The sequence below is a fragment of the Dama dama genome, chromosome 25 (assembly GCF_033118175.1).
Source record: "Dama dama isolate Ldn47 chromosome 25, ASM3311817v1, whole genome shotgun sequence".
In the NCBI taxonomy this organism is placed as follows: domain Eukaryota; kingdom Metazoa; phylum Chordata; class Mammalia; order Artiodactyla; family Cervidae; genus Dama; species Dama dama.
In genome coordinates this window covers 55,187,059-55,453,573 of record NC_083705.1, presented here as the reverse complement: position 1 = coordinate 55,453,573, position 266,515 = coordinate 55,187,059, and the positions used below count along the sequence as shown (strand labels likewise).

At 35.7% G+C, this 266,515-nt stretch overlaps 1 protein-coding gene and 1 pseudogene across 1 annotated transcript; both read right to left on the bottom strand.

Moving 5' to 3' along the window:
• Positions 1–51,748: 51,748 nt before the first annotated feature.
• Positions 51,749–236,819, bottom strand: CDH10 (cadherin 10). The gene is made up of 12 exons (XM_061129639.1): positions 236,683–236,819; positions 165,623–165,979; positions 101,250–101,544; positions 99,618–99,737; positions 99,024–99,191; positions 78,623–78,810; positions 77,058–77,311; positions 72,252–72,388; positions 66,816–66,937; positions 62,338–62,446; positions 58,393–58,644; positions 51,749–52,711 (listed from the first exon to the last, which is right to left on the bottom strand). Exons 2-12 carry the CDS (start codon positions 165,851–165,853, stop codon positions 52,221–52,223), a joined length of 2,367 nt encoding a protein of 788 aa, XP_060985622.1. The 5' UTR covers positions 165,854–165,979; positions 236,683–236,819; the 3' UTR covers positions 51,749–52,220.
• On the bottom strand, positions 128,030–128,189 carry LOC133046898 (U2 spliceosomal RNA; annotated as a pseudogene).
• Positions 236,820–266,515: the final 29,696 nt, after the last annotated feature.

The window sequence follows — 266,515 nt, the reverse complement described above, 5'->3', positions numbered from 1 at the left end:
ACATATTATAGGCTCCAAATAAAATGAGTTCAAGTTTCCCTTAACATTACAGAATATAGTGAGAGGGAATAGAAGGCATGATAGCAAAGCCTCTGCTTCTGTTCCTGTGTGTGTGTGTGTCTCACAGAGAGAGCAGAAAATTTCTTCAAGCTGGATAATGAAAAATATTAAAATGAGAACTAAAAAAATTAATTATTCATGTCCAATATATTCAAATAATTGAAAGCATACCAATGATTGACTAAAGGTTTCAGCAGTTCTTATAAGTCTTCATTAATATCCTCATGGGTTAAATGAAGTTTCTGAAAATAAAGTCTGCAAACTGACACAAATACTGAGAGAAGTTATCATTGTTCATGCCTATATTACTCACATAGTAATATACAATCAATAAAGTATATATCTACTTTCTTGTAACACCTGTTTTTATGGTAAATATGGTATTTATCTTTAGAATCACCTTAGTTTTCACAGGAACTTTAAGAGGATGCATGCTGTAACTCTTTTAAAAGAGGATTCGTAAGCCTGTGTCTGTGCATGTGTTTCCAGTAGGAAGATAAGAGGAATAAAGTTTGAATACAAGAAGACCATTGCAATTGATGAATAAGAAGGCAGCATGGAATGATGGTAATGGAGATAACAGTAATAACTAAAGCTACTGACTTATTGTTCTAAGTAAGGGCTCCAAGGTAAGAGGACCAGTGGGAACCAAAATGTTTACCAAGCTCATTCCTGCATATTGCTGTCAGACCCTGTTATATGTAGCCTCCCCGCTAGACAGAATCTGTCACCCCTCCATTGGAAGGACTGAAGCTGAAGCTCCAATACTTTGGTCACCTGATGCGAATGGTTGACTGATTGGAAAAGACCCTGATGCAGGGAAAAATTGAAGGCAGAAGGAGAAAAGGGCAACAGAAGATGAGATGGTTGGACAGCATCACCGATTCACTCTCCGTGAACTTGGACAAACTCCCAGAGATGTAAGGGACACAGAGGCCTGGCATGCTGCAGTCCCAGGGGTCGCAAAGAGTTGGACATGACTGGGCAGCTGAAGAACAAATGACAGTGACTCCTATTGTTACCTGCTGTCCCTGGACACGGGGAGTCCAGGATGTTCAAGCAGCAGCCAAAGTTTATAGTCTAAGGAGCCCCTTGCTCCTTTGCTAACATCATGCCCTTTTGGGGGGACCAGAGACTCCAACCTTATGGAGAAGACAATTCCAGGTACACAGACCACAAAATACTCCAGAGGTTCAGTGAATGGAACTACTGTTGTTTCTCCCCTTTGTTTCTAGGATCCAAGCATTCTTCCCGCTGATAACACATTAAGTTCTCAAATTCAATGCATTCACTACATCCTAAAGGATGGTGGCACATCTTTCCATGCATGCATGCTAAGTTGCTTCAGTTCTGCCTGACTCTTTGCAACCCCGTGAACTGTAGGCCATCAGGTTCCTCTGTCCATGGGCTTCTCCAAGCAAGAATGCCGGAGTGGGTTGCCATTCCCTTCTCTAGGGCATCTTCTCAACCCAGGGATTACCTGGGTTGATGATCTTGCATCTGCATGGGCAGGAGGGTTCTTACCACCAGCGCCACCTAGGAAGACAACATCTTTCTATAGTATGAAGTTTCAGCTTTAGAAGGTTGCTCTAGTACTCTGAGAGGCAGGCTTCTTATGAACAGTTCTGTGTATGTATTGACCAGTGGAGGCAATTTTCATCACTTCTTTGCTGTCAAGTAGCCCCTCATCTCAGATGCTACAGTGTGTCGAATTATATGAGCATGGATCAGGCAATTGCTAAGCCCCTAAGTAGTCAACTATTGCAGGCTCTGCAAGCAAGATGCACAAAATGTAAGTTTGTAAGGATAAACCCTTAGCTTGTCAAGGTCAGACGGAGCCCAAAGTAGTCAACTTGCAGAAAGTGGCTGATTGGTCTCTCCTGTTTTAAAGAGGTACTGCTTTCATTTTTGGAGTTTTTATTTATCTCAGTGATGGTATGTATGTATACCCTCAAACAAACATTTTCCTCAATTAGTGTTAGCCTAACAAACTCAGTAATGCTAAAAAATAACTTAGTAAAACATTATTGGAAGTGTGTGTCCATATCAGCAATTCGAGATAAAGAGACTTCAAAAATAAAAGTGCAGTCTCTTGGAAATAAACCACTTTTAAACTATTAGTCTTTTCTGTTTTTTTTTGCTCAATATTTTATCTAAACCAAATTATCCATAGCATTTTTTTTGCACAAAATAGTCTTTGTTAGTGCTTATTTAGTTAGGAACTGTGATCTACAATATAAAATCATGCTGGGATCGTCATATTAAATCACTCTTAAATATTGCATTTGCTTTCATTCTAAAGGCAACATCTTCAAATTCAAAAAGATAAAAAGGCATACTTAGAAAATTGAATATTATGGGTTTCAGTTGAATATAAATGCTATCATATATTTTAGAGTACATATATCGGTGTTTTTTATAATTGTGTGACATTTATTTTTCAGTACATTTATTAAATTATACAGAGTCTACAGAAAAAAAAACATATCATCTTTTTTCAGGTTTCACAAAGTGAGCTCACCATTGTAAGCAGAACTCAGGCATAAAAACATTTCCAGTCTTCCAAGGACTCTTACTTCCTCATTATGGTCACCCCCTAGCTCAACAAATTCTGTCTTAAACAATATTGTTTAGTCTTGCATGGCTTTTCAACTTCATGTAAATGAAATAGTGCATGATGTAGTGATTTGTGCAGGTTGTTTACTCAACATTATGCCTGTGAGATTTACCCAAGTCATTGTGTATAGTCATATGTTATTTATTTGCATCTCTGGTAGGTATTTAGTTATGTAAATAACTACAATTTATTTATCCATTCAATAGTTATGGACATCTATTAACTTCCTGTTTGAGCAATTAAAAATAAGTTCCTGTGACACTTAGGTTCAAGTTTTTAGTGAACACATATTTAAACTTGGGGACACAGGCTGAGAATTCAGTTCAGTTCAGTTCAGTCGCTCAGTCGTGTCTGACTCTTTGCAACCCCATGAACCGCAGCACGCCAGGGCTCCCTGGTGTGGACCAATCCCCAGAGTCCACCCAAACCCATGTCCATTGACTCGGTGATGCCATCCAACCATCTCATCCTCTGCCGTCCACTTCTCCTCCTGCCCTCGATCTTTCCCAGCATCAGGGTCTTTTAAAAAAAGTCAGCTCTTCACATCAGGGGGCCAAAGTATTGGAGTTGCAGCTTCAACATCAGTCCTACCAATGAACACTCAGGACTGATCTCCTTTAGGACGGACTGGTTGGATCTCCTTGCAGTCCAAGGGACTCTCAAGAGTCTGCTCCAACACCACGGTTCAAAAGTATCAGTTCTTCGGCACTCAGCTTTCTTTATGGTCCAACTCTCACATCCATACGTGACCACTGGAAAAACCATAGCCTTGACTAGACGGATCTTTGTGGACAAAATAATGTCTCTGCTTTTAATATGCTGTCTAGGTTGGTCATAACTTTCCTTCCAAGCAGTAAGCGTCTTATTTTCATGGCTGCAATCACCATTTGCAATAAGTAGAATTACCGAATTGATACATTCAGCTTTATTAGATACTGCCTATGGAGATTTATGAGATTTGTAACTATAAAGATTTGTCAAGTATTTTTTAAACTTTTCAAAAGAAGTGATTTTTCTCCACTATGTTTTTATTTATTTGCTGAGTTTTTTAAATCTTTATTTCTTTTCACTGTCCTTCAGTTAGATTTATTTTTCTTCTACTACTTTTATGAGAATAGAATGTTAGATCACTGATTTTTCATTTTCCCCGTCTTTTAATATATGCATTTATAGCAATAAGCTTCTAGTTAAGCACTGATTTACTTGCCTCTTCAAATTCTTTTGTGACCCCATGGACTGTAGCCCACCAGGCTCCCGTGTCCACAGATTTCTTCAACCAAGAATACTGGTGTGGATTGCCGTGCCCTCCTCCAGGGGATCTTCCTGACCCAGGGATCTAAGCTGGGTCTCCTGCATTGCAGACAGATTCTCTACCACCTGAACCACAGGGGAACATCCAGACTGCTCTTTCACCCGACAGTGTGCTGTGTGTGTTTCTGCCCGAGCATTTGCTTTTACTGTTTCCTCTCCCTAGAATGCTAGCTGAATCCCATCCCTGCTCAAACTCCAGTCTCTATCAAAGGCCTGAAGGACACCAACTTTTCCCTTGCATAACTGATACTTCTCATCACACACCGCCATGTACTGTGTATTTTTGTGTCCATTACTCACTCATGCAAGAATATTTTCTTCCATATATTATGAATAATGCTGCATCCAGGAATGAAAATGAATCCATTCACAAAAACACTCAAAAATAAAATACTTTATAAATGACTTAATTTTTACAAAGTAACAAAGAAAACAAATCTACATTCCCTTTCAGGCTATTATAGGTACACTGACAAAAGGTTAAAAAGCAGTATTAACAGGACAGGTGATCTGAGAATAGCTTCTCTGCATTTTACTGATGAAAACACTGTCTGGCTGGAATAAAAGGAGCAGTGAAGGGAGTTCTCTGCAGGTGAACTGAAACTGCTCCACCTAACCCTGGCAGGTGCTTATGGTTCCACTCTAACTCCTAAATTGGGAACAGAAACTTTTAAATTGGCCTCTCCAGAGCTCAAGAAGCCAGGCCCTGGACTGGAGACCAGAGGGGCCTCTCTCAGAGAGGACGGCTTCTCCATCTATCCTTCCCAGGACACAAGGCAGAACTTCTCCTAGACCTTGAACGTGCGTGGAGTCCCTGGATTCCCAGCCTCCCCTCCTCCCACCACCAGTGTATCCTGATCTTGTTACCTTTGTTACCTTCAACTAAGACAGAGCCAGGAGCTGGTTTAAAGATTACTTGGTAATAGATCATGTTTGGAAATATATCAACATGTAACATAACGGTAAATGCCACCTTACTTGGAATTGATTTACAGGAAGATTTAGTGACATATGTTCACACTTAATTCAATCATATAGAACAATTTTTTAAAGGTTGAAACTTGATGACAGAACTCTCCAAATTTGAAATTAATTAGTATTTGGTTTGCTGGAATGAATATTAAGCTAATCCAATTTTTAATAAAATAATAAATGATAATTATATTCTGTAAGCACAAGAATATTCTATAGTCTTTTTAGACTACAGAGCATTTTTTTTCAAATGCCAGAGTACTGGAATTTATTGAGAAAAACAGACTAGCAGTTTTTTAAAATAACCCACTTTGCTTACTTCTAGTTTGAATCAGAATCTATAATTATCTCACAGACCACTGAGAGTGTTATATGATGGATGTTTTTGTGTATGAGAAGGAATTTGACAAGTTTAAATTCCATACGGTTACCATTCACAAAATGCTTTCAGATTGCTGTGATGATACTAATCCACAATATTGTTAAGGTGAATATGATCTTTGACATTCATATTTAGGTATTTCACATGTTGAAATTGATTTATTAGTTTAAGAAAATTTGGGATTTTTGTTTTGTTTTGTTCAATCTCCCTGTCTTATATTGTTTAAAAATATAGATAAACATTAAATGTATAATTTATACTGGGTCAGCTCTGGTTGACAAATAGCAAATGTAATTAGTGGACAAGGGAAGACATTTTAATACTTAAAGGAATAAATTCTGCTCAAATGACATCTTTTCTTCAGTAGTATGTATTAACTTTCATTCAAATGTATAACAAATACTCAGTGTTTCATTATTCATTTCCCAAGTCTTCAATTTTTGACACTTGAGTATAATTTCTTCATCCAGTTTTGTAAGAGAACAGTAAAGGAGTTAGGTTAATACAGTGATTCAAGGCAAATGCCAAGTGTGTGTCTTATGAAACTTATATTCTCCATGGAGAGACTCACAGAAGCTTGGAGCATGGTGATATATGTGAGTGTGGCACCAAAGTTCCACAGATGGATTCAGATATATAGAGCTGGGCACTTAAAGCAATTGCTTTCAGTCATCTCAGTGATAAGCAGTCACAGATGAGATGTGTGCATTTGAGATGAAAGAGCTGGTGTAAATTTAAATCAAATCCAAAGCCTGACATTTACCTCATTTTGGTTGGAGAGGAAAGAAATATATTTAGGGCTGAGAAACAAATTTAAATACTCAAGATGAGTTGAACACAGTTAAAAATTCTGTGAGAGAATCTTCACTTAGATTCACTATAGAAAAATAGTTGATGACTGTTTCATATATTTGTAGTTAGTTAAAGAGAAGGCTTCTTTGATTGTGGACTGATGGAAGATTAACATGTGAAGATAAAGGGCAGTTGTTTGATTGCTTAATTATGAGAGACAATCAAGAAGGGGGTTCATGATCATAAAGAAGTATGTCTAGTGTTCTAGGTCTAGTAAGTATAAATCACACAACACATAGAGTAAATAGAACACTGTGATAATTTAAAAAAAGAAAAAAAAAAAAACTACTGAATCCTACTGAACATAATCTATAGCAAAATATAAGCTTTTGCTTATCATAAACCACTGCAAATTTAGACTTGGCCAAAAAATGTATTTTTAAATTATGAATGTTCTCCTTTCATATAAAATACCACCACTATCCTTTAATAGGTATGTCAGAAAAAAGCAGACCAATGAAACAAGAAATAATCAGACATACTGATGTAACATGTTAGTTGGCTATTGAGAATCTTGAGGAATTTTCCCAAACCCAAAAGTGTGCATTAGAAATTATTACTCCATATTAGTTTCTAAAAATAATTTTAAACAATAAAAAAAATAGTTGGGGTGGAGTTTGTTTATTTTTTTTTAATTATGCACTACACCTAAAGAAGGACTTACAGGTAATATCCGACTAACTTCTTTCACAGGACAGAGGCTTTCATGGTCTGGACATTGACCTTCACGATAAATGTGACTAAGAGACAGAGGAGATGATAATGACCAACACTCAGCAGTAGTTTTGACTGTGGACTCTTCCTCAGTTGTTTCTTTGAGATGGGAAATTAGGGAGAATTTTTTATTTAAGATGTTAACTGAAACAGTGGAGTCTGCAGCAATTCTTGAAAATGATCAGTTTAATTTTAGCTAAGGTTTCCTATAGTAAAGAACACCCTTCACCTAATTAGAAAAATATAGGTCTATCATCTCTGGCCATTGAAAAATATTTTCCCATCAAAAGCAGATACTTTTGAAAGAAAATTTTTTTTCTCGTTGACCCAAAATACCTCTTATTTAGAAACAAGGACTTTTCTTACTCAAAGAAGATATTTTTGAAATATATAATGTAACCTTCTTCTAGTCACACTCAAAAGGCTATTATTTCTGCTTTCTATCATCAGATTTGCAGGTCATAAATTCATCCTATATGTGTTCTACTTTTATCATTCCTCAAAATGAATAATCACAAAAAGAATTTGTCATTACAGATGTAAAGAACTGTGAAGTGAATCTGCCACAGTCTCACAGATTGTAGCAGAGAACAGGTAATTCCTGGGCCACAAATAAGGGAGTTTATTATTCCCTGAACAACAGGCAGCCTGATTTTATATTTACATTGGCTTCTACTTGCCTTCCAAGTCCCATTACAGCAACCTGGAAGTAGGCCCAGTTGTACACTGCACTTAGAATGGATAAGTGGATTTGTACCCAAGCTGAGGAACTCCAAGGTTAAGAAAATCCCCATTTTATGAGAAGGTTCCTAGCGAAGTTGCCCAAACTTTGCCACAGATAGAGCCATTATCTCTATCAGACTCATCAGGAAACACATCTGCATTCTATCCACAAAGGATATTTCTATCCATTTCTGTCTTTCAAGGCTCTTTGCTGTACAAACATCTTTGAAAGTAGAGCTGGCAATCAAAGCTATCACAGGACATGTAAACACACCATTGAGAATTGCCTTTGAAATAAGCAAAAATCAAAATATTTGAAAATTAACTAAGAAATAAAACAGTAGAGAGGGCTGCCCAGATAAAAATGTGAAATCAAGTAGGAGAAAAAGCTAATCCCTCTTCAACACTGCATGTGCCAGTCAACTCTGAGTGGTAGTCATTATCTAGCATCTCAGCAGCAGCTTTCTTCCTATGGCTTTCTTACTTACTTTTCTTACTTCTTTCTTACTTCTTCTACATTGCCAGAATATCTGAGGGAGTCTTCTGCTCTGTTGATCTTTTATTTAATTCATTAGTCATACTAAAATTATCAACAGATGCCATTTATCACCATTGAAGTATTTTGTGGCTAATACTTGCACACGAAATGGTATAGATGTTGTAAACCAAAATAATACTAGTCTCAGTCATTTTTCAAAGGACCCAAATGGCAACCCACTTCAGGATTCTTGCCTGGAGAATTCCATGGACAGAGGAGTCTGGTGGTCTACAGTCCATGCAGTTGCAAAATAGTCAGACATGACTGAGTGACTAGCATTTATTTTCCTTAAAAAACATAAAATAAAGTGCAGTCACAGGAAGATAGACATAAATATTAGAGAATATACACAGAAGAAAATGAGTTCAGATAAAATAGAAGCCACAGAAAATAAGTTCTCATTGTCATAAATTATTGCTTTTTTTTTTTTTCAGAGAATTTGTCTTTTACAATAATCCAAAACAAGGTTTTTTTTGTTTCAGCTGGAAACATTACCTGTTTCTCTTGGCTTGAGTTTGCTATAGATTTGTAGCGCCAACTAAAATATATGGTCTATTTAACCTTCATCAGCCTTATTGCAACTTTTCCCCATGGTGCCCCAGAATAGATTTTCTAAAATTTACAGCCACTTTGTTCTTGGTATATTGACACTGGCACAGTGTACAATATCTCAAACAGTAATTCCTTTTACCTAACAGTACAGACCTGAAGTGAAACAAATCCATTGTCCCAATCGAGCATGACCTCTTAGGCAGCTCATGACTAGTTGAAAGTTCCTGTGGCTTTGTGTTTCTCCCACCCTGGCCAGTGATTTGTAACAATATTCTTCTCAGTTTTCTTTGTAACTGACTTTACAATAAACAAAAGAAAAATATTTGCTTTTTATTTCTTCAGATGTTCTGATGGAGATTTTATAATATTTCATTTACGTTAACATTTGGCACAAGTATAATTTGCCCTTAAATAAGCAAGCTATCACATTCAGTAAATTCCATGCCCCACTCTTGTTTCTCTAAGTGTGTTTGTTTGTTTTCCCCTTTGTAGTTAATTGATCTTATGTTTTCTTGCTCTTTGTTCTCTTGACCCATCAGGAATGTTGAGTACCTAAGTATTTTGGGTTTCAATTTCTGAAAATAAATATTGATATAACTTTTGGTGGATTGATTTCTGCACTGCTAAAATAGCTATATTATCTACACAGTATGAATTCACAAGGTAGCAGATCTTGCTTTCTGCTGTCTTAATCTGATTTTAAGGGACTTTACTAATAACCCCTGAAAACCTCTTACAGATATATCAAATGTCTACATCTACACTGTTTTACGTTAAAGACAAAATAGAGAAATAAAGGAACCCAACTTATTAGCCAGTAATTCTATCGTTGAATTTCTTTGTTCAACAATGAATGACATTGTTGAAAACAATGTCATCAATATAGATGTTTTCCTTTTTGTCTTATTCCCTGTTTTCTGCCTACTTCATTTTGTTTGGTTTGTTCATTCTTCCTCAATGATTGATTTCAAAATATTGATTACTTCTACTACATTCTAATTACTTCTAATACTTCTAATACTTCTGATACATAGTGAGCATACAGTCTGGTCAGTAAAGACAGGATCCTTTCCTTCTTCTAGCTTACACTACAGTGGAAGGGAAAAAATGGTAAAATAAACAAATACAATGCAGGAAAGCATGTTCTAGAGGATCTATAGCAGTGTATACTAGTTTTCAAAAGGTCAGGAAAAAGAAATCTAGACAAAGACCTGAAGACTGAAAACTTCAGTGTCCTGCTCACCTCTCTTTCTCCTTTATCACCACATACTCCTCCTTTTTAATATCATTACCACTGACATAAGGCTATATTTGAGTCTCTACAATGTAATTATGAGTGACAGATTTTATTTTCTTGGGCTCCAAAATCACTGTGGACAGTGACTACAGCCATGAAATTAAAAAAAAAAAAAAAAAGCTTGCTTCTTAGACAGCATATTCAAAAGCAGAAACCTTGTACTTTGCCTACAAAGATCCATATAGTCAAAGCTATGGCTTTTCCAGTAGTCATGTACAGGTCTGAGAGTTGGACCATAAGAAACCTGAGTGAGGCTTTTGAATCATAGTGCAGAAGACTCTTGAGAATCCCTTGGACTGCAGGAGATCAGACCATCAATCCTAAAGGAAATCAACCCTGAATATTCATTGTAAAGACTGATGCTGAAGCTCCAATACTTTGGTCACTTGATGTGAAGATCTGACTCATTGGAAAAAACCCTAATGCTGAGAAAGATTGAGGGTGAAGGGAGAAGGGGGCAACAGAATATAAGATGGTTAGATAGCATCACTGACTCAATGGACGTAAATTTGGGCAAACTCCAGGAGATAGTGAAGGACAGGGAAGGCTTGTGTGCTACAATCCGTGGGGTTGCAAAGAATTGGATATGACTTAGTGACTGAACAACAGTGATCATTATTGTGTTATTGTTGTTGTTCAGTCACCAAGCCGTATCTGAATTCTCACAACCCCATGGACTGCAGCACCATAGACTTCCCTGTCCCTCACCATCCCTTAGATTGTACCCAAGTTCATGTGCAATGAATCAGTGATGCCATCCAACCATCTCATCCTCTGTTGCCCTTTTCTCCTTCTGCCTTCAATCTTTCTCAGCATCAGGATCTTTTGCAATGTGTCAGCTGGTTGCATCAGGTGGCCAAAGTGTCGGAGCCTCAGCTTTAGCATCAGTCCTTCCAAAGAGTACTCAGGGTTGATTTCCTTGAAGTTTAACTGATTTGATCTCCTTATGTTCTGAGGGACTCTCAAGAGTCTTCTCCAGCACCACAGTTCCAAAGCATCAATTCTTTAGAGGTCTGCCTTGTTTATTGTTCAGCTCTCACATCCATACCTGACTATATGAACCTTTGTCAGCAAAGTGATATCTTTGCTTTTAAACACACTGTGTAGGTTTGTCACAACTTTCCTGCCAAGAAGCAATTGTCTACTAATTTCATGGCTGTGCTGACCATCTGCAGCAATTTTAGAGCCAAAGAAGAGGAAATCTGCCACTCCTTCCACCTTTCCCCCTTCTATTTGCCATGAAGTGATGGGACTGGATGTCATGATCTTAGTTTTCTTTAATATTGAGTTTTAAACTGGATTTTTCACTTTCCTCCTTCACCCTCATCAAGAGGCTCTCACATTTCTCTTCATTTTCTGCCATTAGAGTGGTATCATCTACATATCTGAAGTTCTTGATATTTCTCCCAGAAATTTTGATTCAAACTTATAACTCATCCAGCCCAGCATTTTGCATGATGTGTGTTGCATAAAAGTGAAATAAACAGCTTTGGCATACTCATTTCTCAATCTTGAGCAAGTCAGTTGTTCCATACAGGGTTGTAACTGTTGCTTCTTGACCTGCATACATGTTTTTCAGTAGGCAGGTAAGATAGTCTGGTATTCTCATCTCTTTAAGAGTTTTCCAGTTTGTTATGATCCACATGGTCAAAGGCTTTAACATAGTCAATGAAATGAAAGTAGATTGTTTTTCTGGAATTCTCCTGCTTTCGCTATCATCAAGAAAATGTTGGCAATTTGATCACTGGTTCCTCTGCCCTTTTTAAACACAGCTTGAACATCTGGAAGTTCTCCATTCGTGGAATGTTGAAGCCTAGCTTGAGGATTTTGAGCATAACCTTACTGGTATGGAAGATGAGTGCAATTGTCTGGTGGTTTGAGCAATCTTTATTAGTGCTTTTCTTAAGAATTGGAATGAGGGTCAACATTTTCCAGTCCTGTGGCCACTGCTGGGTTTTCCAAATTTGCTGACATATTGAGTGCAGCACTTTAATAGCATCATCTTTCAGGATTTTAAATAGCTCTGCTGGAATGCCATTACCTTCTCTAGCTTTATTGGCAGCAGCACTTCCTAAGGCCCACCAGACTTCACAGTCTAGGATGTCTGGCTCTAGGGGAGTGATCACACCATGGTGGTTATCTGGGTCATTAAGATATTTTTTGTACAGTTCTTCTGTGTATTCTTTCCATCTCTTCTTCTGCTTCTATACAGTCTTTACCTTTTCTGCCCTTTACTGTGCCCATCTTTGGATGAAATATTCCTTTGATATTTCCACTTTTCTTGATGATATCTTTAGTCTTACCCTTTCTGTTGTTTTCCTCTATTTGTTTGCATTTTTCATTGAAGAAGACCTTCTTGTCTCCCTCCTTGCTGTTTTCTGGAATTCTGCATTTAGCTGTGTGTACCTTTTCTAGGCATCTGGCCCCATAACTTCATGGTAAATAGATGCGGAAACAGTGGGAACAGTGTCAGACTTTATTTTCTTGGGCTCCAAAATCACTGCAGATGGTGATTGCAACCATGAAATTAAAAGACGCTTACTCCTTGGAAGGAAAGTTATGACTAACCCAGATAGCATATTAAAAAGCAGAGAGACATTAGTTTGTCAACAAAGGTCTATCTAGTCAAGGTTATGGTTTTTCCAGTGGTCATGTATGGATGTGAGAGTTGGACTGTGAAGAAAGCTGAGCACTGAAAAATTGATGCTTTTGAACTGTTGTGTTGGAGAAGACTCTTGAGAGTCCCTTGGACTTCAAGGAGATCCAACCAGTCCATCCTGAAGATCAGTCCTGGGTGTTCATTGGAAGGACTGATGTTGAAGCTGAAACTCCAGTACTTTGGCCACCTCATGTGAAGAGTTGACTCATTAGAAAAGACCCTGATGCTGGGAGGGATTGGGGGCAGGAGGAGAAGGGGACGACAGAGAATGAGATGGCTGAATGGCATCACCGACTCAATGGACATGAGTTTGAATAAACTCCGGGAGTTGGTGATGGACAGGGAGGCCTGTCGTGCTGCGATTCATGGGGTCGCAAAAAGTCTGACACGACTGAATGACTGAACTGAACTGAACCTTTTCCTTTCTCCCTTGCTTTTTGTTTCTCTTCTTTCTTAAATTATTTGTAAAACCTGCTTAGACAACCACTTCACATTCTTGCATTTCTTTTCCTTTGGGAAACAACAACCATTGTTGTTTGTTTTATTTAACTATATTTATTCATGTCTCATTCATAATCACTGAGCTCCTGAAACTTTCAGCAAAACTCAAAATATACAATTCTTAATCTGTGATTAGTTTTAAAATAGTAATAGAAATTACTTAAATTTTTCTTTTAGAGCATTTGTCAGGGTGGTTACTGCAAATATTTAATTCATGTATACTAATTGGACACAACTACATACAAGCAATTTATAATGTTTCAACATTTGGGTAATATAGGAATTCTTTGCCATAAATATCAAGGGAAACCGGCTTTCCATTTGATAACATACTTCATAGTCATGTAGGACCTCTCTCCATATAATGTTATTTATAAGAATAACTTTTCTATTAGGCAAGCACTAGATGCTTATTGTAAAATTTTGAAGCTAGAGTTTGAAATATATTACAAAAAATTATCCTTTCCAGAAAAAAACTATAGATAGTTTGATATTTTACAGTTGTAGTTAGTTTATAATGGATATATGTATGCTTATATATGTAAATTTGTTGGTATATATGAGTATAAATATATATGTATATATATATATATTTATATATGCCTTCCCAGGTGGCACTACTAGTAAAGAACCCTCCCGTCAGTGCAGGAGACATAAGAGACGTGGGCTGGATCCCCAGGTTGGGATGATCCTCTGGAGGAGGGCATAGCAACCCACTCCACAGAAAAATCAATGGACAGAGAACCCTGGTATACAGTCCATAGGGTCACAGAGAGTCAGACACAACTGAAGCGACTTAGCATGCATGAATATATATGTATATATATACACACAGATAATTTACATATGACACTTATGCAACTTTTCCATAATAAACTTAATAGTTGTATAGTATTTCACTACAGAAATTTTTCTATAAAATTAATAAATAATTTTTTACACTGCAAAGATTTTATTTCTAAAAATTATCTTTATAAATGTTACTGCATTAAATGTTTTTACATGGCTCTTTTATTTTGTTATGATACATTCTTCAGATTGGTTAATGAGATAAAGGAGAAAACTTAAACTATATGATGTAGCCAAAGGTCTCAATTTTAAGCATTTTTACTTTTAATCCTATTTTGCTAACTTTCACTTTTTCTAATCAAATATTTAAACTAATGCAAAGAATTTTTATTTCTGATGAGTTAAAATTGTAGTTGAATTAATCAATTAAAAATGACACCACCACTTCTTATACAATGTGCTTAGTCACTCAGTCATGTCCAACCCTTTGTGACCCCATGAGCTGTAGCCCATGAGGCTCCTCTGTCCATGGGCATTCTCCAGGCAAGAATACTGGAGTGGGTTTCCATGGCCTCCTCCAGGGGATCTTCCCAAGCCAGGGATCAAACCCAGGTCTCCCACATTGCAGGCGGATTCTTTACCATCTGAGCCACCAGGGAAGCCCAAGAATACTGGAGTGGGTAGCCTATCCCTTCTTCAGGGGATCTTCCTGACCCAGGAACTGAACTGGGGTCTCCTGCATTGAAGGTGGATTCTTTACCAGCTGAGCTACCAGGGAAGCCCTTCTTATACAATAAGCTGAAGAAAAGAGACATCTAATGAGATAATCTCTGGTTCTGAGATATCTGGTCAGAAATATTAGTCTAAATATTCTGAAACGTAGATCCAGTCTAGGACTACATCACTGCATATTCTTTGTCTTAGTTTGGGCTGCCATTACAAAATACCAAAGATTGGATGGATTGCACAACTGCAATTTATTTCTCACAGTTATAAAGTCTGGAAGTCCAAGATCAGGGTACCAGCATGGTTGAGTTCTGGTGAGAGCTCTCTTCCTGGCTTGAAGATGCCCACATTTTCCCTGTATTCTCACATGGCAGGAAAAAAAGAGAGAGGGAGAGAGTTGAAACAGTTTCTGGTCTCTCCTTATTAGGACACAAATCCCATCATGTCTACGACACCCTCATGGTTGCTCTAAACCTAATTACATGCCCAAAGTCCCATCTCCAAAAGCTATCACTTTGGGAATCAGGGCTTCAATATAGGAATTTGGGGAAGGAAGGACACAATTTAGGCCATAGCATCTTGCTTCTTCAGATCATCCCACTGAAAATCAAGTTCCCATCCATGCAGATGCCTCTAGTGGGTAGCACAAAGGCAGTGCCCCTGTGGTACAAGAGGAACCACCGCCAACACATATCACGAGCCACCTGCATACCAAGCTGGAAGATTTGACTGTTAAGAATCAGTTGTTCAAAGAAAAAGTGTAGAGAAATGGGCAGAGGATTACCTGAAGGTACTGCTCCTTTCTTCATTTTTTCATTTTCTGTTTTAAGAATTTGAATGAGCATATGAAGAAAAGTGTTCCTTTGCCTTTATTCTTCAGATTTATTTAACAATCATTGGAAATGCCAAACTCAACCCTGTATTTTGTCTCTGAAGTTGGCAAGAAGGCTTGAGTTGAGACATCACCTTTCTCTAGCACAAAAGACTTGTGCTCTATCTGCATCTTATGACCTTATCAGAAGTCCTTTAAAATGTATTTTTTAAAATGATACAAATGAATGTATTTACAGAACAGAAATAAACTCACAGACATAGAAAACAAATTTATGGCTACCAAAGGGGAAAGTGTTAGTCACTCAGTCATATCTGACTCTTTGCAACCCCATGGACCCGGGCTCCTCTGTTCATGGAATTCTCCAGGTAAAAAATAGTAGAGTGGGTAGCCATTCCCTTCTCCAGAGGATCTTCCCAACCCAGGGATCGAACTCAGGTCTTCTGTAATGCAGGCAGGTTCTTTACTGACTGAGCCACCGAAGGAGAAGAAAGGTATAAATTAGCAGTTTGGGGGTAAAATATATTTGCTACTATATATAAATAGAGGCTTCCCAGGTAGCACTAGTGGTAAAGAGCCCATCTGCCAATGCAGGAGACATAAGAGATGAGGGTTCAATCTCTGGGTTAGAAAGATCCCCTGAAAAAAAAAAAAGAAAGATCCCCTGGATGAAGGCATGACAACCCACTCCAACATTCTTGCCTGGAGAATTGCATGGACACGGGAGCCTGGCAGGTTATAGTCTATAGGGTCACAAAGAGTCATACACGATTAAAGCAACTATCACAGCAGAGCATATATACATAGATAAGCAACAAGGACCTATTGTAGAGTACAAGGAACTATACTCAACATCTTATAATAACTTATAATGGAAAAGAATATAAAAAAAGGAATATATATATATATATATATATTCAAACTGAATCACTTTGCTGTTATACCTGAAACTAACAAAACATTGTAAATCAACTATATTTCAAAGACAGTTTATTTAAAAATGTAATGCTTCAACCTTCTACAGAGACTTTTAATGATATTTGGATTAAGTCAGCTAATCTGAAGAATTTATGACTTGTTCTCCTCCCTCAAAGAAGTCTTTCCTCCAAGCACATTTGTCACAGTACCATTCTCAAAATCTAGCATAGCATATACTTCTAAGCCCAAGTTAAAACACACATACACAGTTTCCAGGGGATTTCAATATTTGTTCTTTTTTTAAAAAAAATCTATGTTGGAGTACAGTTGATTCACAATGCTGTGTTCACATGTACAGCAAAATAAATCAGTTATACATCTACACATATCCACTGTTTTTTAAGATTCTTTTATCTTATAGACCATTATAGATAACTGGGTAGAGTTCTCTGTGCTATATACAACAATTTTTTAAATTATTTTTTTATTCATTATAGTCCACTTTTTGGTGGTTATATCACTGGGATAATATTTTCCTTTTTTAAACAAAAATTATAGAAGTAACATGATTAAGAACATTAGCAATATAAATGCAGCATTTTACTATTTTCAAACACTTTCATAGGGAATAATAATTTTTTGGCATTGATATCAGCTCTGTGAGATTTGAAAATAATTGTTCTTATCCTCATATTATGAATTTAAAAATAGAGGCATATTAAGGATATAGTGTGTCTTTAAGCTCATAAATATTAAAAGAAAAGGTCAGAAATTGAATTAGGGATATTTAAATAAAAGCTTTAAAAAATCATACTCTTGACAGTACTCCATAGGGCTTTCCTTCATTATCAGCAGTTTCATGCATTTATATTTTCACTAATTTATTGAAATTAAAACAAAATTAAAAATATATTTGCCTGGAGAATCTGAAATCACTATGCACAATCACACCCCCAAAATGTCTGCATTTCTTTTATAATAGCCATGGAGTCCTTGTATTTTCACAAATCCATTTCTACTTTTTGGAATAACTAGGCTTATATAAAGTAGTTCATTAATATCTGAATTTTATGCTTATATAATATAATTACCTCACTGTAATTAGCAGGATGCTTATTTTTGCCTAAAGTTAGACATTTCATTTTTCTTCCTTTCTGACTCTTGGGTCAGAGATACGAAGTTAAGAAGAAATTTATATAATTATCCTGTGTGTTTCAAAAGTTCTAGAATGTCTAATCAATTTAGGTCATGAAATAGTTTTTTCTCTTTCTTCAAAATCTGTATATTCAGGAAAATATAAAGCCCTTCCAACATAATTCAATCAGAAAATCATCTTTTATTTCACTCTGCCTAACCTAGTTCTCATTATCAACATTCTTAGCCTATAGTAAAAAATTAATTAAAATTTTATTTTAATTGCTACATTGCTGGCATTTTAAAAAGCAAGACCTATTTCAAACAATTTTACAACTTTTGTTCTCAACCTCACTTCATTCTTGCATTCATTTATCAAATATTCATTCTATTCCACTATGTAATTGAACAGAAAGATAAATAGGGCATATCCTTGTTTTGCCTGTCTCTATAACACATTCTAAATGAGCAGGAAAAATAGCCACAGTAAAATATAATAAATGCCATAATAGAGGGGTGTATGTGGTACTTCCATAACGCAGAGGATGAAGAGAACACACTCCATCTTCAGATGGATTGGTTGTCAGGGGAGTTTTCCCAGAGAAGGTTGCTTTCAATCAGAATTCTATAGTGTTTGAAACAGTTTGCCAGATGTACCAGATAGGAAATAGGGAAACAGCACAAAAAATCAGATATTTTAAAGTGCAAGGATTTTTCATGCAGAGTGAGTAAAACATTATTTAAAGAAAAGGAAAGTAAAGGTTATGGGCCAGGTGGCTTAGCTGGAGAAAAACTTTTAAATGTTAGATTTGAAAGGGACATTGAGGTATGGATGATCTGTGGGCAATGGAGTAGGGCAGAACTTGGCTTGAATCCTGCTTCTCGCCTGTAATGACTGTTTCACCTTGGACAAATTACTTGACAGCTCAAAGACTTGGTTTCCATGTTGAAATATGGGCTTAAACTAATATATTCATGTACCTTTATTGCTTTTTCAGGTTTAAGTAAAATAATAAAATTTATGTGGATGAACACAGTGCCTAATTGTACTCAGTTTTCAATGCTATTGTTACTTGTTTCACTTTAATATTATTAGATTTTTTTCCCCCATCTTTCCAGCAGCTGTGTAGAGGACTCCCTGGGACAGGAAGATGCTGCAGGCTGGGGAATCTCTTCGTAGAATCTCTTCATATAGTACAATCATCCAGTGTATAGAAGAAAGTTAGCAAAATAACAATATTTATAACAAAAAGAGAAACATTATCTGAATTTATTTAGTGCCTCATAGCAGGACCTAAATAAATTCAGATAATATTGACTGAGTGGCCGAGCATGCACACACACACACACACAGACACACACAGACACATATACAGAGAGATAGACCCAGAGAAACACAAAAGCAGAGAAAGACAGACAGAAAGGGACAAACAGAGGACATAGACAGACAGAGAGGGAGGGAAAGACATTTATTTTAAGGAATTGGCTCTCTTGATTGTGGGGGCTAGAAAGTCTGCAATCTGTAGGGTAGCAAGCAGGCTAGAAACGCAGGAAGAATTTCTGTTACAGTTTTTGGCAGAATTCCTTCTCCTTCAGAAAGCCTGTTTTGGATCCCAAGGCCTTTAACTGATTGGTCTTCACATTATGCAAGATTCTGCTTTATTCAATATCCACTGATTAAAAATGTTGATCACATCTAAAAACGATGACTTCACAGCAACATCCGGACTGGTGTTTGACCAAACAACTGGACAGCATAATCTACCCAAGTTGACGTGTAAAATTAAGTATCACAATAGGGCTGATGAAACCAAGATTATTATGTTTAATTTATAATATGTGATGCCCAGTCCTGGCGAGACCTGATGCTGGGAAAGACTGAAGGCAGGAAGAGAAGGGGGATGACAGAGGATGAGATGGTTCGATGGCATTAACAGCTAGATGGACATGAGTTTGAGCAAGCTCCAGGAGTTGGTGATGGATAAGGAAGCCTGGCGTGCAGAAGGCCATGGGGTCGCAGAGTCAAACACTACTGAACGACTGAAATGAACTGAATGATAATATGTGAAATATCCAAGAGTTTGTGGAAAGTTGAAGTTGACATTCAAGCCCCAGTATATCTGATTCCGTACTCAGCATGGGTTACCCATAGGTGGTACCATCTCCTAATAGAAGAAGATATGAAGGAGAGAAAACATGTGTGAGCCATGTCTGTATGTGGAAAATGAGGAAGAAGAGGAAACAGTAGGAAACAATTGCTTTCTATTTTAAATCATTAAGTGGTTGGTAGAGAGAATCTGTTAAGAAATGATTGTGGAAGATGAGGAAATGGTCTCTTTTGAATCAGGTAAGTTTTAGTCTTACAGGACCTTGAGATCAACATGGTACTTCTCTAAGTAAAAATTTTCCATGAAAAAAAAATCATCATTGTTCCTTGCCTCCTTCCTTTTCAAATGTCATCCATGCTGCATGAAATGTCTTTTCACATTTATCCATGCACAACACAAAACTCCTCCAAATTTTAGATGGACTAGAGTCTTTGTGAAGCCTTCTGTGAATTTCCAGGCACATAGTCATGGTTCTCTGTGCCTTTATAGGACGTATCTCTGTTAACGCTGGCACTCTGTACAGTGACTGTGAGGTGAGGACCTTGTCTGACCCAGCTTCGAATATCCAGAAACTAACAAAATACTAGGACTTCATCACGGGGCAATGAATCACTGCTGAATGAATATAGATTAGTCTTCTCATTTTATTTATATCAATATGCCTATGGTTGTTCTGGAGTATAAGATACTATGACAGCTTTATAGATCCTCTTAAATATCCAGCTTTAAATATGAACTAATAGGTAGACTGTCCTGTAAAATACAATTGACATTGTAAAATGTTGTTCCTGGACTCAATCATATCTCTCTCTGTTTGACTAGTCTCAGCATTGACTCCAAATTATGTATCATTCTTATGCCTATATATTTATGTGATTAGATGTGTTAGAAAAAATTACCATTGATACATGTCAGTGTTGATTATGGTGTAACTTGAACTAAACCTAAAGACAATTAAAGGACTAAAAGAAACAGTATGGACCACCTTAATATACAAGCATTTAAAAAGGTTTTAATTTCTCTAATATTGAAACAGACAAGCAAATTAGCCTTATATACAATATTTTCCTTTTTCTGGCTTGTAACCCCTGTGTTCCTTCATTGTATTTTGTTTCTTATTTTTGAGTGGGGTGGAGGGGGTCAAGTTATTTCACTGAAGGGTTAAATAATCCTGTGCTACAATTTAAGATTTCATAATCATATAACTGATGTCAATTCTAACCATTGCAATTTAGTTAATAACGTGACTTTAAAAGTATATCCTGCTTCCCTGGTGGCTCAGTCAGGAATCTTCTTGCAATTCAGGAGACCCAGGTTTGATTCCTGGGTTGGGAACAACCCTGGGAGAAGGGAATGTGACAACTTAATTTTAAAAAGCATAAAAAACCTTTTTAGATAGAAGAATGCTTTTGATTTAAAATAGTAGGCAGAGTATTCTAATGTTATTGAATTAGTCATATTTGACCCAAACTGATGTAGGTGAAGTATTTGTGTCTGTATCCTTTTATTCTTTCACTGATTCCTTGTGTAACATGTGTGGTTGATTTTAAGCCTCTAATAAACTGAATTGCTAACCTAATAACAATCTGTGAAATAGTAATACAAAATATTTTCTATGCAGATCAAAACCTCACATTTTCTCTGTTATGTTAAATCATTCAATTATGTGGATAAATTAGAAATTGTAACTAGGTTATTATATCCACATCTTAAAATGAATGTGCATATTTGGATTAGAAGGTCATGTTCTTAATCTCCTTTTAGTTTTAAAGAGTCAAGACATTTGTATTAACCTCTAGGAGTATGCTCTTAAAGAGTGCCTTCTGGAAGCTTCTAAGAAGCCAGACTCTTCTCTATTCTCAGCTGTACCTTTAGGCATTTTAAGGTGCTTTACGTACTCTGCTGATACTGGCCTCATTTCTTGCTCTCCTGCGTTTTCACAGCATAATTTAACAAGCATTTAGTGAGTGCCCACTAGGTGTCAGACAATCTCCTAATCATTGCAAGAAACTATCTTAACATTTGTGAAGAGAATGAGACAAGGAAGAGGATAGTATAAGAAAGAGCTGATTTGTGCTAGTTTTTCTTTGAAAATGTTGAAGTAGCCTACTTCATAAACACTTCACAACTGGAGCTGACTTCACAATTAATTTAACACTATTTCTTTAAAAAGTGGTTCTGCGTAACAAAGTAATGCACAAGGTAATGATTCTCTTAAAGACTCAGTTGTAGAAGATGTCACATTGTTCACACAGAAGAAAATATAAAGAAGTTTGTAAATAATCTTGCTTTATTCACTCATAAAACATTGTTGGACTATCCACATACAGGGAGATTCTGGGCACAATTTCTGTGGGAAAAAAAAGGCAAATAAAAATATGATTCTTATCCTCAAGGAATTTTTACTGAGGGAAAGTAAATTAACATCACAATCACATTCAGAAATGCAAGTTGGAATGTGAACTCTACATATTCAATCTGCAAAGCCAGTACTTAGGTGACAGTATAAAGTTTGATAATCCATTTTTACGCTTTTGGACAATTTTTACATCAAAAAGATAAATAGCATGGACTATAAGATTCTGTTTATTTAACTAAGAATATGCAATCTTAAAACAAAAATAAAATTTCAAATTCAAAAAATACTATTGGGTGTCTTGACAATGTGTTATAAAGGAGGTCTATTTTTCTTTCCCTTATGCAATACTGCTTTGAAGATACTTTGGCATTCTCTTAACTGAAAATAAACTGTAAAGTAAAAGCAATTACTTTATAAAATAATTTATAAATTCTATACAGTCACCATAGATAATATACTTGTTTCGATGCTGTTCTCTCGAAACATCCCACCCTCGCCTTCTCCCACAGAGTCCAAAAGTCTGTTCTGTACATCTGTGTCTCTTTTTCTGTTTTGCATGTAGGGTTATCTTTCTAAATTCCATATATATGTGTTAGTATGCTTTAATGTTCTTTATCTTTCTGGCTTACTCCACTCTGTATAATGGGCTCCAGTTTCATCCATTTCATTAGAGCTGATTCAAATGAATTGTTTTTAACGGCTGAGTAATATTCCATGGTGTATATGTACCACAGCTTCCTTATCCATTTGTCTGCTAATGGGCATGTAGGTTGCTTCCATGTCCTGGCAATTATAAACAGTGCTGCAATGAATATTGGGGTGCACGTGTCTCTTTCAGATCTGGTTTCTTCGGTGTGTATGCCCAGATCACCAGCCCAGGTTCGATGCAGGAGACAAGTGCTCGGGCTTGGTGCACTGGGAAGACCCAGAGGGATCGGGTAGAGAGGGAGGTGGGAGGGGGGATTGGGATGGGGAATACATGTAAATCCATGGCTGATTCATGTCAATGTATGACAAAAACCACTACAATAAAAAAAAAAAATAAATAAATAAATAAAATGTAAAGTTGGAAAAAAAAAAAATTCTATACAGTCCATGAAATTCTCCAGGCCAGAATACTAGAGTGAGTAGCCATTCCCTTCTCCAGGGGATCTTCCCAACACAAGGATTGAACCCAGGTCTCCTTCATTGCAGGTGGATTCTTTACCAGCTGAGCCACCTGGAAAACCCAATTTATAAACGTTGTCCATTAAAAAAAGGTGAATATTTTAAACTGATACAAAGTCCTACACATATGGAAATTTACATTACCTTGAAAACAAAAATTTAATCCCCAACTTCATATCCAAAGACATCTCTCTGAAGATTTTTATTATATTCATCCTAAAATCTCCAATTTCCTATCTCCATTCTGTTTAATTCTATTGGTTTACCTTGTTTCTTTAGTCTCATTGTGAAAGTTTTTCCCCATATTTGCTGACTCATTTAATATATTATTATTATTATTATTAATATTTACTACTTGGAAATCCTACTTCTGTTGTGATTTGCTGTGGTTGTTCCCAGGTGTCATATAAAACGGACATTATGTACTGCTGCTACTGAGAGGATATGCCAGGGTCATTTCTTTCGGATATGAGCTGTTCCCTATCTCCTGGGTTTAATGAGCTTCCAAGAAAGTTTCTCTGTCTCTTCATTCTCAGGACTGACACTCGCTACTCCAGCTCAAGATCAAGTGCCACTTCTGCTAGCTCTGAGCAGAAACGGGAGGGACTTAAACAGTCTAGTTCTTCCATATCTATTTTTCCCATTAGTCACCTTGACAACAAATGTTTCCAAGTCCATTGCTGCATCTTGCATGCATTGACTCAGCTTGACATACAGATGCTTCTCCTACTACTTTTGAAGTGATTATCTGTTGTACAAGTTCTGGGAAGTGGAAGTATTGTACAAGTTTCTTCAGGCTTGGGATCTGAGTCTGTCTATTTTCTAAATTCTAGGGTTCCCATCAGTATATCAAGATATATCATTTTTCTTGTTTTGCTGAATTCCTATAGATTTATTCTCTTTTTGTGAAATAATCTTTTTGGTCCATACATGAGATGGTAAATAAAGAGACAGTGTATTTTTTCTCACTTCATTATTTTGTTCCAATATTTTAACAATCTCTACTTTGCTATTGTCTGTGTTGTAGGTTTATATTTTTTTCAATATCTTAAATATTTTACTCTTTTACATGATTTTTAACTTTAAGACAGAGATTTTTATTTGAAAATGTGCTTCTTTCCTTGATTCTTTCTTTCATTTTCTCAGGAAATGGCAGCAACATTCCCCCATTCTTTACACCAAACTGCAAAGTCCTTGTTTTCTCTTTGAAACCTATTCCTTCTATGTTAACTAACCACTGAGATTTTCTCTTTTTAAAGAAAAAAATATATATTTATTTATTCATTTGGTGCACTGGGTCTTAGTTTCAGCACGGGGAATCTTCCATCATATGTGGGATCTTTAGTTGCAGCACAAGAGATCTAGTTCCAGGGCCAGAGATCAAGCCCAGGTCCCCTGCTTTGGGAGCATAGTGTCCTAGCTACTGAATCACCAGGGAAGTCCTCACCTGAAATTCAAAATCTATGTAACTGTTCTTTTTTTCCCGATGTGCGTGTGTGAGTGCTCAGTCACTTCAGTCCTATCTGACTTTTTGTGCCCCCATGGACTGTAGCCCACCAGGCTGCTCTGTCCTTGGGATTCTCCAGGCAAGGATACTGAAGTGGATTGCCATTTCCTCCTCCAGAGGATATTCCTGACCCAGGGATCGAAACCGTGTCTCCCACACTTATAGGTGGATTCTTTACCACTGAGCCACACGGGAAGTCCCTTTTTCCCTAATAGTTTTATGTTAAATATTTTCAAATTTTCCCTCACTCTTTATTCCCACTTTCACTTTTGGTTCCACATCCATCATTTCTTGACTGGCCTACTGCATTCACCTCAATGGCCATTGCCTTTTTAACATGCCTAACTAATCAGCTTATTTCACAGCAAATATTTATGGCAAAAACCACTACAATATTGTAAAGTAATTAGCCTCCAACCAATAAAAATTAAAAAATAAAATAAACAACTCACCAGAAGTAAAAAAAAAAAAATACTTCTAAAGTATAAATTAGATGTATAAATCTCCAGTGGATCTGGAGAATGACCTGTCATCCCAGATGGAACAAAAGATTCTTCATGATTTTCTGCTCGTCTCTTTGATTTTTGGAATCCATTAAATTTAGAGTCTTTTTTTTTTTTCCCCTCCTCTGGTTCTTGATGCCCTTTCTTGTATCCTGACTGTCTTAATCGAGAAATCTTGTAATCCTAGTGTGTAAAAGGATACTTCTTCTGAAAGATATTTCTAAATATTTCTTGAATACATATTGATTACAGAAACCAAATACTGAACCAATGGATTATTGATGCCATTATCTAAAGTTTCCCCCTGTTTTTGTTTTTTGAAGCATTTTGCTTCTGGCCTCAGTCTTCCATATGCTTCTCAGTAAACAAAACCAAAAACAAAACCAAAAGACTCCCTCAGCAAAATGTAAGTAGTACACTGGGCTCACCCTTCTTTGAAGCTTTTTATTGACCATCAACCTAGAAAAATCACCTTGGTGCTTCACCCCTTTATATAAATACAAATTAATATTAACTTGCTGATATTAGATTGAGCCATGCAAAATTAAAAGTTTAAAACTGTTTTCTTGGTCAAAAAAGTCAGAAATGGGGAACCTTATGTGATTTAACCTACTATATACAGTATTATATAATAAATCACATATGTAATTATGTAAATTACATAAAGTTTCCCAAATCTGACTTTTTTGACCAAGAAAAAAATTTAAACTTTTTATTTTATATGGCTCAATCTAATATCAGCAAGTTAATGTTGGTAAAGAATCCACCTACAATGCAGGAGATTCCGGTTCTATTCCTCGACTGGGAAGATCCACTGAAGGGATAGGCTACCCCCTCCAGTATTCTTGGTCTTCCTGGTGATTTCAGACAGTAAAGAATCTGCCTGCAATGAGGGAGACCTGGATTCAATCCCTGGGTTGAGAAGATCCGTTGGAGAAGGAAATGGCTGCCCAGTATTCTGGCCTGGAGAATTCCATGGACTGTATAGTCCATGGGGTTGCAAAGATTCAGACATATCTGATTTTCACTTCACATTGTAACGTACAGAATAATTTCACTGTCCTAAAGATGGTCTGTGCTCCACCTATTCACCTCTCCCTCCCTTATCCCAAGCCCTGGCAATTGTTTATTTTTTTACTCTCAATAGCTTTTGCCTTTTGTCATATAGTTAGAATCATACAGTCTATAGCCTTTCCAGATTGGCTTCTTTCAGTTATAATAAGCTTTTTAGGCTTCTCTATGTCTTTATCATGACTTGGTAGCTCATTTCCTTTTAATGCATCTTAATATTCCATTGTTCAGATGTACCACAATTTCTTTATTCATTTACCTGCTGAAGGACATCTTTTTTTTTCCTTTATTTTTATTAGTTGGAGCCTAATTACTTTACAATATTGTAGTGGTTTTTGCCATACATTGACATGAATCAGCCATGGATTTACATGTGTTCCCCATCCTGATCCTTCCTCCCACCTCCCTCCCCATCCCATCACTTTGGGTCATCCCAGTGCACCAGCCCCGAGCACTCATCTCATGCATCCAACCTGGGTGGGCGATCTGTTTCACACTTGATAATATACATGTTTCTATGGTATTCTCTCAGATCATCCCACCCTCGCCTTCTCCCATAGAGTCCCAAAGTCTGTTCTATACATCTCTGTCTCTTTTTCTGTCTTGCATATAGGGTTATTGTTACCATCTTTCTAAATTCCATATATATGTGTTAGTATACTGTATTGGTGGTTATCTTTCTGGCTTACTTCACTCTATATAATGGGCTCCAGTTTCATCCATCTCATTAGAATTGATTCTAAAAGAATCAAAGAAAAGAATCAAATGTATTCTTTTTAATGGCTGGGTAATATTCCATTGTGTATATGTACCATAGCTTTCTTATCCATTCATCTGCTGATGGGCATCTAGGTTGCTTCCATGTCTGAAGGACATCTTTGTTGCTTTCAAGCTTTGGCAATTATATATAAAGCTGTTTTTAAGTTGCATGTGCAGGTTTTTGTGTACACTTAAATTTTCAACTCATTTGGATAAATATCAAGGGCATGATTGTAGAATCATATGGTAGGAGTATCACATTTAGTTTTATACAAAAATACCAAACTGTCTTCCAAAGTGGTGGTGCCATTTTGCATTCCCACCAGGCTTTACCACTTCTGATTGCTGAGGGGACTCTACCATTCAGATAGAAGGTAGTTCTCATTTCTTTAAGAAACCCTCATCATCGCCTTTAAAACTAGAAATTTTGTTCTCCACTTCACCATAAGTCTTGATGTTTTTTTTTTTTTGTTGTTGTTGTTAGTTGGAGGCTAATTACTTCACAACATTTCAGTGGGTTTTGTCATACATTGATATGAATCAGCCATAGATTTACTCGTATTCCACATCCCGATCCCCCCTCCCACCTCCCTCTCCACCCGATTCCTCTGGGTCTTCCCAGTGCACCAGGCCCGAGCACTTGTCTCATGCATCCCACCTGGGCTGGTGATTTGTTTCACCATAGATAGTATACATGCTGTTCTTTTGAAATATCCCACCCTCACATTCTCCCACAGAGTTCAAAAGTCTTGATGTTTTAAAGCCTATGTTAAGTAGACCCTTTGTTGTGCTGTGCTTAGTCATTCAGTCATGTCCAACTCTTTACAACCTCATGGAAAAGCCTGCCGGTCTCCTCTGTCCATGGGGAATCTCCAGGCAAGCATACTGGAGAGGGTTGCCATACCCTCCTCCAGGGGAGGTCTTCCTAACCAAAGGATCAAACCCAGGTCTCCTGCATGGTGGATTCTTTACCATCTGAGCCACCAGAGAAGCCCAAGAATACTGGAATGAACAGCCTATTTCTTCTCCTGGGGAACTTCCCAAGCCAGGAGTCGAACCTAGGTCTCCTGTCTTCAAGGTGGATTCTTGACTAGCTGAGCTACCAGGGAAATCCTAAGTAGACCCTGTGCTGTGTAAGCTGCTTCCGTCATGTCCTACTTTTTGCCACCCCAGGGACTGTAGCCTGTCAGGCTCCTCTGTCCACGAGAGCCTTCAGGCAAGAATGCTGGCGTGGGTTGCCATTCCCTTCTCCAGGGTAGTGAAGTAAAGTAGCTCAGTCGTGTCCGACTCTTTGCGACCCCCTGGACTGTAGCCTACCAGGCTCCTTCCTCCATGGGATTTTCCAGGCAAGAATACTGGAGTGGGTTGCCATTTCCTTCTCCAGGGGATCTTCCCGACCCAGGGTTCGAACCCGGGTCTCCCGCATTGCAGGCAGATGCTTTAACCTCTGAGCCACCAGGGAACCCCAGGTAGACGCTAAATAGGGCCAAATCTAGGAAAGGAAGATGCCCTTCCAAGGGTCACCTTTAAAAAGGTTATGGTATGTGATGGTGACTCACATCAAACGCCAGAGCTGAGTAGTTGAGAATGACATGTTTTAGGGCAGAAAAGATGTGGATATGGCTGGTGTCTTTTTAGACTCTGCCACATTAGTCTATGGTTACACGGAATGAGCTTAATTACAGGCTGCTTAGTGCTTCTACTGTGGGAACCTCGATGTACTTTGGCATGAAGCTCCTGTCTGAGCACCACACTGGGAAGAGAGACTTCCTCCTTTTGACACTGAAGCAGGATTTGGCAGGTTAGAACAGCAGAATGTTCTAACACATGGTGCTTCCTGTCAGGCACTGGACACAGAGATGACATAATCAGCAGGGGTCAAGATTTTGAGGGAGGAAGGGACCCCTTATCTCAATTTTATCTTTTGAAATTATGACCTATGAACAAAATGCTTCAGGATATTTGAGGAGAACTTAGTGATATCCAGAAATCAGCCGATTTATGCATAATTCTTAAGGGTTAAGAATTGACAAAAATTACTTAGGAAAGGTAATCGGCAGGGAAATAAACACCTCAAAATCAGCAGAAAACAAATGCCATTGAAATATGACTAATAAATATGAAACAAGATCTACCAGTTATAGAAACACTTGTTATTGTCATTGTTTAGCTACTAAGTATTTTTCAACCCTGTGGACTGTGGTCCACCAGGCTCCTCTATCCATGGGATTTCTCAGGCAAGAGTATTGGAGTGGGTTGTCATTTCCTTCTCCAGAGGATCTTCCCATCTCAGGGATCAAACTTACATCTCCTGCGTTGGCAGGTGGATCCTTTACCAGTGAGTTACCAGGAAGGCCCCATAGGAATAAAGATAAAATAATGCATATTATCATACTTTGGAGTAACATGTTATATAAGGCTAAATATTATTTATCATAAAAATAAGTATCTTTTAGCTCTCCTGTGAAAAAATTTAAATAACTGCATTCTAATTCTGTTAATATTCTTTATTGTGTAAGATCGATGAGAAAAAGCCTCAAAATTATTTTACTTAGTATGAAAATACAAAAGTACTAATTTCAATTTTGTATTTCCTGTAATATTCTGGTGTTTTTATGGGGGCAGGGACTTTGTTCACAAACTAAAGAATAAAATGAAAGCCCTCAAGAGGGCTGAGCTGTTATAATTTTAACTTTTCATGTTGAAAAAATGTTTATCACCAACTTTTAAAACTGTAGTCACATGTTTAAATGCTTGCCAAACATTTATTGTTTTTCTCATCATTAAACCAAGAAGCTGACAGGAATGAGGCTTTCTGCCAAGAAGAGACATTTGTTTTTTCTTCCTTAAGAATTAGGAAATAGAGATTAGACACCTTAATTCCACAAATACTAAAATTTCTAAGAGATTTTACAAAGATTTTTGAACTTGAGTACATTTTTGTAACATCTGACAGTGTTCAAAATGCTTATATTGTTTTATTTGTAATATAGATTTGTATCATATATATTTTCTATAAAAGTATTAAGTGATTTCATTCATGTTGCTGATGAGAAAAGATTATCATTAAATATAGGAGTGGCTAAGAACATTGATTCAGGTATTAAATTTTCAGTGTCAAATCTTATTTTGACAAATTTTATCTGAGTGACCTTGGGTAAATTAATAAGAGCTCTCTCACTGAAATATTCTAAGGATTTAAAGAGTTGACATCTGTAAATGACTTAGAATGATGCGTTTGACATTCAAAATCAATCAGTGTAATTAACAACATTAACAGAATAAAAAATAAGATCAATATAACCATCTTAAGAAATGCACAGAAATCATCTGACAAAATTCAAAACCCAATTGTGAAAAACAGTTTCAGTGACTTAGGTATCAAAGGGAACATCTTTCATATAATAAAAGATGTCCATGAAAACCAATACCTAACCTAATACTTAGTGTATGGACCACACATTTCCTATGATGGGAACAAGGCAAGGACACCTACTCTCAGTATTATTTAACATTTTTTTGGAGTTCCTAGCCAATGCAAACAGAAAACAAATAAATTTGTTGAGTAAATATTGAAAGAAGAAATTATTTTGTTTTCAGAAAATGCAATTGCTTTTTGTATAAAAGACTAATCAGGAAAAATACTCTAAAACTAACACATAAATTTAGCAACATTGTAAGACCCAAATCAACATGAAAGAATTAATTCTATTTTATTACACTAGAAACAAACTATTGAAAATTGAAGCCATTTTAAAAATAATACTATTCACAGCAACTTCAAATAAAAAAAAATACTTGGAATAAATATGGCAAGCCTACTACAATGAAAATTGTAAAATAGAACAGAGAGAAATGAAAGATTTGAATAAATGGAGACATGGATCATGTCATAAATTTAAAGAATTTAAACATATTATGTAAATCCTTCCAAAAATAATATGCAAATTCAAAGTCAACTGTGGAGTAATCCAACAGGTTTTCTTAATAGAAACTGTTGATTCTAAAATGAACATAAAAATGCAGAAGGGACCCAGATAGAATGTGTAAACTACTTGATTTTAATACCACAATTACTATAAAGTATCAATTCCTCATTTGTATCCGGCTCTTTGCGACCCCATGGACTGTAGCCTGCAGGCGCCTCTCTCCATGGGATTCTCTAAGCAAGAATATTGGATTGGGTTGCCATTCCTTTCTCCAGGGGGTCTTCCAACCCAGAGATCAAACCCAGGTTCCTGCATTGCAGTCAGATTCTTTGCTGTCTGAACTACCAAGGAAGCCCCACAGTTACTATAAATCTATTAAGTTGGGAGAATGTAGGATATGTGAACGATCAATGGGAAAAAATAAACAGTGTAGGAGTAGACATAACCATATATGAGCAATTAAATGTTGATTAAACATTAAGGTAATTAACCAGGGCAAGGCTTTCCTCTTCAAGAAATGTTATAAAACACCTTGGTGTTTGTTCAAGGGAAAATGAGGATTAATATTCCTACCTCAAATGATTCACAAACATTAAATTGAAATGGATAATCAAACTGAGCATAAATATTCAAACTACAATGTCAGAGAAGATTTAAGATTTTATCTTTGTGACCTCGAAGTCAAGATTTCTTATAAAAGACACTAAAATCATTAAATGTAGAAAGAAATGGATAAATTAGACTTTATCAAACTATACATTTCAACTCCTCAAAATAAATATTGAGAAAATGATAGGACAAGTCACAATTTTGCTGAAAAAATTTAATAAATGTAAAGCTGTCTAAAAGACAAAGAATGTTCAAACTATAGCACAATTGAACTCATCTCACACGCTAGTAATGTTCAAAATTCTCCAAGCCAGGCTTCAACAGTACCTGAACCATGGACTTCCAGATGTTCAAGATGGATTTAGAAAGGGCAGAGGAACCAGAGATCAAATTGCCAACATCCGCTGGATCATTGAAAAAGCAATAGAGTTCCAGAAAAACGTCTATTTCTGCTTTATCAACTATGCCAAAGCCTTTTACTATGTGAATCACAACAAACCTGGAAAATTCTTAGAGATGGGAATATCAGACCTTCCGACCAGCCTCTTGATAAATCTGTATGCAAGTCAGGAAGTAACAGTTAGAACTGGACATGGAACAATAGACTGGTTCCAAATAGGAAAAGGAGTGTGTCAAGGCTGTATATTGTCACTTTGATTATTTAACTCATATGCAGAGTACATCGTGAGAAATGCTGGGCTGGATAAAGCATAAGCTGGAATCAAGATTGCTGGGAGAAATATCAATAACCACAGATATGCAGATGACACCACCTGTATGGCAGAAAGTGAAGAACTAAATAGCCTCTTGATGAAAGCGAAAGAGGACAGTGCAAAAGTTGGCTTAAACCTCAACATTCAGAAAATTAGTCATGGCGCCTGGTCCCATCACTTCATGGCAAATAGAAGGGGAAACAATTGAAACAGTGAGAGACTTTATTTTCTTGGGCTCCAAAATCACTGCAGATGGTGATTGCAGCCATGAAATTAAAAGACTCTTGCTCCTTAGAAGAAAAGTTATGACCTAGACAGCATATTAAAAAGCAGAGACATTACTTTGCTGACAAAGGTCTGTCTAGTCAAAGCCATGATTTTGTCTCACATGTATGCATGTAGTCTCACATGTATGCATGTGAGAGTTGGACTATAAAGAAGCTGAGTGCTGAAGAATTGATGCTTTTGAAATGTGGTATTGGAGAAAATTCTTGAGAGTCCCTTGGACTGCAAGGAGATCCAACCAGTCCATCCTAAAGGAAATCAGTCCTGAATATTCACTAGAAGGACTCATGCTGAAACTGAAACTCCAATATTTTGGCCACATGATGCGAAGAACTGACTCATTGGAAAAGACCCTGATGCTGGGAAAGATGGAAGGTGGGAGGAGGAGGGGACAACAGAGGATGAGATGGTTGGATGGCATTACCTATTCAATGGATATGAGTTTATGTAAACTCCAGGAGTTGGTGATGGACAGGGAGGCCTGGCATGCTGCAGTCCATAGAGTCACAGAGAGTAGGACACAAGTGAACGACTGAACTGAACTGAACTGAAAGCTGTCTAAGGACTTGTATTCAGAATATTTATGTATGTGTCTTTATGGTTGCATGTATATCTAATAATTCAATCAAAAGAATAATAAATTATAAAATTTGCAAACTACTTCTGAATCACATGAACTAATGTTTTACATAATAGTCTTCAGGGAAATATAAATTAAAGCCACAAAGATATGCTATTTCATATTAATTTTATTGACTAAAATTAAAGGCTGATAGTATTAAAAGCTAGTATGTGAAGCAACTGAATCACACATGCATTTCCTCTGGAGTATATGATGCTAAAATCATTTCAAAACAATTTGGCAGGTTTTTTGTTTGTTTTATTAAAGAAGACCTACGCTATGAGGTATCTATCCAAACTTTCAGATACATGGCATAGCGATTATTCTCAGAATAGTCACAAAAACTTTTCATAGTAGTCAGAAGGGGAAAATGACACTAATATTCATTAATGTTTTAAATCCATTAATAGATAAAGAAATTATGGCATTTATTCACTTCATATCCAACAATACAAGGGACAAACAACTGATGCGTGCAAACTGATGAGTTTCAAAATTTTGTGGTAAGTGAAAGAACCTAGTTACAATATAAGACACATTGTGTAATTTCATCCATATTAAGTTTTAGACTGGCAGAACTAATTGATGGTGAAAGAAATCAGAAAGCTGTTTTGCCCTGGAGGACTTGGGAGTATAGATTTACTAAAACCAGATGAGAAACCTAGAGCAATCATGAAAATATTCTATAGGTTAATTGAGGTGAGGATTATACAGTACATATATATGGCAAAACCCTAAAACCTCGATACATAAATTACACATTAAAAAAAAAGCATACCTCAAAGCAAAATAATGGATTTAATCTATGAATACTGATCTACAACAAAAACTGCTACAAAGAAGTATTATGTGTAAAAATACATGCATAATTATCTGTGTGATTATATAGATATATAAAATTACATGTATGTATATAACAATTTTATAGTATACATATAATGGCATTAAATATGTGTTTAAAACTCTTTAACTGTTTCTAAATGTGTGTACATATATAAAGGTGTGTGTGTAACATATATATTTGTTAAGATATACCAATAAACTGTAAAGAGATTTCCAAGAATAAATTAAAAAATTCAATGTGTATTTAAATAAATTTTAAAGTCTGGATATTCTCCAGTATTTCAATCACATGTTAATTTGTATATCAGTATATTCAACTACATCTTAAAAAACATGATGTTTACATATTTAAATATTGTAGCCATTATTCTTCCACAGCTAAGTCAGCCCTATCTAATTATATAATTTAAAGCATATTTTTAATATCTTGGTAATTTTGTTTATGCAGATAAGATAGATTTGGGTTTTATTCTCAACTTAATATGTTTTAAGAAGTAGTTTATTTATTTATTTATTTTTTGCTTTGTATCATAATAACAGAATGATAGCTTTTTCCTCACTTATAAGACAATCCTAAAATATTCTTGGTAATTATGGTCTTAAATGTACTTAAAAACTTGGTAGGCAAATATGCCACTGCTTCTTGTTTCTCTTCTTTTGCAAAAAGAATCAATGATTGACTAATATTTTCTTTAATCTTAGTATTTTTCTATACTTTTAAAATATTAGAACACCATCTTCTTTTTTTAAGTCTTTATTGAATTTGTTACAATATTTCTTCTGTTTTTTTCTTTTTGGCGGTGAGATGCGAGACTTAGCTGCCAGACACCGGATCAAACCCACACCCGCTGCATTGGAAAGGGAAGTCTTAACTCCTGGACTGCCAGGGAAGTCCCTTCCCTGTAACTTAAATCCAATTTTCTCAAATAATTAAAGTTAAAGTTAGGAAATACTTAAGCTAGCATTGACGATTTTGACCAAATGAAAAGCAAGCATCTGCTTTCAGGCTCCATCCTGAACCCATGAGAAGGAGGATTGCAATTATAGCTGGACCCTGAAAACTCTGTGGGAATATATAGTGACCTATGTGGAATCCAGCACTGGAGAAATCACTGCCCTGAAGAGGGGCAGGGGAAGAGGCCCACCAGTAAGGTCAGAGCAGGTTAGAGAAATGCTTGTTTGCAGAGAACCATCTTAGTGGGCCACAACGAAAGCGTGTAAATGAAATGAAAGTGAATTGAAACACTTAGGCGTATCACATGAGTGGCACTAAGTATATTTTCTTAAAATATAAGTTAAACTTTTCAAATGTGTGCGTGTTGTTGCGTTCAGTCGCTAAGTTGGGTTCGACTGTCTGTGAGCCCATGAACTGCAGCACACCAGGCTCCTCTGTCCTCCTGAATCTCCTGGAGTTGGCTCAGATTCATGTCCATTGAGTCAGTCATGCTATCTATTTTATCCTCTGCGGTTCCCTTCTCCTTTTGCCTTCACTCTTTCCCAGCATCAGGGTCTTTCCCAGTGAGTCAGCCCTGCACAACAGGCAGCCAAAGCTTTGGAGTTTCAGCTTCAGCATCAGTCCTTTCAATGAATATGCAGGGTGGATTTTCTTTAGGGACTGATTTGATCTCCTGTGTGTGTATCTTTATCTATTTCTAGCTGTACATCTATACGTGTCTCTCTGTGTGTATATAGTTACCATATATTTATTTTCTTGTCTAATGTTAGCTCCCTAAAGACATACCTATTGGTCTGTTTTATTCAGTCCTGACACCTACAGTCAGATTGTGTTGGTGCACAATACAATGTATTATTATTATTCAGTGTTTAGTGAATACCTGATATTCAGTAAGGATCCAATAAATATTTTCTAATAAATACAAGTATATGTCACTTTATTAAATACACTATGAAAAATATATTTCCATGATTGTTTGCAATAAAACAAAAGTTTGAAATAATATGTTATAATTTTAACTAAAAGAGAATAAGACAGGGCTTAGAAATGAATCCTTCCATTGGCCCCAGTTGGCTATAACTAGCTGGAATAAAGCAAAACTCCATGCGCATTCAAATTGAAAACATGACATATGAGAAAGACAACCACAGTTAAATACCATGAGGAATATAAATCACCATTAAAGAGAATCAGAGGTAATGTGTGCATTTATGTGTTAATATGGGAAAGAAAAAGGAAAAAGAACATATTGAAGACATGAAGTAGGAATAAAAAGCAATTTTAGAAATAGAAAGCAAACAGAGCTATTATGTATAAAGCTATAATTATTGAAATAGAAATCATCTAGTTCAAATTCCTTTTATTCAAAGATAATTTGGGACTAGAAACTGAGATGGGAATTAATTGTTTCATATCTCTGCATGATTTTTTGATTAATATATGAACACTTGAATTTGCATATGGCATATTTTGTTTTGCCTTTTTGCTGTTTCTGAGATATTTAGGAATAGCAATTTTATTTAGTTCTAAAGAACCATATTTTTGCTGTGCTTAATGATTTCAATTTTATTTTAGCCAGTCTTACGTCTCAACAAGTACAGAAAAAAAAAAGACAAAAAAAAGATGGCATAGAAGGATTTGCCACTTAGAAAAACATTAAAATCCCTGTTAAAAGCTTTATCTTTACTAGTATATTGTAGTTTTAAGCATCTTCATCAGAAAGAATATCAGCTCTTTAGCTGTAAAGAATAAATATACAAGAAAACTTGGATTCTAAAAGATAATAATGTTTGCTTGAATCACATTTTCTCTATATATTCTCCCCATCAAAATCTTAAGACCAATGAGGGGTAAAACACACACTTGCACACATCTGCCACACCTTCAGCATTACTAAGAAACAGACTATATGATGAAAATTCCATTACTTGTGAGTAGAGACATAAACACTAACATTTCATAGTGCCGCGGCCTGCAGGTAAAGAGACCAAAGGTAATTATGCAGGAGAGGAAATTTAAGAGATTTCTTGAGAAAGCACAAGGGAAAGAGGAAAATTTCAGCAAATCATAAACTAAATTACCTTCAGTTAGAGAAATTCCAGTACTAAAGGCCAAAATACTGAACACATATCTGGGATTTGATAGTTTTCACAACACCAGTTGTAGGAAGGTTGCTTGAAAGAGAAAAGGACCAGAAGTGAGAGAGATGTGGAAACATTTCTCCAGAGAAGATAATAGATCAAGAAGAGGAAAAAATGAATGAGGGGTGGATTAAGTATCCTACAGAAATCAGGTAGAAACAAAACTCACCAGCTGTTCACCTTCCCCTTCTTACATCCGACATTGAAGAGGTCATCACTTGACTAATATAAACTAAACTGGTTTCCCAGGTGGCTCAGTGGTAAGGAATCCATTTGCCAAAGCAGGAGACACCGGAGACATGGGTTTAAAACCTGGGTTGGGAAGATCTCCTGGAGGAGAGAATGGCAGCCCACTGCAGTATTCTTGTCTGAAAAATTCTATGGACAGAGAAGCCTGGTGGGCTACAATCCTTGGGGTTGCAAAGAGTTGGACACAACTTCACTGCTGAGCATGCACACACACATAAAAAGTGACAGAAGTGGATGATTTTGGACTTCAAACCTGTGTAGGGGACTTCCCTGGTGGCGCAGTGGTAAAGAATCCGCCTGCCGAGGCATAAGACTTGGGTTTGATACCTGATCCGCTAGGATCCCACATGTTGGAGAGCAATGTAAACCAATGTACCACAACTACTGAGCCTGTACTCTAGAGCCTGGGAAACACAATTACTGAACCCACCTCTTGTGCTGCAACTACCAAGCCCACCTCAAGGCTGTGTGCCCCAGAGCCCCTGCTCAGTAACAAGAAAGGCCCCGGCAAGGTGAAGACCATGCACCTCAATTGCAGAGTGGCCATCCCTCACCTGAGTAGAGAAAAGACCTCAAAGCAACAAAGACCCAGCACAGACCAAAAAAAAAAGTGAAGGCAGAATAATGGCTCCATAAGGTAAAAACATCCTAATCTTGCATATGTTTCTTTAGTTGACAAGAAGTTCAGGATGCAAATGGAAATGAGGTTACAAATCAGCTGACCTTAAAATAAGAGGTTATTCCAGATTTTCTAATTGAGCTCAATGCGATCAAAACGTCCTTCAGTTCAGTTCAGTTCAGTCACTTAGTCGTGTCCAACTCTTTGAGACCCCATGGACTGCAGCACACCAGGCCTACTTGTCCATCACCAACTCCCAGAGTTTACTCAAACTCATGTCCATTGAGTTGGTGATGCCATCCAACCATCTCAACCTTCATCGCCCCCTTCTCCTCCTGCTGTCAATCTTTCCCAGCATCAGGGTCTTTTCAAATGAGTCAGCTCTTCGCATCAGGTGGCCAAAGGACTGGAGTTTCAGCTTCAATATCAGTCCTTCCAGTGAACACTCAGGACTGATCTCCTTTAGGATGGACAGCTTGGAGTCCTTGCAGTCTGATGGACTCTCAAGAGCCTTCTCCAACACCACAGTTAAAAAGCATCAATTCTTTGACGCTCAGCTTTCTTTATAGTCCAATCCTCACATCCATACATGACCACTGGAAAAACCATACCCTTGACTAAACTGACCTTTGCTGGCAAAGTAGTTTGTTTTTTAATATGCTGTTTAGGTTGGGTCATAACTTTCCTTCCAAGGAGTAAGCATCTTTGAATTTCATGGCTGCAATCACCATCTGCAGTGATTTTGGAGCCCCCAAAAATAAAATCAGCCACTGTTTCCCCATCTACTTGCCATGAAGTAATGGGACCAGATGCCATGATCTTAGTTTTCTGACTGTTGAGCTTTAAGCCAACTTTTTCACTCTCCTCTTTCACTTTCATCAAGAGGCTCTTTAGTTCTTCACTTTCTGCCATAAGGGTGGTATCATCTGCATATTCGAGGTTATCGATATTTCTCCCAGCAATCTTAATCCCAGCTTGTGCTTCATCCAGCCCAGAGTTTCTCATGATGTACTTTGCATTTAAGTTAAAGAAGCAGGATGACAATATACAGCCTTGATGTACTTCTTTTCCTATTTGGAACCAGTTCATTATTCCATGTCCAGTTCTAACTGTTGCTTCCTGACCTTCTTACAGATTTCTCAAGAGGCAGGTCAGGTGGTCTGGTATTCCCATCTCTTTCAGAATTTTCCACAATTTATCGTGATCCACACAGTCAAAAGCTTTGGCATAGTCAATAAAACAGAAATAGATGTTTTTCTGGAACTCTCTTGCTTTTTCAATGATCCAGCGGATGTTGGCAATTTGATCTCTGGTTCTTCTGCCTTTTCTAAAACCAGCTTAAACATCTGGAAGCTCATGGTTCATGCACTGTTGAAGCCTGGCTTGGAGAATTTTGAGCATTATTTTATTAGCGTGTGAGATGAGTGCAATTGTGTGGTAGTTTGAGCATTCTTTGGGATTGGAATGAAAACTGGCCTTTTCCAGTCTTGTGGCCACTGCTGAGTTTTCCAAAAGGTCCTTAGCAAGGGATCATAGAAGAAGGGAAAGTCACAGTCATGTAATGCAAAGACTCAACCCATCACAGAGGGATTTTAAGATAGAGAAAAGGAACCATAACTAAGGACTTCAAGTGATTTCAGCAATTTAAAAAGTCAAGGAATTAGGTTCTCCCCTACAGATACCACTAAGGAACCGAACCTGATGGATACCTGATTTTAACTTTTTAAGATCAGTACTGATGTAAGAGTTGGACCATAAAGAAGGCTGAGCGTGGAAGAACTGATATTTTAGAATTGTGTTGCTGGAGAAAACTCTTGAAAGTCCCTTTGACTGCAAGGAGATCAAACCAGTCTACCCTATAGGAGATCAGTCCTAAATATTCATTGGAAGGATTGATGCTGAAACTGAAGCTCCAATGCTTTGGTCACCTGATGTGAAGAGCTGAGTCATCGGAAAAGACTCTGATACTGGGAAGGATTGAGGGCAAGAGAAGGGGGCAACAGAGGATGAGATGGTTGAATGGCATCACTGACTCAACGGACATGAGTTTCAGCAAACTCTGGGTGATAGTGAACGACAGTGAAGCCTGGTTTCCTGCAGTCCATGAAGTCGCAAATAGTCAGACATGACTTAGCCACTGAACAACAACCATCAGATCACTGAATTACTGAAGTTCTGAATTGCAAGTTAATAAACACTTGCTGTTTTTACGGCACTAAATTTGTGATAATTTGTAACAGTAGCATATCAAAACCCTGTTCCTTGTAGTTTAAATTGACCAACGCTTCCTTAGCCTAGGAATCAAGCACTCCACATGTGACCCTAATAAAGTCATGGGCCCACATCCTTCCCTACTCTCTCTACTTGTCCCCTGCATTGAGCCTCATGTGTCCCCTCAGGGCAGACTCTGTACTTTTTTTCGGGATCTATGAGTAATGGATTTCTCTATTTCACTTCCTTTGTTGAACCAAGGCTCACCACCCAACACCTTAGGACTTTATGTTACAAATATTACCTTAGCAAACTCAGAACAATTGGCTTTATGGGTAGAGTGGATCGAATCAAGCTTGCTATTACCATGAGGAATGCTCTTTAGTTACACATGCCTTACTGAGGGTCTTTCCCAGGTGGGTAACTCTATCTAGAAAAGGTCCACTCTTATTGGCCTACACATACTATTTGTCACTGCATTGTACTGATTCTGCTGAGTTTTATCTTGAATTCCCATTCCAAAATGCAAAGTCTGAAAAAAGCAACCAGAATCCTCCTGAACCTCAGAGCATTGATAACTGGAGCTGGTTTCAGGTGCTACAGATGTGTTTTCCACCTACAGGAAAGGGAGTAATGTTCCTCAGCAGGTGTTAGACTTTAGGTGTGCTTCCTAAAGTTACACATGAACCCAAGTACCAACTCTTAGGACAACTGGCTAAGTTTTCACAAGGTCCAATGGTGTTAGTTAGTGGCCAAGAGAGAAAAGTGGCAACTTCCTCCCTCCCAAGTGTGGGGTATTGTATAAAGGTGCCAGGCAGTGACCCTGGAAGGAGGGGGAGGTATCTTTCCCTGAAAGTTGTGTTTTCAGACTGTACCAGGACACTGAGCTCTAAACCCTGCCAGGCTTCTCTGTCAATGGAATTCTCCAGGTAAGAATACTGAAATGGGTAGCCATTCCCTTCTCCAGGAGATCTTCTCAACCCAAGGATCAAACCCAGATCTCCTGTATTGCACACAGATTCTTTACTGTCTGAGCTACCAGGAAAGCCCATCAAACTCCTAACCAAATGGGAAATGTCCATAGAAGCAGCCTGGGCACTGCTCAGCACCCAGGGATACCCACATTCCAAAACCTTAATTCTTCACTCTCCAGGTCTAGATCTGAATGATCCTGATGCCGTCGCTCTAGGGAAGGCTGACCACATCTCTGTGAGATCTATTGAAACATCCTGGAGAGGGAAGTGACTACCTACTCCCCCACCAGGGGATGTCCACTGTAGATCTTTCCAGGGACCACCTGTCTTCAGATGCAAAATATTTTAAAAGACCTGGTACAGAAGGAGAGGTGGGAGGAAGGTAGGGGGTTGACTGACAGCTGGTAGGATAGTGTTTAATACTAACTCTGAGCAGCTACTCACTTTCCCAGAAATGAGGCAATAGGTTTTTCCAAGGACACCAAAATATGCTATGCTGTGCTTAGTCACTTCAGTCATGTTTCTTTGAGACCCTGTGAATTGTAACCCACCAAGCTTCTCTGTACATGGGATTTTCCAGGTAAGGATACTGGAATGCATTGCCATGCCCTCCTTTAGGAGATCTTCCAGACCCAGGGATCGAACCAGTGTCTCCTGAATCTGCATCGCAGGCAGATTCTCTACTGCTGAGCCACCAGGGAAGATGACCCCAATATACATAACCTTCTAAAAGACTCCCAGAGCCTGAGGGCCAAATTCTTGAGTGATTACTGGTGATCCCCACTCCACCCAACCATAAGGGGCCACCCCAGGACCAGGTCAATGAGAATTAAAGCCAAGGCAGCTTCCACCAAGAATCCCAACGCCATCACCAAGTCTTCAAATGAGGAGGGAGAGTCCAAACCAAAGGCACAAGCCCTATAAGAGAGAAAATCCCTTCTCCTGCTTACTGGAGTTTTATGATTTGTAGGCAGCTCCCCCTTCTATTACAGTTATTACATCAAAGGCTCACAGACAAAGGAAGAGATTGGATGAAGCATGACTCTCCTTAGGTTGATAAGGTCCAGAGGATCTTTCACTCTTTTTGAGAGAGTGACCCAGGTGAACCAGATTTCATCTCCAATGATGAGGAGGCCCCAGTCAACTCTGAATCCAGAGAATTCTTACAGAGTTTGTGCTCTTCCCCTTTGTGGGGACTTCCTATGGCATTCGGGAGGCCACGGAGAGAATAGACATGGAGCTGCTGGAGCTAGTAGGTGTGCGACCACCATCAGTGGATCCTTGTGCTAGACTTTGCTGATGGATGTCCCTCAAAATGCTCCATTTCATCAAGCGATCTCCTCAGCCAGGTATTTGCTCATCCCCGTGGGGCCACCGGAATCAGAGATTCAAATCAAGGTCTCATTTCTTCTCCCACAATGCAGTCACTGGGCTCTAGATCACGAACTCTTGTGGAATTGCCATCTAGCTTACCACACTTAGAGACAAGCACAGTGGTTTATTCAAATATTTGCTCTTCAAGCTTTTAAACCTTAAGTCCCGCCCCCCCCCCCCCCCCCCGCCCCACCAGTGGATATATTTACCCTAAGCTCTGTTGCTATTGTTGTTCAGTCACCCAGTCCTGTTTGACTCTTTGCAACCCCATGGACCAGAAGAGGCCAGGCCTGTCTGTCCCTCATTATCTCCCCAAGTTTGCGCAAGTTCAAGTTCATTGCCTCATTGATGCTGTCCAGCCATCTTATCCTATGATGCCCTCTTCTCCTTCTGCCCTCAATCTTTCCCAGCATCAGCGACTTTCCCAATGATTCAGCTGTTTGCATCAGATGACCCAAATACTGGAATTCCAACTTCAGTGTCAGTCCTTCCAACAAGTACCCAGGGTCGATTTCTCTGCTCCAGTATTGCTTAATTTCTGGCCCTGAGGTCCCCAACCTTCAACACACACCTATGACTAGTCTTCTCCAAGGACTCCCTTATTCATGCTTACAGGGAACTCCCACCCGTTTAACATTAAAAAGGACATCATTCATGTACACTTACCAGAGAAATACTCTCTTTACTATTTCAATTTTTCAATGGTCTCTCCACACACTTGTGGCCCAGTTGAGGAATGGATTCTAGAATATGACCCTTCTATGTTAGAGAGCCCAAGGAGGTAAACCCCAACTAAACTGAGAGATCAGAATTACAGAAATTTTACTGGCCTGGATGATAGCCCAGTCCCAGCCATGAAGCTAAAACCAATTGTGTGTTTTAAATGCAATGATCTATTGTTTAATTAAAAAGTTCATTCTCTATAAATAACATTTGATAGAAATCTCCTCATTATCATTACTACCCTGAGATATAAAGATTTTATTATTTTATCCTTACCAAGAATAAAAGCTTGGGTTAAAGAGTACCAACCTTAGAACTGAGCCAATTGTGTTTCCCAGCTCCACTGTATAAAAAGAGTAGAAACTTGGGCAATTTTATTTAATCCTCACTTGTATTTTCTGATATATAAAATGGAGATGATAGTAGTACTTACCTTACAGAGTCATTGTGACACTTAAAGGTATATGTAAGACTTTGAACAAACTCTGGAATATTAGGCACATAAATGTTACTTAAAATTATCCTTATCATCATCATCTCTATCATATTAATCATTGCATGTGTGCTAAGTCGATTCAGTCATGTCAGATTCTTTGCGACCCCATGGACTGTAGCCCACCAGGCTCCTTTGTCCGTGGGATTCTCCAGGTAAGAATGCTGGATTGGGTTGTCATTTCCTGTTCCAGGGGATCTTCCTGATGCATTGGCAGGCAAGTTCATTACTATTATCATAAATTAAACATAACCTTAATATTCTATATATAAGAACACACATTAAAGATATTCTTATTCATTGATATTTTAGGTCCTTATGTTTACTACTTAAGAGATGCATCACTATATTTTAAATGATTTGGAGAACAACTTTGGCATTTGTTTTTATTTTTCTTACTTTTCAATAAAATTGGAAAAAAAATACATCAATGAAAGCATCAAGGCACAAAACTTAATTGCGTTCAATGTTTTATATTAATAAGGCATTGAGATAAACTTCACAAAGGAATGAAAGCCTATTATGATTATCTTTAAATAAATTACTCATTTCAACAAGAATAAACCAGAAATGGAACTTTACTTATTCTATTCTTATCTCAAAGCTTATAAAAGTGTGCATCAAGTTTGCATTTCCTCCCATCATCTAAATGCTGTCTGCTCAGACCATTGCTTTTGGAAGATGATGTAAAAAAGTTTCGATATATAGCTGGCATAATTGTGCATAGCTGCTGTCAAGAATTCCTAGGCAGAGACTGTCATCTTAAAAGGTTACTGTGACATTTCTAGAATATGCTTTTTCAAATGTGAATGAAACATGTTGCCTTTTTGGTTGAGGGTAGAGAAGGCATGGAACCTGACATTTTCCACAGTGCCAAAATTAGAAAACAAAGTATTAGAATGCCAAGATTAATCAATCACTCAACAAGTATTAATGTAATATCTACTTAGGTGTCCAATGCATTGGTTGGAACTAGCATTTTATCAGGTTTAAGTGTTTAACCAAAAGCAGCCCCAAAATTAAGAAGTTACTTTAATATAAATTAGGTCTAGCAATAGAATGTTCCATATGTTGGCACTACTAAAGTGCCTACTCCTTTTTGAAAGACTATTTTCTTTGCTCAGGGTCATTACAAAGGCAGAGATAAATTCTACCTGTAAAAAGGTTTAAGTCTTTGAATAAACAAATATGAAAGTTATGTAGTTAAGATGTATACATGCATCATTATGTTGTACACTTAAGCTTACACAATGTTATATATCAATTATATCTCAATAAAGATGGGAAAACATAAATAATAATTTCAAATAAATAACTTTGTAGTGCTAAAGCACTGCTCTTCTAAAAGAAAAGTAGAATATGCCAGAAGTACAATCAATCACTGTTTCACTGTTTTTCACAATGTTTCATTGACATTGACAAAATCATTCAGGAAAGATTTATTTTAAGCTATATTAATAGTGGGGATAATGGAAATAAATGTAAACTGTAACACAGTGGCATAGATTTTACATATTGATTAAAAACTCATTTAAAATCTTCTTGATTGTAAAAAGAGAGAGGCAAAGATCATGGCAAGAGTCTTAGGAAAGCTTCTAAATATTTCACATTGTGTAGGAGGTTTGTTCAGATAAATTTGGGAATGCAGTTGCTGTGCTATCCCTCCTGTGGAGTTGTAAATGTCATGTTCCAAATTCAGGATAGTTCCACAGCTGGAAAAGAGCTTTGACGGGTTGTCTACCAGTTTTCTTTTATGTTCTTATTAATTATTAATTCTTTCTTATGTAAATCCTTTAATTTAATAAAAAATGTCTATTGCACTACTAATTTATGCATATTCTAAAAGAATCCCATCTATAATAGTAGTAGAAAGTAAGGTTAAACCAAGTAATTTTATTTGCTTTTTTAGTTTGTTTTTGCTCTTACTAATTTGAGTTGTGAAATGAGCCTTTTCTCCTCTTCTTTTGCTTAGCTGGTTTCCACATCTGAAAATGACTTAGCTAGTTCAGCATGAAAGTAAATACAATATTTGTAATCTTAAAGAAATAAAGATAATTATGGAAAGTGGATGAAGAGTTTAATACATATAAAAAATATTTGAGTGGATGAAAAATTATAGATTTTTGGGGGAGTTTTGCTGGCTTATTTTATTTATTTGTTTTGAGTTCATATTTGTTTATATTTTTATTTTTGTCTTTAACCATCAGTGTACCTTTGACTCCAAGTATCTTTGCTCATTCGCATTAATTCCCTCAGATCATTTTCTTTTTTTGGGTGAGTTCTTTATTCAGGGTTGTCTCCTGAATTTGTACTTGCATGTTCAGTATCCTCAGTCATGTCCCACTCTTTGGGGCCCTATTGTAGCCCATCAGGCTCCTCAGTCCATGGAATTCTCCAGGCAAGAATACTGGAGTGTGTTACCATGCCCTCCTCCAGGGGATCTTCCTGACCCAGGGATTGAACCAGCATCTCCTGCATTGCAGGCAGATTCTTTACCGCTGAGCCATGGAGGAAGTATCCATGCCTAGGTCAATTTGCAGGCTGTTCTCTTTGCACATCAGTAGCTTGGTATATTTTTGCAGTTTCAACAAGTGAGATATTTAAAAGTAATCAAGAAAATACAAACAGAACTCTATGCTAGTAATCACAGACTGTAGGAAACAAACAAAAAAAGACTACAAGAAAGAAGCAGATCAATCCAAACATTGAACGCCAGTGCCTTTTGGCAAAGAAGCAGGATAGTCTTCCTGGGGGCTCAGGTCTTCTGTTCCCTTTCATTATAATCTTTCTCAAAACTTTCCCTGATCAACTGTCCCTAAATTTGAGTTTTTGCAATCTTAATTTCCTGAAAGTCATGTCCCAGACTCCAGTCACATCAGAACAGAACTTGAAAAGTTAGTCAGTTTTCTTCCTCTAGCACTTAATTTACTTTATGTCAGTTCTCACTATTATACTTTTCAGCACTTTGTAAATATTCCAAACACATTTACCATATAACTTCATTTAAAACATTGTTTTGCCTTTCTCAGATTTGTGTGTCCTTCTCTGCTTCTGTCTTTAATTTGATGTGATACGTTGTTTTGGTTGAGGTATATAATGAATATCTGGCCTCGCCCAGATAAGTAGCTGGAAAAGAGAGAAGTATCTTAAAAGTCTTTTCAGATAATTGTGGAAATTCTTCTTTGCTGTAATACTATACAAAAAATCAGTGAGTGGTAATTTCTTAAAGGTTAGCTACAACGTTGAATCTGAAATCGTATCAAAAGTAAATATATGACAAAATTTTCATATTAAAATTTTTAAAAAGATGCGCCTCTAGTTTCCTAGAGCTATTAGCTAAGATAATCATTGGCTAATCAACATTTATCCTAAAACAATACTCAAGTACTAAGTACTTTATTAGTCTTGAAGTAAAATGGTTCCTGGTAAGTGAACAAAGAAACACCTCCTATAACCTTGAGTAGTTCACTATCTAAAAAGGAGGAGACAGAAATATCATAAGCATAATATGTACACATATACATTTAAATTTTTAGTATAATAATGTGTGATAAGTAGCACAATATTTATGAATTCTTCCAAGTGTTTATTGAATTCCTAAACAGACAGATATATTTTGTTTATTGGACAGCACGATGAACAAAACACAAAATCCATGCTGTCTTGAATTTCACATTCTATTTGAAAGAAACAGAAAATAATTAGAGTAACAAATCAGTCATATAACACACTAAAACAGTAGTATTAGGGAGAAAACCACTGCAGTGTAGGAGCAATGGGTCAGCCTAGGGAAATTCTATAACTCTAAGTAAGGGTCACAAAGAGTCGGATACGACTGAGAGACTTTGGGCTTCCCTTATAGCTCAGGGCTTCCCTATAACTCAGTTGGTGAAGAATCCACTTGCATTGTGGGAGATCTGGGTTCAATCCCTGGGTTGGGAAGATTCCCTGGAGGAGGGAAAGGCTACCCCTCCAGTATTCTGGCCTGAAGAATTCCATGGACTGTATAGTCCATGGGATCGCAAAGAGTCCAACACGACTGAGGGACTTCCCATTAAGTAAGGTGGACAGGGAGAACCTGAATTAAAATAGCATTTCATAAAGAACCTGAGGAAAGTAAGGACACAGTGGGAGGTAGAAGGAATGGCCACACACATGAAGTCAGAGGGGAACAGCAAAGAGTGAGAGTAAATAAATGGGAACTGGAGTAAATAAATGGGAGATGAGGTCAATGGTTCCAGAGAGGACTTTAGGACATTATAAGGAGCTTGCCTTCTACTCTTGAGTAAAATAAGGAAGGAGAGAGTTTAGAACCAGGGAACAATTAAATGGGAAATTCATTTAAAAAAATATTTCTTTGATCTCAGTGCTGATGGTGGAGTGTAAGTGGGACAAGGCGATAGGAGAGAGAACAGTTAGGGAAGTTAAGTGCTGCTAATAATCAAGAAAGCAGGGGTTGATGGTTCAGGCTGGCAATGGAAATGGTGAAAAATGATGGGATTCTGTGTTCGTCTTGAAGATGAAATGTTTTCAACTTCTTGGATGGGGAAATTTGCCCATAAAGGTATGGTCCACAACAACTAAAAAGTCTTGGTGTTGAATGAAACATTGGAGTGAAGAAGGAAAGACTCAGTTGTCTCCAGCAGCTAAGCAAAATTAACCATATGCTGTATCTTAACATTATTTTCATCCCATAGGATGTCTAAGCTGGAGCCCCCTCTCTCTAGGCCAATCCTGCACTCTCAGAGAGCAATAGGAAGGGCTGACAGCCAGGTGAAAGAGGACCCCAAGGGTCTATTTTACCTCAAGCTCAGGAACAGGGGGCATTTGTAATAGGTCTGGAGGGGCCGCATGTGAGTCAGGGAGGGTCCCTTCACTGCCACCAGCAACTGCAGTTGCCTAGTTCTTCAGAGCCACCCAGGGGTGCCCACCCAGGCACAAGGCCACTGGGTAAGGAGCTACAGTAGAGGGTAAGCCAGTGCCCACAGGGAGGGCCGTAGCTGGTGAACGCATGTTGAAGGCATCCGTGTCCGACTCTTTGCTACCCTGTGGAGTATAGCCCACACAGGATCCTCTGTCCATGGGACTTTCCAGGCAAGAATACTGGAGTGGGTTGCCATTTCCTTCTCCATGGGATCTTCCCAATCCAGGGATCAAACTCAGGTCTCCTGCATTGCAGGCAGATGCTTTAATCTCTGAGCCACCAGGGAAGCCCTCACTTTCTTTCACTTTCACAGTAGATGTGTTGATAAATGAACCTGAATATGTAGACATCCCTAATTCTCAATTCTTAATCTTAAATTTATTTATTTTAGACTGTTCTAAACATCTAATTGTGCTGTGCTTAGTCGCTCAGTCAAGTCCAACTCTGCAACCCCATGGACAGAGGAGCCTGGTGGGCTACAGTCCATTGGGATTCTCCAGGCAAGAATACTGGAGTGCTGCCATGCCCTTCTCCAGGGGATCTTCCCAACCCAGGAATCGAACCCAGGTCTCCTGCATTGCAGGTGGATTCTTTACCATCTGAGCCACCAAGGAAACCCAAACATCTAATTACTCATGGTTTATATGTTTGAGTATACCAAAAATGTCTGGAACTCTTGCAGTTGTGTGACAATATCTACTTATATATGGAGAAAAACTCAGACTAAGAGCATGACTTTATTGTTACATAGATTTTCTTTGATATTTTGTTGAAAATATAAAAAGGGGAACTGATTAACTTAATCACCATTTCTAATGACCAAACATTTGTAAACCATTTTATTTCTCTTATCTGAATATTTAAAACATGAAAAAGGGCAACAAAATAATTACTTTTCATATTGCTTTAAAAAGTTAGTAATAGATATTTTGTTACAAATTCTGTTTGGGTAACTATTTTACACCCCCCCTATTTGCATTAGTAGAGAAATTACATGCATATATAAAAATCACATATGATTATTAATATTACATCTCTAGTACCTAGAATATTGATTTTTACAATAAGTGATCAAAATAATTGATGCATGAAGGAATAGGTGCATAGTTGTCTCATAAAATCAGCATGTCACTGAGAGATGTTTTTCCCCACTATAAAAGAAATTGTGGACATAGAATAATCTATATATTGGGCATGCCTTTGGGAGAGCAAAGTGTAAGAGAAACTTACAGTCTGAGCCCATCATTGTAGGTATACTTTTTAGTTTCAGAATCTCCAAGAAATTAATTATATAACACATCACCTTCATTATCAAAAAATATTAGAGTATCTGATACCAAGAACTGTCTCAATACTTTTAAAAATGATTTCTGTGCAATATAGATCTTATATTGCCAAAGAAGCCTGTTAATCAATCTCTTTAAAAAAGAATTTTTGTAAGCCTGGTTTGAATGATGCTAGAGCTCACTGATTCTTAAAATATATAAAAATTGGATGACAAAGTAAATGGCAGAGCAAGTTAGTGTCAGTCTGAAATTATCTGAATGAGTATAATTGTAAATATTCAAATAAGAATTCTAATTACTGACATCTAATATTAATAAAAATAACTAATGCTGGAACTCTTTAAACTAATTTTCAATCAGATGAATACTATAGTTTGAACATAACTAATGTAAAATGCTCTTGAGATATACTTTCTTTTATCTTTTCCATTTTTTGCTGATTTTCTTTGAATAAAATGTTTTCTCTTTAGTTCCACATGTATGATTAAACATTCTTTTTTCCCTTAAATTTTGTCTTTCTGAAAGTCAACTTTCTGAGTGTGAGAATGGGTTCTTGGAATATAGGAAGCTGACCAACTTAGGCTTTCCTGTGGTCTGATGTGTCACTTTACTTTCTAATGTAACTGTAATTTTAATTAAAACACATGGGTTGTTTTTCTTTCATGATTATATTACTATGAAAACTAAAACCTCTGTGGTCAGAGGGATGTACATCTTTTAGCCTGGAAGCTGGGGGAAAAAAATCATTCAAGAATATTGAAAAACTTAATTCTGCATTAAGGATATGTCAATATTGCCCTCTGACTCACTCCAAAAGCATACCATTTTCACTAATTGGAAAGCACACAGATCTTTGGTATTGTTTACGATCAACTCGGCAGGGGATGTGACTTCCTAGTGTAGACCCAACAAAGTGCTCCATTTGTGAATAAATAATGTTTGGATCTTGAGAAAAGAAGCATCAGTTAGTGGTAGTTGGCTTCCCTGAATCTCAGGAACTCTGGATAATTAACAGTCAGTACTTCTTCTCCTTTCTATTCAATCATTCATTGACAGAAAAACAGACTTTGTTACAAATATGTAATATGTAATGGATTTCTGGAAACTTTACATAATTACATTGCTGTATCTTAATGGAATAGTCAGCATTATTACTGTCATTATGAGCATTTCAAAGTCACTGTGGGAGGTAAGCATATTTTCCATTAAAAGATTATTTCAGTATGAAATCTGTCTGAACTATTATTGCCCATAAACCTGAATAGCACAAATGTCATACAAAAATAAGAAAACGTTTCATTCTTTCAGATATTATTTTAGTGAGTTAAAAACAAAATGAAATAACTGCATTGCTGGTGTTTGGGGATATTTAGCATAAAGATGGCCATGTTTTAAATTTTCTTACATGGTAAATTTATAGGCGATCTGTAAATGACAATCACTTTTAATGTAAGGGTTTTTCACATATCACAGAATAGTAAGACTGTTGGAAAAATAATTCTTATGTAAATCATACCGATTTGGTTACTCAATAGTAATTATAACAACTTTGTGTTCTTACCTGCATTCAGTGTAATTTTCTATCAAAATATTTAGTCCCTGGAGAAGGCTTTCTTCCTAGGGGGGAAAAAAAGAAGCTAGAGACAAGGTAGTTGTAAAAACTGGTTTATTTTTTAAAAATAAATACAAAAATATAAATATAAAACATTAGCAGATAGAATTTGATGAAATGAAATTGCACAAACATTTGTATACCAGGTTGCATATCACATCTACTAACATCACATATACATGTTTTTGTTTTTTGTTTTATTTAATGTACAGAACAGGATATACTTTAAAATTTTTCTTCACCTTTTTAAAAGCTTCATTTGCAAGGGCAGGGCATGTACCTAAGAGAAGCGGCTTGTCTGTGAGGTTGTTTAAGGGAGGACTATCCTGTTCATGATTCTGAAATTATCTTTTATTTCCTAAGATGGACGACACTAAATTTCCATAGCTTTGGCTCTTGGAAGTGATTAAATAAAACGTCGTATATATTCCATGAGACATCCTACAGGGAAGAATTAATGTAATTAATGAACAAATTAAAAAGGAAATGGGGAAAGAAAACTGTGCTGAGTGGCAGGAAAATTCTCCTGGAATATCAAACATGGTGAAGTGGAGACGGTGTGGGTCAAGTTAACTTCCTCTTGCCGGAGCAGAACAGACATCCCAGGTTAAGCGTCTTTGTCGCTTTCCCCGCCGCCGTACATCTCTGCCAACTTGTTAAACCGAGGGCCCCATTCTCGGAGGTAATCGTAGTTTTGGTCTCCGTCAGTGGTACCTGATTCCAAGGAACTGAGAGACTCGGCGATGGAGTCGTTCCCTTCGTAGGCGTAGGTAGCAAGCGAGTCGTAGGGAGGCGCCGTGGGATCCAGGTCGTGCTCCTTGAGCCTTTCATTGATGAAATCCCGGACGTCCGCGTTATCCGGGGCCGTCGGAGTCCTCCGGGGGATAAATAAGGTTTCTGGAATAATATCTCGTCGCAGCTTTTTTTCCTCAATAGCGGCCGGATTCCTCAAGGTGCCGATATCAAAGGCCTGAGTGTCCTCCTCGCCTCCACCTTCATCGTTATAGCTCACGATGTTGTCTCTGATGTCTTCTTTAGACAAGATCAGAGGCTCTTTCTTCCGCTGTCTCTTCAGAGCTGCGAACAGTACTACTATAACTTCAGAAAAGAAAAAGGGGAAAAAAAGGTGCATTAGAGATCCGTCTGAACACTCTATAAATAACAAGGGGAGGTGTTATAAAAGAGTTTCAGTTATTTAGGTTTTTCTGGAACAGGTTAGAATTTAGAATTAATTTTGCACTTCCTTAATTTTTTTTTTTTTTTTTTGCAGGGTTGGAGGGGGCCATGGTGAGAGGAGAGGGGAGTGTTGAAGGATTTACTAGCATGGTTAGAGTTTAAGAACAGTGATTCTGAATTATTTTTAAAGCAATGTGTAAGAGTTTTTGAAATATTGTGACTTGCCTATTTTTCTAAGAACAGTTTAAAGATAGTTCCTGATGGTAGATAACATTTATATTTTGCATTAAATAGTGACATAAGATGTTGTATAAAAAAGACCCAAATCAAATTCAGTTTCAAATAAAACAACTAAGAAGGGCAAACATACGCCCATAGTTTTACATTGGTATGCAATATTAAAAAGGCAGCTTTCTTCACAAGATATAAAGTATTCATATCTGTTAAATAGCTTTGATGATGGATCTATGTACTTTTTTTTTCCTTGTGCTATTCCTGGAGCACCTTAATTACTGGGGGGGGGGGGGACCACATTATTTAGACATTATTGGCTTAGACATTTACCAGATTGTCCATGAAAATATATATGACTCATGAGATTAAAGAAAATGCTGGATCACATGATGGCAAAAGTGAATTCAAATTTCTACACTGAATTAACTACAAAAATCATGTATGAACCTCAACTCGCCTGTTTGCTCAGTCTCTCAGTCCTGTCCAAACTTTTCGGCCTCAAGGACTGCAGTACCCCAGGCCTCCCGGTGCATCACCAACTCCCAGAGTTTACTCAAACTCACATGTATTGAGTTGCTGATGTCATTCTACCATCTCATCCTCTGTCATCCCCTTCTCCTCCCACCTTCAATCTTCACCAGCATCAGGGTCTTTTCAAATGAGTCAGCTCTTAGCATCAGGTGGCCAAAGTATTGGAGTTTCAGCTTCAGCATCAGTCCTTCCAATGAATAGTCAGGACTGATTTCCTTTAGGATGGACTGGTTGGAACTCCTTGCAGTGCAAGGGACTCTGAAGAATCTTTTCCAGCACCACAGTTCTAAAGCATCAGTTCTTCGGTACTCGGCTTTCTTTATAGACCAGTTCTCACATCCACACATGACTACTGGAAAAATCATAGCTTTGACTAGATGGACCTTTGTTGGCAAAGTAATGTCTCTGCTTTTTGATATGCTGTCTAGATTGGTCATAACGTTTCTTCCACGGAGCAAGCATCTTTTAATTTCATGGCTTCAATCACCATCTGCAGTGGTTTTGGAGCCCCCCAAAATAAAATCTCTCACTGTTTCCATTGCTTACCATCTATTTCCCATGAAGTGATGGGACCAGATGCCATGATCTTGGTTTTCTGAATGTTGAGTTTTAAGCCAACTTTTTCCACTCTCCTCTTTCATTTTCATCAAGAGGCTCTTTAGTTCTTCTGCACTTTCTGCCAAAAGGGTGGTGTCATCTGCATATCTGAGGTTATTGGTATTTCTCCCAGCAATCCTGATTCCAGCTTTACTTCATCCAGCCCAAAGTTTCTCATGATGTACTCTGCATATAAGATAAATAAGCAGGGTGACAATATACAGCTTTGATGTACTCCTTTTTCCAATTTGGAAATAATCTCTTGTTCCATGTCCAGTTCTAACTGTTGCTTCCTGACTTGCATACAGGTCAGGTGGTCTGGTATTCCCATATCTTTCAGAATTGTCCACAGTTTATTGTGATCCACACAGTTGAAGGCTTTGGCATAGTCAATAAAGCAGAAATAGATGTTTTCTTGGAACTCTCTTGCTTTTTTGATGATCCAATGGATGTTGGCAATTTGATCTCTGGTTCCTCTGCCTTTTCTAAAACGAGCTTGAAAATCTGGAAGTTCACAGTTCACGTATTGCTGAAGCCTGGCTTGGAGAATTTTGAGCATTACTTTACTAGTGTGTGAGATGAGTGTAATTGTGTGGTACTTTGAGCATTCTTTGGCATTGCCTTTCTTTGGGATTGGAATGAAAACTGACCTTTTCCAGTCCTGTGGCCACTGCTGAGTTTTCCAAATTTGCTGGCATATTGAGTGCAGCATTTTCACAGCATCATCTTTTAGGATTTAAAATAGCTCAACTGGAATTCCATCACCTCCACTAGCTTTGTTCATAGTGATGTTTCCTAAGGCCCACCTGACTTCACATTCCAGTATGTCTGGCTCTAAGTGAGTAACCACACCATCATGATTATCTGGATTGTGAAGATCTTTTTTGTATAGTTCTTCTGTGTATTCTTGCCACGTCTTCTTAATATCTTCTGCTTCTGTTAGGTCCATACCATTTCTGCCCTTTATTGAGCCCATATTCACATCAAATATTCCCTTGGTATCTCTAATTTTCTTGAAGAGATCTCTAGTCTTTCCCATTCTATTGTCTCTTCTATTTCTTTGCATTGATCATTGAGAAGGGCTTTCTTATTTCTCTTTGCTATTCTTTGGACCTCTGCATTCAAAGGGGTATATCTTTCCTTTTTTCCCTTGCCTTTTGCTTGGAGGGCTTAAACAAACCTTGTGTGCACCATGACCCAGAGACCCCACAGAGACTGAGACAGACCTGTGTTTGAGTGTCTCCTGAGGAGGTATGGGTCAGCAGTGGACTGCTGCAGGGGCAGGGGCTTTAGTTACAGCATATCTGGGTCTGGCATAAGCCCTCTTGAAGGAGGTAACCATTAAACCCACCATAGAACCACCAGAACTTACACAGGACTGGGGAAACAGAGTCTTGGAGGGCACAAACAGAAGCTTGTGTGTACCAGGACCCAGGAGAAAGGAGCAGTGACCCCACAAGAGACTGACCCAGACTTGCCTTTGAGTGCCCAGGAGTCTCTGACAGAGGTGTGTGTTGGCAGTGGCCTGTTGCAGGGTTGGGGGCACTGGGTGTAGCAGTGCCTACGTGGGACCTTTAGATGGAGGTCACCATTATCTTCATTACCTCCACCATAGTTTGGCTGGAGGTCAATAACAGGGAGGGAACACAGCCCCACCCATCAACAGAAAATGAATCTCAACTAGATGTATCTTAATAATGAGTATAGATCCACAAGTAGAAGTTTGTGTCACTCACACAGGATATTTCCCTACTCCTATGGGAGGGTTTCAATAATAATACACTTATTACTTTTGTAATCATAATAATGGTAAAAGTATGAAAGGAGAATGTTAAAATCAATTTCCCATTGGGTGTGTTAGTTTTCCGCCTTCATTCAGTATTCCAAAACATTTTGATCATAATCCTTTAAAAATTATGATTTGGAAAAACAGGTGTGAATTCAATTAGATGAGGAAAGGAAGGGAAAAGATCTTACCAGGTACTTATATGAATACATATATATTCTTAACCTCATTAGAACAAACATTTAAAGGATATTGGATATATTACAGGTCTAGACTTAATGAAGTGAACTGAAAGTCGCTCAGTCATGTCCGACTCTTTGCAACTATACAGTCCATAGCATTCTCTAGGCCAGAATACTAGAGTAGGTAGCCTTTCCCTTCTCCAGGGGATCTTCCCAATCCAGGGATCAAACCAGGATCTCCTGCATTGCAGGTGGATTCTTTACCAACTGAGCTATCAGGGACTTAATGTGTCTCCTACAAATTCACATCTTAAAGCCTAAATATATTCCCAACGTGATGGTACATAGAGGTGTAGTCTTTGGGATGTAGTTAGGTCATGGAAGTAGAACCCTCCTGAGTGAGTGGGATTAGGGTTCTTATAAAAAGGGACACAAGGACTTCCCTGGTGGTTTAGTGAATAGGAGTCTGCCTGCCAATGCAGGGGACACAGATCAGTTCCTGGTCTGGGAGGATTCCACATATCATGGAGCAACTAGGCCTGGGTACCACAGCTAATGAACCTGCTCTCCCGAGAGCCTGAAACAAGAGAAGTCACCACAATGCAAAGCCCAAACACCACAGCTAGAGAGCAGCCTCTACTTTCTGCAACTGGAGAAAGTCCCCATACAGCAATGAAGACCCAGCACAATCAAAAATAAAATAAATAAATGAAGTAATTTTAAAAATAAGTAAATGAAATTTTAAAACTTAAAAGAACAAATGAGGCACGAGAGAGATGATTACTGTCTTCCATGTGAGGATATAAGACGAGACAGCCATTCATGAAAGAGGAAGTATGCCCTCACCAAACATAAAATCTCGGACTCGATCTTGAACTTCCCTGTCTCCAGACTCTGAGAAATAAATTTCTGTGGTTCAAGCTACCAGTCTAAGGCATTCTGGTGTGGCAGCCTGAACGAAGGCAATTATATTATTATGTAAAGTGGCATTAAATTATGTTTTTCTCTTTTATTAACTTAGAACTGTAAGACTTCTAGCCCTCAAGCTGGTCTAAGAGAGCAAACAAGGGGCTTTTTAAAATGCAACAAAAAAGAAAGTTTTAATCCATTGACAACTATTCTTGACCTTCAAAGGGATTAAAAAATAAATAGGCCACCACCAAGAGAAAGAAACTGTTTATTCTACAAGTTTTTGAGAAAATATGACCTTTTATTTTGTCTAAATTCATAATTTGTGCCCACACATAAACTTGTGATCTAATGATTTAAAACCTCAGACAGCTTGTTATCAACTAAATGATCTTACACAGTAAAAAAAGTTTCTAATAATGAGGATAATTAAATTTACTAAGACTGGCTTCAAAATCTTAGTTCATTTCACTGCTTCTTAAAATGTCAGGTAGAGTGTTTTTTCATTAGGGTCACAGGAATACTCACAACAGTTTTAAGATAATGCAACTAGAGAGTAAGCAATCTGACTTTTAATTCAAAAGCAGTTATAAAGCAATTTGCTCTGGGTTATAGAATCAAATATTGTCGTTTTAGGGACAAGTGAACCAGATAAAGGGTTTTGTTAACATTCAACAGTAAAGAGGTATCATAGTGAGTACTTCGTCCAACTATAATAAGAAAAAAGTGGAAATGAACTTTACTGAAAAACTTTGTACACAATGACAACAGTGAGGTGCCTGGCCTTGGCTTAGCCACTCAGAAATTGTGTAACCTTGCAAAATCTTTTAAATATCTCCAACTTTCAGTTTCATTATTTAAGAAAGACAGGTCATGACTTCATCTGATCAGATGTATTTTAATATAAACAACAGTCTTGGTTAATTGATATCTGGCTTACCCTCAGGGGTTAGTTTTGGGGGAAATATTTTAATAGACCAGGTTTCTTAGTGGCTCAGCAGCAAAGAATCCGCCTGCAGTGCAGGAGACTAGGGTTCGACCCCAGGGTTGGGAAGATCCCCTGGAGAAGGAAATGGCAGCCCACTCCAGTATTCTTGCCTGGAAAATTGCATAGGCAGAGGAGCCTGGCGGGCTACTTTCTACAGGGTCACAAAGAGCCAGACACAACTGACACACTATCACTTTTACTTTCTTCACTACAAAAGCTTTAGAGGGATTCCATCTTGGTTATTTCCCCCAATCAAGGGGAACTTAGGACTTAGCAACTAAACAACAACAACAGCAATTTTAATAGAAACACTTCTTACAGACACAGGGAAGTAAGCCATCTAGGAAATAAGCACATTTCCCCTAACCCTTCTTACCCAGCAGAATGATGATGCAGAGGAGAATGGCGATCAAGGCGCCCGTGCTGAGCCCAGCAGGCAGGAGCAGGGCCTCGGCGCTGCAGGACTGCATGTTGCCTTGGCTGTCGCAGGCACACACTCGGATGGTGAGCGTGCCCGTGCTGCTCTGAATCGGGTAATCGTTGTCCGAAATCACCACGGGCAAGAGGTAAGTGCTTATTTCATGTCTATTGAATCCATTTTTTCTGGTTAAAATTCTGGCAGTGTTATCTAAAATAAATTTTAACATATTAAAAATAGCTGGGGACAGTGGGTTTGTCTCATCCTGATCACCATGGTTTAACACATAAGTATGATAAAATAAAAAAAAATAAAAAAATAAAAATAAAAAAGTGTCTTTTTAAAACACAAAATTGTTATCAAATGTATACATGACAATTTGAATATAGATAAGATAAATAAGCTAGTTTGAGGAGTCAAGGCAATTCAAATATAAATAAAATAAATAAGATAGTTTGAGGACTCTAATAGCATGATTACTTATTAAATGTTTAACTAATTCTCACACATGTTCAAAATGGTGGATTTTTATAACCGGATCATTTATCAAGACTATAGTGAAGTGAAGTCGCTCAGTCATGTCCGACTCATTGCGACCCCTTGGACTATAACCCACCAGGCTCCTCCATCCATGGGATTTTCCAGGCAAGAATACTGGAGTGGGTTGCCATTTCCTGCTCCAGGAGATCTTCCCAACCCAGGGATTGAACCTGAGTCTCCCACATTGTAGGCAGACACTTTACCATCTGAACCACCAGGGAAGTCTCGAGATGGTAGCATATGGTTTTTCAAAACATTCAAAAGAAAAGAAAAAATGCATACCAAAGAAAAAAATCATAGTAAATGGTTTTTGTTTACAAATGTATGTGTCCACACACAAAACACACACACATTAATCTTAATACTCATGAAGAAAAATATTAGGTAGTAGCACTTTCAGAATCAATAATACAGTCAAAAACTTTCAGAAGTCCCAATATATGAAGAACAGTGAGCTAATTACTTAATATTTTTGAACTTGGATTTCCATCCATTAAAATTAATTCATTGCATAACTTAAATAGCTGGTGGAAGACACTAATGTAAGAGTGCCTGACAGACATGCTGAAAGAAGTAGGGACTTAATCTAGCTTCCATCCTACTACCTAGTACATTGCTACTGATATTTCCTTTATCTGATAACTCATCCAGTATCCTCAAATTTGGGTTGTGAATTAATAATATTTCTTCTAGCTCTATATAACAAATACTGAAAAATAAATATACATGGATGATAATTTCACACTATTTTGTCCAATGTGCTGGGTCTTGTTTAGCCACCCCAAGGGCTGTTTAAGATGCCAGTGTAGGTAAGGGAATGTTAGTCAATTGCTAAATCAAACAAGAAGCATGGCAAAATTGTAAAAGTAGAGAAGTGACAATATTTTTGCAATATATTGGTTGAACATAAAGTAATCATTTCCAAAATTTTATCAAGAAGTTAAATCTTACTACATCAGTAGATTACTACATAAGCTAGGAAGTAGACTAGCAAAACAGATATGCACATGCAAATTTAAAAAATCAAATGTAACTCTGATAATTTTGCAATTTTGATTTCTCTTAGAATAAGTGTTAAGATACAACTCTTCCTTTCACAAACCTACACTAAAATAAATCATTTTTATGCATGTGAGTATTTTTATAATCTTCTTGCTTAGACTTTTAACTTTTCAAAAATTTCAAAATCTTAATTTTGCCTACAATAGTTTTGATACGTTAACGAGCCAAAAGAAGTTTTACAATCCACCTGCAATGAGGGAGACCTGGGTTTGATCCCTGGATTGGGAATATCCTCTGGAGAAGGGAAAGGCTACCCACTCCAATATTCTGGCCTGAAGAATTCCACGGACTGTACAGTCCATGGGGTCACAAAGAGTCAAACACGACTGAGGGGACAGTCCATGGGGTCACAAAGAGTCAAACACGACTGAGCGGACAGTCCATGGGGTCACAAACAGTCAAACACAACTGAGCGACTTTCAGTTTAACCATTCTATACAAATCATTTTATTAAGTATTCAGAAAATCATCATATAATAAAGCTGTTGATCTGTAAATTAGTGAAAAGTGAGAGATTGCATGGGATACCGAGTGTAGTATCACAGAGGCAGGAAATGTATTTTTAAAAAGATGGAGAATTGAAAGATTTTTAAGATGAGGATATAGATAAATGCAAGGGTATTTTCTCAAGAAATCAACTTTAAGGTGATGTCTGTCATTGGAATTTCTTTCAAAATTCACCCATTAATAGAAAATAGTGAATTTACGCAAGATTAAATCAAATATTCCATCAGACTTTACTGGTATTCTAGTTAGTTATGTTCAGGTTTGTATTCTTACGGCTTTAGCCATAGGATCAGGAACTCTACCTACTATAGGAAAATGGTACTATTTATCAAAAATTAATTAAGATTAGCCTTGAATTGTTTCCCCAGTAACTGTGAAATGCTGTGATAAGACAGTGCTACTTCAAGTCTCTATTCCTTTTCAAAATTGAGAGGTGGCTTGTTGAGATCCAGAGCTCAGTTTAACAAGAATATAAAACAAGTTAAAATACAATTAGAAAGAGGCTCAATATTGTCAACTCAGGACAAAGAATGCCACATCTAAATTCTATGTTTAAGTTACCAGATTCAGCAAATTAAAATGATGGGTGTTGTTTTCCTGAAATTCAGATGTAATTGGGCATTTTGCATTTTATCTATGAATTCTATGTTAATTTTTCCAATCACAGTTATTTTAAGTGTCCAGAGGGGTAGAATGGCTTCCCTGATGGCTCAGGCAGTAAAGAATCTGGCTGCAATGCAGGAGACCCAGGATCCATCCCTGGGTCAGAAAGATCCCCTGGAGAAGGGAATAGGAACCGGCTTCAGTATTCTTGCCTGGAGAATCCCATGGACAGAGGAGACTGTCAGGCAAAGTAGTCCATGGGGTCTCAAAGAGTCAGACACGACTGAGTGACTAACACACAGAGGGACAGAAAACACAGACATTTCAGAAGCTCAAATTTAGTAAACAGATGTTACCAACTGATGCACTCTCTTCAACTGATTTGTGCAAAAATCCTATGATATTAAAAATGAGTAGTTGCTCAGTGTAAAACTATCCATTATCCTAAACTGCTTTCTGACATTCTGAAAGCCAACCAGATGTACTATAGCAACCTCGCTCTGCCAGTATACATATATGGAAGGTATTGTACATATGTCAATGTAGTTATTATATTTCTTGCAAGAATATATAATTATATCTATAGCAGCTCTAGAACAACATGCCTGTTTCACTTCTGCTTTTGTTTTTTAAAGAATTCAATAAACATGTTTAGTATTTTTGATCACATATAAAATTCATATGTTATAGAGGAAAATAGTGTATCTTGTCTTTGCCAACTATGTTTTTGGACTCAATTCCCTCACAGGCTAACGTGGCTGCTTTTTTCTTTCTTTCTTTCTTTTTTTTTTTTTTCTTTTGTCTCTTCTAGGCCTTTAGACTTTGGTGAATCTGTTGCTGCTAAATCTCATTGAAGTTTCCACAAGAGTTTCACCAAGACATTCATTTTCCTGTGTGTCCCACTATTTTGTTATAAGAACTGATTATTTCTGACCTTTCGAAGTTTGCAAGACCCAGTCTTTTCATTAATACCCATATACTATCTTCTTTCATGTATTTTATTATTTAAAATTCAACAATGTAAATTCTGTTAAGTAAGAAATTATCAAAATATCTTATTAAAAATGCAATGAAAACAAACCTTTGCAAATAGATCTATAAATTAATATATCATGTATATGTAGCTGTTAATTTAGGGAAAATTTCTTGTTAAGTCACCTTAAATCATAATGAACACATTCCAAAATTTACCTTCATTGTCTTGTACTGTGAAGTTTGGATTAACAGCAGCTAAACTGAAGAAAAATTTCTGTCCACCTAAAGGATCATCTTTGTCTACTGCACTTATAGTCTGTATTAGCTGTAGAAGAGGAAAAAAAAAAAAGTCCATTTATCAAACTTCCATGGCTAGAATCTTCTTTATATTTAATTTTTAATATCAAATTTGTCTAACTTTTTTTGTCTAACATTTTTAAAGACAATTATTTTCTTCCTTATAAGCATGCATCTTTATTTCAGTTCTTCTATCCTTTTATTACACAACAGCAACACTCTCTCTCTCACTCTCCTCAATTTTGTTTCTTTCTCTTAAATTTTTTCACTGTCAGTGTCTCCTAAATACTATCCATTTTTTAATTAAAATAATGAGCAATAACATAGTATTCTTTATAGTTTTAAGAATTTAGATATAGCATTTGAAATAAGTAGGTATTTCATATATGTTTAAACATTTATCTAGAAGAGTTATTTAATGTAGGAAAATTTAGAGAGTTATTGTGATTATAGCTTTCTTCTTCATCAAAAATAGAGTGAAAACTATTCAAAGAATGTAGAGATTTTATAGAATCATTATGCATAACTTTATAAAGGAAAGACAAACATTATCTATTTTTAGAGTAATCATTTATTTGCATTCTCAATAGAATTATATATTTTTTGATTCAACATATACATACTATGGAAAATGGTTATTTTATAAGGGTTAGCTCTGATTTACTTCAGGATAAGAAAATATAAAAGGCTATCTAGTAACAAAGTAGAAAATTTAACACCTTATACAATGATCATATCACTACTTTGAATATATTATATAATAATTAATATTATACATATATAACAGCTATATATTTTTGCATAAACATCAGTTTTTCCTTAACTTATATGTATAATAACATTTTATGTGTTTTTTGCATATTTTTCAAGAAGGTTTCAAAAGTTGTTAAATATGTGTATCAATGACTATATAAATGGTCAAATTTATTCTTAAAGGAATATACTTTTCCCTGCATTAACTCAATTTAATATTACATGGATATTTGATGGAAATGTTTGTTACTGGTGTTTTATTGATTAAAAAGGGAATTTTAAGCTCTGGGAGTTGGTGGATGGACAGGGAAGCCTGGTGTGCTGTAGTCCATGGGATCGCAAAGAGTCGGACATGACTGAGTGATTGAACCCAAATGAAGTTTAAAACTGTAAAATAATTAGAAAAATAAATTATTTTAACTATTCCATATTAAATTATTTTTCTCTTATAGTGTCTTATAAAACTAAAAATGAAAGTACTCCCTAATTATTTACTTTGAAGTGATACAAGAAATATAACTGGACCAAACAAAGATAACTATTTATCATTAGGAATAAGTAGCAGAAAAAAATTTTAAACTTGAAATAATTCAAAATATTTCTTTAAAAATATAATATCACTTTATGATTTTTAGTGGTAATTTAAGATTAAAGCAAGAATTTGTGGCTAATGACTTATCCATTTAATAAAAACAAAAAGATGGTACATATATAAAGCAATTAATACAATCTTTCAGAGTTTGCTCAAACTCATGTTGAGTCAGTGATATTAAATATTATTAAAATATATTTTATTGACTAAAGGAGTAAGGCATGCCTGAGAGAAAATGGAAGAAAGAGAAATAGCCAGTCTTCTCTTCTGCCCTTTCTCAAGGTCCTCTGATTGTGAAATGGAAAAAAATGGGAGTCTAGTTGCCTCATTCAAGCATTGTTGTTGTCCAGTTGCTAAGTCTTGTCCAACTCTGCGACCTCATGGACTGCAGCACACCAGACGTCTCTGTCCCTCACTATCTCCTGGAGTTTGCCCAAGTTCATGGCCATTGAATCTGTAATGCTATCCAACCGTCTCATCCTCTGCTGCCCTCTTCTCCTTTTGACTTCAATTGTTCAAGCATAAGAAGGGACTAGTCATATGTGTAAATTACATCCTTTTCCCGGGGGAAAAAGTCTTCTACCCTTCAGATGGGGAATAGACAAGAAAAGAGCGCTGTGCATGCTAAGTCGCTTCTGTTGTGTCTGACTCTGTGCAGTCCTTTGGACTGTAGCCTGCCAGGTTCCTCTGCCCATGGGATTCTTCAGGCAAGAATAATGAAGTGGGTTGCCATTTCCTTCTCCTAAGGAATCTTCCCTACCCAGAGAGCAGGGATTGAACCCATGTCTCTTATGTTTCCTCATTGGCAGGTTGGTTCTTTGGCACTAGCACCACCTGGGAAGCCCCAAGAAAGGAGGAGGGGTGGCAATTAGCTTTATTTCTGTCTCATTGGGGCTTCCCAGGTGACGCTCGTGGTAAAGACGCAGGCAGTGCAAGAGATGTGGGTTTGATCCCTGGGTAGGGAAGATCCCCTGGAGTAGGAAGTGGTAACCTGCTCCAGTATTCTTGCCTGGAAAATGCCATGAACAGAGGAGCCTGGCAGCTACAGTCCATAGGGCCACATAGAGTTGGACATGACTGAGCAACTTAGCACACAAAACATACTCTCACTGTGTCCACACCCCAAGTGAATGGAATTATGTTCCATGTTGTTTAAATGCTGCTCTTAAAGAGCACTTAATTCAGAGAAGTACTGGTTGGACTGAACTACTCTATAAATAACTAAAGCAAATCCAGAAGTCCCCCAAAGCTCCTACTTTCCTGGAAGGAGGGAAGACAGACTTAACAAATTAATTTCAAGAAAGGTTCAGTAAGGAAAGACTTTATCAAATAACTATTTGATTTTGCCTGCTAGAATGATGTAACCTAGAATTCCATCAGTGAGTATTTAATAGTTTAGTTCAAGCAAACATGTTTCTGCCTATGAGACCAAAATGACATCTAACAAGCTGGTCTTATTAAAAGTAACTAATATAGGAGGGTTTTGCACATGCAGCCAATTAGACAAAAATTAATAATCATATTCTTCCTGTCAAGTTTGTCAAAATAGACTAATTACTTTTAAAAATTAACATCATCTTTGATTTGATTATTTTCCCTCAATATACCGACTTGTTTTTAAAAGTTCAAAGAATATGAATTTACTGAGCCAGATAAAGGTTCAAAAAAAGAAAAAAAGGCATAAGGAAAATAAACAAACACAATCCTTTATTTTGTGTATTTCGAATACATTTGGGGATGAATACTTATAATGACTCAAATGCTCTGAAAAGATATCTCTTGAAAATCAAATAGAATAACCATAGAGGGAGCAATGTATGCAGCAGTTTCAGAGTGGGTAATTCATCTCCTACAGAAAAGGCTTCAACTTATATCATGCTGAGCCTGCCAAGCAGAGAACTATTTGGAATGGTATTTTTAGGGCACACTGTTTCATGAAGAAGTAGGTCGGAAGTAGCTAAGTCCTTTAAATATTCCAAATTAAACATTTCCATAACATTTTCAACTAAAAAAAAAGGATCCAATTGCAGCAATTTTACCACTTCAGACAATAGACAGGCTATTGAATTCCTGTTAGAATCTTCCGAAGGAAGAATTTATTTCACAATATAATTTGCATAAAAATGTAACAATGACATTGATGTTTATAAAGAGCATCAAACGAAGTCTAAACACAATACAGTTTCGTAATGGCTTCTCTTTCTTTAATAAAACACGTTTGATTTCCAATTATTATTTATAACATGCAGCTCCCTTCTGTGAAAACGGCACTCAAACCAATTAAGAGCATTTCTTTCAACCATACAGGCTGGCGCTTTTCAAACAACAGAATGAGTCCACTGAGGAAAAGATTTGAAGAGTTATAAACAAAACCGGTATAGGAAGAATGTTTTAAAGGACGAAAACCAAGTCATTAGCACTTTATGTGTTGCTGTAATGATGAAACCCAAGTCTAAGCCTTAGGAGCGAGCTCTTTTGCCCTGCTCCAAAATCGTATTTGCATATGTTGGAATAGTGATGGAATGTTTTGATGATCTCAAGTATTTGTGTTTTCCCCAATTTTCATTTCCTGTCTTGCAAGCAGTTACCAATATTTATCTAATGGCACATCAGCATTTCTTTTCCCTTTTGTTTATTCACTTGTCTTTGTTTTTGAAAGTTAAAAAGTTATTTCCTCTTACACTTTAAGTTTTGCAGCTACCATTTCATATCTGCCTGCAATGCAGGAGACTCAGGTTTGATTCCTGGGTCAGGAAGATCCCCTGGAGATGGGAATGGCTATTCACTCCAGTATTTTTGCCTGGAGAATTCAATGCATAGATAAGCCTGGAGGGCTGCAGACCATAGTGTCTCAAACTGTGGGATACGGCTGAGGGACTGACACTCACTAACTAACTTGGCTTTGCTATTTGTTTGTTCTAATTATATTGCTGGGACTTTCAATGAATGATTTTATCTCTGTTTGCTCATTCCTCTCAAGATTAGGAGAAGAAAAATATGTGAAGGGCCCATTAAAAATCTTCCTATGCTTTTAAATCCAGTGGGTGCTTACCTGTCCTGGTCTGGCATTTTCACAGACAAAAGTGTCATAGAACACAGCAAATTGCGGGGCATTGTCATTAACATCCAAAATTCTCACGAAAACAGCCACTCGAGTCATCTCTTTGGGATTGTCTAGGAAAAGGAGAGGAAAAATTTGTTTAGGAAGGCACATTTGTACACCAGATTTAATTTATATAAGCATCTTGTAGATATTAAGTGCTCATATTCAAATAAGCATCAACTTCATTCTACTATCATAATGAACAAATGCAATAAAGAAAATTACTACAGAGCCTAATTAAGTAGTCATGAATTCAGTTAATATTGGGCTCAAGAGTACTATTAATATTTTGAAAAATCTTTTTAAAAGCACAATCCAATGTAATTGATTTCAAATAATATTTGTGTCTTTGCTCTCCAAATGCACAAAGAACAAATATTTATTAAACCTTTATTATACATCATTAGATTTCTTAATTTATACCTTTTTTTTTTGATAAAGAGTGGTATTAGATAAATCAGTAACTTGCCTGAGGTCATCTTCTATGTGGTAGTTGTTAATTACAACCTACCCTTCTGACTACTTTTATCACTAAAATATATTTCAACAGCTACTGTTAACTATCCTTTTGGAAATCTTACTATATACCCTATATAACTATATCAAATTGAATGGAAATTTACAATGAAACACAAGATTTTAAATGTTTCATTAATAAAATTGTTAACTGTATCATTTCATCAATACAAGCTCAATTCTGTATAACAAAATTAGTTCAATAGTTACATGTAGTATAATAATCATGATTTTTTTTTGCCAAAATCAAGATCATCAAAATTTTCACATAAAAACATGCATTTAAAAATATGTTTTGATTTGTATATATAATTTTAAAACATGTCTATTTAGCTTATCCTTGGGTAACAACCTCATATTAATAATAACTGTATTTTCCCCTCCAAGGATTTTTCCAGGAACTTGCACTGATATCCTGAGAGTGTTTGGGCATCTTAAATTAAGGTTATAGTCATCAGCCTTCATGATCACAAAATCTCAGTTTCTGGATATAGTTCAAATTCTTTGTGAACTTTGGCAAAATCAAACTCAAGATCAATATAAAAGAAGAAAGGAGTAATTAACTAAAAATAAAGCAAAGCAAAAAAAAAAATAGTTGATCTGGGGGATAGTAACCATCTTATTAAATGGCCTCTATCTACATGGGTTATGAATAATGATTTTCCCTTTGTGAAATTTATTTGAATTTCTAATTTTATCTAAATAATTTTCAGATACAAGGGTTAAAAAAATCTTCTCAGGTACAAACAGGGAGTATATTACTACACAAAAGAATTTATTTCTCCTTCCTTTTCTTCATGTAATTATAATGTAACTAAAATAATGTAATCAGCAGTTTCAAAAAATAACATCTAAGAACTAATTGTTTGGCAGGGAGGCAGACAGAATTCTAAATCCATTTGAAATGGATTTCCTTTCTTTCCTCTTTTCAAGAGAAGGTTTAAAACACTTCCCCTCTTTAACACTATTGTTCAGTCCTCCTTCAACCTTCTTAACCCAAAAATATTCAGCTCTCAGGTTCTAATTTCATATTTGCTCATCTATTGCTACATGTTTTTCACTTCTTAGCATGTCAGGTGGTTATTAGAGTTTAGACTCTGGGGTCAGACTTGATTCCCAGGTTCACCATTCATTCAGTGTTTAACTTTGTCCAGTTTACACTCTTCCTCTAATGCCTCAGGTTACTCAACATGAATCAAAATAGAACTTCTGATCTTATGAAGTTATTTGAATAATTAGGTGAGTGAATACAAGAAAATTTCTTATCAAAGTATCAATTCATTGATAAACACTCAACATTAATACACCTTGTTATCAGGGGCTTCCTTGATAGCTCAGTTGGTAAAGAATCCGTCTGCAATGCAGGAGACCCCAGTTTGATTCCTGGGTTGGGAAGATCCCCTAGAGAGGGGAACAGCTACCGATTCTAGTATTCTGGCCTGGAGAATTCCATGGATTGTATAGTCCATGGGGTCGCAAAGAGTCAGACATGACTGAGTGACTTTCACTTTCACTACACATTGACTATTGTTATTAAAATCATCTTTATTATCACTGTTATGTCTTCTTCATTTCCTTACATTGTTTAAAAGCTTAATCTATCTTTCTCCATACAAAGCATCTACACAACAAAAATACACAACTAGTTTTCTTACAGCTCATGTGGATCTCAGGAGGAGTACTTGTGGGGAAAAGTGGAGAGAAGAGAAAAAAGAGAAAAATGCTATTCCACTATTTTCCTACCTTTCTTATTCCTAAACCATTTGCTAATACCCAGAGGCATAGTGATTCACCTATAAATGAATCCTCAACTACCCAAAGTTACTTTTGCTATGGGGAAGAGTGGGGAAGTATGATTTATATTTTCTAGAATGTGCTCTTTAACCTACTTTTATAGTTAGTGGACATAAGCAAAATGTTTTCTTTCAATACAAAGTTTTGACATAAAAATAACTCTTTTGTTGGTAGCAATTCACTCTCTAACTATGCCATAGAAGCCAAGAAAGACAGAAAAGTTTCACATCTAAAAAATTGCACTGTCAGTCCCTTCCCTAACACAATACAGAGATTCTCCAGCCTCTTTACACATAACTCAAGGCTCTTCAAATCAAAAGCTAAATCCACAGGGATAAACATGCTTTGTAAAGCATCAGGCCTGGAGTCATCTATTCAAAAAAAACGGTGCTTACACTAATCTTTTTACTGGCAGATGTGGCAGCTTATGTATAAATCAAAATATAAAGCCTTCCCAGGAAGCATCATACTGAATAGGAGCCGGCTTATATTTACCACCTGAGCCTCTCGGTTATCCGGCAAACTCTAGTGTAGCGAGGACTTGTGAGCAATATAGGATCTTAAAATCTATGTCCTAAGGTAAAACCATGCCACATATTCACAGGCTTTTCTATACCCCCAGGAAGAAGAAAATATAAATCGCCATCTAGAAATCCCAGGCTTTAGAAAGAAGTATTTTTTTGTACCTCCTTAGGGCAAGAGTTTCCACTAATAAGGAAGCAGGTATAGAAAATGGAGCCGTTAGTCAGAAACTTTGTTCTGCTGTTCTCAGAATGTATTGCAATGCTTATAGTTTAATTCTTAGATATGGTTATAGGAACTCATTGATTTCTACAACCATGTGTTTTACAATCCCTGATTGTGACCTTAGTTTTAGATTTTATATTCTCTATATGGCATTTTTTTTCCCCAAAAGAATAAATGACTCCATGGTATAATGCACTAAGTGATTGCCTAGAATAAAACTTGCCATATGATAGGATACACTGCTAAGGAATGTAGAATTAAACTGTTAGAGGCAGCGTCTGGAAAATCATTGATAAGAAGTATATTTTTTGTTCTTTCTGCACTGTTCTGGATGAATGGCTTAGTTACCAGTGTTCAAAATCTAGCAAAAACAATGCCCTATATGCTGTTTCCCTCTCACCCTCATTCCATTTAATCATCGGAACAGCATGATGGGCCCCTCACTGTGTGTAGTTTGGCAGGTAGGCATTTCCAGCAGTTACTCCATAGACTGGTTTTATTTAAGGGCAGAAAGTAGGTTTAGTTCTTAAAACGAAGAACATAATTGACTTAGCTTTTAACAGAATCGTAATTATTTCAACTAGCTTTAGAAGTTAAATTTCTCAAAGTACCTGAAATGGAAAATGCAGTTCCTAGCTCATTAGGCTTGAATAAGGAGCTTGACTAGAGCAGAGAGCACAAACAATCGTGATTCTGGAATAATCAGACTGGATCCTGTCAGGCGCATCTAACATTGTGATATGGATACAGATACAGAAATAAAAGCTTTCCTTAAGAAAACCTCAAAAATTCTTCAGTTCACCCTGAGAGGTACAGCCATTTCTATTTCATAATGGAAAAACTGGATCATTTGGATGGTAGGGTTCATCTATATTTCAGAGCCAGATGTAAGAAAAAAATTAAGTCTAGTACTTTCTCTTGAGGCATAAAGTTCATTGCTGATGATAAGTCTAGTCCAGCTCCATCCTTCTGAGGCTTGCTATTTCAGCCCCAGTGCCCTAACTTCCAAATCTTGGGATGATTACTTCAAATAACTTGACCTTGATATGTATTTCTGGATTCAGCTCACTTTTTCAGATCTGAAATGTATAGTCTTTTTTTTTTTTTACCCCATGATTTAGTCCCTAATTAATGCTTCTATTTAAGACAGAGTTGCTCTATTCCATGCACATATCATAATACAGGAATCAGAAACCATGAACAGGTTTGCATGTGTGAATAGGCCTTGCTTCAGGGACATGTGCAATTTAGCAGGGCCTCACACTCAGAAGGCCCCACTCTTATTTAGTGCTCTGCTGTCGACATCTGAAATCTCTTCATCATATTTTAACATGAGGCCTAAGATTTTCATTTTACAATGAGCTCTAAAGATTATGTATCCCAGTCCTGTATATGGGTAAGAACATTTGCAATTGGAGACGGATAAGACTTCGAATGGGCCACCCAGTTCTTTACCTCCTAGGGTAAAGAACCTGCCTGCCAGTGCAAGGGACACAAGAGATGCACGGGCTCTGTCCCTATGCTGGGAAGATCCCCTGGAGGAGGGCATAGCAACCCACTCCAGTATTCTTGCCTGGAGTGTCCCATGGACAGAGGAGCCTGGTGGACAACAGTCCCTAAGGTCACAGAGAGCTGGACATGGCTCAAGTGACTTAGCATGCACGCGTGACTTTGAATGCTGGCTCTGTCTGATACTAGTTGGGTGAACTTTTGTAAATTAATATAGAATTAAGTATTAGATCTAAAAACAGAATGACTAGTTTCAAATCCCAGTTTTATTACTTCTGGCATTGTGACTTTGGACAAGTTACTAAAATCCCTGGAGTCTTACTTCATTCTTTGTTAAATAAGATCAATACAAATATTAGGAAGAAAAAGTTGATTTAAATTTCTTAGAATACCTGTTTAGAGTGCTTAATGTTAGCTATTATTATGGATGCCTTTGTTTCTTCACCTGTTAAAAAGAAGTAATCATATCTATCTCTGTTTATTGTTCAAAAATGGACTTCCAGCATTTCAGCATAAATTTTAATTCATAGTGTCCATGCGATGAATTTAATGTATTTCCCTTTCTCACAAAGAGAATATCTTTAGTCTCTAATTCTAGATCATTTTTATTAGTTAACACTAAACATAGATCTGTGGATGCCCATAGCTATTTCTCAGTATATATAGTAGAAACTATTGAAAAAAATTATAGGTGTTAAGGAGCCTTTTCAAATGTTAGATTAAAATTACAATTCATTTGTGCAATGAGATGGAATTATTCTTAATATAAAATAAAACCTAAAATTATGCTAAATACGATATACGTAAAATTCATCTTACTGATTTCAGCAGCTATAACAGTAAGATTGTGCCACTGAGATAGTTCACGGTCAAGTGGCTTTGATGTATAAAGGGATCCATTTCCAGAATGTATGTTAAAGATCCTGTCAAGGTCAGTATGGCGATCCAAGGAAAATCTGAACATAGAGGGCAGAGAAAAATACATGGCAGTATTATTGATGGCTTGCAGGAGAAAATGGTGAAATGCAGAGACACACATATAGTGATATTTAATAATTTTAGGAAAGTGCAAAGTACTGGTCCAGAATGCAGACTGTGTCATGGATTTATCATACACACATACGCACACACACACACACACACACACACACACTTACACACATTGACCCTCTACCATCTCCCCAAAACCTCTTCCTAAGGCCTGAATTGACTTTTACTGTGCATTTAAACACTGGTGTTCTGAATGTTTTATGTTATTAAGTCATTATGTATTGCATATTTAACTGATCCTGATGTATTTTTTCCACAAAGCTTAGAATTACAAGTTTTACCCTACCAACTGAATTTACCTAGTGATTGTTAATCCTATTAGAGAATTATTACATGGGTCAAATGCAAAAGATCATTCCCAGATGCAAAGTTTTGGAGTAAGAATATTGGAGATGTTAATTTCCTCAGCGTAGTAGGTCACCAATTTATGACAGTGTTCCAAAGTTTCAAAGTTTCAAGACGATACCTGGTTTGCTTCAGTTTCTTACCTACATGTATCACTATCAAATGTATACATTTTAGCCAGAGATATTTTGAGTAGAAAAGTTTGGGACAGGCTTTTCTAGATATTTTATCAAATAAAATCTTAGTGTATGTAATAAAAAGACAACTATTCTGCAAATTAATTAAAGGCATAGTGTTGAGTGTTATTCCAAAGCCTAACAACAGGTTTATCCATCAGGATGATGTAGTTGGTATAAATCCAATTATTTTAGAGATTGTCAGTCAAGGTTTAAAAGAGTAACTCTCATTGGTGGTTCCTGCCACGTCACACTCCTAGTAGTTTATAAATATTTTGAAATTCTGGAGGTAGCAAGCATAATCCCCCAAGTTATCTTTAATGTTCCCTATTAAAACATTTTTAAAATAAAGCAAGATAAACATGACAAAACTAGGAGTAATATGTTATGGCACGTATTTCCCTAAGCCACAACTGTCATTTATTTAAGGAAAGTATATGAAATAGCATTTTAAATTATATTTTATAAGTAATAATACAAAATAATTTTGAAAGTGCCATAAAACTCTTATTATTCTTTTCCTGTTCCAAACTTGTATAATGTTTCCAAAAAACAGTTGAAATATATGATCTTTATGCTGGATTTTGAATAAATTGCATTAGAAAAATAATTTAACATACCAATACAGTTAATGTGATTTTATGTTTGAGGATGGCTTATTTTAGATTTTTATTTCAAATCTGTTCTAAGTAGAATAGACTAGTAATTTACAAATTTCCTTAATAAACCCCAGCCCTTTCTAACAACATAACATGAATTTAGTTTTCTATTCAAACTACATGTTTTAGCCATTCACAAATAAATCAAAATATTATATCTGAAATAATTCATAAATTACATTTCAAGTTGACAAGTTTTACACTACTGAAAAATCCAACATAAATTTTACCTCCTCCTTGGAGTATTCCATTATTACCTTAAGTAGAAGCTATCTGTCCCCTTCCATCCTAAAGCACCTTGTCACTTACCATATTGTATTAGGAGTTTGTCTCACATCTCAAACAGGAAATCAAACATGAAAACAGCAAGCATCATACTTAGTGTCTAGTACATACTCAGTGAATATTATTTCTCACACTGAATCTACTTTCTTAACAAACTGAGAATTTCTTGAGAAACATTTTAGTAACTGATATGGTCACCCACAAATATTTGTTGAATAAAAGAAATAAAGACGCCTTTGGCATTTTGGCAAATAATAAATATCCTTATTTCTATAGAATTATGGCAGGAAATGGAAGGTTGTCAATCAATATAAAGTATCATTTTCTTTGCCAAAGCCATTTTATATGTCTTTTCTTTTTTTTGTAGTTCAGTTTAGAAAACAATGATAAATTAAAATGTTTATGTAAAATTATCTGGAAGATACAGAGACCCTAGTTCTTTTTCACAGTTGACATAATTATTGCTGACTCTTGAACAACATGGGTTTGAATTCTACGTGTCCATTTTTACAACAAATACAAATTATAGTATGCATTTATTAAAATAAATAAATTTGAGGTTGACTCTTCATATGCAGAGCCATGGATTCAGAGGGCCAGTTATGAAGTTATACTCAGATTTTTCACTGCATGGGGGGCAGGGGAGATTTACACCCCTAGTCCCCAAGTTGGTCAAGGGTCAACTGCATATTTTTCAATACTCTTTTGATAAATTCTATGTATTATCTAACATTTTCATTTTAGAAATCAGTTCCAGAAGACATATTTTAGGTAAATCCTTTTGATTATTGAATTATCATCCATGATATATGACATGGACAGTTTATAATATGACCAGTATTATCCTATTGTGTGTGTGTGTGCATGTGTGTATGTGTGTGCATTCAGTAGTGTCTGACTCTTTGTGACCCCATAAACTGTAGCCCTTTGGCTCATCTGTCCATGAAATTTTCCAGGCATGAATACTGGAGTGGGTTTCCATTTCCTACTCCAGGGGATCTTCCCAACCCAGGGATCAAACCTGGGTCTCTTATGCCTCCTGTATTGGCAGGCAGGTTCTTTACCACTAGCACACCTTGGAAGCCCCATTATCTACTTCTAAATGCATTAGTTTAGTAAAATTACTTTATTTCTTTGATTATATATATATATATATACATATATACACGCACACACACATATATATAATCTGCATGGTATATCAAGATTAACATCTAAAAATATTCATGTCCATTTTCTGCCTTATTAGTATAAATTCAAATATATAACAAAGAACATGGCTAGACTCTGTCATTAATAAACAATGAAGTCATTAATTCTGTTGCTTAGTAGATATCAATGGATTTTTTTCTCCTAGTCCATAGATTTGCATCCTGATGAAAAACTTAATTTAAAAAGAATCCACAGACATATTTTAACATATAATAACCATTAGTCTATAAGATGGGGCTTCCCAAATGGTGCTAGTGGTAAAGAACTCGCCTCCCAATACAGGAGATGTAAGAGATGTGGATTTGGTCCCTGGGTTCAGAAGATACCTGGGAAAAGGAAATAGCAACCCACTCCAGTATTCTTACCTGGAGAATCCCTTGGACAGAGGAACCTGGCAGGCTACAGTCCCTGCAGTCAGAATCTATTTCATTAAGTGGAAATAGATCTTTATATCGTCACCTTATAATGTCACTAGACATAAATTGAACTTTTTAAAAATACTATATTTTATTTTAAAAAGGCTCTTTGAAAACTAGAAACACAGAACATAGGCTGTTAAAGTCAGTTAGGAGCATTGTCAAGAGAATGCTTGTTAAGTATTTAAAAGGGAAAAAATAAAAGTGTATATTCAATAAATGTCTACCAAATAAATGACAAAAAAAATCTTAAAAGGAAAAAAAAAATCCAAGGAATGCAGCAATTTTAGTGAAGACAAATGGATGGGAGAAAAGACATTTATGAGAAAGTCATGCTGGCAGGTGGGAACTATACTTGAGTACCATATGCAAGTTTTGGGTGCCAATATGTAACCTGTCATGCTGTATGTGACTATAAGAAAATATTTAGGTAAAATTATATAAATTAAATAGTAATTTATATACATATATATGTGTGTGTGTGTGTATATATATATATATATATATATATATATGAATGACTGCACTTAAGATATGACAAGACTTAGAGAATTTAAACTTTGAGCTAGAGTCACATGGCACATAAAATTAGATATTCCCAGAATTCTGTTGCTGCATAGTTAGGAGTCAGAGAGGTGTGTACTTGGAAACTGCACAACCATTTGAACTTCTACTTGACTGGCCCACATTGTAAAAAGGGTAACCAAAACCAGTCTGCTCAGGATTAAGGAAGCAAACGGAGTCCAAAACAACTGATGGGGAATCCAAAACAACTGATGGACTAACAGCTTAAAGTGAACAGCCATTTTGATGCTGAATATTGTACATATAGGTACCTGGTACATTTTTAAAAATGAGAGAACAAATGTCAGCGAAAACTTTGTCCTCATTTATATGTGTTTATCACATCTTATGTGTTTTTAGGGGCCATAAGAAAACAAAGCAAAACAAAAATTTGAAATGACTCTGATCTTTCTAGAATGTTCTAAATTGTCTGATATAACCAAAAGAACAAACAAAAACTTTCCCCTTTGCTGGTAGGAATACATAAGAATTTATAAAATCATAGTGCCTTATGACATTGTTATGATTATATTCATTTTAATTACTAAAACTTCTCTCCACCTCACATTTTATTTAAGAACCCAAAAATACAAATAAATTGATTTGGTTACACTGCAAATGCACAGCTGAAAAACATCTCCTTTACCTGTATCAGGCATCAGTCAGAACAATAAATACCTTAAAGAGATGGGAAGATGATGCAAGCCAGTTTTCAGTAACTGGCATGATTAAAACTGAAGAAAACTGTGAAATTTATGCATACCCTGCCCCAGAACATAAACAATTTATTTTAAATACGTGTGCTCAGCAAATGTATGCATAGCTCTTTCAATGTATTAAGTGCTTTAAATAAAATTTCATCATCTCTCCATTTACTTCAATTCCCTTTCTTTTCATTGTAAGTATAAGCATACTTACCTAATGGGGCTAGAAGTAGAATCTGGGTCCCTTGCCATCACAGTACCAATGATTGTACCCACTTCAATATCTTCATGAACCTCAAACAGATAGGAGGATCTGCTGAAAACAGGGGGTTCATCCACATCTTCAATAGAGATTTTCACAATTGTTGTATCTTTAAAAGGTCCTAGGTAATAAAAACGTGGATCCACATGGGTATTTTCTGCTTCAGCCTTCAGAGTATAAAGCCTTCGGCTCTCATAGTCAAGTGGCTGTAATAAGAATAAATAAGTAAATAAATCATCAAATTAGATAGAAGGAAATTGAATCATATGTCCTTTCCAAGTTACAGTATGACTTTTAAAGCCTAGTTGAGTTCTGTCAAGTTGTTCATTAACTGTAAATAAAGTAATAAAAATATAAAATATAAAATAAAACTACTTTTACACATCAGGTGGAATTCAGTTTTATTTTCATGTACTTGAAATGTAGTACATCAGAACATAGGAAAATGAGAATCTAAATCTTAGAAAAATTGAAAAGGATATTAATATCTATCATATGTGATGGCAACCCATTATAAAATATGGGTTGGTGGATTGTGTGTGTGTGTGTGTATTTGTGTGTGCTGAGTCATTGGCTACAGCTAAATTTTTTGAAGCAAAAAATTCAGTAATCTTTTAAAATATTTGCTGTGATATTTCTATTCTGTTTAACAGACCCATGGTACTACATAAATTTGATGAAAGTTTGAAGACTAATACAAAACCTTTCAGCAGTTATGTGAAACACTGAAAATAAGAACGACCTTGGGTAAAGAGAAAAATTCTGATAGTAATTGGTAATTAGGTTACATTATGAAACAAAAAGAAATTTAAATATCGAGTTGGCCCCTCCTTTGCTGGTCATTGTCTTTGTTGTACTTTGAACTTTGTAATAGAACCTGAGGAGAGTTTTGAGATTAACTAGTGGTTACTTTATGCAAATAGTATGCAGGATGTTTCATTAGGACCTAAATTTTATTGGGCCTTACTTTTTCTTACAATGTACTGATGCTACAATAAAAAACTAGTTACCTTTAAATTGTATCACTGAGCATATGTGAGCAAAAAAGCTTAATTTATGTAGCAGAAGGGAAAATGTGAACAATGAAATTATCTTCCAATCCATGCTGTCTCTTTTCATTAGCAACTCTAATTATTGCTTCATACATCTGGATAGATGGCATGTTACTTTTTATGCCTCCAACTGTGATGATATATTGCTATTATTAGCTATTAACTACTTTTAAGGAAACAATGTTAATAAGGGGCTTTAATTAATGTGACTCAGAAATACAATCACACATATACTAACTTGCCTTTTAAATTTTGTAAAATCTCAGGTTTCAGGTTTTAATTAACAAAAGCACTGGGTCAGAACGTCCAAGGTGATCTTTTGTTATATGTCCCTTTATGCATATACTTATGCATTTACAATGGAACATGATAGGGATATTTCTTAATGGACAATACTTGAGTGGATAATACATATCAAAATATCTACTTTCTAAACAGATGATTATTTCCACGGCTGTTCTGCACCTTTTTCACAGTGATGATGCCCTCCTGGGTGTCCTTTTCAGTTATAATGTCAAACATATCAGTCCCATCACCATCAATAATTCGGTATTCTACTTCAGCATTTTTCCCAGTGTCAGCATCCGTGGCTTTTACACTTCCAATGGCTGTGCCAACTGGGGAGGATTCAAGAACTCGAAGATGGATGGTGTCTGTACAGATGACAGAAAAGAAGAGAGAAAGAGAGAGAGATTTCCTCAATAGAGCATTTAAAGGTAAAATGTGTATGAGAAAATATTATAAATCTTAAACTTTACATTAGATGTTTACTAATAAGTTGAATACACACAATACGCAAAATATATAGTTTTGGGACAGAAAAAGTAGAAATATAGGGTGCTTGATCTGTGCTTACTAGTGAAACAACCTATACCAAGAATTCTGGTTTTAAAAAGAGCATGTTGTCTTCTTTTGCATTTGCACAAGTAACTAGAGATTAGCTTTGAGTAGAAATATGTACCTGTGTGTGTTTATACAATCACAGCAAATCACAGAATATACCACAAGTATTTCTATATTGCAGTGAACATATTTTTAAAATTGTTTTTCCTTTCTTGTTTTCAATTATTTATTATTCAGTTTATTGCAGCTGCAGAACAGCACATTACAAAATTCCATGCAAGCAGCCATAGTGGGGAGGAACCCCACTTCTGTTTGTGACAGGAGACACAAAGATAGTCTGTGAGGAATACAAAGATGTCCTTCACAGTGTCAGTGTGAAAACACTGAATTCTGACAAACTCCCTTCCATTCCAGAGCAAAACAAGAATTTATCTAAGCCCCTGATTCACCCAGTCATGCTTCCAGCATGAACCAGCTCTCCTGCTAAATGAGATTTATGTTTTAGCACCTGATCATAAACTACTTGCTACTGACAGATTAATTGACCCGAAGCACACTTCTGATTGAGCAGATTCTCGCTCATAAACTTAATCCTCCTTAATATACATAATAAAGTCCAGACTTCTTAGCTAGTCATACTCTGGCCTGACTGTATCTTTCCTAATATGTCTTTCCTTCTGTCACTTCCAGGAAAGATTTATACCAAACTGGACTTTTCAAAGTCTTTCTTGTCAAAATTAATTTCCTACATCTCTATATGTTCACATGCTATTTCCCTCACATAAACTTCTTCCCCCACTGTCCTCAAATAATTATAACACAATTTACCAAATCTGAGAAAATGGCTTTCTTATGTATTGAGTTTTTGGGGGACTAGGGCCCTTAAGAGTCATATGTTTAACTCCCTAAACTTTATTCAGGATCTCAGAATATGACTGTACTAGAATATAATAGGTTTACAGAGGTAATTAAGGTTAAACAAGAAGGTTAGGTTGAGCCCTAATCTAACATGTCAAGCATTTGGACACAATCAGGCACAAGAGGAAAGCCCATGTGAGGCCTGGAAGAAGAGGGCCATCTACAAGTCAGTGAGAACCCTCAGGAGAAACCGCCTTGATCTTGGACTTCCAGCTTCAACAACCGTGAGAAGAGAATGCCATGCAGACTGTTTTTCCTTGCAGGGCAGCCCTAACAAACTAATACAGAGGCCAACATCTTCTCAGTTTGAAAAGTCCTTTCCTAGGAGACATCATTAAGATTCAGTTTCGACCACACCCTAGTCAGTCACTTAATGTGTACTTTTCTTTTTCTACATTTTTTTCTCTCCATTAATTTCTGGTTACACCATTTTGACAGCAACTCTCAATTCATTCCTTGGTTACTGTCTTATTGGCTCTCTTTGCCTTTTCTATTTCTTCTCCTAGAAACACCTATTCCTGGATAATCAGATGGTTCATCCTCTTTCTTCTTCAGGTGACTACTCAACTGTGACCCCTTGAAGCTTAATATTTTACTGAAAAGAATCCTTTTTGAGAAGGTGTCACTCTTCCTATCACTTACCACTGCTAGGTATTGTATGATTTACTTGTTTATTTGTATGTACCATGAGGATGTTACACAAGACAGGGACGCTTTGCATTTTTTTCACCACCATATTCCCGTTGCATTCTTTGAATGTAATAGCTACTATGTACTTTTTCTTATATTGGATATCTGAGAAACTTCCTAACTCATCTGCCAGGTCTTATAATTGGCCAAATCCAATTATATCCCTTATTCTCTGAGTGCACACTGCAGCTATGTGACCCCTTTGAAAACAATAATTTAATCAATAGTTATTCAGAACTTTGAAACTATTTGACAACTCACTTGGTACTTAAAACATACATAGGCTGGCCCTTCATAGATTCTTATTTCCTGTCATTTTCACCCTACTTAATAGTCTCCATACACTGGTCTTCTTTAGGTTTTTCAAGTACATTTTTCATCTTCAATTTAATGCACTTTTTTCCTTATGAAAGATTTTCTACACAAATCTTTGCCTGGCAACCTCTGTCTCTTCCTTTGATTACACATATGTGTATGGCCGAGTCCCTTTGATGTCCACAAAGGTTAATCAGCTGACTTCAATATAAAACAAAAAGCTTACAAAATCTAGGTGTCTTCAAACAATAGAAATTTATTGTCCTACAGTTTTGAAAGCTAGATGTCTGAAACCTAGGTATCTGGCAGGGCCATTCTCTCCTTGACAGCTCTAGAGACGATCCTTCTTTGCCTTTTCTAGCTTCTAGTGCTTGCCTTCAATCGTTGGCATTCCTTGATTTGTCAATGCATCATTCTATGTGGCCATCTTTCCCCTGTATTTTCACATTGTCATCCCTCTGTGTATGTCCCTCTGTGTATTTAAATTGCCCCCTTTTAAAGGATACTAGTCATATTGGAAAAGGGCCCCAAACTTAAATACCTCCTTTTAACTTGATCACCTCTATAAAGACCCTATTTCCACCTAAGGACTTAAAACTATATTTTTATGGAACATAATTCAACCCATAATAGGATACTATGATGTGAAGTTAAATATTAGCATAAATAAAATCCACCAATGTTCTGAGAAGAATATTTCCAGAAATGCTATATGGAATTATTGTTTGTAAAGTTAAAAAAAAAATAGGAAGAGAGTCTAAATGTCAAACAGCCTGAAAACAGGTAAATAAACTGCTACATTATCACACATCCCAACATAATATAAAATTGAAAAATATGAGCTATAGTTACATCGAAAAAATATGGATGAATCTTAGTTGCATCATATTGAGTGGAAAAAGGCAAATTTCAGAAAATTATATACAGTGTGACATTATTTTTACAAAATGTAAACAAGACCTCAACACTATTCTGTTTGGAAAACCATAAATACTACATGTGTGTGTGTGTGTGTGAATAATCTCTTTCAAACACACACACACACACACACAATTTGAGTATCTTGCATGTGAATGCAAACTATTTTTAAAGTTCTTGTAATGCTTTAAAGCAGTGATACTTATGTTCTCTTATAGTTACTGCATACTACATGAAAACATAAAACAAACAAGCAAACCCATATTCACCATAATTAATTGTCAAATACAGCTTTGTTTAAAAGTGTTATTAGTCTTTACTGGTACTTGATGGAAATAAATATCTCCTATTTAAAATTCAGGGCTTCCCTGGTGGCTCAGTGGTTTAGAATGCACCTGTAATACAGGAGACATGGGTTCAATCCCATATACGTAATAACACAAAAAGAATCACAAGTAGAGTAAGCAGGAAATGAAAAAAAAAAAAAAAAAAACAGTGAAAAGCAACAATAACTTAAAACTCAAAAGCAAAATCAAGACAAGTAAAACACTTCAGCTGGATCATATCAACACAAGAAATAATGTAGAGTCATCAGGTGGAGAATATTTTTAAAATATACTCATTATGTTTTAAGGGATGAAAGTTATAAAATTTTTGCTAGAGAATGAAGTGTCTTCCTGTATTGATATGAAGCTAAATACAATATCTAGTAGCAGTCAAGGTTAAAACAGTTAAAAAATAATGGATGGGTTAAACAGAGAATTAAAATCACAAAGGGCAGTTCTGGTGAGCTAGAGGACAGTGGAAGGAAGTCCACATGATTAAAAATTAATATATAATTGTGAGGTTGGGAAAAATAAAAGACATGGATCAAAATGTCAGTGGACCTTTCAAGGTAACCCCTGATCCTAGAAAGATACTTAGCAATGTCATCAAAATTTGATGATAAAGTTATTTTGAACCTTGAATATTCACTATAGCCACAGTATTAATCAAGTATGATAGTCCAATAAAGATAGTTTTAGACTCAGCAAATTTCTTTCCCTTTGGCCCTTTTAAAATAACCTAATGAAGAATATATTCCAGGAAAACAAGAAGTTAAATCAAGATACAGGAATACAGAAGATCTAGAGAGCTATGTATCCGAATTAAGAAAGTGAAAAAGAAATGTCTGGGATGGCAGACTTTCCTGGGCTCCAGAGATTAGCCAACCCATGCTGAAGAGTGAATACTGATGAACCTAAGTTTATAACTCTGAATGTTGCTAGAATTAAGCTATGTGCTGTCAGGTTTTTTCACTAATAAATTTTGAATAGCACCTCTAAAGCACAAATCTATAACATCTCAAAAAATACAACTTTACTAAAGAGGATCTTTGTCAATAGTGGAAATCACTCCATGGAAAATAAAATATCTGACTTATTTTCTCTTAAGACTTTTAAGAGCTTTAGTTTACAGTTTTGAACTATTCAACTTTTACATGTGATAGCATAATACTTTGAAAAATACATTTTTAAAAATTATAAAGAATTTTTTAAGACATGGTTAAAAATTTCTTAGATATATTTACCGCTTCAGTGAAAATGCTATTGGGACAGAAAGAGAGGAAGGCTGAGAATGGTGGATATAAAAGAGATTTCATAACAGTTAAACTTGGTGAGATAAACAATAGAGAAATTTTGAAATGTATTATAATTATATTAAGGGGAGAACAGATTGAGATGCCACTAAGCTCCATTTTCAAGAATCATGAAAAGAAGTCAAAAGGCAATATACAAAAAATTTAAAAATAACAAGAAAATATTACTTAATTACAGTTTAACTTAGGTGAACTAAAAAGAATAACAATTTATCATTGTTTTCTGTGATGATTTGAGCTATGGGGAGGAAGACTGGAATGGGTGGCTTATTTTCTATTTTAAAATTTTATCTATGAATTTAATACTTTGAAGCAAATTATTAGTACTATTATTATTATCATTGGCAACGCCATGTGGCCTGCAGGATTTTAGTTCCCTGCCCAGGGACTGACCCACGACCTTGGCAGTGAAAATGTAGTCCTAACCAGTGGACTGCCAGAAAATTCCCTGAAGCAAATTTTTTTTTTTTTTTTTCAAAAAATTGAATAGAAAATTGTCTTGATGAAATTGGAGATTATCAGGTTATGGTAGAAAGTTTCTGCATCATGGATCTTTTAGCAGGGAGAAAGAACAAAAGAAAAAAAAAAGTGTTTTTTTGTTTCATTAATTTAATGTCTCATAGATTTCACTGGGAGTATTGTTTCTGGGAATTTGTTCTCCCACTTTTTATTTTTAGTTTGGACTTTTTTTCAGATTGTTGTAGTTTTAGCACAGGCTTAGAGTCTGAAAATCTGTCTGCTTTGAACTTGTCGTTCGTATAGTTCTGGTCAAGGATCCAAAACCTTTTATTTCTTTGTTTTATTCTTTGGTAGGTGCAGAGACTGTTTCCATCAGAAGGTTACTTCATTTTCATGAGAGTAAGCATTATCCACATTAATTTTCAGTACTTTCTGAGGTTTAGTAGGGAAGTGATCATTCTCTATTGATTGATATTATGTTGCTGTTCAGTTGCTTAGTCGAGTCCTCCTCTTTGTGACCCCATGGACTGCAGCACATCAGGCTTCCCTGTCATTTCCTGTCCCCTGAAGTTTGCTCAGACTCATGTCCATGAGTTGATGATATCATCCAACCATCTTGTCCTCTGTTGCCCTCTTCTCCTCCTGCCCTCAGTCACTCCCAGCATCAGGGACTCTTTGCAATCCTATGGATTTTAGCCTGCCAGGTTCCTCTATACATGCACAAAAATATATTTATTTTTTGACACACTAATCAAATTGTTTTCAAGGAGTTCTATTCTTTCCAGAAAAGCAATGACTAAGATTGAACTCATTCATTAAAATACCATAGATTTAGTTCCTCTGTTAAATAATTCAGATAGATAGTCATACTATTAAAAATATATAAGTTGTATCCCCATATAGAACACATACATTCATGATTGTTTTGATTATTTGGCAACTTCAGTAATTCATTTATTCAATAAATCTTTATTCACTGCTCATGATGCATAGTGAGATAGTGCTTTCTCTGGAATTGTGTTTATGCTAAGAAACATATTCAAGGACGAGATTTATGGGGTCTACTTCAAAGTTTAAAAAAGTGCATTTCTATATTTTAAAGGCATGAGAGAGCTATTCATTTATACTCTTAAATTTATTTCCAAAACTCGTCTGTTGAACACAGCTATGCTAGTTTGTCAAGCAAACTGAAATTGCTTTAATGGAGAGCCTGCAAAGGTGTCTACCATGTAAGGGGGGCAGCAGGAGTGGATCCGAAAAGGAGACAGACTGCACTGCATTCACTGTCAAAGGCAAAGTAGCACCTGCCATCCATCTCACATGGCATGTTTCCTTAAAGGCATCTATTTGCATGCTTCTTATTTTTTACCTTACAGTTGATGAAGCTTTAATTATGTGGTACGCTTTCCTATCAATTCCAATTTATAGTTGTATCCAATTCATTCCAGGTGTCAGATTGAATCATTTGCTTCTCTTTTAATGTTTAGGGCAGATAAATATTTCTTCCCAGTGAGTATGTTCTTAGTTTGGTTATCGACTTAAGCACAAAGGCATGAATGCAAGGAGGAGAAAGGCAATTGCCATTTCCAAATTACCTGCACAAATTTGCATTTAGAAATAAAAACCTAAATGGTGATATTGCAAAGAATACTTCTTAAGGACTGGTCAAAAGATAAGGCTACTTAAATAGGTGTATTCCGAGGCTATTATCGACACCCTCACACATCTAAATTTTCATTTATTAGTGATTTTAAACAATTTTGAGGTACTTCTGTTTTTTTTTTCTTTTTTTTTTATTCAAGACTAAATATTCCAGGTCACTTGTGCTACTAAAATTTAATCAGTAGGACCTCTGAACTTGAGTATGAAAAACACTGCAGATTTGTGTACTAGAATTAAAAATAACTGACAGCTCAATATAAGAGAATTGGGAGGAAAGTCAGAAGATGAGCACAGTTAGATCTGTGACAGGGTGACTTCCTCAGGAACAACAAATTAGATGCCAGAAAACGAATAGGGGAGCAAAGAGGGCAAACACAGGTTTTGAAGCGTGGCAACAAATAGCTGCCATTTGTTGATTAAAAAAAAACCAATAAGTTTCAAAGAAATATAATTTGACTCTTTCCTTTGTTTCCTGCCCTTATTTCTATTCACATTTACATTAAGAACCTCTCTACTTTTCCAGAGTTGTGAGAATAAACCACCACACACGTGAATCAACAAAATAATTTAACATTAGTTTAATTTTTTTATTTGCTTTGCATATAATCTTATTGTAACATCTCTATGCTGCATAATAATCTCAAACAATACTTGCTCTAAGAAAAATGACACAATTATGCACGTTTATAAACCATTCTGTTGTATAATGTTTAAAAGATGTTTTTTAATGAGCTTAACAGGAAGAAATTAAAAACAAGATAAAGCTCCTGAGAGGAAACTGCAGAGTAGTTAAGGAAATTATGCAATGCTAAATGGGCATTTAGGAAAAGCAGAGGAGAGCTCAAAGTCACACCAGAGAGTGACAAGGGGCTGAGGCTTTGGAAATGAAGACACTCACCAGAGGAAAGGCAGAAACCTAAATCTGTGAGCACTGGAGACATGATCACCAACTTAGCTTAAGGCATTTAAGTTAAATTAGAGCAAAACAAGATGCTGCAAAATGTCTCGGTTTCCTGTTCATGCCATTGAAGAAAGCAATGGGACAAAGCTTTTAGAGACGCTGTCATTGATCCCCAGAGACTAGGGAATCCATCTTGATTCATTTCTTTGAAATTGTCTCCAAGTTAATTGGCGTCAATAGATATATAAAATTGCAATGTGTAGGAACATAAAATGTATATAGAATCGTGAAGGTTAAGATAACCTTAAATGAGTCATTCATAAACATATTGCATTGTACTAGGTACTCAGTCTCTTTGCAATGTGTCTCCCCTGAAATTATAGACTTACTAAAAACTGTTAACAGCACTTGAGTCTAAACATATCTGTACAGCTAGCTTTATTTCTATAGATCTTTATACCAACCCAGGGTTATTTTCCAAGTGTGTTCTAGAGGACACCATAACACAGAGGGACTTTGAATCCCATTTAACAAAATGCTAAATCATTTAGTCTAAGGTAACTTTCTATAGGATTCACTGGAGAGTTCCAGGTGGATTTTTGGATAATTTCCACACACTATGTTTTTCTTAGAAAATTATATATTTCAACATACTTGGAAATTGTATATTTCCTCAGTTGTGTGCATACCTGCTATGTACATGCTAAGACACTTCAGTCATGTTCAACCCTGTTTGTCTATGGACTATAGCCAGGCTTCTCTGTCCATGGGATTCTCCAGGCAAGAACACTGGAGTAAGTTGCATGCCCTCCTCCAGGGGCTCTTCCTGACCCAGGGATCTAACCTGAGTTTCTTGCATCTCCTGCATTGGCAGGTGAGTTCTTTACCTCTAGTGCCACCTTGGAAGCCCATTTACTCAGTTATGTCACACTAAATGTTGAGTTTAGCTGAGATTATAGGTGTCTATTCTCATGTATATTTCACATGTGTATATAGCTAACTATCTACTAGATACTTTAAAACCCACTGTATATATTGTTCACTGTGTATTAGGTATTTAAAACCCACTATCTTTCTGCAGGCATCTTAATTTAAAACGTTCAAATCAAACTGAATCCCTGCCTCTCTCTTCACACAAGCTCTTCTGGTAGAAAATGAGAATGTATCTTTTGCTCTCTTTCTCCCTCAGACCTTTTGTCGACCTAATTACTAAACCCTATGGCTCACCCACTTAACTGTATCTCAAATCCCTCCTCTCCTCCGATTCAGTTCAGACACTCATCAACCCTTGCTCTTCTGATCCAAGCAATGTGCTCCGTTGCTGCCAGAATAATTAGACAAAATGAAGAATAGTATGAAGCTGGTGCTCTCTTAAAAAAATACTCCCTTAGACAATACAGGTAGCATTTTGTTTTTGTATCAACCCTCTTCATGATGCTGATTCTGCTATATTTCCACTCTTATTTCATACAACCTCTGCTACAAATTCTGGGATCCGGCCATACCAAATCACGTGCATTTTTCCAAATGTCACCTTTGTTCATTCTGTCCTCCCTAACAAAAATGCTCTCCCTCTCAATGCCTGTCTTCTTTCCTGGAAAATACTTAAATATCTTTCTCTTTCCTGGTCTCCTTACATCTGAAGAGCTGATCATTTTATTATTTGGGCATTAAATATATGTATAGTGTAAATGTTTTTGTATCATTGTCCACTTAATATTTCTGGAAATAAGTTTACTTGCATATGTACACATATGTGCATGTATATTATATTTATGCAACTTATATATAACTTACATCTATAGACAAAAGCAAACAGAAGAGTGAAGCAATGTGTGTGAGAGAATCTACAATGTAATAAAAGTGCATGTATATGTCTGTGAGAGAGAGAAAGAAAAAGTGTTATGACTTTATAATCTTTCAAAATGCACAAGATTTAGTAATGTTTTTGGTTTCTTATTTCTCACTATAATATTATTAGTTTGTTATTTTTTATCATACTTCCTTCCATGTAGTAGTAAGTGTTTAATAAATCAAAGAATGCTTTAATAACATGACTTCTTTGTAATTCTTCCAAATTATAGGTACTAGGACCATAGGGAAAAATCCTACAAATATATGAGGATATTTTTGTGATCACAGTAAAAATCAGAGCCATTATCTAACCTATATAAATAGTAGAACAGTGCTTTTGACTATAAGAATATCCATTTTTTCTACATTAAAAAAGGGGGAAAGAGACATTTTTAATTTCCTTCCCTCTTTTCTCAGGCTAAAACATCTTCCTTGGGACACACCTGACTATTGCTCTACTTGAAATGTGCTTGATAATTTTAAAATATGCAGATCAGCCTGAGGTCTACATTACCTTAGAATCCCCAGTAGAGGAGAAGCTGACTCTATTTACAAAGTGAAAATCAGCACTTGTTAAATCACGCCTCCCTGGTACCAGGCAGGGATTATGGTCGTCTCACAACTCACTGAAAGTATATGATTAAAATCTCTGTGTGTATCATATAGACATTTCCTTGAAAGACCTTGTCTCATGCAAACTTGTTTATTTACCCACCAAACAGTACAAAGATCCAATAAAGCATTCACTTGTGTTCGGTCCTTAGATATTGCAAAAGCACCTCAGGTATGCAGATGATACCAATCTCATGGCAGAAAGCAAAGAGGAACTAAAGAGCCTCTTGATGGAGATGAAAGTAAAAAAGCTGGCTTAAAACTCAACATTCAAAATACTAAGATCATGGCATCCGTTCTCATCACTTTATGACAAATAGATGGGAAAAAATGGAAATAGTGGGAGATTTTATTTTCTTGGGCTCCAAAATCACTATAGATGGTGACTGCAGCCATGAAATTAAAAGATGCTTGCTCCTTGGAAAAAAAGCTATGCCCAACCTACACAAGGTATTAAAAAGCAAAGATATCACTTTGCCAAAAAAGATCCATATAATCAAAGCTACGGTTTTTCCAATAGTCATGTAGAGATGTGAGAGTTGGATCACAAAGAACGTTGAGCACCAAAAATTGACGATTTCGACCTATGGGGCTGGAAAAGACTCTCGAGAGTCCCTTGTATAGTATGGAAATCAAACCAATCAATCCCAAAGGAAATCAGTCCTGAATATTCACTGGAATGCTGAAGCTGAAGCTCCAACACTTTGGCTACCTGATGAGAAGAGCCAACTCACTGGAAAAGACCCTGATACTAAGAAAGACTGAGGACAGGAGGAGAAGGGGCAATAGAGGATGAGATGGTTGGATGACATCATCAACTCAATGGATATGAGTTTGAGCAAACTCTGAGAGATAGGGAAGCACAGGGAAGCCTGCTGTGCTGCAGTTCATGAGGTCATGAAGATGCAGACATGACTTAGCAACTGAATAACAACAACTGACAAAGGTTTGATTTACCCGGGTTTGGATCAAAATGCATGGACATTTTATGAATTCATTATGTCCCATCTGAAGTTGTTCCATTTACAGGCAACTAGTGAACCACTGAATTAACTAAAGGCAAGATTCATCAGGGAAGATAAAGAGAATCTTTGATGTAGCAATTTCTTTTTGAGTATAATGGTTAGAAGCACAGATTTTTGAGCCATCGAAACTGTTATTTCTTTTCCAGCTGTAAAACTATGAGCAAGTGACTTAAGTTTCAAGTTTTTTTGAACTAATAAAAGGGGAAATAAATGTTATATTATTATAATTATACAGATATGAAGATTAAATGAATTAATTTTACATTATATTTTACACTGTTTAATCTGTGTTATAACATCGTGCCTATTACTATTATTTTTATACTATTGCTGTATTTTATTTAAGTGTAGGCAAACCAGACAATCCATATTTATGTCATTTAATGAGCTAAATAAAGGTAGCCAATAAAGGTCATTCAGTTAAAGCAAACAAACATAGGTATAAAACCTCCTCCAGGCTATGAGTGATTCTAGAATTGCATGCTATGGTATCTGAATTGGCTGTATTTCTGTATAATCTTTAAATATAACTTTATGGAAAAGTGTTGGCATCAAAATACTCAGAAAACTAGTCTCATTAAGTTTATATGTACATTCAGTGTCCCATCATTTAAAAAAAAAAAACAAAAAAAACTTTCCTGTAAGTGAAAATTCTCTGCTAATTTTCAGAACCAACAACCAAATGATGAAAACCTGATTTTTGTTACCATTCTCAATGTCACAGCAAAAAAAAAAAAAGTAAGCAGCAATAAATTTACTCTTTTGAGGGCACTTGGGACAGATCTGTAAGCTTGCATAATAAATATATCACATTGTCACAAATTTGATATTAATCATCTATATACATAATATCCTGAAATATATTAAGAGATCAAAAATAAATAAATATAAAGAAGCCCATCACTCAATCATACCTTTGTGGAGCTTATAAATTCTCTCTTCATAAATTCCCAGCTCAACTACTACATAAATGTTCTTGATACTGATTCCTGACTTCCACTTGTCCATCTAAGCTGTCTGCAAAGAGGTCTGTGTCTTAAATAGACCAGGGGTGTGGTTCTAGGACAACTGGGTTTCTCTGGAGGCCATATGCATTACTAAATAGATGACAAAATAATCTCTTTTCTTTGCTTTGTGTTACAATGCATGGAAAAGCAGCCACATAAGAATAACAAGCTGTGGTCTTCCCAAACTATGTTCTAAAGTTGGGGTTTTTTGCCAGATCTCAGTCAGATGTTTAGTTTCTTTCTTATTCTTGAGTGTGTGCTTGCTAAGTCACTTCATTTGTGTCTGACTTTGTGTGACCCTATGATCTGCAGCCTGCTATGCTCCTCTGTCCATGGGATTCTCCAGGCAAGAGACAATCCATACTGGATTGTCTGGATTCAGTACTGGATTGAATTCATACTGGATTGAATACTGGAGTGGGTTGACATGCTGTCCTCCAGGGGATCTTTCCAACCCAGGGATCACACTCGGATCTCTTTCATCTCTTGCAATTGCAGGTGGGTTCTTTACCACTAGCACCACCTGGGAAGCCCCTCTTTCTTGAGTTCTAGTGAAATACTGTCCCATCCAAGTACAAGAGCCAAGTCTTCTAGACACCAGCAGGTTGACTGGAACCCTGATCATCCATGTAGCTGCTTTTGTAAACTCTTTTTCTCTAGGCATGGACCTTCCTTTCTGATGTCTATTTTTTTGTCATTCTGTTTCTATTTCTCTCTTTTTGGAAAGTATTTGAGAGAGTCTTATCATACAACATCTTCTTCTGTATTAAGGCAATGAGCCTAGCCTCGCCTCTGCATATCAACTATTCTTTAATCACTGATTCTGATTCAAGAGGAAACTTAGTATCCTAGCATTTTTCCAGAGGTGCTTTTTAAAAAGACCATTTGGGCACAAATCCCACTGTTCTGGGTATTTTTGCCAAGCCTACAATGATCAGATTCCAGTACTTTAATCTCTTCATAATCCTTTTCCACAAAGCCTATTTTGTTTTCTGATTTTTAGGGAAAGAAGGAAGTACGTGGGGGCAAAAGAAACTAGAAATACTCAATTGAAAATACCAGGTGGATAGAATGCAGGTGATGGAGTATAACGTTTGTCCTCCTAGCACAATGAAACATAGTAAAAGTTAAGGACCACTGAACGTTTGACTGCTTGAAGAGCAGGAACATTTGCTCTGAAGTCCTCATCCATGGATGTTCTTTTATTCATATGAGGTAAGTTCATTCATTTTGCTGAAGTTATACGTACTTTAGACTTAAGGCACTTTTATTTACTTTTTGGCCATCAGTGAATAGCAGCACAGCATCAGAGTAAGAAAAACAAGATTAGAGTTTGCACATTTCTCGTGGAGAAGGAATAAGGAAGGGGAAGCAAATCATTATGTAAGGAGAAGCAGGAGGCTTGAGATGTGGGTTTGTTGCCTGGGTCGGGAAGATCCCCTGGAGGAGGGCATGCAACCCACTCCAGTATTCTTGCCTGGAGAATCGCATGGACGGAGGAGCCTGGTGGGCTACAGTTTATGGGGTTGCAAAGAGTCAGGCATGACTAAAGCAACTTAGCAGGCACACACGCAGGGAGAAACTATATGTTATAGTTACTACTGAAAACATTTAATATAAGTGACCTTATTTGTTAATTGCAGCACTCTAAGTACTGTAGACACAGGAACTGACAATTAGAGAAGCAAAATTGTCTAATTGCATGCATTTTCTATTTGCAAAATTATTCAGGCCTCCTTAGGGAGAGACCTCTCCTATTCATGCTGAAAATAACTAGTCCTTTATTCTTCTTTCTGTTCTTCATGTACTTACCCCATGGTCAGACATCATATTGTACTTTCATGTGATCATCACTTAATTTTCTACACATTCCACCAGTAGCTCATGTCCTTGGTTAACTGTAACCCTATTTCTTGCTTTGAGTTTGGATAAAGGATGCTCTCAAAAATTATCTGCTGAACCACCCTTAATCTAGGATTTATTTTTAACTATTACAATATATTCCTTTTCTATTTTATTTTCTTGTTCACCTAAGCTTTTTAAAGTGCAGGCATTATTTCTTTGATCCTCTTTCTGACTTTCTTTTATTCCTCAATTTACAACCCACCAGCTTCTTTAAATGATTTCTACTAAAACCAGTTGGGGAAGATCATCCACAATTACCCCTATTATGTAAATTCCAATAGCTGCTACTCAAAACTCATTTTATCTGACTTTAAAGCAATTGTCACTCTTGTCCTTTTCTATCCTTTGTTATTCTGGTTTTCTTGTATCAAGTTATAAAAATAGATACAAAATAGATAATACAGAAAAGTAAACATTAAAAGCATCACCAAAGATAATTCTCACCACCACTTTGAAGCAATCTTTTACCATTTTCTTTTTCTACTTGCACAGAATATGTCCTTTGCTAATACCCTACATTGGTAATTTTGCTAATTTCCAACTTCATGAATTCTCCTTCTTTTCCTGCCCTTATGGCTTGTAGTAGTTTGCAGAAAGGGTTTATATCAAAAGATAAATTTTCTCAAAAATATCTTCCATTGTAAAGGATGCACTCAATTCTCCTCCCCTCTGTTTGGAAAAGTGCTGCTCCTCTGTTGGCTCATTAAATTCTGTCCCAAGTTCCCTTATCACATGTATCATTTCATATTGAAATATTCTCTCCCCTGCTAGACAGTAAGCCATTTATAATCAGGATTCAAGATGTTAGAGAACAGTTAACATCCAAAAACACCTGACTTGGCCAGGTACAATAATAACTGCTTGCATGAGCTGCCTCATAACAGGAGATCCCAATAAGAAATCGGGGTTCTGGTGTGGAAAACTGGGAGAATTTGGGGGGGAAAGGAGGGAGAAATGCCAGCTCCTAATATGTCCTGTCAACTCCCCAGAAACCCTGAAGCTAAAACTCATCTTTGCTGAAACGCATGTACCACCAAGGACAAGCAAGATAACCGGCCAGAGACAACCTGGAAAGCTGACCCCATTATCGTAAAACCTGAGACTATGTCCTGGGTTCCTTTTCCCCTGCTGCTCTCCACCTGGGGACCCTTCCCAATAGACTTTTGCTTTGTCAGTATGTTTGTCTCCTCAGACAATTCATTTCCAAGTGTTAGTCAAGAGCCCACTCTCAGGTCCTAAAAAAAGCCCCCTTTCTGGTAACAAAAACTTATTAACCCTCATATGCTTAATTGCAAGCACCATGCCTATCATCGGAAGGAAAGCAATACTTTTTTTTCTCCGCTAGTTGTTTTTAAAATCAAAGTCACTTGAAACAACCTAGGATTCAGAAATAATTTCAACAGATACATTGTTTTGGTAGTGAAAGTACAATTTACTATCTGGATAAAAATCTTAAAATACTTTTGGAACTCATTTTTTAGGTGCACCTCAACCTTCTAATCCATTGCTTCTCTTTTAGAAACATGCTAAGGTACACATGTCTTACCAGTGTTCACATGCTTATATACCTCTAAATCCGCAAGAGCATAATGATAACTTAGATACATATAGCTGTGGTTTTTTTTTAATTCCAATAATAATTCACTATTGCCAATGTTTCTGTGAGTGCAGGGCTTGCTGATCTATTCCCCCAGCAACCTTCTTGTTGTTTGGTATGATCCAACCACATTTCTTGACCTTCAACTTCCATTCAACATCATTCAACTTCCAATTCAGAGCTGCTCATATGCCATTTCCTTTGCTTGAAGGACGTTCCCACCTTTGTGTGTGTGTGTGCTCAGTCACTCAAGTCTGACTCTTTGTGACCCCACAGACTGTAGCTCACCAGGCCTCTCTGTCCATGGCATTTCCTAGGCCAGAATACTGGAGCAGGTTGCTATTTCTTACTTCAGGGGATCCTCCTTACCCAGAGATTGAACCCGTCTCTTGCATCTCCTGCATTAGCAGGCAGATCCATTACCACTGCGAACTATTACATTTTGTAGTGTTTGGATGAAATATCACCTCATGAGCAAGATCTTCCCTAATCATCTCCCTTGGAACACTCATGTTTCTCTTTTTACCCAGAACTGAGTGAATACTGTGTATGTATAACTGATTTTTTTTTTCTTATATATCATTTGCCTCTCCCATCTTAATGAAAGATCATAGGGACAAAAAGCACATATATACACACACACACACATATATATATATATATATATATATATATATTTACAATGTATATATTATAATTATATATATATATATATTTACAATAGTGTTTGGAAAAAGAGCTTCTTAATAAATATTTTTAAATAAAAGAATTTCTGATTTCACTTGAAGAGATACTTAAATAATATCAAAGTTTCTCAGCCTCACTACTGATGACATTTTGGGTCAGATAATTTTTTGTCAAGTGACTTGCAGGGATGGTTAACAGCATTTCTAGCTTATATCCAATGGATACCAGTAATAGTGACCAGCTGAGACAAATAAACATGTCTTAAGATGTCTTAACATGTCTTAAGGTGTCTTAAGATGTTAAGACATGTGGGCTTTCATCTGTTTCTGTTCCTTCCAAATGACTAAGATTTTTATCTCCTACAGATGTACCATATTAGAAAATGTTGAACTTGGATTAACCTGCCTGGAAGTTTAAGTTTTAACCCTACCTTTATAATATTAGATAATAATAAAAATAGAGCAGTACTTACACACATTAACATAACTGAACACATAAATGCACTAGTAGCCAGCCACTGAGTCAAGTACTTCATATACTTAAAACTATCTGGTCTTACCACTCCACGGGGTATGCGCTGCCATCCAGTTTTACTGAATGGCACTGGAATGGCTCCTTCTATTAAGAGGCCATTCAAATGGACCAAGGTGAGAAAACTTGCAAATGAAGACAGAGTTGGGCTCATAAGAATGACTCCATAGTCTGTCCTAAACTGTCTCATATGGCAGACACCAGTTAAGTCACTAACCCTCATGCAGTTATTGATTGCAAATGTCTGGCCTGAGTTTGAAATAAGTGGAAAATACTTGATGAAAGAGGACATTTCAAAAATTTATGTGACAAAAGAATGTGAAACATCTGCATAAGTTTTATATTAATGATATGTTTAAAGGATAATACTGGGTTAAAATATATGATTACAATTAATATGTCCTGCTTATTTTAATTTTTTAAGTATGGCTGATAGAAAATTTAAAATTACATTTGTGGCACACAATCTTGATTTGCATTCTATTTTTATTAGGCAGTACTAGTTTGTTCTCTTTATTATTTCCACTCTGAACCTCCTTTACTTCTGTATATTGGGTATAATAATAATAGCAATGTGCGTATACAAGTAACTTGTGAGTGTCAATGATATGCCACATATGAAGGTCTTCATAACCTGTGGAACTCTCGCGAAACACTGCTATTTAATGAAATGAGATGAGAAATTGAAAACTAGTTTTCCGCATGTTAGGTAACTTAGACTATCAAGTAACATTCTAATTGCCATGACTGAGTGTTCCCAATAGTCAGATATGGTTGCAAATATTCATAAGAGAAAAGATAATTGAGAAAATAAAAATCCATAAATTATATTTCCATTTATAATTAAAAAATAATGAGACAAGATACAGGATGCTCTAAAACTTCTTCTAACATATTATGTTGTACATCTGGAGTTGGGCATGAATTTCAAACCACCTCTGCCATTACTTGCAGTTCATCATAATGTCTATAACATTCATTTTCTCATTTGTAGAATGGAGATCAAATACTAACCTCAGTGGGTTCTGATAAAATAAAGTAGGTCAATAAGTAACTTAATGCGTGGTGAAATGAAAACGCTATTCAGAAAATAAGCTATGCTCTTTCTTTTCATTATTATTATGTTATTATTATTACTATTACTATTATACCCTGGCTTGTGTGATATGCCTACCAGACACCAACCACAAAATCTGACTAAACAAAAGAAAACAACGTAACCAGTGAATGAATTAATAAAGGTATTGTAGTAGAAGAAAAATGATACAATGGAGTTTACTGGATATTTTCATCTGTTCAAATGTCTATTTTTCCATTTAATTAGAATCTATTAATTTGTTTATCAAATGCATACTTTTTAAATAGGCTGTGTATTTTGGACACGTGTGCATATATGTTCTTGAGAAGTGAAACTCTAATAATCCTGGAACTTCTCTGCTAGTCCAGTGGTTAAGAATCCACCTTCCAGAGCAGGTGACATGGGTTCAATCCTTGCCCGGGGGACTAAAATCCTGCATGACACAGGGCAACTAAGCCCATGGGCCACAACCAGAGAGAAGCCTGCATGCCAAAATGGAAGAGCCTACATGCTGCAACTAAGACCTGATGCAGCCAAATAAATAAATTAATTAACATTAAAAATAAAATTTAATAATCCTCTTAATGGTCATCTTTTACTCAAAATACTTTTCTCACAAATACTTTTGCTCATTGTGGATTGTGCTGCTAGTTACAGTTTGTTTTTTCAGATTTGTATTCTGTTCTCTTGGTAAGAGGCTCATGGTAAGAGGTGGTCAGAAATGTAAAATGTGAAATTTAAGTTTTAGTGCATGGGCATGTCTTTAGACCTGATCTGAAAGAACCATAAAGATTTATTCTTGATTTTCTTTTCCCTGCCAATACTAAAATTACCCTGAAGCTGAGGCCTGATAATTGGAAAAGAGCATAAGCAGACACTCTTCCCTCTGTGTTTTGGGTCAAACACCACAATAGCAATGGCTGAGGGACATGTAAATTAAATATCTAACAAAATATCATCAAAAATACATGAGTATATTATTAAGTTCTCTCAAGATTATTCTATATGAATTTTATAATCTTTCAACACACATAATTTTAAACAATTTAATTAAAATCATGCACTAATAATAATCAAAGTTAGATAAAACTGGTACAAGAAGAGAGGTGAAATGCTTCTAAATAGTCAAAAAAACACAGTAATTCTTAGACTATAATTCTTTCTGTGTAATGGTCTTTAGCATAAACATATAAATATCACGTAAAGCTATTGCTTTTTACATTTTAATATCTTAACACAAAGTTACGTAAGGCAATTAAAAACAAAAAGCTAAAACTGGGAGATCAATTTAGAAGTTAATATGCAGCAAATGTTAAAAATTAAAAACATAAATCATCCCAAAGCCTCTGTTTTATACCACATTTCCTAACAATGTGAGCATCCATCTTGAAACAAAGAGTCTTTTAGATTAACAGGAAATTGACCGAGTCTTGGCAATGTCCTCTGAGACCCAGTATCATCTGCTCTAGCTGCATGTTTTCTACCAAATTTGTATAAAAAAGAATAAACAAATGTAATTATACAGTCAGATGCTAATGGTTCTTAACCTATTCCTGACCTGTTTCGAGAATTTGAAGGATTCATTTTAAACCACAAAATAAATCTATAAATAAACCAGAAATACAAACTGTTTTACTAAGATTGCTATTCCAAACACATGGAAGCCTAGCATAGTGATAGTAAATGGAAGTCTGATTAGTTTGTAAGGTTCTCCCTATGTAGCTCTTTTTGGTTAGGTCTTTATTTATTTATTTATTTTTTTGTCAAAGCTTTATAATATGAAAAATTAGATATTTTACTGAAACATTTTATCCTCAAATTAGAATCCTCCTTATTAAAACCTAAGTAGAAATAAACACAATCATTGTGAAAGTATAACTTAGTTTTTTGTTTTTTTTTTTATAAAACATTTCCTTTGCTAACTGATAGAAATAGTTCTTAGACGATAATCATGGACATAGAACATATAGGTACATATATATATATATATATATATATGGAGAGAGTTTGTGATCATACAGCTCTCTGTCTCTGAAAGAACTATGTTTGAAATATTTAATTTTTATCTTTTAATAACAATGAATTCATCAGCATATACACCTTTTTCTTCATCCTTGTAGCACATTTCAATCTGTTTTAAATGAAATGATTGACAGTTGCTTTTTCTCTTTTCATTTTTCACTTAAAGCTTTTGCCCTGCAGAAAGGCCATTAAAGAAAGCTTACTCTGGGGGAAGCGCGGGGGATTGTCGTTGACGTCTGTCAGCGTGATGTTGACCGTGGTGGTCCCCGATAAGCCTCCCATCTGGCCGCCCATGTCTTTGGCCTGGATCACCACCTGATATTGCTCCCTGTTTTCTCTGTTCATGTTTGGTAAAGCAGTCCTTATAATACCTTGAAGAAAAAAAAAAGAAAACTTTTATTATGGCCATTAAAATCTCAATTGTTATTTGATTAAGCTCACAAATTGCAAATACAAAGTAGTGATTTTTGAAAAACAAAAATGTTTTCTCTATTGCTTTTTATTGTCTAGAGATTATAAAATGATTCTCAGTAAATATTTTCCAATTTGTTTGGTTCTTCTATTTTCTAAAGATTGTCATATATGCTGTCTAGTGCCCTAAACCCAGTTGGAAAAATATAAAAGCAGGTATATTACCATTAGTTTGCGCAATCATTCAGCTTTGAGTTCTTAAATCTTTAATTGTGGCATCATCACTCTTCTGTGAGGATTAATGTTAAGGTGTTGTTCCTTTTTTTAAAACTTGTAACAATCATAGAGACTATTAAATAAATAAACACTGATTCATGATTCCTGACCTGTTTCAGGCTCCACAGAGAAATATGGCTGCCCTTGAAGTATGCTGTAAATGACTCTGGCGCTGTTTCCATACGAAGGGTCATCGGCATCTGTAGCTGTGACTTGCACCACAGAAGTACCTGAAGTATCCAAATTCAGCTTAGTTCTGCACAGTACCAGAAGGAGGAGCAAAAGCACTGGTTTTCATGGAAGACTTGAATGATTTTTGGCTTTAATAATGACCTCTTAAAGAAACATTTGTATATAATTTAGATGAAAAAAATATAGAGAGAGTTATTACAGGTAAACTTTGAATTCAACAAGGTATTTTATTTAGCCAACAGGTGCATTTCATTCATGTAATAGATAATGCTGACAGTGTATCAGATTACACTAAAGGCAGACACTTTACAAATGCTCCGGTTTGGTATTTAAATTCACTTTCACGTAATAGATTTGTTTCGTGTAAAGGGCATAGCTAATCACAAAGGAGTAAGGATGCTTTTCTTTCCCTCTCTCCACTAATTAACTATAAAAATAATTAACATCTGCTCCAGAATACAGTTTTATGAATAGATTAAATTCTAAATTTAGAAACAATCCACGATGATCCCAAGTCCCATGAACTATTAAAAGCTAGTTAATAAAGTTCAAAATATATAAAAGGCTTTATATTAAGGTGATTGCCAAAAGTCCTTGGGATTTAGTGAAGTAAATATTAAATAATAATCCCTGAACAATGCTTTTGAGAAAAGCAGTATGACATTTTCTATTATAATTGTCACAAGGAAAATGCATCAGAATTATTTAATCAGTTTACTTCTCTTACATTTGAGAAATGAATCTATGTTACTAAATCTGAATACATATCTCTAAAAATGTTATCATTGTTTCCTGATATTTACTTTTCTGTGGTTCTTTATTTAACAAAGAAATGAAATCAGTCTTAATTTTCTTTGCCTACCAACAACTTCTATTTATTTATTGAAAAGCAAATTCTATTTTCTTGAATGTTATACTTCCAGCTTTTTCACACATTCTGTTTCACAGCTTTTGCAACTTAATTTTGTAATTCTGTATCCATTTGTCATTAGCTGTTGATTTTTAACTGGTTCATTTGAATAAGAGATTTATATCAGGAAAGTTTTATATATAATGGCTATAGTGAAATATTTTAAAATATTTAATATGAAGTAATAGAAAATCTAATTAATCTCATTGTTCATGCCATCTAGGTAATACAAACTCTTTAGACACATTACAATGAGAGTGCACATATAAAGACTCCAGATTGCATTTATGGTGTTCTAAGTATATTTATAGTATATTTGGAGTCAGAATTGTAAACAACTATTCTCCAAATATATGTGAGAAACATTTGTGTTTTCATAGTTTTCTACTGAAGTTCAATGGTATTTTCTTGGATTTTTGAGGAAGTGTCTATTTATTATATTGTAGAAATTTACAAACCCACAGGAGGTGAAAAATGCATTAATCTTTTTTCTGACTGATTTTTCATTCATAAAATTAAGTACATACTCTTAGGAAGTCAAAGATGACTTCAGTTAATTGACCACAATATTCTAAGAATTTCTTGATTACTATTTTTTATATTTTTTGAATGCCACCATAAACGTTGTAAATGAACTCACCTACAACCGACATTTCAGGAACACTCGCTGTATAAATTTCCTCTGGGAACGTTGGCTCATTGTCATTGATATCATGGATTTTGATCACAAACTCAGACTCTGGTTCTACCGGCCTCAAAGTTCTTCTGTTAATAGCTTGTGCACGTAGAGTATAAAAGGCCTTTTCTTCCCTATCAATTCTTCTTGTGGCATGAATGTCACCTGTTTTTTCATCAATAATAAAAAGAGTACCAGCTCCGTCTCCAGATAAAATATATTTGAGGGATCCATCTCCTTTATCTTGGTCTGAATGAAGCTAGGGGAAATAAAAATGAGCATATCCATGATAATGTCTAAAGGTACATAATGCAGTAAGAATTCAAAGAAGGTCTCTCAAGTCCCATCTTTGAATAATGGGGTCAGTTATCTCAGTTCTTGAAATGAGAGTTGAATAAGTATGATCGCACTCATCTATATACTTTAAACAATAGGACTAGCCATTTCCATATCAGTGTGATTTTTATTCTAAATGGAAAAAAGTAATAAAATAGACCAAACACAGCTCCTTTCTTTGCTTAGCTTGGTAAATAACCATTTCTGTACGCAAATAACTCCTGACAAAGACATAAGTCATCAGTCTTGATATGCTGATGTAAACACTGCTGCTCTCATCTCTTGCTGTGAATGGAAAATCCTTTTACTCTCATATTATACACAGTATTTATTCCTGTAAACTTATGATTAATTACTGTATTTCTGTTGGGGAATTCACAATATCTTAAGGATTGTAGGGCAGGCAAAGTTGCATGACACAGTTCTAATGATACATTAGAAAATTTACCCATCATTCTTTGATACACACAGAAAACAGCAGCTGCCCCAAGAAATATTTGTAGAGTTCAGAACAAGAGTATGAATAGATATCTATATAACACCAGATTATAAATCAGAAATACATAAATAACACCAGAAAGCTATAAATCAAGCTAATAAACAATTAAATAATATGTGCTCTATCTAGCTCTCTACATTGTCAAATCTATCTCTTTAACAAGCTCAAGCAAGTTTTATGCAGAAACAATGCAATACAGAGCAACAACACTAATCTTCCAGAATCTAGTCATCAGATCAAAAAGCTTTTCATGTATTCATGTGGATTCAGCCCTGTGCACATCCCATTCCAGTCCTAATATTGTCCAGGAGCCCAGGTATCATTTGGCAATCACCAGGCATCTGCAGTAGCCCTGCAGTATCCACGGAGGATTGATTCCAGGATCCCAGTGGATGCCAAACTCCGAGGATTCTTGAATCCTGACATAAAATGGCACAGTGAAGTCCTGTGTATGTGTGTATTAGTCATCAGTCATGTCCATTTCTTTGCGACCCTATGGACTGTATCCCATCATGCTTCCCTGTCCATGGAGTTCTCCAGGCAAGAGTACTGCAGTGGGTTGCCATGCCCTCCTCCAGGGGGTCTTTCTGACCCAGGTATTGAACCTGGGTCACTTTCATTGAAGGCAGATTCTTTACCATCTGAGCCACCAAGGAAGCCCTCAGCCCTCAGTATCTATCTATAGGCTGAGCATCCGTGGATTCTACCACCCATGGATCGTGCACCATCTTTACCACCTGTGATTGGTTAAATCTCCCTGGTGGTTCAGATAGTAAAGAATATGCCTGAAATGCAGGAGACCTGGGTTCAATCCCTGGATTGGGAAGGTCCGTGGGAGAAGGGAATGGATGGCTACCCATTCCAGTAGTCTTGCCTGAAGAATTCCATGGACAGAGGAATCTGGTAGGATACAGTCCATGAGGTCGCAAAAAGTCAGAAAGGATTGACACTTTCACTTTTCAGAGACATTGAGCTCACAATTGTGGAGGGGTGACTGTATATTGTTTTTAACAAATTCACACTAGACCAGCCTCAGGATTAAAGCTTCATATAACAACGGGTAAATCTGGTCTTTGGCAGCCTGACCTAGAGAAGGGACTCTTCAGGATCTAGAAGCAAGTTAAAGGATGTTTGGTCAGGGAATAATGAGTCCCAAGTATTTCAAGCATGGTCTGGAAATGGATGTGACAGTTTCAGATATGAAAACTCCCTTGCTTGTCACAGAATTCTTCCCCTGAAGGTAGAGACTTAGCCATAGGATAAATAGAGCATGGCTCTGTAAAACACAAGGATTGTAGGTTCTTCTCTAACTGTATCACCCAACCAATAAACATTTTTTTTAATGCTATGATCATGGTTTGATTATAGTAAGAGATTATCATTTAAAATTTTTATTTTGCTTTTTATCTGCTAAGAAGTAGAAAAACAATGTGTAGATTTTTGAAGTTTTGGTAAAGCATGTAGTATTACTTAGACATCATCATGTCCATGTTGTCTTTTTAAAAATTGAAGTATAGTATTGGGCTTCCCTGATAGCCTAGTTGGTAAAGAGTCTGCCTGCAATGCAGGAGACCCCAGTTCAATTCCTGGGTTGGGAAGATCTGTTGGAGGAGGGATAGGCTACCCACTCCAGTATTCTTGGGCTTCCCTTGTGGCTCAGCTGGTAAAGAATCTGTCTACAATGTGGGAGACCCAGGTTCGATCCCTGAGTTGGGAAAATCCCCTGGAGAAGAGAAAGGCTACCCACTCCAGTATTCTGGCCTGACAAATTTCAAGGACTGTATAGTCCATGGGGTCGCAAAGAGTCAGACACACCAAGTGACTTTCCCTTTCACTTTCATAGTTTATTTACAATATAGTTTAGTTTCAGGTAAACAGCACATTAACTTGGTTATACATTCTTTTTTACTGTTTTCTATTATAGGTTATTGCAAGATATTGAATATAGTTTCCTGTATTAAACAGTAAGTCATTGTTGTTTATTATATATAGTAGTATGTATCTATTAATCCCATATATCTAATTTATTCCTCTCCCTCCTTCCTCTTTGGTTACAATAAGTTTTTTTCTATGTCTGTGAGTCTGCTTCTGCTTTGTAAATAAGTTTATTGGTTACATGTTTTTTGTCTTTTTTTATAGTCATATAAAATGTAGTCATTAATCAGAATAGGCATACTTACCTGTAGCCTAGAGAAATAAAAATTGGAGACAATATCCTTCAATTATGCAAAATATTATAGAATTAGATATTTACCTAAATAGGTTTGATGTTTTTGCTCTTTACTTAAACCAGCAAAAATTTTTATCTAATTATCTGTAGAAATAGTACACTGATTATATTCGCTTTAAAGTAGAATCTCTTCCCTTATTTGAAAGTTCACTTTGCTTTATAGGAGCTTATGTCAATGAACTTGCCTGTGAAAGTATTTTTAAGTGGACATCAAAATTGTTTAAATTAAACAAATATTTAATTCTTCTCCCCCCAATATATTGCATTACTGGTTACTACTTGGTCTATAAAAGCAGTTTATTTTTCAGTTAATTACTTGTAGTAATCATCATTTAGCCATTAAATTTGGATCAAAGTTCATTTTCCTGATTTCTGGATAAAAACCTCATTATTACAGATACAACAGAAAAAAGAAAATCTCAAATGGATAGGTACTTTGGAGAAAAAGAACTAGGAGTCAGGTAACAAATACTTTTTTACTGCATTTTTAGCTATTCATAAACAACAAAGTAAGCTTGAGAAATAAGAAATATCTGTGTTTAACAAAACAGCTCTCAGAAGTAACATATGACTGTGTTGTCCAGGGGAAAAAAGTCGCAAGATTGAAGCATTTTAGTAATTGAAAATGCACGTAGTTGCTGGGAAACTTTCCAATTATATGAATGTGCAATACAGCTTCAATTTTCCAAATGACAGATATAAGCATTGCGTATTTCTTGTTCTGTCTGGGAAACAAATAGTTCAAGAAAAGATTATTGATATTATCAATCATCTCATCAGAAAACTTTGTGATGTCTTTTAGACATTTACAGTGTTTACTGTCTATTCATTCAACAATTTTAACTGAGGAATATTTAGTTACTCTCATAAGAATCAAGTCTTTCTAAAAGGAAATCAATAGTTCCATCCTAACGCTATGGGGGATTCAAACACAGTAATAGAAATTCACAGGAGAGTCCCCTAAACTAGCTTATGGGAATGAGTAGATTTCCTTAAATATGTATCACACAAGTTTCGTGGTAAAGAAGGAGTAGAGGTTTAAACCTGGGTATTTTTTTTCTGCATTTTACAAATTTTATATCTCATAAAGAACATTGGATGAATATAGAACATAGATTCAGAGTGGAGACGGAAATAAAGCAAGATGGGAATCATTAAGACCAGTTCTGCTCTTCTAATCAGATAGACATACAAAAAAGAAGTTGCTAGTATGGTGAGATTTTAATTTTTAGAAAGCTCAGTTTTGGAATATGAATCACAGCAGGATTCTTACCTTCACTTATACTACAGAGAGTGAAAATTAAATCTTGTAATTGGACCACATGCTGGGGGAGTTTCCGTTGGATTAGAAAATTGAACATGATAGCTGGGAATCAAAGAGATGTCAGTTGGAAGCTGGACTGCTGGTTTCGTGATTCAGAAATGAAAAGACTTCCCTCTCAAATGTAAGAGAAACAAATTAGATCTATGAATTTAAAAGTGTTGGTTTTAAGAAACCAGACAGAATACATTTTTCTTGAACTCTAAGAACTTGCATAAAAGTAAAGAAAAAACATGTTCTTTTCTCACAGAGGGAAACAATGCAACACTAACACTAGAATAAAGGGACAAAATGACCAAATTTGAGGGTTTTGAATTAGTCTATGTTTATTAAAATATTATTTAAATAGACATATGTGAAAATTGGACAAGTAAAGAGATAAAACAGATACATACTATAAGGCAGAAAGATGCATTTTAACATGTTCTGAGATTTGACAAGTTGCTTTTTACTCTAGATAAACCTGATGGGAGATGAGAGTTAATTAATAAAGGGTATGACGATGATGTGGATTTCCTAAAAGTTATAGGAAAAGACCAATGGACAAAGTTCTTTAATTATAGTCCTCTGCCTAAACTATTTTTTAGGCTTCTATTTTTTAAGCTTCTCTTTATTACCGTAATTATTTCTTTTTTGCATTCTCTTCTCTTCTTACCCTGCTGTTGTCTCTCTCCCTCATTTCTTGTGTGTGTAATAGAAATTTTATTTTACATTCCAATTCACTTATTATAATAAGCAAAGATCAGAGAAGATTTAATTTTTTATAACTGCAGTCTTCTCATTACGCTTACTTTTTTTTGGTTTAGATATTAGTTATCAATACTTGGATTTATTAAACATTTAATTAAACAAAATCAGTTGTTTGTGTTATTGAGAAGAAAAAGTGTCAAAAAAACTTATAGCATCTATCCTGAAATAAATTTTATATTGATTTGACCTTGTGCTATTTTATTATGTGAGATATTAAAGTTTCTTTAAACATAGAAAAAAATGTCAGATTATTGAGGCTTTAGTTCCTCAGTAGCACCTGTTCTCCAGTGTGAAACATTTGTGCCACAAATCTTTAAGAAGAATTTTATGTTAATACTGACCTTTTCTTTCCTTGAGGAAAGCCTAATAAAAATTCACAACCTGCTGTGTTCCTTGTAAATTCACAAGTAGATAAAGGACATGGCAAGTTACATGACAATTAATGAAAATAGAACAACTGATACTGTGCTGTACATTTATAAGTCATTTTCCTACTATTTAACTTTCTAAATTTGGATGTGGTTATTATAACTCATTTGCTTATATTGATTAGTTTAATAATTAAAACTAAACAATCCATTGAATTTAAATAAATATTTTAGCAACAAATTATTTAATTAAAGACTAGTAATTTTAAAGGTGGCAGACTTCTGATAATTTTAAAACATTTCATGTAAAGCTTCAGGTTCATTTTAAGATACTTGTCTAAAACAAAGTTTGTAAGCTAAAAGGGGTCTTGTGGCTTATATAGATTAAGACCACCTTTACTATTAAGAGGAAGAAACTGAGATCTAATCAATTTTTGCTGCATAGGAGTTAATTTAAGATTATACTTCAGGATGAGTACTTTGTTGGTAGAAATTTTACTTCTTAAGATCAGTCATTTTTATTTTTCAGTTTTTCACATAAATTTGGAAATATAAAAGCAATCAAAGTATTGGTCTATGAAGTACAGGGAATTTAATTGGTCACCAAAAGGATAACTAATGAGAGATTTTCTCTTGCATTTTCCTTCTTGGCTAGAAGAAAAATGACCAAATTTCAAAATGTGAAAAAAACTGTATCTATCAATCTGCCAGTAAAAGTCTGATTACTAATTCAGAGGAATTTATATTGTTAGGTGGGATTCTTCCTCATTCAGAATATTGATACATTTTTGGATATTGGTTATTGTTGGTATTTGGTTTGAGAAAATTAGAATTATACTTGCAGAATTATATTATGATTATATTTATAATGGTTAAACTACTAATAGTTATTGAAGTGGCTTCTCAGGTGGCACAATGGTAAAGAATCTGCCTGCCAGGAGATGCAAGAGATGAAGGTTAGATACCTGGGTTGGGTCCCTGGGGAAGGAAATAGCAGCCCACTCCAGTACTCTTGCCTGGCAAATCCCATGGACAGAGGAACCTAGGAAACTACAATCATGGGGTTGCAAAGAGTTGGACATGACTGAGCATACATAGATGGACTAGTTATTGAAGGACACATTTTGAAAAATGAATCAAAAGGACTATAAGAAGCACTATCTGAATTTAACAATTTCTCATTTGTGTGTGTTCATTAACTTCAAAATATCAGAAACTGTTGAATAGATTTTCTAACATACAGTGACAATTTTATGCCTGCTGTTCTTTCAAACAGCCAATATATTCTATATTTGTTTTTTAAAAAATTCAGCATGTGGCAAATATGCTATACTATTCTGGTACCATCATCATTAGCATTTTGCTCTAATTGCTCTAGTGACTAACATAATAAAACATTTGATATTATAATATCAAATGGAAGCTAAGGCACTGAATTAAGTAACTTTAAATTTGCATCCAATTAAAAAAGATAGTGAAGATGGTCTCACACCAGAATGCAGCTGAAAGCATACTACAGCAAATGAAATCTGGCCAGAAATAAATAAGTAGTTACACATTTTGTTGAAAGTAGGGGGGAAAAGGATGACAGGAGTTGCAAATCTTGAGTGTGCAAAGTTTACAGAGTAAGGTTGACATTATTTTCCTATTAATAGAGAAAAATGTATAGAGAAAAATATACATAATTTTTTATGAATACCAATGAAACAATTTTTCCTCCAAAAAATAGAAATGGGGATGAGAAATAAAGCTTATCAATGGAATGGACTGCAAAACCAAATATAATAGTTTAAAAATACCCCATACAGATGATTCAAATTAATAAACACTTTTCTGAACAATTTCTCTCTGGGACCAGAAGCAAGTATAGAGGATTAAGTGATTGATAGACAATGTTGCCTAAATAATTTAGGATCCAGAAAAAAGTTAAGTGGTTGATGCCCGAATTTGACAGAGTCTCTAGAGAGTTCCTTCAAGTGTACAAACTCCAGGGGGTGCCCACATTCAAAAACCAAAGATTCCTCTTCCCGTTTGGTCTTCTGAGAGTTCAGCTTACTGAAAGTTATCTTTGTGCTTTTGAGTCACCTTAACTGGTGAGTTCAGTTTAGGATTATCTTGCACTTGGGGGGGTCTTTCTTAGAAGCTTTTGGGAATTACTCAAAACCCTGCAGCAGATTGGACTTCTTAGCAGAGAGTGCTATTAAATTCTAGAAGACATCTCCTGCAAGGAGTGATGCCAATTCATGGTCACATGGTGTCTCAACTCATACATTTCTTTCCCAGTACTGTGAAGATACCAAGATTACATTGAAGGCATTTATTTAAGTTTTCTATAAACATACTGTTCTAGGGCATTATCTGCTTCACAATCTTAAATGGTATGCATAACCCACAGTAGACATGTTATTTCCTAATTATGTATTAGTTTTCCTCTCTAAAGAGAGTTATTGGGGAAATATTTCAGAGAAAGTTTATATTCTTTCAGAAGCCTGGCATCATCCTTCTTACAGTTTTGAAACTCACTAAATTATGCAAAGTATTCCCTTGTGGTGTGAAAATGAGATTGAACATTTCACACTATATGTTTCTCCACAACTTGAAGTCTTCTTAAGCATCTTATATTTATAATAAAGGAATATATGTAAATAATGTCTAACCAGGTGGCTCTAGTGGTAAAGAATCTGCCTACCAGTGCAGGAGACACAAGAGATGCAGGTTGGATCCCTGGGTCAAGAAGATCCACTGGATTAGGAAATGGCAACTCACTCCAGAATTCTTAATTGGAAAATTCCATGGGCAGAGGAGCCTGGAGAGTTACAGTCCATGGGGCCACAAAGAGTCAGACACAACTGAGCGACTGAGCACACACAGTGAACACAAATACATGTCTAAAAAGATTAAGTATGTGCAAAATATTTAAAACCAAGAGATCCATTTTTGATTAAAAAGGTCTACAGAAATCAGAGAAGAAATAATGAAGAGTGATCATCTCTTCTTAATGAGCAACACTGGCGGCTGACAATCTTTCCTTCCTCCTTTTAATCAAGAAAGGTACAATGATACGAAGAGAAGGAGAGGCCTAGAGATACGTATTCACAGAAGGAGTTTATTTAAATAATTATTTCTTGAATTGGATTGAACTAAACTAAATTAGAGACTAATGAGAATTCTACGTGTGCCATGTTAGGACTTAGAAGTTTTGGAGACTTTGCTACAGAGGCAGTATTTGAAGCTGTTGGGTTTCTAAGGCTTTAAAGATGCTTTTATCTTGAAAACTGTAGAGTGACAAGTACATAATTGGATGCCCAAAGGAGAAGGACCAGCCCAGGCAACTGCCTGCTGTCTCTAGGAGCTGTAGGCAAGGAGGGGAAAATGAAAAAGGGTTTGGATCTTTACAGTCGTTGCATTTTTTAAAGTACTGACTGAAATGGAAATCTGAAAAAGGCTATGAATGCTATTGTCAATCCCCCTCCCTCCCAAATTCGTTTGTTCATGTCTGTGTGTCTGTGTGTGTGTGTGCATAAAATACAAAAACAATGGATGTGCAGAATCAGGGGTTATGAATATGGCCCTAGACCACTAAATTTAAACCTTAAATTCTAAGTATTGAAAATGTAAGGAAAAGATGGAAAGAACAGAGAAAAGAATCAAAAGAGCTTTCTAAGCCAAAAATACAATATCTAACATTCATAAATCTATAGAGTTTTTACAGCAGATTAGGTTAGTAAAACACAAGATTCATGTTTTGGAAGATAAAAAGAGATTGTCAGCTTAGAGTTAAGTATATAGATAATGCAAACCTGAAATTCAGAAAGAAAAAAATCATGAAAAAAAATAGGATCATTGGATGCTTGTGAAATAAACTCAAAATTTGCAACACACATGAAATTGATTATCTAGAAAAAAAAGAGAATGGAATGAAATTATATTTGAAAGAAAAAAATGGGTAAGAATTTCTAAAAACTGGTGAAAGATACCAAGAAGCAGATTTTGTAAGATCTGAGAAACTCTGAAAGAGTAAATAAAAATAAAGTGTTAGTCACTAAGTCATGTCTGACTCTTTGCGATCGCATGGCCTGTAGCTGCCAGACTCGTCTTCTGTGGAATTCTCCAGGCAAGAATACTGGAGTGGGTTGCCATTCCCTTCTCCAGGGGATCTTTTCAAACCCAAGGATTGAACCCGGGTCTCCTGCATTGCAGGCAGATTCTTTACTGACTGAGCCCCCAGGGAAGCTCAAATAAAAGTAAAACAACAAATAAACCCATTATAGTCACATTTTTGAAATTTGATAACATAAAGAAGACTAAAAGTTTTCAGAAGCAAGAAAGATACATTAACTTCAAAGCAGCAAGTATTAGTCTAATTGCCCGTTTCTGAAAAGACATGATGGAAGCCAAAATGTGATGGAACGACATCTTACCAAAAACAACAAGCTACCTGAAATTCTACACTGTGCAGAAATAGGCTTCTTAAAGAAAGGTGAAATAAATGTGTTTTTGGACAAAAACTAAGGGTATTTACCCCAAGGGGCATTCAGTTAAAGGAATGTTAAACTGAAATTTCTACAGAAGAAAACGACGTCAAAGAAAACTTATGAAGGGACTGACAATATCAGAACTGCAATTATGTGGTAAACATAAATGACTACTGAATATACAAAACAATAATAGTATCTTTGAATGCTGGAATAAAGTATATGACAGTAATGTAATAGAAATGAAGAAGAGGGAACAAAAATTCAAAGAATTCTAAGTTTAAACTGGTTTGTGAAAATACATTGAAATGTGCAGTTTTGATATGCGTATTTTCCTATGATTATTATTCCTCAGTTCAAAGTTAGCATAATTTATCTTGATATCTTCCTACCTTCCCTCTGACCCCACCACATTCACCCACCAAAAACACTTGGCTTTTAAGTCTGGCTATAACTCCCAAAGGAAATGGATGCCAATATAATGGAATATAAAGAAAAACACAGAGAATAATAAAGCAAAAAGTGAGCACCAGGGTTCTATAAATGTCAATATTTTGCAAATTTATGTTGGATTCTTTTTGCTTTAAGAAAGAAAATAAAATTAAAATAAACTGTAATTCATCTGTTGAAGCCTTCTCTGTTCTTTCATTCCTTTCCTTACACCTTCATACATATAATCATCTTGAAGTTTATGTGCATCTTTTCCTTCCATATTTTATATTTTTGCAAAGTGAGTAATAGTACTTATCCCAAACTGAATGTTTAATCTCTACCTTTCCCACAAATCAACACTTCTCACTTCTCATTTTAGTAAACGGCATGATTATCTAGCCAGGTTTTCAAACTAAAATCCTAGAGGCCATTGATTTATTTCCCCCAATTCTACCCATTTATTTCATAAGCAAATCCTTTTGGACTGCAAATATATCTCCAACTGCTTCTCACATCCCCTATACTGCCATTCCAATACAAGTCACTATAACCTGTCACTAAATTGTCCACCTAGCCTCCACACCTCTATCTCCATCCTACTCTCCACCCACTAACAAGAGGCATCACTTAAAAATACAAGTCGGTACATGCCATAATTCTGTTCAAAATCCACCCATGGTTTCTCATCACACTTAGAATACAGTCTAAACCCCTTACCATTGTTCACAGCATTCATCCTGACGTAGTCCTGGCCTGTCACGCTGGCCTCAGCTCTTTCCATTATCCCTTTAACCACTTGAACTCACATTGACCTCCCTGTTTCTTGAACATGCTGAGTTTTGTCCATTTCCTGCTTTAACACTTGCTATTCCTTTGAATGAGACACACTTTCTCACTGAATTTTCATAGGTGATTTCAAGTATCTCTTTTGCGCTTTCATATCTTTTTTTTCCCTTTGTTTCTCTTGCTCTGTCATTTTATTCTCAATTTGTAACAAAGTCTTTATATACCTGAATATTAATAGCTTCTTGGTTATATAATTACAAGTTTCTTCTTTTAGTCTGGGAAGTTTCTTTTAACACTGGCAGTAGTTCCTTTTGTCCTAGAGAGTACTTAATTTCAATGTACTTAAATTTATTAATAATTTATTTTATAGTTATTCCTTTTTGCATTTTATTCAAGAAATATTTCCTAACCAAAAGTCATCCTTATGTTTTCATATAATTAAAGCTTTCTTTGACATGTAGCTCACCTTTACCATCTGGATATTCTGTGTGTGTGTGTGTGTGTGTGTGTGTGTGTGTATGGGTGTGCAGTTAGGAACAGATCTAATTTTTTTCTAGGAAGGATTTACAATACATATTTAATAAACCACAGATTTTAATTACAACTCATTGAAATTTTTTCTGCTTAGTCACTTAGTCATGTCTGACTCTTTGTGACCCCATGGACTGTAGCCCTCCAGACTCCTCTTCTGTGGAATTCTTCAGGCAAGAATACTGGAGTGGGTTGCCTTCCCAACCTAGGGATTGAACCTAGGTCTCCTGCATTGCAGGCATATTCTTTACCTTCTCAGCCACCAGGGAAGCCCTTCCGTATAAGCACAGATATGCTTTTTTTATTTATTTATTTTAACCATTATGTAAACAGAACAGCATGGCCAAGGCCATGTTCATGCTGCATCAGGCTGCTGATGGTGACTACCTCCAAGCTGAAGACCATCATAGAGCAGGGCCCCAGCTCACCTCCTCCAGTTAGCTGATGCTAAGACTTGTGTGGGCTTGGTGCTGATCTTCCTCCTTAAGTACAACCTCAACAACCCCCCGCCCCACCCCAGGCATGCCAAGCTGGACTTTCTCAGCAACCTGGCCACCATTCTGATCTTCAGCATCATCCTAGTCAACTCTCCTTCACAGCCTCTGGCATCCAGAAGCCAGTGATGGGACATGGTGCCCCTGAATCATGCTAGACCACAGACATCCAGCCAGAGGAGCTGCCTTGCCCCTGAGGTCCACCTCCTCTGACTCTCTCCAAACTGCCAGAACCAGGAAGATCCCCACTGGACTACCTCCTAGGATGAGCCACACATGGCCGCCCACGTGGGCCAGCACAGGCCCGCTCTACACCTTGGCTGTTGCTCCTAGGTTGTGAGGCGGTGAGGCGCAGGGGCAGGATTGGAGAGCCCCCAGGAAGGGTTGTGGCCACCCATGGACATGCTGCCGGCCCAAGGATGAGTCTCCGCGGTCACAGCTGGCCTGCCTCTCAGGACATTTCCAGGAGGACAAGAAACAAAATTTTCTATATAACCAAGGATATGTTTTTGATCCCTCTATTTTGTTCCTTCTGGCACCAATATAATAATATTACTATTAATTGAACATTCACTCAATTTCTGAAGCTTTGCAAACGACTGCTAATATCAGTTGAAATAAGTACCCTTCCTTATCTGTCTTAAAAAATTGTCTTGGGGGTTCTTGGTCCTTAACCATATGTAGTTTTACAACAGCAGGTTACTTTCTGTTAAAAAGTAGAACAAATAATAAAGAACCAAAAATCTTGCTAAAAAATTTATTGGTATTCCAGTGAATTTACAGATTAAATTGGAGAAAGTATCACTTTAAACATGAACTCTTCCTAGTCTCAAAAATCGCATGTATCTCCAAAGCCTTAGCTCAATCTTAGAAATACCTGGCGAGATTTTAAAAAGCCCAGAAGCCTATACCATAACCTAAGTCAATTACATACAATTTTCTGGGACCTTCCCATGGGTCCTGAAGTTAATATAGCAAACTTCAGCTACTTTAGATACCTGGGGGCCTATAATTAGCATCCTAATCTCTGATTGCTGATATTTTAAGTGTTTTAATACCTTACGGAATTATAAGTGCATATCCACAGTGGTTTCATGTTTCGTGTTGACATATTGCTACTTTGGAAAGCTTTAGGTATTTTATAATGACATATTCTATGCAGAAACTCGAAGCATAAATTCTATCAAACATCTGAATAAATCATTCCTCAGCTGGTATGTAAGAGAACTCCTTACCCCCACCATAAAAAAACAGGAAAAATGGCCCACCTCAGCCTCAGTGGTAAAGAATCTACCTGGCAGTGAAGGAGATGCAAAAGACAAGGGTTCGGTCCCTGGGTGGGGAAGATCCCCTGGAATAGGGAATGGCAACCGATTCCAGCATTCTTGCCTGGAAAATTCCATGGACAGAGGAACCTGCGAGCTACAGTCCATGGGGTCGCAAAGAGTCGGACACAACTGAGTGAGCATGCACATGTGCAGCCCCTCAGAATTTTCCCAGCTTCTTAAATATGCTGAGTGGGGGTGAATTGAACTCAGCTTTTGGAGCTTCACTTATATCTGCTGTTTCTTAAAAACAATCAGCTTAAAATAATAAGCCAAGGAGGCGTATTTTGGGGTGGTGTATTTTGTTCCTATTCAGTTCCCTTCTAAAACTCAACTTTCATTTCCTTTAAATGAAATGTATGTGACACTGACCTTCAAATGTATATATTTAACTCAATCCTCTACTCTCAACTTCGGCTCTAAATATGCATCTGTCTTTAATGAGATGTGTCATTGACATTTCACATTTAACAGATCCAAAATTACATTCTTGTTTCCCTTCTGTTCCATCAAAATAACAAAAATTAACACACAATTCCATTACTCCCTTAAAGAAAAAATATATATATATATATATACAGATATATATCTGCATTTATTAAGGACATATAGCTGCTCTTCAGCATAATTTTATATTTTGTTGTGATATCTAGCTCGCTTTTTCTATCTGAGTTTGTGGAACTCTGTTTGATCTCCAGTGATCTAAGGACACTACTAGTTGAACTAGTTTATAAAGCCTCCTGAACTAAACTTTGATGGTTGCAAAACTGTTATCTATGAAGGACATGAGATTGAGATATGGTGCATTTAAATGCTCACCCCAAGACTCCTTGATCAATTTTGTCCATCCCTCTCTCCCTAATGAAATGTTACATAAATTTCTAGGAGTAACTGGTTACTGCAGCCAATGTTTTTGTTTTGTTTTAAGTTTTATTTTATTTTGGAGTATAGCCAATTAACAATGCTGTTGGCAGTTTCTGGTGGACAGCCAAGGGACCCAGTTATACATATATGTATATCCATTCTCCCCCAAACCCTCCTCCTATCCAGGCTGCCACATAATATTGAGCAGAGTCCCCACAGCTAATGGATTCTTCATCTTGTTGCCCTTGCTAAACTTCCAATGCCCTCCTCCCATGTGGAGCCAGTTTCCTGAGTATCAGAGGTATTAATCCCCTTTGAAGTCTTAAAATTAAAATTATCCATACCCCTCACTCCCGGCTTACCTAATTTTGACAAAGCTTTTCATCTTTACTGCCATGAAAATAGTGGAATTGCTGCAGGTATTTTAGGACAACCTTCTGCCTCTCAGATATACCCTTAACATATTTCTCATGCCAATTAGACACTGTGGCATCTGGTGTCCAAACATTATTTCCAAAGGGGTTAATCCATGTCACCTATTTGGAACATTTTGAAACTTTATAAGGGTCAGGGGTAATGCTTCTGGTCATTTGTCCAGTTTCTTAACAGATTTTTCCTAAAGTCCTTTTTATGCCTACTGGCATCACTAAACCTATTATTGGGTTAAGGGAACACTGTGGGAATTTACATGAACATTCTGACACTAGGACTAGCTCAATACAAGAACTAACTAGTAACTTGGAGCATGTTGCCAACAGGTGAAAAGGGCACGATTTCCACTGATAGACAAGCTTTGCCATCCCTTTCAGTTAGGAAACTAGGTGTACATCAAGGTCTTTAGAGGAAAGCATGCACTGTCAGCCAGTTAGGAAGGACCTTATGGGGTACTGCTAACCACTTACTCTGCCATCATAACAAGAAAAATCCTCCTGGATTCATACAAGCCAGATCGAAATACAGCCAGGTCATCATCACCAGGACAACATGGAGAAAATATCTACAAGCGACCTTAAAGTTAGCTTTTCCAGATCTAGTTCCCAGTATCCAGAAGCAGATGGTGTTGTGAAGCAGACAACTTTCCCCTAGATCTAGGGATCAAAAAATTTCACTTTCAACTATTCCCTGCCTTTAAAGTATCCCCATACACAAATCAAAAAATAAATACAACAAAACAAAGCAAAAGTACCTTTTCTTATTAATGAACACTTTTTTCCCCCCACAGTAATGAATCATTTATTAGAAGGCTGGCTAGAGGTTGCTTGCTTCCATCTATTCCCCCTCTATACTTCTATTATGGGCTCTCTTTCAACCTGTGCCTTGCTCTTATTAATTTTTTTTCAACAGGTCAGGGGCAAACCAAATGCCCATTTATGTCAGTTTACTGACTTCTGGTCATGTTAAATAATCACTCTGATATCAACATCTATAGTACCAAAGAACCTGAACTAGTTTTAATTCCTGCCAATGTGAATATGTAGTGGACTAAGTATGGAAGATGGGGAACAGGGTATGCTCTCCATGGCTAGAACAGCAGTCTGCCTCTTTCTAGTGAGTTATCTGGACTCAGAAAAACCTCTACAGATACTCAAGGCTGTTCCTTGCCCTGATAAAGACAATAGGTGAAAACTTTTTCCTTGGTGTTGAAAACAGACCCACCACTGGACCTTTCCTGGGTGACATATCAGGGCAGCACTATAGCCAAACTCTGTGGCTTAGTTATATAGATGGCATCTTCCAACCTGCCAAGGAGATGAAAAGTGACCCCAGGACTACCTTGTATGGTGCAGATGTTTGCCAAATCACCAAATGCCAAGTCAACCTTGTACAACTTGGGGTTTCTCAGATGCTCCTTTGATTAGACTGTCCAATACCCCAAACTCTACACAGATGACCTCAAAATATGCACAAACTTAGCCAGATGATAAAAATAAGCTTTATTGTTGCCAAAGCCAAACTTCAGACCTCCTGTATCAGATATTCCACAATCTGTTCTGCTTTTACTAAGTGAAAGGAGTACATGAAAAGTAGAGATAATTAGTAGGATACGAGCATTACTAGTAGCATTGAGTTCTCAGGTCTAGGAAATTATAGTTTCTTTTCCGACCTTGCTTTTGAATCACACTATCTTTCAATCTGTCTGCCAACGCAGAAGACACAAGAGACACAGGTTGGATCCCTGGGTCAGGAAAATCCCCTGTGGGAGGAAAAGCCAATCTGCTCCAGTATTCTTGCCTGGGAAATCCCATGGACAGAGAAGACTGGCAGGTTACAGTCCATTGCATCACAGATTGGACAGGACTGAGTGAGCACACACACAATGTCTTTATTATACAGCCGCAAGATATATAAAAGTTTCCCACCTAAGTGATCAGGATGTTTTGGACCCAGATACTTAGCTTCTTCTGCCACCAGAAAACTCTACCTGAAATACCAACTAAATTACAAACTTGAGCTCCTTTGTCCATAAAGGTCTATTACAAAAGTGGTAGAACTGGACAAGAAATCATTAAAAAAAAAAAAAAAAAACAGCTTCTATATCAACACCCCAAGTTGTTTTCAGTGTTGAGGACTTAAGTCCCAAACTTTGGAACTCATGAATTGAAAAAGGCAATCTTAAACCTTTCTATGGTAACAGAACCAGTACTATGGGTACCTAAGCGCTACTCCAGTGAGTAATAAACAGGTTAGCCTCTGTTGAACTCCAAATATTATGGTATTCCCTTAATAGATATGGACTTCGCAGGCAGCACAGTGGTAAAGAATCTGTCTGCCAATGCAGGAAATTCAGGAGACACGATCGGACCCCTGAGTCGGGAAGATCCTCTGAAGTAGGAAATGGCAATCTGCTTCAGTATTCTTGCCTGGGAAATCCCATGGACAGAGGAGCCTGGCAGGCTACCATCCATGGGGTCACAAAGAGTCAGACATGACTGAGCAACTGAGCACACACTTAATAGATACACTGACTTCCAGCAAGGGAAGTATACAATCATTGGGGAAAATGCTGCTTCTATTAAAGCAAATGAAACAAATACTGTCTAACGTATCTATTTAAAGAGAAGATTAACACTTTCCATCAGATAAATGAAGCATAGCCAATTTTATTGGACTGATCTATTCCTAGGATTGGGAGGCTGGGTTAATGGGGTGTGGGGAAATGTGTTTCAATTTGATCCTTTTTGTTCTTTTCATTCTCATTCTAATGGAAGTTCTTTTCTCCCTTTGCTGATCTCTTACCACTCAGCTACTAAACCAATTTTGTTTTCCACAGTCATCAGCTCAGCTTTATATATTCAGGACTAAGAAGGCTTTATAAACAAATCTTGCTACTTCTTCATTAATTTACTACCCAGAGCCCAAGCCTCTTTGTTTTTTGCCAATTCTTGAAAAAGTATTGTTTGTTCGTCTAAAAGGTATAAAAGCAGTTTGCTTCAGTCACTTCTTTGAACCTCATGTCTTTAGGACTCCCTGGTACATCCAAAATTAAATTTGTTTTTCTCTTGTTAACCTGTTAAATATCAATTTAGTAATTAGGCCAAATAACCTAGGAGAAAAATATTTTTTTACTTTAAATCTTATTTTCAACCTTTCTTTGTAAATATGATTAAAGTAGATTCTTAAAAACACAGAGTTGATTTTGGTTCTAATCCTCCAGTCCCACAATGGTTAATTTTCCTTGCCAACACAATGTCTTTGACACTACTCTACTTTCTCCTTTCTTCACAAATATAAATTGTCTAAATTCTTTACGTTCTGTATTTTTCCCCCTTAAATTCAACCATAAACTCTTCCACCACTGCCTTAATTTCCTCTCAAGCTGCAAAGGCTAAATAGGTTTCATCTTTCTGAAGACAATTTCCCAGAACCTTCTTACATGTTTTCAATGGGACTGTTTAAGATTCAAAGTTTGCTCATATAAATAGCTGTTAGCCTCTGATTTTTTTTATCACAATCTTTAGTATGCTTTTTATTTTTCATTGTTTTTCACTCTGATTTTGATGTGAAATCCAAATATTGAATGCACATGCACTTTCTTGTGGGACACGGAAATCAAGGCTGAGTTCTTTTTTTTCTTGACAATATAGAATACAACACTCCATCATCTTCTTCATACTAGTATCACTGTTAAGAAATCTGCAGTATTTCTGTTGCCTGATCTTTGTATAAGACCCATGATTCTGTGTTTCTCTGGGGGCTTGCAGAATCTTCTGTCTGTCCAGATTTCTGAAAATGCATGGTATTGTTCTTTTGTGTTTGTACATTTCTATTAAAATTGCAGGATGCACACCAGGCTCTTTCATTCTTCAATCCTATACCATTCTGTTTATTCTGGTGACTTTTTTATTGATATGCCCTCTTTTCCATTTTTTTTTTCCTCATCATTTTTCCCTTTAATTGTTCTTTAGCTCTGATCTTCCATCTCTTGGTCTTCTTTCTTTACTTTCAACTTGTGTTCTGAATGTTACTCTCCATATAATCTAATGAGATTTTTATATTTGTTATCACATCTTTGAATTCCAAGTATATATTTTTCTTCTCTGTAAATTCATTTATTAAAAAAAATATCATGTATATGTAGCAGACAGTTTTTCCCACAGGTGATTGCAACAATATTTCCATTCTAAATTATCTTCCAAGAACTTCTCCCCTGTCAAGAGGAAATGCCCAAAGCCCTCCTCTTGAATCCCTAACAAGAGGTCGAATCAAGTCCCTTGCCTTTTGAATCTTGTGATAGACAGAATGTAGTCAGGGTGATGATGTATGACTTTTAAGGCTGAGTCAGAAAAAAGTGAAGAGACTTCTGCTTTGTGAGCTGTAACACTTGAACCAGTGAGTCACTGGGTATGCAGTTCTGTTGTCCTGAAGCTACCAGACACTGAGGAACCCCAACTGGTCATGGAGAGACCACATAGAGAAACACAAAGTCTGGGAGCCAGACAGGCCCAGACCACTCCAGGTACCCTACTTTTCACCTATCATTCTCCTGAAGCTTCACAAGACACTCAAAGCCAGACACACCCAGTCAAGTCCTTCCCAACATCCTGAACTATAGAAACTATATGCCAAATCATAAAATTGTTGTTGCCATGGTAATTAAATTTTCTAGTATTAGGCAGCAGTGGCTAGCCAGAAAGGTAATCTATTTTATGAGTGAAACATGTTAATTAATATGAATCATATATTAATATATAATAAGTCTGTATACCTGGAAACTGGTGCTTATTTATGAGCTTTTTCTTTACATGTTCTCTAACTTTTTCAAGTTGTTTTTTCTCCCTATTTTTTTCCTATGATTTATAGTAACAGCTTTCTTCAAATGTCTTGATGGATAATTTAACTAAATATATAATGTCATGTTCCAAATAATTTTTCTCTCAGAAAATTTTAGAAATTGTGACATTTTCTTTTAACACTCAATACTGTTATGAAAAGTTTACTCAGAACCTCATTTTCATTTAGTTTTAGAAAAAAAAATGATCTGGTTATATGGCATTTACACTGAAGATCTTGTCCATGTAGTTTTAAAATCTTGTGATAATAATTCTAGAAATTAAGCTCCTTCACTTTAATGTTTTATGGGGTCTTTTCAGTCTGGTCATTGATATTTTTCCTCAGCTTTGTGAAAAAATACTACATTGCTTAATATTTCATTATCTCTACATTTTCTGACCTCTCTCTCTTCTTCTCTCTCTCTGTCCTTTTCTCTCTTCATTTTCTAGGTTTTCTGTTAGAACCTTATTAGACATTCTGGATTAATCCTTGAGTATTTTATTCAAATAATACATTTTAAATTTGCTTTGACTCTTTACAATTAGAAATAATTTTTTTCAAATAAGTCATTTTATAAAAATATCCCACATTTTCCCACTTTCTTAGAAGACAATTTCATTCTACTTTTCTCTGACTTATTTCTTGTTCCCCCAGAGAATGATGCTGTATTTATTAAATGAGATTCTTCTCTTTTCTTTGTGCTGTGGGATTTTCTAAAGTTTTGGTGACATTTTGTTATTCTTTTACACTTGTGTAAAAGGTTCATTAGAGGCTTAACTGACTTTTCGTCTTCCTTACAAGCCTGACCATGAGGACTACACGCTGTCCAAATGGGACAGTCAGACAGCCAAGCCGTCTGCAAGCTGTGCATGGTGGCAGCTGCTAGGTTGCCTTGCCACACTTCCATAAATTTGGCCACTAAGGACACGATGAGCCCAAATCGACTTAGTTTATTATTGTGAGTAGAGCAGACAGCTTAAGCTTCATGCTGTACAGTTCCCCTGGCTTCCCAGGTCCCAGGGCTGACGGCGCATCACAGACCCACTGTGCATATAGCGCGTCTGTGTCACAGCAAAGCCCCAAGCAGATTTCTTGGGATTATTATATTAAAGGATTATTTCCTTGGGATGTCAGCGAATCCTCATCAGGAATGAAAGGCAGAGGTTTTTACCTACTGTCCTGGAATATGACTGGGGAGTGAGCTATTTTCTATTTGTTCTGTTCTGGAATGTACTATTCTGTTTGTACAAATTAACTTAAGCAAATTGGCTGTTAATACTGGGAAGTGAAGAAACATGAGGGATTTATTTAAAAAAAAAAATGGTCTTCCAACAAAGAGGAAATCTATCTGGATTGAGAAATTCAAAACTGTGCAAATAGGAAGCATGTAGGTGATGAGCTCCCATCTCCGCTACTGTACATAAATATTAGGCATTAGTAAATGCCCAATTTGAGAGCCATAATCACTTCTAGGAAGATATCTTATTGGATGCCTTGCTTCTGTTTAGTAGAGGTGGGGATGTGGAGGGATAGGAAAGAGAAGACATCAAGGCAGGAGATTATTGAGAAAGAAGTAAAGTAATTAACCAATGAGTCCAAATTAAAGTTGAAAGAATAATACATTCAAATAATACTTCTATCTCAGCTTTCTCCCTGCTGCTCTCATTAATGTGTGGACATTAATGGTGTCCATTCTGGACATTCCATTCTGGTGAAAAGGTGGGCCTATCACGGTAACACACTACACTTTTCGTAGTTTTTGTTCATCAGAAATCTCATCACTTTGTTCCTTGTGTTTCTTCCATACACATATAATTTCATTTTCTTCTTCTTTAGGTGGGAAAGGGAATAACCAAGCGTGATGAGACTATCATGGTGAAGGAAACTTACCTTAAAAAAATAGTGCATTATACTGAATCAAATGAAAACTGTAGGCTCTAATTGCTCCACAAATAATTGTGGTTTACTTTATATTATTGAAGTATAACTGTGAAGGTTGTGTTAATTTTTTATTTTTTGCTGTAAAATCTCCAAATTTGAAGGATGTTTAAAATACAAAATGTAGTTGTTTTGTATGATTAGTTCAAGAGGTCTTTTTTGTAAGGTTTAATTGAAACTATTATGTTCCATCTTTACTGAAAAATCTCTTAAAGTTCCCTTTAACACTAATGGTTAACAAAATTTTTGATGAACTATCTATTAAATAGTAATTACTTGAAAGATTTCTAAAAATTTAATGAATAAAAATTATAAGGAATAGATTTAAAATATTAATACAATTTAATAGAATATTTAATACAGCTTTATTACAGAGCAGCTCAGTGGTCTATAATAGAGATCAACATATGAAAGTACATGTGACAATCTATTATTAATTGAATATTATTTTTATTACTACACATTCATAATTATTGCACATTCACTTGTTTTTTAGAGTTGCTCACAAACCTATTTTTATATATGCTCTCACATAGCTGAAATGATTTAAAACCAAGTCAATAAATTTTTAATCTCAATATTTTTTCATGTTTTTATTTTTAAAGTCATAACTATAAACTATATGTGAAGGTATTCTTCTTTTCAAGTTTGTCTAAATCATTTCCTGTGCCTGAATCCTGTGAAAATGTTAATGCCTACGTTGTGGTGGTGATGTGGTGACAGAGTGGATGGCCTTCGGGTATTAGTAGTGTATAGTACAGCTTTGAACTCAAACGAGAATGGAGTTATTAAAATCTATTCCTCATGGAAAAAGGAGCCTGGAGGGCTAGAGTCCCATGGGGTTGCAAAGCGTCAGCCACGACAGAGCATGCACACAGCAGGATCATTCCTTTTTTATTCTGCATTTAATATTTTATTTTCTATATTTCAATTTAGATATGCTTTCTATTTACCATTAATATTCTGAAATTTTTTTAAGTTGAAATTTTCTGCTTTTTTGGCATTACTTGTAATTTGATTTTATTGCCACTTACGAAAGGCTTGCTATTCGTTCTATTTTTATATATTAAATTATCATTCCTATTTCCCACTGTGCTATTTTCAATTTATAGCCCTTCTGTTGTTAGTAAAACAGAACTGAATGTTGCTTGAATAAAGGGTTCAATATATATCCATGTAATTTTGTGTTTAATTTCATTTGTGATCCTCTTCACCTTAAAATAAAAGCAACACATCATTAAAATTCCATAGCTTAATCTCATTATTCAGCTAACTTATTTGCTTGCATCCTTTAGTCATTAGTCAAGGGAAAAGGAAATGAGATAAATTTACAGAGCTTATTTCTAGTCAGTTAAAAAAAAGGACCTGAGGTTGTCTGTAAGAAAAAATAACTACTTCAGCTTCTGCAGCAACTGGATGATGTCCCAACTAAACCCTCCCTGATGAATTGAACAATTACTTAAAAATTGTTACAGTCACTAAACAAAATAAGATGAATGGAATGGATTGAAGATGCAATTAATGATGATTAGCAATTTTCTCAAGCAGGAATTTAACTTGTTTTTAACTCCTATGAGAAATCATTACATAAATTTTATATTTTGCTTAAAACTTAACCAATCCTAGAATTCAAGATTTTTTTTTTTTTAACAAGAAGGAAAGTATACAAATAAAATACTCTTGTGCCTATTAGACTTGTATGTGATGTTAAGCAAACTAAGCATGGTAAAGGAAAATGAAAGTCGCTCAATCCTGCCGGACACTTTGCAACCCCATGGACTATACACAGTCCATGGAATTTTCCAGGCCAGAATACTGGAGTGGGTAGCCTTTCCCTTCTCCAGGGAATCTTCCCAACCCAGGAATCAAACCCAGGTCTTCTGTATTGCTGGCGGATTCTTTATCAGCTGAGCCACAAGGGAAGCCAAGTAAAATAAGCTAGTAAAAGGAAAAACAAGACAAATTATCATTTTTAAACTGAAAGTAAAAGAAAGTACAGTGTAACCAAAGATTGAAAAGAAAAAAAAAGTGGAAAGTCTATTGACTCTTTGAGACCACATTGCCAAGTGCCTCTGTCCATAGAAATTCCCAAGCAAGAATGCTGGAGTGAGCTGCCATTTCCTTCTCCAGGGGATCTTCCTGACCCAGGGATTGAACCTGGGTCTTCTGCTTGCCAGAAGCACTGCTTAAGCACTGACCTACCAGATTATTTAGATGTTAAAAATCTGTAAGACTTTCAGGAAAAAAGGTTGAGAATTACTTACATTCCTGGGCAAATTTTTTTTTGTAACTGAAACTGCTTAATACAATGAAAATATATTTTATCATTTCAGGATATTGCTTATAGAAAGGTAATGTACAATTTATATCACTAATTTTGTTTGAAACTTCACTGTTATAAGCTATGGTTGGAATTCTGAATTTTCCAGAATATTCACAATTTCAAATATTCTTCCAAATTATTACTTATATTTAGCAAGTAAGCACACTATTACAAAATAATTACAAGAATTTAAGTAAAGTAATAAAATCTATTGGGATGAAAAATTTAAAAATCCTAGTTAGTCTGGAGGACTAATTTAGAAAAACATGTTTTTATTTTAGATGACCACACTTTATATGGGCAACACTATTTAATCCTCCAAAGGAATACGTGTATGTTTTAAGAGATAGTAAAATCCATGACCCTTCACAGGGTGTGCTTCTGAGCCTGAACAATGAAAACAAATCAGAGTCAAGAAATAAAGATGTCAGCATAAAAAGTAGAATAGAAAAAGGAACAGAGAAGAAAAGAAATCAAAGAAATATTGTAAGAAGTGATATCTCAATTATTAAAATTTATATCAGTTTGGTTCAGTAAACTCATGTGCACAATGTTAGAATCCAGGTGTTCAATGATAGAGAAGACTTTATTTTTACCCTGTGGGGATCTGTCAATATGAAAGATAACAAATATTAGTTATCAAAATATTTTGCATTTATGTGTTTTAAGATACATTGTATTTTCTCACGAGCTTAGTTCTACCTCATTCAGCATCTTAGCACTTTTCTTTTATTTACTTATTAATTTTTTAGTGCTTTTTTGATCTCATGCTTTAAAAGCAAACATTTTGCTTAAGCTGTGTAGTTGGGAGGGTTTACCTAGTATGAAACATTAACTGGTCTTTTTTAGTAAGACGGTTTTTAATAAAGACATACATTTGATTCCTTATTTTGTTTTACTAGTGCACACAAATAAACATTCTGTTAGGTAGTAATGGAATTATTTTTCTCTTGTTTAAACAGGCAAAGAAGGAAAGCTGAGGTCATTTGACTCTTCAGGCAATTCATCCTATAAACCTACTTAACCAAGGTGTATATCACATCCAATTTTTGTAATAGACAGCTGTTGAAATTAATTATTTGATTGTGACATCTCTTAGCTATTAATCTGCGTACACAAATATATATCTAGGCACTTAAGCTATCTTAATGAATTACCCTTAAAAAAAAAAGTAGAGCAACAACATGTATAGATTGACCCCAGATCAATATTCAGTCAACAAACAACACTTCATTCGGACATTTCAGTACTGAGTTGATTCACGCAGGAGTACTTTCTTTACCTTAAGAAATGTGTTTATTGGAAGAGAAAACTCTAAAATTTTCTGGTTGACTGAAAACATATCAGGGGCAAGAAAGAGGAAGTGTGTTCTTAAAATTTTGGGTACAATATTGCAAAATAAGGATGAATCTGAAAACAAAACAGCAAATTTAAGAAACAAACAAACAAAAAAACTGAGTTTTTGCAAAGTTTGGTTGCAAAGTGAGGCTTTGAGAACAAGGTCTGAATTTCCTAAGAAAGAACTATTACAGTCTTGTTCTAAATTGCAGTTCAAAAAATGGGGAATCAAAATTCCCATTTGGAACTGTTTAAAAATGAAAAAAAAAAAAAAAAAAAAAAAAAACCCAGTTCATTTTATAGGCCAGATTTCACTTTCTATATTGCTTTTGGACAGAGAACAAATTAAACTTACAGTCACACATTTATTTCATGTTTTTAAAGTAATCTAACATATGTTTAAGCCCATGTTGTAAAGTATGACTTTTTACTATTCTGTTAATTTCATTTGATTGCTGTTAAAGGGCTTACCAGTTTTCATTGCTTTATCTCCAAATTTATGACCATTGAACTATTCCTGTCTTCCTTTAAGGTAACATTTGTGTATGATTTTACCTTAGTAATCTATGATTCCAGTTGCTTAACTAAAGACAAGATTTTCTTTACTTTCTGTTGATTAAATTAAAAATAAGATGATGTTTCATTTGGAAATATTTCTAATTCTGTATCTGTATGTGTTTCAATACTCTTCACATTTCTTTTAGTTTCCATGTTTCCAGCATATTAAACAGGCCAGTAGGAAAGTATGTTGGGAAGAATACTCAACAACCAACCCAGCACATGGTCAATATGTAATTACTACGTATGCTGCCACTTCCATTTCTGGGTATTTCCTTTTGATTCCTCTTTTCATTTATGTAATTAAAACTGCAGTGAATTAAATATGCCTTTCATTAGAAGCTGATGTGCTTTTTCATTAATGCGTGTCCTAAATTGCAATAATACTATGCACTTGAAAGGAGCTTGACAGATTTTAAAGAGTTTGCATATTCATCTCCTAGTTTTGATTTCCAAAATTACAACTCACATAAATAGATGTTATTATTTCCTTTAAAAATAGAGTGAGACTCTGGGAGATTAGGTCATATTTTCAAGGAATCTTGGCTGCTAATGTGCCCTGAAGTAGACACTCCAGGGTTCTTTCCTCTATAAATGGTTGTCACTATTTTAAGGGTAAAGCAATTTCAGGTTGAAATTTATTGCTGACAGACTTAAGTATTCAATAAGAAGTCTACCCACAAAAACAAAATACAATGAAGTTGTGCTTTCTCTCTGATGTTTTACATCTATTTACTGATTTGTTATTGCACTAGAGTGAATTAATCCAATTTTGTTGATAAGATAGGCTTCCCAGGTGGCTCAGATGGTAACGAATAAGATAATACCAGATTTGAATCCTAGCTGGAAAATTTATTAGTAACTAGATATAATAACTTACCTCTCAAAGTTTCAGTTTCCTCTTGATAAAGTAGGAACAGCAATTTTTTGTATTGCAATTGTTTATAAATTACAGTATGTAAGTTGCCTAGCAATAACTGGCCCACATTATGTCCTCAATAAGTGGTATTAAATGCATAAGAACAGATATTACACATGATCTTAGCTAAAAGGTCAAGAAGCTATAATAAACAGAAATTAGAACTATTTTTATTATTTAATGCTTAAACATATTATAAATATTTCATTTTTGTAATTATAGTGCTAATATTATGTTTATGGGCTTCCCAGGAGGTGTGAGAGGTAAAGAACCCACCTACCAATGCAGGAGATGTAAGAGACTTGCGTTCAACCCCTGGGTTGGGAAGATCCCCTGGAAGAAGGCATGGCAACCCAATCCAGTATTCTTGCCTAGAGAACCCCATGGACAGAGGAGCCCGGCAGGCTACAGTCCACAGGTTTGCAAAGAGTTAGATATGACTGAAAGGACTCAGCACACACACAGCACACATTGCATTTATACATATAGTAAAAATATGAATAGAACAGAATATTCATGTCATTTTAAAGTAAAAAATAAAATCTCAGGAGGATTAGAATAGAAGTGACTATAGTCACTTCAGAAATATGTATTTGATATAAATTTGCATTTGATTTGATGGATCACAGACCTAAGTGTAAACACAAAACATTTAGAATATAGCATTGGAGAAAATGTAAAGAAGCTTGGGCATGTTAACAACATTAAGGTACAATATCTAAAGCATGATCCATGAAAGAATAAATTAATAAGCTGGATTTCATTAAAATCAAACATTTGATTTGCTCTGCAAAAGACAATGTCAAGGGAATGAGGTGCCAGACTGCAGACTGGAAGAAAACATTTACAAAGACACATCTGATAAAAGTATAAAAAGTTCTCTTAAAATCGACAGTATTACTGTTGCAAACAACAAATAAGCACATGAAAAGATCCTCTGCTTCATATGTTATCAGGGAATGCAAATTAAAATAACTTTGAGATGCCACTACACATCTATTTGAATGTGCCCCAAATCTGGAACACTAACAACAAACTTGCTGGTAAAGAGGTAGAGAGATAAAGAACTCCTACTCTTTGCTGATGGGACTGCAAAACAGTGCAGCCACTTGAAAGACAATTGGAGGTTTCTGACAACACTACACATACTTTCATCATGTGATCCAGTAATCTGTGCTCCTTGGTACTTACCCAAAGGAGCTGAAAAATTATGTCCACACAATACCTGCACATGGATGTTCACAGAACCTTCATCTGTAATTGCCAAAACTTGGAAGCAACCAAGATAGCCTTGCTGGGTTGTTGTTCAGTCGCTAAGATATGTCTGACACTGCGACCCCATGGACTGAAGTATGCCAGGCTTCGCTGTCCTTCACCATCTCCCAGAGTTTGCTCAAACTCATGTCCATTGAGTCAGTGATGTAATCTAAACATCTCATCCTCTGCCAACCCCTTCTCTTGCCTTCAGTCTTTCCCCATACTAGGATCTTTTCCAGTGAGTCAGCTGTTCACATCAGGTGGCCAAAATATGATGGGAAAATAAAGCAAATTAAAATCACAGCATAAAATGACATTAAAATCAATTCATCCATAACAAATCCTGAAGAAGCTTAAGCTTGAAGCAACAAATCATAATATTTTAAAGGCATGGAACAATGACCACAGTAATTATTAAAAAAAGAGATTCAGAACTTTAGGGAAGGCCAGGCTCATGCTTCTATTTCCATGCACAGAATCTTGCATACGAATTTAAAAAACAAAACAAACAAACAAAAAAATGCAAACATAAAGCACATCTGACACTTAATATTGACCAACTGAATAGAAATCTTTCTGAGCTGGGCTGATTGTTTGTCATTTACTTTGCATTTTGGTAGATGCATGCAATGAAATATTGTGCAACAGTTAAAGAGTTAAATTCAATACTATAATTATATATTACATATTAAATGTATGGTATTATAAATTGTTAAAATACATTGTGTATTAAAAAGAAAAATATATAAAAAGAAAAAACAACTTGGAAGAAATGGACAAATTCTTAGAAAAGTACAACTTTCCAAAACTGAACCAGGAAGAAATATAAAACCTTAACAGACCCATCACAAGCACAGAAATTGAAACTCTAATCAGAAATCTTCCAACAACAAAGTCCCAGGACCAGACGGCTTCACAGCTAAATTCTACCAAAAATTTAGAGAAGAACTAACACCTATCCTACTCAAACGCTTCCAAAAATTGCAGAGGAAGGTAAACTTCCAAACTCATTCTATGAGGACACCATCACCCTAATACCAAAACCTGACAATGATGCCACAAAAAAAGAAAACTACAGGCTAATATCACTGATGAACATAGATGCAAAAATCCTTAACAAAATTCTAGTAAACAGAATCCAACAACATATTAAAAAGATCATACATCATGACCAAGTGGGATTTATCACAGGGATGCAAGGATTCTTCAATATCTATAAATCAATCAATGTAATACACCACATTAAAAAATTGAAAGATAAAAACCATATGATTATCTCAATAGATGCAGAGAAAGCCTTTGACAAAATTCAACATCCACTTACAATAAAAACCCTCCAGAAAGCAGGAATAGAAGTAACATACCTCAACATAAGAAAAGCTATATATGACAAACCCTCAGCAAACATAAGCCTCAATGGTGAAAATTTGAAAGCATTTCCCCTAAAGTCAGGAACAAGACAAGGGTGTGCACTCTCACCATTACTATTCAACATAGTTTTGGAAGTTTTGGCCACAGCAATCAGAGCAGAAAAAGAAATAAAAGGAATCCAGATTGGAAAAGAAGAAGTAAAACTCACTGCTTGCAGATGACAAGATCCTCTACATAGAAAACCCTAGGGACTCCATCAGAAAGTTACTAGAGCTAATCAATGAATATAGTAAAGTTTCAGGATATAAAATCAACACACAGAAATCCCTTGCATTCCTATACACTAACAATGAGAAAACAGAAAGAGAAATTAAGGAAACAATTCCATTCAACATTGCAATGAAAACAATAAAATACTCAGGAATATATCTACCTAAAGAAACAAAAGTCCTATATATAGAAAACTATAAAACACTGGTGAAAGAAATCAAAGAGGACAGAAATAGATGGAGAAATATATCATGTTTATGAATCAGAAGAATTAATATACTGAAAATGAGTATACAACCTAAAGGAATCTATAGATTCAATGCAATCCCTATCACTACCAACGGTATTTCTCAGAGGACTAGAACAAATAATTTCACAATTTGTATGGAAATACAGAAAACCTCGAATAGCCAAAGCAATCTTGAGAAAGAAGAATGGAACTGGAGGAATCAACCTGCCTAAATTCAGGCTCTACTACAAAGCCACAGTCATCAAGACAGTATGGTACTGGCACAAAGACAGAAATATAGATCAATGGAACAGAATAGAAAGCCCAGAGATAAATCCACGAACCTATGGACACCCTATCTTTGACAAAGGAGGCAAGAACATACAATGGAGAAAAGACAATCTCTTTAAAAACTGGTGCTGGAAAAACTGGTAAACCACTTGTAAAAGAATGAAACTAGAACACTTTCTAACACCAGACACAAAAATAAACTCAAAATGGATTAAAGATCTAAATGTAAGACCAGGAACTATAAAACTCCTAGAGGAAAACATAGGCAAAACACTCTCCAACATAAACCACTGCAGGATCCTCTATGACCCACCTCCCAAATATTGGAAATAAAAGCAAAAATAAACAAATGGGACCTAATCAAACTTAAAAGCTTCTGCACAACAAAGGAAACTGTAAGCAAGGTGGAAAGACAGCCTTCAGAATGGGAGAAAATAATAGCAAATGAAGCAACAGATAAAGGATTAATCTCAAAAATATACAAGTATCTCGTGCAGCTCAATACCAGAAAAATAAATGACCCAATCAAAAAATGCACCAAAAACTAAACAGACATTTCTCCGAAGAAGACATACAGATGGCCAACAAACACATGAAAAGATGCTCAACATCACTCGTTATCAGAGAAATGCAAATCAAAGCCACAATGAGGTACCATTACACGCCAGTCAGAATGGCTGCTATCCAAAAGTCTACAAGCAATAAATGCTGGAGACGGTGTGGAGAAAAGGGAACCCTCTTACACTGTTGGTGGGAATGCAAACTAGTACAGCAACTATGGAGAACAGTGTGGAGATTCCTTAAAAAACTGGAAATAGAACTGCCATATGACCCAGCAATCCCACTACTGGGCATACACACTGAGGAAACCAGAATTGAAAGAGACACGTGTACCCCAATGTTCATCACAGCACAGTTTGTGATAGCCAGGGCATGGAAGCAACCTAGATGTCCATCAGCAGATGAATGAATAAGAAAACTGTGGTACATATACACAATGGAATATTACTCAGCCATTAAAAATAATACATTTGAATCAGTTCTAATGAGGTGGATGAAACTGGAGCCTATTATACAGAGTGAAGTAAGCCAGAAAGAAAAACACCAATACAGTATACTAATACATATATATGGAATTTAGAAAGATGGCAATGATAACCATGTATGCAAGACAGCAAAAGAGACACAGATGTATTGAAATGTCTTTTGGACTCTGTGGGAGAGGGCGAGGACAGGATGATATGGGAGAATGGCATTGAAACATGTAAATTATCATATGTGAAATGAATTGCCAGTCCAGGTTCGATACATGATACAGGGTGCTCGGGGCTGGTGCACTAGGATGACCCAGAAGGATGGGATAAGGAGGGAGCTGGGAGTGGGGTTCAGGATGGGGAACACATGTACACCCATGGTGGATTCAAGTCAATGTGTGGCAAAAACAATACAATATTATAAAGTAAAATTAAAAGAAAACTATATATTTTAAAAGTACATATTAATTTTTACAAGGAAACATGGAATATGCAAATTACACCTCAATAATTTGAAAATAATTTTATTGGAAAGATTTATAGAAAAAGGTAAAATAAGTGGAAGTTATTTTTTTTCTTATGAATGTAGATTTTCTTACTAGCATGTTAATATAGAATTACAAAATGCAAGCATGTCTCAAATTTAACCTCACCTACCTATTTTGCTTTTAGTCAAGATGCAACCAGAAACTCAATGGATTAAAAGATTTTCCCATAATCATAATGATTATGGAAGAACATGGGTACAACATGTCTCATAATGCACTCTCCAGAAAAATAGCTATAAAACTCTTATCCTTAACTGTGTGTTTTTATTTTATTCTTTCATCAAAAGCAGCTTCAAAACCTTATTTTCTAATTATTCTATAAAATCCCTGTGGTTAATATCATATAAGGTATAAAAATGTATAATGATTTAACTGTAAGATCAAAACAGGAAATTTTCCATTCTCATCATCTCCATTTAATATCTACCTAAAGAAACAAAAGACCTATACATAGAAAACTATAAAACACTGATGAAAGAAATCAAAGAGGACACAAACAGATGGAGAAACATACGCTGTTAATGGATTGGAAGAATCAATATTGTCAAAATGAGTATACTACCCAAAGCAATCTATAGATTCAATTCAATCCCTATTAAGCTACCAACGGTATTTTTCACAGAACTAGAACAAATAATTTCACAATTTGTATGGAAATACAGAAAACCTTGAATAGCCAAAGCAATCTTGAGAAAGAAGAATGGAACTGGAGGAATCAACCTGCCTGACTTCAGACTATACTACAAAGCCACAGTCATCAAGACAGTATGGTACTGGCACAAAGACAGAAATATAGATCAATGGAACAGAATAGAAAGCCCAGAGATAAATCCACGAACCTATGGACACCCTATCTTTGACAAAGGAGGCAAGAACATACAATGGAAAAAAGACAACCTCTTTAACAAGAGGTGCTGGGAAAACTGGTAAACCACTTGTAAAAGGATGAAACTAGAACACTTTCTAACACCATACACAAAAATAAACTCAAAATGGATTAAAGATCTAAATGTAAGACCAGAAACTATAAAACTCCTAGAGGAGAACATAGGCAAAACACTCTCCAACATGAATCACAGCAGGATCCTCCATGACCCACCTCCCAGAACATTGGAAATAAAAGCAAAAATACACAAATGGGACCTAATTAAACTTAAAAGCTTCTGCACAACAAAGGAAACTGTAAGCAAGGTGGAAAGACAGCCTTCAGAATGGGAGAAAATAATAGCAAATGAAGCAACAGATAAAGGATTAATCTCAAAAATATACAAGTATCTCGTGCAGCTCAATACCAGAAAAATAAATGACCCAATCAAAAAATGCACCAAAAACTAAACAGACATTTCTCCGAAGAAGACATACAGATGGCCAACAAACACATGAAAAGATGCTCAACATCACTCGTTATCAGAGAAATGCAAATCAAAGCCACAATGAGGTACCATTACACGCCAGTCAGAATGGCTGCTATCCAAAAGTCTACAAGCAATAAATGCTGGAGAGGGTGTGGAGAAAAGGGAACCCTCTTACACTGTTGGTGGGAATGCAAACTAGTACAGCCACTATGGAGAACAGTGTGGAAATTCCTTAAAAAACTGGAAATAGAACTGCCATATGACCCAGCAATCCCACTTCTGGGCATACACACTGAGGAAACCAGATCTGAAAGAGACACGTGCACCCCAATGTTCATCGCAGCACTGTTTATAATAGCCAGGACATGGAAGCAACCTAGATGTCCATCAGCAGATGAATGGATAAGGAAGCTGTGGTACATATCACCATGGGATATTACTCAGCCATTAAAAAGAATTCATTTTAATCAGTTCTAATGAGATGGATGAAACTGGAGCCCATTATACAGAGTGAAGTAAGCCAGAAAAATAAAGAACATTACAGCATACTAACACATATATATGGAATTTAGAAAGATGGTAACGATAACCCTATATGCAAATCAGAAAAAGAGACACAGATGTACAGAACAGACTTTTGGACTCTGTGGGAGAAGGCGAGGGTGGGATGTTTCGAGAGAACAGCATCGAAACATGTATATTATCTATAGTGAAACAGATCACCAGCCCAGGTTGGATGCATGAGACAAGTGCTCGGGCCTGGTGAACTGGGAAGACCCAGAGGAATCTGGGGAGGGAGGTGGGAGGGGGGATCGGGATGAGGAATACATGTAACTGCATGGCTGATTCATGTCAATGTATGACAAAACCCACTACAATATTGTAAAGTAATTAGCCTCCAACTAATAAAAATAAATGAAAAAAATTAAACACTGTTAAATACAATAAAAAGAATTTAAAAGGTGATTGCTGTAAAAAGTTTATTAAAATAAAGTGTACAATATATTTCAGCAGAAAAAAAATAACAATATCAAACTGAAAATCTTAACCATCACAAATCATAAATAAAAATACAGTCACAGATGTACTAACTGCAAAAGAAATAAACTTGTTAAAACATTTTAAACACAGAAATATAGAAATTTGGAAATATGGGTATAAAAAATTATTTTTCTCTTAGCTATTTGAGTGTTAAGTTGTTAACTTACCAACAAGTGAATTCTCTTACACATCTCAAAGTTGGTACACTTGAGTTCAAACTTACCTTTAAGGTACAATAAGCTAGATAACATACATAATATACAAACAGATCAATGGAACAGAGTCATTCATTCATAAATAGGCTACTAAATATGGTCAATTGATTTTTAACTAAGGCATATGACATTTTAAACAGAAAAGTATTTTCATAAATTATGCTGGAACAACTGGTTCATTACATGGATCTCCATATGGAAAAGAAAAACAATAAAAAACTACATTTCATGTGTTTATGATATACACAAAAATGCAAAAATGATTGAGAGGGAAAATATAAAACTATACATTTACAAGAAGAAAATATGGGGGAAGAATAACCTTGTGACCTTAAGGTAATCAGTATTCTGTTATACTCAGAGAGCACTAACCATAAAAAAAGAAAACAAAAAGATAAAATGGACTTCATTAACATTAAAAACTTCTTAACATAAATAAAATGAATGAACCAACCAGGAAACTGGCAGAAAATTACTTGCAATAACTATATAGCTGACAAAAAACTTACATATAAATATAAACAATTCAAGGCTCAATTATAAAATCTCAACAACCTAATAAAATAGTGGGCAAAAGTAGAAAAGAATTGCATAAAGGGATTTATATATATATATATATATATATATATATATATATATACATACATATGTTATATAATCATTAACCATTTTGTGCAGTCCCAGTAAAGATGCTCAACAATTCTTAGTCCTGAGGGAAATGAGAGAAATGGAAATAAAGGCCCATGCTGCAATTTCACTGCACACTCTACAGAATGGCTCAATTGGCAATGACATTGCCAAAACGAATGTCATCCAGAACATTGGACAACAGAACCTCTCTTAGTGCTATGGATTTAAAATAGTACATACAATCAGTTCAGAATACTAGGATTTTTTCACTAAGTTAACCATATACCTAATCCATGACCAGAAACTTCACTTCTATGCATTTGCCAAACACACACACACACACACACACACACACACACAAACATGTATACACAAAATGACCCAAACACTGATCAGAAGGTGACTGGATAAACAAGATGTGGCATACTAATACAAAGAACACCACTCTGCAATAACAAAGAATAGACAACTGATTAGCATGCAGAAACTCAAAAAATATTATGCTGAGAAAAGTCACTTCCAAAAGAATATTTGCTTTATAAATTCACTTACATAAAATTCTAAATGAGGAAATATCAATTTTCTGTTGAAAGAAGTTAGAATAGTGGTTGCCTGTTGTGGGTAGGAGGTTGACTAAGAAGTAACACAGGGATTTTCCAGGGTGATGGATATTTTACAACTTCATGTGATTGCAGAGGTACTGCATTTGTCAAAATTCATCAAATCATGTTTAAGGTCAGTGTGTTTTGCTATAGGTAAGTAAATTATACTTTAAAATTTAAAAAAGTGCTTTTCTTAAGAAGATTTATTGATCAAGTCTAAATATGCCCACAAATATTCTCTTCATTCCTATAACAATGTAACTATGCATATATGTTACTTCTTTTGCTTTTCATCAGTTATGTTAATATAGAATTATAGAATGTAATGGTATCTGAAATTTGTTCTAAACCAAATACTCCATTTTTAGTGATAATAAAACCAGAAACCCAGGGAATTAAATGATTTTCCCATAATCATATAGGGAATTAGTTGCAGAAGACAGATATCAACATAGTTCTTGTGATCTACTCTCCCCTAAAAAGGCCTACCCAAGGTTGTTTGTCTTAACTGTGTATTTTTTAAATTTTGTGTTTAGTGTGGTGGTGGTTTAGTTGCTAAATCTTATCTGACCCCTGTGATCCCATGGTCTGTAGCATGCCAGGCTCCTCTGTCCATGGGATTCTCCAGGCAAGAATACTTGAGTGGGTTGCCATTTCCTTCTCCAGGAGATCTTCCTGACCCAGGGATCAATCCCAGGTGTTCTGAACTGCAGCAGACTCTTTACCAACTGAGCTACAAGGGAAGTCCCTTGTGTTTAGCATAAGCAGTTTCAAAAACCTTTTTAAAAGTAGGTGTGTTATAAAAATAAAGAATATGAATCAAAGGTAAAAATATTAATATTTGAGCATAGAGAATATATTCTTAATTGACAATAAAAATAATTCAAACTAAAACAATCTTAATCATTCCAATTAAAAATTGGCAAATAAATTGAATAGATATTTCTTCAAAGAATATATACAAAGAACCAATAAGTTCATGAAATCATGTTTAGCATCACTAAATCCTTGTACTGTGTTGTGTTGTGCTCAGTCATGTTTGACTCTATGCAACTCAATGGACTGTAGACTGCCAGGGCCCTCTGTCCATGAAATTTTCCAGGCAAGAATACTGGAGTGGGTAGCCATTTCCTACTTCAGGGAATCTTCCTGACCCAGGCATCAAGTCATGTCTCTTTTGTCTCCTGCATTGGCAGGTGGATTCTTTACAGTGCACCACCTGGGGACTCAGTGGTAAAGAATCCACCTGCAGTGTACGAATTGTGGGTTCAATCTCTGGGTTAGGAAGATTCCCTGGAGAAGGAAATGGTAACCCACTCCGGTATTCTTACCTGGGAATCCTATGAACAGAAGAGCCTAGTGGGCTAAGGTCCATGGGGTTGCAGAGTCAGACAGGACTTGGCAACTAAGCAACAACAGACACCTGGGAGTCCTTAGGGGAATTCAAATCAAAACATCTGAGATCTCATTAAGATGCCTATTATCAACAAAACAGGAAAGAAAACAGCAACTGTTGGCACAATGTGGAGAATTTTGAACCACTTTACATTGTTGCTGGGAATATAAATGATGCAGTCCTTGTGGAAACAATATGTTGCTTCCTCAAAAGATTAAATACAGATTTATCATATAATCTAGAAAGTCCACATCTGGTTATATATACAGGAGTACTGACAGCTGAGTCTCAAATATTTATTTCTATAAAATAATTATTCACAATAGTCAAAAGTGGTAACAACCCAAATGTTCATTGACAGATGAATGGATAAATAAAATATGGTATGTACGTACAACAGGATATCATTCAACCTTACAAAGGAATGGATTCCCAAAACATGTTACAATATGATGAACCTTAAAAACATTCTGTTAAGTGAAATAAGCCAAACACCAAAGGACAAATATTGTGTGACTCATATGGGTTGCCTGGAATATGCAAACTCACAGGCAGAAAATAGAATAGTGCTAACTAGGGGCTCAGGTAGGGGGTAAAGGAAAATTATTGTTTCATAGATACAGAGTTTCAGTCTGGGTTGATGGAAATTCTCTGGATGGATACTGATGATGGTTGTTCAAAACTATGAATGTTTCTAGGGCCACTGTTTTGTATACTTAAAAATAATTAAGATGGTAAATTTTATGTTATGTATATTCTACCACAATAATAAAATAAATTATTTTAGAAGCTTTTTATTAGTATACTAATTTTAATATAACTGATGTGCAATGTTGCTTATACTTATGTGAAAAGAAATGCAATAAATGTATGCTTCTAAAGTTTTATTGAGATATTTTGAAAATAAATTTTATTGTCAGAAACACAGCTTTGTCTCAGAACCATTTAAGTAATTTCTAAAATAATTTGTGCACATTTATATTATTTCAAATGACTCCATCCTTTTCCTAATTTCTATTACTTATTGTTACAAAATTTTAGTAGACTTACTAAATATATTTCAAATGCCTACCTTTCCCCCCGCCCCCATGGTTATTCTTTATTGTGGGGATATTGTTATCTGTGTGTGTTTATATGGGCAGATGTCTGCTTTCTTTGAAATATATTTTTGCCTGAAAAAAATCCAAATTTCTGTTGCACTGTGAATCCATTATTTTCTCAGAGCTATTAATCTGCAGAAACTTTTGCCTATGTTTTTAACAGTGATAGAAGTCTTTGTATTCAATTTCATTTTCACTGAAAACAATAAGCCTAAAAATATTTATGTGGGGTTTGTGTAGAGTTATCAGCCCCAGCTCTGCCTGGAAGAAGGGAATGTTGCTCCAGCTGTATGAAGTCACCTTCAAGAATTGTCTCAACTTCAGAGAGCTATCTCATCCAAAGTCACATTTGTGAGGGAAGCTCACATTCCTAATCTGATGGAGATAGAGGTGTAAGGGCCGAGCCATTTCAGTCCTATAGCTGATGGGATATTTATACTCCAGAGATCCCAGGAGGTGGATTGAGGCGATAGGGCCTGCATCACTTACTGAATCTCTTCATTCTCCTCATTCTCACATCTGTCTTCCACAAGTGTTTATGCCTAAGAAACTCCTCACGCATGTTTTGAAAGGTTATTTCATGCAACATATAAAATATATACTATTTGATCATTATCTGATTACTGCTAAAATGTTCTCTGAATTTTTGTCTAATCATATCCAAAATCTAGAGGATATCTAGAAAATGTCTGCTTGTGATACATTTTTCGTCTAATTTGCTTTGGAACCATTTAAGTTTTGCCAATAAGGAAAAATACTACTCTTTTGAAAGGTTTGAAATAATATTGATTTTGCCAAAGGAAGTTATGATCTGGCCAGACTCATGGTAGTGTGAGATGAAGAATTTATTCATAGTTGCTGATTTTGAAATCCTACTAGCTTATTACCTATTTTAATAAAGATCTGTTCCTGATCTAGCCTTTTTCAAAATGTGTTCTGAAAAGAAGAAAAGAAGCAGTGTCCATTAGCTCATTCCATCCAGGTTGCAAATTACTGGAAAAGGAATTTTGCATCAGAAAAGACTCAGTTTAAGAGTCTGGGAGGATAATCACTTTTCAATCTTCTTTCACTTTATTGTGGCATTCATCATAATTAGCATTTCAGTAGTCAGTTGTGGGTTGCATATATATGGTAAATATATTAATAATTTATATGCTTCAGCACATTTTACAGTGAGATTCATGATGAACCTTGATGTTGTAGAGATGAAGGGAAAGATTTTAAGAAGTTGGACAAAAAGATGTGAGAAATAATGGAAACAGCTTTAATTAAGCTAAAAAAAATTGATTAATGCTAAAAGCCATAGGGGTCAGCATTAAGAAAATACTTCAGAGAAAGGAATGAGTGAACAATGATATGAAAGGAGAATAAATTAAGTCAGAGGACAGGCAAGCATTATTAATCAGCTTTGAGTTAAAGTCAGTATAAGAACAATGAAAAACTTAAGAGGAAATTCCATGAGATCCATAAGAACTGAAGTTAAGACACTGGTTAGAGTACAGAAATAGGAAAGCAAGCAAGCAAGAAATGACTAATGTTTATTGAGTATTTACAGCATGCTAGAAAACAAATTTAATATATTCCATAAATTAATGTATTCAATACTAGCAATATGTTCATGAAAAGAATGTTGCTGCTTAGTGGTAATATTTAGCAACTAACTCTCTGGAGGAAGGAGGCCTGCTTGTTACAGTCTGCCAATTTCCATACTGTAAATACCACACCATGCTCAGTTTAAAACTACCACCAAGACATTAACAGGCATGGGATCTAGCAGGCATGAATTAGCTCCAGCATACTACTACTTCTATGTCTAGTTTAAAAATGAAAAACATAAATACAAATTATAAATCCAGGCAGACAAGGATGGACTTCATGTAAAGCTTTTCTGATTCAAAACTCCATGATACTTTGACTAAACCAGTTAGGAAAAACAAAATAAAAAACAAAAAATTATCTAGAATGGGGTGGAGAAATCATACATTCCTAGTACTCTGGCTGGGCCAGAAGTTAAAATTAACTAAAGGCTTAAAAGCACTTGAGAAGCCCAAGAAATAGAGTTAGAAGAATAAAGTCCACCATACTTTGGACATCCGGAATGAAGCTTTTGAAACTTGCCTTACGACTTCTAGTTTAAAAAGAATAATATGTAGAAAGGATTTCCCTCTTCCTCTTCTTTAAAACATAAATTTAGGAGATCAAGAAGGAAAAATGTCAGACTCACATTTAAAGAAACCAAAGAATGCCCTAAAATTACCCGTATGTGGTGAATTTTTAACTGACATGAGCAAGACAGTAAAAAAGAATACCTGGAGCTGAGTATCTAAGAAAATTTTGGCTGAATTCAAGTTGACAAAATATTTGATATTACATGACAAGAAAAAAATCAAGATGCTCTTATTTGGCAAAAACGGAATGGCTATATGGGCTGATAACAGGAGTAAAGAGGATCAGTTTTGACATACAAATAGTAGGTAAAATGAATCAAACAAGAAAGTCATAATTTGTAGGAAACTATGCTAGCATGAGACTGACGGAAGAAAAGAAATTATATTTTGAAAAGTCTGAGACCCACTAATTTGGCTGGCTGCAATGAAGTAAAATCAAACAAATGAAAGCCTTATCTCTTATTCACACCACAATCACATTTTGCTCACATCATACTCACATGTACACAGAATTCCTGACTTGCACTCTTGTCTCTGCTTCACAAATTGCCTGTAAATAACTGGACTAGGACAAACATTATAATCATTGATTAGTAGAAATAGACCAGCTTTAAATCTGAATAATTGTACTAGAATAAGAAAAAAATAGCAAAAAATAGGATCAATAGACAAATACAAAAAGTGGTTATCAGGATATTATGATGAAACAAGTATGCATTTTGTTTTGTTTTATGAAAACAATTCAAAGTATAAAGCAATTTATGTGAAATTCCAAAATACCATACAGATAATGATTTACATAATAAATTATTTTAAACCACATAAGAATGATGAACACAACACTCAGGATAGCAGGAATGAATTATTTTTGAAAAAGTAACAGAAAATGAGTTTCATGAAACAAGAGTCCAAATGTTGACATAAAAGTTGATATTAGATAATCTAACAACAGAGAAAGGGATTAAATATAAACAGAATTCATGCACAAAGAATGAAGAGAGCAAAATGGAACAACAATAAAGGAAACAATGAAATAGACAGTAGAACTTGCTATTAACATAGTAGATAAAAGAGAAGACTATATCTGGAAAGAAAGCAAACTGAGTTAGAAAAAGTAGAGAAGATTTAGCAAGAATAAGTTGAAAAACAAAAATTATATGATCATATCAATATATGCACAAAATCTTTTGAAAAAATACAGCACCAATTCATGTTAAAAACTTTAAGTGCATAAAGAGTAGAGGGGAACTTCAACCTAATAAAGAATATCTACAAAAACCTACAGTTTACATCATACTTAAAGGTGGAAAATTTGAAGCTTTCCTACTAGGATCAGGTATAGTGAGATGACCCTTCTCACCACTCCTTTTGACATGATACTAGAAGTTTTAGCTAATGCAATAAGACAAGACAAAGCAATACAAAGTGTACATATTGACCAAAAAAAATTGGGTTATTCATAGATGACAAAACCATCTATGCAGAAAATCTGAAAGAATTAACAAAATATTGTTGAAACTTATAAGTGATTATAGCAAGGTTGCAGGATACAAGGGTAACATACAAGAGTCAACAATTTTCCTATACACCAGCAATGCGTAAATAAAATCTGAAAGTAAGGACATGATACCATTACATTTGTTATGGTTGCTGAGTGGTTAAGTCATGTCCAGCTCTTTGGGACTTCAGGGACTGTAGCCTGCCAGGTTCCTCTGTCCAAGAGATTTCCCAGGCAAAAATACTGGAGTGGATTTCCATTTCCTTCTTGAGGGGATCTTCTTGACGCAGGGATCAAGCTCACATCTCCAGCATTGGTAGGCAGATTCTTTATCTCTGACTGAGACCCCAGGGAAGCCCTAATACCATTACATAGGACCTCCCAAAAAAAAAAAAAAAAAAAAAAAACCTATATATAAATCTCAAAAGGACATACAAAATCCACAGAATGAAAACTAAAAACATCCTGAAGACTGAAAGCAAATAACTAAATAAATGGAGAGAAACTGTATGTTCATGGATAGAGTCAATACTGTCAAGATGTTGATTCTTCCCAATTTTATCTAGAGATTCAAAGCAATCTCAATTAAAATCTCAGCAAGTTATTTTGTGGATAATGACAAGTTGATTTCAATGTTTATATAGAGGGGCAAAAGACTTGGGGCCAAAACAAAACTTAAGGGAAAGAATGAGATTGAAGGACAGACACTATCCAACTTTAAGACTTATTAGAAAACTATAGTAATCAAGATAAGGAAGTATTTGTGAAAGAAGAGACAAATAGATCAGCTGAGCAGAATAAAGAGCCCACAAATAGACTTACATATATATTTAACTTCTCAGTGATATGGAGCAAAAGCAAGACAATAAAGATAGTCTTTACAACAGATTGGTGCTAGAATAACTGGACATCCACATGCAAAAATTAATCCGGACACAGACACATATCCAACACAAAACCAAACTCAAAATGGACCACAGACCTAATTGCAAAATCATACATCTCCTGGAAAATAACATGCAAAAAAACTTCAACGACCTCTGACTCAATGACCTCAATGTATGGTGATATATTTTGCATATAATACCAAAAGCACATCCATGAAATAAATAAGTAGCAAGCTGGACTCCATCTAAATTAAAAATGTGTGTTCTGTGAAAGAGAGTGGCAATTGAATGAGAAGGCAGGTCACAGACCAGAAGGAAATATTTGAGAAAATGATGTTTTTGATAAAGGACCAGAGCACATGAAGAACACTTAAACATCAACAGTAAAAGCAAAGAACTCAAGCATAAGATAGGTCAAAAATCTTGAGAGATATCTCATTGAAGAAGATACACAGATAGGAAATAAATATATGAGACAATTTCCCATATCATATGTTATCTGGAAAATGCAAATCTAAATGACAATGAGATACCACTATCTAGTAGACTCGCCAAAATCTAGAACACTGATAATACCCAATTTTGGTGAGGATGTGGGACAACAGGAAACCTCATACTTTGCTAATGGGAAAGCAAAATAGCACAGCCAATTTGGAAGATACTTTGTTGACTTCCTACAAAATTAAGGAAACTTTCACCATTTCGATCCAACTCAATATTTCAAGGAAGGAGTTGAAAACTTATGTTCACAAAACATGTAGGACACGGACGTTCACAAAACACCTAGACATGGAAAACTTACGTTCACAAAATACCTAGAGGCAGTTCTCTCTATAAATGTCAAAACTCAGAAGCAACCAAGATACCCCTCAGTAGGTGAATGGATAAAACTATGATACATTCAGACAAAGAAATATCATTCAGCACACACACACAAAAAGAGCTATGAAACCGTGAAAACACAAGGAAGACACTTAAATTCATATTACTAAATGAAGTTAGCAAATTTGAAAAGGTTACAACTGTGTGATTCCAACTATATAACATTCTGGAAAAGACAAAACTGGAGAGAGTAAAAGGTTACTGGTTGTCATATTTAGGGGACGCGGAGGGATGAATAGGGAGAGTAGAGTCCCTATGATTTCATCACAATGATATGTATCATCATATGTTGCCCAAACGCATAGCATGTATAGCAAGGAAAGTCAACTGCAAAGTAAACTATGGACTTGGAGTGATTACAGTGTCACTGTAAGTTCATCAGCCACAACAAATGCACCACTCTGGTGGGGGATCTTGATAACTGGGAGGGTATGCACATGTCAAGGAAAGGGATATATGTAAAATATCTGCACCTTCCTCTCCATCTTTTTGTGAATCTAAAGCTGCTCTTAGAAAAGGCTTTAAAAAGCAAATTTAAATAAAAAGGAGATAATTTATGAGAATAATTTTATAGTGAAGATGCCATTTTAATCCAATAATCATAGTGATCACCAGGAATGGCACAAATTGAAACCTTGCACCCCCTGATAAGAGGCAATGAGAAGAACAGAATCACTTATGTGATTTCCTGCTAAAGATGCATAACCCAAATCTAGTCATGAGAAACCATCAGACACACACAAATTGAAGAACATTTCAGAAGATAAGTGGCTTGTAATCTTCAAAAGTGTCAAGATCATGAAATCAAAGAATCATTGAGAACTATGTCAGAAGACAGAAATAAACAAAAGAAGCATGGCAACTAAACACCATGTATGATTGTGAACTGCCTTTTGATTTTCCGTAAAGAATGATACTGGAAAAAGTGGCAAATTTTGAATGGGGTTTGAAGTAATGTCTATAATGCACCAGTGTTAATTTCTTGATTTTGATGGTATGTTGTGGTTATATAAGAAATAAACACTAAATTGGAATAAAATGATTTAGAGAGAAATGAAAAGAATGAAAGAAGTTGCTTCCAAGAAGAGATCAGAACAAGGGGGGAAACAACTTAGAAAAATAAATAAATAAATAATTTAACTCCCTAAAAGTAACTGAATAATTTATTTACAGATACACACTCAAATGGTAAAACACAGTTTATACTAGGGAATATATATTTGCAATTCCTAATAAAGCTCATAGGAAGAGACCTTCATTTTCAGAAAGGGTAGAGAAGTTATTTGGAAAAATTATGTTAAAAACAATTTGAAATGCTGGAGAGAGTATAAACAGTTCTTTTAAAGTAATAACGACAAGGTGAGATGACAGAACCATGTATAATGGGAAATAAACACCTTAAGTCACCTATGTTTGTAAGTAGAATAGCAGATCATAAAGCTGCTTTTACTGTGTGAACATGTTTATAAGAGAAAACTTGTTTTTCAGGTTTGTTGTACTTCTTGCATAACAGGTACACAATTCAAGGCCAAAGATGTAGGCTCAACATTCAAACATTTAACTGCTAAAACCAGTTGCTCATGCTATGGAATTAGAAAGAAAATTACCTTACGGTAAGCAAACCTGGAGGAATAGAGGGGAAAAGGCATAAGTAATTAAAGGTAAAGGAAAAAAAAAAAAAAAAACTGATCATGACAAGATGACCCTCCACAATATTTTGAGCCAGATTAAAATTTTTTTAAGTAAACCAGAGAACCCTAAAGATAAAACTTGAAAGAAGTCAGATAGAAACATGTGAATTATCTTCAAAGAAGAAGCAGAGGGTCAGCTCTGATTTCTCAGAAACAACAATCCATTCATAATTCAGGGAGTAGAGAAATGTTACTTGACATGGTTATCACTTTTACATTCTATAGCTACAAAAATTAACTTTTTAACACAAAGCCAAAAGTACCCTCAGATAAAATAAAGTTGAAGATACCATCACTAGCACATACACTCATGAATATACTTATTTCATAGCAAAGGCAAATGATCTCTTACTGAAAGTCTAATATGTAAGGGGAAATAGTGAAGAAAAGGTAAAATGTGTGAATAAATCCAAACAAATAAGGAACATAAAAGTCAATGACAGTATAAGTCATACTGGAGGTGAACAGTGATAAAATATCCTGTGGTACTTTTACAATTCAACCTCCAGGTAACATTATATATTAAAGGAACTCTTAAAGATACTTCACAAGAAAAATGCTTAAGAAGGAATATGAGAATTTGGTTAAGGCATAAAAAAAAGTTCATGTATATGAGGAAAAGAATGTAAGTACTATTCAAGCTTCTCTTTCTTTATAAAATAAAATTATTTAATTATCAATGTTTCTAATCTTTTAAATTATAGCATACTAAATAATATGCTGCTGCTGCTGCTAAGTCGCTTCTGTCGTGTCCGACTCTGTGCAACCCCATAGACGGCAGCCCACTAGGCTCCCCTGTCCCTGGGATTCTCCGGGCAAGAATACTGGAGTGGGTTGCTGTTTCCTTCTCCAATGCATGCATGCATGCTAAGTCGCTTCAGTCATGTCCGACTCTGTGCGATCCCATAGACGGCAGCCCACCAGGCTTCCCCTGTCCATGGGATTCTCCAGGCAAGAATACTGGAGTGGGTTGCCATTTCCTTCTCCCACTAAATATTATGAGTTTTATATATTTTTATTTCCTGTAAATTAATAGCAAATATTAGATGGGTTTTGAAGATTTGAAAAAAAATTCTAAGGTAACAGAACAGTTTTAATTTTCCTCATTGATTATTAAAACGATATTGCATGGTTTCAGCTTGCACAAACCTTTTCCTAGTCCCACATGACCACAGAAAAAGAGGACTTTCTGTGTTGTTACTCCTAAAAAAGCCTCTAACACAGGCTCCACATACTTTTGTGTTTGTGTAAAGAAACAGAAAATAAATATTTTAACTTTGAGGGTTACACAATATCTCTGCACCATAGCTTTCTCTTTTTCCTCTTAAAAAAATATCTAGCCTTAAAAACAGATATAAATTCATTTTAGACCATGAGCTAAGAAGCCTTCTAGATTTAGCCCTTCAGCCTATATGTCAAAGTATTTAACAGATGCCAAAAATTAAATTTAGAAAAAAACTAAGTCAAGAAGGAAAGAGAACCTGAGACATCCTGTAACCATTAAAGAAAATAAATCAACAGCCCACATTTCCCTATAATAAAACAATTGTATCAGAGGACATACAGGCCAATACCACTGATGAACATAGATGCAAAAATCCTTAACAAAATTCTAGCAAACAGAATCCAACAACATATTAAAAAAATCATACACCATGACCAAGTGGGCTTTATCCCAGGAATGCAAGGATTCTTTAATATCCGCAAATCAATCAATGTAATACATCACATTAACAAATTGAAAGATAAAAACCATATGATTATCTCAATAGATGCAGAGAAAGCCTTTGACAAAATTCAACACTCATTTATGATTAAAACTCTCCAAAAAGCAGGAATAGAAGGAACATACCTCAACATAATAAAAGCTATATATGACAAACCCACAGCAAGCATCACCCTCAATGGTGAAAAATTGAAGGCATTTCCCCTGAAATCAGGAACAAGACAAGGGTGCCCACTCTCACCACTACTATTCAACATAGTGTTGGAAGTTCTGGCCACAGCAATCAGAGCAGAAAAAGAAGTAAAAGGAATCCAGATAGGAAAAGAAGAAGTAAAACTCTCACTGTTTGCAGATGACATGATCCTCTACATAGAAAACCCTAAAGACTCTACCAGAAAATTACTAGAGCTAATCAATGAATATAGTAAAGTTGCAGGATATAAAATTAACACACAGAAATCCCTTGCATTCCTATATACTAACAATGAAAAAACAAACAGAGAAATTAAGGAAACAATACCATTCACCATTGCAACAAAAAGAATAAAATACTTAGGAGTATATCTACCTAAAGAAACAAAGGACTTATACATAGAAAACTATAAAACACTGATGAAAGAAATCAAAGAGGACACAAACAGATGGAGAAACATACCGTGTTCATGGATTGGAAGAATTAATATTGTCAAAATGGCTATTCTACCCAAAGCAGTCTATAGATTCAATGCAATCCCTATCAAGCTACCAACGGTATTTTTCACAGAACTAGACCAAAGGATTTCACAATTTGTATGGAAATACAAAAAACCTCGAATAGCCAAAGTAATCTTGAGAAAGAAGAATGGAGCTGGAGGAATCAACCTGCCTGACTTCAGGCTCTACTACAAAGCCACAGTCATCAAGACAGTATGGTACTGGCACAAAGACAGAAATATAGATCAATGGAACAGAATAGAAAGCCCAGAGATAAATCCACGAACCTATGGACACCTCATCTTTGACAAAGGAGGCAAGGATATACAATGGAAAAAAGACAACCTCTTTAACAAGTGGTGCTGGGAAAACTGGTCAACCACTTGTAAAAGAATGAAACTAGAACACTTTCTAACACCATACACAAAAATAAACTCAAAATGGATTAAAGATCTAAATGTAAGACCAGAAACTATAAAACTCCTAGAGGAGAACATAGGCAAAACACTCTCCGACATAAACCACAGCAAGATCCTCTATGACCCACCTCCCAGAATATTGGAAATAAAAGCAAAACTAAACAAATGGGACCTAATGAAACTTAAAAGCTTTTGCACTACAAAGGAAACTATAAGTAAGGTGAAAAGACAGCCCTCAGATTGGGAGAAAATAATAGCAAATGAAGAAACAGACAAAGGATTAATCTCAAAAATATACAAGCAACTCCTGCAGCTCAATTCCAGGAAAATAAATGACCCAATCAAAAAATGGGCCAAAGAACTAAACAGACATTTCTCCAAAGAAGACATACAGATGGCTAACAAACACATGAAAAGATGCTCAACATCACTCATTATTAGAGAAATGCAAATCAAAACCACAATGAGGTACCATTACACGCCAGTCAGGATGGCTGCTATCCAAAAGTCTACAAGCAATAAATGTTGGAGAGGGTGTGGAGAAAAGGGAACCCTCTTACACTGTTGGTGGGAATGCAAACTAGTACAGCCGCTATGGAAAACAGTGTGGAGATTTCTTAAAAAACTGGAAATAGAACTGCCATATGACCCAGCAATCCCACTTCTGGGCATACACACTGAGGAAACCAGATCTGAAAGAGACACGTGCACCCCAATGTTCATCGCAGCACTGTTTATAATAGCCAGGACATGGAAGCAACCTAGATGCCCATCAGCAGATGAATGGATAAGGAAGCTGTGGTACATATACACCATGGAATATTACTCAGCCATTAAAAAGAATTCATTTGAACCAGTCCTAATGAGATGGATGAAGCTGGAGCCCCTTATACAGAGTGAAGTAAGCCAGAAAGATAAAGAACATTACAGCATACTGACACATGTATATGGAATTTAGAAAGGTGATAACGATAACCCTATATGCAGAACAGAAAAAGAGACACAGAAATACAGAACAGACTTTTGAACTTTGTGGGAGAATGTGAGGGTGGGATATTTCAAAAGAACAGCATGTATGTTATCTATGGTGAAACAGATCACCAGCCCAGGTGGGATGCACGAGACAAGTGCTCCGGCCTGGTGCACTGGGAAGACCCAGAGGAATCGGGTGGAGAGGGAGGTGGGAGGGGGGATCGGGATTGGGAATACATGTAAATCCATGGCTGATTCATATCAATGTATGACAAAACCCACTGGAAAAAAAAAAAAAAAAAATAATTAAAAAAAAATAAATGAATTCTAAACAACATTCATGAAAGCATTAATACAATTGCATACACAAATTATTAATATATAAGGTAACAGAAAAAGTGGTAATACTTTCTATCTCATTTTATGTGACTGTCATAACTTTGAGGTCTAAATATGATAGGAACAGTCATTTTACTGAGTGATATCTTGTATGAAAGTGAATATTATAAAAGTAGAAATTTTAAACAAAGAAAGAGCAAATGGAATTTGACAATATAAAGCTTTATATCATTATCAGTGTGGCCTATTTCCAAATCTTCAAGTTTAGTTCAAATAAGAAAAATAAGGTAAAAAAAAAAATAAAGAAAAATAAGGTAATCCCTTGGCAACATACTGAAGGGAAAATAAACAGTTCAACAGATGGATACATATATCTGACAATATTTCATATTCATTTATAATTTAAAAGCATAGCAAACCAGGATGAAATGGAAATCCTTTAGTCTGATAAAAATATCTTTTAAAACAACCTTAAGAAACTTCACAATTAATGATAACATGTTGAGCACTGTGCTTTTGAACTTTAGTGTTGGAGAATGCTCTTGAGAGTCCCTTGGACTGCAAGGAGATCCAACCAGTCCATCCTAAAGGAAATCAGTCCTGAATATTCATTGGAAGGACTGATACTGAAGCTGAAACTCCAATACTTAAACCACCTGATGTGAAAAGCTGACTGATTTGAAAAGACCCTGATGCTGGGAAAGATGGAAGGCAGGAGAAGGGGACGACAGAGCATGAGATGGTTGAATGGTATCACTGACTCAACAGACATGAGCGTGGGTAAACTCCAGGAGTTGGTGATGGACAGGGAGGCCTGGCGTGCTGCAGTCCATGGGGTCACAAAGAGTCAGACACGACTAAGCGACTGAACTGAACTGAACTGTTGAGCACTTTATTAAATTAAGAACAAAATATAGTCCCTCTCATATCATCTATTCAATATTCTATTGGAGTTTTTTTCAATGCAGAAAGACAAGTCAAAAAAAGTTGATCTTTTTTTTTTTTTCTTTGACCCCACTCACACTCTCCCCATCAGATAGTGCTACAAAAATTCCCTCCACTTCACAGCAAGACTCTAATATTGCCTGTGTGTGACATTTCCAATTTCTCTCTCTCCATTCCCTTTGAGATCCACTACAGTAAGAATTCTGGACCCACCACATCATTGCAACCATAAAAATAAATTTCACCTAGAATCTTCATGAAACTAAAGTCAATAGGACTCTCCAGCTACTTGATTTAGCAGCTTTTGACTCAGTTAACACATTCTCCTCTCCAAATATTTTCTTTGCCAGTCTTCTAAGACACCCCAAGCTGTTAGTTTTCCTCACAGTTCAAAGAATACTCTTTCTTGGTTGTATTTGTTATTTTCTGTTCTTTTGTCCCACCTCCTCCTCCTTCTCACACATGCATCTTAATGCAGGCTTGTTTTTGAAAGCAGCTTTATTTCCATTTATGACTACACTCACTTTCTTGATATCTTACAGTCCCATCTCCCATCTACATGGTGATGACTTTTAAGAGACCAGTTTAAAAATCTTCCCTGAACCCATATAATCACAAAAGTCCATTGATTTTAATATATCCAAAGATGAACCTGAGGTTTTACTGCTAATGCCCTACCACAATAATAGCAAGTCAATTTTCAGTTGCTCAGCCCAAAATGTTTTGAGTCACGTGTAACAATGCTCCCTAACATCTATGCATGAAACTACACCAATTTCTACTGTGCCAACTTTAAATCCAGAAGTCAGACTGATATTTTTAAAACTTATTTTATACAATGTCAATCTTCTGCTAAAAATTCTACAATATCATCCCATTTCAACGCAGAGTCAAAGACCAAATATAATATCTTATGTCTTAGTTTCCTATAGCTGCTGTAAAATCACAAACTTTAGTTACTTAAACCACCACAAATTTATCCTCTTGCAGTTCTGGAGGTCAGAAGTCTAAAGCAAGGTGTTGGCAGGGCTCTGCTCATTCTGGAGGCTCCAGATGAGACTCTGTATCTTTGCCATCTCCAGCTGTTGGAGGGTCTATGCATTCCTTGGCCCCTGTTCCTTTCTTCCACCTGCAAAGCTTGTTACTCTAACCTCTGGTTCCATTGTGACATCCCTTTCCTTTGATTTTAACCCTCTTGCTCACTCTTATAGGTGACCATGGGACTACATGGGGATCACATAGGAAATCCAGGATATAATCTATCCTATCTCAAGAGCTTCAAATTTACTACAGCAACAAGTCTCTGTTTGCAATTTAAAATAACATATACACAAATTCTGAGAATCAGGATGTGGATATCTTTGGGTGTCAGAGGATGAGTTGGCTGGATGGCATCACCAAAGCAAAGGGCATGAACTTGGGCAAACTCTGGGATATGGTGAGGGACAGGGAGGCATGGTGTGGTGAAGTCTCTGGGGTCATAAAGAGTTGGACACATCTGGGTGACTGAACAATAACAAGAGTCTTTGAGGGAATTATTCTGTCTACCACATTCTGTAGAATCTGTGCATAGTGTTAACCTTTCTGTCTTCCCCTTCTGTTGTTATTGTTGTTGTTGCCTCTTTTGCCCCAGGCACACATACCTCCTTGCCTTTCCTTGAATATTCATGGGGAATCTCTTGATTTAGAATGTTTGTAGTAACTATATCATCTTGATGCAAAAAAAGAAGAAAAATATATTCCATTAATAGCTGTTAGTTACCCCTTTCACTTCCTCCAAATCCTTTGCTTAAATATCACCTTTTTAGTGATGAAGTATTGACCACCTGCTCTGTTCCACCTCCTCAATATTTATTACCTTGCTTTCTCTCTTCTTTTCTTTTCTTTTTTTTTAAATATTTTCTTTACTTGGCTATCCTAGGTCTTTTCTCCAGCGTGTGGGATCTCATAGTTGCAGCATGTGAACTCTTAACTGTGGAATGTAGGATCTAGTTCCCTGATCAGGGATTGAACCCAGGCCCCTGCATTGGGAGCATGGAGTCTTAGTCACTGGACCACTAGAGAAGTACCTCGCTCTTCTTTTCTGATAGCAACTTGTATCATCTAACATACCATAAGACTAATATATTTATTATATTTATTTTTAATTTTCTGCATTTCCCACCAAAAAAAAAAAAAAGAAAAAGTGAGCTTCATGACACAGGATGTGTTGTCTTTCATTCAGAGATGTAACCTGGTAACCTACAGAGTATCTAAAAATAATAAGTGCTCCATACCTATTATGAATTTCAGAATGAAACAACCAATAAACAAAGAATAAATGACCTAAAGAAATGGTTGATAGAACACTTGAAAAACTTGTTGACACACACACAAAGTTCATTGTTATTTAGGAAAATGCCAATTAAAACAACAGATTTAAAAAAAAGAAAAGTCTAAAAATAACAAAATTGAGTCTCGACTTAGAATAAAAGAAACCATTGTATACTGATAGTGTGTGCATGCACTGGTTAAAATTGAGGAAACTAAAATGGCAATACTTGGAAAAATTGAAGCTAGGCACACAGTAAAGATCAGTAAATTTACTCCTAATTAAATACTCTTTCAATGTACATAAGCAAGAGAATGCTGTACAGAAACATTCACGGAAGTACGGTGAGCAAGAACCAAAGTAAGGTGAAGGGACAACACTGTATCTCCATTATTGATAATAATGGAAAACTAAATCCAAACACAGAGATCCTCTGCACAAAACATGGTTTAATTTCATAACCCCATTTGAGCATAAGACACAAAAGAACATACGAGCAATGATTACCTTAAATTTCAGAAACATTTAAAACTCAGAATGTTGTTTATGACTGGCTCAAACTATAAAGAAACACAAGGCATTATTAACCGCAAATGAATGTAATTGCCACTTTTATAAAGGAGAAATCATGTTGTTGCTAATAGACTGACACACAGCAGTTCTTAGGGACCACTAATTTTCCATTTCTTGACTGGGGTTGAGGTCACACACTTATTTGTTAAAGCTTATATGTGTGTTTTATTCAACTTTCAGCATGTATTACAATGAAAATGAAAAAAGAATTAAGGGTCAATTAATAAGGAGAACTTACAGATCAAAAAAAAAAGCTAGTTTAATAATAGAAAATTTGGTGAGGGATATAAACACTAATTTAAATAGAAAATACTTTAAACACGTGAAGAAATGGTCATTCTCACTTAAGAGAAATGTTTTAATTTACAAGATTGAAAAACCATTACAAACGTTGATAATACAGAGATTTAAACAGTTAAATAGATATGAATTTGAGCAAACTCCAGGAGATAGTGAAGGACAGGGAAGCCTGGTGTGTTGCAGTCCACGGGGTTGCAAACAGCCAGACATGACTTGGCAACTGAACGACAAAAGTTACTTACATACCTTGCTTTTCGCATGATAAATTCAAACATTAATGGAGAGCGATTTAGCAATACCTATGAAAGTTTAAAGTTTCCAAACTTTGCTTCAACATTTCAAGTCTAGTCATATTCCTAAAGCTATACCAGCACTGTGTGAAATAACATATGATTATATTACTTAATTTTTTTTAAATGAATAAAAGTCCTTCAGAAGGAAATGGTAAAATAAATTACAATATATTCACTGTAAATAATACTATAAAGCTACTAAATGTTTTAAAAAATGAAGTGTATCTTTTTGCCCTGAAATGAAATATGTCGTTACATTTTTAAGTAAAAAACAAATCATGTTTTATAACATTGTATAAAGTACACCCATTTATGTAAAAACAAAAAAGTAAATACTTGTTAAGTAGTTCTATAATGTCTTTTGGAGTATATATGTGAAAAAACAAACCAAACCAAAACAAAACCCAGAACTGATAAATGCAGTTTCTGAGAAAGAGAACTATGGATCCTGGTGGGAGTTATAGTTGTAGTTTTAACTATAATATACACCATATTTTGCCTTTTATATTTTATACAAAGTGCATGCATTATCAATTCAACATATAAATTAAATAACAAACATATAACAACTACAAAAATAAATTGACTTTTCTATGAAGTAGTAGAAATATTCCTGTTGCAATTTTAGTTTGGTGCTGATATTATTCAGAAAAGAAAGTCAGGTAACCTATTCATCACTGCACTTCCAGAAGCTCAGCTCTCAGGAATGCATGTACTCAGTTCATGATTGACAACATTATCCCTCTGCTCCTCGGATCTCAGGATAACCCAACACTTACAAACTAGATTTGGTGCTAAGCTTGTGATGCTGTTTTGTACATAGCGGCAGAACTAGTATCATGGAAAATTGAAGGATTCAATTTTCTAGGAGTTTTTTGGGGGTATTTGGGAGATACAACACTGAACTGAGGAGTTCACTGAGGGAATTTAAGCTAAACAGCAGTCAAAATAGGAAATGTTCCCTGAGATAAATGCTATAATAGCTTTTTCTTATTCATATAGCTTAATTTCATATTTGATAAAACAATTTTAATCCTGGGTTGAGATTTAATATCTTAATTTAAAATTCTATATTTAATAGCTCTATGTAAACCATAAATGCATAAAGTATAGCTTTAAAAGTGAAGTTAGTGAAAGAAGGGGGAATTTTAAATTTGCATAAAGTGTTTTTGCTTCCTGTGGATTAGAGTTCTAGGGAGAAAACCGAAGGTTTGTATAGTATATCCCAGCAAAACCATTGTTCCCTTTTCTAAACTTAGTTCATCTACCTGCAAACTAATATGCTTTTCTATATTTTAACTTCTATTTATAATTACCAGGAGCCCATGAAATGCAGTTACTCAATTAGCAACACAGTAATACCACCAACAACAATGTTAATAATGAAAATAAAAATAAGATTAAATCATATTCTTTGATAAAATGAAAGTAGACGTGTAACTATATTGGACTTCCCTTGTGGCTCAGCTGGTACAGAATCCACCTGCAATGCAGGAGAGCTGGGTCCGATCTCCGGGTTGGGAAAATCCCCTGGAAAATGGAAAGGCTACCCACTCCAGTATTCTGGCCTGGAGAATTCCATGGAATGTATAGTCCGTGGGGTTGCAAAGAGTCAGACATAACTTAACTACATTCTGTAAATATTTAAGAATTCTCTTCAGAAAATTTATTGACGTTTACTGTCCTTTTCTATTCAGGTTTTCATAAGAAGCAAATGGGAATTTGAATATTTGAACATATTCCAAGTATGAGACATTGATGGGTAAGCATAACAACATGCATCCCCTTTTTTCATTTTCTTTACTGAAAAGAACATTATTGTTTAGTACAAAGGGGACAAAAATTTAATTGACTATATAATTGTATATTGTCTCCAAGAAAGAAAATGAGAGGGCTTTGATAGAAATTCATAATGCCGTAATAATAATTTCCTATGCTTCGTGGCCATTATACACTCACCTCTTACTGATTAATTATATTAAGATACTTTCTACAGAACATATTCAAGGGAGATTTCAGTACATTTTTCATTTACAGAGATTTGTCTCAAACTTTAGCTAAAAGTCTGACTCAATTTTCACATAATCTTCATCAGAAGATTATTGTATTTCTTAAAGTTCTATATTTGAAAAATGATGGGTTAAATTGTAGATCTAGATTTTTCTTAACTTTCCTATTTTAAAATAATAGCTAATGTTTTTAAAAGTTTATTTGGCACAGAAAAAAATGAGTCATTTAAAAAAAATTATTACCCATCTATTATGATTATCAAAGTACTTCTATCTACTTCCAACTGTTACTAATCTTTGTGAGTTAATTGGTCTAGAAGCATAGAAATAATATTTTTGAAAATAAATCCATAATTATATATTATGTAAAAAGTAATCCAATAAAAATAAATTCAGGGGACCCAGCATAGAGATGCAGATTTTAAAAGACGCTGGGTGAGAAACTGAAGAAGCAGAAAAAAGAGACCACAGAGGTTCCGTATGGAGGGGATTATAAAATGGTAAGTCTGAGAGAAGGGTATATAAAAACAAGGCTGGTGGGAAAGGAAAGATGGAAACGTAGCTTCTCTGGGTTACTAAATCAACAGTATAAAGATGAGTGGAAAGATAGACTTCCCACAAATCACTAGAGTACAGTAAGGGTGGTGAGTGTGGTAAATTATTTAGGTGGTGTGGATGTACTGTTGTTTTGTGAGGATTATATGGTGATATAGCATGTTATGTAAGTAAGTTCATGGAAGAATTTAGTAATTATATACCGTCACTACTACCAGTAAGAACTTTTAAGTAAAAGAATTATTGAAGTTGCTTTTTATATGTGAGTATCCCATACTTAATTCCATTTATCTTTTTTTTTTTTAATTCAATATTTGGCATTGGCTATTTTACTGGAAAATGCTAACAAGAAGTCTATTTCTCATTAGTTTAAATGGGAAAAAGTAGAATGCTTTCACGGTAAACCCAAATTCAAAACTAATTTCTTAAAAAAGTAAATAAAACATAGTAAAATCTCTATGTAAGAATAACATGCTATAATGTTAATACATAAAATGCTTAAATCAGTGTTACCTGATCACTTATGAGTTAACAGGAATTAGTATGGCTTCCCAAAAAGCTTACAAAATTTTAGGTGAACATTCTATTTTACAGACTCTCTTATCTTTAAACCACCTATGGGTGGTTTTGAACTTCTACCAAGTGTATCTGGAACATAACTTAAGATCTTCCTGAATTTAACTACTTTGTTAAAATGTTATAGTGAGCTTTGAAGATGTGAGCATAATTTTCCAATGTAACTTCTAGCTGAAATATTGACAGATACAGACATTGGATGCATTCTGAAAATGAAAAACCAAACGTGGACTGACTGGGAAACAGTATCAGGGTTTTGTAGGACATGTCTCTATTTTAAAATGCTTGAAGGTTAGTAGAGTCTTTATAAATTCTAATTCAGGTTCATCATTATTTTATGGTGGTCTTGACCTATATTAACCTTCCTGGTGGCTCAGATGATAAAGTGTCTGCATGCAATGCAGGAGACCCGGGTTTGATCCCTGAGTTGGGAAATGGCAACCCACTCCCGTACTCTTGCCTGGAAAATTCCATGGACAGAGGAGCCTGATAGGCTACAGCCCATAGGGTCGCAAAGAGTCGGACATGACTGAGCAAATTCCCTTTACCTATATTAGGGAAATAACGTCTATATTCACCTCAAAAGTCCAAATGTCTCATCAGGAAGGTTTTCATTAATCATTTAATCTAAAGAATTTTCTGTTGATGTCTATCAAGTCATCCTGATTTATTTTCTTCCAAGATATTTTCTAACTAAAATCACTCACTGTATTAATTTGTTTTGTGCTCAATGCTTTTATGGTTTTCATTACTAGGGGTCAGACAGAAAATAACTCTTATCACAAGACCGTTCCTTCTCTCATCTCAGCACTAAAGCAAGCCTATATGTATGGAACAGCTAAATGTGCCTGTGTGTTTATGCAGGTTCTCTTCATCATGTTTGTATTTAAAAGAAGAAAAAAATCACCTGGGAATGTTTGGCCTCAAGAACATCACAGTTTTTAAAATGTCAAAGTGAATGCTTCTAACTCTCTCAACTCTGATAGAAAGTTCTTCCACAAGTTCACCTGAGAACTTCCTCCACAGGAAGATTACAGTGGGGAGGTCAGGACAGTTTCTTCTACCTTAGTTCCAACTAGCCCTTCCCTGGTTGCAACTAGGTTTGATTTGATCGTACCCATATTATTGAGGACAAAACACATACAGTCTAATTTGGTGAGTACAGTTGGTACTTTCTGACTTTGAGAATGTATAAAGTTGGGTGATTCTCTTATGAATAACACCTTTTTTTTTTCAGTTTTTGGAAGACGTTTCTTCTAGAAATTTCCAGTGATAATTATAAACTGCTGCACATTAAAAGCTCCTTCCAAAGAAATAAAAAGACAAATAAAAATAACTTGCCTCTCCAGGCTCGACATTTAGTAGCATAGATTTGTGTAATGAAATCTCAAATTAAGTCAGGATAACAAAAAATTATGAGACTCTTTTTATCTCAGACAGATCACAAATCCCAAAAGCCTCAGACAAAATAGTAAGTGCCAAATATTGCTGTGTTTCAGGCTTTTGGGGTCTGTGTGCTATCTAAGACAGAAAGAGTCCCATAACCTTTTGTTATCCTGCCAATTCAGGAGATGTAGGAGACACACCAATATATTATAATAACCTATAAGGGAAAAGAATCTGAAAAAGAATATATATGTGTGTGTGTATATATATATATTCACTTTGCTATACACCAGAATCTAACACAACATTGTAAATCAACTATACTTCAATAATAATAATAATAATAATAAAAACTATCACTGGGGAAAAAAGAATCTATGTGTCAAATGTATTCTACAATTAGAGAATGATGACATCAATGAGACTATCAGGTTTGAATCACTTGGAGGCCCCAAGAACCTCTTTCATGTGTCCAGATGGTATATTTTTACATTAAATCAAGAAGTTAGACAGTTGCCCTAATTGTTTATTAAAATTGTTATGTTTTTACTTCCTAGAGTGAATTATTTTACTGATACTATGCTGACTCAGAATCAGATTTATTGTTTCTCAATTACGTTATTAAGTTTTTGGTGTTTGGGGATCTTTCTCATTCTCTGCTTTTGATTAAAAATCTATTTTTAACATGCTTTTCTCAACTTCAGAATAATTATTATATAAATTGCAAAATTTGGACAGTAAATAGAATTAGTAATTCACTTAGAACTGAATGTTTATTACAGTTCAAAGTAAATTCAAGCATATCTAGCTTAATATCATTATTTATTTGAATATTTGGAAGCCTAGAGATTTGAAATTATTTAGAGCAACTGAAACAGGCAATGGAAATCTGTGATGAGTTATATGTAAAAAAAATTAAACTAATAAAAATAGTTGATAAACACAATGTTTCTCAAATCTTAAATTGGGGAATTTAAAAATGTTCATAGGAAATTGAGATATGAATGCAGCATAGAGCAAACTAGATACTTGAAGTTCGAGTTTTAAACCCCTTGTTTTGGAAGGTAAAGAAGGGTTAGCAGACACTATCCCATCTTAAAGGTCAATATTGCGATTATTTCACTGAAAAAGAAAAAAAAAAAACTTATTCAAAATGTATTTTGGTTTAGAATACTTTTGATTAAATTATTTAGAGGAAAATATTATTTTTGCTCCTTGAGAGGTGAACAAAGAAATGCTTTGAGTTCATCACGGGTTTAGCTAGTTTATTAATAAAAGCCATGGAAGTGGCAATTCAGCCACTGGCTTTCTTCTTCTTTTTCTCAGTCTTCCTTTATTTCTTCTTATTCTTTTTATTTTTTCTTAATAAATGGGTATTAAATGCTTATACACTTCACATTTATAATGTAATCAAATAAAATTAAAAATATAATGTATATTTGTTATTGTTTAGTTGCTAAGTTCTATCCAACTCTTTTGTGATCCCACGGACTGTATCCCACCAGGTTTCTCTGTAATGGTATTTCCCAGGCAAGAACACTAGATAGAGTAGATTTCCTTTTCCTTTTCCAGGGGATCTTCCAGACCCAGGGATTGAACCTGCATCTCCTGCATTAGCAGGCAGATTCTTTACCACTGAGGCACCAGGGTAGCCTATAATGTTGTACATTAATACAATATGTACATTATATATAGATGCATATGTATATATAATGTACACTATAGGCTACCCTGGTGGCTCAGTGGTAAATATGTAAATATAAATATATATTTATATATAATGCAAAACCACTGATATGATCATACAATAGATGAGAAAATGAAGGCCAGGAGAAGTTAACTGATTTAACCACTGAGAGAGAAAAATACTGGCAGTGGCAAGGATATATATGAGTATTTAGACTGGCTTATTTAACTTCTACGCAGAGTACATCATGAGAAATGCTGGGCTGGAAGAAGCACAAGCTGGAATCAAGATTGCCGGGAGAAATATCAATAACCTCAGATAGGCAGATGACACCACCCTTATGGCAGAAAGTGAAGAGGAACTAAAAAGCCCCTTGATGAAGGTGAAAGAGGAGAGTGAAAAAGTTGGGTTAAAGCTCAACATTCAGAAAACTAAGATCATGGCATCTGTTCCCATCACTTCATGGCAAATAGATGGGGAGACAGTGGAAACAGTGTCAGACTTTATTTTTTTGGGCTCCAAAATCACTGCAGATGGTGACTGCAGCCATGAAATTAAAAGACGCTTACTCCTTGGAAGGAAAGTTATGACCAACCTAGATAGCATATTAAAAAGCAGAGACATTACTTTGCCAACAAAGGTCCATCTAGTCAAGGTTATGGTTTCTCCAGTGGCCATGTATGGATGTGAGAGTTGGACTGTGAAGAAAGCTGAGTGCCGAAGAATTGATGCTGTTGAACTGTGGTGTTGGAGAAGACTCTTGAGAGTCCCTTGGACTGCAAGGAGATCCAACCAGTCCATCCTAAAGGAGATCAGCCCTGGGTGTTCGTTGGAAGGACTGATGCTGAAGCTGAAACTCCAATACTTTGGCCATCTCATGTGAAGAGTTGACTCATTGGAAAAGACCCTGATGCTGGGAGGGGTTGGGAAAGGAGGAGAAGGGGATGGCAGAGGATGAGATGGCTGGATGGCATCACCGACTCGATGGACATGAGTTTGAGTAAACTCCAGGAGTTGGTGATGGACAGGGAGGCCTGGCGTGCTGTGATTCATGGGGTCGCAAAGAGTCGGACATGACTGAGCAACTGAACTGAACTGAACTGAGACAGACAGTTTCATGTTTTTCTTAAGCTTTCTTCTGCTTTAACCCAATGAAGACTAAGGGGTTCTTTCCCTTGCTTTAATTCTATAAACAGTAATGGGTTTTTATCTAAGAAATTATATGCCATCCATTTTTTACAGAATCTATTGGCTGTTTTACAGGCTTCCCTTGTGACTCAGCTGGTAAAGAATTTGCCTGCAATGCAGGAGACTTGGGTTTGATCCCTTGGAGAAGGGAAAGGCAACCCACTCCAGTATTTTGACTGGAGAATTCCAGGGACTGTATAGTCCTTGGGGTCACAAAGAGTCAGACATGATTGAGCGACTTTCACTTTCTCATTTTCTCTGGCTGCTTGATATTTAAACATTCCCCCTCTTCATGCATATGCTTTTCAGTTTTGTCCTCAGTTCCCCATTGTAAGTTTCTTCATTGGCTCTACTGAGAGCTCCCACGATGTTTCCCACAACAAAGGAGCATGTGTCATTGTCTTCCCATGCATCTAGTAATCGGGACAATTATGACTTCTACCTCTAAACTAAACTAGACATTGAATCACTTAGCATCAATATCACATATTTACTTTAAACAAAGTAAAAAATAGAACCAGAATTTCTGAAAGGATGAATATGTAATACATTTATTATAAGTAATGTTGGAAAAAATATCTAGGAAATTTCAAAAAAAAAATATACCTCATGAAGAGAATATATCTTAGCCCCCTATTATATTCATTAAAATGCACATTTATAAAATATTCTATATTGCATATCATCCTTTTTGCATACACACATTGATATGTTTACCACTAAAATAAGATCTTTATATAAGTAATTAATACAATATAGACATTCAATGATAATACACATACATACTATATATGTGTACACATATATACTATATATATTATATTGTACAAGACAATATAATATATATATATTATATATATAGACAAGTATATATAATACACATATATACTATAGACAAGGGAAATTTAAAGATAGATATCTCACAGGTTGGGCTTCCCTCGCAGCTCAGTCATTAAGAATCCACCTAAAATGCTGCAGACCTGGGTTCCGTCCCTGGGTTGGGAAGAACACCTGGAGATGGAAATGGCCACCCACTCCAGTATTCTTCCCTGGAAAAGCCCATGGATGGAGGAGCCTGGTGGGCTACAGTCTGTGGGGCTGCAGGAGTCAGACGCCACTGAGACTAAGCGTACACACTCATAGGTCACTACATGAATAAATGATAGAAATACAAAATGGACTTGAAGCATAAGCTAAATAACAGGTGCTCTGAATATCAGAAGTAAAGTCAGAGTTACAGCATCGAATATATTTATTTCTGCGAATCTGGCAGCTCAGGACACACAGAAGAAACTGGTGAGCACATTCCTTAAGTTCTTATGACTCTACTTATTAAAGAGTTTTCTGACTTGCTTTTATAGAGCAGACTATGGAAGCAGCATTTGAGTTGTTTATCAAAATGCACATGTCTTTTAAGTATTTACCGGCTTTAATACCCCATAGTAATGTAAATTCTACATTAGTGTTCCCCACCAAAGAGCTAAGTGGTACCAGACCACTCTGAGAATTCAGTTCAATACAACTCAGGTTAATCTAATCAACTAAATATTAAAATCTACTCTAAGAAACAAAGATATGAAGTTCTTGATTTCAAGTTATTGATATTCTTTGGAGAGAGAACAAATGAAAACACATAAAGTAGCTTGACTATCACAACAGCACATGATGCAATGATAATCAATTTAGCAACATTTATTACTCATTAAGGACTCCATGAAGGAAAATCTATGCAAATAACTGCTATGTCTAGGAAGAACCAAATGAAATCATTTATAGTTTCTATGGATCAAATTTCAGTTATTATACTTTCATGTGGTTGGTTTCATAAACTGAACGTTGCCTGTTGCAGCAACCGTAAAATTTGCTTCCACCTTCTGATCTCAGGCATTTGATCAGATAACACCTGTGATAAGCCCACTACTGCTCGCTTTCTGGTGAAATTGCTTAGGTTGCCATTTCTCTTTTTCTCCTCCCAGTCAATATGGCATTTAACCTTTAATGCCCTCATTCTTATATTGCCAGAGGTTTTAAAAGGATTGAAATAACTGGAACATGAAAAAACATACCAAAGTGTTTTAACATATATTATCTCAAATTCTTTTTCTTAGAAGACAAAAACTTCAAGCATGATTTTAATTATGTGAAGGACTCTACTGAAGTTTAGGTTGAAGCAATAACTGCTAACACAATCATGGAGCTATCATAATTTTATAGTCTTTGCTTGAGCTGTAAGAACATGTGATTATATCTGTTTGCCTTTTGTGAGTGTGTTTAACTTTTTTTTTTCCCTTTAACATAGTTTCATAAACTGTCCATAAAAATAATAACACTATTAAAGAATTCTTTCTTTAAGAAATTACCTAATTTTGATGAGATTCAGAAAGTGCCAAAAAAGAAAACTGAAATTAATATAACCCGGTGTATAAAAGCATTCATTGTTACTTTTGTCACATTTATCCTTCCATTCCTAACCACAGATCATTTTCTTCCTAAACTTTTATAACTGAACAGCATGAAATCTCCTCATATGATCATATCCTGATTAGAAAACTACTTTTAACTGTTTGTCTTTCCATTTGTTTCTCCCTTACATAAATATACCCATGGTAGGACTTTAGAAAAATAAGTAAAATTAATATCTGGAATACATTTTCTTATAAGTAAGCATTTTTTTTTTGGCCTTAGGTCATGTTTCTAATGACATTTGCTTTCTCATTCTGCAAAATATCAAGGAACTTCTAAATACATCTTTTTTTTCCTCACTAAAGTCAATAGCAATGAGACTATATGTGTAATACTCATGCATTGTCAATTTAAGTGACTAGACTGACATATAGTTTTCTTCCAATTATTGATTTTTAAATACAAATTCTGAAATTGCAATTTTGTTACCTCTAATCCATGAGGTAGTAGGCAGAATTAATTCTAGTAAATGAACTCCTATATTTACCATTCCATATTCATTACATAGTTTTTAAATTATAATTTGTATTCCATAATCAAAAATTGCTTTAGGAATATTTAAAGAGTAAAATTTGTAAGAATGGTAATTTTTATAAACTTCAAGTATTCTTTATGAGAAACACACACACACACATATATATAAAGAATGCAAATATTTGCAATTTCAATACAGACTTACCTTGCCAACATATTGATAATCAGATCCTGTATACTCCTCCAATAAGAAAAATTGATTCCACATCCAACCACGCTTTTGACGATGAAGTATTTTTCCATCACTCCTTGGTACACGTGCACCTAAAATTCTTTTCTGGGGCACAGGAGTCCTTCTGAACATTATCTCTGGAGAACAGAAATGTGGCAGGCATACCCAGAGCAGAAATAGTAGCAAAAATTGATATACTGTCATAGTTCACGTCTTGACAATTTCCAACGTGGATGAAGAAAAAAGCAGTCTTATTTTATTCGGTTGAATTTTACTGTATTTCAACTGGTTTCCAACATTTCATCAGTGTTTTGGACATGTTTCCAAAGGCTTCAAACAAACAAACAAATAAAAAAAAAAGTCAGTTGACAACATTATGAATGTTACCTGTCACTTTAAATTTAATATGACAAAGATTAATTAATGATAGCAACCAAAATATTTACCTTCCCTCTCTTATATAAAGTAATTGCTAGTTTTGGAGACATGACTTATCTAGTAAGATGTCTATAATTTAAGGAAAGATGATTGCAAATAATTTCAAACAAATTCCAAAGAAAAGACATATTAAGCCTTCTTTTTTTTTTTTTTTTTCCTTTTGGTACTTTAGTAGTTTTTAGGAATTATAACCCCTGTATAGAGTGGAGATGTAGTTAATTTTACATGTCAACTTTCCCAGAGAAATTTAATATAAGTTAAAATTTTGAAAACAAAATAATGATTTTAATAACTACAGGAAATAGACACTTATTCTGCAATTCATGGAGAAGGCAATGGCACCCCACTCCAGTACTCTTGCCTGGAAAGTCCCATGGACGGAGGAGCCTGGTGGGCTGCAGTCCATAAGGTCACTAAGAGTCAGAAACGACTGAGTGACTTCACTTTCACTTTTCACTTTCATGCATTGGAAAAGAAAATGGCAACCCACTCCAGTGTTCTTGCCTGGAGAATCCCAGGGACGGGGGAGCCCGGTGGGCTGCCGTCTATGGGGTTGCATAGAGTCGAACATGACTGAAGCAATTTAGCAGCTGCAGCATCATGCAATGAAATGATATTTAAATTATTTTTTTAAACAGAAGCACAGTTTCTTCAAATTTCATCCACCTCAAAGATAAAAGTAAAGCCAAAATTAAAAAAATCTGAGTGTCTTCAGCTGAAGACTTTTCCTCCTCTCTTAGGTAGATCTGTGAAACAAATAGAGCGTCCTAGAGCAGAAAATAAAAATCACTACTACAGTAAATCAACATGTGACATAATTTACACTGTTGTGTATAAGGATTTAATCATGCTGAAAGTTCCAGCTTTGATACATTTGTACAATGTATCACCACAGACTTGCCCCTATGCTGATCTGGAATTCCATGATGCTCCAGGCTTCTCACTGCTCTCCACCTTCAATTATTTTTTCTTAGCAGTGTATCCCTGGTAAATCCTGTGTGTGTGTGTATTACTTATTCAGTCATGTCTGACTGTTTGCAAACCAATGGACTACAGCCTGCCAGGCTCTTCTGTACATGTTATTCTCCAGGCAAGAATACTGGAGTGGACTGCCATTCCCTTCTCCAGGGGGTCTTCCCGACCCACAGATTGAACCCAGGTCTCCAGCATTGAGCTCCCCAGGAAGTCCTTTAGGTAATCCCACTGCAATGTAAATCAGATCATGTCACTTCTCTGCACAAAACACTGATGGCTTCGCACCTCATTTTGATTAAAACCCAGCATCTCACAAAGACCTACAATTGTGTATTCCATTTTATAACTGCTGGTCACCTCTCTGACCTCATGTTATACTTCAGTCCCTTAGGTCACTACTCAAAATTGACTCTTTTCCAGCCAAAGTGTCCCTCTTGCTTCAGCCTGCAACATACTTCATACACCCCTCTCTTCAACCAGGACCTCTTTACTTTTTCCCTCTCCACCAGGAATGTTTTTCCATGTAGTTATCCACATAGGTAAATCCCCTGCTTCCTTTGGATCTTTTTTGAAACCTCCCCTAATATTTCCTAGATCTCAATATACATGTGTTTTATTTATTATTTACTGTTCACATATTCTTCCTATCATCATCCCATGAAAAAAAGGAATTTTGCTTCTCTTTGCTATTGTTTTCACAGTACCTAGAACAGAATCTTGCACATGGTAGATGCTCATTAAACAATCTGATTGAATGAATGCATGAATTATAAATTGATTCAAACATCTGAGCATCATTAACTCCTCTATAAAGTTAAGCCCAAACATTTAGGTATGAAAATAATATTTTCAAATCATATTTTTAGGTTATTTTTATCTAAAATTTTCTATTTTCTTTTTATTTTCAGTTAGGTATGCATTTTATTTCAGGATATGATAAAATACAGTAAAAAGTAGTTGGGGGACCAAAAATGTTACAAAAAGTGATTCGAGGATTGAGTTTCATTTCTTTAATATGACAATGTATTCTTAAGGGCTCCAGCATTTACATGTATGGCTTCATTCAGAAAGATTTCTATGCAATATGTTTCCTTATTTGTGTGTTTGTTTTATTATTCAGACGATTTAAAGGTTAATGCAAATATGCTTCAGAAGTAAGATTAATGGTGAAGCAGTATTTCCCCAGAGTGTATTAAATGACTATGGAACTCTCTACAGCACATGAAGCATTCAACATGACAGATATAACCTGCATTAAAATCTGTCATGTAATGCTATACTTGGGAGCAAAGAAATTATCTGATGCATAAAATGGTTTTACATCACAAAGTACTGACTTTACAGAAACTCAGATTGATTGGATTCTAAGTAATAGGAACATTTACCAAAATGATATTTGACTTTTTAAATGCATCAGGACATGCTAGACAGTATTCTCCAGAAATTTATACTGTTCCTAAGAGTTAGAGGAGAGTTTGCATAATTGAGTGTTTCTTTTATCTTCTCTGAAAGCTTTAAAACTTATTGAAGCAAGATTCTCATTTCAACTCTTTTTTTTTTTTTTCAATTTAAAACTGTTTGCTAGCACTTGCTATATTGATTATTTTCAATACAATATAACTTTACCTATAAGTTTAGAAGCTTAATTATCAATATTTTTAGGAAGGAAGATGAGGACATTGCATTTTTAAAAGTTGTTAGTGAACAATTGGAGAAGTATATATACATATGTATATATACACACCATTTTTCTTTATTATTTTAGTTTTGATTATTTCATAATATATCTTCTGAAGAGTCTATAGTTAAATGCATTTTAATACTGATTTAAGATAATTAAAAGATATTTAAACATATTTTGATTAAAACCCAGCATCTCACAAAGACCTACAATTGTGTATTCCATTTTATAACTGCTGGTCACCTCTCTGACCTCATGTTATACTTCAGTCCCTTAGGTCTTCCTATTTTTTCCATATTTTCCATAAATGTTTTTGATAAAACCATCTCAAGCAATGACAAGATTAAATAAAAATACATTTAACCATGACTAATTAGATATATGAATTTCTTTCATTAATAGATGGGGCTTTTGGTCTCATATCTAAAAATCTCTGCATAACTTTAAGGTCAAAAACATTTCTCTTGTATTTTCTTTTAGAAGTTTTATAGTTTAAGTTCTTAGCATATATGATCCAATTTGAATCAAACTTTGTATATGGTTCAAGATATGAATTGCAGTTTGATATTTTGCTTGTGAATATCCAATTTTTCTAGCACCATTTGCTGAAAAGTGCATCCTTTCTCTGCTGAATTGCCTTTGTAACTTTGTCAAAAATCAGTTGTATATTTATGTATGTTTATATATTTTTGGACTCATATATATTTGCTTGTTTGTTCATCTTTATACCCATAGAACACTCTCTTGATCACTATAATTTGCAAGTCTGGAAATCAAATAATCTTAGTCCTCCAACTTTGGTCTTTTAATTTTCTTTTTTTTTTGTTATTATAGAACTTCTTGCATTTTCAATCAAATTTTATAGTTACCTTGAATTTTATATATAAAAATCTGTGGGGATATTAATGGGGATTGCATTGAATCTTTAGATAAATTTGAGAAAAATGAACATCATAACAACATTGACTCTCCCAAGTTATGAACACTGCATGTATCTCTCAGTCATGTTTTGTAGATTTCAGCATATAAGGCTTGTTCACCTTTTGTCAAATATAACCCGAGTGTTTTCATTTTTTTCATGCTATCACTTTATCATATTTTTGTTTTTAACCACTTTTTTGAGATAAGATTGAACTACAAAGAGCTGAAATATTCATTGTGTACAACTTGATGAGTTCGGACATTGCTAAGAGGAAACACAGACACATCCTAGTCTAGCATGAGTATATGATAACAGATTGAAAATCATATCTGATTACAGACTTGTATCCAGATATAGAAAGTATTCTCAAAATCAACCATCAACAAATACAAAACCCAATAGATTTGAATTGACACTTCACCTAAGAAGACAGAGGGCAAAAAGTATATGAAAAGATATTCAGCATCATTCATCATTTGAGAAATTTAAATTAAAATGACTGATGACTAGCATATGTTAGTAAGGATGTGGGGGAATGAGAACTCTTTTACACCTTTGATGGGATTGTCATATAAGATAAACTCTTTGGAACACAGTGTAGTAAGTTGAAAAATGGCCCCTCGAAGATGTTTATATCCTGAATTCTAATATATATATATTATATTAGACATATTATATATGTATATTCACACACACACACACACACACTACTTTACAGGGTAAAGAAACTAGAGATATGATTCACTGAATATCTTGGGAATTTAAGAGATCATTCTGGATCATTTAGACAAAATCAACGGTGGTTCAGACAGTAAAGAACTTGCCTTATCCATTCGTCAGGGCTGGTACACTGGGAAGACCCAGAGGGATGGGATGGGGAGGGAGGGGGGAGGGGGGATCGGGATGGGGAACACATGTAAATCCATGGGTGATTCATGTCAATGTATGGCAAAAACCACTACAATACTGTAAAGTAATTAGCCTCCAACTAATGAAAAAAAATGAAAAAAAAAAAAAAGAACCTGCCTGCAATGCAGGAGACCTGGGTTCAGTCCCTGGGTTGGGAAGGTCCTCTGGAGAAGGGAATGGTGGCCCACTACAGCATTCTTGCCTGGGAAATCTCATGGACAGAGGACCTTGTGGGGGCTACAGTTCACTGGGTCACAAAGAGTTGGACACAACTGAGTGACTAGCACTTTCATTTTCTTTCAATATGATCACAGGGGTTTCCCAGGTGGTGCAGTGCTAAAGAATCTGCCTGCCAGTTCAGGAGATTTAAGAGACACAGTTTCGATCCCTAGGTCAGGAAGATCCACTGCAGTAGGAAATGACAACCCACTCCATTATTCTTACCTGAAAACATTCCACGGACAGAGGAGCCTGACAGGTTACAGTGTATGTGGTTTCGAGAGTTGGACACGACTGTGGACACGACTGAGCAACTGAACACACACATACAAAGTAATCACAAGGGGCCTCATAAGAGGGAGGCAGGAGGATCAATCAGTAAAAGAGATGATCACAGATGCTGGAGGTTAGAGTATCCCAAGTAAGAATGCAGTAGCTAAGGATTACAGGCCACCCTGGAAGCTAAAGAAGCAAAACAATGGATACTCCCCTGGAGTATCACCCTCCCCTCCACCCAGGCAGAAATCTTGATTTTAGACTTTGACCTCTTGCTTTTGTTCAGCTGCTGAATTTTGTCCCGCTCTTTTGTGACCCTGTGGGTGACTATAGCCCTCCAAGCCCCTCTATCCATGGAATTCTCCAGGCAAGAATAATGGAATGGGTTGCCATTTCCTTCTCCAGGGGATCTCCCTGATCCAGGGAACAAGCTCATGTCTTCTGCACTGGCAGGCAGATTCTTTACTACTGAGCCACCAGGGAAGCCCTTTTGACCTCTGGAAATCTAATAGATAAATCTATAATATTTTAAGTCACTCAGTTTGTGAGTTGTTACAGTACCAATAAGATAAGCAGATTTAGACATTTATGCAAGTAGAATAAAGGATATTCATCTAAAATGTGCATGTTTATAGCAATGCAAGAATATAGGGAAAGGCTAGAGAAAAGTCAATGTCACAGGTGAATGGATAAACAAATCGTATTATATGCATACAATGGAATGTTACTAAGCAAATAAAAAAGAATGACATTTTAAGTTCACAAGCAAGGAAGGAGCTTAGAAAAATACCACTCCATCCTAAAAACAAAGATAACCTGAACAGACTTAAAAAATTAACAACACTTCTTGGATTCATAACAATGGAGGGGGACTCAGGGACTACTGCCTCCAAGGTTGAAGATAGATAAATGAATAGAAGGAAGCGCGGCTTAACTGACCAGAGACTCATGAACAGAAATCAGCCAGAATCAGTAATGGAGTGGCAAACCTGAACTGTAATTGATAAACTGCTGGAGGTTCAGTGAGTATAACTCGGGGAATTAAAAACTCCAAGGTGAGAGTTTTTTTGAATGTTGAGTTTTAAGCCAGCTGTTTAACTCTCCTCTTTTACCTTCATCAAGAGGTTCTTTAGTTCCTCTTCACTTTCTGCCATAAGGGTGGTGTCATATGCATATCTGAGGTTTTGATATTTCTCCCCACAATCTTGATTCCAGCTAGTGATTCTTCCAGCCCGACATTTTACATGATATACTCTGCATATACGTTAAATAAGCAGGATGACAATACAGAGTTTTGACCTACTCCTTTCCCAGCTTTGAACCAGTCATTCATTTCATGCCCAGTTCTGTTACTTCTTGACCTGCATACAGGTTTCACAGGATGCAGTAAGGTGGTCTGGTATTTTCATCTCTTTTAATAATTTTCCACAGTTTGTTGTGATCCACACAGTCAAAGGCTTTAGCATGGTCAATGAAGCAGAATTAGATGCTTTTCTGGAATTCTCTTGCCTTTTTAATGGTCCAACAGATGCTGGCAATTTGATCTCTGGTTTCTCTGCCTTTTCTAAATCTAACTTGAACATCTGTAATTTGATTTTGAGCAATACTTTGATAGTGTGTGAAATGAGTGCAAATGTACAGTGGTTGAAACTTCCCTTACCATTGCCTTTATTTGGGACTGGAATGAAAACTGACCTTTTCCAGTCCTGTGGCCATTGTTGTGTTTTTCAAATTTGCCAACCTATTGAATGAAGCATTTTAACATCATCATATTTTAGGATTTGAAATAGCTCAGTTGGAATTCCATCACCTCCACTAGCATTACTAAAGGATTATTTATAGCAACTCCATCTCCCAGTGCATCACATCCTGCTATCAAAAAAATTACAAAGCATGCCAAAAGGCAAAAAAGTGCAAATTGGAGAGATAGAGCAAGCATCTTAATGAAACATAGTAGGAGTGCTGGATTATCAAACCAGGAATCTAAAGCAACTTTGATTAATATTCTAAGGACGCTAATGGAGAAAGTAGACAGCATGTAAGAACAGATGATCAATATAAGCAGAGTCATGTAAATCCTAAGAAAGAACTAAAAATAAGTGTAAGAGATAAAAAAAGAAAAACACTGTAAGTAAAGAACACATCTGATGGGCTTATTGGTAGACTTAGTTTGGCTGAGGAAAGAATCTCTGAACAAGAGGATGTATCCATAGGATCTTCAAAAAGCTTACACATTTGTCCTTAAACATTTGTTCAGATCCATAGAATGCATAGCACCCAAGAGTGAACTTTAAGGACCTTGAAGATAGTTTAGAGTAGGTCCCTCCTTGGTAATAAAATGTTGCATTTTGGACAGGGATATTGATAATGAGCGAGGATATGCAGATATGGAGGCAGTGGGTATATGGAAAGACTCAATTTTCTTGGAAACACAAAACTACTCCAAAAAGTATCTGCAATTCATAAACACACACAAAATGAAATAGAAATAGGAAATTATGCAAAACAAACCAGGTTAATTTGCTTAATGCTAATTCTTCCCAGATATGTTCTATGTTGCTGGAAACCTACTTATTAACTTTTTCAAAACATTATTCCTTCATTATAAATGCTACAAATAATTATTATTCCAGTTTGTTGTTGTTCAGTTGCTAAGTTGCATCCAACTCTTTGCAACCCCATGCCAGACTCCTCTGTCCTCCCAGAGTTTGCTCAAATTCATGTCCATTGAGTCAGTGATGCTATCTATCAAACTCATCCTCTGCTGTCCCCTTCTCCTTTTATTTTCAATCTTTCCAAGCATCCAAGTCTTTCCCCATGGGTCAGTTCTTCACATCTGTTGGCCAAAGGATTGAAGCTTCAGGAATAGTCCTTGCAATGAATATTTAGAGTTTATTTCCCAATGCAGGAGATGCAGTTTCAATCCCTGGGTTGGGAAGATTCCCTGGAGAGGGAAATGGTCACACACTCCAGTATTCTTGCCTGGGAAATCCCAAGGACAAAACAGCCTGGAAGGCCACAGTCCATGGGGTTGCAAAAAGTCGAACACAGTTTAGGGACTAAACATTCCTCCGGTAACCAGACTCAAAATATAGAATCTCAGTAGGTGGCTCAGACAGTAAACAATCTGCCTTCAGTACAGGAGACCCAGGTTCTACCCCTGGGTTGGGAAGATCCTCTGGAGAAGGAAATGACTACCCACTCCAGTATCCTTGCCTGGAGAATCCAGTGGACACAGGAGCCTGGTGGGCTATACTCCACGGGATCTCAAAGAGTCAGACACGACTAATGGGATAACACACACACACAGACACACACACACACACTGATACTTCCGTTTAACCGAGTATACCTATTACATGGTCAGTCAATATAGTCCCTTGCATTTTTTTTTTTCCCCTCCATGGCTCTCAGCTCTTCCCACCCTAATCCCCCACTTAATGTGCCACCAAACCTATATGACCTTTTAAAACTAACACGTACAAAAAAAGATGTCCTTTTCATCATAGGGGACTAGAACGCAAAAGCAGAAAATCAAGAGATACCTAGAGTAACAGGTAAGTTTGGCCTTGGAGTACATAATGAAGTAGGGCAAAGTCTAACAGAGTTTAGCAAGAGAAGGCACTGATTATAGTAAAAACCCTCTTGCAATAACACAAGAGGAAACTCTACATAGAGACATCACCAGATGGTCAATACTGAAATCAGATTGACTATATTCTTTGCAGCCGAAGATGGAGAAGCTCTATACAGTCAGCAAAAAAGTAAAAAAGACCAGGAAGTGACTGTGGCTCAGATCATGAACTCCTTTTTGCCAAATTCAGTCTTAAATTGAAGAAAGTAGGGAAAACTACTAGGCCATTTAGGTATGACCTAAAACAAATCCTTTACAATTATAAGTGGGAATGACAAATAGATTCAAGAGATTAGATCTGATAGAGTGCCTGAGGAACTATGAACAGAGGTTCGTTACATTGTACAGGAGGCAGGGATCAAAACCATCCTCAAGAAAAAGAAATGCAAAAAGGCAAAATGGTTCTCTGATGAGACATTACAGATAGATGAGGAAAGGAAAAGAAGTGAAAGGTAAAGGAGAAAAGGAAAGATATATCCATATGAATATAGAATAGCAAGTAGATAAAAGAAAGCCTTCTTAAGTGATCAATACAAAGAAATAGAGGAAAACAATAGAATGGGAAAGATTAGAGATCTCTTCAAGAAAATTAGAGATACTGAGGGAACATTTCATGCAAAGATGGACACAATAAAGGATAGAAATGGTATGGACCTAACCTAATGGAAACAGAAGAGGTTAAGAAGGGGTGGCAAGAATACACAAAGGAACAATACAAAAGAGATCTTCATGACCCAGATAACCACAACGATGTGAAGCTCACTTAGAGCCAGACATTTTGGGGTGTGAAGTCCAGTGGGCCTTAGGAAGCATCACTACAAACAAAGCTAGTGGAGATGATGGAATTCCAGCTGAGCTATCTCAAATCTTAAAAGATGATGCTGTGTAAGTGCTGCACACAATATGTCAGGAAATTTGAAAAACTCAGCAATGGCCACAGGACTGGAAAAAGGTAGTTTTCATTGCAATCCCAAAGAAAGGCAATGCCAAAGAATGTTCACACTACCACACAATTATACTCATCTCACACACTAGCAAAGTAATGTTCAAAATTCTCCAAGTCAGGCTCAACAGTATGTGAACCAAGAACTTCCAGATGTTCAAGCTGGATTTAGAAAAGGCAGGGGAACCAGAGGTCAAATTTCCAAGAGCTATGGATCATTGAAAAAGCAAGAGAATTTCAGGAAAAAAAAAATCTACTTCTCCTTCACTGACTATGCTAAAGCTTTTGACTGTGTGGATCACAACAAGCAGTGGAAAATTCTTAAAAGAGATAAGAATACCAAACCACCTTCCCTGCCTCCTGAGAATTCTGTTTGCAGATCAAGAGGCAACAGTTAGAATTGGACATGGAACAACAGACTGGTTGCAAACTGGGAAAGGAGTAGGTCTAGGTTGTACATTGTCACTTTGCTTATTTAGTTTATAGGCAAATTACATCATGTGAAATGCTGGACTGGATGAAGCACAAGCTAGAACCAAAATTCCTGAGAGAAATATCAATAACTTCAAATATGCAGATGACACCAACCTCATGGCAGAAAGCAAAGAGGAACTAAAGAGGCTTGTGATGAAGGTAAAAGAGGAAAGTGAAAAAGTTGGCTTAAAACTCAACATTCAAAAAATGAAGATCATAGCATCTGGTCCCATCACTTCATGGCAAATAGATGGGGAAACAATGGAAACAGGGACAGACTTTGGGACAGATTTCCTGGGCTCCAAAATCACTGCAGATGGTGACTGTAGAAATGAAATGAAAAAATGCTTGCTCCTTGGAAGAAAAGCTATGACAAACCCATACAGCATATAAAAAAGCAGAGATGGTACTTTTCAACAAAGTCCTTTGCCAACAAATTTCCATATGGTCAAAGCTATGGTTTTTCCAATAGTCATGTATGGATGAGAGAGTTGGACCATAAGGAAGGCTGAGCACCAAAGAATTGATGCTTTTGAACTGTGGTGTTGGAGAAGACTCTAAAGAGTCCATTGGACAGCAAGGAGATCAAACCAATCAATCCTAAAGGAAATCAATTCTGAATATTTATTGGAAGGACTGATGCTAAACCTGAAGCTTCAATACTTTGGCCACCTGATATGAAGAACTGACTTTTTGGAAAATACCCTGATTCTGGGAAAGACTGAATGTGGCAGGAGAAGGGGATGACAGAGAATGAGAAAACTGCATGGACATGAGTTTGAGCAAGTTCTGTGAGTTGGTGATGGACAGGGAAGCCTGACATGTTGCAGTCCATGGAATCTCAGAGAGTTGGACAGGACTGAGCAACTAAACAACAACAGCACTGCTTTAAATCATCATTTCATACAAATGAATGAACATCCAGTAACAGGTTTCTTAACCTTAATCTTTCTTATTTAAAACATATCATACAGCATATTAGCTAAATTAATTTTCAAAAATCCACTTCATCAAGACCCAAATCATCATTTTTAAAATGAGTCTGCTGCTGGGAAGATAATACCTGTACTTGATAATTCATTAATTTGTAGCAATATCTTGAGCCAGATGAGTTTTAAAATTTATTTCACATTATTTCCACTTGTTTAATTTCAAGCCTGACATGTAAGTTTTATGTGTATAAACTTCTCTTCCACTAATATATAATTCTAAATTTTGCTGAGATAATTATACTTTATTGAATTTCCCTCACTGGTGAATAGGATGTTGCTGTACATATATGTGTGTGTGTGTGTGTGTGTGTGTGTGTGTGTGTGTGTGTGTGTGTGTGTGTATGTGTGCGTGTGATTAAACATTTCTTGAATTAAGTAATTAATATGTTTATAAAATAGCCTTTCTGAATAAGTTGGGCTACTCACAGTAAAAAAACTAAAGCTAAATTTAGAGTATAAAAATATTATATAAAGAAGCTGTACTTGTTTGAAATTTTAAACAGTTATAATTAGAAGGAATCAACTGGGTTGACACTGCAGTTGAAATATTGCTTGGTGTTAAAAAAAAAGCTAAAAATTAATTAAATTCTATAACTTCATATTTAGTTAACATATTTTATTTTGAAGAACTTCTTACAAAAACTACATTTATTTACTCTCAAGAATAATTTAATGCAAATACCACATGAAGTTTAAGATCAATACATTAGCATCCCTTAGCATTCTGCCTTTCCACAATTCCAAACTTTAATGCATATTCATATCTCCTGGGGCTTTTGTTAAATATCCATGATCTCATTCAGTATGTCTTGGGTGAGGCATAGATTTTGCATTTCTAACAACCCCCCTGTAATGTCAATACAGCTGAACCACCTGCTTGGAAGTTCATCATCAAAACGTTTGACTTTTTCCTATTTAATGCTTCACAGGCCTGGTGTGTTGCTTATTACACTGATGGAAAAATAAAAATAACACTTAAGATGTTGTATTCCAATTGTAGGAAGACCAGAACACATTTTCTAAATAATCAATCATTTTCTGGATATGTTTAACTAGAAGAATCTGTTTTATTCAAACCAACACACATTACAGCAATTATTCTCATGGTCATACTACACACTATGCTTTCCTCTATATGTACATTTTAGAGCATTTGTCCCACTGAATCTTATTCCATCTCTGCAATCACAGTCTTTATTATTCTTCTGAAATATTTATCATTACCGTTATTTTCTCTATAGAATGTTAATTTTATTACATAAGAAGCCAAGAACAGCAGATCACAAAATAAAATAGGCATTTTGACTTATCTCAATTATTAACTAGGTTTCCACACATAACAGGTGATCAATTAAACTGCAATCCATCCTTAATAAAGCGAATTAGTCATTCTTCAAGTCAGTTGATTATGTTGATTAGGATCTTAATGTTCCAGTTTTTATTCCCTTTAATTTTACCATTTATAATCGTAATAGAAAGTGCTAAAGATTATTGAGACCGAATCCAAGCCTCCATGGATGAACAATTTTAATCCTTTTAGAGTTTCATAGCACCAATACAATCTAATGAAATTTCAGCATTGAGAAATAAAGGAACATTTTTCAGGTGTGTTTATACAATTAAAATGAGCCAGTGCATACTAAATACTTCCTTTTTATGCAGCTGATACCATTTTATGCATCTAGTATGAAGCATTTTGCGAGATAATTGAATCAAAGCATTACACTAAGGACTCAAATAATATGAGTCCATATGCTTGATCATATTTTCCAAGAGTTCATTACACATTACCTACTGTGCTCTAATGTCATAGAAAATACATAATTCTACATTGAATATTTATCACTCTATTTTAAGTATGTATTTGCATATGTATCTCTGTTTAGATTGTAAGTTTAAAGCAGAGTCTGTCTTGCATCCATAGTTGCTAATATGGGGATTGCACAATTGCTGTTTAGTCGTGTCCCTCTCTCTTGTGACCCCAGGGACTGCAGCCCATCAGGCTCCTCCGTCCATGGGACCTCCCGGGCAAGAATACTGGTGTGGGTTGACGTTTCCTTCTCCAGGGCTTCTTCCTGAGCCAGGGATGGAAACTGTGTCTCTCGCATTAGCAGGTGGATTCTTTACCACTGAGCCACCAGGGAAGCCTAGAGATTGCACAAAGTGTTCAGCATGGCTAACGCCATGACAGGCAGCCTAGATTAGGAGTAGGCCTGGTTTCCCGGGGTTACATAATTATCAGGCCTCCTGGAGCCAGCCAATCAACACATGCCTAGCAAGAAAAAGAGAACCTATCAGGGGAAAGCTGAAAGCCCCACGTTGGGCCAACAAAAATTACCTTGCAACTGTGTAACCAATCCGCTTGCGCCAACTACCTGCTGCTTACATTTGAATAATTGTACCCAGTAAATACCCGAGAGAACTGGGCTCGGGGCCTTTCCGTCCTCACACCCTTGGTGAGGGCGAGAGGCCCTGGCTCGAGTCAGTAATAAATTCCCCTATTGCAAGTTGCATTGTTTCGAGGAGTCTTCTTTCCCGACCGGGGACTCGGACTACGGGCAGAACAAGCAAATGTATTTGAACTGGGTTGAATATTATTGTTTTTCTAAAATATTCCAATGAGAAGGAAACGTGGTTCCTCCCCCTTAAAAAATAAAAAATCACAACAACATGTCAAGGACCATTTATACCATTTTATGCTTATATTCTCTTTATATATAACATCATAGCCCTCACACAAGACATTAGTCAAATAGACAATCAACATATCATTGTTGAATGAAAAATAAACTCAAAGATTTGCTAGTCTCAGATAAATTACCAAACATTGTGAGGATTATTGTCAATACAGACAGAATTCCAAGAAGCTTGATCCTTGCTATTCTTCTCAGATTCAGAATCTTCACAGATTCCCCATTCAGGAGAGATCTTTCCAAATTAATTTTATTCTCCAGGCACATGGCTTGCACATAAACCAGCAATACACTTCTCTAGCTATACATGCTCACATCTTAACAAGATAATTTGCAAAATAGATATAACCCTTATAAATCCTAGGCAGTGGCTGGAAAAAGCTCATGCTGGGGTAAAGAGAAGCACTGCCGAGTGAAACATGTAACTTGGTGAGGCCGCTTTTCGCTAAGATTCTTGCTAATAAGGTAAAGAATAGCACCCAAGAGTTTTTGCTATCTTCTCAGCAGCCTTTTTAACTTCAGCAGCCAGTGTGACAGTCCCAGACGTAACTTGATCCACGAACAAGCTAGCACTGCTGATACAGCGGTGACATTACACCTGCTGCTTCCTGGAAGTCTTATTCTGCTGTAGTAGGATTTATTTCATTACGTGGCAATTGGTAGCAAGAATACTCTCAGGGTAACTTGAAGATGTTAGGATAAAAGCCATCTGGTACCCAATTTTCTCTGATCCAGGATAACTTGAACTGTTTCTAAAAAGCAGTGAGTGAAGAGAAAGGGAAAGAGAGTCTGGGAGTTTGATTAGGAATTCCTACCCACGATGGGTATCATTCCTCATTTTCACATTATCAATAGAATGTAAGAAAAAATATCCATAGCTGGAAAAGAGAACCCATTGAACATCATTCCCATTCAAATTTCTTTCTATAAAGACTTTCTGTGCATGCACTAATACTGTACAAACACACAGTGCTCACTTCACCTTACTTTACTATGTGAACGTGTAACATAGGTACTACACTGAGCATTGCAAAATGAGTTCTTATTGTTATACTTGAAAGTGCAAAAACTATACCTGATACTCATTTCTGAAAATTAGTCAAAATTAGTGCACACATGGAGATATACTATGGATCAATAAAATATACCTAAGATAAAAGTATAGTTGTTACATGAGTATAAGAACAATGATAAAAGATAGATCTTGGTGGCACTGATGAGATAGATGGTCAGGCTTAAATAAAAGAAGCAGTACATTTTATCAACAGTACTTTATAACCCTAAATAGGCTTCAATATTTGCACGTTACTAGAAAAGCTCAGCAGTGGCCACAGGACTGGAAAAGGTCAGTTTCATTCCAATCCCAAAGAAAGGCAATGCCAAAGAATGCTCGAACTATGGCACAATTGCACTCATCTCACACTAGTAAAGTAATGCTCAAAATTCTCCAAGCCAGGCTTCAGCAATATGTGAACTGTGAACTTGCAGATGTTCAAGCTGGTTTTAGAAAAGGCAGAGGAACCAGAGATCAAATTGCCAACATCGGCTGGATCATTGAAAAAGCAAGAGAGTTCCAGAAAAACATCTATTTCTGCTTTATTGACTATGCCAAAACCTTTGACTGTGTGGATCACAATAAACTGTGGGAAATTGTTAAAGAGATGGGAATACCAGACCATCTGACCTGTCTCTTGAGAAACCTGTATGCAAGTCAGGAAGCAATGGTTAGAACTGGACATGGAACAACAGACTGGTTCCAAATAGGAAAAAAGAGTACTTCAAGGCTGTATATTGTCACCCTGCTTATTTAACTTGTATGCAGAGTACATCATGAGAAATGCTGGGCTGGGAGAAGCACAAGCTTGAATCAAGATTGTCAGGAGAAATATCAATAACTTCAGATATTCAGAAGACACCACCCTTATGGCAGAAAGTGAAGAGGAACTAAAGAGCCTCTTGATGAAAGTGAAAGAGGAGAGTGAAAAAGTTGGCTTAAAGTTCAACATTCAGAAAACTAAGATCATGGCATCTCTTCCCATCACTTCATGGCAAATAGATGGGGAAACAGGGTCAGACTTTATTATTTGGGGCTCCAAAATCACTGCAGATGGTGATTGCAGCCATGAAATTAAAAGACGCTTACTCCTTGGAAGGAAAGTTATGACCAACCTGGATAGCATATTTAAAAGTACAGATATTACTTTGCAACAAAGGTCCATCTAGTCAAGGCTATGGTTTTTCCAGTAGTCATGCATGAATGTGAGAGTTGGACTGTGAAGAAAGCTGAGTGCCAAAGAATTGATGCTTTTGAACTATGGTGTTGGAGAAGACTCTTGAGAGTCCCTTGGACTGCAAGGAGAGCCAACCAGTCCATCCTAAAGGAGATCAATCCTGGGTGTTCATTGGAAGGACTGATGCTGAAGCTGGAACTCCTATACTTTGGCCATCTCATGTGAAGAGTTGACTCATTGGAAAAGACCCTAATGCTGGGAAGATTTGGAGGCAGGAGAAGGAGGTGACAGAGGATGAGATGGCTGGATGGCATCACCGACTCAATGGACATGGGTTTGGGTGGACTCCGGGAGTTGGTGATGGACAGGGAGGCCTGGGGTGCTACGATTCATGGGGTCGCAAAGAGCCGAACACGACTGAGCAACTTAACTGAACTGAACTGAGAAAGGCCATTGTAGATAGCTTACTTTATCTCTACATGGAGGCCGTTACATAAAAAGGATTAACTCCAAAATTATATATCAGTAGCTGAAATATACAACTGGCATAGCATTGCATCAGTTATATTTCAACTTCTACGGACAGAAAGAGACTATTCATCATTTATGTCCATTTTTCATAATGCTTGGCTCAACTCCTAAGTAGTAATTTCATCAAGTTTTCAACTGAACCAAAAAGAGAATATATTAAACATTTTATAAAGCTATCAGTGCCTAAGTATAGATTCTAGACTAAAGCATTCTATTGTTTTTTTTAAGTCCTTGGAGTATTATGTGATATTGTGATGAACTCCTCAATGAACTAGTCACAGAAATTGGTGTGCATGTGTTTTTACCCATCTCAGTGGAGTAGGTTTAGAATTTTCATTCTATAAATGAGGCTACTGAGGTTCAGAATTATTCTCTTGGCAGTGTTTATGGAGTATTGTCTCTGTGCCTTATATTTTGCAATATGAAAGTTGTTACATTTCAGTGAGAAGCTAGATGGTTCTCAGCATCCAAGAATGAACAGTGTGGATGATGGGTGAAAGGAACATCTAATCTAAACACAGGTGGTCTGAGACATCTTTTTGGAGGAAATCATGACTTAGCTGACATAGGGAAAAGGAAGCAGGGTGTCATTGTGTGTGTATGTGTGTGCGTGGTGTGTGCACACACATACGCACAAGTTTGCAGATAAGTGCAGGAATTATACTGAACTGTGACAACACAGTGGGATGGAATTGTGTTCCAGGAATTAGAAAAATGGGTCATAAGTACATGATGGGTCATGAATAATGTGCAAAATGGGAAAATGTGCAAAGCTCAGAGGAAAAAAGAAGACTATGCACAGATGAAAGGAAATGATTTCACTTTGTATGATACAATTCTAAGACGACTAAGTTCATATCTAAATTTAGGCCCAGGTCTATTACCATGTGAATTCCAAATCTTCTAACCTTTCAGCCACAATTTTCTCCACCACGGCTAGGGCTGTGTTATGACTTCTATGGACAGTTTGCCTTCATGGGCTTTTTTGTTGATAAAATAATATTAGAAAACATATTTTTCAACAGCATTCACATAAAGACACATATGTTAATATTATTTATTGAAGTATTATCTTTGACTTAAAATTCAATTTTTCCTCTGACTTAAAAAATGCAAACATTTTTCATGGTCCCCTTCCCCCAAAATAATGAGGATCCTAAGCTCTGTGCCTGCTCTGCGCTTAAGTGTGCTCAGTCGCTCAGTCATGTCCAACTTTTTGCCACCCCAGGGACTGTAGCCCTCCTATTCTACCTAATGGAGAAATCAGCCCTGACCTTAGCAGCAAACATATGATCAAGTACTTTCAAACTGAACTTCAGAGATAATTTTCCTCTCTTAGAATTTTAGCTGACGGATAGGGAAACAATTTCAAGAGTAATGTTATGTGATGTGCTCAGTCTCAAAGAGTTAGTGTCATAACCAGAAATATAACTCAGGTCACCAGATTTCCCTTGCACTGTTCTGAAATGTCCTGCATCACTTAATAATGAATAGATGTTATTATGATTAAAACTTACACTTTTAATGCTCTTATCTAGAAGACACCCTGGTTAGTTTCCAGTGTGCTGAGCACAAGTAAGACAGATCCATTGGGAATGGGAGATTTCTGTCACCGCAGGAGGTGTGGGAACTACAGACCGTGGAAGTATTGGGACACATGTAGTAAGATTCTGGGTGTGTGCATGCAAGCCCAGTGGCTTCAGCTGTGTTCAACCATTTGCGACCTTATGGACTGTAGCCTGCCAGGCTCCTCTGTCCATGGGATTCTCCAGGAAAGAATAATGGAGTGGATTGTCATGCCTAAAGAATATTTAGTTAAAATGTTACTAAAATATTGTGTTGATTTATAAATTCTACCGATTGCTTTTAACTTGAAATACATCACTGACATGTTGAATTTTATGTATAAATTTATTATTCAAGTCCCCTTGAGAACAAAGATTCAACAGCTAATTTTTCTTTTCTAAGGAGTATGTCTCTGGAAAGCAAGATGGAATTGGTTAAGACTGTAAGGTAGTTAATAAAAAGGGGATTTTTTACATATAACAGATTCACTTTGCTGCATGGCAGCAACTAACACAATATTGTAAAGCAACCATATTCCAATAAAAATTAACAACAAAAAAGGGCAGAAGTTTGAAATTTTCCTTTAAGAGCACGATTACAATCAGAGGGTGATATCCCCTGTCCTCACTAACTCATACCCAGGTCCTGGCCTTACCATCAATCCCCTCCTAGGTCTCTTGGAATTCCAAATGAAATGCAACTTACAGTCTTTCACATAATAAGTTTTATGATTACACAGTTAAGAAAATTTTGATGTTTGTATATGTGTATATGACTTTTTTGGTAGTGTAAACATCAGTGGGGAAATTATTACCTGCAATTATTTTTAACCTTTACAGTAGCTTCACTGAATCATTTGATATCCAAATCAAATGGAAAAAAAATCACTATAACAAAAATCCCTATATTTATTGAAGGTACTAAAGCTGTAGCTTTCGGACGTTAAAAGAGGCTATACACTGGCCCCTGAAACAATTATATACTTGACATATGTTCAGTCACAATCACTGTGAGAACCAGAAGGATTCATCATTTCAATAAGAACTCAGCGGGTTAAGACTAGTGTCAGAAAAAAGGCAGTATATCAGAGCTGGATCATTAGGACTCAATCTATAAAATGCCATCTATTCAGTTAATTGCAAAATATCATTTTAAGGCAGAGTGCTACTCAACCTTTCCTAGCTCCCTGGGATAATTGTTATAACTTCTATGTATACTCCATCCATGTGGACATGAAAATTTGAATTTTTGCATGAAGATACTTATTATATGGCATTATACCCTGATTTTTTTTTAAATTTTGTTTATTAATAAGAGGGTAATTGCTTTACAATATTGTATGGTCTCTGCCATACATCAACATGAATCAGCCATAGGTATACATATGTCCCCTCCCACTTGAACCTCCTTCCCACCCAATCCCACCCCGCTAGGTTGTCATAGAATACCAGGCTTGAGCTCTCTGTATCATATAGTAAATTCCCACTGGCTTTCTATTTTACATACCATGACATTTAAATCATTCCTCTAAACAGGTATTCTGCATCTTGAGGAAATGCATTTTCCTACTGTTTTGTCTGTGTGTGTGTCTGTTTCTGTCTATCTGTCTGTGTGCCATAAATGGCCCCTGATGGACTACGTTAATCAAAGGAAGTATCAATATTATATATCATGCATTTCCATTTGGAGCCATTTTATTTTCCTGACTTCTACCACTACATGGCTTCCTAGTTAGTGAAAGTGGTAAAGAATCTGCCTGCCAATGCAGGAGATGCAAGAAACACAGGTTCAATTCCTGGGCCAGGAAGATTCCCTAGAGGAGGCAATGGCAACTCACTCTAGTATTCTTGCCTGGAAAATTCCATGGACAAGGGAGCTTGGTGGGCTATAGTCCATGGGGCTGGCAAACAGTTGGACAGGACTGAGTGATTTTCACTCACAATAATTATGTAACAACAATGTATCTCACTGAAGGACATGTTTCTCATTCTTAACAAGAAACTTCAGAATAATCCTGTTATCTTAAGATGTATATGTGAGAGTGGGTCTGGTAAGACCTTTCTATTGCTAGTAACCAATTGAAAAAGTATGTAAAGCTCCACCCAAACTAGTAAGTTGGTCACTCTCCACCCCCCTTCTGATGTCTTTGTCAGAAGTTTTCTGTATCCTTTTTACACTGTGATAAAACTTTTGCCACACAAAGCTCTGAGTGACTGAAGCTGAGTCCCTGGTCTTAAAGCAAAATTCTTTACTTCAGAGATCACAAATCCGACAACATTCACCATAAGCTATCACCATTATATCCACTACTGTGGGCAAGAACCCTTTGAAGAAATGGAGTAGTCCTCATCGTCAGCAAATTAATCTGAAATTCAGTTCTTGGGTGGAATCTCAAAAACAACAGAATGATTTCTGTTCGTTTCCAGTGCAAACCATTCAATATCACAGTAATCCAAGTCTATGCCCCAACCACTAATGCTGAAGAAGCTGAAGCTGAATGGTTCTATGAAAACGTCCTAAAACTAACACCAAAAAAATGATTTCCTTTTCATCATAGGTGACTGGAATGCAAAAGTAGGAAATCAAGATATACCTGGAGTAACAGGCAAGTTTGGCTTTGGAGTACAAAATGAAGCATGGCAAAGCCTGCAAGAGTTTAGACAAGAAAAGGCACTGCTCAGAGCAACACCCTCTTCCAACAACACAAGAGAAGATTCTACACATGCACATCACCAGATGGTCAACACTGAAATCAGATTGATTATATTCTTTGCAGCCAAAAATGGAGAAGCTCTATACTAGTCAGTAAAAACAAGACGGGGAGCTGACTGTGACTCAGATCATGAACTCCTTAATGCAAAATTCAGACTTAAATTGAAGAAAGTAGGGAAAACCTCTAGACCATTGAGGTATGACCTAAATCAAATCCCTTATGATTATACAGTGGAAGTGAAAAAGAGATTCAAGGAATTAGATCTGATAGACAGAGTACCTGAAGAACTATGGACAGAGGTTCCTAACATTGCATAGCCGGCGGTGATCAAAGCTTTTCTAAGTGGTCTATGTATATAAATAAAGAAAAACAGTAGAATTGGAAAGACCAGATATCTCGTCAAGAAAATTAGAGATACAAAGGGGATGTTTCATGCAATGATGGGCACAAAAAAGGACAGAAATGGTATGGACCTAACAGAAGCAGAGAGATTAAGAAGAGGTGGCAAGAATACACAGAAGAACTGTACAAAAAAGATCTTAATGACCCAGACAACCATGATGGTATGATCACACACCTAGAGCCTGACATCTTGGAGTGGGAAGTCAAGGGGGCCTTAGGAAGCATCGCTAAGAACAAAGCTAGTGGAGGTGATGGAATTCCTGCTGAGCTATTTCAAATCTTAAACAATGATGCTATTAAAGTGCTGCACTCAATATGCCAGCACATTTGGAAAACTCAGCAGTGGCCACAGGACTGGAACAGGTCAGTTTTCATTCCAATCCCAAAGAAAGGCAATGCCAAAGAATTTTCAAACTACAGCACAATTGCACTCATCTCACACGCTAGCAAAGAAATGCTCAAAATTCTCCAAGCCAGGCTTCAACAGTACATGAACTGAAAACTTCCAGATGTTCAAGCTGGATTTAGAAAAGGAAGAGGAACCAGAAATCAAATTGCCAACATCTGCTGGATCATGGAAAAAGCAAGGGAATTTTGAAAAGCATCTATTCATGCTTTATCGACTACACTAAAGCCTTTGACTGTGTGGATCATAGCAAACTGTGGAACAATTTTTAAAGAGATGGGAATACCAGACCACCCTACCTGCCTCCTCAGAAATCTGTATGTAGTTTAAACAACAAATAGAACTGGACATGGAACAATGGACTGGTTCCAAAATGGGAAAGGAGTACATCAAGGGCATATTGTCACCCTGTTTATCTATCTTATATACATCATTCGAAATGCCAGTCTGAAGCACAAGCTGGAATTAAGATTGCCAGGAGAAATATCAATAATCTCAGGTAGGCAGATGACACTACCCTAATGGTAGGAAGCAAAGAAAAACTAAAGACTCTCAATGAAAATGAAAGAGGAGAGTGAAAAAGCTGGCTTAAAACTCAACATTCAAAAAATGAAGATCATGGCATCCAGTCCCATCACTTCATGGCATATAGTAGGGGAAACAATGGAAACAGTGACAGACTTTATTTTCTTGGGCTCCAAAATCACTGCAGATGGTGACTGCAGTGATGAAATTAAAAGATGCTTGCTCCTTGGAAGAAAAGCTATGACAAACCCACACAACATATTAAAAAGCAGAGATATTACTTTGCCAACAAAGTCTGTCTAGTCAAAGCTATGGTTTTTTCAGTAGTCATGTATGGATGTGAGAGTTATACCATAAAGAAAGCTGAGCAGTGAAGAATTGTTGCTTTTGAGCTGTGGTGATTCTTGAGAGTCCCTTGGACTTCCAGGAGATTAAATAAGTCAATCCTAAAGGAAATCAATCCTGAAAATTAATTGGAAGGACTGATGCTAAAGCTGAAGCGCCAATACTTTTGACCACGTGATGTGAAGAGTTGACTCATTAGAAAAGACCCTGATGATGGGAAAGATGGAAGGCAGGAGGAGGATGGGACAAAAGAGGATGAGATGATTGGATGGCATCACCGACTTAATGTGGTTTTGTGCAAGCTCCTGAAGTTGGTGATAGACAGTGAAGCCTGGTGTGCTGCAGTCCATGGGGTCACAAAGAATCGGACATGACTGAGTGACTGAACTGATTGATGTAGAATAAACCAGCCTCAAAACACATATATATAGTGCATGATCTCATATACATAACATTCTTGAAAAAGTAAAAGTCTAGAGAAACATACGCCACAGATTAATGGTTTCTAGGGCATTCAATTCAGTTCAGTTCAGTCACTCAGTTGTGTCCGACTCTGCGACCCCATGAACTGCAGCACACCAGGCCTTCCTGTCCATCATCAACTCCTGGAGTTCACCCAAACCCATGTCCATCGAGTTGGTGATGCCATCCAACCATCTCATCCTCTGTCCTCCCCTTCTCCTCCTGCCATCAATCTTTCCCAGCATCAAGGTCTTTTCAAAGGAGTCAGCTCTTCACATCAGGAGGCCAAAGTATTGGAGTTTCAGCTTCAGCATCAGTCCTTCCAATGAACACCCAGGACTGATCTCCTTTAGGATGGACTGGTTGGGTCTCCTTGCAGTCCAAGACTCTCAAGAGTCTTCTCCAACACCACAGTTCAAAAGCATCAATTCTTCAGTGCTCAGCTTTCTTCATAGTCCAACTCTCACATTCACACATGACCACTGCAAAAACCATAGCCTTGACTAGACAGAACTTTGTTGGCAAAGTAATGTCTCTGCTTTTTAATATGCTGTATAGGTTGGTCATAACTTTCCTTCCAAGGAGTAAGCATCTTTTAATTTCATGGCTGCAATCACCATCTGCAGTTACTGTGGAGCCCAGAAAAATAAAGTCAGCCACCGTTTCCCCATCTATTTGCCATGAAGTGATGGGATCGGATGCCATGATCTTGGTTTTCTGAATGTTGAGCTTTGAGCCATTTTCACTCTCCTCTTTCACTTTCATCAAGAGGCTATTTAGTTCTTCTTCACTTTCTGCCATAAGGGTGGTGTCATCTGCATATCTGAGGTTATAATCACCACAAATTGACACCAGGAAACTTTTGATGATTATGGCAACATTCTCTATCTTATCTGTTATTGTTGTTTTAAGTGTCTACATATTTGTCAAAATTCATAGAATTTTATATTAAAAAGGATGATTTTTACTGTTTGCAAATTATATCTTTGTACAAATGACCAGCAAATGAAAATGTGCTCAACATCATTGAAATCTCACCTCACACCTGTCAAGAGGCCCATTATTATTAAAAGGATAAATGCCACTATAAATGCCAGTTTTTAAAAAGGATATTTACCTTTATTGCACTTTCCTTTATGGCCTAATAAATATTTTATTAATTAAGCATTTAAGAATGTGCACTTGTATAAATTATTCAGGTGACTAAAAGCACTGCATAATATTTATACTTCTAAATATTCAATTTTTAGAAAAGGTTTTTTTCTGAAATTTTATTCTTATCAATGGATCCTTTATTTTACTCTGAGAGGCTGGCATTATGAAAGAAAAAAAGAGTCCTAAATTCTATGCCCCATCTCGATTCCTGTTATTATTTTACTCTAGCTAGTTATCAGTTGTCAAAACAACAGGTTAAACCTAGCACCTAACAGTGTGCCAAATCTCTTTTGGAAAGAAACTTCCATAATCTCTTCAGGACTTTATTTCCTCAGCTTGATCTGGACACTCACAGTTTCCAAAATGAGGGAGTCAGTGCAATAGTGCATAAAATATGAGGGCTCTGAAAGCCCATGCCTGCTTAGGGGAGTGTGTAATTTAATAAAGTGTTCATTGATGTCAGCACACTGACTCATCACACTTGTGTTGATGTCGCAGCCTGCAGCACAGAGACTCCTACTGCTAATTAGATGACTGAAGCAAGATTATATTTCCCTTGGAGATAGACACAAAGGCGAGAGAGTTATTCTCAAAGGTATTTTCAATTTACAAGTATTTGATGGGACATAACCAAAATAGGAACAGGCACACTGTAGGGGTGGCCAGTTAGGGAAATGAACTCGACACAGTTGCATTATTTACAAGAATGAAAGTTATAAAAGACACCACCAGGCTTCTATTGTTCCTACTTTATTCCCACATAGATTTCTAACATAAATTATGAAGAAGGAATAATATTTTTATGGCTTACATGCTAAGCTTTTTAACAACTCCTTGTAAATCCCAGAAAAATTCAAGAGCTCTGAGTTGAAATCCATATGTTGGACTTTACACTTTGTTATCTCGGAACATCTGTTAGTTTTACCTTTTATAATTATGTTCAAAAAAGTCAAATGAATGATATCTCAAAAGAAGTTGAATTATATATCAGTCACAGAGTTAGGAGAGGCTTTTCACCTAAGATCATACAAATGAAAGCTTTGCTTGTATTGAAGCAAAAGCAAATCTCTGTGATAATTTTCATCAAAGGGTTGTAATACTCTAAATATTTTATCTCATAACCTGACCTAAATATTAAAGATTATCTGGTGATAAAAATTATTTACTCAGTATTATTGTAAAGATGATTTTATATTTTTAAAGCAAGCCCTCAATTTTTATTCATTTATTTTGTATTTGATAACATCAAATGGAAACTTTACTTGCCTGATAATGTTTGAACCTTCAGTTTGCTATGAAATACTTTGAAAAGAAATATTATTAGAAGAAAGGAAACTACTAAACAGTGTGTATGAGGTAATGTTTCATATTTTTGTAATACTAACATGGACATATTCTTACAAAAGAGAGTAAATTGTAGACAGAATTATCCCATTTTTAAAAAGGCATTCTTTTTATTTTTTTAATTTTTGGCTGTACCATATGGTAAATATTGTTCCCTGATCAGAGATTTAACCTGTGTCCCCTGCATTGGAAATATGGAGTCTTAACCACTGGACTGCCATGGAAATCCCCAGCATGACCCCATTTTAAACCAGTGCTAATGAGAAAAGAGTGCTAATGAGAAAAGGTATGGAATAATAATTGATTTGTTAGGAAACTGAGCCATCTCTCTTGACTTTTCTTGTTGTCAATACACGTTGCTCTCTAATGTTCTAATTTACTTATTTTATTATTTTTTTTTAAGCAAACAAGTTCAAAATAGTGCAAATTTTACTATTCTGATCTTTCAGTGAAAAGAAACCATTAACAGTTTTATCATTCTGTTACTTAATCATTTTAATGAACAACTTTTTAATATTATAGCTTGTAAAAACCAGATACTGTATAAATAATCAGGATTTAAAATGTATAATGATACTCTTTTACCTATGTTTAAAATTCATAAGGGAAAATAGAGGAAAATGAATAAGCAGCATTTTTAAAGTTATTAAACTTTGAGCATTTAAAAAATTCCCATTACATGTCCTTGTTGCCACACCCCAACTGATTTAACATTATTCTTTGGGCTAGAGATTTCAGGTATCAGGCTCTGAGGGTGTGGAAAGAATAAGATTGTGATTACTTAGCATGGAATTTTAAATTGTACTTTCCTCAGCAAAAACATCAGTATTTGCAAAATAAGTGCCTTGAAAGTCAGTAATTATTATATTTGCAAAGCTTTCCTAATTACCTCAGTGTGGAGAGAACTAACGATAAAATGTAGGATAATTCCCACATCACTGGAAAGGGAGAGATCACTGTAGATTCTGGAAAATGGCTCCTGTGATAAGAAATAGACTGTAGAATGATCAGTGGTCAAATTGTGTCAGTCTCCTGGCCCCTGGCTCCTTCTTCCTTTTCCATGATTAGGAAATGTGATTAATATTTAATATAATCAAGTTGTAAGTATTCTATTAGGGAAATATATAAAGTGTTTGGTAAGAATTTGTTGAGTGACTATGTGTTCAAAGATCCATGCTTGGTCCTAGGGATAAATATTAGAACAGTAAATAATCTAAGATGAAAAACAGCATCTAAACTACGTAGAAATGTGTTTGGCATATGATAGCACTCAGTCAGTGTTGGCTCTGAAGAAGCTTTTTTGTACTTTATATGTTTTCTTTTACTAAACACTAATTGTTGATCCTTCAGTGACAGGAGAGAAACATTTAGTATACTTTAAGAAGTCCATCCTAAAGGAGATCAGTCCTGCGTGTTCATTGGAAGGACTGATGCTGAGGCTGAAACTCCAATACTCTGGCCACATCACGTGAAGAGTTGACTCATTGGAAAAGACCCTGATGCTGGGAGGGATTGGGGGCAGGAGGAGAAGGGGACGACAGAGGATGAGATGACTGGATGGCATCACCGACTGGATGAACATGAGTTTGAGTAAAGAGTTGGACAGGACTGAGTGACTGAACTGAACTGAACTGAACTGAACTGAGATCAGTTAAAGGCCCAGCACCCTCCCTCAATCTCACCTCTTAATTTACATTTTTACCTCTTTATCATTTCCCATCTTTCTTCCCCACCCACTAAGTGCAAGTAAGTACAAGGCACTTAAAATCTTGGGGTTTTGGACTGTGAAAAATAAAACCTTGAAAATGAGAATATTGCCAGGAAATATTTATGGATGTTAGTATGAAGATTTCACCAGAAATAAATCAATATATAATCTCTATATCCAGGGATCCTAATTCCATTTGGTGGGTTTATTTAACTTTGCCATTCAGAGGAAATGTAATGTTTTATTCATAAGTGTTTTTGAAATAGAGGCCAAGCATTCATATTTATAATATGAAAAAACATTAATATTTAAATATCAATCTCTAAATTTAATCAAATGCAATTAGCATAATGGAAGCAAAAAAACAGATGACCCTAGTTAATATTTTCAGATGGACTATAAAACTACTGTTTATTGAAATTAAGATTATATAATTCAATTTATATTTAAGAAGCTATTTAATATGATGCTATTTTCTGTAGCCCAACTCATGTATCTTGAAGATTCTTTGCCTTATTTCTCTGATTTATATAATTAGAAATTAATTTACAGTAGTTTAAGAATGAATTGAGACTTCTCTGGTGGCTCAGACGGTAAAAGCATTCTGCCTACAATGCGGGAGACCTGGGTTCCATCCCTGGGTCAGGAAGATCCTCTGGAGAAGGAAATAGCCACCAACTCCAGTATTCTTGCCTGGAAAATCCCATGGAAGGAGGAGCCTGGTAGGCTACAGTCCATGGGGTCACAGAGTCAGATAAGACTGACAGTGATTTCACTTTCACTTTCATTTTTCTTTTCAAGAACAGATCTAGCACTTGTGAAAGTACCTTGCTCAATAGTTCAGTTCAGTTCAGTGGCTCAGTCGTGTCCGACTCTTTGTAACCCCATGAATCGCAGCACGCCAGGCCTTGCTGTCCATCACCACCTCCCGAAGTTTACTCAACTCATGTCCATCAAGTCGGTGATGCCATCCAGCCATCTCATCCTCTGTCATCCCCTTCTCCTCCTGCCCTCAATCTTTCCCAGCATCAGGGTCTTTTCCAATAATTCTTCTCATGATGTGGCCAAAGTATTGGAGTTTCAGCCTCAGCATCAGTCCTTCCAATGAACACCCAGGACTAATCTCCTTTAGGATGGACTTCTTAAAGTATACTAAATGTTTCTCTCCTGTCACTGAAGGATCAACAATTAGTGTTTAGTAAAAGAAAACAGAAAAAGTACAAAAACATATTTCTTATAGCAATTTAAATAGTAATTTTTTGCCTTTGTTCAGGTATATTGGTGTGGTCCCATTTAATCAATATAGTGAAACTGATGTAACACAAATTGAACTTTGGGAATAACAAGATAGTTTTGTAGTCCATCAAAAACACATGTGGTAATAACTTCTGATGGAATACTACTCTTATATTTTTCAGCCTTTTTAAAAGGATGATTGGATTTCTTTATCAGGACTGCACAGTACCTATTTGCAAAGCATGAAGACACACCCCTGAGAGATATTACTCACAGCTACTGTTTCTGAGACAAACTTCAAGTAACTGACAGTGGAACTCATTGCCATCATCTAGGATAATCCTATAGCTTTTCCATAGAGACAAAATGCTAAAGAGTGCAATATAGTGATTTTCACTCTACCCTTACTGGAGGTATCTGTTTCTCAAAACTAAAATGGATAATTGAAGTGCAAATCAGCAGTAGAAAATTCATGGAGATTTGCTGAGGTATCAACACCAAATCTTTACTACTTGTTTTGTTTGACTATGCAATTAGTGAATGTACCTTGAAATAATTCAGGAGAAATAATACATTTGTACTTGCTGCCGTTAATACATCTATGAGCTTTACTTCTTCTTTTCCTATCTGGATTCCTTTTACTTCTTTTTCTGCTCTGATTGCTGTGGCCAGCACTTCCAACACTATGTTGAATAGTAGTGGTGAGAGTGGGCACCCTTGTCTTGTTCCTGATTTCAGGGGAAATGCCTTCAATTTTTCACCATTGAGGGTGATGCTTGCTGTGGGTTTGTCATATATAGCTTTTATTATGTTGAGGTATGTTCCTTCTATTCCTGCTTTTTGGAGAGTTTTAATCATAAGTGAGTGTTGAATTTTGTCAAAGGCTTTCTCTGCATCTATTGAGATAATCATATGGTTTTTATCTTTCAATTTGTTAATGTGGTGTATTACATTGATTGATTTGCGGATATTAAAGAATCCTTGCATTCCTGGGATAAAGCCCACTTGGTCATGGTGTATGATTTTTTTAATATGTTGTTGGATTCTGTTTGCTAGAATTTTGTTAAGGATTTTTGCATCTATGTTCATCAGTGATATTGGCCTGTAGTTTTCTTTTTTTGTGGCATCTTTGTCTGGTTTTGGAATTAGGGTGATGGTGGCCTCATAGAATGAGTTTGGAAGCTTACCTTCTTCTGCAATTTTCTGGAAGAGTTTGAGTAAGATAGGTGTTAGCTCTTCTCTAAATTTTTGGTAGAATTCAGCTGTGAAGCCATCTGGTCCTGGGCTTTTGTTTGCTGGAAGATTTTTGATGACAGTTTCGATTTCCTTGCTTGTGATGGGTCTGTTAAGATCTTCTATTTCTTCCTGTTTCAGTTTTGGAAAGTTATACTTTTCTAAGAATTTGTCTATTTCATCCAAGTTGTCCATTTTATTGGCATAGAGCTGCTGGTAGTAGTCTCTTATGATCCTTTGTATTTCAGTGTTGTCTGTTGTGATCTCTCCATTTTCATTTCTAATTTTGTTAATTTGGTTTTTCTCTCTTTGTTTCTTAATGAGTCTTGCTAATGGTTTGTCAATTTTGTTTATTTTTTCAAAAAACCAGCTTTTAGCTTTGTTGATTTTTGCTATGGTCTCTTTAGTTTCTTTTGCATTTATTTCTGCCCTGATTTTTAAGATTTCTCTCACTGTTTGCAGATGACATGATCCTCTACATAGAAAACCCTAAAGATTCTACCAGAAAATTACTAGAGCTAATCAATGAATATAGTAAAACTTAAAAGCTTTTGCACTACAAAGGAAACTATAAGTAAGGTGAAAAGACAGCCCTCAGATTGGGAGAAAATAATAGCAAATGAAGAAACAGACAAAGGATTAATCTCAAAAATATACAAGCAACTCCTGCAGCTCAATTCCAGAAAAATAAATGACCCAATCAAAAAATGGGCCAAAGAACTAAACAGACACTTCTCCAAAGAAGACATACAGATGGCTAACAAACACATGAAAAGATGCTCAACATCACTCATTATTAGAGAAATGCAAATCAAAACCACAATGAGGTACCATTACACGCCAGCCAGGATGGCTGCTATCCAAAAGTCTACAAGCAATAAATGCTGGAGAGGGTGTGGAGAAAAGGGAACCCTCTTACACTGTTGGTGGGAATGCAAACTAGTACAGCCGCTATGGAAAACAGTGTGGAGATTCCTTAAAAAACTGGACATAGAACTGCCATATGACCCAGCAATCCCACTTCTGGGCATACACACTGAGGAAACCAGATCTGAAAGAGACAGGTGCACCCCAATGTTCATCGCAGCACTGTTTATAATAGCCAGGACATGGAAGCAACCTAGATGCCCATCAGCAGATGAATGGATAAGGAAGCTGTGGTACATATACACCATGGAATATTACTCAGCCATTAAAAAGAATTCATTTGAACCAGTCCTAATGAGATGGATGAAGCTGGAGCCCATTATACAGAGTGAAGTAAGCCAGAAAGATAAAGAGCATTACAGCATACTGACACATGTATATGGAATTTAGAAAGGTGATAACGATAACCCTATATGCAGAACAGAAAAAGAGACACAGAAATACAGAACAGACTTTTGAACTTTGTGGGAGAATGTGAGGGTGGGATATTTCAAAAGAACAGCATGTATACTATCTATGGTGAAACAGATCACCAGCCCAGGAGGGATGCACGAGACAAGTGCTCCGGCCTGGTGCACTGGGAAGACCCGGAGGAATCGGGTGGAGAGGGAGGTGGGAGGGGGGATCGGGATTGGGAATACATGTAAATCCATGGCTGATTCATATCAATGTATGACAAAACCCACTGGAAAAAAATAATAATAATAATAAAAAAAAAAAATTAAAAAAAAATACATCTATGAGCAAGTATAAATAAATGGGTGGTTAGATAAGATTCATTTTCACTGCAGTATGATTCATTTTTATAGCCTTTCTTGCAAAGAGAGAGACTAAATCATCTTTATTTTCTATGTGTATTCTTTTCTTCAATTTTCAGAATTTTGTTCATTGTTTTCATTGTATTCTTCTTGCTATTGTTTGGTTTGCAAGCATCCTCTTCACTGAAAAAAAAGGAATTGATAGTTTTAATCTACCACAAAAATGAAAGAATACCCTTGGAAATATCAGGGGTAGCTGGTGAAGACATTCTTAGTATTTAGGAATTGGGCAATGTTGTTACCTAGGGCATCCTGGTGATTATCTCAAGCTTTAAATAAACTAATTTGGGGGCATATTATTTAATGGCATTCATGAATCAGTCTTTTATGAAGATACAATACACAACACAGATGAGCTTTTTTTCACCATTTTTTTTTTTTTTTTTTGACATTTGCAGAAACCTGCGAAATGGGTCGTAGCTCAATCTCACCATATTTTCTCTGCTGTTGCCTTTCACAACCTTCTCATTGTTGGGGCCACCATCTGATGAAGCAAGAATTCAGCTTTGTTTTCCAGACAAGGTAAATAGAGAACCAGGCACATGTGTGCTCAGTAGCTAAGTCGTGTCCAACCCTTTGCAATCCTATGGACTGTAGCCCGCCAGGCTCCTCTGTCCATGGGATTTCCAGGCAAGAATACTGGAGTGGGTTGCCATTTCCTTCTCTAGGGATATTCCCCATTCAGGGATTGAACCCACATCTCCTGTGTCTCCTGTATTGGCAGGCAGATCCTTTACCACTGAGCCACCTGAGAAGGTTAATGGTGTCTACAATAATTCTCTCTGCCTGATAGACTAAACTGTTGTGTATGTGGATGGATCCTGGGAACCTGTTTAAACCGAGGTGTAGTGCAAAACTTATGTTTACCATCATTTTCATTTTTTCATTTGGCCACTGGCTGGTTCTGTGAAAATCCAAGCGAGTAGGGCTCATTTTCTGTAGTGTCCTCCCTCATTTTCCTACTGGCTAGAATAATAGCTGAAGATGTGGTCTTTGGCTTCAACCATCAGGCCACCTTCAACTGTAGGATCAAGTGTCTGCAGGTATTTGCACCTTCTGATGTCACTGGTACCTGTGACCACCTCCACAACTCATTAACATTCATTCTTAACTCTACTTGCTTTCTTTTTAAATTAAATTTAGTGAGGACACATTTGACAGAAAATTTCATATATCTAATGCATGCATTTTGATGAGTTTGGACATATGCATACATCCATGAAATCCTCACTGTGAACAAGATAATAAGCCTATCCTTCACCTCCAAAAGATTTCTAGAGTCTTCTTGCTTTTCTTGTGCGTATGTGGTTAGAGCATGCTATCTGCCTCCAATGCACAACACAGTGTTGTTAACTGAAATGGCAACCCCCTCTAGTACTCTTGCCTGGAAAACCCCATGGACGGAGGAGTGTGGTAGGCTACAGTCCATGGGTCGCAAAGAATCGACACGACTGAGTGACTTCACTATGTTGTAGAGCACATCTTTAGAAGTTACTCATCTTGTATAAATGTAACTTTATACCCCTTAAACAGCTCCTCATTTCTTCCCCTGCCCCGTCTTCTCAGAATAGACAAGTACTCACAATGGATTATAATACTGTCCCTGCCTGTTTCTCTATATTCATTTCTCATCTATTTGTGCTAACTGATCTTCTTCTAGTACAATGGACTCCATTCATTTCACCCAATACTTCAAGCCCACTTTTCTATCAGGATCTTTACACTCGCTGTTCCCTCTGCACTGAGCTCTTCTACTCACATTTCACATACCTCACATTTCACATTTCTCATCTCAACTTAAATATCACCTTCTCAGAAACGTCTGACGATTCTACTTACAACTGGCCTCAGAGACATTTTCCTTCACTTCGTATCATTCATTACTTTTATATTTTTCATCACAGGGTAATATTATTGTTAATTTTGTCTACTGTTTATGTGTTATCTGTCCCTAAAATGTATTCTACACAAATACAAGAAACTAATGTTTATTATGTTTTGTTTCAGCCACAATGCACAGAGCAGTCTTGGCACGTTTGCCGAACAATGTCTGTTAGCAACAAATCAAATAAAACAAAGAAAGGAAGAATAACTTTAATTCTTTTCTAAGGCCTGGGAGCTTCCCTGAAACTTTCAATATTTATCATGGATGGTGCTTCTGAGACCTCAATCTTCACTTGATTTCCGATTAAGTGTGGATTCACTTTCAAGTCTACCCGTTAGACTGATTCTTTTTATACTGTTTATGCGATAAATTGATTCATTATGTAATTCAACTTAGTGATCAAGGTTGAGTAAGCCATATCTTTCGGGAATTATGGCTTGAAGCAGTAAGTGGTTCTTAACTGTGATCAGGCATAGCAGATATTCACTACCCAAATGTTTGGCAAATACAGATTATGATTTGACTATAGAGTTTTTAATTTATCTTTTCACATTGCCAAAGTACAAGCATGCTTTCTGTTTTAATTACTCCAGATTATATCCATGGCAACTATACTTTCTAACACAAATGTTACTTATAATTATCTGTTATACTTTTTTTTAAAAAAGTATATATTCCATTACAATGCATGGACTTAGGCCTTCTTTGGTGAGTTAAAAAAAGAGGGAGGGTCTAGTTTTGGTAATTTTTAATAGTCATCCAAGTTGAGGACAAAGGTGGACTTTAGTTATCTCATTTCTCTGCTGCAAGCGATATTTAAATGTTCACTAAGTTACTGAAAGGAGAATGATTTTATGTGTTTTCTGAGGATAATGAGCATCAGAAATTTGTTTCTTCAGCAATACATTTGTATTGTGGTTAGTATTATGGTTTTCAAGAGTTTTTTTTTTTTTTTTTTTCATTTTAAGGGAAGAACACTGAATACAAGTTCTACACTTGAGAATTTCTTAAAGATGAAAGATGATAAAACAGAGAAGAAAATACACAATAAATCAATACAAAAACAAGTCTAGCACTGACAATGACATCACTATATTACTAGGTTGGGATTGCTTTGGAAAATCTGAACATAACTAATACTTTCCATGTTAATAAAAAAGTATTGTATGATCAATTGCTATTCTGTGAGAATTTTGATGTGAAACAAAATGAAATTTATTCTCCAGAATGTTTTGGTAGGCATTCAGATGCTTTAATTGGTTCCAGATAAACAGGAGTATCAAATTTATATATCGAATAGACCACTGGACTAAGGCCAAAATTTTGTGTTTACGCATTTGTATGTCAGCTAAATTTACTCTACGCTATGACCACAGATTACATTGATGCTCAGAGTACATGCATCATTCTTTCCTCTAGCATCTCTCTTATGAGTCTAAGCAAGACAGTGATTTTAGAAAAACACAAATCTCTCATATTATGATTCCATTTAATTTAACATCTCCTTTTTTTTTTCTGAGTTTCTTTTTAAAGAAAAAAAAAAAAAAAGTTTAATTGCAACGTCTTTTCTTTTCAAATGCCATGCAGTATACACACACACACACACACACACATGCACATATATATATATATATATATATATATATATATTGTTTTCAAATGTTTACAATGTTGTGTTGGTTTCTGCCATGCCCTTCCATGCTTAGTTGCTCAGTTGTGTCTGACTTTTTGCACCTCCATGGACTGTAGCCCATCAGGCTCCTCTGTCCATGGAATTCTCCAGACAAGAATACTGGAATGGGTTGCCATTCCCTTCTCCAGGGGATCTTCCCAACCCAGGGATTGAACTGGGGTCTCCTGCACTGCAGGCAGTTTCTTTACTGCCTGAGCCACCAGGGAAGCCCAAACAACAATGCAAATCAGTGATAATTATATGTACATCTGCTCTCTCAATAGCCCCCCTCCCCTCCCCCATCCCATCTCTCCAAGGCATCTCATCCTTTTAAAACCCATATCCCTTTTGTGCAAGGCCACTCCTGAAAAGAATGGCAAATACAGCCCCTTGCAAATGCAAGTTGTGTATGCCTAGAGGGGCAAATACAGCCCCTTGCAAATGCAAGTTGTGTATGCCTAGAGAATTTATAGCAGTTTTTCAACAATAGCGCTGGTGATATTTTGAACTGAGTAATTCGTGGTTGTGAGAGGCCATTCTGTGGAATGCATCCCTGGCCTCCAAACCCTAAGGCCAGTGGCAATGCCCCCCTGCTTAACTGTGACAGACAAAAATACCTCTACATAGTGACAAACATTCTCTGGGGGAGGAGGAGGAAAACTGCCCCCAATTAAGAACCACAAGATTGCAAAATTGCCTAGAATATTTATATTTAGATGGGTAATTTAATTAAGCACTGAAAGCACACTCTAAGCAAAATGTGCACATTTAAAGGAAAAAGAAGACTGAAATCAGCACCTGGCTAAAGTCCTGAAAAGAAGCAGGCCTTAAGCACATGTTTGTTAATTAATTTGCATGCAGTCTCACAGTGGAAGCCAATATTTTTATAGGATATTTTTCTATTTTTCCATTTCTAAGCTATTTTCATAAAAGCTTGCAATTCAAAATGACCTCAGGATTAATCTAATCCATATCAGTAACTATACAAATGCAAAATATGAGTCATCAGTCCCCAAAGGTTCCTACTAGCATAGCTGATCCAGTCACCCAAAACTCAAGACACCAGTCTCACAACAAAATTCTTGAAACATTCTGTATACCCTCAAGCTTACACATAGGATCTCTCCAGGAATACAATAAACCAAAACTCAGGAAAATACTGAAAAGTTTCTTTACACTAAAGTGTATGGTTGTTAATGCTTAGTAAGGCTCTATTCTGTTTTAATTAACAGAAACACAAGCTGCAAAAATTGACAGGAAGTTTTATGTGGGAGAAGGCAGAGTCAAGAATGCGTTAGGTTAGGAGGGGTCCAAAAATTCACTTTCAGTGACTTTCAGTAAGCAACAGCATACAGAATACATTTATTAGAGGTTTTATCCTGACTCAGTCTCTATCTTTATTTTCATCTTGGTTTTCATTGAAATGCATTTACGCAACAAGTGAAAAATTATTGATTTTTGGTGTTGGGGAATAATGACATTAAAATATCTTTTGTGGTATTTTTGATGACTTAGTGATCTTGGTTTATTTGATATTTTTCAATACTCATAAACACCTTCCCAAATTCAAAAAGAAACAGTTGATACGAATTTAAAGCATGAAAAATGCATACATGCATTTAACTTGGCTGATAAAATTAGTTGATTATTTGAAATAAAATTAGATCTTCATCACCTAGGAATGTCAACAAAATCTAAATGACTTAAAGAGTAAATGTACATGAAAGATTTTGAGAGTAAATCCTAAGAGTTTTCATTGCAAGAGAAATTTTCTTTTCTTTTATTTTGTATACATATGAGATAATGGACATTCCTTAACTTACTGTGATAATCATTTCATGATGTACATCTGAATCATTATGCTGTACATCTAAAATTTACACAGTGCTGTCAATTACATTTTAATGAAACTGGAAGAAAAAAAACGAGTAAAAGGAAAATATTGTTTAATATTTTTCAGATTCACAGAAGGAAGGAACAAAAGAATAGAAAAACATCTAGCTATAAATTAAAGGAAGATGGTACAAAGGAATAATGAAATAATCATTTCTAAGTTTTCAATTGCTTCTTCTATTAGGATTATACCTATATATCTATACCCTCTGCCATGTACCTCCAGAAAGAATTTGTTGGGTTAATAACACCCACATCCTCACCGCATTCACTTTCATCTTGGCCATCTTGTTTAGGTCAGTTGCCTTTAAGAACCAGGAGCAAGAAAACTACTAGGATTTTGTCTTGTTTACACAAAAACAACAAAGAAATAAATATAAGCTTTGGCTATATTTCCAAATATACATTAATTTCATATCAGTAGAAAAAAGATGACTGGTACTTTTTAAGAGACATTTGGAGAAAAGAACATAACACAACTTAGTATCTTAATGGAATCTAAATCAAAATGAATCAAAAGGTAATTATGAAAATAGCATACCACAAATACAGTTAAGGGATTTTTAAAAGGTCTTTAAAGAAAACTTTAATACATCAACTGACGAGATAGTAAATGTAAAAGTTTTAATAATAGCAAGCCTACACATTTTAAAGACAATGTGCATACTGGGGAAAAATACATGTAAAATATATGATAAAGGAGTTCATATCTCTAAGGGACTTTGTAATTCATTCAATGAACTTTGACAAATTAATAAGAAAAAAACAATAAGGATCACAATGAAAAAATAAGTAAGAAATAAATAGACAATGCCCAATGGAAAGATAAGAATCAGGGTATTAAATGTTTGTCATTAGTTTTGCTGACAAGTCTGTTTCAAATAGCCTTCCAATGTAGACTGAACATCCTGCTTTATAGTTCTTGACTCCCAAGGAAGAATTCCAAACAATAGATTCCTTAGCTTCTTCTACAGTTCAGAAAACCATATGTGAATTTGGCTCTACAAATTTGATGCATCAAAATTCTCAGTGATACACACATTGGTAGGAGTGGCTGCAGGCAACAGAACTTCAGGGCAGTAGAAGAAATGTCTACTTTATTACAAGGCAAGACACAGCTGATGGCTCAAAACAAAACAAAAAATTGGCTGAAATTAAAAATAAAATTTTATCATCCTATGGTTTGCAGTAGCAAAATTAATTAATTAAATTATGACCTAGAGTAAAATGCCCATTGAACCACAAAACTTTGAGGGATCAGGTGGCTATTCTCAGAGAACAAAATTAAGAAGGAATGTGTAAACTGTGAAGGTGAATTTGTTGTTTCAAGCTATACTGACAGCTTGAAGGAAGCAAATAACAAGCATGAAGCCCTAAGTCTTAGCTGACGGCACAGAGAGAAACCGTGGGAATTCTATGATTGATAAAATAATCTTGTATCACCTATAACAGTAGACTTAACTTGGAACTCCAAACTCAAAAGTTTGATCCTACCAATTATAAAATTTAAAAGTTTGCTGCATTCACAGTCATTAACCGCAGTATGCCTGCATGCTAAGTGCTAAGTCTCTTCAGCTGTGTCTGACTCTGCAACCCTATGGACTGTAGCCCACTAGGCTCCTCTGTCCATGGGATTTCCCAGGCAAGAATACTAGAGTGGGCTGCCATGCCTTCCTCCAGGGATCTTCCTGACCCAGGGCTGGAACCCAAGTTTCCTGCATTGGCAGGTGGGCTCTTTACCTATGGCACCACCTGGGATACCCCTACCACCACAGTATAGGAAGGCTAATGGACTGATATAGAATAAGAGAGATTCTGAATCCTGGAGCAGAAAAATGTGGTAGGATCTAGATGACTCAGTGTCCCCCAAAATCCCAAACGTCTCTGAGTCTTCCCTGTTAGCAGAAACAGCCTTTCTTTCCAAGTCCAAGAAGGCCTCTTTTGCTTAAAATCCAATAACAACCTCATCTGAGACAGTTACCTTAACAGGGAAAACTATTCTTATTATTCCCATCCTCCACCACTTCTAATTATCTCCTGATCTAAATTAAAATCAGAACTCAACATGCCGCAGGGAACCAATTACAAACTCAAATTCTAGAAGAGATGATGAAGCATGAAAACATTGTAATAATTTTGGATTTGTAGCAACAGAAATCTAGAAAATATATACAGGAGTACATTTTGAATGTACTAAAGCAAAGACTGCAATACATCATTTTAGAATGCAACATTTATTAATATGGTTGCCTTTCCCAGAAATTTAGAATTGGTGTGCTAACCTCAGCACATAATAAGGTTTGCTTTGTTGCTTAGTTAGCTAATTAAAATATGAACTTAATGAAGACTCTGAGATAAGCCCAAACTCTTTGACATTTTATATATTAAAAATGTCACTTAATTATAGAAGTAAGAATGGTAGAGCAGTTCTCTTGTGTGTAATTCACTCAACCTATTCTTTAAATCTCTTAAGAGAAAATAGCAAATGCTTTCTATCCTGTGTATTTAGAAATACATGGATGATGGCACATCAACATCTTTTAAAAGTATTGTAGAGGTTGTTCTCCTAGCTACAACTGCTTCTAAGAGATTCTGCAGTAAATAGGTTCACTTATTCCATGGCAGAATGAGATTCTTGGGTGTTGAGACCAAATAATATCAATAAACCATCAGATGCAAAATGTAATCTCTGTAATTAATAGTGGTGCCACAAGAGAGGATTTTTCAATGGCTGGTTGATCATAGAATCTCTAGAACTGAAATATATGTGCAGAATTCTAAAGTTCACACAATTTATATAACAGGGAAACCTTGTGGTTGGTCAGGCAGAAAAAATGATGCTCCAATTAAAACAAAGATGTATAGCTCTTCAGCCAAATTGTGGACCTGAGTCATTTCAAAATTTCAGGGTCCGGGGAATGATTAACTATTAAAGTACACCTGAGTGATAAACATGGTAACAGCACAAATATCTGCTCCCTAGATTTCTAAATGAGACTGTGGACATTTTCTAGGCTAATTATGAACTAGGGAGACAGAAATAACTGGACATTTTGAGAATGTTAATAAAAGTTTCAAGTTAGTGATAATATCTTGGTACCTAAAAGATTTTTGGATCCACTGGCTAAAAGTGTTAGTTGCTCAGTCATGTCTGAATCTTTGCAACCCCATGGACTGTAGCCCACCAGGCTCCTAACTCCATGAGATTTCCCAGGCAAAAATACTGGAATGGGTTGCCATTTCCTTCTCCAGGGGATCTTCCCAACCTGGATCAATATATTAAAGTCAACTTTTTATCTAAATTTCACTTCATGATCAGCTCAGTGAGGCCTCAAACCCAATCCAAAAGCAATGGTGACAGTTTCTAGGAATGTTAATTGGAATAAACATGCTCAAAAACTAGAAGAAAATTTCCAACAGCTAGCTAGCATTCATTCTTTTACCACTTTCTTAATCTCATATTTGTATTTTTGTATATCATACCACATCAGCTCCTGTCTCACAGAGACTTCACCACATTGAAATTTATAAATTCCTGTAATTCCATGTCCTTAACTCCTGACTGATTCAAGCATAGGATTCTGAAAGGATCTCATCAGTTCTTAGTGATATCTCTGGTTGATAGATCCCAGGGTCTTATCACTGGAGGAATTCAGAACAGTGAGTGGAAGACAGCCAGAAGAACATCCCTCCTTGACTAGCACAGAATCCCTACTCTTGGCAACTGTACAGCTGACCTATCTCTGGCCTTCTACTTTACTGATTCAATAGGTTTTCTTAAGAATCTACTATATTCACTAACTGGAGATTGACTAAAACTTGAAAACAAATCATTTTAACTTCCTGTGACAAGCTCCAGATGTATAACTGGAAAGAAAGCAATCTTTGTTAGTTTAGCTCCATATAAAATATTATTTTTTAAATTTCTGACTTTTTTCCTTTGTTTTCAAAAAATTCAAAAAGTTCTGTTAACAAGAAAGCAATTTTCTCATTAAGCAAAAAGAATGCTGGCCATCTTAACATAATACTTTGAAAAAAATTTTAATATCATTTATTACTTGGCAAGTGTGAGATTTTTCTAAATAAATTTCCAGCCACAATGACATTTAATGTTCACTTCAGTGGAATTAACGCTTTCTAAGAATTTGCCATTTGAATCCCTGAGGATGTGTTTCAAAACAGGTAATATCTACCTCATTAGAACCAGTAGTATTAAGATTTATTCCCAGGACATTCTGTGAAAGTTTTTAAATTTATTGGTGGACTTATTAACATTTTGTCCTAATTTTAACCTGTTATTTGAAGATTTAAAAAATAATTTTAAAAAGGCATAAATAAGGACTTGAAACTTTGGATATTTGAATATTAAGTTTAAACCACAAATTTTATCCAGCCAGCAGTTTAAATCCTACAAGTTCATTAATAAAATTTATATTTTTAATACACAATGACAATTATTTTAAGCTAAATAATTTATGACTACATTTTCTTCCTAAAACTTACATGCTCACATATAATTTATATTTAATTTCATAGAAGAGACTATAATGCACATCTTGCTAAAGTGTGCAAATGGGTGCTTAGATATTTTTCTGTGTTCCTGCCCTTTCAATTTATAAGATGTAAGTTAACAAATATTTGAGGATTGGGAAATTAACATTATTATTTTATATAACTGATCTCATGAATTCAAAAATAACTCACGCTTCGACTTAAAGTTTGAACAATCCTATACAACATACTAAAACAGAATAACAATTACAAAAATTAAAATTTTTAATTTTTATAATTAAAGAGTAAGACACAACTTAGTGACTGAACAACAACAACAACAACACACTTTTGACAGAGGCCTTTGAAGTTTGCAAATAACTCAAAATTAAATAATCAAGTAACTATTATATCAAATACATATTGAGGATGATTAAGATGATAGGAAATTTATCACTGGCATGACAAAATGCCTCTAAATACTTATAAATATGTCATTTAACTTCAGTATAAAATAACCTCTACTAAGGAACAAGAAATCCAACTGAAGAAAAGGGTGTGTTCCTGTAGACACTAAGTTTCAAGACCATGGTTGATTTAACTGCTGTAATACTCAAGCATTATTTAGATAATTACACAGTATAATTGTTCTTCTTTGTGATTCTATGTAGTGGCCAGAACTAGTTATCAGTTAGGTGGACCAGTATCGCCTTGGAATTACTACGTCAGAATAAAATTAGGTCAGGGTTTAAAAGATACAGTTAATAAAATTTTAGAATTTTAATGAAAATATAAAGTTAAAAAAAAAACACCTAAAGATTTCTTGCTTATCCACTTAATACATGCACATAAAAACAGTATAGTCATGAGTTTTAATAGTGATATTTAAATTATTAATTAGATATCATGTTAATTGAAAGGATTTTAAAACAAGTGGTAAAAACATTATGAATAAAAATCTGGAAAAACAATAATAATATAAAGTAAAATAAGGTACAAAGGATATAATATTTTACTGTCAATGACTTTAACCCCTACCCTCACACACACACACACACAAAAATCACTAAAAGTTTTAATATTTTTAAGCATCTGGAATTATTCTCAGATGAAAATTGAAGACAACTTTAAAAACTATAAATATTTCTCCTTTTATGCCTTTAAAAAGAAAAAATATATATCTTAACATTAGAATTTATGTCAGAGTATAAGAGGTTATAATATTGGTAATATTTTATGTTAAAATATGGGATGTGCATTGGTATCTAGAAAGCAAATTATGTTTCAAGTAGAAATACAATTTTATAATATACTTCTATATGTGATCATAAATACTTTGGAAAAAGGAAAATCTGAAATTTCTTCTCAATAATACGCATAGAGAAGAAGTTATACATATCTGGAATGCTTAATAGTTAAAATTTTGGAACAACTTCTAAAAATGTAATATGATATTGTCCATTCATTTAAGTATGGTTATGTTAACAACTATATTTTAAATATAGCAAATGTTGCAACAAAATTTCAAATAACCAAAAACAATGTTTTACTAGACATGCTAGTAAAGCAGCATATTAGCTTCAGAAGTCTCTTTTTTTTTTAACCTTTTAATTAATTTTTTTTTCATTTGTTTTTATTAGTTGGAGGCTAATTACTTTACAATATTGTAGTGGTTTTTGCCATACATTAACATGAATCAGCCATGGATCTACATGTGTTTCCCATCTTGATCCCCCCTCCCACCTCCCTCCCCATCCCATCCCTCTGGGTCTTCCCAGTGCACCAGGCCCGAGCACTTGTCTCATGCATCCAACCTGGGCTGGTGATCTGTTTCACCCTTGATAATATATATGTTTCGATGCTGTTCTCTCAAAACATCCCACCTTCGCCTTCTCCCACAGAGTCCAAAAGTCTGTTCTGTACATCTGTGTCTCTTTTTCTGTTTTGCATATAGGGTTATCATTACCATCTTTCTAAATTCCATATATATGCGTTAGTATACTGTATTGGTCTTTATCTTTCTGGTTTACTTCACTCTGTATAACGGACTCCAGTTTCATCCATCTCATTAGAACTGATTCAAATGAATTCTTTTTAATGGCTGAGTAATATTCCATGGTGTATATGTACCCAGAAGTCTCTTTCTAACAAATCAAAATAAACCTTATTCCAAAGCCTTATTTTTCTTCTCCTTCTACAAATAACCAGCATCTTTAAGTAGTATGTGTTTATATGCATCTTTTTCTATTTTTACCAAAATGTGTATATCCAAAAACAACATGTAATTTAATATTGTATTTATTCCACTTAAATAATACCATATGGGGATTACTATTATTATTGTTTTAATCTTAGTTGAGGAACGGACATTGAGGTTTGTTCATTAGCAGTACACTTATAGCAGTAAAATAAAGTATACTAACATGTATCGATACAGACATTTCTCCAAAAATACACCATAATTTCATTTCTTTTCAATCTTACCTTACTGTCACAAACATAAAGCCTTTATTTCTCACAGATGCCAGCACTAAATTTTCCCCACTCTATACATAGCAATAGGTTTTCTAATATTCCTGAATTTAGATTTTTTCCTGTTGTCTTTCTGTCAGACAGTTCAAAATGCGGTATTTAGTTATTTACATCTACTACATTTTAACAAATTTATGTACATTACAAGAAGATTCCACACTCCTATAAGGTATGAATAATCTTTTTTTTTTAAATAATTAAGCCTCCAAATACACAGACAAATAATAGTATTAAAAAGCAAACTTCTTCATTTCTAAAATGAAGAAGCTTTATCTATGAACAAGTTATGATAAGAAACACCTTTAAAAAAAAAGAAAACACCTTGAATAAGATATAAAATGTGTTCTTCTCAAAATCTGGCCTTTGAATGAGGGAAAGTCTCTAAAAATGCGGAAGCACATTAACACTGCATCTTATTTAAAATCATATAAATCCAACTATTTTTTCAGGTGAGCAGAAAGGACAGGACAAAAAGTTATCAAAGTTGTACTTTTCTGACCTTTATATATTGTTTAGAATTACTCTCAGTAATCAATTATGAATATGCCAGTTATATATTCAGAGTTAAGAGACGAAGGAAAAGTTTTTTTTTTCTCCTCTCATTGCCACAGTTTTGTAAATGGTCCCTGTAGTAGTCTGTATTCATATTAGACATAAATAATTTTGAAAGAAGAGGCACAGAAAAAATATACAAATCCCATAAAGCAGCAATCAATTCAACTATCTGACTGGCTCTGGACAGTTTGCTTTAACTTTTGAAGGTTTATGGAAGACTCTTTTTTAGTTTCATCCTATCATCAAGGTCTAGCTGCCAGCATAATATACAAGACATTTGGACCTATCAGCATTTGACTTAATAGTCTGAGGTTGAAACTAGGATATATCTGCCAGCATGCAGCAAATATTGGTAGTTCTGATGCATGCAATTCAGGAATGAGCCTCCAACATCAGCTGTCTACTCAAGAACAGTAAGAACTGCTGGGTCAGGGGAGCCACTCCTTAGGGGGTCCATAAATGCCCTTGCCACTCACCCCTAGCCCAGAAAACTGACAAGTGTTAGAGCAGTGGGGAGGAGAAAGAAAACCAAGGAAGTGATCTGAACTTGAAATCTCCAGGATTGGTTGCCATCTAGAAATCCAAACAGAACCTATTTGACAGTTAGTTAGATCTATTTGAGGTCATTTCAGTCAGGATGACAGCAAGGAGACATAAGAAAGCCTTCCTCAGTGATCAATGCAAAGAAATAGAGGAAAACAATAGAATGGGAAAGACTAGAGGTCTCCTCAAGAAAATTAGAGATAACAAGGGAACATGTCATGCAAAGATGGGCTCAATAAAAGACATAAATAGTATGGACCTAACAGAAGCAGAAGATATTAAGAAGAGGTGGCAAGAATACACAGAGGAACTATACAAAAAAGATCTTCATGACCCAGATAATCATGGTGGTACGACCACTCAACTAGAGCCAGACATCCTGGAATGTGAAGTCAAGTGGGCCTTAGGAAGCATCACTATGAGCACAGCTGGTAGAGGCGATGGAATTCCAGTTGAGCTATTTCAAATCCTAAAAATGATGCTGTGAAAGTGCTGTACTCAATATGTCAGCAAATTTGGAAAACTCAACAGTGGCCACAGGACTGGTAAAGGTCAGTTTTCATTCCAATCCCAAAGAAAGGCAATGCTAGAGAATGCTAAAACTACTGCACAATTGCACTCATCTCACATGCTAGTCAAGTAATGCTCAAAATTCTCCAAGCCACACTTCAACAGTACATGAACCGTGAACTTCCAGATGTTGAAGCTGGTTTTAGAAAAGGCAGAGGAACCAGAGATCAAATTGCCAACATCCGCTGGATCATCAAAAAAGCAAAAGAGTTCCAGAAAAACATCAATTTCTGATTTATTCACTATGCCAAAGCCTTTGACTGTGTGGATCACAACAAACTGTGGAAAATTTTTAAAGAGATGGGAATACCAGACCACCTGCATGTCTCTTGAGAAATCTGTATGCAGGTCAGGAAGCAACAGTTAGAACTGGACATGGAACAACAGACTGGTTCCAAATAGGGAAAGGAGTATGTCAAGGCTGTATATTCTCACTTTGCTTATTTAACTCATATGCAGAGTACATCAGGAGAAATGCTGGGCTGGATGAAGCACAAGCTGGAAACTGGGAGAAATATCAATAACCTCAAATATGCAGATGACACCACCCTTATGGCAGAAAGCGAAGAAGAACTAAAGAGCCTCTTGATGAAAGTGAAAGACATGAGTGAATAAGTTGGCTTAAAGCTCAATATTCAGCAAACTAAGATCATGGCATCTGGTCCCATCACTTTATGGCAAACAGATGTGGAAACAGTGGAAACAGTGTCAGACTTTATTTTGGGGGGTTCCAAAATCACTGCAGATGGTGACTGCAGCCATGAAATTAAAATACACTTGCTCCTTGGAAGAAAAGCTATGATCAACCTAGACAACATATTAAAAAGCAGAGACATTACTTTGCCAACAAAGGTCTGTCTAGTCAAAGCTATGGTTTTTCCAGTAGTCATGTATGGATATGAGAGTTGGACTATAAAGAAAGCTGAGCTTTCTTTATAGAATTCTTTATAAAGAATTGATGCTTTTGAACTGTGGTGTTGGAGAAGACTCTTGAGAATCCCTTGGACAGCAAGGAGATCCAACCAGTCCATCCTAAAGATCAGTCCTGAGTGTTCATTGGAAGGACTGATGTTGAAGCTGAAACTCCAATATTTTGGCCACTGATGCGAAGAGCTGACTCATTAGAAAAGACCCTGATGCTGGGAAAGATTGAAGGCGGGAGGAGAAGGGGACAACAGAGGATGAAATGGTTGGATTGCATCACTGACTCAATGGACATGAGTTTGAGCAAACTCCAGGAGTTGGTGATGGACAAGGAGGCCTGGCGTGCTGCAGTCCATGGGGTCACAAAGAGTCGGACACAACTGAGCAACTGAACTGACTGACTGAGTCAAGATGAAGACTCCAGAAAATGTCAGCACAAGCTCAAAATCAGGAGTCAACAGCTGACCTTTGACAAAACACATCACTTGATTTGGTGAATGCGTGTATGCATGCTCAGTCACTTCAGTCATGCTCAACTCTCCACGACCCTATGGACTGAAGTGCACCAGGCTCCTCTGTCCATAGGATTTTCCAGGCAAGAATACTGGAGTGCCAGTCCCTTCTCCAGGGGATCTTCCTGACCCAGGGATAGAACCCCGATCTCCTGCATTGCAGGCAGATATTTTACAGTCTGAGTCATCAGGGAAGCCTCAACTACAGCATAGAGGGATCCAATAAATTAGTCACAAAGACTCCTAGTTCTGTTTCAAAGGTAAAGATTAGCTTTACATACATTCCTGAGCTTGAGGGTTGCCATGCCCTTCTCCAGGGATTTGGTGAATGACTGATGACCAAATTTATTCTGCTTCTGAAAGTTGTGGGCAAGAGTACACATGGTGGGTTAAGAAGATCCTCATTATAAGAGGGCTGTGAGAATTTGCCAGGAGGGAGTGGATAGGAGTACGAAGAAAAAAAGGAACATTCTCCTAGATAAGCTACATCAGATTCATTAGCTCTGTTGATACCAAAGGATGTGTTCTAGTCAGGTGCAAAATTTGGAATACATTAGGATGGATGAGAATGTGCAGAATCAGAAATGTGCTTTAGCCAAATAACTCTAGTTTCTGATTAGAGAATGCATTACCATTCCAAATCTTTGCCAGTTTGACAGTGATAATCATGATGAACTTTAAATCTGGCAACATCAACTTTTGGACACAGACTCTGTATAACTCTTCTTCAGGTTCCCAGGTCTTTAAGTTTTAGGACAGAAGAGGTATTTATTGGAGGTGAGAGTATGGCATCTCTCAATATTCATGAGACACCAAACACTGCTTCTTGTATTTTAATGACAAAAAATAAATAAATAAATAAATACAGGTAGTTGGGGGAAAACAAATCCGTCTAATGTCAGGTTTATATTTTACCCTCATATTTTTCAAATAAAATACTTGCTTACAATCGTTGCATTTTGTAAAACTCAGAAAACACACACACACACACACACACACACACACACACATAAATCATCCAGTTTAATTCTTTGAGTTCAAAAAGAGGATTCTGAGCCAAATAAGTTAAGCGACTTGCCGATTTGACCTTAGCTCTGGCACGTTTGAGGACATAAAAAAAATGAGAGATAGCTTCAAAGTGTTCAGTGTTTATAATGTCAAGTGTACGGAAAAGAAGAAGGAAAGAAAATGATATGCCTCTGCCAGAAATGAGTATGATTTCAGCTTTCCTGTGTCACACAGGAAGCAGGTACAGGGCTGAGAAACAGCGATGGCTCCAGGCAACATGTGTTCATTCACAGCCAGCTCCCAGCCAGAGGTTCCTAAAGACGCAGCGAAGGCAATCACGCGCACTCCTGACGGGAGGACTAGTTTTATTTAACAGTTTTGAACAGCTGGAGAGCACACAGCTAACGACCACTTGAGCATGAAAGTGTCTGATGATTGCATATAAAATATGCCATGCAATGAGGAGAAAAGGTAATAACAGTATACAACAGAATAAATGTGCAGTGACAGTTCAAAACGTGTAAATTGCATAACAAATTTTGAAAGAGAACCATCGTTGAGCATGCTGATAGTAAGATATTTCTTTCAAATCAGAAATAATTTAAACAATCAGAGAAATTCTCTCTTCTCAATCTCCTCGGAGCTATATGAATGGAAAATGATGCAAAGTTAGTAACAGAGAATCAGAAAATCCGAGAGATTTACAGGTCTGACAGGAGCTGTTCAACAACATTTAAGCATCATGTGAACAAAAATATTTATGAGACGAAACAACCCTCTGGTCAGAGTATCTCTTACCTTGCGGAAAAGGAAAGCTATCAACAACAAAGCAAGCAGAAGGCAAAGCTGAATTCCAAATGCAATTGCAGGGTGAGCTGTACTTTTAAATAACCACATATGTGTTTTTAGAGATTTGTCTCACGGCTCATGTCTTATTTTTTTTTTTCCTTCACCCAACTGTCAACGATATCAGTGATGAAAATGAAAAATGTATCACTCAAAACTATTTTTTTGTTTGCATTTTCTGAATTGTACCTTATCTAGTGAGAATGAAAGTCCTCTCTCCTTTTTTTTTTCTCAGAAATATATTTCTGTAAGATTTCTTCACTATCAAAGTACAGGAACAACTAGAAGGAAAAAAAAACAGGATGTAGAGAGATAACCACACAACAACCATTTTTCTGAAGAACTCACTAGGTGCTCCAAGGTATAGCAAGAGACAAAAACCCAGTCATAAAGAAGCAGCATCCTATCGTAAGAAATAAATCACTTTTGATCCAATAATACCAGCTTCTCTGCATTGTCTCCTCCACAGCATTTACTATAATCAGCCATATTAAATATTTTTGTTATTCAGGTTTTGATAGTCTGAACCCCATTTTGGAATGTAAAGTCCATAAAATCAGAAATTTTAGTTTATTTTATATATGGATTTTTTCCATTGCTTCAATCAATATTTAAATGGGTCAATAAAAATATCAAATACTGATAAGATTATTTAATCTAATAGTGAGAAAACAACATAAGCAACCGGGAAGGAAAACATAAATTGTCTGAGGCATTTAAAGACAGCTATGATGAGGTGACACATTAAGGATGAGGTACGATAGTAACTGGGCTGCCCTGGGGGCTCAGAGGTAAAGAATCTGCCTGCCAATGCAGGAGACTTGGGTTCGATCCCTGGAGAAGGAGACAGCAACCCACTCCAGTATTCTTGTCTAGGAAATCTCATGGTCAGAGGAGCCTGGCGGGCTACAATCCATGGGGGTCACAAACGAGTCAGACACAGTTCAGTTCAGTTAAGTTGTTCAGTCTTGTCTGACTCTTTGTGACCCCATGAACTGCAGCACACCAGGCCTTCCTGTCCATCACCAACTCCCGGAGTTTACTCAAACTCATGTCCATTGAGTTGGTGATGCCATCCAACCATCTCATCCTCTGTCCTCCCCTTCTCCTCCCACCTTTAATCTTTCCCAGCATCAGGGTCTTTTCAAATAAGTCAGCTCTTTACATCAGGTGGCCAAAGTATTAGAGTTCCAGCTTCAGCATCAGTCCTTCCAATGAATACTCTGGACTGACCTCCTTTAGGATGGACTGGTTGGATCTCCTTGCAGTCCAAGGGACTCTCAGTCTTCTCCAACCCCACAGTTCAAAAGCATCAATTCTTTGGTGCTCAGCTTTCTTTATAGTCCAACTCTCACATTCATACATGACTACTGGAAAAACCATACCCTTGACTAGACAGAATTTTATTGGCAAAGTAATGTCTCTGCTTTTTAATATGCTGTCTAGGTTGGTCATAACTTTCCTCTCAAGGAGTAAGCGTCTTTTAATTTCATGGCTGCAGTCACCATCTGCAGTGATTTTAGAGCCCCCCCCAAAATAAAGTCTGCCACTGTTTCCACTGTTTCCCCATCTATTTGCCATGAAGTGATGGGACCGGATGCCATGATCTTTGTTTTCTGAATGTTGAGCTTTAAGCCAACTTTTTCACTCTCCTCTTTCACTTAAGAGTCAGACACAACTTGGTGACTAAATAAGACCACCACCGTGGTGATAACTGAGGTATGAAATTCTTATGTCAGTATACAAAATTGTGTTAGTATTTCCATATTATTCACTACAGGAAGGCAAAGTCTAAATCAGTTCATTGTATTCTTTGTTGTATTATCTACATCCAAGTTATAATAATTTTGTAATTTAATTTCTGAGATTTCAGATTTGGAAAGGAACTTAGAAGTCATCTCTTCTAAATGCCCGATTTTTGTTGAAAGCAAAACAAACTCAAGAGTTATTAAGATAAGTGTTAGAGTCCTTGATTGACGAAAAGGGCAGAATTAGGACATATACTCTGAAAGGCTTACTCCTTCTATTACGAGCTTCTATGAACCACTTGCTTGAATGTTCTCACACAATGCTGACTGCATTACTTCAAAGAAATACCAAGAAACTAAAAAATGCTCACAGAAAGACAACTGAACTATCATTAAAGAAATGGAACCACTCTGTATAGGAAGACTGCAATGATTAGAATCTTCAATCTGGAAACTTTGACATCTATTAAATCATGAAGAAGGTGGATAGTGTGAAAGCCAAGCTCTCTACACACTTCAGTTATACTAGGTCTGAGGGCACTCTTTGAAGTTTAAAAGAGATAAATTTAGGACAAATAATGGAAAGTGCCATACTACTTTATTTATTAGGTGGAGTTCTCATGGAAGTAACACAGGCTGAGAATATAATAGGTTCATAAAAGCTTTAGATAAAAAACATACAATAAATCAATTCTAGACTATTCATGGGAAGTGTCCCAATATGCCATTAATATGACTTATATCTTTGCCACAGTACAGGGCTATCCTTGTTCCATAGTTATATTTGAAGTGATTGAGCTTGAACATTTTCACGCTGAAATTAAAGAACCAAGTGTCTTAGTAACATGGGTTAAATAGCAAGAGTTGATGGGGCAGCATGTTCTACACATAACAAGGACTCAATGGCTATTGAATAAATTAATTTTCTGCAGCCAAGGTAAAATTTCCAAATGAGCATTATGAACATACAATGTGTATATGTATGGGTGTATATATAGATAATGTATATATAAATATATACATATATTCACAAATTTCACAGACATGAAAATGTACCAAAGCTGTCTCAACCAAAGAGACATTCTAGATTTTGGTACACAGAGAGGTTTGTTTTGAAGCATCTTAGTCTCTTGCTGTTAGGAATCTATCAAGTTCTCTTATACTATGCATTCCATCACATTTTTAAATGTCAAATTTCATCTTCAGAATAAAATACCATCATTATGTATTACTTTATCTCAGTAATTTTTTAATGGAAACATTTTCCAAGTATTGAAAGATCACCTCAAATTTATCAAGGGCATTTATGTTGAATCTTGTTCTTGTATCATGATACTTGCTGCTTCACTGATGTGAATGATTTGTAGAATAATGATACTGGACATGTATAAACTAAGCATAAGAGCTTATACACATTTTTCATAAAATGATAAATATTTGTGTTTATAATACAACATAAAAAATAAATAACGGTAATCAAAACTCTCAAAACTAATAGCATTCAAATTAATATTATTTTTAGGTAACAGATACTTTTCGTTCACCAAAACTAAGTGCTTGATAAGTGGATATGGCACCAGAATTAAAACAAAAATTCTTTAGAGATTAATACACATACAGTGAAGTAACCTCTTGGTTCAGTTTTCTTTAGGTGGCAAAATTTTCAAATAAATTTCATATAATTCATTGCAATATTGTTTGAAGTTCATTTGGCAAAAGTCTATGAGATACAAAATATTTCTTCATGCATTTTTTTTTTAGAAACTTAAAAAATGATATGAAAGCAACAATGATCACAACAGAAAACTGGATACTGAAATAACATGAGTATTTCTTATAAGATAGCTATTCACCTTAAATATATTATTATATGAACTATATTCAGTTATCATACAAAATCTCACAGCCTTCAAATTCATATAACCTGAATCAGGTTTGAAAAAAACTGGTCATGTCACAGCTTTAACATGGTTTTATCTGAGTGATTTAAAATAAATACATAAAATTTTATGATTAAGCTATGTCGGTAACAGATATTACTGAATGCTTTTATAATAATAACTATTCTATTCAGTTACTAAAACTCAGTGACTAGTATCTGCAGATACAAGCACTTTCTAGTTTTTCATTGTTTTATTTTGCTTTATATAGAGACAATGAATAGATCAACTTATGCTATAAAAACAATTTTTAGAGTTTGGAATCTTTCATTTTTCATGTACTCAATACAATTCATGATAAGTGACAAGCTTTTTTAAAATTAAATTTTTTTCCAAAATTATTCCACTTTTATGATAATATTTTCTAATGAAATTATGTGTATACAATGAAAATGGTTCTCTATCAACATATGAACCCCTTACCTCTCTTAATAGAAGCAACTGCTGTGACTATTTCCAATGTATACTTGAAAAAATACTGTATGTAATTAAAAAAAAATCATTATATGCCTTATTTCTCGAAGAGGGAGCATTTAAAAAAAAAACTACTAAATAATGCTAAGAGAATGTTGTAAAAATCCACTAAGAAATTTATGGCTACATTGTAAGCTATGGTTATTTTAAGTAATTAAGTTGTTTTAGTGAACTTTTTCCTACCTACAAGGCAAGTTTTTATCATCCACAAATTTTGACAACTGAATTGCACATGTTATTAGAACAGTGCTAAAATATAGCACATCTGTTGTATCAATATTTTACATCCTAAACCCTACTTATTTTTAGGCCATTTGCATGCTAAGTCACTTCAATCATGTCCCACTCTTTGCTACCTGCCAGGCTTTAACTGTCCATGGGATTCTCCAGGCAAGAATAGTGGACTGGGATGCCATTCCCTTCTCCAGGGGAAGGCGGGGATCATACTCACATCTTTTGCATCTCTTATGTCTCCTGTATTGGCAAGCAGCTTCTTTACCACTAGTGCCACCTTGAAGTGAAGTGAAAATCTCTTAGTTGTGTCCAACTCTTTGCAACCCCATGGATTATATAGTCAGTGGAATTCTCCAGGCCAGAATACTGGAGTGGGCAGCCTTTCCCTTCTCCAGGGTATCTTCCCAACTCAGGGATCGAACCCAGGTCTCCCACATTGCAGGCAGATTCTTTACCTGCTGAGCCACCAGGGAAGCCCAAGAATACTGGAGTGGGGAGCCTATCCCTTCTCCAGCGGATTTTTCTGACCCAGGAATTGAACTGGGGTAAACAATTGGACACAACTGAGTGCCACCTTATCTTACTGAAAAACATAGTTTTAAAGTAATAAAATTAAGTCATTAATAAATAGAAATTTTATAAAAAGATAGGAGTAGAAATAAAGATGATACATCTCCTTGAAGGAATGCACACATGACTTACATAAATATGGGGTAGAGGTGAAGAACAGAAGAGCAGGGACCATATTTTCAAAGTCTGTATTCTGGGTCTCTCACTAGCTTTGTAATTTGTGAAAGTTATATAAACTTTCTGTGCCTCAGTTCTCTCATCTATAAAATGGAGATTATAAGATTACCTGTTTCCTTTATCAAGTGATTTAAAGAAATAATAGATGTAAACCATTCTGTACAGTGTATAGCATTTATTAAGTTCTCAATAAGTGACAGTTATCTATGAGTATTATCAATATTTAATCATTTGCTTTAAAACTTTGTAATAACATAACATCTCTTACAAATAATCATTATAGTGAAATCACAATGATAGCTTTTCATGTGCAATTATATTAAGAGTATGTACTGTATACCATATAACACTGTATTGCATGTATTACCTCAGTTAATTATTAAAAAAAAAGGTAAGGTTATCACATTAATATTGTCTGAGCTTTCATTCTGAAGTAAGGAAATATTTGATTATTCCCATAACCTTGTAATCATAACAAAGTTCTCTTTCGTATTTTCCCAATAACTAGTTATGCGACTAAGAACAAGTTTTCTCAGGAAACAAAACAAAACAAAACAAGAGTTTGATATAAATAATCCCGTCACACAAATAAGCTTATATTAAAGGAGAATTTAAACAAAACTATCTGATACATCAAAGATGCTAATTCATCAGCGTGACCATCAGCTTGAGACATCAGAATATTACGAGCAAGCACAGACCAGAAAAATTACATTTTTATCAGTAGGAGAAAATGTTAGAGAGCAATCACCCTTGAGGAACTCTATACGAAGTGGAGGACAGTAGCAGACATCAAATGATAACTCACAGCATATATGTATTTGAGAGCACATAATGAGAAAATTAGCTCAGTAGTAAAGATTCTGCCTGCCAATTCAGGAGATGTGAGTATGATCCTTGGGTTGGGGAGATCCCCTGGAGGAAGAAATGGTAACCCACTCCAGTATTCTTGCCTAGAAAATTCCATGGACAGAGGAGCCTGGCAGGCCACAGTCTTTGGGTTTGCAAAGAGTCAGACATGATTGAGCAACTGAGCACTATGAAAAAATTGTTAGGGATGGAGAACAGGCAGAATCAGATACGGTATTATCAGCACAATTACACTGGCGCTCTCACATCGGCTTTCCTTGAGGAGACAACAGTTTTTGGTTGACTCTGAGACATTTGGATGCATATCAACCCCACCATTTGAGGCATATAAAATGCTAAGAATAATGGTTGAATTTTTTTTAATCTTATTCATCCCAATGAATAAGGTTGAGCTAATGGTAAAAGAATATCTTTTGAAATGAACTTTTAAAAGGGTCTTTTAATGAGCTTTTAAATCATATGTAAACTGCTTAACCCAATATATAAGTTTCTCCACAAATATAGTTCTTCAGCATAGACCCACTTTGGTTCTTCAGTGACCAACCATACCCCATGTTTGTTCCTACCACTGCTCACAGAGGCATAAGTTCTATAATGCCTGCCCTTCACACACACTCTATACATCTTCCAAGCCAAGGTCAAGTAACAATTTCCTCTCCCCCATTACTTCAGCTTTCTGACTTCTACTAATGAATCCTAATACTGACTGGTTTAGAGTCATTTTAATGCTTAGTTAGATTTCATAGCCCATGCTATTTTGTTTATCAATAACAATGCTTTTTACTTAGTCTATTATATTCATTTCAGTGTATAACACAAAATTCTGTACATATATGCTTAAACCAATAAGTGACTATGCTGCTGCTGCTGCTAAGTCACTTCAGTCATGTCTGACTCTATGCGACCCTATGGACAACAGCCCACCAGGTTCCTCTGGACACAGGATTCTCTATGCAAGAATACCGGAATGGGTTGCCATTTCCTTCTCCAATAAGTGACTATAAAACGAATCAAAAAGGAATGAAATAAGAATCCGCATATTTCAAAATGAGTAATGTCCCCTTTAATGCACCTGTCTTCAAGAATATATTTTAAATGTATTTATGAAAACTTCTTTCTAAAAATTGATTTTATAATTAGTGCATGGATTCAGACATAAAAAACAGCATAGCAATTTCTAGCTGCAATTACTTTTCTGGTGTGCACATTCAAATCATTCAGCAAAAATTTAAAAATATATGTGGCCATTCCTCTAATTAGTATGTTGAGCATCTTTTCATGTGCAATCTATATGTCTTTTGGCAATCTATATGTCTTCTTTGAAGAAATGTCTATGTAGATCTTCTGTCCTTTTTTTTTTTGATTGGGTTTTGTTGTTGTTGTTTTGATACTGAGTTGTATGAGCTTTTGTATATTTTGGAGATTAATCCCTTGACAGTCACATCATTTGCAAACAGTTTCTCTCATTCCATAGGTTGTCTTTTCTTTTTCTTTGTCAATTCTACTAAGTGCTTCATAAGTATAGTTACATTTAATACTTTCAGCAGGTTTAAGAAGTAGCCACTTTATCCCATCTTTCAGATAAGGAAACTGAGGCTAGATTAAATATCTTGGCCAAGATTCTCAAGTAGGACAGAATACTCTACATAGATCTGCCCAACTCTGGAGTGAGAACAATTTACCACTAGGTAACAGTATCTTTCAAAATGAACTTGTGCAGGAGAATTTTTGAGCTAGTGATCACATACACAGAATGTCACAGCTCTAAGGGCTTAGCTTTAATCTCATCCCTGAAGGAGCCCTTTCTTGCACTCAAACAATGGCATATGCCCACATCTTTAATGTCACAGTGCCCTGCGCTGACAGTATTCCTTGTCAGTACCAGGCTATACTGTAACTTCTGTTTTGATTGTTTCTCCTGCAAAACACCAGAAGAAAGAAGTTAAAAAGTTTGAATATGACTTATTTTCCATCACATCTTGGTTGTAAACATGCTTCCTTCTCCACAATGGAAAATTGATAAGTATTATTGAATTAACAAGTATATGAAAAATAAATTAAGAAAAATATATTTTAGGAAAATCCCTGGAGCTGGGAATGGCTACCCACTCCAGTAATCTTGCCTGGAAAATTCCATGGACAGAGGAGCCTGGTGGTCTACAGTCCATGGGGTTGCAAAGAGTTGGACACAACTGAGCAACTGATACTTTCACTTTCAGACAGGAAAAAGAGAACAACAGTTAAGAGTTCTTTGCATACACAGAAAGTTATGTTTCTTGTTTCATTAATTTCATCTCTTAATAAGCAATGAAATAATTTCACCTTTCAAGTCTACCCCAGGATTAAATTTCCATGTTCCCCTGTCCACATTCCCCTAAAATTTCACCCATCCTACAAGCAAAACACTAATTTACAGTCCACCAGGCTCCTCTGTCCATGGAAATCTCCAGGCAAGAATACTGGAGTGGGTTGACATTTTCTCTTCCAGGAGATCTTCCTGACCCAAGGATTGAATCTGTCTCTCCTGTGTCTCCTGCATTGCAGATGAATTCTTTACAGTTGAGCAATTTACAACATATTAACCTTTGAATGTTGCTCTTTCCTACAATATTTTCATCTCATTGAGGAAGGGATCATATGATTTACAACTGTTTCTCAAAGTTCCTAGCAAACCTTGGAATATGTATTAAGAAATCTAAAATATGGTTGAATTGTGAAGGAAAGATGTAATTTTAACCTCTCCTATAGTATTGAGTTGAAATTTTAAAAACACCAATTTTATATTTGTTATATGGTTAGAATTAGAAAGATTTGTCAAATAAATATATTTGGGGGTGGAGGACACAAGATCATTGACAATGAATTTTTAGCTCTAGGACAGTGAAGAAAATTTTAAGAGGTTTAAAAATCATCTCAGGATGATGGTTAATTATGGAAATCTCTCTTATCACTTGAGGCTAAATTATCTCGGGTAAATAGATATGCTATGTTTTAGACTAAAATTGAGAAGGAATTTAGAAATGTGGTTAAAGTGTCTTGGATTAATTCTTACTCAACAGAGGAAAGAGTTCTATGTGTTTCTTTTGATATCTATGATTATCCATTTACTATTTATTTTGCAAAAAAGACTTAGCCATAAGTAATAACTGTGCTCAGTCGCTAAGTCACGTCGGATTCTTTGCGACCCCGTGGACTGTAGCCGACCAGACTCCTCTGTCCATGGGATTTTACAGGCAAGAATACTGGAGTGAGTTGTCATTTCCTCCTCCAGGGAATCCTCCCAACCTAGAAATCAAATGTGAATGAATATGACATCATCACAGGATTTTTTCTAAACTTTAAACATTTCTAATCTCTTAAATACATCCATTTCAATTTCTGTCTCCCTTTTGAATTAAAATATATACTTTATATATTAATATTTTTAAATTACACAGTGTGAACCATTGCATAGAATGAAAACCCTATCAGTCTTTTGAGAATAAAGCAAATCAACAGCAATATCTCTTCTCTTTGTTGACAGAGGGAACGTGGTTTAATGGGAATCAAAGTAATCTTTGCTTTCAGTTAGACTGTTGGGCTTTGCATGAGAAATGATGTGCTCTGACCACTTGTTTTACATTAAGAGGCAGTTTAGCATGTTCAAAATAGAGAAAATGATTTCCTTTATAAAGATGGACAACTCATGGCTTTAATGCAGAAAATACAGATAATCTTCACAAGATTTTTGCTCTTTTATCAATTTGTCTTCAGTTTCCATTAATCTCCATCCATTTAAAGTTAATCAGTTAATCATCCCAGTGCCCCCAAAAAGAGGCAATTCAGGAGCTGTTCACACTGGAGCCTGTAAACGTGACTAGGCTCTTTTTTGTTCAGTCTTGGAACTGAAGTCTTATCGAGGTTTTAATGATGATGATGATGAATGGTAATAGTTTACAGTGGTAACCACGTATGTCTAGACAGAGAGATAGAAAGAAAGGGAGGGAGAGAGAGGGCGAAACAGCTATAGATTTAGCAATAAATTAGAGAACTTCTGCTCATCTACTGCTATGGGTGATCAATTTTTTTTTTTTTTAATTTTTACCCTCAGATAATAAATTAGATAGTGAAGAGTAAGACCATGTAAGAAATCAAAGAAAGTTCTGGATTTAACTCTAAAAGTGACTATTCTGAATTTCAAGCAAATAATAGTATTGTTTTATTTCTAAATTCAGACATTTCCTTGTAAAATTATAAGAGAAGCACTAACCATGGGCCCTGCTCTCCTGTGTTAGGTTACAAAAAACCCTAGAAAAAGATACATTTGGCGAATATGTACATTGCACTGTACAAATTATAAATTTACGTAAAATGAGAGCTAACAATTTGTCCCTCTGAATTTCCGGTGAGCCCCCTGAAAAACACATTCAATGACTAGGGGTTACTGGCAGCAGTCCCATGCTTCTCATGCAGGCTGAATATTTACATTTACATTTTACAAAATGCAAAAATCACAATAACACAGCCCCTGGTTTCTTTGTGTTGCACACCAAAGGATGCTAGAAGGAATTTTGCTTTGAGAATGTGAAATGTGTAAGGAGTCATTAGAGTCAACTTGCAGCTGCACAGTAAAAATATATTTTAGTTTAAAAATTATATATTGCCTCAAAAGGCTTGGTTAAAATATTTTGGTTAGACTTTTGAAAAACAATATTTTTGTAATCCATGTAGATATGTAAATATGAAGTTGCATCAGCCTAAATAAGAACCACTTGTAATGCTACTGTAAAGCCCTTAATATAAGACCACAATGTTGATTTCAATGCTCCCAAGTGCAACCTTCAGTTGGAGAGAATCTGGAGGGAACATTGCCTAATATACTATGAGACAGCCACAAGGTGGCTCCAAACACCTAAGTATGTTTTACCTCTTATAAGGCGAATAGAATTTTACCAGAAACAATAAGCAGCAATTTACCCTAAAAATGGGTCAATACTTCAGAAACATAAATGCATTTCAACATTTTGATTAAGTTTTGAGGTAGAATTTATATTATTTTCAAATGCAGTCTTTCAGAACACATCAAATGGCTGAAAACCTTGAAGAATCTGATGGATTTTGAAAGGAAACGATTTAGTCTATATATGTGTATGACATTTCATTTCTTAGGTTTTAAATTAATTTCTGCTATAGTTTTGCACACTTGTATTCTCACTTGATTCCCAACTAAGTAAAAAGAAATAAATATACAAGTTAATAAACTTTTTCTCTTGCATAAAGAATTTTACAACTAAAGGAAAATAATGCCTCATGTTTAGCCCTTGGGTCTAACGTGCATGCCTTTAGAAAATCAAGTAAAATAAAGTATATCTTATTAATAGAATATTTTAAATTAGCCATTCTAATCAATCAGCCATGAAGTTAAATCATTTAGTCAAATTTATAGTGAAGCCATGACAAAAAAATTATTAAGTGACCACAGCATTAAAGAAGATGATATGAAGACTGTGACTTTGATTAAATAGTAAACAAATATGTAATAAATTTAAATATATAGCTAAGATAAAAAATGAGAATTATCTTTACTTTGTTCACAAAATTGTATTTGTTGGCTAGGTTTAATAGTCTCTATTATGACTCACCTAACCTTTACATGTGGGTGGATTAAAGTGCTAAGTTTATTCTTTAAATATGTTAATTTCTAAAGTAAACATTATTAATCTTGAATTATAAATAAAACTGAATAAAAAATAAAAATAAAAAATAAAATTAAAAATGTGCTGTAATTCTTGATTTTTAAAATGAACTTTTAAAGAGAGAGGAACTTATGGACTCACAGTGTGTATATTTTGTAATCTTAACATCCTGATTTCTTTATGTAATTCCAGAGACCTTTTAATAGCCATATTATATACAATCACAAAAAGGCCCAAAAAAGTTATTTCTTAATTGATTTTCCTATGTCCTTTAATGTGAAGAATTTTAAAAATGAATTATATAAGTAAAATCTGTTAAAATTTTCACATTTTGCAGCAGATTCTGTCTCTATCACAAGGTTTCTTGAACCTAGTTTTTCAGCTTGTTATGTAGACTTTCTGACCCACTGACCTTTCAGCTTGTAATACAGACTGTAGAACTATTCTTGAGATTTATAGGTATAAAAACTTTAATGGGATTATTTCTGCAATGCACTGCCTCTGTTCATCATTCTCGTTCTAATTTTCATTACTCTGACCTCAAGAAGGAGAATCTGTGAAAGGAACCGTTACTGCAGTATATTCAGAAATGGTTCATGTTTCACCTGAGTGAGTTTATGTGGCTTATGGAACTCACAACACTTAGTGTCCATCTTTCTAATGTTTTCTCCCTCCTCTGTCCCCTGTTTAGGTCCTTCACATAATTTTCAAAACTTGTATCCATTAATTCCCTAGTTCACGCAGTTAACTGAATGTGATTCTGAGAATGTAGTAGCTTAAGTTTTCAGGTTATGCTCTCTCGACACTTTCACAATCATTAGGGAATGACAGCATTTTAACAGTAATATATTGAGTCCTTTCCAGTTTCAATAATAGAGTGTATTAGCCCTTTCCAGTTGGAACAATAGATAAACTGTGTCCTTGGAAATTATATGGTTCAAATTCCCATTTAATAAACAAACAAAAAATCTGGAATGAGGAATTTATGATATTGGCGGTAGAATTAGTGATAAAATCAGACTTAAAACGCTATGTAGCTTTCACCTCAACATAAACACAAAATTGTCATTACATGATACATGTTAAATACAAGTTGCATCGCATGCTGTAGTTAAAATAAAACATAATGAAAAAGCATAGGTCACAAATTTACAAATAAGTCATAATAATGCCAATAGAATAATAGTAATAATAATACATAGCACTAGAACACATATTGTGTGACAGGAATTGTTAGTACTTTAGAGCTATTGTTTCTTACCATCATGGCAACTGTACTATCACAGAAGTTCAATTATTAACCCCACTTCACAGCTGAAAAACTACCAGGAATATTAAATATAGGGTAAGTGACACAGGATTTGAACCCAGCTGGGTACCACCTTTCATGTTTTTATCCATCAAAAGTTCTTGTGAGTATATTTAGGTAAGTGTTACTATATTTATTAAGAAAAGCAATCTCAGTGCTTCTGGCATATAGCCGTATGATTGTGTTCTCTATTAAACAATATTATATGGAACAAACTTTTTGACAGAGTGACCAACTTTGAAACTCAGTGGCTTCTAAGTAGTGAATATTTTAATTGCTTGTAGGGGGTATGGAAACTTTTGTTCCTAAGAATTTTTAGTAATATAATTTGAGGATTTACCTGGTTTTCAGATATGCTAGCTTTTCATTTAGGCTTCTTGTTTGGGATTGTAATGTTAGTCTCAAATTTGAGGCCTTGCTTCAAGAGGACAATTGGCTATTGTACACATAAAGCTCAAACATGGATCACCAACCACCATGGCTGCCCCTAACTGAAGCTCCAACTCAGAACCCACCCTCGGGCCTCCACTGACTGAACCTGAAGCTATACAAAAATGCATCTTTTTTTTTTAATTAATTCATTTTTTATTGAAGGATAATTGCTTTACAGAATTTTGCTGTTTTCTGTCAAACCTCAAAAATGTATCTTGGACTAATCTACTTACTCATTTTGATAGTTTCCTGAATGATATCATGTGGCCTTGAATACAATAATATGGCTTAACAAAGTAAATTAGATTAGAGCCTCACATTATCATCTAAAAAGTAACTGATATTCATCATTCTTATATTAATCAAAGCTAGAATATAATACCAAATAATGTGAGGAATTATTCAATGAAAGTGAAAGTGTCAGTCACTTGGTCACGTCTGACTCTTTACGACCCCATGGACTGTACCCTGTGAGGCTCCTCTGTCCCTGGGATTCTCCATGTAAGAATACTGGAGTGGATTGAGATGCCCTCTTCCAGGGGATCTTCCCTACCCAGGGATCAAACTCAGGTCTCCTAGCATTGCAGATGGAGTCTTTACCATCTGAACCATCAGCACAGCCCACCTCACTGCAAAAAAAGGTTTTGTTTTATCTTTCTCTCTCTTCAATCTTGTATCTCTGGCTGCTGGCACAGTCTGGCTCATGGTAGGCACTTAAAGAATAGTGAATAGAAAAATGAAATAATTAATTAAATAAGACACTGAGAAGTTTATTAGGTAGTTTGCATTAAAGAAAATAAAAACTAAAGAATCTGTGTTAGGTGGAGGAATAGCTAACTGCCCAATGACATTCTGCTAATTTACTACTTTTCCACGATAATTGACACATTGAGAACATAAATACTGATATTTCTATTATAAATCATATGATATTTATTGTGAACATCTCACATTAAAACCTCTTTTTCTCAGGCACAAAATTTATATTAGATTTAGCCTCTGGTTGTGGCACTAAGGGAATGGCTGATAGAACTTCCCGCAAAATGAATACAGTTACTTAGAAGCTAAGAAAAAGATTGAGCAAATGATTGTTTAGATACCCAGGAGATCATTTAAATTTATTAAGTAAAAGGCAAAAGAAAATGTTATACATGTACAAGAAAGTCATATTTTAAGTATATATGATAGCTTAAAATCAAAACACAGTTAAACTAATGATTGTGAATATTTCACTATAATAATTTAGTTTGTTAATACTATTAACAATTGAACATTTCTCTTGAGAATTTTTTTGGGGGGGACAGTGGTTTATGTGTGTGCTTCAGTTTGCTTCTAGAGGAGATTAGGCTTTTATCAGTCACACTTTTTTCATCTTGAATCTACCTAGAAACTGGTTGGATCCAAGCTCTACCTATAAAATGGTGAATTAATGTCTTTGCTCTGAAGTCAAGGTAGGGGTTGCCATTTCTCTAACTTCACATCCCCACTAGACTGGCTGTCCAGGAGAGGTCATATACCTAACACTGACATAGTTTTGTCTTAAAAAAGAAAACATTTTTTTTTTAACCTACTTTGTTCAGATACTCAATTATGAAGGACATCCAACTATAAGTCTAGCCAAGAAATCATGTTTCTTAACTTAGATAGTAGGGACATTTCATGTCCCTAGTAAGTAATTTTTTTTAGTATTAAAAGTGAATACTTATATCTTATGTAGAACTATCTAGTTAGTAAACATTGAAAAATTAGAGCATATTTTAAAAGGCATAAGAGAATCTTAGAAAAACATAGTTCTCTTTAAAATGCATCTATCCAAAAACTTGATCAGTAGGTTAAAATATAGAAATTCTACAGAAAATCTCCATTCTTCACTCAATCAGGAAAAAAATAAATAAAAGGGAAAAAAAGGAAATAGAAAAGGGAACTTCTAAGTATTAATATTTGCCTGGAGCTGGCATTCAATTTTCAACAAATCTCCAAAAGACTAACTGAAGCCTTGTTGAAGGGAGTGGATAAAGCAATAAAGACTTTCCATAGGAACTTATTCACTGGGAAAGGATTTTATTCAAATTTAGGAAGCTAGATGCAGACAGAATAAACGTGCACCTTTCTGGTTTTCACTCTCTGAGACTACACATTAAAAAGTCACTCTGGCACCAAGGCTACAGAACAGGAACAACCTCCAATTTAGAATGTTTCAGAAAGAAGTAAAACAAAATATTATAGTTGACTAGGCTAAGAGTCACTGCGTACTCAATTTGATGAAGTAAGTTGATATACACCTGATTTTATCCCAATGGTACCTTTTCCTTGTGTCACTGCTAAAGCAAATAAATATCATTGTTAGTATGAAAAGAATATGCAATTCATAGTCTCTATTTTATTAGTAATAGATTGAAACCAGCAAGTTTGAGATCATAAATCTTAAACTCTGGTCTATTCAAAGCAAATATTGTAAATAAAATAATTAATTAACATACTATACACTCAGATTTGGAGAAGGAAATGGCAACCCACTCCAGTATTCTTGCCTGGAAAATCACACGGACAAAGGAGCCTGGTGGGCTACAGTCCATGGTGCCGTAAAGAGCCAAATGCCACTGTGCAGCACACAGATTTACTTGGTATACACAAAACCATTAAGTCCCTCAGGTAGTTCAAATGCTCTCAAGTCAATCTATATATGAAGCTATTAATTTCAACCTGGTGCTAAGAAGTCAAATTATCAAGACACACTATGGTACTTCATCTAAATTTGAAGTCTGATCCAAGAGTTATGGAAACATTCTTTACATTTCCTTTTAAAAATCCCAGAAGTTACGATGGATATCAAATGGAGTTGACTTAACCTGATTTTATTAGGAGTTGAGTCACAAAAAAGAGGGGAATCAGTCACATTTTTTAAACTTATGATACTAGCATTATGCAAAAATGCACTCAATAGCCTCGGCAAATACATTGATAGCCTTTGATCTACTCAAATAACTATGCCAAAATTTAACTTCAATTCTTGTGTTTATAAATACCATGTGAACACAGCAGAGAATTACTAGGATAACCCAAGTCAAAACACTTTATTCAGTTTACTGATTATTTAAATCCACTACATGATCTGCTTAACTTGATCAGTTGCTCAGTTGTGTCCAACTCTTTGCAACCCCATGGACTGGTCCATGGAATTCTCCAGGCCAGAATACTGGAGTGGGTAGCCATTCTCTTCTCCAGGGTATCTTCCCAACTCAGGGATCAAATCCAGGTCTCCTGCATTACAGGAGGATTCTTTACCAGCTGAGCCCAGGGAAGCCCAAGAATACTGGAGTGGGTAGTCTATCCCTTCTCCAGCAGATCTTCCCGACCCAGAAATCGAACTGGGGTCTCCTGAATTGCAGGCTGATTCTTTACCAGCTGAGCTACCAGGGAAGACCTTGATTATTGTTATGGTTTTTGTTTCCCAGACTTTCAACTGGAAAGAAGTAGGAACAATGATAATTCTTTACAATATCTAGAATAGACATTTCCTCATTTTTAAATCAGTTTACATTTTTACATTACACCCTGGTAGTATCTGTTTTTTGCAACAAAGAAGAACCAACATATCTAATGAAAGACTGCTTTCTGAAAACATGCAATTGATGTTTAATCTACGTTTAAAATCAAGTCTCTTTCAAATTGTTTCAATATCCTCTGTTCCAGTAAATCAACAAAGATTCCCAATCAATAACTGATGCACTGAGTATAATAACTCATGCCTATGCATTCCACATTCTGATACATTGGAGAAGTCATTTCATTAATAAATGTTGAATTCCCATACTTTGTGGCTACTGCAGTAAACTACATTGGTGCCAATTTCAATTCCTTAAATGCCTAGGTGCTGTAATGTTTATAAAAATTGCTTTCATTCGAAAGGACACGCTCTAGTCAACTGAATTGTCATATACTTTATGGTATAATGCAAAGGATAATATAATAAATCCAATGTATAATGTGGCAGATGATAGAATACTGGCCATAAAAATCACAAGATTTACAGAAATCGTATTTCCAATAGGATAATATATTAAAAAAAAAGCTCAAGAGAAAATTCATTCAAAGATGTTTGTAATTGTCATAAACTGAGGAAGAGGAGAAGGCAGGAAGGGAGAAGAAATGGGAGAGGGAGGAGGAGGTGATGGGGCGGGAATGGAGAAGAGAGATCAGTAGGGCTCTGAAATGCTTTGACACATCCTTTAATAGTGAATTTCCTGTTGTGAAGCAATGTTGTTATATTTTCCTAGATAGCCTATTGCTTAATCCTGTCCTGAAACTGAAAGTGTAGTTAAACTTCATATTTCTGCATCATAGAGTATGTAGTATCAAGGCTGCTTCCTAAAACTACAAAAGCAGGGGGTGGTTAACATTGAGATCACATGGTTTGACGAAGTGCTTATACTGCTACTGACAAACTCTCTAAGGACATATTCCCTCTATTATAAGGGACTGCTATATGAAGGCACTTCAGCCTGCCACAGTCATTATTCTCAAGGAATGTTACACTTTGTATCATAAAATGTAATGCTATTTCACTCATTCTTATTCAGTTCTCAGCTTTCCCTTACTTTAAATCCATCACCAGTATGGTAATATTTAACAAATGTCTCTTAGTGATATAGAGAAAATCTATGGCAAGAGAGACATAGGATAAAAGTAAAAAGACTTTGGTGAAAACAAAGCAGTTTTATTCTTTAAAAAAAAAATCAAGTTACTTTTTTGGCGAGAAGTTGCATTGATAATAAAGAGTTAAGCAAAAGTTATGCTGAAACATTATTTTAACCAATCAATGCTAATATGACATTAAAATAATGCATTCCCAGAAATATATATCTTTTAAAGCGATAGATGTGATTTTCTTACAATGTCTGCCTCTTGAGTTAGTTGGACAAAGAAGGTATGGCAAAGGCAAAAATGGCCTCATTGGTTTTAGATACCCTTATGAAAGACAGCACAACTGGATTATAAAAAGGCTTGAGGTCTCATACTGAAACATCAAGTGAGGTGAAGCTGCTGAAGGATAAGAATAGAAGAGGAAAGAGGTGACCCCGAGCTGATACTGTTATCTAAGAAAACAGACGCTCCTTGTTGATTGAAATTTTTTCATTCAGATGTGTGATAAAAAATCTGTAATTTTGAGTGTTGAATATTATTAGATGTAAAAGCATGGGCTGTTATACCACTATTCTGTAGACATAATTCTGATGCTTTAATTAGGGGGAAGAAAAAGGCAGACTTTAAAATGCTTAAATTCAGGACTCTTTTTTTTTTTTCTTTTTCTATCTGCCTATTTTAGGTTATTGCAATTATAAAAATAAAATTTTCTTTATGAACTCACTGCCAAGAAAAGGAACATTATTTTTATGCTAACTTTCATTTCTCAATTATGAATTCACAAGCTATTCTTTGGACTCCGATTTTTTTTTTTTTTCAAAATATTCATAACAGGGACCACACACTTAATACAAGACCTAATCTCCACTACCATTGCTCGGTATAAGCCTAACTAGAATAAGGGTACCTTTCTTGTTATTTGGGTTTTAACTTCAGGCTATTTCAGACACAACTGTTAAACATAATATGGTGAGTGAAGTCACTTTTCTGAAGCCCTATTCCAGATAACGATTTTGGGTTAATCAAAAGTAGAGTTTGCAAAAATAGACTTGGAACCTGGAGACCAAATAGCTGCATACAATAACTTATGATTGGCATAAATAAGTTGTATATTTCTCTACTTAATACTTTGTTGTTTCAGTATTTTACGAGTACTTCTTAACGTGGCAACAGTATTAGAATGTAATTTGCATGGCAGAAAAAAGACTAAATTATGGACAATGCTTTCGAAACTCAAGAGCTAAACTAGAGATAGTTGGTTTTACAGCCCTGCTTTGTATTAATTGCTTACTATGCAACGCTATTACCAATAATAACACTTAAAAATATGGTTCACTTCGCTGCTGATTCAGCATCATTAGGGCGAATGCTGTTCCTGTGCTGCAGCCTAGCGGAATGATTTGGTATAAAAATGACATATTCCAGGAGCACCGGCTTATCACTTGCTGCAAAGTAGGTTAAGAAACATACGAAAGAAGTCATATGCCCAGAATTCCCCAGATAATACACAGTTTGCCTCAGTCATTTGTTTACATGTGATATTAAGTGAAGATCAAAAATGCATTCTAGACTCTGAACAGAGTTCACACAGCTGGAATTAACCTTTTCAGTCTCAAACACTCTCTTTCTTCCAACAGAAAAAAAAAGCCTCTTTCCAAAACACTAACTTTCTTAATATTTTGCCAGTAATGTATATCTCTCTAGATAGAAAGTCAATTTTCTATCCTTTTTTCTTTTAGAAAATCAGTGTAGGTGAAAATATAACAGTATAATACTAAATTTGATACCTGCATAGTACCATTCTTATCAATAAACAGCTAGGTTTTATAAACATCTAGGTCTATCACCTGAAGTATTAATCAGGAATCAAGCAATTTGACCACTGACCTCACACATACACATACATATGTGGATGCCATACAGATTATGTGCTCCTTTCCTAAGTCCCTGGGGTTTCTCTCTCTCTCTTTTTCCCCCCTTTTCAGGCATCTAAGTGTATGGAATTCTATTCTTTGATTGGAGTCAGAAAAGGCATACGCATTCACCAGGGAAGTCAATTTGTTAGCAGCAAGTATTTGAAACCAAAGTATCTGATTTAATGAAAGCAGACATTGACTCATACTTTAAAAACACATTTAAAAAATTTTTTTAAGTGAAAGCAAATGAAAGAAGCATTTCTTTATGTTTTCATGATCAGAATGGATCTGTATTTGTTGTGTCTCTAAGCCACAAACACACTCTGCTTAGATTGGAGCACTCTCCAATGCCTTTGCTCCACAGCCCACCCCCACCCCCAGTCAATCACTATTTCCTTATGCATTACACATTGAATACAAACGTGCCACCTTTACTATGCTGTAGGGAGGGGGCAAGAAGATTAGCTATACAACTTGTCATTTACCTCTTTCTCTGTGATACAGCCCTCTTCCTATTTTCTTCATCACTTTAACTAAAAATGAATCTAGAGCTCTTGTCAGTGACATAATGTTTTCATGAAAGTTCTACTAATTAAAAATCCTCACCATACCAGACCTAAAAAATGAGCACACTCTTGCCAAGTGTTATTCACCACAGAGAAGCTCTTGTAGTTACATTTTAAAGGAGGACCCAGAGGAAGATGCTGCAGAGGGAGAAAGTCTACTAACATATACATTGAGGTTTACCAGTTGTCAGCATCAGAGGGACAGACTATTTCTAATAGAGATCCTTCAAGAAAACAACAGCAACAGAAAAAAAGAAAAGAAAACATGCATTTCCAAACAGCTGAGAGTAAGACATGTGCAGTTTCGGATAATAGAAGCTTTTACTGGAATGAAGAACCACAATTACAGGAAATAGAGCTGATTTTTGGAAGCAAAAGATGAGAGGTCAATTTTAAATTGATGTTTGTCTTTGCACCTGTAGACTTCTCTTTTTAATGATATGGAGATGGTAGGTTTTTATTGCATTGGCATGAAAACACTTTCAGACTACTGCTTTTGCCCATACTTACAGTGCCATCAATAGTTACTTGTTGGGGACATGCATTTAGTCTTGCAATGTCCTGCATTAATTTAACAACACATAAAATATGGATTTTATTGCAGCAGAGACAATAAATGCTGCAACTGCTGACTACATGCATTTCATCTCCCCTCTTCATCTTTCCTCTCTCATACTTCTGACTCAGACACAAAATGCGAATCTAGGAATTATGCCTATTCTATTTCTGATAAATGCCAATCTTTCTTATTTATGTAGATGCTTAGTGACGATTGACAGGTTCAAGGAATCTGTCTTCTGCCTGTCATTTCTCCTTATATTGAACCTACAATGAACTATGACTATAAATAAGTGCAGAGGGGATCCATTCATATGGAATGCAAAGTAATGTTCGATGATAGAGTTCAAAGCAACAATCTTCTCTTCAAGGGATTTTTAACATTAAGATGAACAAGCATGAGCATAACAAATTACCCTCCATAATATATTTTTAGCATTTGATCAGAGTGAATGAATTCACAAACTCTAACAACATGACCCACTGTTGAGCATAATATGTAATTTATCCAGTTTCACATTACCTCTTCAGCTATTCAAAGCAGGGGTTTCTAGAATACAATATATAGTCTTATGCTTAATATTTTTTTTTTACATATTAAAGATAATTATTTGAAAATAATTGCTGAATACAACTGAAAAACAAACATTTTCCCCTAGGGAGAGAAAAGAAGAGACCTTAAGGGAGTTAGAAAAAAAAGAGAGAGAGAGAAAGAGATGAAGTCTTCCTACCTTTTTTTTATCAGCTTCTGGATAACGGAAGTTGGTTCCAGCCAGAATAACCCTGGAGAAATTGTCACTATATCCCCTTTTTGTTTGTTTTCGGCTGTTATTTCCTATCACTGATTCTACTTCAACCTAACTCAAGCTTTCTCTCAGCATCACTTTTAACTCTGGACGGCAGGGAACCGAAGAAAGCGGGGGGGCGAGTTCTCTCTGATTGGCTTTCATTCAGCGCTTCTGATTAAGGGAGGGGGAAAAAAGAAAAGGAAAGGAAGGAGGGGGGAAAAGCCCTTCCTCACTCGGAGAGAAAGGTTCTGCTGATAGAGCTGCAGCACTCGCCATGGGAAGGTTAGAGACTGGGGAAGTGCTGGCTTTTGCTCGCACACAGCGATTTGCAAGTGAATACGAGGGGAGGGCGCATCCGAGAGGAGGGCTTCGGATGAAAGGCGTCCCCTCCCCCGCAGGGCAGAAAGACTCTCTGTTTCAAGGCTAAGGTAATCAGCCCGATCTAATCCGGCTGTGCCCCTAATGCAATCTCAAGAACGGGACTGCTTCTTGCAATTCTTTTTTAATAGATACTTCTTCATCTGACATATATATTCCTGCACCATCCTTAACTCCAGATCGCCGAAATCCATAAAGCGAGTGCCAAGTCAAATTGCAACCAGCTCTGAATCGTTACCAGAGTGATTTTTGGTTGCGGTTTGAATTATTATTTATTTTTGCTTTCAGTGAACTTTCTCTTCCTTGATTCTCCAAATACCTTATGTTTTTATCGCTTATGGTCATAGGAGAACATACCTTGCTCGTCGTTTGGGGATGTTCGTGAGCTAGTCTTGTCTGCTTAATCTTAATCTTACCTGCTTTGCCTTTTGATTTTATAGATAGAATATTTTATTCATGATGTAAATATGCAACTAACGCTATTAAAATATTTAGAATTGGGGCTTGACATCATCTTCTTTCTTCTTGTTCTTTTTTTTTTTTTTTCAACTTTTTTTCTCAGAAACTTGAGTGTCATGCCCAAACGTGGGGGGAGGAGGACAGATAGTACATTTGGGTGGTTCTGTTTACTTAACCATCTAACTGTTCATCTCTCTATTTATTTATCTCGACATTAAATTGGAATCAACCAAAACCTTACCAAAGGATGTCAGCATAGCTCCACAAAATAATGAGCGTTTTTATATTTTTCTGGCTTCATGTAGATTCCTTTTTAAATAAATAAATTATATTAACATACTATAAAATAATAATATAAAAATAACTGTAAAGCTGAGGGAGGATTATGAAGATAATAACTTTTTAGAATACATACTACTGCTCAAAAATAGTAACTGATATACTTAAGGACACAGCTAACTCGTGACAGAGTAAAAACTAGAATGACAGTACATATATTATATTTATATAGACATATTAAACATATAGCATATATACTTATGTAGATTTATAATTTCAGTTTAGTACTGCTTCTGAGATGTCACAGTACTGCCTGGGTACATATTTTAGTATTCTAGCATCTGTAGGCCTCTCAACATGTGTGTGTGTGTGTGTGTGGGTGCTCAGCTACATCTGACTCTTGCAACTCCTTGGACTGTGCAGGTCGCCAGGCTCCTCTGTCCATGGAATTCTCCAGGCGAGAATTCTGAAGCGGGTTGCCATTTCCTTATCCAGGGGATTCCTGCCCCAGGGATTGTACCTGTGTCTCTTGTGTCTCCTGCTTTGGTAGGAGGATTCTTTACCACTGAGTCATCTGGGAAGCCTCAGTCCCCTTGTACAGTTAGCATAATGGAGAGGGAAAGCAACTCAATCTGGGGGAGAAAAAGGGTGTGGGGATACTATTAATAAAAAAAGATTTCAAAGAAGGTTTAGTATACTACAAAGTTATGATAGGACCAATGTTGCCAGCTAGTTTTTTGAGGTTACCCTGGTGGTTCAGTGGTAAAGATTCTGCCTGTGATGAGAGACTCATGTTCGATTCCTGGGTTGGGAAGATCCTTTGGAGAAGGAAATGGCAACCCACTCCAGTATTCTTGCCTGGGAAATCCCATGGACAGAGGAGCCTGGGGGGCTACAGTCCATGGATTCACAAAAGATTTAGACACAGCTTAGCAACTTAACCACCACCAGCAGCAACTAAACTTAGAGTCAGATACAAATTCCATTTTTTTCTGTAATACATTTGTGTTAATAAGACGTATGTGTTTGTTCAATATAATACTGCCTTTGATATATTAAAATTGGTTGTCGAAAGAAATTATAGAATCTCTTAGCCTATATATAAATTTTTATAGTGTTTAATTAAATGCAACAGGTCAGGTGCATACATGATGATGATCTCTTACTAGATTAACTATTTTTGTGTATTTGTCTTTAGTTTGATAATAAATGACTGCATAGTATGAAGAGTTGCTTATGTTACATTTTAATTGGTCCAGTTGAGAAAATAACCATTTCATTTATTAACGAAAATACATGTTGAAATGATGTATTCCCCAAATAATAGTTTTGTTTTGTTTAAACAAGATAGAAGTTAATTCTTCTCTGACAGAAATTTCTGGGTTGTTATGATTTCTGTGTTCTGTGAAGTCATCAGAAATTTGGGTTACTTCTCTCTTGATGGTCAACTACTCTTTTGATAGCAATCACACCCACATCTGCTTTCTAAACAGAGGAATAAAATAAAGAAGGACGCCCTCTTCATTGGAATTTGCTATGGTTTCATTAGCTGGAAATGAGAGAGTTGACCACAAATTGTTTCAAGGGAGGCTTGGAAATATAGTATTTACTCTGGAAAGCTATTTGATAAGCTAGAAATCACTCATACTATTAGAGAAGATGACAGAATTGTATAAAATAGCAGCAGTGCCACCATATCTATGTACCATATGGCAGCATATTTTAAAAGTATTTAGAGACATAAAATTTTGTTTGGTTTAAAATTAAAATCCTGTCATGATGTTACAGAATGGTATCCATTGCAATATGCATTTTACTAACATTTAAAAACTTTGAGGTATGAGACAATGGTGTGTGTGTGAGGTCACTTCAGTCATGTCTGACTCCAACTCTGTGGTCTGTAGACCCCCAGGTTCTTTGGCCCATGGGATTCTCCAGGCAGTAACACTGGAGTGGGTTGCTATTTGAAACAACGATATTGCCAGTTGTTGCATTTTCCACTTTATGGTCAGGTACTGTATTAAATGGAAAAGGAAGTGGCAACCCACTCCAGTATTCTTGCCTAGAGAATCCCATGGAGAGAGGAGCCTACAGTCCATAGGGTCGCAAAGAGTCAGACATGACTGAATGACTTCACTTTCACGTTTCACTGTATTAAATAAATAATAAACAAAACATCCCTGTATCCTAAAATTCAGGATGTACAGAGGCAGATATTAGAGAGGATGAGAGAGAGTATTTTAAAACTTATCCTGTTTTTTTTAATGCCTTCCTTGTGCAAGAGAGACTCTTAAGCTATCCTATTGAATAAAAACTTTAGTAATAAAAATTGAAATAAAGCATAAACAAAACTGGCTAAAAATTAAAACTTCTGATAGTTTTTGTTTTATTAAGCAATATCATTTTCAGTTCCCTTTCTTTGTGTCTTTTATAAGTGGTTTCAACTTGGGATTTTGCAAATTTCTCTTTCTTTTGTTTTCTCTGGAAATGTTATGCAACATAGTCCTGTGAACTGGGTAAAGCTTCCTTATGGTCACCAACCTTAGGAATGTTACCCCATAGAAAGTCAGAAAAAGGAAGAGTAAACTCTGTATAAATGGGATAAATCAGTCAATGCCTCACAAAAGTATCCCTCAATGTGAGGAAAGGCCACATGACCATTATAAGCAAATAAGTTGATGAAAACTTAAAAAAAAATATTTTTCCATACTTTTAAAGCTAAATGTGAAATTACACAGAAAATTCCTTACTTCCTTACTATAATCATAAAACACTCAAGAAAGTGAAGAGCATGCTACTGTTACAATAAGGGACCCTCCGAAGGCTGCCCTTTCAGTGCAAATGTAAAAGACACAATCTGGTTGAAACCAGTTAAATAAAATAACCTTCCATTCCATGTGGAATTATATGGCTAAAAGTTGTCTCAGTGTTACTAAACAATAAGCATCAATCCTTAAAGTGCCACTTGCTAAACAGCTACATACTTGTTTTTAAAACAATAGCTTCTCAGCCACCTTTTCCAGGTTTATTTTAATGGTGTTGGAGATTATATCACTTTCCACTATAACAGGAGGTTAATCAAACCTGGTTCTCTCTCTACAGCTATGAAATGAGAATGGAGATTGTCTATACTGTTTCACTCTCCACAAATACATTGGCAGAAAAATAATCTGGCATAGTATGTTCGAAACATTTTTTTCTTGTCTCCTACCCGTCTGGCTTATTGGACTTTAGAGGCTGGAAAATTTTAAAGTACAGTGTCCTGTGATGAGTGGTCTAGGGTGATTCATATTCTGTTTACTCAAACATCTTTAGTTATCTTTGAGCTAGAAACTGAAGTGAATAAAGAGAAAAGCAAGGTGAGAGGTGTTGATTCAGCCACCGTGGATAATAACTGAAGAAGCATGGTTTTGTAGTCACCCTTCCTTGAGGCAGTGTAGGCAGCTGTTTGAACCACAGCAATGGATGTGTGATTTGGGAGCTAGAAGTCCTCTTCATATTCACCTAGTCCTCCCTTTCTATTCATGTTGTAAACTACCATCTATCACTCAAAATGAAATAATAATTTTTATTACTATTTTGTTTAGTTAGTTTGCCTGAAGTAGGTACTTCACTTGAGTGGATTCTGTTATTTGCAACTGAACTGTTACTAACACCCACTGGTAATGATAATCTCTTGTTACTACTAACCATGTGTCAACATTTCTTAAATCATCTAATTTGGGAGTGGGACAAGGGAGGCTTGAACCAGAAAAAAAATAAGGTATCACATAGTCAGTTATGTTTCCAAAAATGTAATTATTTTGAAAAACAATCAAGAGTTAATGAAACAACATCTAATTTAAATTTATTTTGACCCTCCTGCCTCCTTTCCTTTATAAGCCGCTGTGTTCTATTTGCTTTAGGTATAAAGGTCAGAGCTGGTTTTCTTTTTTTTTTTTTTGGTTTTCTTTCTTAGATCAAACCTGAACTGCTTTGCTTGACTTTTTTCTAACTATTTTTATTAAAAAAAATTTGGTTACATATGAAGAGATTTACAAATAAATTGAATCTTATCATCTTTGCAAGGCAGAAAAAAAAAATAGATCGAATAGTTCTCATGTTGACTGAAAAGTGAATTCTTACTTAATCTGACTGCTTCCAGCTCTACCTGAATAAGGATAGTGGCTTATTTTACATTTTGAATCACTGGTAAAGTGAAAGTATCAGGACTGAATTTTCCATTGTTTGGCTGTGATTTAAATTCATGCCCGAGAAAGTGAATAAAGGAAAAATATTTCAAATAAAAAAGTGAAAAACAATAAGCAATTCTTATATGTTTGCAATTGCATTTAATGAACAAAAATATCTCATATGTTTAGATTTTATGGTGTGTAGTTAATACAGAGACTAGGTCTGAGTGGTAAAAACTACATTTTAATTAATATTTTCACTCTGAGAAGCCATTCTAAGAATTCTTAGAATCTTTTTAAGAAAAGATTATTATTTTAAAATAAATATCTGTTATAAAAGCCTAGAAAAAAATCACAACTACTTTTTTATTTCTTCTTTCAAAATATTTCATTCCTTCTCTTCCTTTCCTTATTATTTGTCAATAAATGTTAATTTTGTGATATTTCACCCTATGTGTAAGCTATCAAATTAGCTTGTGAGCTTGATGGATGTTGACAGTAGAACAGGACTCCTAAGTCAGAGACAAAAGGCACAGGCAGCAGCTTAGCCAACTTATCTGTGCCAATTTTCTTTATCCCGCATCTCATTTGGGCAATGCCTGAGATGCGCAGGTAGATGTTGCACAGGCAGTGAGTTGGCATTATAGCTGAGGAACACCAAGTATAGGGAACCCTGCTTTTTATATAAAGCACTGTCAGCAAAACTGCCTGAACTCCAAAGGGAGATGCCTTTATGTAACTGGACAGCATGCAAATCCCTCTGCACTGGTGGGAAATTAACTCATGGTTCAAGGGTGTTTCTGTACAAATGTCTTTTTAAGATAAAGAAAAGGGAGTTTATTCCAAAATGGGAGAGAGGCATATGGAAAATTGTCTCCAAAATTAGTATTTGTTGATTCATTGAGAAATATCAGCTGGAAGCTCACCTGTATGAGCATGTGGTCACCCTAGTCTTTAGGAAATTTATGCACATGACCGGGTATTCTTCCTATAGAACCAACTATGTGGTCTGTGACAAAGACTGTCACTAATCAAACTTTACTCAGCTCCTCTGAACACTTTTACAACCAGTCCTGCCTTTTGGACTTCTGTTTTCATCTCTGCATTGTTCCATTTCAGCAAGAATCCTGCTGAGTCAGCTTAATCAAAATCCCCACCCTCATTTCCTGATCACCGTCAATTTTTTATTCAATTCCTCATGCTCCATCAGCCCCCAAGTGATGTCTGATTAGTCTTTTCTACCATCAGTAAGAATCACATTAGGTCAGTTTAGCCCAAATTCCAACTTATCCCTAGTGTTTCCTCTTAGTAATCTTCCATCTCCTGACCTCATCCTACTCCTTGGCTATAATTCCCACTGAGACATGCTATATTCAGAGTTAAGCCCAAACTTTCTTCTCCCAGCAGACCCCATTGCAGTGGTCCCTACATCCATCTTGATGGCCCCCTTGAATAAAGACTTCTTTACTGTACTTTATCCAAAGGTATCATTGGGTACCTTTTTCTGTTAAAACTTTATAAGATAAATAAGTTGTAGGGTTGTCATGTACAGCATGACAAATATAATGAAGACTGCTATAGATTACATCTGAAAGTTAAGATAGTAAATTCTAAGAGTTCTCATCACAAAAGAAAATACTTTTTTTCCCTCTTTCTTTAATTTTGTATCTGGATGAAGTGATGAAGTTTCATTAACCTTAATATGGTAATCATTTCATAATATATGCAAATCACATCATTATGTCATAATACACCTTGGTCAGTGCTGTATGTCAATTACACATCAATAGAACTGGAGGAAAATTAGTAATTTTCTTTTCTTTAAACGTCTAGAACAACAGTTCATATAATATAGTCTATGGACCAACAATATCAGTATCACCTAGAACCTTGTTATAAAGGCAGATTCTCATTGTCTCAGACCTACTGACTCAGAAACTATGGGGGTGGTCAATACTCCATGTTTTCAAATGTCTCAAAGTGATTCTGAAAGCTGAAATTTGAGAATCACTGACTTAGAGTTGCTATAAAGCAGTCTAGGAAAGAAAGAAACCCCAGTTTAAAACTCATGATTTACAAATGAGAGAATTGTTTATGCAATCACTTATTATTTTTAACACATATATATTATATGCAGAAGCACTGCAAAGCATTGTGCTATTTATGAGAGTGTGGGGAAGAGCTATAATCATGATCCCGGCTAAATAAGGATTTAACCGTCTAATGAGAGAGACAGAAATGAAGACAAGTGATACAGGAAAGCAAATGAAGGGAAGAAAGGGGGAACTTTGCCAAGTGTGTGATGAATGTGGAAGTAGTTCCTCTCGAGGTTTCAAAATATAGTATTACAACTCTGATAAATGTCAGTTTTGGTTTTAATTTCAGCAATCAACATGCTAGGGGGAGGATGGTGGTGAAAATGCGTGGTGATGATGTTCCATCCTGGCAGCATGTTGATTAAACAGAGTCCCACCAGAATTGCCAGGAGAACTAACAGAGGAAAAAGGGTTCTGAACTCTCTTCTTACACTCTCCAGTGAGGATGGGAGCTTGCTTCGCATACAAATGCCTGTTCTTACTCAGTCCCCTTTGTGATTACACTCAGCCCTGAGTAATCCTTCTTGTGAAAATATGGAAGAAGAAGAGGGAAGGAAACTAGGAGAGGAAATGGGAAGGAAGAGGAGTTTCATAGAGTCAGATTCCAAAACTAAAGAAAACTGAAAATGTCTTCTTCCTTATACAGAGTGTTGATTTTGTGGGTCTGTAGCCTGTGTGGTCATGCTTAGAAGAAGCACTCACTTGGCTTAATGCCCTGCCAGTGCAGTCTTGAGTTCCTTGATAATTTCTGAACAAAAGGTTCCACATTTTCATTTTGCTCTGGGGTCCATGATTTTGCAGCTGAGCTACTTACAGTTCTAATGCATTATGATGTCATTCATGAATTGAGAAGTTCCCATCACAGGTGAGTGTTTGAACAGTAATCAGTGTTGACATTTAACAGACAAACACATCAATAAATCTATCTGCCACTAGTAAACAAGGACAATAAAGTGTACTTGACTCCTGTTAAGCTGGGCTTGGCATTTGCTCTCTAGTGTCAAGGAACCGGCATCAAGCCTCAAAGATATCAGTAGGAAAATGTCATTCATCCATGTATGCAGCTCTTCATTCTCCAGCTACTCATGGGGCTGCTACAAGGCGTCATATAGTTTCCTTATCACTGGTGATACAGTCAACTGCTCATTCAGTTCTCAACTACACAGAGCTCACTCTCTAGTACAAAAAAGAATCATTGCTTAATCTCACAAATGATTATATTACTGCTCACTGTGATAAGTGTTATGAAAGAAGACACAGTTCTATTGCATCTTATAAGGGTCTTAACTGACAAGGGCTTGAAAGACCATCAGAGACATTTCCTAGATGAGGTTGAGGCTTCAGGTGAAATTACAAACTTGAGGGGATGTCCTTTCCTATACCGACTGTTAGAGAAAAGCATTGTATGGGCTGCAAGGTGACACTTAAAAATCACCCCCTTCTAGTGCCTAATTGGCCAAGTATCAATAATTTCCTTACTGCAGATATATGTAACCACTACAACAGAGGATTCCCGATTTATCAGACATTTTAAGCATGTTGACCCAAGAACATCGTGTTACGAGTCATTAGGTCAGAATAGTCAGGAGGTCAGAAGGGGGCGCTCTCATGCACTTGCCGTTAGTTGCTCGGTGGCTGAGTTGTGTCTGACTCTTTGTGACTCCATGCATTTCAGCAAACCAAGTTCCTCTGTTCATGGAATTCTCCAGGCAAGAATACTGGAGTGGGCAGTTATTCCCTTCTCCAAGGGATCTTCCTGACCCAGGGATCGAACCAGGATCTCCTGCACTGCAGGCAGATTCTTTACCATCTGAGCCACCAAGGAAGCCAGGAATATAGACCATTGGGATAGAACAAAACATACTTGAGCTCCTGCAATGTGCCAAAGGAGTACTTTAATCTTTGCCAGGTTTTCAAGCACTTTTCAGCACAAGCAAAACAACACACAAAAACAAAAGCAAAACATCTATTGAACCATTTGTTAATTCTTGGGTATCAGATCATATATTATGAAAATCATGGAGAAAAAAATGTATATACATCCGTGTTGGGGCAATTCATTCATCTAGTGACTATACCATTGTTTAATTTTATGTGAAGATTTTTTTACTTTTAATACCACGATCCGTGAATCAAAATATCCTTTGGCTGAAAAGTCACCAAGATTTATCAAGTATTTAGATTTTTAAAAACACAATCTCATTTAGCCTACAGTTAGACCAAGAAGCAAAATAAATGCACCCTGATTAGAAGAGTTTTATTTTTAGATAAAGATTTATATCTCATAAATCTCTTCATTTAATTGATACAGCAACTATTCAACTAGATACAAGATTTCAAGCTAAGTACATTTGCTTAACATTTTGCATTTCTTATCCTAGCTCAATTAATGCAAATGATTCAACGTCATTGCAAAAAATTACAAAATCAAAAGCAATTTCTAGGTGATTTGTTAACATTATTAGCAATTCAATTACTGCCTACTTTAAGTATTAAATTCAAATTTAAGAAACAAAATAAATCAAAGCATAAGAATGATTACTTGTGAAATTCCTAATTGTTTCTGTAAATACTGCTACGGGAGAGGACATTTTTTATGTGTATTCTATATCCACTTTATTTTTGTTATTTGTCATCATTTTCATACAGTAAAATGGTCTCCGTGAAGTACAAACAAAATAATCAATATTTAAGAAAAATAAGAGAATGGCATCATTTAATAAAATAAGTAGTGCTACACATAGAATTCCAAAACAATGGGAAAGATTTAAAATGCCAAATTATTCATGACTTTCAGCATGAACTCATATCAAATGGTATCGTAATAGCCCTAATGCTTTTAAAGTGTTTGTACAGGGGTGAGAATTACAGTATCATAATCATCAAAATATGTTTAAACTTTATTATCTTTAATTTTTATTTATCAAAAAGAATTCCTTCCTCTCTTTTAATCCTGAGCTGCCTTTCTCTCTCTCCCAAACACCTCCCTTCATGTCTTCCAGATCTATTTGATATATTTTTGAATAAGTTCCCGATTGCTGCCATATTAATTAACCTGGATGTTTTCAGCTCCTTTATCTTGCACTGGGGTTAAGAGAGGACAGTAGTGAGGCGAGAAGGCCTGAATTGAGGTGCATAAGCAGGGGCCTAGAAATGGGAGAGAACTGATTGAATCAAAGTCCTAGGATAAGGAGACTTCCAAACTTGGCGTCATCACCGGAGGCTTCTTTTTGTTTTTTGTTTTTTTTCATTTATTTTTATTAGTTGGAGGCTATTTACTTTACAATATTGTAGCGGTTTTTGTCATACACTGACATGAATCAGCCATGGATTTACATGTATTCCCCATCCCGATCCCCCCTCCCACCTCCCTCTTTACCCGATCCCTCTGGGTCTTCCCAGTGCACCAGGCCGGAGCACTTGTCTCATGCATCCAACCTGGGCTGGTGATCTGTTTCACCATGTACCTGAGGCTTCTGATCCTGGCTTGGGACAGGTGGTTGTCACAACAGTGGGCTGTTTCCCCTCATTAAACCAAGATATAGGATAAAAGTGCACCAAGTTAAAATAAGGATTAAATCCTAGTATTTAATCTTCACATTCTACCTACATTCTTAAATATCTCTGTCTCTCTGATCAATATACTCTGTCATTTAGTTAATTCTCTTCTGTGAAGGGAGAAAATTATACATGAATAGAAACCACTAAAACAATTATGCAGTTGGTAACCACATACAGATTAGAAAATTTAAATCTTTATTATTTTAGTAGTATTGACACAGCTAGGTGAACTGTATATAATATGTGAATATATTTAAATTTAGCACATGTACAGTCACATATAAATGGCTATTTGCTGTCATAAAGGGAAATACATTCCAAATACTAATTACTAGAGCTTTGACAATCTTTCCCCTTATACTATTACCTTTTATCCTGTGTTCTTCTTAGCTTACAATGTACAGCACAAGTAAGATTATAAATGCCCATTTTTTAAGCCAATAGAAATAAATATGTAGATTTTTGTTTACATTCAATCTCTGAAAAATATAATGTTGCTTATATGCGATTTCTCAAAAAATAAAATATAATCAAGAGTTAAATGATAAAATTTGAAATAGATTTATAATTACAGCCAAAGGGGGAAAGTTCAGATGATAATTATTTTAATAAGTGTTAGCACTTTTCAGTGAGAAGACATTGAGCCTCTATGCTTGTAGTATGAAATGTTTAGACTTCATTTTTTATTCTCCAGTGACCCTACCAATTATCCATTTATACTTTAGAATCTTTGGTGTACTATCTAGCTTAGTAGTTAGTACACTATTGTGGGTTTTGTTCTTCTTACATAATGAAAGTGTCATTTGATTGTTGACTTTCAATATAAGATTTGTTCATTTTTCTGTATTTAGCCTACCATTCCTTGAATAGACATGCGAAGAGTGGTGGTCTGCAGGCAGATTGTTATACTGAAATATGTATTATTTCACTTTACCTTAGAATTCTGTTTTTATATTCAAATAAATCACAGATTTCTTAATTTCAAAATCAAATCTTCTATTCCTGTTCATAAATATCTATGTTAGTTATCAAATGTACCTGACATTTACTCATTGAACAAGCATTTCTTTAATGCCTTCAATATCCCAGGGACTATTCTAGGATTTGGAGATAAAGCAGTAAAGAAAATATAGAAAGGTTAAAAGAAAGTAAACAAATAAACAAGCATATAATAATGCCAAAGATAGTGATAAGTACTATAGGTAAAAATAAGACACCCAGAAGAATGATACTCAAAGATGTCTATAATTCATTTGAAATCTATGAATATGTTACCTTATAGTAAAAGGTACTCTGCAGATGTGATTAAGTTAAAGATCTTGAGATACAGAGTTTATCCTGAATGTTTCTGGCAGACAATATAGTTACACGAGCCTTTAAAAGCAGAGACTATTTTTTAGCTCAAAAAGCGATGTGAAAATAAAAGAAGCGAACCAGTGATGGTGGTATAAGAAGATGCATAAGCCAAGGAAGGTGGTCAGCCTCTGGAAACCAGAAAACACAGGAGAAGAGATTCTCTCCTAGAGAGTAAGAAACATAACCCTTGCTGATGCCTTGATTTTAGTCTAGTGAGACTCATATGGAAATGCTGACCTATGGAAAATATGAGATAATCAATTTGTGTTGTTTAAGTTATCAGATCTGAGGTACTTTGTTTTAGGATTAGTTTGATAGCAAACTAATACAGGCAATCAAGAGAAACTTTTTGCATAGCTGTTAGAGAAGGAGTCTTTGATGATGTGATGCTTGAGCAGTGCTGAATGAAGTGAAGCCAGCCATCTGACTACATGTGAGAAGAACTCTCCAGGTGGGAACAGCCAGTGCAAATGCCCAGAGGCAGAAACTTGCTCAGCTGTTTGAGGAATAGCCAAGAGACCATCAGGCCTGAAAAGCAGTAAGTTGAAAGTAAAGAACTCTGTGATGAGATGACTTCTGGCATCAAGGAGTCAGGTTTGCTGGGGCTGGTTACACCCAGGCATTTTATTCTAACCGAGATAGGGAGATTTTGCAGATTTGGGGCAGAGAAAAAACATCATCTGGATTAGATTTTAAAATGAGTCATTTTGATCACTCCATGGAGAACAGACTGTAGGCAAGAAAACAGTAGAACTGGTCAAACTGAGAGACAAATAAAGACTTTGGTGATATTCAAGTAGAAGATGATAATATCATGAAGGAACAGCTATATTTTACATAGACTATCAATATAAATATAATATGACTTGCCGATGAAATATATGCTAGTGTTAGGAAAAATTTAAAAGAGAGATGACTCTGGCTGCAAAATAGAATTGCCATACTGAGATGAGAATAGAGGGAAAAATTGGTTTGAGGCCATTCAAAATATTTGCAAATTTCTGTTTTGTTATTTTTACATGATTCTTTTCCATACCTCACATATATTTCATTTATCTGTCTTTTCCTCTGCATTCAATATCATGCATGACTGTTATTGTTTTCATTAATTTAAAATTTTCAGAATAAATAACACTTTAGGAGAGCCATCAGTATTTTCATGCTGGACGCATCCCTTCTGTGGTCTTCCAGGTGGCACTAGTGGTAAAGAACTGCTCTGCCAATGCAGGAGACATAAGAGACATGGATTCTATCCCTGGGTTGGGAAGATTCCCTGGAGAAGGAAATGTCAGCCCACTCTGATATTGTGGCCTGGAGAATCCCATGGCAGAGGAGCTTGGTGGGCTATGATGCATTGGGTCACAAAAAGTCAGACACAACTAAGCGACTGAGCATGCATGCATGCACCCTTTCTGCACTGCTCACCTGGAAATTCATAAGTTCATGCCTTTTTGGCTTACCTTGTCTTCCTAACCACCCTGAAAATTATACATTTTCATTTGATTAGTTTGCAGTCAAAGCTTTTTTAGACAAAAACTAATTTGAAAGTCTAAATAAAGATGATATTTGAAGGTATATGAAAATTCATTGGGACAAAATTTGAGATTTACAAAATTCTTCTCTTTGATTTTGTTAGCCATGGCAATTGGTTCCCAGGTGAGAATGAACACTTTTGTCCTATTAGGTGATAGGTTTCAAACATTAAAAATAATTATTATTGTTTTCATGGGTTAAAAAAGTCAGCATTATATTAATATGCTACAAAAATATTGTACTAGGAGAGGTTGGCATATATTTGCATGCATGCGTGTGGGCATATGTGTTTAGTCCTGTCCGACTCTTTGTGGCTCCATGCACTGTAATCCACCAGGCTCTTTTGTCCATGGAATTTTTTAGGCAAGAATACTGGAGTGGGTTGCCGTTTCCTTCTCCAGGGATCATCCTGATCCAGGGATCAAACCTGTGTCTCTTGTATCTCCTGAATTGGCAGGTGGGTTCTTTACCAGCTGAGCCATCAGCGAAGCCCTCAGATTTGCAAACTTACTATTAAATAGTAAATTAACCAGAATAAAGTCACAAGTAATTTGTAGTTAATTGAAACATCTACAAGAATTGTCAGTTGTTGAAAAATAGTTCTCAATAGTAAACTCTCTCCAGACCCATATGAAGTACCTAATCACGTAGACATAAATTTAAAAATTATACATGAAATAAGATTTATTTTAATGTAACTGAAATGGGAATATTTCTTACTATATTTTAGTAAACTAGTATTTTTAAACATTCACTGATCAACATAAACACTCATTACCTCGTCAATTGAGAAAATATTTTTGATGACATAATGAAATTATTTTGATTGTAAATTGTGTAGATTATCATCAAATATCCTAAGTATTACCAAGAATGCAGAAGTTCTTACAGGAAAAAAAAACAATAATATTCTCCCTACTTGGGAATGTGAGCCTTCTGCAGGCTAATGTGTATTCATATAAGATTCACTGACCTTTCATGATGTCACATAGGCATATACATCTGGGTGAATTCTTGTAAGTATATAATATGAAGAGCACCATGTAGATTAAAAAAAAGAATATTCTATTAAATAATCAACAGTTTATAATAAATATTACTATCAGTTGAGTCATTACCTAGGTACTGAATTAATAACATAATAATAAAATACATTCACTAGTTTATGTCTAAATATAAAAATATAATTTATACCAAAAAAATACTTCCTTCTGTTTCACAACAAAACATGGATATTCTACAAAATTCAGAACTTTCAAAAACAATAATTCATTAATAGAATTAAATTATAATTCTGCTAATTTGTTGAATTCATCTAAAAATATAATAACCCAGAATAGCTTCTATTAACCTTATTGTGTTTTAAAAATTAATGTGAGAAGTGATCAATAGCCATGCGAGGGAGACCAAAATTTTACCCACATTAAGATTACCATTAGTCAACATGGTTTATTCTTCTTTTTTTTTTTTCTTGGAAATTAAATTTAGTGATATCAAAATTAAAATGGTCAGTTTTCCTCTCTAAATATTTAATAATTGTTATGTATAGGCCTTTTTCCACCAAACTAAATCATGAAGTTACTGATTTTAATTTATTCCATATGTTTGTGATAGGCCTTTTAGTTATAAATGAAATCATTCAGTTCAGTTCAGTTCAGTCACTCAGTAGTGTCCAACTCTTTGTGACCCCATGAATCGCAGCATGCCAGGCCTCCCTGTCCATCACCAGCTCCTGCAGTTTACTCAAACTCATGCCCATTGAGTCGGTGATGCCATCCAGCCATCTCATCCTCTGCTGTCCCCTTCTCCTCCTGCCCCCAATCCCTCCCAGCATTAGCGTCTTTTCCAATGAGTCAACTCTTTGCATGAGGTGGCCAAAATACTGGAGTTTCAGCTTCAACATCAGTCCTTCCAATGAATACTCAGGACTGATCTCCTTTAGGATGGACTGGTTGGATCTCCTTGCAGTCCAAGGGACTCTCAAGAGTCTTCTCCAACACCACAGTTCAAAAGCAGCAATTTTTCAGCGCTCAGCTTTCTGCACAGTTCAACTTTCACATCCATACATGACCACTGGAAAAACCATAGCCTTGACCAGACAGATCTTTGTTGGCAAAGTAATGTCTCTGCTTTTTAATATGCTATCTAGGTTGGTCATAACTTTCCTTCCAAGGAGTAAGCATCTTTTAATTTCATGGCTGCAGTCACCATCTGCAGTGATTTTGGAGCCCAAAAAAATAAAGTCTGACACTGTTTCCAATGTCTCCCCATCTATTTCCCATGAGGTGATGGGACCAGATGCCATGATCTTAGGTTTCTGAATGTTAAGCTTTAAGCCAACTTTTTCATTACTTTTATATTAGCATCTGTCTATCACTTTAACTCAAAATTTTCCTGATGTCTTTTGAGAAAGGACTAATTGTGTTATTTAAATATTCTCTGACTCCTGCATGATTACTTTTTCTTCTAATTTTATTCTTTGACTACATTATATGACCTCCTTTGTATCATATTAACTGTTAACTAACTCACTAAATCATAAAATCTTAGGTCAAGAGGGAACCTTGAGAGGGACCCTCTCCAAAATCATTGTTTGAGAGTTGAATAAGCAGAGTCAGCAAAGTATTACTACTTGCCTGATATTAAAATGCTGATTTTTAGCAAAATCAAGACCTACCAAACAACTGGATACTTTAGGATTTATTTATTCTTGTGCATGCTACCACAGAATTATTTAAAAGCACACTAAATCACATGTCCTTTGGGTCTAAGGCACAAGCCAATTTGGAGTCATCTGCTTGAAGTATAGGATTAAATCTTCAAGAACATGTGTGTGTGCAAATAATGCACACTTTTGTAGAGTCCTTGAAGTGATACTCATCAACCCCCTTTCATAGACTTTGCAGTTTTATCACTTTTTTTTTTTTTTTAACGAAAGACTGATGATCTATTTGCACACTTCCACTTAAACTCTCTTACCTCATTCCCCAAATTTAAGAAGAAAAAATATTTTCACACTTTGAAGCTCAGTTTCCAAGGTTAGGGTACTGCACTATAGCTGATGGGTGAAATTAATGGGACAGTAGAAATCAAACCAATGACTTCGGCAGTTTTGTTCTGATTTAATGTGACCTTGCCAATTGAAAACCAGTGTTTATGTACTATGCAGAATTATTGTGGCTCTGTAAGCTGTAACTTATTTGACAAAGGTTAAGGTACATGGGTCAATGTAGACTAGAAAGTAGTGTTCATCATGATAATTTTCCCCTGAAATAGCATTTTAAAGTATCATTTTGGGTGCACGGTATTTTCAATTCCCTAAAGAAGTTTTTATCATTAAGCATAGAATAATAAGTCCATAAGGAAACAAAAATAATACAGAGTTTTATCTTAAGATAATGCATCTTCTCCCCCCCGCCCCCAAAAAAGCAAACACACAAAGCACAACAAAAAAAAATGAAGAATTTAAGAGGATACTGGCCTTTGTTTTTCATATATAAACTGGAAAGCAGCCAATGGTGGTTGATTCCAGTTTCTTTACTTTCATGGCTTGCCTAAGAAAGCTCACCCAAAGCTAGGTTCTGAAAGTTTCTAATGTGTTGGACTGAATAAAGAAGCTAGGAGCTATAATGAAGACCTGTGGAAGATAATTAGTTCATATTTGGGGGTTTGTTTGTTTGTTTGTTTTCTCTATGTTTCAGTATTTTTTTTAATCCACACAGAGTTAAGAATTAGAGAGACTTATATGAAACTATTTTTCAGTACAATATTCTTATAGCAGACCCGTATTTAAGCATAGAGTTATTTTCAGATGTTTGTGTATCAATATTATTATCATAATAAAAGTACTACTCATTTTCTGAAGGGTTAATACTAATAAACTTTTTAAATAATTTGCTTTCAATAAAATTTTAACAAAAGCAATTTGGAATGCTCCATATGCATGCCCTCAGGAAAAATTTCTTCTAAGATAATTCCTTCCAAATATTGTTTCATTTATAGAACACTGCATGGAAAATTCCACTATAAATTGATCACCATCTGACAACATTTTATAATTTTTTCTCTCATTTACATTTTCATTACTGGTCAATTATAAATGTAAAACTGCCAAACAACCACTTACTCACTCAATGACACTTTTAGGGGATTGAAGAGATTATATAAAATAACACAGTATGTAGAAAATATTATGTTATGTAAAGTGATGTTTTGCTGTTTTAAAATATACCAGCTTGTGTACTGGGGACTGGATCAACAAAAGAACACAATAACTACTTGAAATTCTTGAAAAAATACAGTCAACTATTTTTCCCAAAATGTCAAATAACATTTTTAGCACCTTTTGAAAAAAAATTCCACTGGATTTTATTCGTGTGTTTTGCAAATTTTGATTTAATGTAAAAACTGACTGGGTCTATATAGTTAGAACAAGCATGTTTCACTTAGGCAGGTCTATTCTGATTAAGGAATTTATATGTGTCTTTGTTGCTTAGTTGATAATGTCTGAACTGAGATGTGTTTGGGAGATAAGGTATCAATCTCAGTATAACTGGAAAGATAAGTATATTATGCAGAGCTCTGTATTATTTTTCCATGTCTCTTTTTTTCTCTCTCATCTTGGAAACAGTGGTAGTGATATAATGGTGGTGATTCGAGTTTATCAGGTCAGATGGGAACCAGGTGAAAAGTTTCACCATGGTACCTTACTTTAGCGGATAGGTACAATAGGTCTCTCCTCGGCTTTAGGGCTTTGTCATGCAGTGGCTTCAAGATATTGGGTAGGTGACTTAAACTCTCTCTACTTCTGTTTCCTCGTCTGTAAAATGGAGGGGGGAAAATGTCCCTATCTCAGTCTGGATTATTGCAGCAATGTTACTGCTTTTAAACTACAACAGATGCTCTGGAAAATAGTATGGAGGGTCCTCAAGAAATTAAAAGTGGAACTAGCATATGAGTCAACAATGCTACTTCAGGGTTGTTGAAAAGAAAAAGAATTGAAATCAGGATATCAAAAATATATCAGCAACCCCACATTCATTACATCACTATGCACAATAGCTAGGAGGAGGAAATAATCTAAATGTCCATCAAGAGATGAGTGGATAAGGCAAGAAGTGGTATATGTGTACAATGAAATATTATTCTGACTTAAAAAAGAAGAAAATTCTGCAAAATGTGCCAGCATAGATGACCCTGGAGGACACTATGCTAAGTGAAATAAATTAATCACAGAAAAATAAGCACTTATGATGTATCTAGAATAGCTAAATTCATAGAAGATATAGAATGGTAGTTGCCAGAGGGTAGAGGAAGGCGAAAGGGAGTTTCTATCCAACAGGAATAAAGTTGCATTTATGCAAAATGAGTAAACTCTGGTGATCTGCTATACCAAATTGCACCTACTGTCAACAATAATGTATTGCAAACTTAAACATTTGAGTGTAGATCTCATGTTAAGTGTTCTTACCACCATAAAATAAAACTTAAAACATTGCAAAAGCCTGATAAGATATTTGAAATCATTAGAAGTTTTGTGGGAATGAGCCAGGTCATTGCATTGGTAAAAAATAGTGTCGCTTTCATAATATGCTTGTTAATCTCCGACTTCCTGAAAATCAACTGCTCCATTGGAATATAGAAACATTTTCTAATATTTTGGCTTACTTGAAAATATCTTTAAGCTCATTTCAATAGTCTTTGAAAATAAAACCTAGTATACTATTTTTTGAAAACACATAATTATTTGTGTTAATAGCTTCTGAAAACCAAGGTAATTTTATTTCTGATTTCAAAAATGACTATATGAATACTAGTTATCAGCAAATCAAATATATTTTTAGTCACTAAAAGTGAGTTGTCATTAGTATTTTAAAAGGATTTTAGATTTGCTTTATTTGACAGAAGATATAACTATCTAAAATCAGTATTTTGTTTAAGTAACATAAAATATTTAATTAAAGGATATATAACCATAACAGTTTGTTTCTTAGAGTTCTTGGAGGAAAAGCCCTTAAATATCCATGATTAAATTATTTAGATTTAAGAAGACTACATCATATATATTTCCTTGAAAAATTATTTTTATATTTTACCATATATTCAATTTATGTTTATACATCAATATAGCCATATATAACCTTTGTAATGATTAGTAACACACTTCCTTCCAGGAAGGGAGCTAATTTTGTTGGATGATTATTATTGTAAACTAGTTCAGAGAGGCTTCTAATCTGGTGGTTCAACTGGGAACTAGATCTGAAGAAGCTGAGCGTGAGCTAACCTGTATAGAAAGAAACAAGGCAAGAATTCACATTTAAATCTCTTTGGAGGAAGATGCCCTAGACAGAGATGGTATGAGGTGGATGCCTAATGAGATTTAGATGGGAAATACTCTTTTGTGTGGTAAAACTCCTTTCCCAGATTTGCAATGATACATTCACTCAAATCGAAGATTTTCAGTAATGACATGTAGACAGGATTTCACATAGGAAAACGTTAAAGATGTATGCTCCAGTGTTGGCTTAAAGAAGAAATAGGAGTTTTTTGGGAGTGGAGAGCCATATCTGGCTGTCAATGTGTGTGTGCATGTGCATCTATATGTGCTTTCCTCCTGCAGTTAGACATCAGAGTGTGTTAACAAGATACAAAATAATTTATGAACGACTCTATGCTTTTGCATATATGTATTAAAACTAAAATAAACTGATAATTGAGAGAAATATTTCTTAAATTACTGTTTTTCTTTTTCTTACATGAATTCCCCTCGTATTCTGTAGTTACTTATATATGCCCTCAATTACCCTCCTAATTCACCCTTATTCACAAACATCTTTCTTATTTTTGCTGTTGTTATTCTTGTTAAGTCTTGTCTGAGTCTTCAATTCCATGGACCTGAGCACACCAAGCTTCCCTATCCTTCACTTTCTCCCAAGAGTTTCCTCAAACTCATGTCAGTAATGCTATTCAATTATCTTATCCTCTGTCGCCCCCTTCCCCTCCAGTCTTTCCCAGCATCAGGGTCTTTTCGAATGACTCATTTCTTCTCATGAGAGGGGCAAAGGATTGGAGTTTAAGCTTCAGTATCAATCCTTCCAATGAATATTCAGGACTGATTTCCTTTAGGATTAACTGGTTTGAAGTCCTTGCTGTCCAAGGGACTCTCAAGAGTCTTCTCCAACACTACAATTTAAAAGCATCAATTCTTTGGCACACAGCCTTCTTTATGGGCCAACACTCATTCATACATGACTACTGGAAAAACCATAGCTTTTATTACATGGACCTTTGTTGTCAAAGTGATGTCTTTTGCTTTTTAATATACTGTCTACATTGGTCATAGCTTTCCTTGCAAGGAGAAACCACATTTTAAGGTCATGACTGCAGTCACTGCTGCTGTGATTTTGGACCCCAAGAAAATAAAATCTGTTACTGTCTCCACTTTTTTACCACCTATTTACCATGAAGTGATCAGACTGGATGTCATGATCTTAGTTTTTGGAATGTTGAATTTTAAACCCACTTTTTCACTCTCCTGTTTCTCCCTCTTTAGTTCTCTTTGCTTTCTGCCATTAGAGTGGTATCATCTGAGGTTGTTGATATTTCTCCCGGCAATCTTGATTCTAGTTTGTGAGTCATCCAGCCAAGAATTTCTCATCATGTACTCTGCATATAAGTTAAATAAGTAGAGTGACAATGAACAGCCCTGATATACTCCTTTCTCAATTTTGAGTCAGTCCATTGTTCTATGTCCTGTTCTAACTGTTGCTTCTTGATCTGCACACAGGTTTCTCAGGAGGTAAGGTGGTCTGGTATTCCCATCTCTTTAAGAATTTTCCACAGTTTGTTGTGATCCACACATTTAAAGCCTTTAGCATAGTCAACAAAGTAGAAGTAGATGATTTTCTGGAATGCCTTTATTATGGTTCAATGGATGTTGGCAGTTTGATCTCTGGATCCTCTGCCTTTTCTAAATCCAGCTTGAACATCTGGAAGCTCTGGGCTCATGTACTGTTGAAGCTCAACTTGAAGGATTTTGAGCATGACCTCGCTAGCATATAAAATGACTGTGACTCTATGGTAGTGTGAACATTTTTTGCATTGGTTTTCTTTGATATTGGAATGAAAACTGACCTTTTCTGATGCTGTGGCCACTGCTGAGTTTTCCAATTTTGTTGGCATATTGAGAGCAGCACTTTAATAAGAGCATCATCTTTTAGGATTTGAAATAGCTCAGCTGGAATTCCATCACCTCCATTAGCTTTCTCCTTAGCAATGTTTCTGAGGCCCACTTGACTTTACACTCCAGGATGTCTGGCTCTAGGTGGATGAGATTGTGTATCCACACCAGCTTGTTTTTTGGGGCCATAGAGACCTCTTCTGTATAATACTTCTGGGCATTATTCTTGCAACCTCTTCCTAATTGCTTCTGCTTCTGTTAGGTTCTTGCCATTTCTGTTCTTTCTTGTTCCCATCTTTAGCTGAATGTACTGACAATGCATTTTCTCTTTTTCTTCTTCATTATGACATTTGCATATATCTTTTCACTTTAATTAGGGACATGCCAGGTTAAAAAATAAAATTACCAAAGTATCAATCCTAGTGGCTAGCAGTTTTATGAACAGTTTTATGCATAGAAGAGCTTACCTGGTGGCTCAGATGGTAAGGAATCTGCCTGCAACTCAGGAGACCTGAGTTTGATCCCTGGGTTGGGAAGATCCCCTGGTGGAGGGCATGGCAACCAACTCCATTATTCTTGCCTGAAGAATCCTCAGGGACAGAGGAGTCTGGAAGACTACAATCCATGGGATATCAAAGAGTTGGACATGACTGAGTGGCTAAGCACACAGACACACACACACATAGAAACAATCAAATAATGTTATTTTTCAATCACTTTAGCAGCCTAGAAGTCTCCCAGAACCTAATGCTACATGAAAGCAAGAGTTTCTTCAATCCCACACGTCATGGCCTTTCAGCATTTAGCTTCTGTCTGTTCGTGCTTGGCAAATTGTTCTTTCAGAGCTCATGTCCATGAAAAGCCCACCTACTCTTAGGAAGCATAATTAAATGGTGAAAAGCATGGATCCAGAAGCCAAAATACCAGAGTCCAAATATTTGCTTTGTGTTAATTAGTGGTGAGATGCTAGAGAAGTCATTTATCTTTTCAGCAACTTACTTTCCTCAACTATAAAATGGGAGAACATAATAGTCCCTACTTCATAGCTTTGTTTTAAAACTGAAAAGAGTTAAATTATACTCAGAATAAAGTAATTAATGGAAATAAAAAGGAAGTATGCAAGCCTGTTTTTACCACACACAACGTCTGAAAATTGCCCGTTATTAATATCAGTGTAATTTTTGTTCTAGTCAAATACAATTTTAGTGATCTATTGTCCAAAGAATAGTGACAGAAGAAAAAAATGTTTCTTTATTTACATTGTCTTCCAATTATACAACAGTATAATATGTGTGCATGCTCATTCAGTTGTGTCTAACTCTTTGTGACCCCATGGGCTATAGCCCTCCAGACTCTTCTGTCCGTGGATTTTTCCAGGCAAGAGTCCTGGAGTTTGTTGCCATTTCCTAATCCAGGGGATCTTCCCGACCCAGGGATTGAACCTGTGTCTTCTGCATCGATAGAAGGCAGATTCTTCACCACTGTTCCAACTGGGAAGCTCCATAGTATAATATAGCACTCCTCAAGCAAACTGATATAAGTGATATTTATCATCATCATCATTATTATCATCATTATCTCCCTTTGAAAAAACCCGCTTGGCTATTTCTCAGCTTAGAGGAAAGAAAAAATGGGAAGAACAACAACAAAAAAGACAAGGAAAAAAAAATTAGTCAGCTTTTTCTGTTCAGTAACAAAATATACCATTTTTGTTTAAACAGAAGGAAGAAGATTTTCTATAATTAATGACTTCAAAATAAAGTATGTTCTAGCCTTATCAATTATCCCTACATATTTTTTAATAGTTATAAATGCATTGATCAAGATCTAGTATATCTCCCTGAAGTTTTCATTTAGTTGTATTCTGAATGCTTGCAAATTTCTGTTTGATTAGAATTTCATAGAATTATAAAGATGCACTAATCCAAAAAATATAATTTCATCATCCTATTTCAGTAAGCATGAACATGACTATGAAAAATTCTGTTTTATCTTTCTATAATTGACAAGATATGGTCTACACATTTTTCCAGATTTGTTTTCACCTAAAAAAGATCAATAAGAAGACTGCAATAACAGCAAGATATGGTAAAATATAGGAGGATATTATGACAACACAACTAAATCAATTGAATGTTTTAAACTTCTTATCTAAATCATAAGCTAAATGTAATATAGCATTTGTGCAAATAATTTCACACTTTTCAGATGCTGGGTAAGTCAGTGTCTTGGTATAAAGCATATTCCATAAAACTTATTTAGCATGGTAATCTAAATAAAGCATCCTTCCATTTTCTCTGACTTTAATTATTATAGTTAGAGATTTTACAATTTAAATGGCTTGCATAATAATTAAGTGTTTTGGGGGAAGATAAATAGAAGACTGGTTTTCTCTCCCCCACTTCCAAGAAAAAATTTCCTGAGGGAAAATTTCTAAATTTTCTAAAGCTCAATCTGTTTACTAGAAGTCAGACGTTTCATCCATATATTTGAGGCAAAGTACAAAACTGATAAAGCCTGGTATAATTTCAAAGCAAATTTAAAGTTTTAAAAATTCTGTTTCTCACCATCCTACTCATTTCACATTGAAATTTTTCAGCCACAGTGGTGTAACCAATTTCATTTCCTGTGAAGATCTTAAAATAGCTATGTAATCTTTATTGTTGATATCAGAGATTTATCAGTTAGCAATATTATTCAAAAAGTATGAAATTTTGGTTGTTTGAAAGTGTTTCAATAAACAGAAGTACACAAATCTAATTAGCTTTGGGTATTTACAACACAGTGAAAAAAAAAAAAGAAAATAGAATTATCACTCAATCAGCAAAGATTATTGAAAGCAAAGTATGCTTGCAACGTTAAAGTATGTTCCTATAAAAATAATAACATAGATAAGCCAGTCTGCAGAACACTCTTAAGTACGTTTGTTCAGAAGGGGAAACTGAGCCCAGAAAATTTAGGCAATATGTCAAAGTCACAAAGCCAAGCATTAAGTCAGAGTTGTGATTTATATCTAAGTATAAATTTTACTCTCTTTCACTTCCTCTATGAGCCATTTAAAAAAATAGCCTTTAACTTTGCCATTATCATGAAGAGGTACGTTCTCAAGTTGAGGTAGCATGAGTAATGTATATGACTCAAAGAGTGAGAAAGCTAACCCAATACGAAAAATAGTGCTAAATCATGTTTTAAATATCAGTGAGTGTTAACAGTTGTTGAATTATTCTTTATTTGGCAGAAATTGAATTAGATCTTAAAGGAACCAACAATTTGAATAGTTTAGAATGTATGATTAGGCAAAGACCAGCTGTACTTATTTTGAATAGTGCAACTTGAATGGCATATAATAATTTTAGTACTTCCTCAAAGTGCAGCTGTATCGCATTTCCTTTTTACTAAAGAGGCAAGTGTGTATGTATGTATATGTATATGTTAAACTTAGGGACAAACCAAAATTTAGGATTTATGAATATTTCTATTATTACCATAATTATCTAAATACTTGTTAGTATGTTATATGAAATGCCAACAGGATGCTGCTACCAGTAACAGCAACACAGCTCAGTATACACTGATGTCAGACAAACCTACTCACAGATAGCAATTATAACCTCCGGAAAAAATACAAGATTAATTAAATGAGTAAATTAATAAAATGTACTATTTGGAGGAAGGAAATAGAAAAATCACTAAAAGGAAAGCACTGAAAGAGGGAGACATACTAAGCGAAATTCTTAAAATGCTTAAAAAAAAAAAAAAAAAAAAGTGAAATTCTCAGTCCATGGTGTACAAATTGATTAGAACTCAAGCAGAAAGACGCAGTCTAAGTTTTTTAAGGAGTAAGAATATAGAGTTCTTGGCTCCCAGATTGGTTGGAAATTGAGGAAGGAAATTCTGTAAAGAAAGAAGCCACCCAAAAGGAGCAGTTTTATTATTTACATAGAAGTCTCTTCGAATCCTTAAATGGATCCTGACCTTCACAAGTAAAAGAAAGACTTCAAGAAACCCATGCAAAGATAACCACTGGAAGGCTAAAATTTCTAAGGTGTGGAGAGACAAAGTACGAAGTGTGAGCCCCAAAACTTTGGAAGGGACATGGTAAACATTTTGGATTTATTACTTAAGACTCAGAATTCCCATACCTTAATATCAAGACTACATTTTCTGACTAAAATAATTGTTCTAAAATAAACAAATAAAACAAAGGTTTAATACCAAACTTCTTAAGTTCAAGGTGAAAATCAGTAAGGTAATTTCATACTAGAACAAACATAAACATATGTCCAAAGAAGACAGTAACATTCAGAATCTGTGTATCCTATCACACATACTATCCATGAAAATGTGATCAAAGTAAATAGAAAAAGCAATCAATATAAATAGGATTGAGATAATATGGGTTCGTTAAAATGAACAGACAAGAATTTTTAAACATGTAATAGGTAATAGGTAGAACCCTAAAATGGCCTACCAAAATTTTTCATCCTAATTTCTGGGACTATATTTATGGTATAAAACAATAATAAGATATAATGACAATGATTATATCATGAAGCACAGCAAAACAGATTAAGCAGATAAAATTAAGGTTAAAGGTTATGGTGATTCAGTTTATATATTAGTTTAGAGGGAATGTCTGAATGAGATAAACATTTCAATTAGGGCATGCTAAGTGGCTTTAGTTGTGTCCAACTCTTTGCAACTCTATGGATTGTGGTCCACCAAGCTCCTCTGTCCATGAGATTCTCCAAGCAAGAATATTGAAGTGGGTTGCCATGCTCTCCTCCAGGGAATCCTCCTGACCCAGGGATCCTGTGGCTCCTGGATTGTAGGCAGATTCTTTACCACTGAGCCACCAGGGATTTGTGGAGTTTTGAGTAAAGCAGATTACCCTCCCTAACATGGGTGGGCTTTGTCCAATTAGTTGAAAGCCTGACCTGAAGAAGAAGACAGGCCTCCAGAACAAGGGAGAATTATCCAGGAGACGGCTTTGGACTTTATCCATACTATTGATCCCCCTCAGTCTGCAGAATTCTGGCCTTCAGATTGAAACAACATCATTAGCTCTACTGTAGGGCCACAAAGCAGGACTGGACTTACTAGACTATAACCATGTGAGTTAGTTTCTTACAATGAAGTTCTCCATGTTTGTGTATTTACATTTACATATCCTATTGCTTGGAACTATTATAAGCAAAGTCACCCTTGAAAAGCAAATGGTTTTCTACTTGCTTGATTTGGAATAAAAGAAAGATTTGACACATCACTACTGCCTTTTAAGATGGAAGGGCCACATGAAGGATTGGAGTGGCTTCTAGAATGTGAGAAAGTTCTTTAAAAGCTAGAAAATAGCCCTAGGCCAGGAGCTAGAAAAAATGGGTAGTCCTGTCCTACAACTATAAATAAATTATGTCAAAAGCAAGAATGAACTTGGAAATGGATATTTTCCTAAAAACTCTGGATAAGAGTCCAGTCCAGCAGGCACCTTGATTTCAACTTTGTATCTAGTACAGAGCTACATAGGCCCTATGTATCTAATAGAAGTTAACAAAGCAAACCCAGGTTGATGACCTACTGTAAGATAATGAATGTGTGTTAAAGTAGCTAATTTGTAGTAACATGTTATGGAGCAATAGGAAGATAATACAAAGTAGGTATTATCAATTCTTAAATCATGAAATTATATTATATTATAGGGTCTTCCCTGTAGCTCAAACAGTAAAGAATCTGCCTGAAATGCAGGAGACCTGGGTTTGATCCCTGGATCAGGAAGATCCTCTGGAGAAAGGAATGGCAGTCCACTCCAGTATTCTTGCCTGGAGAATCTCATGGACAGAGGAGCCTGGCAGGCTGCAGTCCAAGGGATCGCAAAGAGTCAGACACGACTGCGCAACCAACACTTCTACTACTATAGTAATAATAGACTATTTCAGAAAAGAAGTATAAATTATAACAATCAAACGAAAATTGTAGATATGAAACCTATAATGTCTATTTTTTTTAAATGTATGGGCTCAACAGGAAATAGCAGGCACATTGAAATATTGGAGATGACAAACATAAGGAATATGAATTTGACTGAAGACCCAATGTAAAATTAAAAGAGAGACTCAAAACAAAAAGTAAAAAATAGAATGGAACAGAACCTCATTGAGTTGTGACTATCAACTGGGCTAACATTCATCTAATTGGATTAACAGCATAAATAGAGAAAAAGGGGACTGGGAAAGAAAAAAAAAACTTATTTGAAAAAAATAGTTACTAAAAGCCTTGTAAATTTTATGAAAATATTTTATTGAAAATCAAAGAAGCTTAGTAAACCTCATATAGGTTGAAAAAAGGAACATATAAGCAAACTGCTGAAAACAAAAGCTAGAACTGTTTTTGAAACTGACTTTTTACAAAAGCACATAGTATACTAGAAACAGTGGTAGGAAAGACAGTAGCTTTTAAATCAGAAATAAAGCAGTACACAGTAGAACAAAACAAAAGGTAGCTGGCATCCCAGAACACAGGATCCAATAATGACATTCTTCCAAAATGAACACAAAATAAAGACAATTTAGGAAAACCAAACGTTGAAGAAATCCCTGCAGTACAAAACATGCTAAATAAAATTCTTCAGAATAAAAGAGGAATTGTACAAAACAGCCATTTGGACTTAGAGGATTAAAATGAAGAACACTCAAAAAAAAAAAATATATGGATAAATATAAAAGACAATATTTTTGTTTCTTTTAAATAAGTTTTTTGAAAATAAATCAAATATTGAAATATTTTAAAGATTGTGATGACACTGCAGTACTGACCTAAGATTTGTAAGCTTGATTAATGAAACAGCAGAGACTAGAAATAGCTCACATTTGTATAGAAAATTGATTTGCAACAAAAGTGCAAGAAGTTTAGGATGAAAGAATGTCTTTTCAACAAATGATGTGGCATCAACTAGATAAATGTTGAAAAAAAGACTCTAAATCCTCACCTAATTCCACACATAGCAATTAATTTGACATAGATGACAAACCTTAATGTATACATTAAAGCTATAAAATTTCTGAAAGAAGATATAGGAAAGACTTTTCATGACCTTTGGGTAGACAACGATTTCTTAAACTGAAAAGAAAAGTATATAAATTTGGTTCTATAGAAATAATTCCAATTTTGGATTTCAGTTCCAATATGTAAAGAGCTTGAAAGTCATCACATCTGTATTTATATCAAGACTTAAATTAACAAACCAAAAATAAATAATTTTTCTTGAACCTGTGAGAGGACTGAGGTTGAAGCATAAACCGCCCACTCTGAAATTTAGAAAAAGACAAATCTAAAGATTCAGAGCTGAGATCTGCTTACTTGGAGCACAGTCACTGTAGCCATAATTTGAAAAGACGTTTAAAGGTAATTTTGGTGAATTTTTGGAGTTTAAATGTGGACTAGCTCATGAATGAGAAATACCTGGGGCTATGGTCTTGGTTAGTCTCCACAAGTTTGTAAACTTTATCTTCAGAAAACTCACTAATTCCTCAAAGATACCCTTATAATGCTGACAATGGGAAAAGATTAGTCATTGTGAAATATGCCTAGAGCATTCTCCATTACAAAAAAAAAAATTCTCCAGGGTAAAATATTTTTTTATCAGAGCCTTATTTCAGTGAGAAAAGAACTTTTCTTTCATGCAATTTCATCTCCCATAGACTTCCCATCTCAGATAAGGAAAGAAAAAAGCTATACTGCTTAACAACAACAACAACAACAAAATACTG

Coding starts and splice junctions, on each gene's coding strand:
- CDH10 (XM_061129639.1), bottom strand. CDS start 165,853: ATGACAGTATATCAATTTTTGCTACTATTTCTGCTCTGGGTATGCCTG. Junction 99,738..101,249: donor TCCTGAAATGTCGGTTGTAG/GTGAGTTCATTT, acceptor TGGATACTTCAG/GTACTTCTGTGGTGCAAGTC. Junction 52,712..58,392: donor CTGCATCATCATTCTGCTGG/GTAAGAAGGGTT, acceptor TCTTTTCTGAAG/TTATAGTAGTACTGTTCGCA.